The sequence below is a fragment of the Hyalella azteca genome, unplaced genomic scaffold (genome assembly GCF_000764305.2).
Source record: "Hyalella azteca isolate HAZT.00-mixed unplaced genomic scaffold, Hazt_2.0.2 contig14801, whole genome shotgun sequence".
Taxonomy (NCBI): Eukaryota; Metazoa; Arthropoda; class Malacostraca; order Amphipoda; family Hyalellidae; genus Hyalella; species Hyalella azteca.
This window is the reverse complement of record NW_025944675.1, coordinates 15,725-304,082: the sequence shown is the minus strand read 5'-3', so window position 1 is coordinate 304,082 and position 288,358 is coordinate 15,725. Positions and strand designations below refer to the sequence as shown.

Below are 288,358 nucleotides of genomic sequence, written 5' to 3'. Positions count from 1 at the left end.
CCCACGTACGGCACACATAAAAATGAGCAAGTCTTTGTCCAAATAGCGATGCACTTATTACCCTTGTGTAGGTCGTCCTTACCTTTACTTTTTCCGGTGAAAAATGCGTATCCGGGCTACATGCAAGATGTGTGTCACTATTTGGACAATATGATTCATTCATTTTGCCGAGTGTAAGAACTACATGTCATGTACATATTGAATTCCAGAACTGCAAGTATTGCGAATACGCTGTCGAGAAGCCCGTTTATACTCAAGTGAAGCGTCAATCTTTAATTAAACACTCAGACTTTCACTTATCTTAATCTCGGCAAATATGAGCATCGGATCGGTAAACGTGTAACTTCATAAATCTGCGAGTGGATAAGTAAAAGATTGGTAAATACAAGTACAAGACTTGGTAAATATATAGTTCTCCGGACAATCTTTATGTCATGGTAAAGTCCTGACGTGAGTAACCATCCAGTATAAGTCACCGTCCAGTATAAGTCATATTATGTGTTCAGGAACACGCGAATATTCAAGCAAACATGTAGCTTGTCACTCCAAGGAACGACCGTATTTTAACTTTGATACTACAGAGTAATGTAATGTAACCGCAGTACAACCTAATGTAATGTAACTACTGTACAAACTAATGTAATGTAACTACTGTACAAACTAATGTAATGTAACTACTGTACAAACTAATGTAANTAACATTTAATAAACTTTCAGCAGGGATAATATTTGTTTATATTCGAGTCAGCAATACGTACAAAGCAAATCCTAACAAGCTCATTGCATCATCATTCAGAGTAAATGTATAAACATAGTAACCCTCATTTCCTGACATGCATGAGTCAGCATTTATAGAATAAGAATCACCCGTAACGTTGAACGAACGGCGTTTAAACTTGTACAATAATGTCAGCACTACATTTTGAGGTTAAGTAATAACAGTATGGGAAGCATTTGATACACCATTATTTTATCATTTGATACAGCATTACACTATATCTTGATACAGAACTACAGTATCATTTGATATAACATTAAAATATCAGCACGATATTCTGAGATGAAGCAACACCATTACAGTATCACTGATACAGAATTACAGTATAATTTGATACACCATTACAGTATCATTTAATATGGCACTCAGTGGCACCGCCTTGTGGCGTACAGTGGCACTCACGCTAGGAGCAGGAGACGGAGGCTGGAGCGCGGGGCGGGCTTGACGTTCTTAACTAGAATGCCGGGAGTGTACTGAGTCATGGTGGCTGTTGATGTGGCTGCTGAGAGGCAGGCTGATGCAAGTGGTGGAGGCTGATGTAAGTGGTGTAAGTGGTGCAGGCTGATGCCGGGAGTGTACTGAGTCATGGTGGCTGCTGATGTGGCTGCTGAGAGGCAGGCTGATGCAAGTGGTGGAGGCTGGTGTAAGTGATGCAAGTGGTGCAGGCTGGTGTAAGTGGTGTAAGTGGTGCAGGCTGATGCAAATAGTGTAAGAGGTGCAAGCTGGTACAAGTGATGCGAGTTGTGCAGGCTGATGCGAGTGGTGCAGGCTGATGCAACTGGTGCAGGCTGATGCAACTGGTGCAGGCTGATGCAAGTGGTGCAGGCTGATGCAAGTGGTGTAAGTGGTACAGGCTGATGCAAGTGGTGTAAGTGGTACAGGCTGATGCAAGTGGTGTAAGTGGTGCAGGCTGATACAAGTGGTGTAAGTGGTGCAAGCTGGTGCAAGTGGTGTAAGTGGTGCAGGCTAATGCAAGTGGTGTAAGTGGTGCAGGCTAATGCAAGTGGTGTAAGTGGTGCAGGCTGATGCAAGTGGTGTAAGTGGTGCAGGCTGATACAAGTGGTGTAAGTGGTGCAAGCTGGTGCAAGTGGTGTAAGTGGTGCAGGCTAATGCAAGTGGTGTAAGTGGTGCAGGCTAATGCAAGTGGTGTAAGTGGTGCAGGCTGATGCAAGTGGTTTGAGTGGTGCAGGCTGAGGCAAGTGGTTTGAGTGGTGCAGGCTGATGCAAGTGGTTTGAGTGGTGCAGGCTGATGCAAGTGGTGTAAGAGGTGCAGGCTGATGCAAGTGGTGTAGGTGGTGCAGGCTAATACAAGTGGTGTAAGTGGTGCAGGCTGATGCAAGTGGTTTGAGTGGTCCAGGCTGATGCAAGTGATGCGAGTGGTGCAGGCTGGCGCAAGTGATGCTTCTTGCAGCTATGTTTACAGGACGCTGCTTCTGGGGAATTAGGAGGCGTTCATGCGGCGTATTACCAGCGGTAATGTAGCGTATTACCAGCGGTAATGTAGCGTATTACTGGCGTTAATGTAGCGTATTACTGGCTTTGCTGTGGCATATTACTGATGTTAATGTAGCGTATTACTGGTTTTGCTGTGGCGTATTACTGGTTTTGCTGTGGCGTATTACTGATGTTAATGTAGCGTATTACTGGCTTTGCTGTGGCATATTACTGGCGTTAATGTGGCGTATTACTGGCGTTAATGTAGCGTTTTACTGGCGTTGCTAATGTGGCGTATTACTTGCGTTAATGTGGCGTATTACTTGCGTTAATGTGGCGTATTACTGGCGTTGCATGTTCCTGTTAGATTTATCGTTGGATCTCAAGACTATAACATTCTCGTCGCAGCGAAGAAATTGAACCTTTGCGTTTGTTTCTTGAAATAGGCCACCAATTTAATATATTTATTCAAAATAAAGTGAAGTTCGTCGACGGTCACTCGTATCAGTATAGTGGAAAGGAATCGTTTCTTTTTTTTTGTATTGGATTCAAATGGATGGACAGTGGATGCAAGTACGTTAATGCCCTTTCATGTGTGTTTTTTTTTGGAATTTAGGCACTTTTCGTATTATTCGAATAAGGAATGAAATTGAAAATCATTAGCCAATAGCGCGTTACGGCGATAGTTCTTACATGTTCGTGCTTCGATCAGTAGTGAGATAATATGCTTTTGCCATCAAATGTACTGTACTTATTCCAGACTTTTCAGAATAGATGTTATGATAATCTTCATAATTGTATAGATTATAGATGGTGTGCCTACTATAATATGCACCTCGCACCATAGGTCATAATTTTTGCCGCCTAAAATTACGTTATTGATAATAACGCGCGGTGTTCCTCTAGCTATAACACGGTAACACATTCGTGAGGTCATTCGTTGAACATTTACACCCGTATGCAGATCAGCTCCGGTCTCTGTCTTTAGTCTTCAGCCTACCGCATGAATTAAAAATTGCGTGTCAAAATTAGCTTATCGAAATTAGTTTAAATTCTCAAATTAGATGGTTTCATACTAAGCATTTATACTATGTTCTAACTTTTATCAATTATCAAGCGTAACCTGTATAACAACCGCAAATTACACCAGGCTATGTTAAATTAAAATTTTTAGATGAAACTGGAAACAAATTCGCATTGCGCTATTGTATGTGTTCATCAAATTATTCACGTTTTGTTTTATTTGTTTATTATTGTGCATTACTGCATTGTGTATTATTATATTGCTTATTTATTGACTAGTCCCCAACAATGTTTCAAGATATTAAATTTTGCTGCACACCTCACGTTTCATTTTTCATTCACTCTCATTATATCTAATTTCAACCTGTTTTGCAAAGACTTGATTTCAGTTGGAATTCGCCCCCAGTTTGTAATCTTGATTTTCCCTGAGTTATAATCTTAACAAATTACTAAATTTAAATAGCTAATTTTCCTCCGCAAAATATTTCTCAAATTAGCTTTTCGGGAATTAAACAAATTTTGCATTCAAACTAAATACAAACTAAAGCCTTGAACTTAAATTCTTTCACTATTTTCTGAATCTCAACTTATTAACGGAACGATTTTTATTATTTAGCTTTTTAATGGAGTAGAAAAGAACGAAGCAACATCTGCACTCTTGAAGTTTGACATTTGCAAATATTAAATAAAATTTTAAGTCCGAACTTGCCTTCAGATTACAAACAAGTTATCACTAGAAGTTCAGGTTGCATCGCACACGGCGATGACTGATTCTTCGACGGAATCAACCATATATGCCCCAGAATTATATCGAAATTCACAGACTGTTTGGAAGGGAATTATGAAGCCGATAATCGTACTTAAATATTTAACGTAGTTAATGATCAAACTAACGTGTAATGAAGAAATAATTAAATTTAACATTTATGATCATACTAACGATTGATCGATCAATTCTTGAACTGATTATGCATCTAAGGTCCATTATTCCGACGTAGACCAGGAAAGCCTGAGCGGGTATATAACGAGGTAGGCCAGCATGTGGCCGGCGAGTGGCACTCGCGCCATGGCGCTGTCAGGACGTACGCTGCTCCGGCCGCGACACCAGGGAGCCCTACGTGTACTTCCCTAGAGAGGCAGAGACCAACCGCTCCCACTTTACGGGGGCTTATATCGCACAATAGACATATTTACCAGTCAATATAATGCAAGTAGTCGGGAGGTACTGAAGAAATACCTAGGATAGTATTAAAATCTTTTAGAATTAATTTTGAGTCTAATTACTTCATACTTGCAGAGAATAAGGACCAAGGCAATGAAATGGAGAAATGTTCATTCAATTCTCAAACTCTAGAAATTAATTTCATTGAATAACTTGAAATGAAAAAGAATATATCGCATACGTCCAACATGAAAAGTGATCGGTGATACAGACGTATAACATCTAGAAAGATGTTACCAAGAGACCGAACATTTTATAATAAAAAAAGTAATTGGTATATTGGATTCATAATATCCGCACGCAAATACAGTTTATACATACTCCATGTTACTATCGGTCTGTCTAGCAAGAAATTTTTGTTGAACTGTTACTTTGGAGAGGTTGTTGATTTAAAATTATATTACCCAACATGAGACTGGTTCCTGTTGATCTCTATCAGTTAGTCTTGTAAGTAATTTTATTAAACTCTGTTTCTTAGGAGAGGGTGTTACTTTAAACTTATAGGCAGGATTCAAATTGGTCCCGGCCAGCAGAGATAGTAAGTATTTTTTATTAAACTCTGTTACTTAGGAGAGAGTGTTACTTTAAACCCATGGGCATGTTCCAAATTGGTCACGGTCAGTAGAGATAGTAAATAACTTTTGTTAAACTCTGTTACTTAGGAGAGAGTGTTACTTTACAGTCATATATTCCTCCCCGCGTGGCAGGTTCAGGTTGGTTCGTTGTGTTGACGGCATCTGGGGCACCCACTTCAGAAATGGGACTTTCAATGATAGGCATGGTCGTCAGAGGGGCGAGTTAGGGCGACCATTTACAAATTGATTATTACTTAGTTATTTGGTATTACAATTTCCAAGCCAGACCAATTCTAGTCTTCATTCCAAATTTCTATTTTTCACTCAGTATTTTTGCATGATAGTTTTTTATAAAATTAAAATGTAAATATTTATTCAAATTACAAATTGTTATTATTACATATTATTACTATTAAGTACATCGCTTATTTCTTTTCATAGCCTGCCTACCATCGTGAAATGATGTAGTTTTGTTACTTGGCAAAACAAGGCATTTTTTACGCAAGATTATTTATTCGTAATAACCTATTTCAAAGACTATTACCTATATTCTCAAAACTTGTGCTCTCCTTTAGAGGGATGACACATAACGTTACCATTCATTTTTATTTTATTTTTGTTCCAACAGTCGCTGTATTTCTTTGAACTATCTTGTATTAACAGCCCGATGATGAGTTACCAAGCGGAGGGAATGAAACTCTCATCGCACGTATTAACCGATGAAATACTCATTGTCCTAAATTATTTACTAGGTAAGAGTCAAACTTCATCCTTATCTTCGACTTATACACAATAAACTTTTAAACAATATCTTTTTCGACAAATAAACATCAACCTTTCAGCAGGAGGTTGACATGGCTCCCGGTCCCTTCATTCAAAGCCACGAGAGGAATGTCTACATCGACTTCTCACACGCGCTTGTCACGGACGGTACAGGAATAATCCTGCCTCGCCCTGGCGTAAAAAAGGATCTCAGCAACTTTTTGAAGCCTTTCTCTGTCGTGGTGAGTTGACTTCATTTAGAATTACCAGTTCAAAGTTCATATGGTATTACCAGTTCAAACTTCATATGGTATTACCAGTTCAAACTTTATATGGTATTACCAGTTTAAAGTTCGTACGGTATTACCAGTTCAAACTCTATATGGTATTACCAGTTCGAAGAAAAATGTGATACTGCACGTCTTGCCTTTGCGAGATAAGTTGACTTTCTATGTATGATATATCCTAATCAAGTTTTATACACGAAAAACGCTCAACTAGGCCATCTAATGCTTATAAATTTAAAAAAAAACTGAATCTTCTACTCCTTAAAAACTTTTTGAAACCTAACCTAGACACCTACTGCTTAATGCTGTTGAAAATATCACTCGCTTTTCTCCTGCTGAAAAATATTAGAAAAACTCGATCATCTGCGGCGTAACAGAAACAGGTGATCGCTAATGTCCTATTGCATCGTTATCACTAATAATGATACTCATCAGGTGTGGACTGCACTGCTGATCTCCGTGTTGGTGAGCTCCTAATCACAATTTTCCGGCTTGTAACTGAGGAAAAAATGGAAGAAAATCCAACAGAAATGAAGAAAAATCCGGAAAATTGCCCGAGTCAACTCGATCGCGTCCGAAAAACTGTGATGATACTGAAGCTGCTAGGAAGTGAATGGGTTTTTCCCGCCACGTACCATCGTGGTAAGATGCCCGAAGCTCGCTATTTTCTGGTATAGGTTAGTCAGCTAATCACAAGAATCCTAACTATATATATACATATATATATTATATGTATATATGTATAAATGCTGCCTTAAGATTGCTCTAATAACTTTTATTAGAGCAATCGTCGGCAGAGACTTCTATATTCTAATTAAACAGCTTATATTGACATCGATTCAAAGTTAATAAGTGATGATAAAATTGATAATAATTAAATGTGTTCAACTTTCGATATATTTACCTCTATTAGAGTAACTGCACTATCGTCAGTAATAAGATTAGAGCTTCATTTAACTCTTCGTTTACATTTAGATTTAATACTTGGACTGAACAATAAGCAGTAAGTGGAAGAATCAGCCACTATAAGCAGTCACACGTCGCACATCTTCCATAAAGCATTCAATCACACTTATGTGAAATTTAGAAAGTATTTTGACTCAAGTCTAATGCTCTCCTTACACCAATCATGTTACAATAATTCAATTGCTGATTTTTCCGGGAGCGCAGCCGTGCACCACCAATTTTGTGCACCAATAACTACGGGCAATAAGCCCTGAATCGAACGCCTTGGATCTCTCCTGACCTACACCAACCAGCCGTGCACCACTCGGCTTTGTCCTCTTCCGGCCTTGACCACCACCTGCCGTGCACCACCAGGCCGCGGATCGAATATGACTTCCAGGCATCGTTAAATTACGTAATTTTACGTTCACCGCATCTGAGGTTAGGTTTCAGATAGCATAGTTCTGTTCCAAAATTTATCGTCCTTCGACAAGTGGCCGTTCAACCGAGGGCTGGTTCGACCCACGGCCTAGATACGGACGGCTTGAAGTGTTGAAGGCTACGTTCCGGTAGGCAACAATCATGATGGTCCATTATATCCAGGGCAGTTGTGGTCTTCGGCAGGCGACCCATTTTTCCAACTGCTTGAGGTAGAAACCGTCTCATCGAACGAATCGCGACTGGACACGATAAACTTCATCCTACATAATTGCGGGTAGTGGTAGCTCATGTGGAATTAACGCAGTAAGCGTATCATTTCATTTTGGTGATAAGGTCTCTTGGCAGTTCGTGTTATCTCATGTCTTTGCAGTATGGCCAGTGGTGCGCGCGTCTTCAGCAGCAGCGGAGTACGTCTTTATAACGTGGGCATATGCATATAGAGCACGTGTTTATTTAGCCATTTGAATTGCTTCACAAGTGTTAAATATTGATGTGAGACGAGGGTATCTTTAAAATACAGAACAAGGAATTTAAGCTCCGCATCATCTCTCATGATGAGGATCTGAAAACAGTGCGGAACGGAGCACCTTTGCACATCATGCATACATGGAAATACAATAATACAGAAGAACATGTTGAAACTCTTGCGTGAGATAACATTTAGGTCAAATTTCATTATCCATCGCCATGAAATAAAATTCTGATTATAGTGGTTTATGGTTACCAGTTATTTAGAACGATCGTCTCACTCTTCTTATAAAGATAACGTAGAGATAAGTAAGTGTACAGTGCAGGCTTGCTTGCTTGCTTGCCAAACGCATGTGCAAAGAAAAAATTTATCACGAGAAGAAAGTAATATGAACGGGTTTGTGTTTGAACTGAAGCAAGGAAACGTTCAACTACTGGTTAGGAGTCTTGAATTCAATAGAGATTAAGAAAATACTTCATGTGTAGAATATGCACATGCCTTCTATAAACGAAAATTTACCTGAAGTGAAGAATTTTGAAGAGAAGCGCTCATTATAACGTATTAGCAATTCCTGACTCTTCTGTACATTGACGGTAAATCTAATAATGTACAAGAGCCAGTCTGACTGAAAAAATATTTGTGAAACTTGAATTGTGTTTGAGTCAAAGCTCCGAACTGAACTTTTCATCTCGAGTGAATATTCTGATGACGAACATGACGGGAAATTCGTCGAAATTCATGCTGTTGATTGTGGTCATCACGAGCCTTGGTGAGCAGAGGGGTTCGTGAGTAAATATAGCTAAACTATTGCGATTAAGGCAGTATTTGCTGACTATTTATTGACTAGAGTTAGCTCTGCATTCCTCCCTCTAAGTATGTTATATATGTAGGAATTTATTTTGTTAATATTAGTTTTATTGTATTTTAATGGTTGGTACTTAAAAATTAGGTAACTGATTTTGTCTGACTCACTTGCAGAATATATTCATCACCTCTCTGGACCATTATAAAATGGTTACACATTTGTGAGAAGAAGAATAAGGAAAAGTATGTGTTTCGATCTTCTTGTTGTAAATTGTAAATAAATACCTGCGCAGTAGATCTCAAATCTTACTTGCCTTCAAAGAACTTCTCGGTATTTATTTTCCAAACATGATTCAATTTACTAGACATAGAATAGCGAGGCTGGATTTTCCTCTTTTCCCGAACCTTGTCATAAAAACCTACGTTGCATTCAATGTCTTCGATGTGGTTTGATTTCTTTGAACAAACATTCGGAGTATAAAAAAAATTTAGAATCGGATTGTTGGTAACGAATGCAAACATATATATCTCCTCGAATATATAAATCCTCTAGTAAAAGGTGAAATTAAATTCAAATTTGAGCTCATGCTCATCAGTTATCATGATTCTTCAACTGTGTTAAAAATTTTAATTTTGCACCAGTATTGTCAGGTTTTCGGTTCAGTGACAACCTGATGTTCTTTTTGAATGTTTAATTAGCTTGTGTCGTTAATTAATATAGTTCTTTCATGAGGGTCTGGGATTCAATTAGTGGTCCAATAACCAATATCGCAGGAATAAATGATGAGACGGGTACTTCCAAAGTAGTAATTAGTAAATACTACATAGGATTACAGGGTGAGGCACGTTGAGTAGATATTAGTAGGTACAAGTTGATTAGAAGGTTGAGTTAACGACACTTTCACCAGTGGAGTTAGTGCCGGAGTCGATAAGATAGATTTAGTGGACGAGTTTACTCATGAGCTACGAGTAGACTACAGCTTAGACCTTAGAGGCTTGGCCTATGTCTAACTTGTGGTTAGCTTGAAGAGCTCACATAGACGCTTACTACAACTACGTCACGGAAGGTGACGTGAGGGATACTTCTGACAACATGGGTGGTGACGTATGCAACAAGTCGCCTGACAGTATGTTAACAGTTTGACCCAGAGATCGGGTCTCTGAATTATGCAGAACTTTTTACAGGAGTGAAGGCCGGGCCGCAAAAAACTGTGCTCACCACGCCTCTGGAGGAGATGACATTCTGCTTCAGAGTCGGTAGCCCGGAAGACTATGCATCGGAGGGCCTCACTATAGAAGAGCAAATTCAATGGAGCTACAACGCTTCGGTTTGTTTAATATTTATAATACCCTCATTATTATCAATATTATATGATATATATAATTATATATAATATATTATTATTAATGCCCTTTTGAAGTTGTGTGTGATGATTAACATGCTATCTCGGGGTTCCTCGGGGAGTTCTGTGATATGTAGCTTACTACATCAGCATAGCTCAGAAGAGATCGTGACGAGTATAGCATGCTGAGAGGGTGTTGCTTTGGGCAGTTGAGAGTGTCGTATGCTAACTAGGCTGTCTTCGTAAATTTGTATGAGAGTGACAAACTCGTGTTACTCTCGAAGTTGCGTGTGGTAATTAGCATTTTAATTTAAGGTTCCTCGAGAGATTGTGTGTTGTTAAAAAAACATGCTAACTCGACGTCTCTCGGAAAGTTCTGTATTAATAGCAAGATCATTTAGTGTTGAAGTGACATGCTTAATGGCCTTACCCGGAAGCTATTGTGACATGACTTGTTGACTCGGCGTACCCCGTAAGCCAATGTATGGAGGCATGCTAACGCGGTCAAATTCAAGAGGATAATAATGTTAAGTAGCATGTTGAATGGGCCTTGTTTGGTAGGATCATAGCATAAAAACAACAACAAAACATAAAAATAATCTCTTAAGCAACATTGTACGTTGCTTGTGAAATGTTGTCTGATAACAACATATTTAACCGGTGATGCTTGGAAGGCCGTGTATGTTATTAGTAGCATGATAAACTTAGCGATACTAGGAAGGTTGTGTTTGAAGATCCTGTATGTTAACTCAGCGTTGCTTACGCATAAGATTATGTGACATGTAACATGTTGTTTAATCAGCGCTGTTCGGAATGTTGCATGTCATAAGTAGCTAATGTAACCCAACGTTTCTTGATGGGCTGTTTATGATGGATAGTTAAATGGGAGCTTACTCAGGGCTTCATATTGTGAACTCAGCGAAAGATTTTGAATCACTGATCTAAATACAAAATGATGGCAAATGCAGCTTCTGGTATCGAATCTCGCATTTATTTTATTCTTTCCTAAATACTGAATGGGCTTAAAACTATTGCGAATTATCCAAATGTAATGTTTGCATTTTATGATGGGCCGTTGAAAGAGGTTGGATCGCGTAAGGCAATAGGTATAATATCTTCTGTTCAGAAGTAAAATTTTTAGGATATGTATAAAATGACTGATTAAAAATTGCTTAATTCAAAAGTTTTTGCAAGCTATGCAGCTGCAGTGTCATCAGCACAATTAGTGGGGACTGGGGCGCATATCACAGTTTAGGACCACGGCTATTGGCTGTGCGGTGGGTAAAATTTACCTCTCCAAGAATTTAAAAGCAAAGGAAATGGCAAATAAATCCAAAATATCTTCATGATATGAGTACTTATATTTACTGCACATTAGCCCTGGATCGAACGCCTACTCTACACATGTAATACGAAGTTATTTTTATCACATAGGAATTAGTCTAAGGACTTCGATAATTTTTTTGGTTAGCTTTATACTATTTATCGGTTCTGAATTTATATAAGAATTTTCGCTTAATATTCACATAAAACGGCATAAAAACACATTACACTTTATAAGGTTTATCTTATGTAATTATGCCTTCGATTCACATTCAAGTCACTCTTGATTGAATAAAAAAAAAACAAATAGAATAATTTAGAAACACCCTGATCGAAAGTCTTCGTGGTTTTATCAACTTAGATCAACGGTGGTTTAGTATAAAATCAGCATATGTAACAAGCTCCATAAATTAAATAGCAGCATTTTAACCAGATTTTCGTTCAATTACTAGGCTGTTTATTTTTACAACTTTGCACATTGTTGCGTTCAACATCCACAACAGATTTTTACTACTCACATATTTAATACAGATTGTGCTGAATGAATCTGGACTGAATGTGGGCCCCACCAAATTTTTCACAGACGTGCCAAGTTCACTGTGTTCAATTTTCAGTTGTCGCTGTTCATGGTCGTTAATGTCACTAAAGGGGAAATATTCGACGCCGCCACGAGCACCGTGAAGGTGGACCACGACCTCCTCAAGCAGGGCACGCACGAGCTCTCCTACCGCGCCGCCGTCAGAGGCGCCGGTCGGCAGGTACGCAGAGCGACGAGAGACACGTACTTGACTGGGCCTATACTTTCAAAAAAAGTTAAGAGATCGTAAGTTCATCGGCCAATCATTGACGGCCTTTCAAGCAAAATCCACCAATCATGGACAAGAAAATAGAGCGTAAGTACTTACGATCAATTAGCAAGTTTTGAAAGTATGGCCTCCTGGTGCGTTAAAGCTAGACCAGGTGACACAAAGATGGGCTGGCTTAGGTAAGGTAAAGATGGGCTGGCTTAGGCGAGGTAAAGATGGGCTGGCTTAGGTAAGGTAAAGATGGGCTGGCTTAGGTGAGGTAAAGATGGGCTGGCTTAAATGAGGTAAAGATGGGCTGGCTTAGGTGAGGTAAAGATGGGCTGGCTTAGGAGAGGTACAGAAGAGGTGAGGTAAAGATGAGCTGGCTTAGGTGAGGTAAAGATGGACGCTTAGGTGAGGTAAAGATGATCTGGCTTAGGTGAGGTAAAGATGAGTGGGCTTAGGTGAAGGCGTGACCGGAAATATAAGCTAAGTTTTATCAAGTTATGAATGGGTTCGAAAGATTAAATATGGTTAGGCAACGTATCGCTAGGTTTTGGGACATTTGAAAGTCAGATTGGAACACATAGAATAATATTGTCTGACAACTAATTGATAAATAACTATATTCTTTCTATGCATGAAAACATTGGAAGTGTTGCCATGTAGGAACCGGTTCGAATTAGGCAGGGATGATGTGTTTAATTTCAACATGTTAAATGTTATTGCCGCTCCAGGCCCAAGCTAAAGGACTGTATGAAGAAAACTCTGATGGTCGCATATATTGTTCCGAATTAGCGGAATAACATACTCAACAAGTCTTCACAATTTAATGCAACTATCGTTGTTGAATTGTGAAGTAAGCCCACATTGATTCATCACATAACGACACTGTCCAGTATAGCAATAATTGACCTGCTTCGGAGTCTGAGTTGTCTTTGATACGAGCAGCGCTACCTGCTGGTGCTGCTGGACCAGGCGCTCGTGGCGCCTGAGAACGAGTCTGTGAGGTACCACGAAAACGACTCGTCCTTCGTCAGCGTCACCGTCACTAGCAGGGGGCCCATCACCTTCAAGTGGAATAGTTCCTGCTCAGGTAGCGACTGCCACTGAACCACTATAGGAGGTATCGAGGTTGTGAGGAATCAGCAAACAAAAGGACCCAATGCAATGGAGCCCTAAAAATAATCGTTAGGCAATAATTTAATGACTTTAGTAATGTATAGGATTTTTCCCCTTCAATCTTGCTATTTTATGAGGATGTATCTGAAACCAGTGTCAGCCAATTGATATATAATATTAGCGCTCTTGAATACTTAGGAAGATTTGCCAAATTAACGCTCCTTAAAATATCCTAAGGTTTTTTTAATGCAGATAATGAAATTTTTTATCTGAAATGGCTTACTGTTTTTTTTTCAGGCGTGGAATTCCCAGCTGACGACCCAAAAGAGTTCCCACCAGTAACAACACACTATGAGGATGAAACAGACAACTTCTTTTCAGTGCAGCAGTCGGTGGATGAACCACAAGACGAGAAGTGGCGACCTAGCGTCTTGCTCTGGATTGTCATTGGTGCTGCATCGGCTGTGCTGCTGCTGGCCCTCATCGCTGGTGTTTTGTTGTGTATTCAGAATTCGTCGAACTCTAGAAAAGCTCAGCTGCTGCGAGCAGCTGCAGCTGAAAGGCAGAAGCAGAACATCACAAAAGAAGCCCACCGACTTTCATACATCGAGCAGATTCGCTGGACGGAAATGGATGAAATCGCAAGAAGTGAGGCATGCGTTCAGCTCATGCCCAAAACATAAGAAGAAAACCCGACCAGTTGAGAAACTTTTGAATCATATTGTAGACGTATATAATGTATAATATCGGATCAAAAGTACTTTTGGTTTGGTAAGGTAATGCCATTCCACCTCATCAAACAAATACTGAACCTGGATATAGGTCGCAAAATTATGGATAGGACAATAGGTCACATTTATTTCGTGTTGCATATCATGTAATGATTCATTCGTAAATTTCGATTGACGAATAGTTTTCGTTTTACCACCGTCACGCTTGTTTCTATTGATCCTAATATCTTGCGAATAGTTTTATAGGGAATATTTATCGCAGAATCAACTTGTAAATTAATGCATCAAGATGCAGTTCCTGAATTTGATGTCCAATCTTCGGTCCGGGAAGTCAATTGCAAACAGGGATGTTCAAAAATACCCTTCTGCACAACTGTATATCAGCGGCATTATGCGTGAATGGAGTAAATAAAATGCTCCGTTTACTCCTTTCCAGTCGCATACAGACTGTGTTGATTAAAGGACAGCTTCTCGAAAATATATTTACGGTTGAATATGCAACGTTGGGCACAAGCCCATGTTTTGTGGTTTAAATAAAGCGTTTGTAAAAGGCGTTTGTGGTGGGTTAATGGGCAAAAACGAATATGTTCCTTCGACAATTTGAAAAAAAATCGGACACCGAATTATTAATATCAACCAACTGGCTAACAAGAGTGGAGATTGGCATGAGATTTCAGCCCATTTATGGTATTGAATTGTGACAAATTTAATTGATTTTTTTTGTATTTTAAAGTAAATTTCTATAAAAATTAGTTACAATTCGTCATCAAACTTAATCGATGTTGCGATAAATAGGGAATAAAACCAATAAATATTGTATACTTTTGTTTCAGTTGAGTCAAAGAAGATAAACCGTACATAACAATTCATAACACATCGTATTCGACATTCAAGAATCTGAAAATATTTCTCTAGTTCTAGAAAATATTTTATTTCTATAGACATTCATGTACAATAATGCAATAATAAATTTTAAATGAAGGAAAACATGCCATCTCTATACGCCTTGATAAGCTCGGCCTACCGCATCAGTCCTTTCAATATTAACATGATCCTAGTAGTTATAGAAAATACTCGCCAGCTTGATGACGAAGTAGAAAAATAGGAAATTGAATAAGAACAGCATAAATTAGATGCAGTTAAAGCAGTAGTAGAAGTAGTTACGGAGAAATGCGGAGAATTTAAGTAGTGGTCGTCTATAAGTAATTAATGGTTCAGTTACTAAAAAAATTACTTAAATTATAAATACTATATTCCATTTATATTAATAAAATAAAGGAAAACAACACCGAGAGAAAAAATATTTGTAATAGCAGCAGTATAAGAAGCACGCGTGTAGTATTATTGATGACTGGATAAAACAGTAATCCTAACATACATGGTTAGTACATTAATTGTCAGAAGTAAAGTTTGAACGGATAGAATTACAACTAATTGTAGGAGCAGGAGTAGTAGTAGGACTGTAGGAGCAATTATAATAAATAAATAATATAGAAGTTACTCCATTCGTTTTCACGTAACAAATATGTGAATTATGAGAATCTATGAGTCGACAAACCCATCAGGGTCTCCATCGACATGGATTGTGAAGAATTTAACGCCATCCGCCATTCAGGCTGTAAACTTTACAAGCAATGAGAAGCAACTATGAAACCCAAATAAAAGATTATTGGCTGCCACGGAGATTCATCTAAAGAAATGAAAGCAATTTTCTATATGTTCACACAAACTAATTCCACTGAAAATACCACAGTCGTATTTTCATTTGTAGAGCACATATACACTAATACGATAAACTGTTGAAGTTCACTGGCCCTTTTCAATTAATTTTCCAGGAATCAAAATTTTATTTTTAATAAAAAAGGCCAAGAATGGAATTCAAGATAAATCGTATAGTTGTTACTTTCACTTCACCGCTAGAATAGAAGTTCTGCACGACGAAGTTCCATCTCCTGAACAGTTAAATGGAAAAATGGATTAAACTTCGGACAACCTCTTTACCGCTATAAATTACATATCAGTTATGGTTACAATATAACTAAAACGAATTGTACCTTCAACACTTATTAAAGGATATGCCATTAGATTAAAGAGAATAAAACCTAATCGTCAATCGCATCAGTGCATATCTATGGTCGAAATAAAAAATAAAGAACACTCAATTTGGCACCGAATGCGACACATAATGTGTGGGGCCTTTTTTAGAGTTATGAGGCTCCTCGTGGAAAATTACTTTTTATTGATAGGCCAATCAGCGGGAGCAACATCGGCGATTGTCTCAGCGTAAGAAGAGGTGGGTAAAAAAGACAAAACGCTTTCAGTAAGGCAGGATGGCCCAGTGGTTAAAGTTCAGAGTACCACGATTGGCGCAGAGAGGCGCGGGTTCGATCCCAGCTCTGTGCGCCAGTTTCTGGTCAGAATCGGCAAGGAGGCCGGGCTGTTAAGCACAGCAGAATTGTAGCAGTGAGTTGCGAGTTCGGGACCGCAAAAAGCTGTGAATGTTCTGCGATGTTAAGAATTGGCGACAGGCCTACGGCCTAATAAACGCTGAAACCGCTATTATTATCATCAGATGCTGAGCCTTGCAGTGTTTCGGAAGCAGCAGTCCCGGGCCATGCTGGAGGACAGTGGAACATATTTACCCCGCAGACCTCGGTTGGGCCAGCAGATGTTGTTTGCTTATTCCTGATGGTGGCTGGACTGGGGTTGGATTTACTCTGCATTACAGATGCCAAGGCTTGAATAACCGGAGTACCACCAATTACCATCCATCAACCTCCGAGATGCCGAGTTGACAATTCACGTGTACTGAACGAGACCAATTCAGGGAGCGGAAGCACCCTGTCTAACAAAGGACTGTGCAATTTAATAGGAGAACCAGTCGGCATAGCTGGTATAAGCGTGGATTCATATGTAGCACTCACTACATGAATAAGTTAGCTCAGTTTGAACATCGTCCGTTTATACCACATTGCACAAGACAGCACTTGTGTTAACACACCATGATAAGATATGAATGGAAGAGGCAGCGTTATTAACTTATCGTTCGAAAAGTCGACGAATCCTGTCGCAGGGGACTCGTTAGAATATACTTTTGGATGCCACAAATTGAGACACAAATTTTTTCATGCATGAGTGTAATATCTTATTATCACGTCGCAAATAAATTAAGAGTTTTCATTTCTAAAGTATTGTAGAATTTTGAAAATGAGTAGGATCAGAACTAAAAATTAATTAGTGCAAAACCCTATTTCCCCCAACATATACAGTAGAGATATCGTTCCCAGCGTTTCATTCTTTGTCAGCACTAACGATTACTCAATACTTCTTGAGATTTATTTCAAAACAAATGTTTCAACCTAATAATTTGTTAGAAAAATCTAACAGAAACGCTGTAAAGATCCGCACAGCGCCCGCACGGTGCTCAAGCCACGAGGTGTCATTCGTTTCTGGTTCATCAGACAGAACACTGCCTTTATAGACAGAAACCTGCCACTGCAGACAGATAAGTGCCACTATAAACGTATGACCGTTGCTACAGACAAATGAATTTCACTATATAATTACAGACAGATGACAGTGTCTGTCACTACAGACAAATGACAGTCACCTTTCACCACAGACAGATGAATGTCATTATGTCACTACAGACAGATGACAGTCACAATGTAACTACAGATAAATGACTGTCACTACATCACTAAAGACAGATGATTGTCACTACCGACAAATGACTGTCACTACAGACACATGACTGTCACTACAGACACATGACTGTCACTACAGACACATGACTGTCACTACAGACACATGACTGTCACTACTGACAGATGACTGTCACTACAAACGGATAACTGTCACTACCAACAGAAAATTACCACTGCAGGCAGAAGCCTGTCTAACGGAGAATACCTTTACTGAAATCGCAGCAGCAGACGCACAGCATCGGCCCGTACATACATGTGCAATGTACTGGTGAAAGCGTGCAAGTCTTCTACATATCAATAGCAACACGATGTACAAAAATCTTCCTATATCCCTGATCTAAATTTACGATAGCTTATAATTTAATCACTATCTTCCTTGGCATACATCCCAGTTACCGAGGCAGCACTTGTGTCCATCGCTCATTCCAACGCATGCACACCGCCATCTGAAAATGATTTTTTTTTCGCTTTCCAGTCAAGATAAAAGTTTGAAAGGAGATACACGGCAGGCTGGGTATTTTAGGAGATATAGAGAGTCATCGCTACCGAAGTATTTCGTTGCACTCTTTATAACCAGCGTGTTCCAGCGCGTGCTATGATGTGCTGTGAGTTGTTATAGAAGTCTTGCCAGTACTGCTGAAGACGATCATTGGTCAGTACACGCAGCAGAAGAACTTGAATGCATAAGGAGGTACATACTGGAATGCACAGGTACCATTCACATGTTGCTGATATACGCAGTGACTTCTATATGGCCAGACCATTGAACGATCAAATGGTGTGGAACAAAAGTCGTCAACTTATCAAGCAAATTATTGACCGAGAAATGATAGAAAACAGCTGTGTCTTCGAATAATGATTGCCTTCAATATCAATATACTTTACTTGAAACAGTTGTAACAAATTTTCTGGAGGTTAATTAATTTGAAAATACTGAAATTGACGATGGTCATCTGTTTGAATGAACGGAACCTCAAGACTAAGCAAGCCTGTAAATATAACTCATAGATGACAATGGCGAGAAGTGTGAGGACATCTGCGACGTATAGAGGAGACCACCAGTGATGAAATAAAAGCTGACATACTTATTAACACAAATTATCAGTATGCACTGAAGACCTTAACATCCCCCAGGTGATACGTCCCCATAGTTCATTCAGAGATTCAGAGGACGCCAACCTAAGTTTATGCTGCAAGCACTACTCATCGACAGAGACCAAAAGAGGCTACATCAGTGACACCGAGAAATGAACTGATCTTCGCGAGGCTCGAACCCACGACTAGCTTCTCTCAACTCGATGCCGCTACCACTGCGCAAATGGTGACTAACAATAGCGCTACTGTTGCAAATCATATCCAAATAACTTACTTCATTACTTAACAGGCCGGATAAAGTTTGTGATAAATTTTTTATATTCAACACTGAACAACAAGAACATACATATTTGTTCTATAAGTATTATATTTGTCGGTATATTGACTAGCTATGCATAATATCCACCTATAAGTATGCAACACACAAGAAGAGAGCAGAACGACAAGCGTACAGTAACATTCACTCCCTATGAGAGCTCCTTAGTGATAACAACAGCGTTGCACGAATCACAAAGCTTATCACTCGACACATCGACAGCTGCTGCGTCCTGGGCTGGCTGACCCATCGAACATCAGAAGCTTAAGTAAGTGAATTCACGTTTATTTGACTAGAATATGATCAGGTTTGGCTTACCCATAAGCTAAACAAGCACAAACTTGATTTTTTTTTGGAAATTTATTACATTTGAAGCTCCTCCAACGTACGATCAGACATCACACAACACCCACTGGATTAGCACTAAACTTCACCTATGAAGAGTGTCATGTGAGACTTATCGTATCTAACGAGGTTCTCTATCTATTGAAAAATTCTATGCATTGCCCTGATCCTGATTTACGGAGCCAAAAATTGATGTCGATTTCAATGCGTTAATTTTGAAACAGCCTCAGGAGCAGCAGCGCCCTCGTCTTTCCCACTTCCTCGTTTACCCGTCTGGGTAAAACCAAACGCTGAAGAAAGTTCCCACCGTAAACACCATTTCGAGGTGAAACAATACACGTTGCCTTGACCACAATATGTTCACCAGAGAATACTGTGTTAGGCGATAATTAGATGAATAACTTTTCTGTAATAGTACAGTCGGTACAACGAACGGTGCGTGGTTTGTGGCACGAAAACTCATGATCAACTCAAATGGCCAGCGCTTGGAACTTAATTGTGGGTTAGAGCCGAATTCATAAAATTCTCCAGTCTATTAGGTCGTCATATTCATGCTGTTATGAATACTGGAATCAATAGATTCTTTTGTTTATTGAAAGTAAAATGTAGCCGCGCGCAATAGTTGCGAGGCTCATGAGTACAAGCCTTTGTCAGTGCCTCATCAAAATGAGGCTATAGATATAATGAATCATTTCAGTGAACTGCAGGAACTCGGGCATAAATGATCAAATATGCAAATACTGGAATCTTTTACATTTTTGTCACAAATTAACATAGTTCAGCACGACTACGATAATTTGCGCACAGAGCAAAAGCGACCACAAATAAGCTGTATCGAACAGCACTAGAAGCAGGATTTCTCACCTCAAGTATTTGCCCGGCTGTTTCCTCTCCTGGTTTTAACATTTCACTCTACGGCAGTAGCCAGTTGAACGTGTAGCAAACATGAAACGTGAAGAACCATTGCTGGGAAACAGCCATGAAAACGACTTGCATAGCAGACGTTTTAAGGTGAGGCCAAAATACATGCAGTAGAGAAATCATGCTTAGCTATGTAGCTGCGTGTTATAGCTTCCAATTTACGGCTCAACAATAGGGTTTCGCGGTAACATAATATAATTGTCATAACATCCACGCTCTACTGGAAATGATAAAAATATCATTCAATTCCATTTAATTCGACGCTAATATTTTTATCTAAAGGAAGCATGCTCGAGTCAACTTATTGTTGAGCGAACTTCTCTCTCTAACTGGCAAATTTATATAAATGCACTTACCGCCTAAGCAGTAATGTCCGCAATCGTCACTTTTCTACCTACATTTCTCCTATAAAAATAAATAATTTATTGAGAAATTATATTAATTATACATCATATATCTGAACATCAACAACAGACAATATAGCTGGCCAATCACAACATAAACAATATAAATAACACTCTGATAGTCAAGTAATATATTCCTCGATAGCAATTTACTTACTTTCTAAAATACTATCATGTACGTTAACAGCTAAATTAGAAATTGATATATAATATATGATTTGGCAAGTAAGTTGCACAACATTCACTCAGTGACGTCAATAATAGTTTATTCTTACGATACATTCTCGCTTCAATACATTTCTTCAGATCTTAGTCCTTTGGGCTACAGTCAAGCATCAGAGCCACAATTCCTAATAACATATTTTAAACGCTACAAAATTTCCATCCGATGCATGGGAAAATTTTTTCAATGTCAAAAAATATTGTTAAATGTCACACAGAAATATCGGTAATGGACTTTACTCCACTAAGAATCTTTTTTCCACTCCGTGATGAAAGCGTCGTAATATGAGAATTGATATCACTCACACGAGTATCTCCCGAGTTCTGTTGCATCTGTAAACGCACTGCTGTTCTTCTTCACTGAAAACTCACAGACGGAATCATTCAATAAGCTAACCAGTTCTTTCATTAATATGTTCATAATAACAAACGAAACCGTATTGGGACCCCGGCGACTCTTGAGATGCTAAAATCGCGCTTACATCTCCATCATCGGCGTTCAGAATCACAGGCGCTCACAAGACGTCGGGAGCCTATAAGCCTTTAGCTTTTATTTTCTCCACAGGATATGTAGTACATGGTGTATGTAGCCGCATCTATATTCCAGTTCTGTTGCAATTAGCGTTATTCACAGTCGAGACATGCGGTAACGTTGAACTCCCCGTGTTGACGAGTCATTAATTTGATTATTTTATCTTAATTCAAATGACATGGAAATCTCATTTTATTACTTTTGAAAAAACGATTTGCAAAGCACGTGGATCTTGCGAGCAGCTCTGAAGGAGACTAGGAGATTCGTATATGACGAGCTTGGGTGTTTAAAATCGAAGGAAAACTTTTGAATTGCAGTCAGAAAATGAGGATAGATTTTTTTTGCTGATATTTGAGAAACAAAAACATTTGCATCTGTCATAGTTTCCACTGACAAGTCCAAATTCGGCATAAAATAAGTTGAACTTTTGCCAGGTATATCATAAGTATTTAGCCGAAATTCACCAGAATATATTTTTGCGATATCAGTTGAAATGTCTTCACCAGAGAACATCTGACTTAGTTGTTTTAGTAGTCCGCTTCTGCAATCCAGATACGTGGGCAGCCCATGAGGTGCGGGTAAGATAGACAAGCGATAATACTCGTATCTTGTGATAAACATCACTGAGGTGATGTGCAGGAGTTGTGACCAAAAGACGCATGGTCGCTCGTCTTTATTTGTTCTCTATGAGCGTCTGCAGCTGCGTCACCAGACTCCTCGCAGTCCGTAGGATCACCTTCGCGTCGTGACGCTCAGCCATTTCTGCAATATATAACCTTTTAATATTTTTCTGATGGTAGAAAATTTGTTTAATATATGTCTTACTGATAGAGAAGTGGAATAGAATAATTAGACGTTACCTCTCAAGACTTCAGTGAATTCAACACCAGCGAATAATAATAAGTTCAATAGAGCACCAACCATTGAAGAATTTGATGATATCAGTGAAGTCCATGTTGTTGTCGAGGATGATGTCCCGGTAGTGCTCGACGAGGGCGAGGGCGATGAAGAGGAAGAAGTGCGACGATGAGACATGCCGGGCCGCCCATATCGTTTCCCACGCAACAAACACATCGTCGTACACCAGTTCTGAAGCATCGTCCAGACAACAAATCTCAGTAAATGTGTATTTCAGAACACAATTCATTCTTCTTTGTCTTCAACTAAAATACGACTAAATTGCGTCTGCAATGTACGTCGATGAGTCAATGTTGTCGGGTAAGGCGGCATGGAAGTGTTCGCGCGTGCTGTAGCAGTTTGCAGCTAAAGCATAGCAAGAGCCTTACATATAACTACAATTCTGGTAATTATGAAATAAGCCTTTGCAGTACATGCCGATTAAGTATACTTATTGTGTACTTAAAAAAATATACAACAGGTATACTATTGAACGTAGCCCTTTTAATTGAATCCTAAAGATTTGATTGAATCCTAAAGGATTCAATTAAAATGACTTCGTTCAAAACAACACTAACCGCGCTTGAAGTCGAGCAGGAACCAGCGATAACAGAAGTAGAAGTGCGAGTAATCCCCCTTGGACTGCATCAGCTCGAACATCTCCGAGTCCAAGATCTGAATGAGGGACCTGGCCGACACAGAATAACATCGAAGTCATCGAAAATTTCTTTTAATAAATATTCTGCCGAACTAAATAACACCAATAATCCAGAGTGGCACTATAAACATGGGTTTCATAGTTCTTATAACGAAAACTACGACGCAAGATCGTACGTTGTTAGCGCATTTTCTCATTTATGGAAAAAATGCACTATTGTGCTCGCCATGTCCGTCTGTCTGTCTGTCTGTCTGTCCGTCCGTCCGTCTGTCCGTGATTTCAAGTTTTCGTCGACGAGAAAATGCGCTCTATGTCACTCACTGCTGTGAGTACTGAGTTAAATTATTTTTGAGTTTGAGATGACGCGGATGGTCATACCTCATGTTGGCAAAGTGCTGGTCCATCTGTCCGCCATGAGGGAAGTTTGCGGTCATGCGGACCATGAGTTGCCGGAAGCAGGAGTAGGTGAGAGCCTCGTCGTCGAACACCACCAGCAGGGGCGCCACCAGGTCACACATCCCCTGCAGGTATCCCGTGCTTAGGTGCTCCCACACGTACCTGAGGGGACTCTTCCAGTCAGAGAACGAGGTATTTTTGTGTGCGAACGCGAGAATTATTTGATAAGTTACGCCATTGAAGAAACTATGCTCGTACGCAAAAGATTAAAATATTTATATGAGATTTATTTATTCTTCATGGCCAATTTACAGGTATTTCCAAAGGTATCAAATATATATTTTTTTAATTTCCGGTGACTCTCAAACTAAATACTGAAAAATTATACCATGAAAAGTTAATTTGGCATTCTCGCCATTTTCACGATCAGAGTCCGCCGAATCTTTAGATTTCAACATGAATGATTCTCACGTATCAACACGTATGTGCACACACAAACGTATCTCACGTGTGTACGTGGCCACTAGTATGCGCACACACGAACGTATCTCACGTGTGTACGTAGCACTAGTATGTGCACACACGAACGTATCTCACGTGTGTACGTGACACTAGTATTTGCACACACGAACGTATCTCACGTGTGTACGTGGCCTCTAGTATGCGCACACACGGACGCATTTCACGTAAGTGCGTGGCCATGTCTATGTCTCACGTGCACATGACGTTCCTGAGCTTCTCGAGGTTGTGGGGCGTGAAGTAGCAGTAGTTGCGGTCACAGCGCTGGACGTCGTTGTCGATGCGGTGAAGGTTCAGGCCGAACTCCTCCAGCAGCTCCGTCTGCAGGCCAGAGGGCATATCAACACTTCAACCACAGCATCGCAATGAAAAAACAATAAAAGCCGATGAATTGAATCATGTATTATTGAATCATTATTTTATTATATTATTCCATTATAATTATTTTTGAATAATGAATCATTATTTTCGCTGCGAGCCTCTAATTTAGCGATTTCTAGAGAAGGAATTCATAAAATGATAGAACATGAATGGAATGATGTGAAGTGTGTTTAGTACAACAAACTACATTTCCAGAAGAAAATATCGAAGGATATTTTTATCTGAGAAGCAAATCTTTGTATCTATTATATAACACTTCTATGCAAAAACATCCTTTTTTCTTAATCGAGCTTTCCAGGAGCAAAAATCAATCATAATTACATTCGACAGATAAAGCATAGCGCATTACCATACGGTGCCCCTCGGTTTTCTGACCATCGCCAAACACTTTTTCAATCCGACAAAGGGACAATGTACATTATGATTTAAGTTTATTGTGGAAAAAATTATAATGCTGGTCGTATAAAATTCATGACTAAGCTGAACTGAAAAATGGTGGAAACTTTCTTGAGAAATATCGAACTTCATGGTGAAGCTCCCCTGCAGACGACCTGAACTAACGGCAACCACACGAACCCATCTTGTACGAGACGTGAAGGCCGATGAATCATCACTTGAACACTCACAACAGCAACTAAATGCGGTTGTAACTTTCCAGGAAATGCAAGTAGACTATTTTTACAACGCCTCCAAGTACAATACTTCTTTGAGGTCTGGCATTCGTCCAGAGCTTGCCGTACATATTAGAAATTTCCTGGGTTCCTAGACCTCGAATGCCCGTCGGACCTGTGGTTCTGGAATGCTCCAGCCATTATAGTTTGTTGATGTTTCTCAGACTTGGAATCTTCCCCAGACCGAAATTCTACCCAGACCCACTCGATAGCGCATTAAAAAACCAACAAGAAAGCAATTCAGAGAAGAAATATATTTCCGACGTCTTTCGTGACAATTGTAAAATACTAATTAAAATTTAAAATTATGGAAACATTGTTACATTCACCGTAAAATTAACTTATTAAGTCATCGTTTACAAACCTTGCGGTAAAATATTTTTCTCTACAGATCTGGTGAACATAGAGTAATGTAAGGCAGGAGCTTCTCACTGACCGAGTATACGCCACCGCCGTGGGACGACGAAGGAGAGATGCAGGAAGACCTCGACTCGAGGCTGACGACGTCCTCGACCGCGAGCTGGTCTTTGCAGTCCTCCCTGCTGACATCAGCAATCGTCGCGTCGTCGCCCAAGTCGTCATCACAGAAGCCAGGCGACGCGTCGTCTGTCACTATTTCATCCGAAACAGCACTCACTGAAAAAAAAAAAAAAAACGTTTCCCGTTAGGGTAGAATTTCGGCTTTGTAGGTTAGAACATTGGTTTCTAAACTTCAAGAGTACGTCTTGCTAAGGGGTGCGGCAAAAGTTAAAAATTCTTAAATTTTCTTCTCAACTTGCAAATTTTATAGATTGACAGAATTAATAATTGTTGAGAAAACTCGACCTGAGAGCAGCCAGAACACAGACTACGGTTGGGCTCCAGGAGAAGGGTTCACTGCGGCCTTCATTCACCGAGTAAAGGAAGTGATGCTTGTGTTTATGGGTGCACTGCATTGCTGCTGATTCATTTACACTAGTATATGCAAAGCTGCTTATTGCCATTAAGGATACTAATGCTGGCGTGGAGGAATACGGAGTAATTGCTATAACGTATTCAGCTGTAACTCGTCGAAATTGTGAGTTAAGTGAAGCCAGGAGATGGTTACACGCGAATTATTTTTCCCAGACGATAACCAAACTAACAGCATCGAATCATATTACGAAGATTCTAGGTCCTTTTTTCAACTTTCTTCAACCCACGTTTACAAAATGCGAGGGTACACTCCAGTGCTAGATTTGAACAGAAGTACTTCTGTAATTATATCACTATTATTATTATAATTATTATTATTATTATTATTAGACTTTAGATAACGTTGCACTTGCCACATAAAACGGCACCTGTAAACATATTACTCTACTGAGGTAGACTTATATTCTGATTGGGTATTTCACGGATTGTTACTGTCTCTGCTATGCTGAATAGCAACTAGCAACTGAAAATTCAGTCTAACTTTACGTTGATGGTGAACAATAATCACAATCGAATAATGCGTTCACGCCATAATGATAGTTAAAGTGATCATATTTTAATCCCATTTGCCATGTCAATTGAATTTCGATACTTGGCAGTTGACCAATTCAAAGAATTCACTCTCTCTCGAGGCGGAGGTTAACTGTTCATACATTGGGGGAATGCTGGACTGCACTGGACAGAGTGTATATGCAATCACCAGCCTGGGAGCCTCCAGCTTCCCTTTGCTTCATGGTGCCTCTGCGAGATAGGCTTTCTGTCCTCTAAGACAGAATACAAATCTCAGCTCAGCATTTAGCATAGCTTATGATAAACGAGAAACTGAGTAGTGTAAATAAAAGTTTTGTAGTCACTACTACAGAGAAAAACTGTTTCTTTATTGACTACTTAAGATTTAATTTTCTATTGGAGTGAAAAAGGCATGAAGGATCATTTATCTCCACTGCTTGAATTTTGCGTTCTGTGGTTTTATTTATTTTAATCATATATAAAACATCCTTATGCTCTGTTTTGCTTCAATAAAATTCAATTTGAAGCAAATTTTATCGCTGCTACGAAATGTTCCCAACAAGCCTTTCGAGGCACAAAGAACTCTACATTTTCTCACCCTAAAACACTAATTTTATTTCCAACCGTAGACGGCATTGTAGAAATAGCATGGAAAATAGATTTAAACCAATATTACTAAAAATTTTCTTTAAAATTTGAAATGCGTCCATGCAGTAAATATGAGAAAATATATAGCTATAAGCCTACATGTTAGAAACGTAAACTGGTTTCTCATAGTAAAAATACGAATGAAATATCAGTAAGAAAACTGGCCTAACTGACACGTGGTCGAGTATATAGCATGCATGCAACTGCCGCATGCAATACAGCGACTGGTGCATGCAAAGCAGGTAACCGGTGATGGAAAGGCTCGTGCAGCGCGGTACAAGATGCAGGCGCGGCGTATAAATAATCCCATGCATTTGCCCCATTGCCTCATGAGTTTATTTTTATTTGCAGCAAGAACAATAACCAATTATTTCACATGAAATCTGGAAGCAATGCAAGCGGTCGAAAAAAGGATCCCTTTCGAGTTCTCATATCAGAACAACTCAATTGTGGCCCCAATAGGATTCAAACGTTAACTAGACACTTGAAGCCATTAGAAAAGTTAGCGAATGATGCTGATGGACGAAATTCATGAATGAATAATTCAAAAGATTATTTCGAAAAGCTGTTTCTTGACATCACTGAATATGGTCGTGATGAGTGAGTGTTCAATTGAGATTTGAACAGCGAGTTGTGGGTCGGAGAGCTGCAACTATCTGTGAATATTATGGTCCAAATCAAAAAGATGGTAAATAATCGGCGACAAACCAACACGGGCTCATCCCAAAGCAGACACCAATATACTATATTATCACGTTATTATATCACATAAATGTTGAGGTATGCAGAACCAAATGTGAGTTTTGACCCGATGCATATAAATTCTCGATGTTTCTCAGGAGATTTGCAACAAAGTAATAAAAAACTTGAAACAAGTTTTTGAAAATGAAAAGTTTGGATGCAACCGGCGTTGTGACACGAAAGTTTTGGAGAGCGGACAGAAAAATATTCGCAAGAAAAGCTGCGTTGAGCAGAAAAAGCGGCTTGCCGGCGAGGCTACAGACCTCGAGGACCATCTGACGACTCCAGGGAATGGTGCCCACTGTCTAGAGAGCGTTTGTTAAGCGCGACCAAATTGGGTGTGGTGGTGCTGGCAGCGCCCATAGAGGGCAGCTCTTTGGCTGCAACACGAAAAAATTGCGATAGCAGGACAGCATGGCATGCGAAGCTCTAAATTTACATGATGTTTAACAAACGACGATAATTTTGCGACTGATTCTTGTTACAAGGATATTTTCGTGGATCGACCAGGCGGGGGTATATGGGCAAAATTTGGCACTCTTGTATCATATTAATTGCTGAACTCAATACTAATTGGCATAAATTAAACTTAGACTTGGTCAAAAATTTAGCAGTATGATATTCAAAGCAGTTCAAACTCAGCTCGTTCATTTCATAGCATAACTAAACAACTACTGTTAAGCTAATACATTTGACGGGCACAAAATCACAGAGTTTTTGTCACAGACGATCAACCACCATAAATTTTTTCAAGTACCAGGAGTCAGTTCTTGCATCTACGATAAACACATCTGAAGATCAGGAACAAGATCGTATCATGTGGGAGGATCTAACATCAATTCCACATTCATACAAATGCAGGATAACAAATGAAAACACAGATCGGGATTTTGTGTTTCTGTCGAGAGTTACTCGTAGCGACGTCGAGCGAGTGGATATAAAGAGAGGAGGCGAGGGAGAAGCTGACAACAGTCGTACATTTTTAACACAATAATTAACTGCCGGAAGCAAGCCTCACACGACGAGCCTTGAAAAAGTTTTGTATTGAATTCTATGCTATGATTCAATGTGAAATATAAAATTTACATCAGCCGGAAATATATTATTTACATATAATATATATCTATACACAATAAGAAGAAATAAAAAATTGACATCAAGAGGTGTACTCTGCCTACCAAATATTCTTGATGCCGAACCAATATTCTTGATTACCTTAAGTTTTAGGTTCGGTCCCTGACAACTGTTGGGCTCGCGTAAGGAACTTGCGATAGGATGAAACTAATTGTGAGTAAAATCATCTCCAAACAATTCATCATATTCATCATATTCACTGAGTAAGTGAATGAAGAAGGCGCAGGGAGTGATCATTAGGGAAATTGGGAGGGCAGACTTAGGACAGTGGTTGAATTGGATGGGTAATATGACGAGGTTAGTACAAGATAGGAATTATTGTGATGAATGATGTGAGTGAGGGTGAATGAATCACCGCACCAGAGAAAAAGAAGAACATGGAGAAATAGTGGATGGAAGGGGAGAAGTACTTATAGAGCTTATAAGATGAAAGAAGTTATATAAGATGGATCGTTGGCATACACACCAAAGCTCTGCGAGTCGTCGTGCGTGGTCACGGAGCATGCCTCACGCACGTCCTCCGTGGTGCCGTCAGGAGTGATCACACACGCCTGCGAGAATTGTGTAGTTGTGTAATAATTCAATATATAAAAACAATTCAAGATGTTACATGATAAATTGAGATACCTTTGCTCCATCAGCTTAATATCATCATATCTATATAGCCTTTCCTGAGATGAATAAATATGTCATTGAAGAATATCACATATTAAATTCGTTTGAACTCCATGCTTTCTATGTCCTGTAACGAATAAAAGTTCGAGCAAATTTTTCGATTCCCAACATGTAATATGAATTAACGGCAAAAATGAACCTCAAGAGGAACAATTTGATGCATGAATCCTTTGGCATTTGGAAGTTCATAAACACAAGTAGCTTCTTAATATTCATGTCAATAATCTGAACATATAAGATTCTTAATTCGGCAGATATATCTGGGCAAGTCACACCCACCGGACTGAACATCTCGTCGACGGACGACTCCTTGCTGCTGGTCTTCTTGCTGCACACGGAGGACGATCGGTCCTCGCTCCCCCCAGCGCCGCTGTTCCTCACTGCCAGCAGTCTGCTGGCGACCTCCCCGCTGGGGACGCCTCCATTCCACTGCTGAGTCCCTTGGGGGGTGCCGGTTGAGGAGGAGTCTTTAAGAGGCTTGCCCAAGCTTGTCCTGCGGCTGGACGAACTGCGGGAGTCTGTTCCTACTTCTGCGCCTCCTTCCTTGCTGTGAGCGCGCGCGGTGTCAGAATCACCCGACTCGAAGCTCGACGTGTCGGGCTCGAAAACCTGCGCCGAAAAAACGAGGCAGGAATATGAGTTTCTTATTTGCATTGATTACTTCATGGTTTTCATTTAAACGATTCTCACGTCACTGAGTCATGCACAGGCCACGAACTGACATCATCCGACATCCCTCAACACCGTGGACCTTTGTAGAGACCCAGCAGCGGTGCGTTGGATCCAGCCTCGGTTGGACCAGTAACGCCGGGATGGGGCGCGAGGCAATAACAACAACAACGCACCGCACTGCCTCAAACAACGCACCGCACTGCCTCACACACATGCCACGCACTCATCTCCCCGCGTCACGCACAACACACGCACGCACACCCCACGCACTCACCTCACTACATCATGCACATTACAAACCCCACGCACTCACCTCACTGCGTCATGCACATTACAAAACCCCACGCACTCACCTCACTGCGTCATGCACATTACACACCCCACGCACTCACCTCACTGCGTCATGCACATTACAAACCCCACGCACTCACCTCACTGCGTCATGCACATTACAAAACCCCACGCACTCACCTCACTGCGTCATGCACATTACACACCCCACGCACTCACCTCACTGCGTCATGCACATTACACACCCCACGCACTCACCTCGTTGCTGAGGGTGCGCGCTCTGCTGACGGCGGTCTTGTAGGGACCCGGCGCCTCAGGGCCGCGGGGGGTGTCGGTGGCGCTGGCGTGGCCCTCGGACACAAGACGCGCCATGTTCTGGGCCATGGCCTCCCTGTTACGCTGCCTGATGATCGCCTCCACCGCCAGCCACTCTGACATGGTCGCCTCGAAGTTCGCGCGCGTCTGACAGGCAGAACCATGATAATATTAATTATGACGATTAAACAAATACAATAGCAAGTTTATTGATTTGTCATGATACTGTAGAAAAAATAATAGTGATGGTTAGTCATGATGTAATGCAATAATAGTATAGTGACTGTATGTCATGAAACAATGAAATAATTATGGTGATGGTGTATCATGAACCAATACAATAACAATTGTAAAGACTGAAAGTAGTACAGACATGGCATGGGAACTGAGCAAATAAATACTTGATGTTCAGAGACCAAAGAATAATCGCTTATTCTGTACGTACTAAGAACATGGATGAACTGAAAAAATTTAAACATGTATTACACTAAGCAATGATCGAGGCTGGTGCGGGTAAAAACTAATTAAATTAGTTTTTGTGTTTTGAGATTTATTCACTCTGATGGTTTGAATTGAAATTGTAAAAGACCAAGAAGAAGCGAACCTTGACATCGAGCGCAGCGCGCTTCTCTTCCGTGCTTCCGAAGTGGTAGTGGCCGAGCAGGTAGGGCCAGACCTGTGTGGTAGAGGTGACATGAATGAGGTAAGTAGAAGTGGTAGTGAGCAGGTAGGGCCAGACCTGTGTGGTAGACGTGGCATGAATGAGGTAAGTAGAAGTGGTAGTGAGCAGGTAGGGCCAGACCTGTGTGGTAGAAGTGACATGAATGGGGGCAAGTACAAGAGGTAGTGAGCAGGTAGGGTCAGACCTGTGTGGTAGAGGTGACATGAACGAGGTAAGTAGAAGTGGTTGTGAGCTGGTAGGGCCAGACCAGGAAGAAGTAGGGTCATCGAATATTTAATTAGTTTATAAATAGTGCGAAGTGAACCATAAAGAATATGGAAAATAAAAAGTTTGGATAAATCATGAATACAGCTGTGTATATCAATCATTAGCGCAGCGATACAGGGGAATGAGCAGCAGGATTTAGTGCCACTATGTGCTTCGCTATTCGAAAAGGTGGCGAAAATTGCGGCAAATAGTGTTAAAAGTTCCGGATTTTGGACAGAAGCCTGACCTGTTTGCGGATGGCGTGCGGCACTCCGCCGAGGTAAACCCTCCCCCAGACCTCAGGCTCCCTCACGACGGTGCCGCCCTTGCTGAGGTCCTGCCACACTGCCTCCGTCAGGCCTTCCCGCCAGCCTACGATCATAAACAATGTTGTTATATCATTGTAGATTTGCTGTTACTAATGTTCAATTATAAATGAATTATTGGCTTGCTTGATTGTTTAGAGCCAATATGGCTCTATGGTATAGGGTATCGAGCTAAATTGTGAGCTAGAGAAATAGTGTCAATTTTAGCATAATAAGATATATTAAAGAGAATTGCCCAAAATGTTTGCAATTATTCAAAAACTATTTCCTGATATTAAACATAGGGCTCTTTTGAAGATGCCAATTGTTGTTAGTTACAACGCTGTCCACATGAGCTATACTGTACAATGCCATGAAATACTTAGGTTTATTCTTTAAACTGACAACCCCTATTAATCTGATGCCCTCCACTACCCAGATACCACCTTGTGTTATACTATCAAGTTTTGAACGTCATATTCCACGGCCAGGCTCGTGCAACGTCTTCATCGTACCTACTCCATGCAGCCGTCGGCAGGTAGGTCAGCTCCGGAGCAGCAGTAAAACTACATTAATACGAGTACCTTGCAACCACAGTTGGGCCAGTTCATACGCGATGCTGTTGCTTGCTTCTGGCTGATAGTAGCATTGCAATTAACAGACGATCAAGGACTGTGCTAAAAACGGATTCAGTAGCCTCTTGAAGGTCTCAAAAGTATACTCCTTTCTCAGCTCAATCGACATAGCATTGAATAGACCACAGTCCCTTCAAATAAGTTCATCATCAGTAGAGTTAGACTGCATCTCGGCTGTTCGATGAGGACATTCTGCACAGTGTCCCTCTCATCTCGATGTAGGTCTCGCTTTCAGATGATACTGTCTCGCTTTCAGAGGTCTCGCTTTCAGAGTCACTATTTAGGGAACCTATGCGTTATCATATTTCAAGTTTAGAGGATGTTATATCTCTCCCTTTCTTCTCTGCAATGATTAAAGTTCAAGGTGCACATGCGTCAGCGTCTCCATCCAGCTGATCCTTGACGTGAAGTTCCACTAAAATAATTCCAATTGCAGCACAGCACCTACCGTCAACGGAGACCAAAGCTTGTAACAGTACTACAGAAGGGGGAACTCTCGCTCGACAGCCCAGATCCACCAGTCTACTGCCTTTTGCGATTATTGTTGCCGCGAGGTCACCAGATATGAGATCCCCGTAACCTCATCAAAAATTTAAAGCTATAAATGAAAAGCTTCTACTTAATTTCTTTGCCAACCGATGCCATGAAGCAGTGTTCCATGGAGACCTACATGAACTTTGTATCTCAGTCCCTCAAAATTGGCGCTATTGAACTGCTGATTATCCCCTTCAATTGGTTCTGTCATATATTAGAGACAAGTCTTACTGCAGCAATTCAAATTGTCTGTTTTCTCAATCTGCAATCTTGCATCGACCACAAAAGACGATTTAGAAGTGTGGTTCAGTTTCATATCTATGCCGGCGTTGAGAATGAAGATCAATCCTAGCTTGCACCGAGCCCTTTGGCATTTTACTCTCTCTTTGCCGAGTTGTAAGTTTGCAACCACGACGCATTGTACACAACCAATTAGAAAATTTTGAATGAAAGCCAATAAGCTCCCTCTGACGTCGACGCCAACCCCTTCAAACAGTACAGCCATAAAACGGAATTAGGGTATCCATGCTCAGCTATTTTGGTCTCTATTAGTTCAAGTATATCGTTGAATTGATCCGTTGATATATCGTTGAATTGAAATAATTGGCATCAGGATGTTTGATAAACAAAAGCTACACATAGTTTACAGTACAGTATTTACAGTAAGGCTACGTGTGCCAACCATACCACATTGCAGCCACCACCCGCCAATCTTGCGTCATCCGCAACATCCAATGTTACAATAACCCACATGCTACCCACTACCCTGACGCAAACCTCAATTCTGATGTCACTCAGCACCCTGATACCACCCAGCACTCTGACACCACAAATCACGCTGATGATAAGCACGGCCCTGACTCGACTCACTATGAGCGAGGGTTGGAGCGGCAGAGAGGGGCAGGACGAGCCCCGCTAGGTGGGTGCGGACGGTGTGCAGGTGCCGGCAGTGGGCCAGCCAGCCGTAGAAGGCGCGTGAGATGATCTGCTGCTTCATCGTCACGCACACCAGCTGCAGCTGGTCGCTGCGAGGTGGTGGCGTTAGAGGTGGTGGTAGCGTAGGTTGATCGTGTTGTTAGTGGTGAGGTTATCGTGTTACAGGTGGGGGTTACGGGAGGTGATGATGTTAAGAGGTAGGAGTAACACTATTGTTGAAGTGGTAAAGGTTACAGTATTGTTCAAGTAGTGAAAGTTTCAGGAAGATTCGAGTGGTTCAGTACCGTGCTGTTCAAGTGGTTTAGGTGGTAAGAATGACACGGTTACATAGGGCAAGAATTGTCAATTTGCACAAGGTGCCACCACTAGTCTGACACCAGCAACTTGTATAAGTTTTATTTCCGTGCCTAAATTTAAGCGCGGAAACTGCATACTTAATCCATAGTGTTCGGTTACATAAGATGTCTACCTGAATAGAAAAAGCTCTTTATCACTCAACTTCTTCCTATATTTGACCAAAATTTACATCATGAATTATGTAAGTGCAGATCCCCATGTTGCTGCAAGTGTAATCCCGTCGTCGACATCGAATGCATAACCATGGTAGATATGTGGTCTAAATGTGCGTTTGAAGGCAGGTCGGTTGTTTCATGTATAAGCTAAGTAGTAAACAGTTTATTATGAATGTGTGGTAAAGGTAGTATAGTTACCTGTTAGCCTCTTGCTTCACTACGCCTTCAGCAGTAGCCGCGTCTGTCCCTCCTTCAGCGTCGGATGTGCTGTGCCGTTCCTGTTGCTGCTTCTTCTGCTGTTGTTGATGAAGTTGTTGTTGCTGGGATATTTTTTGTGAGTCAGACAAGAGCTTCTGCTGCGCCTCCCTCAGGCTGAGCTGCTGCGCGGAGTCGAGGCATGGGGCAGACTGTGGGGTTGGGGTGAGGGGAGGGAACAGCTCGGAGAGGGACTCCCCCAGGCTTAAGGACTTGGATGAGGACGTTGAGGACGAGTTGGAGGACAGTCTAGGGATGCGCGGAAACCAACTACCCGCAGTAGACGGAGTACGCAGCAGCGTCGACATGATCTCTGAGTGACCTGAGGACATCGAGAGCAAACTTCATAATTTCCTTGTCAGTTCATAAAACGTCTTATTCTAGCCGACTTTATCCAGCTATGTAAAGCTAAAAGAATGACATAGCATCATTAAGCAAGTTGAACTTTCATCTTTTTCGTCAAAATGACGTATTAGCATCAATCATCACACAGGATGTGAGTTATTCACTATAAACACTCATCATACTCATGCGGTCGCTGGCGTCTGACGTGATGATGCGGAAAACATAGTCGGTCGTCTCGTCATCGTCGCTCACGTCACCTCCGTGGACGGCGAGCTCAATGCCACCCTCGTCACATTTCTGTTGTTGTTGTTGCTGTTGATTCTTCCTGTTGTTCATGTTGACGAAGGCGCGCGCGCGGCGGCGCAGCTTGGGGAACACCTTGCCTGCAGGCGCCACATACCGACTTTAAATTATAAGCTAAACATTGTCAAATAAAAAATCGAGAAATTCTATTTTTAATGCAAAAAAGCGATAGGGGTAGGTAAATTATTTGAACAATTGAACGTTGATTGTCAGGTTAGTAAAATTTTCTAAATGTATTTCTAGAAAAAATATGACCTCTTAAGAAATGAACTCCGTTTTCGGACAGGAAGAGGCACCATAACCATAATGAGGCACCTTTAATTCACAGCTGAACATTATAGGAGATTCAACGCCGACCATCGGGTTATATGGTCCAGATACCGGCGGCTCATAGGTGGCCTGCGGGTGCGCTTTATATTCTTAGTCTCAACCTCTGGCGCTAATTAAGCTTGCCGTCATAATGGCTTACATAATTTAAAAATTTGCTCAACGATTAACTATTGTTCAGGACTGACTGAAAGTTGCTCCCCATTAGACTTTTAACATTGAATCAACGTTTAGTTATACGTTGTTTCATAGAATCAACGTTGAATCCATGCTGATTACGTGTTGTTTCGTTGAATAAATGTCAAGAACACGTTTCAACGTCATTTGCCTCCTGGGTTAGAAATCCAACCCTCTAACCTTTGCCCCGTTGCGACCAGAGCGGCGGGTCGAGGTGCCCCATGGGTGCCAGGCCGGTCTCCAGGCAGGACAGGAATGCCAGCAAATGTCCGCCCTTGGGGAAGTGGATGTGGGGATACTGAGTGCCGTCCTGCCCCACCAGCACGATCGCTCCTCCGCTGTCCCCTGCGGGAGACGACACAAATGCTGCCATTGCCTCCGCAACACTAATGAACTTTCGAACTAGTGTCACGCGACGGAATCATTTAATATTTTTTGTGTTTATTACGAAATTTAAATACTGTCATATATTAACTACCTTGATTACGCAGAGGTAGTTGAAATTCTTAGCAATACTTCTGGCCACAAAAGGAAATGTTTTTCCGCTCGCTTTTCTATCTAAGACGCATCGCAAACCATACCTGTTGCCAGTAATAATTTTTTTCTGATAGCGAAGCCAGTTGGCTGAAACTGTAAACAAGGCCTATAAGAGGTCTCTGCATTAGTGCATATGAAAAAAATCTTAATAGATTACTAGTCTTTATATTGTAACATATTGAGTGAGGAGATTTGCTTACCTTGCTGATGGCAGTGTACGTAGACGATCTCTTCTACGGGCACGTTGAGGGCGAACTCCCAGTAAGCGCTGGGTACGAGTAAGAGAAAGAGAGGGGAGGATGTTGAGCGCAAGTATGTATGGAGTTACTACAGGAAAAGAAATTAAACATATAACATCACATGAATACTTATCAACCCGCCAAAAGTCATCTGAGTTCGGGTACCAACCCTCGTGTTCCTCAGTTGAGGTGCAGTACAGCGACGTGCGGGCCGAGCTCGTCATCGCTGGTCACTCACAAATTACTTGAAGCAAAAGCTACTCAAAGCGCACGAAGTTGAGCAAAATTGGTTATTTTAGACAAGTGCTTATGGATCAAATGAATGTTTGTCATATATATAAATTATATCTTGGTTTGCTTAGCGTGACGATGACCTGTTCTTGCTAAGCACCAAGTTTTCTCAAACGAATTTTTTCGAGCATAGATGGCGCTTCCACATTATAGGGAGAAGCTTTGTGCAAATAAGCAGTACGAGGCTCACGATGCAGCATAGTTTTCAAGCATAAGCATTCAAAAAGGTTCAAAACTTTCTTGGCATGAAAAAGTGTCTATAATTCGAGGTAAGGCGAGCAAAGAAATGCGGATCAACTTGCACGTGTTCACTGTGTTGGACCCAGAGAAGATGGAGGCTATGGTCATAAGCAGGCAAAGCTGTTCATACAACGTCGCATAAATAGTTACAATAATGGCTTCACCTGCTGCAGCCCGGATAATGAGCTATGCTACATTGCTGCAATATACATACGCATTCTGTAAAACTCAAATAGAGAAAATTATTATTAAAGCAAAACAAAAGAATGAGATCATTGTTGAGGGAGCTTAATAATAATAATAATTAATTTGTGAAAAAGCAAAGAAGATTATAACCGGCATGACTGGATCACCTAAAAATAATACTCGCTGCATATCTTACGGGCCATCAAACTGAAAGGAAATCCTAGAAATTGTAATGTTTGCCAAGAGCTAGGAAGAGAATCTTTCTTAATTTTTCAAAATCTGTATAAAGAACCATGACCCACAGGAGGCCTCACACAGGAGCTTTACACTGGATGACCCGTAACCCTCGGTATCCCTCACACAGGAGGGCCACACAGGAAGCACCGTAACCCTCGGTATCCCTCACAAAGGAGGGCTATACATGAAGTACCGTATCCCTCGGTATCCCTCACACAGGAGGGCTATACAGGAAGTACCGTATCCCTCGGAATCCATCAAACAGGAGGGCTATACAGGAAGCACCGTAACCCTCTGTATCCCTCACACAGGAGGGCTATACAGGAAGTACCGTGACCTTCTGTATCCCTCACACAGGAGCTATACAGGAAGTACCGTGACCTTCTGTATCCCTCACACAGGAGCTATACAGGAAGTACCGTAACCCTCGGTATCCCTCACACAGGAGCTATACAGGAAGCACCGTAACCCTCGGTATCCCTCACACAGGAGGGCTATACAGGAAGCACCGTAACCCTCTGTATCCTTCAAACATGAGTGTTACACAAGAAGTCCCGTAACCCTCTGTATCCCTCACACAGGAGGGCCACACAGGAAGCACCGTGACTCCCGCACCTTGCAGCGTTCCGAGGCAAAATAAAAGCCATTAATTGCCATCATCAATTACAGGCAAGGCAGGTGATGCGGGCCGAGGACTCACAACAGCGTCGGGATCTCCGAGTAACGCCGGATAAACGAGGGTTGGTCGAGGCCGATCATTTGTGAGAGACAAGGGGCGCTATGACGGCGAGACCCCGACACTTTCCAGCGACATGCGTCCAGCGATCTTCAGGTAACGATAGGGTACGGTTTATAACTCCATACGAGTATTCTGACACTTGAAACTGGTATTCTGACACTGGAAACTGGTATTCTGACACTGGAAACTGGTATTCTGACACTGGAAACTGGTATTCTGACACTAAAAACTGGTATTCTGACACTGAAAACTGGTATTCTGACACTGAAAATTGATATTCTGACACTGAAAACTGGGATTCTGACACTGAAAATTGGTATTCTGACTCTGCACACGGGTATTCCTGTCTCTTATACACATCTAGATGTGTATAAGAGACAGGGTATTCTGACTCTGCACACGGGTATTCCGGCTCTGCACACGGGTATTTTGACTCTCCATACGGGTATTATGACTCTGCACACGGGTATTCCGGCTCTGCACACGAGTATTCTGACTCTGCACACGGGTATTCTGATTCTGCACACGGGTATTCCGGCACTGCACACGGGTATTCCGGCTCTGCACACGGGTATTCCGGCTCTGCACACGGGTATTTTGACTCTCCATACGGGTATTCCGGCTCTTCTTCTTCTGATCCAGCAAACATATATTCTGACTCTGCATATACTCGTGTTCTGGTCATGTATGCTCGTAGTATGGCCCTGCATACGAATATTCAGACTTTGAGCGCTAGTATTCTATTTTTTCACTATAATTCTAACTCTGAAAAACGCGTATGCGGATCCAGAATTCTCGTATTCTGGCCCTATACGCAACTATTCTGAAGCAGCATATGAGTATTCTGACTAAACAAACTAGTATTCTGAACTCTAGAACGAGTATTTTGGTCATGCTTCCGAGTATTCTGTCCTTTCACATTAGTATTCTGACACTGTGTACTAGTAATCCAACCCAGTATTTATAGTATTTATACCGCTCCGCTCTTCGTATATTAACTCTCTAAGTTTATCCAATATTCTATCTTGAAACAAATGAAATTTTCCGCTCCCCGGTTTACTAAATATATTTCCCTACGTTCCCAAGCTACGCAGGAATATTGCTTCAGCAGGTCGATGCAGTGTCAGGAGGAGTTGCACCATCGGTCCCCTGCAAACTCTTTATTAATAATAAACTTTATTATTTTTTATTATTGAGAGCAACTAATCTTGTGAACCTCGGGCCCTGTAGATGAACTACGGAATCAGCTTCAATATTGGGCCCTATTCAAGAGCTTCGTGCAAAAACTAAAAAGAAGACGTTCATGAAATCGGTGGTTGATAGCGCTCGATCGTCGCACGCGTACGTTGCATGTTAGAAATAACATCACGAGGGAATCTAGCCGCCTCACACTTTCATAATTTCGTCTTTCATACGAAATAATTCAGTGCACAATTTGGAGTAGAACGAAAAGAACAAGTTTTCAGCAAAATATATCTGGCATAAGTAATTCACAGCAATGTGTTTGATTAAAGACATTAATTATATTACATGACGATTGTAGCTCAGGTATGCTTTAATGCCAGATATAAGAATTATGTTTTGAAGCCAGAGAACATAACATGGAGAAACAAATTAACATCGTGACACTTATGAAATTAAATAAGAGAGAATTTTAGCATTCAACAATTTTAGTCACATTGTACACCTAATTTAGTTTTCTTGCATGTCATACCCAGGCTGAACATCCTCTACTGGCTGTATCCACCAATTAATTATGAAGAAGCTTTGATGTAATAGTGAACCGCCGCTGAAAACATGCAAACATTATCATGTGTATGCCGTGCTGAACAATTTCTTAACATAACCGGTTGATTATGAGTCGATAACTAAAATGCTGATAACTACTCAAAAACCGACACGCATTCATGAGCGCGTGGGCAAAAACGGTTCGGTGTCTGCCTTGTAGGAAGGCGAAGGAGTGAGTAGAAGAGGTAGGATAAGATAGGGAGGCAGCGTGCACGATGCGTGAAAAGGAAGAAGGGGATGAAGTGAAACAGTATAAGTGAGAGGAAATTGAGGTTAGGGGCAACCGACATGGAGTGATGAATTAAGGATGTACGATTAACACAGAATTTTTGTCATCACAATAGGGAACAGATGAATTACGGGATGATAAAGGTGATAGAACGTGAACAGAGACAAACCAGGATAATGAGAGGGAGGCAAACAGGTCAAGTAAAGCATAGAGAATAAAAGAAAAAGTTGGAACTTCTATGTTAAATGTAACCATGCGAGACTGGAACGCCACTCATAGCCATATCGAGGAGCTTGGTGGGCAAACATTTAATCAATTCTTGTACCCTTATCTAGTACAGACTCGCATCTCATTTTTAATTTCTTCCGGGGTTCCTTACAAAGTAAGATTTTACATTAGGACACAGTTTCTTAAATTTCTGAGCGGCAACAGGAAATTGGTCTAAAAACGATCCCTAGTCAGGCTCCTGAAAGTAAGAGAGGAAGTAATGGCAGTCTCAGCGTCTCTGAGCGATGGAGGAATTTGGTGAAACGAGGTAACCAGCAGCAGTCAGAGGCGCGTTTGTGGCAGCTAGTAAAAACAGGGCAACCAGCTGCAGCCATGCATGGAGCGACGGTGGCAGCTGGTATGAAATGAAGGTCCTCAGAAGCAACCATGGGAGAAGGATAGCAGGCAAGGAATGGCAACAGTATCGTGGGTATCAAACTGACAAGGGAGGATAGTGGCGGTTATGGAACAAGGGTAGCAGCCTGATATGGGAAGAACAAGGGTAGCAGCGTGACAAGGGAGGATGTGGCGATTATGGAACAAGGGTAGCAGCCTGACAAGAGAGGGTAGTGGCGGTTATGGAACAAGGGTAGCAGCCTGACATGGGAGGAACAAGGGTAGCAGCGTGACAAGGGAGGTTAGTGGCGGTTATGGAACAAGGGTAGCAGCCTGACAACGGAGGGTTGTGTCAACCAACAAGGCTACTCTACAGCAACATTTCTCAGCTGACCTCTTCTGAAAGTATCCGTCACAGAGGAAGTATCTGTGGGATAAAACTCGTATAATTTAAAATATATTAGTAAAACGGCTTCGAAAATAAGTATTTTAAAGAAACCCGAATAATAATTTCGATAAAAAGCATGATAAGAATGAACATGGACCATTGTATAACATGTTTATGATTTACTCGCTTGTTCTCTGGCGAGAACTCGCGGTGTGCCGGTGAGACTGTCCCAAAGTAAATGGTATGCTTTACGGTACACTAAGAATACCACAAAGCATATCAGGAGCATAAGGATAGGACAAAGAGACGTGACTGTCTAATGTGAGTTCATAGCACGTACTGCAATATGCTTATCGGAATTAAACTTTTCCACAATGTACAACGTTGCCTAGATGTGTACGCGAAGTTACTTATGGCAGGCTGTTATGTTCGCAGCATCAGGGTGGACTGAACGCAGTATTGAGCAGTAGCGAACATGTGTATAGTAAGCGTTTATTATTGGCAAAATGTTTCTCATGTCATGAGAATTAGTGTGAAATGATAATACTAAGATACTGAAGTTTTTTTAAACCACGCTCTCGTGTGTGTTAAGGACCACACTGATAGACCATACAGGTGAAACGCAGAGGTGGGCCGCACACCTGGACCACTCCGATGGGCCACACTGATGGACCATACAGGTGGACCGCAGAGGTGGACCGCACACGTGGACTGCATTGGTAGACCACACTAGTGGACCACACTGATGGACCACACTGACCTCTTGTCCTGCAGCTGGCCGTTGATGGCCTCGGTCGAGGGCTGGCCGTTCATGAGGTGGTTGGGCGTCCACTTGATGACGAGCGCGTCGGGGGGCGTCAGGTGCAGCGACAGGTAACCTGGCATCGCCTCCACGTGGTCCTTCTGTTGACCATCACACCAACACTACCATCACATCCTCAAACACGACCATCACATCCTCAAACACGACAATCACATCCTCAAACACGTCCATCACATCCTCAAACATGACCATCACACCAACACGACCATCACATCCTCAAACACGACCATCACATCCTCAAACACGACTACCATCACATTCCCAAAAACCACCATGACATCACATCCTCAAACACGACCATGACATCACATCCTCAAACACGACCATGACATCACATCCTCAAACGCGACCATGACATCACATCCTCAAACGCGACCATTAAATAACACGCTTTTAAATTATCTAAACCCATTTTACCCATGATCTATTTATCTACCTCTTATTAATCAATAAATCGAGTCATCTATCCATCTATAAGCCGTCATTAACACAATATTCAAGACGATGAATTACGCAGTTCATCACATTTCATTCTCTTTTAGTCGGATGTATGCATACCAAAATTAATTGTCAAGCTCTCATGGTCGCTGCAGTCCAACTGAGTTTTCGCATGGTGTCATCGTAATTATCAAAATTAATGTTATAATCTTCGACAATATTCAGAGAATTAAATTATCTGTTATAGTAATCGTATTAAGCATTGATTAAGAGTAATCAAAAGCATGTTCTTAGTATGACTCACAGGCTGGACGAGCACGTTGTTCTTGCCGTACAGCAACGTCGCCTTGTGGTTCTGATGCAACGAATCGACGTAGTCGCGGGCGTTGGAGTACAGCTGGCGTCGGTCGCCGATGCTGCCGTTGCTCTGGACGCCACCGGCGGGCGCCGTGGCGAGGGCGGCGCCCGTGGAGCCGTTGAGGGCGCCGCCGCTGGGCGCTGAGCAGGAGAAGCTCTGGCCAAAGCTGCCGCCGCTGCCGCTGCTGTCTTCGCTCAGGCTCGAGCCTCCGCCGTTGGGGCGCCGGTACTGAGGGTAGAGGGTGGCATGAAATTGAGATGAGGGTAGCATAAAATTGGGGTGAGGGTAACCGGAAATTGGGGTGAGGGCTGTGGGAAATTTGGATGAGGGTAGCTGGGAATGGGGTGAGGGTTACAGGAATTGGGGAACGGATGGTTAAAATTCATTCTAAACAATAACGCAAATATTTACGAATTATGTGTAGTAATCCAGCCATTAGTCACCATGATATGAGATAGCATTAGTTGCATGAGATGCACCTACATGCAAGCCTGGGCGGCGGGGTGGCGGTGGGGTGGGTGGGCCCGACATGTGGTGGGCTGAGGTGATGAGCTGTCGCTGCAGCAGCTCGTCTGCAGGAGGGTCTGTCCACAGGTGGTCTACGGTCTTCATGCGTGAGTAGTCCAGCGCACATGGCCCCACTGGGGGGAGTGTTTTGTTTTTATAAACGCACTCTTAGGGGTTCATGTAAACGAAATTACACACCCACTCTCAACGGCTCAAGTAAACAAAATCTTGCACCTTCTCCTCATTAACTAAAACACGTTCTCACTGTTATGACAAACAAGATAATATTGCATGTTCAGTAAAGGATGACAAGGAAGATGATTATAAATACTTGATAGATCATTGAACATTGAACCAAAACAAAGTATGGTATCACATCAAGTCTCTCCTTATATAGCAACCGTTACAAGTGATAGAAAGTGTAGAGCTAATTCCTAATACAATTGGAATATAGAACTTCGACCCATTCTGATAGATTAGTCAAATTTAATTAGTCGATAGTCAAATAGATTAGTCGAATTTAAGTTTAATTTAAATCATTTCGTCACCATTATTGAAAAATTTCAGCTATTTCAGCCATCCAACGTAATTTTTCATCATCTCTTAACAAGCAGATGCGTTAACACATCCCCGCTCCTAATAGATATCCTACATCTCACCCAGCAGCGAGCTCAGGATGGTGCCGTACTCAGGGTCTGCCGCCAGAGCGTCCTTCTCGTAGTATTTGCTGTAACGCAAGACCGGATACTTTAGTTATTATTATTATTATTATTATTCCACGAAGAGATCACCAGTTCCTTGTTATTAAGAAGGTTGACGCTAAGAAAAGGGTACTATTAACTTATGTTTAAGGATCAAACGACTACGAGCACTAAGCTTTGTTGAAGAACTAATTAATGATGTATAAAGAATATATATTTGTGTTGAAGAACTAAGGTTCTAAGAGTACTAAGAACTATATTGGACTAAGAGTACTCAGAACTAACTTATGGTCGGCACTAAGGGTACTATGAGCACTAAAAACTAAGAAGCTGTGGGATCTAAGTATTTGTGTGGAAGCACTGAGAGGATTTCCACCATGAACGATAACATTCCTCGCTTTACCAGCATTTCCTTGTGAACTTGTTTTATTCGCGAACAAGACAAGAGAATAAAGGGAAAAAGTAAGATTATGAAAAAACTTAAAAAAAATTACGAGGGCTCAGCAGTACATAAAAGAGGAGGGGATCAAGGAAACGTAGAATCGGAACGCCGTGTAAATGAAATATGAAGTCTTAAAAAAAACAGAAATGTATGTTTTGACGTAAACTGGACTGAAAAAGAATTTCAAGGAATAACCCAGGATAGAAGAAGAAGATTTCAGCGAATAAATATGAAGGTAAAAGATAATGGAAAAAACGAATAGTAAGGAAGAAAACTTTATTGTATCAGGACTTCAAAAAATAAAACAACAGGAGGGTACGCGAGAAAAACATTGTAACAAAAATGTGAGTAAGATCGCCGGTGAATGTTCGAGACGAACCTGCTGTTCTCGACGAGATGGTCGATGATGATGGACAAGGTCTTCTGGAAGAGGGCAACCCTGATCCAGAGGTACCGTGGTGGGGGCGGAGGCAGGGCCGAAGCCACGCTCCCTGAGTTCTTCTTGGTGAGGGGAGGCTTGGGGAGACGGGTGCTGCTGTCCCCACTACTGCCACTGCGCCTGAGCAGCAGCGGCCAAGAGTTGATAAGGTGGTCGAGTCGAAGGTTTTAATATCAAGTGAGTTGAAGCCTGAATAATTCTGCACTGCATTACTGCTCAGCAAAGCTTGTTATGTAACCATCAAATAAGTGGAGTACCTTGTCAGTCTTAGCCTGCAATACATCAATAAAATTAAACACACTCTCTATAATTATCATAGCCGAGTGTACTCATCATATCATCAATCACCGTGCGCTTGTTCATCACGATATTCTGGGGCGACTATGAGTTTTACTTCATCCTGACCTGTTGGGGTCTGAGGCCTCCATGTCTTGGACAATCTTGGACACGACGCCGGCGGGTGGGAAGGTCTTACCGACCTTGTGGATCAACGCCGTCGTGGAGGAGGTCTTGAAGAGTCCCAGGGAACGCCGCTTGAGGCCGTCAGACAGACAAGCTTCTACTGCCGCTGTTGAGAACAGGCACAGATAAGGGTTAGAATGAAGAAACTTTGAATTTAGATATATAAAAATAAGGAATTTACAACTGGCCAAAGAATTTGACGCTTGAGATAATCAGGTTCTCCATGCAACACAAGCCATTTTTTCACTAGGCATGTTTAGAATATGTAAATTGGATAAGATAACAAGTTGTAGTGTAAAACAGAGTCGCTGGCAGAATGCCAAATGAAGTGTATGATGAAGCTTCCCTGCAGGGAATTCATTTGTTGATGAAGTTCGTATGACTTCAAAGGTAAAAGTAAAGTGGTCTAGAATTATATTTCCTGCGAAGGACAGACGCAACTCAAGGGCATGGAAGAACGGCACTAGACTCGTGGGAATATATGTATGTATTTTATTACAGTACGTCTGACCAAGAAATCAATTGAAACGCAGTCTCGATCTGTACAAAAAGCACTTCCGACTGCATCGCAGCGTCTTGAGGATCAAAGGAGGCAGTGAAGTTCCAACTCGCCGGATGGCTTCGCTTTGGTTAAATTTAAACAATTTTCGAGGAAGTTGTCTGAGTTTTTGACGAAGGGAAGAGTTCCTGGCAAGATGAAACTGAATATTAAAATTATTCAAATTCATTCGAAACATTTTTAACGTTAAAGACAACAATCCTGAACCATTTTATTTACTACGCAAGCAACAGCGATATTATTTCATGTAGCAGGAATTTTGGCACACATTTTCGCAATTCTTTATGAGATTAAGAATCGGTATTATTTGTAATTTATTGCGCGGGAAAATACAAGAGCAATAAATATGCATTCTACATTTAACAACTAGATTTTGTTGATGCCTTTCGGTTCTGAACGCAGCCCATAATGTATATAGTCATGTTAATGCAGGGCTTCAATTCTAATAAAAAAAAAACAACTATGGTACAGATTTCGGGGAATTTTCAATGACCGATCTTTGGCCATCTATTGGAGTCCGATATTCACGACTATAACGGCGATGCGCTGAGGTCAGACCGTACGACGGAAATTTTTACCGGATACAATCTGGCACGACTCTGCCTGAATAATTCGACACGCTGAGCCATGCAACCTGCCATTCTAAACAAGGATCGCGTGTGACCTGTGATATTGTCAGCATCGACTCGAATTTCAAGTTTAATTTGTTTCTTCTTTTCCTTGTCTCAGTTTTCGGCTGTAGAGTTAAACAAAGTGACGAGTTCATACACATTCGAGTCAGTTTTTTTGCGCTTGCTAAATCCAGCACTATAAGGATATAAAATACGATGCGTAAACCGTGCAGCTCCTCTGAATTGACCCACCTCATAAATCCGTGTCTATTTATGTCATCAATAGACTAAAAGTGTATTGGACTCGTAACTGTTCTTCTTACGTTTATTAAACGGGTATTATGAAAGCAATTGTAGTGAATTTCTGATGAAACCAGGGCGTTGTATTAAATGTACCAGATTTCACTCGCATAAAACACAATACGTAACGACAGCATCCATTATCGCTTTGCAGGTCGCTGGAAATTCACAGCGAAATTATCAGCGGGCTACCGCCAGCCATCCAGTGGCCACCGAACACAGTGGCCCAAATCAAGCGTCGCAATCGTGATTGCTGTCAACCAGCGGGGAAATTGTGGGCCTTTCCATGCGTCGATATTAGGTTTGTAATGAAGGTTTTCCAATGTCGAGAACCCAGCATCCTACCAAACTGGGTTTTGGGTGATCTTTGAGTATTTTGTTTAACTGGTATCTTCGCGAACAAATATAAACAATAAAGAAAATTAATGTATTAAAATGACATCCGATACATTTCTCAATCAATTATTTAAAGCGTCAGTGAACAAATCATCTGGAACTTTACTCTCCGTCTAGCAAGTACTTAGGAGTGCAGATATTTTTGTAATTAAAATCAGTCAAATGGCATATGTGCGCTCCTTGGGCGTTGCAAAGAAGAGAAGAAAAGCTCTAGGCATCTCTTAAAAAAATAGCTGCGATATTTTTGTGGGAAATTTCACGTACAGATTTCATTTAAACTTCCTCGAGGAGGACTGATAAAAATTGGCAGGAAATAACGGCAGGTTTCAGATTGCAAAGGAAAACCGACGCACAAGTCAGGGCAAAGAATGGGGCGGGCAAGACTGAGACGAACCTCCGTTATAGGCGGTTTGGAGCAGCTGTGCTAGTGGAAATTTCGATAACATATCGATGAATTCCTCAAAAATAAAATAGATAGGTGATTGGAACGAATTCTGATGATAATTTTTAGAAATTATTCAGATAATGGTATAATTTTTTGTCCAATTGTTAAATGTATTCGGTGGAATAGCTTTTGCGAATGACAAGATTAGAAATCAAGCCTGTTCTATAGTATAAAGAAGCTTTGAACTCCTCTCTGTACAGAACGAAGTTTGAGGGTAAATTAATAAATTACTTCTGTTATAAATATAATACAAAGCTATAGGGTGCGGGGGTTGAGATTGTTAGCAATGTGGATTCAATCGTTCGAGTGTGAATAAGACGATGGTTTCGACACCGTGAGATTGGGTTTGTTTACATCGAACGTTGGCGAGCGTATCACGAACGAAATTCCATGAGTAGAGGAATTCGGCATCTAATTCTAGTGATAGGCATAAGTGTGTGCGGCGACCACGTAAATATGGATTACAAGTTCGAATCGAAGAGATTCATATTTTTGGAGCTACTGTCACCCGTCACGGCCTACAGTCTGTAGACGCCGTGACGCCCGCGACCGTATTGCCGGCGACTCCTTTCTTTTTTTGAAAAATCGTCAGCGAGAAAGATAGACTGATAGAAAATACTACCACCCCTGGAAGAGCATCTACAATATCCAAGTGACGACCAAGACTCCGCTATATTTCAGTACGGTCAACCACAACGCAACGTCCGCGCCAGTTGTTATTCGATTGCTAGAGAAGCCGAGAAACAACCGACGACCCATTGAAGGAAGTTCAAAAGTACGGCGGACACAGCAGCAGCAGTACGGCCACGAGCTGGCACCAAAGTCATTGAAGACGGATCCTTTACAGCCGTTCAGAAGTACGGCTGTTAACAATTCTATGGCCACTCAGAACTGGAGATATTTTTCAAAGAGGTGAGACTACGGAATACGGTCTAGGTACGGTCAATTTAGAACTATAAGATTGTCATTACAGCAGAAAATATTCGTGATCGATACGGTCACGGCATTGCAACCGTACCACTCTATAGGACAGCATTCATGACCGACGTTATCCGATAAAAAGGTTAATTTCGAACTGGTTGACTCAATAATTTATTAGAATTAAGAGGAAAGTCTACAGAGGAACGTCAAGTTCGGAGTTTATTCCCATGTTTCGTTTCTGCAATTGTCATTTTGTAAACTTATGATGTGCACTTGTTTTTTTCAGATTAATTTGAATGTGCGTTTCATTTCGTCCTCATGTACTTCATTCGCCGTGGTAATCCCTAGAGAGCTTTTAGCAAAAACGTCTGACTTCTAAATGCATAGAAAACATGAAAGATTTACAGAAAAAAAAAACTGGTTTCATACAACTCCCGCTGAATTAAAATGCACCTGCAATAAATAGTGCTAACAAGGTTGCATTGTAAGCGATGTTTTATCAAGATTTTGTTGAATCTTGAAACTGCATCCACATAAGCGCTTGCTCATGAACAAAGAAAAACTCCATCACTGAAGGATAACCTCAAGAAAGCTCGTAGAATACAACGCGAGGTATACTCGATTGTTGGTAACAATATTATTAAAAGATAGCGATATTTTCAGTTGGCCGATCATCACCTGAACGGGGTTAATGCTCGCGAATTGATCATCAAGAATATTAGCAGCAGGAGGTCAAAGTTCCGTTCCCTCCAAATTTGCGCAATGTGCCTAAACCTGACGACTTCCTCGACTTTCTAAATCAGTACAATTGAGCGCTCGTAGAGAAGTCAATTACTGGCGTCAAGGAAGTTAATTAGATTAAAGTGGCAGCTTAATGGAACTTTCTTCCTTCATTTTCGCATTTCATTTTGTTTTTATTTCTAAAGTTTGTTCATTGTATAGAAACTATTTCTGCTCATTCCTAGTGCACATTGCGATATGTCACATCACACTGCTGTGAGACACATTATGGTGTATCACATCACACTGCTCTGAGACACATTAAATGTATCACATCACACTGCTTTGAGACCCATTGTGATGTACCACATCACACTGCTGTGAGACACATTATGGTGTATCACATCACACTGCTCTGAGACACATTAAATGTATCACATCACACTGCTTTGAGACCCATTGTGATGTACCACATCACACTGCTGTGAGACACATTATGGTGTATCACATCACACTGCTCTGAGACACATTATGATAGATCACATCACACTGCTCTGAGACACATTAAATGTACCACATCACACTGCTCTGAGACACATTATGATGTACCACATCACACTGCTCTGAGACACATTATGATGTACCACATCACACTGCTTTGAGACACATTATGATGTATCACATCACTACCTGGCTCACGACTGCCTCCTACTGCAACCATAACATCGTCCGGTCGTGCATGTGATGTCGGTGCTCGCCTCGTGGCCAAAACAACGTACGTAGCCCCGCGGCGGGGGAAGCAAGTATAACAAAGAAAGCTGGGAACAAAGAAGGGAATAAGTCCATAGCCTGCACTTAGAGAAAGGTGGTCATCTGAGACAGAAGGTGTAGGAGCAATACACATTAGATACGGTGTGTCGAGGGCGACGAACGCTGCTAAAAAATGCACAAAAATGATCCACAATTGGATTACTCATTCGTCATGAAAATAAATCGCGTGCGTTCTCCATATGATTCATATTTTCATGATTTGATGTTTTGAATTTATGAGGTAATGTTGATGTACCTATGAGAGGATAAAATGTGTTAGTTAATGCCTAAAATGGTGAGTCTCAGAGGTTCAATTCATATTAATATAAATTGAAGTGAAAATATAAATAACTGGATGCAAAACAAGCCATAAATTTGGCTAAAATTATTCAAGAAAATAAATAGAATAAGTTTTATAATATAACGTGGAGAATATATCTCAGTCATTACCGAGTTCAATGCGCGCTTTCACTACAGAACGAAATGAATCGGTGATGTCGTCAGGACCGAGAGTTCAGAGATCGTGTAACGGTGCGAAGAAGTCGATTAAAGATCAATTTCTGTATCACAGTCGGCCGAACGTCGGCCGGATTATGGCCACCGATACCGCGCCTATACTCTTGCTTGAGGTTACGTTAAAAGGTCGAACGTTGTACACGCACTCACGGGGCACTCAAAGAGACCGTGACTGGCGCAGCTTTCTTCTCTCGAAAACAACGAAAAGGCGCCGAGTCACGCGACAGTTTTCTCGGCTCGCAGGTACATAAGGCGGCCCTCGAGGCTGATACAAGTCATTTGTGGGACTGCAGGACCGCTGATCTTTGGTGTTCAGCTCTGAAATGCTGCCAAATTTACAAATTTAGAGAAGCAGAAATGGCAATGGAAATCCGAAAGGTATTTAGGGAACCAGACAAAGACGATGAACTCTACCAACAAGCTGTAGGCGCAAGCCCTACATTGTCCATTGTCCATAGAAAGAAACTTCAAGCAGAAAGTACCCAATACATAATATATGAACAAATTATGGGTGTTTCACACGGATCAATTCAAGTGACGCCATTTTGTCAGGTGACTAAGACAAACTTCGCTGTGAGGTAAGTCGAGCAATCCTCGATGCTTGATTAATTTGATTTTTCTGTTCACATCAAAGATCCATAACGAATTTCGATCCTAAAAAGTTACAGCGACTGTTTGCGTGCATTCGGCGGATTAAATGTCCTGTTCTCAGTCAATTGTTTGCACCGAACATCTGGCAATGCGTCAAGAAATCGACAGCAACAGACTTATTTATTACTGGCCATGGGCGCCGAGGCGAGGCTATCAGAAGGATATTGCAGCCGCTCACGCTCCATTCTCGACCATGTGATGGACGAGCGATCCACAGTACAGGGGAGAGGAGGAAGGGAGGATGCTGCTGTGGCATAGTGCTACTAGTGCTGTCACAACGTGCTGTGCCACAGCTGGGTGTGCTGTGTGCTGTGGCACCGCAAGAAGGCACGTGCTGTGTCGCCGCTGCCAGTGACTGACACAGAACGCGCTGTGCCAGTTTTAATTCTCAAATTGCAGAACACATTTTCGCAAATACGACCGTGTCAAAAGAATCCTTCCATTTGGAATTCATTTATTTATGGATAAGAGAGCACAGAGGCTCTTCTGGGAGACTAATCAGCTTATTAAATGCGTATGCAAATATTCTTCATGGCGAACGTATTATTTTATGGAAATTATTAACGGCATGAAAATCTGATGATTATAACGAGGGCCAAGAACATCAGGCGTAAATCCTGGAGCATCGCTAACAACGAAAGACGATTCTGATTAGTCATACGTGATAATCTTCACCAGTCATAGTCATAATCAAAAATAATAATTGTGATAAGTAAATATAGCGTCATAAGAGATGACCGTCTTAAGTAATCAGCATCGTAACCAATAATCGTCGTAAGTGATAATCGTCGTAAATGATAATCGTCGTAAATAATAATCGTCGTAGGTAATAATCGTCGTAAATGATAATCGTCGTAAATAATAATCGTCGTAGGTAATAATCGTCGTAAGTGATAATCGTCGTAAGTGATAATCGTCGTAAATGATAATCGTCGTAAGTGATAATCGTCGTAAGTGATAATCGTCGTAAGTAATAATCGTCGTAAATAATATACGTCGTAAGTAATAATCGTCGTAAGTGATAATCGTCGTAAGTAATAATTGTCATTAGTAATCGTCGTAAATAATATACGTCGTTTGTAATAATTGTCGTAATTGATAATCGTCGTAAATAATAATCGTCATAAGTAATAATTGTCATTAGTAATAATCGTTTTCAGTAATAATCGTCGTAAATAATAATCGTCGTGAGTAATAATCGTCATATGTCATAACGTTTGATCGCAGGCATCCCACGGAGGAAGTTATGCAATTTTCCAGACGTTGGACAAGCGATGGATGCCATCAAACATTAATAAGATCAGTAGCACGCAACGGCAGCGCTTATTAGCATGCGTTCCGCGAACTCGGGCGCAATCAACGCGTGCAATGGAAACGCTAATCCGATGAGCGGCGCCGGGGGCAGCGCCCCGACCCCTACACTCGTTCCCCACGACCCGACCAGGGTTTCGAAATAGAAAAATTTATCTTCAGGCTGATTATAAAATGACATCAAAGGGTTGATCAGACTGATGAGGATCAGTTGGGAGGATTGCGGTGATTCTTGAAGGTTTCATGAAACATGCTCGAAGAAGTATTTCTAAAATTTATTTATAACGGGTTCTTGAACCTTCGTAATTTTTTCGAATTTGTTCACTGGACCTTGATATTAAGTATGTCTTATCAGACTTGGCATTAACTATCGTAGAACTGGTTTTTATTTAAGAAAATAATACAACCAATAATTCCTTATTTCTCTCTGACGAGTTGCAATAAAATAAACGATGCATCAATGGTTTATCACAAAGTTTAATTCGACACGAAAAAGATAAAAATTCTGGCTTGTGCTTTTCCGAGCAACAACCACCCTTCTTTGAAACGTTTGAGAGTAGCTCATTTGATGAAAATGTGCTCCGTACATTTCAAATTTCTTCTTTCGAATTGAATAGTATAAAATTTTTTTTTCAAACTCCTAGGGATTACCTTGCCTCATCAGAAATATTTGAAGCTTCAGAGCATTGGTATCGTTAAAAGAGGCTTGCATTTTTCACGCCTTGCAACGATGAAAATTAAACCTAATCCTCATTTGCGAACTGCATTAATGTATTGAAGGAACGAAATAAAGTATCGATTCTGAGGAGACAAAAAGCAAGGATTCCGACGAAAATTGTCGGGATTTAACCGAAGAAAATTTAAAATTCGACTCAATAGAACGTGGGCGAGATTGATTGGTTGATGATAGCTGGAGTAAAGCTGACATAGATGGATGACTCCTGCGAGGAGAAGTGAGTTCCGATGAATGAGGATGAAGTCCAATATAAATTCAAGTATTTGTTTCGTGCGATGAAAGCTCACTCTGAAGTGACCTCAAGCATTCCTTTATCAGCTCGAACCACGAGCCCATGCATGGAGTGGTCACCTTAATTTATTATAGTTCAAGCCACGAACGTTGAAAATATAATTGACCGCGCATGAGACATATACAGGACTTTCATAGGTGATGTCGAGACTTATAACCGAGAAATGTGAGTTTTTTGTGGGTATATCGATCAGTTTCGTGGCCAAAAAAGATGCATGGAAGGCCTCCTGGTACCATAATTTCAAAACTCGCTAAGTGAACGTAAGTACTTACGCTCTATTTTCTTGTCTATGATTGGTGGATTTTGCTTGAAAGGCCGTCAATGATTGGCTGATGAACTTACGATCTCTTAACTTTTTTTGAAAGCATAGGCCCAGGTATATCCGGTATGGTTTCTTACTCCCTCAAAGCTGTCACGTGTGACATCAGGTCCTCTACACTGTGTGAGATCACTAGAGGACTCTACAATGCTGTAGAGTCTACGAAATTCCTGACATGAGGACAGAGGAACAGATAGAGGGATTTGAGAAACTCTAGTTAAAAATGATGGCGGTAAAATCGTGACAGCGGGGCAGAAAGGACAGAAAATGCTCGGATCAATGGAAAATGAGGGAAGCTTCCACGAGCGACAGTGCAATCCATCGATAGTCTCAAGTCATGATCCTTGAGAAACGCTCGCAAAATTACCCATCGATAAAAAACTCAGGGCTTTAACGTCGGCGATCTTTTTGTTTGTCCATTAGGCACATCGTAAAGGCAAGGAAGTTTGCTTTACAGCCGGCAAAGCGCTAAAAATTTCTTGGCGTTAAAAATATTTACCGCTCCATTTAGCAAGACAGTTTGGGCCCACGCGGCTCTCATATCGAAAAAGTTTTCACACAATATTTTTTAAGCATGATGAAAATCAAAATTACAATAAGAATGTGTATTTTTCCCCATTATTACATTGTGTGATTCTCTTTTGTTCCGTTTAGTTCGTTACAGTAATTGATTAAAACCTAAACTTGAAATTGTCCGTCAATGCAGCTAAATATTGCTCTGCAAAAACTGTCTTTATTTGTATTATATGTTTCGCACTTTTCATTTTCTTGTATCAATTCAGGTACCAGAATTTTCGTGGAAATAGATTTAACGAGCAGCGATAACGAGCGGAGTAGTTAGTTTACGGTATCAAAGGTCAGCCTATACTAACCTATAAATGTATCGGCTCGTATAATGCTATTACTCGTGTTCTGAGTCGAGTACTTATACTAGACACTCGAATACCAATACCAGTTGTATAGAAATTTGAATTGGAGGCAGACTGTGTTTTGGTTTCAATTCTGCCTCTGTGTGCGTTTAAATGTCTGAGGCTTAGATACAATTAATTAAGTCACGTGGACGCCAAGCTTCGGCTGGAGCTCATGCGGCGTCACGAGTTTCTAGGGACTAAGCCCTTTAAAATTAATAATGATAATAATAATGATAATAAATAAAATAACAATAATAATAATAATAATAATAATAATAAGCTGATTCTTAACATCGCAATACATTCACAGCTTGTTGCGGTCTCGAACCCGCACCTCTCTGCTCCAATCCTAGTACTCTGAACTGTAACCACTGAGTCACCTTGATTGGTCGAATTCAAGTTAATAATTACTGTTTGCATGATTATTCATTTATTCAAGCTACGTTATATTGAATTTGTGGGTATTTTTTATATGAATAATTTCAATAATTTAACATAAAATTATTAAGAGGGGCTGAAGCCCCTAAATAGGCTGAGTGACGCTGTAAATAGGCCACTGCTGTAGCTTCAGCTTGCGGGCGACGTAGCGCCAGGGGTAGACGATGGAGGATGGAAGTGAGCTGTGACGGTCATTAGGGATATCGCGCCCCAGTCGGGGACCATGGGGGGGGGGACTGATGGGAGTCTCTTGTGGTCGATGTGAGCCAGATTCGCTTTTTCTCCAACATACTTTTTCCGAAATTTTCCCTCCGACACTTTCCGAGCAAAATAGTGAACCTTACTAGTGAAATTTATTGTGGGACTTAAATATATTACTTTGCTATCTATAATTTTTTGAATGAAACGAATAATCAACCGAAAATAAATTTCATATATACACGTTTTTCGTACGAAATGACTTATTAGAATGAAATAAAGTATCGGTACACAATCTATGATGGGATTAACATTTATCTCCATCCAAGATAAAGAATTCATCATTGTAACGGAGAGTCAGGAATACAACGCAACATTCGTCACATAACGAAGAAAGAGGTGCGCATGACACCATTATTTCCTACGTTGTAAAAATTAAAGCAAACTCCATTAATTTCAATAGGAAGAAGCTTGTGAAAGAATTTTAGCGTGAAAAAATAAAGCAAAATTTAAGGATTGGAGACGCGTAATGCAAAATCTACAAATGAAGTAGCGACTATAAAATGTAAAATACACCTCATAATGAAGCATATTTATGGAACGTGTGAAGCATTTATTTCAGACCATGCGCCGGCATTTCGTTAGAGTGAATAATGGCGCTGGAGCTTTGAGTCGCTCGAGGCAAGTCTCGTGCACTAACAAGGAGTGCGGCCCAAACAAGCCTTCCAGAACTCACTAAATCTCGGCAGCGCCTTCCCCCAGGGAGCAAGTGAATGAGAATTTCTGCGCGCACATTCACCGACCCACATACGAATGAGGATTTGTACTTTAAAATTTCTTTCTGGTCGTCGTCGTGATATTTATGTATATAGTTGGGAGCAGAGATTGGGCAAGGATTGGCCAAGGGACCGATGAAGCGCACTCACTCATGTTTCAGCAGTTGTGGAAATTCTTTGCATGATACATCAAGAGGTCGGAATTCTAGAGCTCAATATTTTGACCCCTACGCATGCATTTGCAGGATATAAGACGTATGTTTTATATGGGTTTCGTTTCTTGTTAAGGCATCTGGCCAAAGTCAAGAAATTGAGTAGAGAGCATAACTTTAACGCAACTTTGGCGGTTCGTCATATCAAACTAACATGTTTTTATATAAAATATTATCGATATAAACATTTTATTCAGAAATTCGATCGATTCATTCGATTCGTTAAAAATTCATCGATGAAACATCGATGATTCACGTGATTCAGATTTCTTATGTAAAACAAGCTCTGGCTAGGCACTGATCAACTGAGCAGAGCCCAATCATTTGCGACACATGTGCGCGGAGAAAATGATGTCGGCTTATCATCAGCCAACTATGGTAAAGAATGTCTGGTACATTTAAAAGTTCCATAAAAAAGTATGGGAAGTTATGGAAACTCGTCGCAAACTTTTGCCGTAATTAAAACAGTGCAAACAAGAAGCTTATTCCTGTGCCGAGGACGACCTCCCTGGTTCAGTTCAACGCCAGGCACTGGAGCGTGCAATTCATGGCAACTTACAGTTGTAGTAATGAATACACGGAAAAGATAATGAACACTAAACGGCAAATAATGAACTTGCACAGGCTTAATTGACAAACAAAGATTGTCAAAAGAGAAAATTGGAATTAGGATTAAACATCAAGGTTAATTATGGCCAGCACATGTCTTGCGCGCATTGCGTTTATGAAGCTGCTATCCTCTTTATAGCGAGTCTGTGAAAGTCTCCCTCAGGGTTGTAATTATCCTAATACAAGTCTCGTGTGCATTAGAACTAAGTTGTTAAGCTTATACAAGAACAATCCTATATGTTTTAATGGAGGCCATACAAGACGCTTAACATTCGTCAATTGAAATAAATTGGTTAAGCTTCTTAAGTCCTGGCAGGAAGATTGTGTTCTCATGTCGTCATGTTCTCATGTCGTCGTGTTCTCACCGTCGTGTTCTCATGTCGTCTTAGCAACGGCGAACAATTATATGAGGTAAGTAATGAGTAACTTCAATAAACATATCGACCTCGAACGCTGATGCGTTATAATTAATACGATTATTCGATCAACATCTTAACCGCTAATACAAGCATGTTCTCCCAATGGCAATGTGAGGTCAATTCTAGTTATTTGGAATCAACGTTAAACAAAAACAGACATAGCTGTTCATTAAACTATCTCGTACAGAAGCAAGAGTGTAATATTCGAGAGATTTCTTTCTAGGCATGTATTGCTACATCTCATTTGCACATAACCTCAAGGAAACACGTTTTATTCCGTAAAAAATAAAAATTTAATAAGAGACGACGCCGTGCCATGAGACTTGATGGCTGAGATGCTCACATGAACGAATATTACCCCACAAGAAAGTCAAAGGAAGTGCTCCGGTGACCAGGTTTATGCGCCGGCTGCTTCACTTGTGAATGGTAACCGCACTCACGTCACATAAAATGGCTAAGTAACACCTGTACTCGCATCTCAAAACTCACTTTTAACGCGAGTATGTGTGCAAAATTCGGGTAAGAAATTTTGTCTCATATGCTCCCATTGAGCCGAAAATTGAAAAGAAAACGTCCGATGGAACGTGAGGCTCGAACATGACCATCCACACATGAGCTTTAATTGACTCTGATTGCACCCATTGAGAAGACCCAGTTAAAATTATCACAATTAACTAATTGAGTTGTCTGCAAAATGTAATTAGGTTCACAGTTGAATTATTTCTAATAATCTTACAAATATTTATATGTATTACAAAATTTGTGAGTGCGTATAGGTTTGTGGGAAGTTTTGAAGGAACAATTAGGGCGTATGGAACAATTACAGTATACAAGGGCGGGCGCTGCTCGGGTTCGTATCCAGGATTATCGTTATATTCCCGCACATGAAATTTCATTCTTGATGGGAGAATAGGAAAGAATCGGAGGAAAGGGAGAAAAGGATAGGATCAAAGATTGAAATTTGATTTTGCAATTGTTAATTAAATATTTCAGTTAAAAGACATAAATAGTTCTTTCCGTGCTCTGAAGCGAAAGTAACTGAAGCGAGTCTGAAGCGAGTCTCTATTAAGTAAACTATGGTTTTAAAGAGATTTTTATGCAATTAAAATGCATAAGCATAAGTATTGCCTTTAACAGGATTAGGGATTAGGATTAACGGAATGAATGAGATTGCGATTCCAGCGTCGGGCTAACCAGCGAGCATAGTTCGCAATTTTTTCAAGCCAACATTTGGCAGGACATATCGATTCCCGAAGCGTATTTTTCATTTCATATTGATTTTTTTGTGTTTTTTTCTCGTTGACAGAACAATTTCTTCACAGTGACATTCTGAATCCTGTTTACTGAGCATCGATTTAGCATTTTTACGCAAGTGGAGGCAAAGTCGCTTAACACGATTTGGGCACCACATTTGTGACATCAACCGTTGCATGTGAAGGCAGCACAAAACGTTTGTTACTCAGGTTCAAATACGGAGCGGAAAACGATTGACTGTGAAAATCTAACCCTGACAACTTGAGACGAAAATTTTGAAGAGCGAACCCTTGAAAACCAAATCTTGAGACGGAAACGTTTGAGGAAATTGGTCAACATTTTCGAGCACACAATGCTGGGGTCGTCGTGCGTCTGGCAGCACCTGCTACTGACGGCAGCGTTGGCGGGGGTGTGGGGCGCTGGGGCCATGGAGGCCGCGGGGCCCATCGCTCCCTGTGAGGTAAGCCTTCACACTTGCACTTAAAATATAATAACTGAGGACATTACTTGAAAATAAAGCTAATTTTGGGATTCTGATGGAAGTAATCAATTTATTTCTATACCTGAATGCTTGAAAAAGTTGCATTTATAAGTTAAAAAATATAACTCAGTACTCACTGCAGTGAGTGACAGAGAGCGCATTTTCTCGTCGACGAAAAAATGAAGTCACGGATGGACAGACAGACATGACGAGCATAATAGCGCCTTTTTTCCATAAATGAGAAAATGCGCAAAAAATTACTGAAATAAGCACTTTTCAAAGCGAGTAATGAAGCCATATTACAGATTTAGGACTTTGTAGCAATTTTTCAACGGTACAATTCACTGAAGTGTAATATATTTCACGTGAATCCTTGAAGAGACCCATACCACAGAATATGGTGGCATGCATTGTACTGTATAGAGAACATTCTACCTAACACGTAGCCTCGTACAATATTATTGCAAACAAATTCATTATTTTTGCAAGAAATTATGCATCACTAATTGATTGTATATATATTGTATTTGAGTTATATATCGGCGGAAAAAACTTATTTTCATTTGAATAAATGTTAGAGATTGATAAAATATATATTTGATTCCGTAGGATTTTTCATAATCACCCACAACAATTCACTCGTCCCCGAACCGAAATCATTGACGTTGAGTTTTTGTTGGATCTTGATCCAATAATTGATCGCTCGTCGATCATCGTCGCGACAGTGTTGACGGACAGGGCAGGTGCATCAATCATGCCTAGCACTGACCAGTCCGCTAAGATCTGACAAAAGCAGGGATCAGTGCTGTGTCGAGTCAGGGAATAACGAGAAATAATGGAAATTGATGCGCAATTCTTCACTGAGATAGCGTGAAAATTGACAATAATGAACCGGAATACCATGCATAATACTTAACAATTAATTTAACTAATTAATGTAAAAATAATGAGTAAAAATAACGTAATGCGAACTTATTACATTATTAATGTAAAATAATGTAATAAGCTCAGTAACTTCACTCCATTTCACCCAGGTTGTATCCCATCACTTCACCTCACTAGCGATACGACACAACACGAACAAACTAATCGCAGGAAGTTCATCAAATCTTTACCCCACTAAAATATCCCGTAAAACATAGCAAATATTTTCGTTTGCTAAAACGGCATTAAAATTAAATGAAAGTAAAACAGAAACCCGAAAATCGTCTAGATGCGCCGCTAACAAAGTCTCCCCCTGACCGCAGGAGGACGGCGCGCGGGTGGCCGACCGCGCCTCCTGCACCCGCTTCCACTTGTGTCGTCTTGCAGACAACGTCTTCGTTACAGACCTCATGGTCTGTCCTGACGACATGGTCTACGACATGGTCTCCAGCGCATGTGAGTAGGTCTGAGTCATGGTCTGTCCTGAAGACATGGCCTACGACATGGTCTCCAGCGCATGTGAGTAGGTCTACAGATCCTTTGAGCAAGTCTATATAATTGGCCATGTCCTTCTTTCATGTTTTGCTCTGGTTACTTTGAAGACTGAAAAAAATGAGACATTATTACTGAACTTTTCGTAGAATTCTTTTCATTAATATAACAGAAATTGTGAAATTCTGCAGGCGTGGAGTCGGTGAGCGGATACCTGCAGGACCCGGCCAGCTGCAACACGGTAAGGCTGCCACCGAATTACCAGCAATTCGGAGCTAACATAATTACTGGTGGAGCATCGGCGCCCGTAGGGAGGAATGCTAAGTTAGAAATTTTCAGCCAAATGTCACGTTTCGGTAAAATGTGAGGAATACTGGGCTAAAATTTCAGGCAAAGACGAACATTGGTCAAGTACAAACCGACTTTTATGTCAGGCAGAGTTGTCGATGATAGAAAATAGAGCGATATAGATGATAGAACGGCAAAACTGAAATAATCGCAATACGGCAATTTTAGCCGAGATTACGATGATCGCAAATACCATAAACAAAAATTTAATCAACATATTCACTATATTACGAAAATTACGAACACAACCATAGTCGTAAATACCATGAGTATTTGGAATTCTAAACTACCGTAAAAAAGCACAACAATACTGAAAACGACGTGACTGAAGAGGTGGAGTTCATATCATCAGGTCACCAAACAATAAGTGCAGGAGAACCGACTTCAACGTGACTGTCCAGCACTCGTGAAAGAGGAGCAAAATTTGCGCTCATGTGGCATTGACGAAATTTGAAGAGTGCCATTTAAGTGTATCATTATTATTCCATAATCAATCAAAAGTTCAACTTTTCTCCACGCCATACTAAGAGTTGCATTGTAGCGGCTGCACTGAAAACCGGACGCTATCTCGGCACAATGGCTTGCTGCGCGATGAATGTCTGCAATACTGGCAACGGTACACGGTTTCAAACAATTTATTCAGCCATTCAAACGATCAAACAATAATTGGTGATGATCTATTTGATATATAGGGAGGAAGCAAATTGTATTTTATTCATGTGATTTGAATTTTTTAATCCTAAATTACCAAAACCTGCCTAGAATTCAATAAAAGACATTACGTTAGATCAAAACTTTCTCTGTTGTAAAATTATTCCATGTGCTGATGATGGAAGCGCGTGATTGTAATGTAACTTGAGCTTGGAGGCTTCGTAGTAAACCGATGCTCTATAGCTTCTTCAATTAATACCTTTATAAGTCGCACATACAAAGAGTTTTCATTTGTAATAACCAATAGTCAAAAGTATTTACTCAAGTACAGTGTATCAAAATGAGTATAATTAGGCGGCTACAAAGCAAGAAATCTGCAATGCGAGTTAACTTAATGCGGGCAGTTCTACGGCTGCCACCGGACGAAGGAGCGCAGTGAAGGGTTCGTACGTCACCACTACGCGTGCGCGGGACAGCTGCGCTTCCATCCCGGCCTCAGGTGCGTTCATACAGCTTCCTGCTGGGCCCTATAGGCCTAGGTAGGAATAATATCTGTTTATATCTCTAATGAAATATGTTTAATTTTGCGCTTAGAATTTTTCATTTTGGTTGAATTGAGTCGAATTTTCAAAATGCATAAAATTATTGTCTGCATGTATTCTCTCGCGGAATTCTAGAGTTAACGCGGTACACTGGCAATATGTGAATTTAAGCCATCGCATTATTTGCAAATAATTATGAGCCTGTTACATGATAACAACAGACTTAAGGTGCCTCTCAATGCCAGGATTGGACTAAAAAACTCGAGATATAGGTACTATAATTCATGTATCATTAAAGAAGACATCGAATTGCGTTCTAATTGTCTCTTCCGAAGCGATTATTAGACGTTCTGGAGTGCCAATAAGTAATTGGTTTGAGGACTTGTTGAGGTTTTTTACCCTAGAAACAGACAGTAATCACACATATTAAAGCCTGACTAACCTTTAGCTGGCGGCTCCAGAAGGGTGCACCACTTGACCTGCGTAATGCATGGGTTGGAGCATTGCTATGGGGCTACCGGAATGGCTCTGAGTGGCACTCCGACGACGCAAGGGTAGGCATTAGTAATTTACATGTGGCGCGCAAACACCGCAGAATTGAATACAGGAATCGGACCGGTGCAGGGTTCACGGAAGACCTCGATTCTGATGAGAAACGCTGCGCGAAAACCGATCGAGCGAACGGATGTCAGCGATGAAAGCCGGTGTTCAAACTAACATTCTAATTAGTGAGAGATACAACTGGAAAATGTGAGAATAAAATTTAATGTAGGATCGAGTGCTGTTAGAAATTTTGAATATTCCCGGAATAGTTGCCACATTATTTCTCGTTGTGTCGGCGTACAGAAAAGAATTTGCATATAGCGTGCAACGGAGTACATAGTTATTGCCTATAGCACGACCTTTATAGAGTCCCAATATTCTTAGATATTGACTACAGCGTATGAAAGAGAAGAGTTTATTTTTGCAGCTTGTGTTAACAAGAATCAAACAGAACAGCACTCTGCATATACGTATTCTATAACCTGCTGTCCACGCCAGGAAGCACAGTACGTCGCCGAGACATCAAAGGGTAGTTGAAACAGACTTGGGAATTGCTCAAGCGTGTTCGCTCTCTTGAATACTGGTAAATAAATTGACTGACTTCGTACGTTAATAATTCTTTGAATATACACACGCCAACGTAAATCACTATCAGAACTCCCACAAAATTATTCGGGGACATACAATCGCAAAGGAGAAACTTCTTCTAGTCATATCATAATTTGTTCGTTTATAGTTGTGTATAATATCTATAAATTATATTTACGAATAGTATATATAGTCAGTATAGTCGTGCTATCGTGATTAGAGTGGAACAAATAGTATCCTAAATGGACTCATAATAGTTTTGTTCTAGAGTTGACTTGCTGTAAACTTGATCAGTGTTTCTGTTTATAAAAGATGCAAGATTGCAAGATACAAAAGTTATGAAGCATCACTGCATCGCTGGCGTTGACGGCAGCTAAAGCATGAAATATCGTCCTCGATATTGCAGACTAAATACCGGGAAACTAAGTCAGGATATTAGCAGCTGCATTAGCACGCGTCCAACTCTCATTTCAACTCAGAATAGTCGGGTGTTTTAATTATAGAAGGCAGATGAAAGACTGACAATGGCACGGGCTAAGCCAGCAGTAATTTTCCACAAAAGGCTCACCAGAACGTGAGATTGGCGTTGTCATGGCGACCACACAAAGCGGACATATTGAGCTCATCAGACCACACATCAAAACACAGCGTGTACTGCCAGCCACTGTGTGGCGGTACACAATATAACACAGCGCCACTCCGCAGCCACTTCATGGCGGAACACAGTATAATACAGCGGTTGAAGACGACTCCTCAGTTCCTCGTCCGTGGGGAGCTGCATTATCATATCACATCATAATAAGTTAACTCCTGTGCCATTATGAAACGTGAAGAAGTTCACGATCTCTTTGTGTCGAAACAGGTTCTGCACCTTCAAGACCAGGGTTCCCGACGACATGTGTAACAGCCCAAGCTCAGAACAGACCATCATCGGCACTGATAAAGTCGCTCGTCGAGAGCACTCCGTCGAGATGAAAATGGCCAGAACTGCCACTATTGATGACGCAGTTACTGACATTCCCGCTGTAAAAGCCTCATATTCTGCCTACAAAAATACGCCAGGTAGTAAATACGTGGAACTCGTAACAAGAGACCACGACATCCATGGCAAACTCTCAGAAGGCGGCATGCCATCCACCGGTGAGTCTCAAGTGCGGAGCGAACGACGAACGTAAATCTTACACAAAAATTTGCTAAGGCGTAAAATTGAAATCTCCGTATGACAAAAGTGATAAAATGCTCGCGTTTCGAGACAAACGAATTTATAATTATTTTTTTTTTCAACCCAATTTAAAAGTTAGCATTAAGGTAAAGCATAATAAATTTAGGAAATGAATTATATGAAAGTCTCGGACAATGCCCGATTACCGTTGGTTTCCATTCTAAAAAAGATACGACGTCTCCATTCTGAATTCAGCTTTCCAATGAATAAGCCACTGTAATATTCTCACCAAAATATTTTTTCCATGAAAAGATTGATTCCTATTCTTATTCATAAATATTATATTTCCCTCAGCGGAAGCAATAACGAGCGACGAGACGCTCACCTCCGAAGCTGAGATCAGCAAAATCACAGAGGCGATCAGCCATCAGCTGCTTGGGGACACACGAGACGATAAGGAGACCACTGACCACTCCTACATGACCACCACTGTCAGCAAGAGCGTATCTCAAGCACCTGATGAGGGAGGTCACCAAGTCGGGACAGACATCAACACCTCGGCAACGTACGGCCTAGCAGGAGACACCCCGGCACGAGATGAGAACTCGTCTCCCTACGACCTCATGAGGAGCTCCGAGACGCCGCCGCATGACAACGGAAAAGACGCTGAAGAAGAATATTTTAAGAAAAGAATTTCAATGAAATCCAAACTCATTGATATGGTGCCGGTCATCCGTCCAGGCCAACTTAGTGCGACGTCTGGAAGCCAATCTCCCTACAACTGGGAGGCTGGCGGTGACTTCTCCTCGTACGACATGGATGCAGTCAACAACCAGTCGCCCTTCAGTATGGGTGTTATAACAGAATGATGAATGAGGTGCTACAGTGGTTGGCAAAATGCAACTAACATTTATTGTGGCAAATTTTCGATGTCACCTTTCAGCATCCTAAAAGATAGCATCGTGTATGTACAAAGGCGACGACCTTATCGTGAAGTATGGAATTATATATTATAACTAAAGAGCAGGCGTATGAAATCAATAAGCTGCAGGTATAATAATCCACTTTAAGCCGAGCCTGCTTAGCGCATTGACGGTTGATATCAAACTTATAATTGGCACTTCTTCTGCAGTAGCAACTTTTCTCCTCACAATTTTCGCAGCATTTAATCCAGGGTCTCTTCTTCACGTCTTGCTAGGAAAGGACTTGAAAATCAATATATTATAGTCACGGGGCTTCATCATCTTCATTATACTTCGCGATTCCTCTTTAACCTTAACATTTGTTTGAATCTATTCCTCATTAATACATTAATTACATGATACTACTCGTAGTTACCATTTAATTTACAACGCGAAATTTAGAAAATTATTCATTACAAATATTTTGGAATAACATCTGTCTGTTTACAATATTTTATTTTAATTCCAGTAATATATAAATTGATATCACACACGCCCATTCTGTAGATTAGAGCAAATTTGTGGGGTCAGAGAAAGTAAAATAAGCCCACATGCTACTGAAAGAGGTTGAAAATGCGACCCGGGCTGATAACAGGCAATTTGTACGCGCGATGAGCTCGTACGGTACGGGTTAGGCGTGATCATTACCTGACATTCCGTATAACTATAAATAATCTAATAATAAAATCTAATATTAATCTAATCTCATAACAATCTTATTCAAATGCATGAAAAGACAAAAGACTTCACAGGAAAATTATTCTGCCAGCCACACAACCCCGCATGCCTTTAAACGTAACTGCCAAGTTGTGTTGATAGCCAAATGTCATCGAATCTGCCCAACTGCTCATTGTTATTCAAGGGTTTACCTTGTTAATCCTTAATCCGCATATTCGGAATGTCTCGCTTTGTCTCGTATCATAATGGATTACTTCGTTTTGTCTCGAATCATTAAGGTATATCTCGTTTAAATCAATTTACCTTGAATTTTTCCTAGCATATGGAGGACAAATTTTGAATTTCGTGACATTTGTTGCGTTGTGCCGATGCCCACGGAAAGTTTGGAAAAAACGTTTTCTAGATGCACAGATTAATGATATTATACTGCTAATGAAAATATTAAAAAACTTTCAGTGTAACCTCATGATATGAGAAATGCAGCTGTGCTCAGATTGTAAACCTCGTCCCACTGCGCGACAATAAACTAAGGGCCCTTTTGTTTTCTTGACCAGAAAATAAAGTGAGACACGTTTACAGTTTCTATTATCCCTATATTGTCCTACCACTGCCCGGAGCGCACGAAGGCATCACGTCGTGAATGAACAAAAAGGGTTCAGGATAACGACAGTCAGGCTCCAAAACCTAGGTCCATGACCGTAATTCTTGTTCACATGAGCATCTAATAATAATAAATATTAGCTTCAGTAGGATCTGTTGTAAGCTCTCACCGAAATGGCACCTTCCATGCGATTGTTCAGTTTGCGTCTCAGTTAACTTTTGATATTTTAGCCGCGAATGTACGATTGACAATGGATTGATATGAATGGTAGAGTATCACTATTAATGGTAGAGCATCACAATTAATGGTATAGAGCATCACATTTAATGGTACAGCATCACAATTAATGGTAGAGAATAACAATTAATGGTAGAGCATTACAATTGATGCTACAGCATCACAATTAATGCTACAGCATCACAATTAATGCAAGAGCATCCCAATTAATGGTAGAGCATCAAAATTAACATGCTTCGCGTTAATAATACTCCTTAAACTCAGCCAGATCTTGATCACTGCACATAAATTGCTTTAACAATAACCGTACGCGACACAGTTACTGGCGGGGACAAGAACGTCAAGCGGCCATAAAAAATGTGGATGGCCCTCACGGCCGTGCCTGGAGGCTATTAAAGCGGGAGGAGAACAGCTCATAAAGTCCCATAGCATCATCACCAGGTCCCTGACCCATCTTTCCATGCAATTCCTACACGCGATCAGGCTTATGGGCCATCACTTCACACAATTGTTATACGCGATCAGGCTTATGGGCCATCACTCCATACAATTGTTATACGCGATCAGGCCTATGGGCCATCACTTCACACAATTGTTGTGCGTTATCAGGCCTATGGGCCATCACTTCACGCAATTGTTATACGCGATCACTTCATACAATTGTTATATGCGATCGGACCTATGGGTCATCACTTCATACAATTGTTATACGCGATCACTCCATACAATTGTTATACGCAATCAGGCTTATGGGCCATCACTTCACACAATTGTTATACGCGATCAGGCTTATGGCTCATCATTTCACACAATTATTATAAGAGATCACTTTACACAATTGTTATACGCGAACACTTCACACAATTGTTAAACGCGATCACGAATTGGGGAGACGTAAGAAATTTAGAAAACCTAATCATCACGATGCGAAGATCTAAATACCATTATGTGTGTCCAACACTGGTAGAGTGCACGCGTTATATTTCTAGCTACTTTACGATACATCGTCATCAGAAACATTTTTAATTCTTTAAGAAGAGTCAGTTTAATGCACTACAACTTGTGATGGTGAGGTACATCACTCCTGGTACGTGGTCATACATCCTCATTCAGTGGACCTCAGCCCGCAACACACTTACTGTCCGAATATATACATTATCAGTCATAGGATTATTTGCAAGTACGACGTCATTAGCCCATATTAGGGGTGCTTCAGCCTTCCTAAAATATTCTTAAGCCCCCTAAATAATTGTAGGCTCATTTATAAAAATTTATTCTAATCTTTAAAAAAATCACTGCAAGTTCATTATAATGAGGCCTAAATATGGTTTTAAATAAATTGTAAAACAACAGTCATTTTTGATATGAATATCGTCCTTAAAACCAGTGGGGATCAGCCCTCCTCTTTTCACTTAAATTCTAGTGGTGCTCTGGCTTGAAAGTGTTGGCGAACAATATTTGTTCACTATTTAAAGGGCTACGTTATTTAAGCAGTGAAATTACACAAATCCTTCAATAAGCATACGAGTTATTCATGTGTATGTGTATCCCAGGCATGAAGCACCGAACATCGACGCTGCCGTCCATAGCACCATTTAAAGTGGTCGAGGGCTTCGTCTCGGCCACGGCCTCTGCGACTCAATTCGTCGGAAGTTTGACTTCAAACTTCGATCCGAGCCGTGACCTTGAAAGCCAGCCAACTGCTGAGCCAGCCGTCAGTCAACAAGTGGTCGACAGAGCAGACCTGAGCTCAGCTGGACTCGGAGGGCAAATCACTGCAAGCCTTGTGTGCGCCATGCAGGCTGTTGACCTCAGTTCTATATATGTAAGGCGTCAAACACTCCTCATGGCATGGAGTTATCTAAGAATTATTTTTGTTCTAGTATCAGAGTGAAAGAGTGCTGGTCTTTTGGTGACATATAAGCTGGCTGGGCGATCATTGAGTCTTCACGTTTGGCGAATGTTTCGCCTTCGTGTACACGGAAGAATCGGGTGTGTTTGGGCTCCTAGTACAAATTGGAATCCGAACTATTTATTAGATCAAAATAAAAAGCACCGCGAAACACGTTGAATACAGAGCCAGGTTTGCCCACTCAATAGCCATAGGTCACTGTGCTTAACTACGTGAATAACAGTGTGGGAGAGTAAAAATGCTATGGCTTTAACTAATAGATTTGGCGCGCAGTTGAGGAGAGATGCAAGTCTCGTGCGCTATGCAGACCAGAGGAACGTTTAACAAGAAAATATCGGTAGCCAGAGGCAGCAGCCCAAAATGCTGTGATGGCAACAGCCGCACTCGACAGGTAGAGCTGCCAGACGCCACCACTTAACAACACTCAACGCAACGCAAAACTATGAAACAGTTTCCCAATGAACAACCACAAGAACGGAAATGTAAACAAACCACCTGGTCGCAATATAAACAATTGTAAACAAAGTTGGAAGTGTGCAGGTGAAGGCAGGCGTGCATGACGTCACAGATGCTGGGGCCGACATTATCGAGCGGCCAGGGGAAGCAGAGCTGCAGGAGGAGCCGCTGCAATGATTTCGGCTTACCGAGTGCAAGCCAGGCAGCGGGCCAAGAAATCCTCGACAACTTTGGCCGTTTCAATCCAGATAAAGCTACACGTGACGCCGAAACTAACTCATGCTGGCGAAACTTAATGACAGTAATGACATGTTAAATGACGAGGGAATCTATATTGCCCGTTGCAATAAACAAGATAGAAGGCAAGCTGTAGTACATACTCTACAGGCTACTAATACAATTTTGAACCTGATGTATTTCAGGCACTTGAATAGATTATTCGCCAGACTCACAATTATTCACTTGAACAGAATCAAAAGCCGCCACAGAACAGCTTTCAACGAAACCTCAAACTATGCTAACAATTTTTCAGCAATTTTCCACTAGACTACATTTGGAAAAACTTAGTATATACAGTGTAAACAACTATACATAAATATATTGTCGTTCAGTGTGGCTAAGCGTGTGTGATGAACATAACCGCGCGGTCTGGAGTGCGTGCTGGAACCCATTACCTGTCGCGACCTTGGCACGCACGACACGCACCTCTCGTGGACCTTGAGCGTGACACACTTGTGTACCTCCCCGGACCCACCTACCTTTAAGTGCGTACCCTTGACTCAACCCTGAGCAGGGTTTTAACCTCGAATGGTTCAATTACCCACGCGAGGGTTCAGGTCGTTCAGTTCTCGAGTAAAGTTCACTCGCCATGAATATTGCGGGACCGTCGCTCGTCGGCCGGTCGCCCGAGGCGGTAAGTCTGTCATTTTAATGCGGCGTTATTGCGACCTGCGCCGGGAATATGCAACAGCCCCCGGCACAACACAAGGACTAGGTAGCTATAATTTGGAGGAAACTGACAGAGGTATTATCAGTTGGAAAATATAAATAAATTTATAATTAGTAGGTAGTTGATAAATATATTAATGATTGAAAGAAGTTAAGGAGGCATTGTCAGGTTGAAAAAAATAAATAAATGTATTATTAATTGGAAGTTAATAAGATCTTACCAGTTACAAGAAATATCAAGAAATTTTATCAGTTGGAAGAAGTTGCGAGAGCTACAATTCAACTGGAAGAAGTATAAATGAGATTTTACCAGTGAAAAGAAGGTAAAATAGTAAGTATTATTTGGAATATGATAATCGAAGTATTATCAGTAGGAAGAACTTACAGACGTCATACGAACAGTTAAAACAAGTTAGAAAAGTTTCTATTCATCGCAAGAAGTTAAAACAAATACTGGTAGTTGGAAGAGGTTCAAGAAGATATTATAGCATTTGGGAGAAAGCATAGGAGGAATGATCAACTGAAGAAATATTATTAGTTGGGTGAGGTATTCTAAGTTATAAGAAATTCGATGAACCAGTTTTAAATGAAATAACTTGAAGGAAATTTTACTAGTCTTAGGACCAGATTGAATTATTGCTCATTGCACAACTTTAATTTAAGTGTTGTGGGTTAACGAAATTGGTCTAATTAGTATGGTTCCACGAGGTTAATTGAAGGATTATAGTCGCATGAGGTCAATTTAAGTGTTGTCGTCGCCGCTCTTAAAAGAAGCCTACAGCGGCCAACTTGAGCTTGATCAAGTCCACACGAGCACACATGGCGGCCTAACTTGAGTACAGATGGGTCACCACACAGAATATACACTCACCACACAGGCTGGTGACGGCACAGATGGGTCACCACACAGGATATGCACTCACCACACAGGCTGGTGATGGCACAGATGGGTTGCCACACAGAATATACACTCACCACACAGGCTGGTGATGGCACAGATGAGTCACCACACAGAATATACACTCACCACACAGGCTGGTGATGGAGCAGCTTTCTTCGTGCACGAACTTGCGTGTCACGGCCTCCTCCATGATTTGTTTTACCTGCGAAAAAGTTTTCCACGAATTATTTTTGATTTGTAACGGAATACACTTTAAGAAACAGATTGCCGTTCATCCGAAAAAATTCTCAATTCCAGCAACACACTCCAACGAAAATTATTTGTTTAATATATCAATGTTAATATAATACATATGATATTAAAATTATACGATACGAAATATTGCGTGAAAGTTTTGGTTTGCTCCATGATGTTGTTCAATATGAATTTTGATTCCAACACGAAGTTTTAAATTGCAAGCCAAGACCAGCTTCATGGAGAACAAACATGGAACTAATTTGCATATAATGGGACCTATGCCTTTAATATTGATATTGAAATTACTTTCAAAATTGTTAGTAATTTTGCAATTCTCTCCAAGAACTTGAAATTTCTTCCATGATTAACGGTATTAGGAACGAGTAAGATACTCCAATTGTTTTTATTCACTATTAGGAACATCAGCGGCGAATAAATCGAACGAGTTTCAAGTCTGTGTTATGAATGAGAATGTATGCGTCGTGATCTTGGTAGTTGTGACGAATAGGGCCATCCAAAAAATGATCGCCCATGTTTACGTCGGTCAATTTTCTACAAAATAATTCTCAGTGTGGAATCATCCACTTTTATTAGATGATTATTAGTTAAAGCTCACATTTTAACCCAACTTATCAACGGGTATTAGTTTTAAAATTATTGAAATCACAATTGCAGTCTCTAATTTCAATTGTAGATCTTAATTTGATGCAATTAAGCCAATATCACATCAGTTCATTTACTAAATACATCCATTGAGAAGTGACATGAGCGTTTAGAATTCATATCAAACTCAATTTCTTTATCAACAAATACAGCGACGGTGCAAAGATTTGACCGGAGCCTCGCCAGCGCTCGTCTGCCGTACAGGCGCCGCCCGTCGTCCTGCCGTCTGCTGCTGCATCGATCTGTGCTGTGATGCATGATAGTGTGCAGCATTGATGCTGTGATGCATGATAGCGTGCAGCATAGATGCTGTGATGCTTGATAGTGTGCAGCATTGATGCTGTGATGCATGATAGCGTGCAGCATTGATGCTGTGATGCTTGATAGTGTGCAGCATTGATGCTGTGATGCATGATAGCGTGCAGCATTGATGCTGGGTGCTGTGATACATGATAGCATGCAGCATTGATGCTGTGGTGCTGTGATACATGATAGCATGCAGCATTGATGCTGTGGTGCTGTGATACATGATAGCATGCAGCATTGATACTGTGGTGCTGTGATACATGATATCATGTACTATAGGCCTTCAAAATACTGGGCGTACTTCAAAGTAAAGTGCGCATCTTCCGGATGTTCGACCGTCCTACACATTATGGCAACATTGCCGATATTGCTCGAGTCGGCCGTTCAATGAAAACAATAAAAATTAAAAACAAACAACTGGAAATTCTTGTAACAATAAATAGAGATTATTCTTTGCACTCCTGAGTGAGAGAAGAGCGTGCTCCATGAGAAGAGCGTGCTCCATGAGAAGAGCGTGCTCCATGAGGAGAAGCTAGTACTCCATGAGAAGATAGTGGCCCCAAAACAAGGAACAACACAGCCTGCGATAACAGCCGTGGCTCCAAAACAAGGAACAACACAGCCTGCGATAACAGCCGTGGCCCCAAAACAAGGAACAGCACAGCCTGCGATAACAGCCGTGGCCCCAAAGATAACGATATCGACCGTATCTCTGTTATCTGCCTGGCAGGTTCGAGGTGAGCTACAGAAAGAAGTTTTTCCCGAAGAAATCCGCGGTCCCCAAAAAAAAACAATTTGGTCGAAGTCCTCGCTGAGAAACTAAAATCTTTCATTAGAGAAATCTCGACAAAACGAGTTGGCTTTGAAAAGTTCCATGAGCCGGAAGTTTTTAATTGATAAAATCTCTTGAAATGAACTCAACAATTTTTTTCGCCTGATTGTTCTTTCGACGCAGAGATAAACCCCACCTTGTTGAGAAATATTGTATCAGATCTTTGCCTAGTCTCAGCTATTAAAAATGAATTAAAAAACTGACTCTTCGCCTAAGAACGAAATATAGATTTAAATTAAATTTATAATGACCTTCAATGAGACCTATTCAAAGCGAGTGTTTAGTCGCCAGTTTCTGTCTGGAAAAACGGCAAATTTTCGACGCAGCAGAGCCATGCAGAGAGCTCTGCCGTCTCGGCCTAAGCCTGCGCTGCGGAGCTGCCGCACGAACTGCCGCTTACATCTTCCAGCCGCCTGCGGGGGAACATGCGAGGGAACATGCGAGGGTGGAATAGCATGAGGGAACATGAGGGTGGAATAGCATGAGGGTGGAATAGCATGAGGGAACATGAGGGTGGAATAGCATGAGGGTGGAATAGCATGAGGGAACATGAGGGTGGAATAGCATGAGGGTGGAATAGCACGAGGGAACATGAGGGTGGAATAGCATGAGGGTGGAATAGCATGAGGGAACATGAGGGTGGAATAGCATGAGGGTGGAATAGCATGAGGGAACATGAGGGTGGAATAGCATGAGGGTGGAATAGGATGAGGGAACATGAGGGTGGAATAGGATGAGGGAACATGAGGGTGGAATAGGATGAGGGAACATGAGGGAAGACTAGGATGAGGGAACATGGGGGAAGACTAGGATGAGGGAACATGAGGGTGGAATAGGATGAGGGAACATGAGGGAAGACTACGATGATATGACACGAGGTAGAGTCCAAGGGCCTGGCGCTCTAACATTCTTTAGGCCGCCGTCCATTTGATGATAATATCGACCAGGTATTTCAGGGAACTGCTGTATAAATTCATTCCAAAATAGAATGTGGAGATAGACAGAATTAGTTCGTTAAGGTTGTGGTTCCATTTGTGCGCATGCTTGCCGTTGATAAATCATATCTTCTGTAATTTTTTCATTTTTCCTGGAGTTCACCCCGCTATTAAAGCAATAATTGTCTAGGGCGTAAAATATTTTCCTAGTTATGGAATGCGGGTCACGAACGAAAACGATTCAATATTAGCGGCCGAAACGCTGTTGAGCGATCGCGATATTTTTCCAGAGCCTTGCCAATGACACACAGGTGACGGGGGCATATCTTGTACGTCTCTAGAGGGAAGAATACCGAATACCGTACATTCACCGAAATATATATAGACCACGTTTATGTCGTTAAGAAAAGAGGTTTTGCATCTAAACCAAAAACAAAAACATAAGTGAAGTTCAATTAAATTCCAAACTTAAGAGCAACATCTTCATGGTACACAACAATAAAGCAATTAGCACACGTTACAAGACTTGAACAAAGAATCTGTCCTTCAAACACAGTTAATAATAGGAACGAGCGCAGCTTTAAGCCGACAATTATTTCCGACCTGCAAGTGCACCAGGCTTTTGTGAAGGCCACACGCGCTCAAGGCCGTCGAATGTCAACAATAATCTTACCACGAGCCGCTGATGCGTTGCTTAAACAATGAAATCGAATTAAAAGAATAATGAATAAATATATAAATTAACAATAGATTAAGCTGTCCTGCTGGGGACGGGTGGTGAGGGTCTGGACTGTTTTGTTGTTCAGGGGTCCCGCTGGGGACGGGTGGTGAGGGTCTGGACTGTTTTGTTGTGCAGGGGTCCCGCTGGGGACGGGTGGTGAGGGTCGGGACTGTTTTGTTGCTGTCTCTTATACACATCTAGATGTGTATAAGAGACAGCGCTAGAGACGAGTGGTGAGGGTCTGGACTGTTTTGTTGTTCAGGGGACCCGCTGGGGACGGGTGGTGAGGGTCGGGACTGTTTTGTTGTTCAGGGGTCCAGCTGGGGACGAGTGGTGAGGGTCGGGACTGTTTTGTTGTGCAGGGGTCCCGCTAGAGACGAGTGGTGAGGGTCTGGACTGTTCTGTTGTTCAGGGTTCCTGCCCATGTAGTGATGAAAGGGAAATCGTTTGGCTTGGTTTGCTCTTAGAAAAATATGAAGAAAGAAAAATCCTTCGACAATCAAGGGCAGAATGAGAATGCAAACGATAGATACAAAATAAACGACGCTTACGGAAGCGAGACGACAGAGGATGTTGCCCTCAATTCGTGAGGGGAGACGGAAATTCTTCCGGCATGTCGTTGGTCAGATGAGGGCAACTTCTCCATGCTTGTAGTTAATATTGATAGACAGCTAGGGTTGCGTTGTCTAGTAAACATATCTAGCTAAGTTACGTTACTTCCTGCTTTAATTTCTAGATTCCTCCATATTTCTCTCCTGATCGAATTCTTGCAGATTTCAATGCGAATTTATTATCTTCTTGTTCTATTTAGTCTATGGAAGGCGGCGACAGGAAATATATGCCGGTAGCTCGTTCACGAACTTGGGAGAAACGAATGTTAATTCGAAGACGGAGAGCTCTTATTTTCCTATTTAAGTTTAACTCATGAATTTAAAAGCAAAAACAATACCACAAAAATTCACCATATCTTTATAAGAGAAAACGTTTCGGAGTCCAGCTCCATCGTCAGTTCACAAAACGATTCAATATTAGCAGACGTTTTTGCTTTTAAATTCCTGGTTAACTTGCGATTTAAGCAAACAAGTAATTTTAATAGTTTTTTTTACCGATGAAACTCATTTTTTTAACTCATTTTTTACCGATGAAAGCACTAGTTGCTAGGCCCTGAGATACGATCATTGCCTTGTTGGCATTTAACGCATCCCAATGTTAAATTTAGGTCAGTTCTCTTGTAACAACAAATACGAAAATCCATTGGGAAAATAAACGCAGGAATTTAATTAATGTTTAATTTGAATTGAATATGTCTATTAAACGTGCAATATTTAATGAACATGAAGTATTGCATTGCAAGTATGACACATGGTGCGTTGTCTGCGACCTAACCTCACACGAAAGATAGTCCCAGAATAGCAGCACACATTTTAAGAATTGCGCAGAGCTAATTGCGTGCTAATTATATTGGTCGGATCAAGACCCATAAACGCTCTCATGTGTAACGAACATAACTACTGAAATATCCAGGGATAAAAACTGGATACTTGCAAAATTTATAAGGATTTAAGCATTAAAGTAGCTAGTTTTTTTCTTTCTTCATAATTTCAACAAATCAGGAAATTTACCACCTATTGTTTGGATTTGAAAATGGTAGGAATCTAGAGTAAGGAGCTAGAGTAATGGGGCTTTGATTATTTCTGCAATGCAAACGCAACTGCCGGTACACGCTCCGTACGTCGTGTTGCGTGCACCGTATATGACGTGCCAGACATCACGGTGGAAGCAGACCAGGCATCACAGAAGAAGCAGACCAGGCATCACAGAGGAAGCAGACCAGGCATCACAGAGGAAGCAGACCAGGCATCACAGAGGAAGCAGACCAGGCATCACAGAGGAAGCAGACTAGACATCAAAAAGCAAACCCATCCAGTATTCACCACGTAGCAAGCACCAAGTAGAAGGCATCACGGGTTGGATTAATACTGAAAGAACCCGCAACTCTCACGGCTACATTGGAAGATATCACTTGCTTGCTTTAATGCAGGTGCGAATGTTCGATCATCTGCAGGTCAGCCGCGGCGAATGGCGCATGTCACTGCATGAGAGCTGGCGTCGCTGACAAAATGCAGTTCGAGAGTCTCTATATGGAAGCCTCGGCACCCGAGGCTTTAGAGGCTTTAGAGGCCCAAGGGAAGCCTCGGCATCCGAGGCTCGAGAGGCTCGAGGGAAGCATCGTCATCCGAGGCTTGGGAGGCCCGAGGAAAGCCTCAGAACGCGAGGCCACGGTTTTGATTTAACATTTGCGAAAGGGAATATTTCAGGACCGACTTGTTACGCACCGCTCTTGCAGCGCATATACGCGTCGCAGGAATGAGCCTGAGATATTTGTGCTAAAATTAACTGCTGGAGCGCGAATATCATCACAAGTGATCGAATTCTGATCTGGTCTGGCAACAGGAAAATTGAGAATATGCCCGAGTGGAGGCCATGTCGAACATTCTGCCCTGGTTTCATGCATAAACCATTCGACCACCACTAATGGGGCAGAACTTCAAGATATTTTTATGGTCGTAACAAGTATTGAAGTTTTGCGGTGTAAATATCACATATGTGAGATGAATAAACCATTCAATAAATTCTCTACTCTCATCATAGAAAATATTCAAACACGTTAATCTAAGAACCACTTTCAATGCATTAACTCATATAAACTATTCGTTAAATTTGCATGCAAGTAAACTGTAATAATTCCTCCTCATAGTTTCACGTAATATTTCAAAGACACGTGTCAGTGACAAGAACTCCTACGCGGAGTAAATGTAATGTTCAACGTAATATCCGTATACTTTATGAACAATTGTTGCATCTGCATTGCGCTGCTAACGTCTTCACGAAAGCGCTGCTTCTGAATATGGCAAGATATTTCAAGTCCGAAAGCTTTTAAGCCACAAGTAGCGCCAACAGTATCATAAAGACCGTGCAAAACCCTACCAAAACCTTTGCTCGGATGCAGAGATCACACGCAAAGGAGCTGCAGCAGAGGCTGGAGCCTCTGCACAGAGAATAGCAGCAATGGCTGCTCCCGGAAGCAGCGACCAAGCCTTTATAATCCTTTCACTCTGCATTAACCCTACAGTGGTCGCATGTATTTAATATGTAAAATAGATCTACGAAAATCGACCGTAACGAAAGCGAACGAAATGGTGACCAATTTGGTTAGTTTTTGCACGCGACCACAGCAGGGTTGATGCACACGAAAAGTTCTACACAAACGCAGGCGCCCATCGCTCCTTTAAGAGGATCAAATGACTAGACTTGTTTGTTTCTAAGCCATTCAATAACCCAGTTGAAAATATGTACTTTTATTCCTGAAATTCGTGTGGTTAAATCGATAATGTGCTGTAAATAATTAATTCAGGACGGATAGAACACTTCTGGTACTGCTACGAGTCGTAGGTATCAGCTTAACGCGAGGTTTTGAATATAATATTTATATAGTTGGACATGAGATCTGTAGATCCGGCCGGCCAACGGCGGCCTCATATAAACCTTTCGTTCTTTAAGCGGGATATCGACAGTCAAATTTTTCGTAATAAGTTAACCCTTGATCACAAGTGATACGATAATGTGGCCATGATGAAAATCGCGTGCCAGGATGAAATGCAATTCGATGCGATCCAGCTCTAACTGGTAAATCACTTCCCGTCATTTAAGCCTCCACCATACCAACACACAAAATATCTTCTAAAATCTAAATTCACCTGAGACTTGTATATTCTTATTCGTCTTGCAGTAATTCCAAGTTAATACAAACTCTATGACGCACGTGGCTTCCACCATCTGGCACAGCGTCCGTGAGATCCTTTAGATGTCGAGAACAGCCAATAGCAATACCATGTTGGATGCTCCAAAAACCAATACCGATATTGGGAGCTGGCAGCTCACCAGGTCCTGGACAGCACGTGGCTCAGCAGCATCATGTCGTCTTGAAAAACTCAAACGGGATACTTACGATCGTATTAGTATAATTTATAGAATGTCACGATCGTAGCCTCAAAGCAGAAATACAATTATTCACTGAATGGAGTGACAAAAAATGCAGAGAGCAGCGATCACGACTGTTTGACAGACATGGGACGTCGTCAGGCATTGAGAGTTAGTGTCCGCCCTGAAGTTACGTGCTCAGAAATAACTATGAACCTATGAACATATATAGATAATAAATTAAAAAAATACATTAAAATAATCTAAAATAAATTTTTAGTTTACATGTGCTTACGTTATCCCTAAAATTTTAAATAGCGTAAGAATTTTTGAGGACAAGAATCCCCGAGAAAATTTTCGAAAAGATTTTTTATTCGTCGTCAGGGTCGAAACCAGGTTGAGAAAAACGCCATTAAACAAAATTTTAACAAAATCTAGACAGGATTTATATTTAAATCGAGACATTTAAATTAATTTTCCTACAATTTTTGGGAAACGGTGCAGCGTTGCATGCAATAAAAAACTGATTAAATAGTCTTGCTTTTCAGGTCACCTCTTTTGCCTGGATGTTGTGCAAGACGAGCGGCAGCGACGCACTTCAGACCAAGAGGGTATATGAAGCCCTAGCGGTTTGCCTCGCTCTCATCAACGCGTGTTTGAGCTCACATTTCCCTTGCATGAGCAGGAAAAACAAAGTTTACGGCGCTGGAATTACTTTGTAAGGAATTAACTTAATGGAGCTGCGCACAGCGTCCGAGACTCCGGTGTTGGAGCCATGCAAGACAGTGTCTGAAGTTAGATCTTGTCATCACAAAGGCGGAATTTCGGTCGTTCACGACAGGCAATCAAACAGAGAGAAATAGAATAGAATAGACGGTAAGAAATACAGCAGGAACGACGTTTGCATGACGCCTTTGCAAATTTCAATCGGCTTTCAAACTAATAGACCACTTATTTCATTTAAAGAAGTAAAGTGAAGTAATAGAAATTCCTTAACCCAGACTCACGGTATTTAAGTTTTAAGTTCGTATTGTAGACAGCAATATTGCAACTGGTCGTGGAGATAACTGCACTAAATGTCACCGAATGAAAGAAAATAAAGGGAAAGGCCATCGCCATTCGACTGGTGATAGCCGAAGCCTTCAGCATTAAGGATAGGACACCAACAATCTTAAAACTACTGGATTTGTCAGATCTTTGTTAATTTTTTTTTTCGGAGCCAGTTTGCCAGTTTGAGGCTTGAATTTTTGAGAAGTATCCCATTTACATGATTTTGTACTCATGTCGATCCAAATTTTATTAATCAATACATCTTGTAACTTGATAATGAATGTCGATACATTCGATAAGTTGTTAAGGTAATAAAAATGTCTATTGGTAACCTGATTTTCGATGGGCCAACACGAACGGAAAATATTGTTCGATTTATTAAAAAAATTAGCAAAAAAATTATCAATAAAACTCATTCTCTTGTCTTCAATCATCCTTCTATAAAAGATTAAATTCTGCCATATTATACTAATTGCTAATACCTGCGGGCGATGCGACATGAAACGCTTTCCAGGCAACAGACAGCTCGCATGGCAACCCGTATGGCAACCGCATAGCAGCCCGCATGGCAACCGCATAGCAACCCGCATGGCAACCCGCATGGCAACCGCATAGCAGCCCGCATGGCAACCGCATAGCAACCCGCATGGCAACCCGCATGGCAACCGCATAGCAACACGTATGGCAACCGCATAGCAACCCGTATGGCAACCCGCATGGCAACCGCATAGCAACCCGTATGGCAACCCGCAAGGCAATACGTACTCATTCAGTGCTCCTGGTCACAACAGTTATACATGCGCCTATCTTCATCCATGCTAATGGCCAGAAGACTAGCACCCCTCTTGATATAATTGTATTGATATTCTTACTAATTCTCCTCATGTTCATTTGTAATGCGATGTCTTGAATGCCTGACAGGCACTAATCTGGACTGATAACGATGAGTATTTTTCAAGTGTTGTAGCAAGAGTGTCATATGAGGGAGCGAGGGCACATCTATACATAGAGTATCTTTGTGACAACTGTAAAACGTTGCAAGGCTTTCAAGATTGGTCATTTCACTTACTCGCCAAAATTATTTTGAATCAAATTTGCACATCGCAGGAATTCAAAGTTCCCCAACATCAGACAACTTTATTCACGTTCAATAAATTTATAAACGCTCAAATTTAAAAAAAAATTTAAATTTAATAATTAACCTTTAAAATTTCAGCTCCTTGTCGACGTAAACTCCCAAACCATTTTCCACGTTTTCCACCCTCTCGTTGCAAACATGACTATCATACTGTAATCTTGCTGTTGCTTGTTCTTCCCGAGGTGAAGTACTTTACACTTTTCAGCATTAAACCGCAGCTGCCACGTATCAGCCCAGTTAACTAAATTAACTATCAAGATTATCGATCTAGCTTTTGCACTTTATTTGACGCATCCTTAACTGTATTATAAACTTTCGTATCATCGGCATACATGGAGCACACGCTTGACACTACTCCTGGCAGATCGTATATAAAGCAATGAACAAAACAGGCCATGAACGCGACCAGTCGCTTGAGAACCTCTTCTTGAGAGCGACCAGTCTCTTGAGAACCTCTTATTCGTCTTATTCGTGAATTTCAAAACCTGTAAACTTCGAGCCTACTGGGGGCTCCTCAAATAATAGCTGGAATACTGTTCAAGTCCTCATCTGTCAATACGCAGCTAAAGAACCGATTAAGAACGTTAGCCGTGCCCTCATCAGTGGATATCTTTCGTTGATCTACATTCAAATAAGAAATACCGTCGTCTTACACTTCGAACTAGCGTACAAAAAGAAGGCTTTCGGGTTCCTTTTGCATTTTTGGTAATATTTTTTAAGTTTTTTTAACTGCGGTGCGACAGATTTTTTTAGCTTGATTTTGAGTTCTTGCTAACGTAACAGGATAACATCCGCATCGCTACGAGTCCGCAAATAACGCTTTGTAGGCTTCCTTCTTGGTCTTTAGTTTAGCTATAACTGTATTGTTCATCCATTGTGACTTTTTGACTTCACCGAGCTTGATCTTGGGTACACATGCATCAACTGCATGTGTCGATAGAGCTGCAACGCATAACCGTCAAAATGTTCAATTCCATCACAAACAATTCTATGAACAAATAAATTCAATTGTACATTGGGACGTGACGCGACGTGCGTGTCGTCTACAGCAGACGTGGGAGTGTCATCAATAGCGCGTCCTAATGGACTTGGTCGCTGTCACTTGCTCACACACAACCGAGTTATAGCGCCACTCCATCAGCTTGGAGACATCTTCCTTGCCATCCTCTTAGTCCATCTTCGCGGCCAGACACGCCATCTGTGCATCGTGTTAGCCAGACATGCCATGTGTCCGCTTTGGCAGCCAAACATGCCATGTGTCCATCTTGGTGGGCAAACACGCCATCTATGATCTACCTACCTTGACAGGCACAAGCGCCATTTGTCACTCTTGTCAGCCAGATACGTCATCTGTCCATCCTGGGAGCCACACGTTATCTGTCCATCTTGACAGCCTAACCCTCCATCTGTCCATTTTGGCAGCCATTCACGCCATAGTTCCCTCTTGGCAGGCAAACGCACCACCTGTCCCTCTTGGCAGGCACACGTACCCCCTGTCCCTCTTGGCAGGCACACGCACCACCTGTACCTCTTGGCAGGCAGATATGCCACCTGTCCCTCTTGGCAGGCAGATACACCACCTGTCCCTCTTGGCAGGCAGACACGTCATCCCTCTTGGCAGGCAGACACGCCAGCCACCTTTTATCTTGGAAGGCGGACGCACCACCTGTCCTTCTTGGCAGGCAGACACGTCATCCTTCTTGGCAGGCACACGCACCACCTGTCCCTCTTGGCAGGCAGACACGCCAGCCACCTTTTATCTTATAAGGCGGACGCACCATCTGTCCACCATATTAATCTAGCACCACCTGTAAGAGCTGTACGTCACGCTCACCGTCTGGTGTAGAGCTGTACGAGCTCAAGTGTAGCGACTTGATGCGTTCTGCATCCTCTCGTCGCGCAGCTTTTGTCAGAGCAGACGGAAGAGCTTGTCAGAGCAGACGTCGAACGCGATAACATTTAGTATTCATCGCGGAGATCGAGTCGGTAATTTAATTTCGGGATTTGTGATTCGGCAACTATGATATAATTTAATTATGCATCTGCTTACCCCGGCGTTGTCTGGCAAATATAATCCTCGAGATTCAAGAATTTTGTTATCTTTAATCCGGTTATCATAAATATTTATTCCGAATCCCTTGATCCTGAGCATTGTCAGTCAAAATCCCGTCACCCCGAATCTCAATTAATACTTTCAAACTAATGAACTTATACCAAATCCAGTCCCTTAAAACCCCACAATTATTAACGTCGAACTTATGTTCATCTCTTGTAATGAAATAATAAAAAAATTTGTAATTGTAATTTTGTTGTAAAAGTCATATTATATAAAAACTTAAATCTCTGAGATTTAAGAGTATTGCATAACCAAATCAACTTTTATTCTCACATTGAAGTTCAAAGCATCATCTTATATTCAAACCCCCCTCCCCTCCCAACGTTTCTGTGTTTGTTTGTGGCTCAAATTTTAGTCCCGTACAATGATGTGAAATAATTATTTGCTATTTCGAATGAAACTTAAAATACCACATTTAAGCATTTTATAAAACCTTTTGTGTTCTGACGGGACCTCAATTTCGGTCCCAGGCCTTTATGTATGAATATTAGAATATTATGGACGACGGTTGATATGTATCCGTACACAAAGGGTTTCGAACCAACCCGCCTCTCCCTGTTCTGCAATTCCTCATTATTATCCCACAAAGAATAACTTTCCAGGTCTTGTAAATATACCAGCATGATAATTATCGCAGAATCGCGCTCGATCAGCCCCTATATATTTACGGCACCAGACTACAAACACGCAAACAAACAATAAAACTTTCACAATATTCTGTAGATGAGCGAAAGTAATAGCGTCTCTGACTTGGAGAAAACAATAAAACGTTAACAAATATTCTGTAGATGAGCGAAAGCAACAGCGCCTCTGACTTGGAGAAAACAATAAAACGTTAACAAATATTCTGTATATTAGCGGAAGCAACAGCGCCTCTGACACGGAGTTAATGAAAGCCATTTATTTGAGTCAAGGCTTATCAGCAGCACCAGGTGTGCCCAGAGCACGGATCCTCTTAGCAACAACGTGCCGGCGGCTCAACAATTAATAAACTCGTCGACCGGAAGATCCTCGTCGCTCGATTATTCTAGTTATCGTCACGGAAATTCTCTGAATTTTATGTTCAATGATTCTATTATGCGAAGATTCGACGTCGTTGCAATCAACAGCTTTTACAGGGTCCCTGGCTGTGAACTGGGAAAACGTACACGAAGTAAACCCCTGTTATAGATCATGATAGAATACTTTACGTTGTATACTAATAGCTTAATTCGGAATGAAATAGCATAAAGTGACAGGGAAGCAAGGATTAATTTCCGTGAAGTAGTTTCTGTGGCGAGGCCGTCGACCCGGCCTGAATTCAAATGTGAAAGATTATTTCTTACCTACAGTTGCTTCTCACTTCTGTTACTTTCCTGTATTTTCCTATGTGACGGATCGTGTTATCATTTCATTCTGCTCGAACTTGAGCTTGGCTGCATGAGGACTTTTATTGCAAATATATGTGGCTTTTGGAGAGCTGAAACTAACTGAAGTTCAAGCAGATGGTGGTGATTGATAATTTTATTTACGCACGTAAGTTGCTATGGGTGCTGCAAAATTAATAATAACGATGAAAATTTATATGATTGTGAACCGTGATCTCTGTACCAAGATCTCTCTCGACTGATAAAGTGAAGAGGAAAATACGGTGCGCTCGCTGCACACCTTGTAGCGACATGCACACACAAACCAGATTGATCTTAGGGATGAAATGAAACGATACTCTCATCATTGGGGTAGGCTGCGTTCAATGAGCATTTCTGTCTCTGCAGGTGTGGATGACGAACCAACCGCAGAACAGCTGTAGCTCTTCCTCTGCTATACACATGCTTGTATGCCGGCCAATAACTCCAGCATCAGCCTTGCACCATCAGCACTTAAGTAACGGAAGTGGAGCATGGCCCAGGCATGAGTATATAGACACCAAAGCAAGGCATTTACTCTCACTTAGAAGTTATGTGAATAACTGCAGGTATTCATGGAATAAAACTATGTGAATGGCAGCACTGGCAGCTGAACATTCACTAACGTCGATATATGAACACGATGTTGCGTGCCGGTGGCAATCATTCATTAGAATGCTAAGGTCAATTAAAGGGACATTAATTTAACCCGTCTTCCTTGACTGAGTTTCGCTTGGAACAGTTCATGGAACACAAAGACGAACTTAATATAGAGCGACTAATTATACGCTCGCTAATGGCTTCGGTAGCAACGGTAGTGACTTGCAACTTCAGTAGCATCAAAATAACCTATAACAATTGGCATCAATAAAAACAACAATAACTACAAAAGGAAGGTTTTTCAAGAGTTGTGATGGTGACTGAAAAAAAAAACTGGGGATAACGCTGAGCTCCACACATGAGCTCATGACGTTTTGCCAGTATATACGAAACGTGCATATTAAAAGACTTAATTCTAATAATAATAATTTAAAACGTTATGAGTATTGATTTGTAGGTGGACGTAAGTTTCGACGTTGCTCTCACAAGGAAGCAATCAACCACAAGTAAATAACTCGCACCGTACATAATTGTAAAGAATATTTTAGGTGCAACAGGACCGTTGCCATTGCAACAGAGAAGAATGCGACCAATAACAAACTAAATGTTTGCGTTGTTAGCGGCGCTCCGGGATCGACTGCCTCTAGGGACTTGATACAACTGTATTAATAACAGTTACAGCTGCCGCAGTAGCAGATATATAGGGACATAAGTATCAGACATGGTGCTTCGACTTACTTCAGCTGTAAATATAACTAATAACAGCTGCCGCAGTAGCAGATATAGGGACTAAAGCATCAGGCATGGTGCTTCGAGTTCTTCAGCTGTAAATATAACTAATAACAGCTGCCGCAGTAGCAACTATAGGGACATAAGCATCAGGCATGGTGCTTCGACTTACTTCAGCTGTAAATATAACTAATTACAGCTGCCGCAGTAGCAGATATAAGAACACCAGCATCAGGAGAAGCTCACTCAACAGGTGGGGACGCGTCAGCGCATCTGTGTCATCCAGTCTTGCGTGCACCTGCTGAGCGTCAGCTGTAATGTGGTGCAGTGGTGCTGCTATATACAGCTGTCGTGGTGACTGCTGTAATGTGGTGCAGTGGTGCTGCTATATACAGCTGTCGTGGTGTGCTGTAATGTGGTGCAGTGGTGCTGCTATATACAGCTGTCGTGGTGACTGCTGTAATGTGGTGCAGTGGTGCTGCTATATACAGCTGTCGTGGTGACTGCTGTAATGTGGTGCAGTGGTGCTGCTATATACAGCTGTCGTGGTGACTGCTGTAATGTGGTGCAGTGATGCTGCTATAAACAGTTGTCGTGGTGACGGCTGTAATGTGGTGTAGTGGTGCTGCTACAGTATATACAGCTGTCGTGGTGACTGCTGTAATGTGGTGCAGTGGTGCTGAGGCATCATGACGCTGGAGCACCATAACGTTGCGTACTTGTATCACCATCATGCCGGCATCATCAGTCGTTGGCTCTTACGACACTCTACTTCTTGCAAACTTCCAGGAAGGCCAACAGGTCCGGTCTTTCTTTAGCTAACCCTCATAATCAGAAAAATTAGTGAAACTTTTTCTGAATAGCGAAGCACATTTTAACCCTAGATGGCCCAGTCTGCATGACCTGAGTTTGAGCTTTAGAATTTCTTATTAATTGTAGCGGTGCATGTGATTTAGCACAGTGAAGCTGTTATATATGGCGTGTGAGTGGTTCATGGCACATGAAATATTGTGATTACAGCTGTATAAAAACATTCATTATAAAATCATTTACACTATAAAGCTCACCTCCTTCTTCATGGTCCGTATGAGGCGCTCGTGTAGATCCTTGTCTGCGAAAAAGAAATAAAAACTTTGTATGAGCGTGCAAGTAAAAATGAAGTAAAGTTAATTTTAATATAGTAAAGTTTTTTGTTTGTCTATTTAGTTCACAGTAAGGTAAATATAATGCAGTAGTTTATCTCGCTGCCCAAATATTTGTTTGATGATGAAATAGAAGGCAAAGTCAGCTATCAATTATTAGGTTTCGGTGTATTTAGAGTTTATAGTCAGCGTGAAATTTATAACATTATTATTCAAATTAAATGAATTTTTGGCAAGTCCGTTGTGGTCTCGTAACCGGAGCCACGCAACATTTTCTCGCTGCAATAGGCCATCCGCCACACGATCCTCGTGTCGCATTAGGAAGCCACGGCAAAAAAAGCTTATTTGTTCACCTCAGATGAATAGCAAATATGAACGACGCCTCCTCGCACCTCAACAAGTGACCTAACCTTATAAAAAAATATTATTGAATAACTCTTTAGCCAACCACCGTTCTAAGCTTAGCTTAGTGTTATTTATTTTGATGGAAGGCCTACAAATTTCTCAAGGCAGGACGTACTACTACTACACGTTGCAATTTTTCCGCCTTCATGAAACCCACAACAAAATAAAACGTTTGACAGCCACAATAAGATCGAGCCTCTGACTTTTTCCTCTATATACTCTTTTTCTCTATATATTCCTATTAAATACTCTGCACAAATATTGAGCCATTATCGGAATTATTGTTCTTGACATGAATGCCCGCCTCGAATGTTCAGCCGCCGACGCTCTGAGCGACACAATTTATCCTAACTGCATAGCATTCGTTGACATTCGAGTTGCGATGCCAGCGTTCGAGAACGATGGCCGGCGCACATTGTAGTCCGCCCAGAATATTGAGACTTTATTCAGAGCAGAGTGAATTGTTACGAGCTTGTGCGGATGGCGGTTTGTGGTGGCGATTCGGTAAGATAAACGTTGTCGTTTACGCCAGACATGAACTATACGGTCGTGTATCGCGCATGTTAATGCGATCAACGTTTTGCGGTCGTACATGTTGATGCCGTCAACGTTATGCGTTCGTGCATGTTGATGCTGTCAACGTTCTGTGGTCGAGCATGTTGATGCGATCAACGTTTTTGTCTCTTAGCACTAGCTTGATATGATGTACGGTGCCAGCGATAGATAGGAATAACAGCTCAATTTTTTAATGCTATGTTAGTACTACGACCAAATTTGATGCATACGTGTAATTAATTTAGATTATGTATTACGGTACTAGTAGAATGAATTGTAAAAATAATTGAAATAGTTTTGCGTATAGCATTCATTCCAAGGGTAGTGACCATTGCAAGATTTATGCAAAGAACATAGATGTGAAATGGGTTTTTAGGGGATTTTTAATAAATTACATGTAAATTATTTGGAGGTTCAACAAGTTGAGTCATACTGGGGGCAGAGGGTGCAGGGAAATTATGCAGATGTGGGTGACAAATACGACTTGAGTGCGAAACACCTCAGAGTCGAAACTCTCTTTGAACAAATTCAACGTTAATGTTTCAAAATATTTCATACGCGTTCTAAACGAGTAAATGTTTTTAATAATCTGTTGTAATTAATGAACCACTTCTTACCATTCATGATCAGCGACATTGTTCCCTATATCGTTATAAAATCACTCAGATGTTGCAATCGGTGTAGAGTGAGAGGAAATGCACTGCATGCGTGAACATTGTACAATTTAACCTTTCTACGCTTGTTTGCACATGACTTCACACACTTACAGATCTCATCTTACTGATCACTTGCTCACGCAACATCTGAAATATATAAGCTGCCTACAAGGGGGCGTGGCTTCGTCCAATATCGATCTATAGACGAAAAGAATAGATTCGAGTGGTCAAAATAAAGAATCTGACACCTTAAGGTAATTTATCTTAGTACATAGCATGCAATTGAACGGGATTATTGAGTAGAAAAAACGCAATATTTTATCTAGGCTCATTTTATTCTTCACCTACGAAAAATTCGTGGTGCTGAGTGTAATGTATCATTCTCAAAACATTGCAGATGTGCATGTCAAGAAAAAGAGGGAAGGGTTATCCAAGAGTTTATAGCGAGGAGCATGGAAATACATGTCAGCTGGTGAAGAATTTGATTCTGAGTTACGACTCGACGAGACACCGACGGGAGTAGGTTTATGGTGCCGGTGGATTATTATAGGTAGTGCTGCTCTGTATCATTGCTGAAGCGGTGCACACTCGAAAGTCAAAACGAAGAACCGACCATTATTGTTTCAAGCCGACATTGTTGTTCTGCATTGTTTGTTAAGTGGAATTTTATTATTTTGGTGGAAATGCATCCTTTCGATTTCGGTAGGCTGCCAACATCAGTAGTTGATTCGATTCCTCACTAGGCCTAAGTCGCCTAACACTTATCTTGATATGACTTGCTAAATGTATAAAGTCAATGCCACAGTAAATGTAAATGCTACCGTCAAACGGGGTAATTAGGGACAGGCGGACCTGGCGGTGGCGGGGTAATAAGCCAATCTAGTATGGAATATATCTACTTGGCGAGCCGCGACTGAATTTTTCGAGCCGTGGTTTTATGGATTTGCCAGCCGTGATTCCATTTGAAATGACATGTTTGCGAAGTGCAAACCGCGATTTTTTAATCAAATAAAAATTTATGACATTCGAGCCGCGAGATTTCATACCTACTGAAATTATATGATATTAGAGCCGCGATATTTCAGACAAAAATAGGACTTTTCCAGACTAGAAGCCAATAAGGGACAGTCCTCAAACATTTTATAGAAATGTTGTAGGCCTAGCTGCTAGGTAGCAGCTAAACTAATCAAAATATTACGAAAATAAAAACAGTGGCATAAAGTTTAACATTTTTACTATCTAGGTAGGGTAAACGCGGTATATTCCGACATCGTAGGTAATTCTGTCACTTCTCTAGTTTTTCCTTTATATTAAGCTTTGTTTTAGTTCCATGCGTTCATTGATGGTTGAAATGGTGACGTCATACATTTGCGTGTCGAAATACTGCAAAAACGCTAGGTCTTGCCTTTTGGAAAAGTAGGTACCTCTGCTAAGGTCTTTAGCAGAAGAAATATTTGTTGTATAAAAAAATTCTACTTCTATAAAAGTTTCACACAGCCAGGTGTTGGCTTAAAAACGTGATTGACAGAACTTTATCTTGTACCAATAAAAAATGGTGGCCATTTCCGCAAAACGGGGTAATAAAGGACACCTCCCCCCCGGGGTAATAAGGGATACCCCTCATTATTTATTATTGTCAGTGGCAAATCAGAAAGTTTTTTAGACTCTCCCTCAAGTTCATTTTTGAGTGTGAGTCCTATAAGTAGACCAGCAAAGTATCATGGATAGGCTACCAGCATTATCATGCATAACAAATTGGTTTAAATCTTGAGTAGATGAGGAAATTGAAAATTAACCGATTCTAAAAATTGCCCCTCAACTTGCATTTACAGTAGAACTAGAACCTTGGTCAGCAAAGGCTCCAGACTCCAGTTAATGAAAAAATCAATTAACAACAAAGATTTTTGATTATATTTACCTTGTTCAGTGAAAAAAATTCCACTTGACAAGAAATTTCTGCATCAGGTGATGATCACTTGATCAGTCATCACAAAATTGTTCATAGAATGTCATAGATAGAATTGAGCATTGGGCAACAAAGAATGAAAAGGAGTTAACCTAAATTATGATTTATTTTTCCAAAATATATAAAAATATGGTTGACACTAAAATATTCCTTCATGTTTGCAGTATGTTTTTTTACAATCTTTTTTGTTATGTTGAAATCACTTGACTCAATTAAAATTGTGCGGAATTACGTGCCATCCTATAAGCTTACAGATACAGAAGAAATTCTACATGGCTGCTGTCTGCTGATATGTATCTTTTAGTGAACACTGGGATAGTGGGCAAAGTCATTGTCAATGCTCAATGGCATGTCCATGGATACTGTAACATCACATTAATAATACAGTAATGTATGGATAAGGTAATATTATATCAATAAAGAAAAACCAAGTAAAAATCACAGAAAATGTCATTTATTCTACATTTACATCATCTACAAAGGAAGAGGAGGACTTCAGAGTACTGTTAGTAATAAATGAGTACACTCTGCATGCTTCAAATGTTTTAAAATTGAGCTTTATTTCAAGTGTCCCTTATTACCTGTTTCCAGATTAATTCAGGAGCCTTTTATATTGCCTCTAGCACCTTACAAATGACATATGGAATTTTTTGGATATGCCATACAATAGCCCTTGCAAAGACCTTTAAAATGAGCCCAAACTTGTTTATGAAACATTTAATGGTAAGAAGATATTAACAAAAACTCTCAAAACCGTCCCTTATTACTACACCGCTTGACGGTATTTCTTGTATTCTTGGCACCCAAGTCACCAGAGCAAAAGCAATAATGTTGCCACTTGCCAGCCTTGAAAAGCAACTGTTTATTTCATAAGAAAAATTAACCTACATCCCATCATCCCAACATAACTTATTTGCATGATCAAAAAAGCTTCTTTATTGATAACTTGATACCGTCAACCGGGGCTACTCGGGACTGGCGGGGTAACTCGGGACAGTCCTCTGACACAGCGTAAAACTGTTTTAGTAGCAAAACTAATTGGAATATTGCAAAACTAAATATAGTGGCGTAAACATAAACATTTTTCCTATCTATGTAGTATAAAGGAAGTTAAAAAATACTATATTTACTAGCTTTGAAAAATTCCTGAAAAAAATGGTGAAAAACAATATTTTGAAAAGTTACTTCTGCTAAGGTCTGTAGTAAAAAATATATGCCGTATTAAAAAATTTTGCTTAGAAAAAAGTGTCAGACAAGTGTCAGCATGAAAACTTTATTTGCGGAATTTACATACCTCAATCCAAAAAAATGACGGCCATTTCGGCACGGCGGGGCTACTCAGGACACTCCCCCAGGGCTATTCGGGACACCCCAAAAACACATTAACAGTAGAACCTCAGTTAGCAAAGGCTCCAGTTAAGAAGAAAATTGATTAAAAACAGAAAATATTGATTACATTTACCTTGCTCAGCAAAAAAAATTTCACTTATCAAAATATTAGTGCATCATCAGTCATCACAAAATTGTGCATAGAATGTCATATATAAAATTGTGCACCAGGCATCATAGAATGAAAAGTAATTGACCTAAACTATGATTTATTTCTTCAAAACATATTATGGTTGTCACTAACACATTCCTTTCTGTTTCAGGTATGTTTTTCACGGTCTTTTTTATAGTAAATTCACTTAACCCAATTAAAATGGTGTGAAATTACAAGCCGTCCTGTAAGCTTACAGATACAGAAAAAATGCTATAAGGCTGCTGATATGAAGCTTGCAGTGGACAAGATTGTTGTAAATGCTCAATGGCATGTTCTTGGATACGGTAATATTGCATCAATAATACGGTAATTAATGTATATGATGATATATCAATAAAGGAAAAACAAGTAAAAATCACAGAAAATGTCATTTATTCTACCTCTACATCATCTACAAAGAAAGAGGAGGACTTTAGAGTACTGTTAGTAATGGATGAGAGCACTCGGCATGCTTCAAATGTTTTAAAATTAAGTTTTATTCCAAGTGTCCTGAGTAGCCCCATTCGACGGGCTACTCGGGACACTCTTTTTTTGCTTCTGGCACCTTACGAATAGCATATGGAATTTTTTGGATAAACCATGTGATAGCCCTTGCAAAGAGCTTTGAAATGAGCCTAAACTAGTTTATGAAATGTTTCATGGTAAGAAGTTATGAATGAAAAACATTCGAAATTGGCCCGAGTAGCCCTGGTTGACGGTAGCGTACTAAACAGTAGAGTAGTTACTTTGCTCGCTGCTGCTGGTTCTGTCATCTGTACATGGGCCATTTTAGACCTCCTGCTTCTCTTCTTATCAAATTTTATAAAATTGTATATGTAATTATTAATTAATACTTGATATTATCGAATATCCACAAACAAAATTCATTCTATGTTACTAATATTCTACTTTTAGTAGAATGAATATTACTTTTTATATTATTTTCTTTCTCCTGGCTGTAGTTCATAGAAAACTTTTTACCAAAAATGTTGTTAAGACAGAATTGTAATGGATAATTAGTGTGATGACTTTTACATTTTACTTGAAAATTATCATTTAAAATTATTTTCATTGAAATTATTATCATTATATTATTTAATAAATTATTATCATTATAGTCAAATGGGGTAAGACAGGATCGCAGCCTTCATGGGGTAAGAAAGGACCAGCCCATATCATGCATTCTAATTGCACTGAATTTAATTTGATAAAAGAATATGTTAGAGCAATCATTGCATGTTATTTCAGTGCTTGTTTCAACCCTCTTCTGCAAATAATGAATTTCTGGCTAATTTTTAAAGAAAACTTATGTAAAGAAGGGTCACAAAATAGTTAACCCTGTTTGGGAAATAAGCTCTGTCTAATGACAAAAAATTTTTTGGCCAATTTTGTGGATGTAGGCATGTAACCTCAAGTAATAAGCAACTTTTGAGACATACTAGGCATTCCCACCTGCTACCATCACTGCCTGACATGTATTTCAAAATGAGGTAAAAAAGGACCGGACATGGGGTAAGACAGGACCACTAAATGATCCTGCTTTACCCCACAAGTGGTCCTATCTTACCCCAGAAATGGTACTATATTACCCCACAAATGGTCCTCTCTTACCCCATAGTTTATCAAAAATAGCTTTTAAATGAATATATTATGGTGCATTTGTATTGGAGTATTTTGGTCAAATGGAACATACATCTTTTGCTCAAAATAACCATTCTAACTTGTCAGCTTTTTAAGGGGAGCATCTGAGTTGTAGCTTAGAAGCCCATTGCATAACTACACCTTGTGATAGGTTTAGGGTTTTTTTATTTATTCATGGTATAGATGCTACATGCTTGTTAGTGATTTCGGTCCTGTCTTACCCCATCTGACTATATATTATTGAAAATTATCTTTGAAAAATTATTAGCCTGAACATGTACCTAACAAACAAAATTGCAATCAATTCAATAATTCAAGGTACTTTTGTACCCAATGAATACCTACTCCATCAAAACTGAGTGCCTTTGGCAAAATGAGCAGGGCAGCATTGCAGCAAGCTGTGCCAGCAGCCTTGGTTGATTTCAAAATAAAAAGCCTCAGTTTCAAGTGCTTAAGAGCCTAAATTTCAGTCTAGAAAATATTTAAAATTTATGTTTATGCAGGGATTTCAATGCTGTTAATATTGAGTAACTTCAAATTATCTCCCGTGCAAGAAGTACACACTAAATAAATTTTAATTTAGATTTGAATGTCACTTGAAAACTTAGTTATCCAAGTAATCCTACTTGGATTGCTCAGTTTTGGAGTGACATATTTCTGCAAATTAAAATTTATTTAGCAAGTATTTTTTGTATGAGAGATACTTTGAACTTTCTCAATGTACACACTTGACAGCATTTCAATCCATGCAGATACATAAATTTGGAATATTTTTTTAGGCTAAAATTTAGGCTTCTAAGGACTTGAAACCAGGGCTTTTAATTTCAAATTAAACATTCAATCTACCTAAAAAGGCTATACTGTTGCTGCTGCTGGAGCAGCTAACTGCCAACATGACTGGACCGCCTATTTTCTTCATTTAGTGTCTAACCAGCGGTTGATTGGGAAGGTGCTAGTGTGCTGTGTGGTGCAGCAGTTGGTCTGTATAGATGAATTGATTGGTTAAAAATGTCATAAAATCATGTTCTTTTATATTGCCTATAGAAATGCTCTATGCAAGAGAAAAAAATTTAAATAATTACCATATAAATATAAGTGGAATACAAACAAAAGTGAAAAAGCTATGAATTTTTTCCTTTATTGAATTACATCTCCCAAATGGAGTAACTTTTGTTACTTTTTTTGAAAAACTATCTTTTCTAGGTTTCCTATAAGCCAATTTCAAAGATTTTAGTACCATTAGAAAGCTCTTGTTGTAGGCTACTGTCGAACAGGGTAATAAGGGACGAGTGGGGTAAATTTTTATTCTATATCTTCTTGCTGGAAAGGTGGCTGACTTAAGTCCACTCTTACATGGAAACCTTGCTGTGGAAATCAAACAAGTTGAATTAATCTAAAGCTACTAATTTCTGTGGTCAAATTTAAGCATTTTATTTCAACAAGTCAGCATCTACTAAATTACTTCAGTAAATAAAGCTTATTGCACTGTTCTTGTATCATCAAATTAGTCAATGAGACCTAGTTGATCATATGTTAGACTGGGTGTTTTGTTGTAACACAATCCATTTCTTTCAACTGTGTCATCACATTCTTAAGCAACTTACATCATGTTAATTTTATTTTTGATCTTGCATCAAAGCTCAGAAAAGTTGGTCCTAGTTTCTCAAGCTTATTTCTGTGTTTCCCCTTAATTTGAATCAAGCATGCTGGACCAATTATTTTTGAGAAGTCAGAAGTCAGTGACTGTTTAACTTGTACTTGTTATTATGAAGTTTCTGCTGCCAGTTTTATTGTAGTTGTTATAGCCTATTGAGAACAATGGCAGCAATAAGACACTCGCTGCAGAAAGAAGTGTGCGACCCAGTGGAAGAACAACTCTTGGGTCTCCTGCACGTCACAAAGCCTGGCAAGAAGAAGAAGACAAGTTTCTTGTGTGCAGTCATTTCCAAAGAAAAGCCCATAAATGCTGCAGTACATCAAGTCAAGAAAACTGATAAAGATTCATTCAAGAAAAAAAATTCGTGGCATCTTAGAGAACTTCTAGTTGTCGATGGACTAAGTGAGCACATAGAGACGGCTGAGCTGGAGCTCACATTCGAGAGGGTGTACCGGTGGACAGCCAGCAGTGCTCCAGACAAGTCTTCCTTCATTCAGATACTCTGGAGACTCTGCTGCTTGTACCTTCCTAAACAGAAACCCCAGTTTGTGAACATTCCTAAGGAATTGTTAGTTCAGGAGCCCAGTCACCTCAGTCTAGACGCTTCGATAATCACAGCAGGCACTGATGGAGGGCTGAGCCCCGAAGCTCCTTCCTTAGATGGTAGTTTAAGTGGACCTTATATTTCCGTGTCGGAACGAGAGCAGCGTGACCTGCAAGAACTGATGACGCAGTGCGACTCTGCGGTGTCGAATGCTGAGGCTTTTGCTCAGCAGCTGGCCCAGGACCTCAGTGTATTGGATGGAGCCAACATACATAGCATGATGGCCAGCGAGGCACAAGTCGATGCTCTCCTCACTATGATTGATTCTGCTCTGAACGAGGCCGGTAAAATAGAAAGTCGATTGGATGCTTACGATGCCATTCTTGTACATGTGCGGGACACTATTGCGAAGATGGCTGATAAGAGTTCCAGTATGCAATTTGCCAATGAAAACAATACCAAGTTATTGGCTGAACTTCAACAACTTGTTTCTGATCTAGAGTTGTCATCCGCCCAGGAAAATTTGTTGAAATCTGCCGATCTGAATGATCGCGAAGCACTTCCTCGAATTATAGAAGCTGCATCGGCTTTGCAAGACGCGATATCAGCTCCTCTGCCTCCACATCTGCATTATATGACTGCTGTCAAGGAGCAAAAGAAAAAGATGGAAAAATTACGAACTCGCTTCTGTCAACTTGTAAACCGGCATTTGAATAATTTATTTATCCACTTGGGCAATGACCCTGGCCTTCTAGGTGGTACCTTGACTACATCGACCAACACAGGCCCGTTGGTGCTGCCTCGCCATTCCCACATACACGAAGAGCTCACGCCATACACGCCGCTCATGCACTGGGTACGTGCAATGGACGACAGGTCGTACCAACATCTCACCAGGACCTACTGCTCAGCCATCAGCAAGGTGTACGAGCGCGAGGTGCGCATGTTCTTCGAAGAGGCGCGGACGAGGGTAGTCGCTGGCAAGAAACTTCGTGGCGTGAGCGGCAACAGCAACCCTGACCTATCGCAGCCCAGTAGCGGTCAGGGTGTGGCAGGGAAACTAACTTCACAGCTAAAGCAACAGGCTGCCACGAGTCTCGGTGCCACACGCACCACCACCGCCAGTGGGGGTAGACTGCTGGGCGTAGATAAGGATCAATGGGGAGCAGAACTCGAGATGTCAGAACGTCACAAGTTTGATGATATGTTCGAGAGCATTTTGTCTGAGCTAGAGCCTGTATGTCTCTCAGAGCAAGAGTTTTGCATAGCTTTCTTCAATCTAAACGCCGGCTGTGCTTCAGTTGATAGTTCTGAGTTGAGTACGCCTGTATCAAATCCTAGTGATACCGCAAGCGTTGGGGGTGACAGCAGCAACGGCAGCGGTGGTGCAACGACGGAAGGCCAAACAGGCAAATGCGGCGCTATGAATAAGGCTGTCAGAACTATGATGGCTGGTCTCTTCCCAACGTTGGAACAACAGCTTACTTCATTCATCAACGCTTTCGACCGTGCTGACTCTTATTGTTGTCTGTACATTTACGTCCGTCTGTCTGGACACGTCCTCAGAGCCGAAGACACTGGATCTTTTCTGAGCCTCACCTTCGGATCTGCTTTGGTTCAGAGTAAACGCAATTTTGATCGTTTCATGCAGTCCCAACTCACGAGTATCGTAGAGTGTAAAGTAACGAAAAAGAAGTGCGGTATCCTCCCATTTGTCACCAATTTCGAAGAGTTTGCTCGCACATGCGAGTATGTATTCAAGCGCAGTGAACGACGGACTGATCTGGAGCGCTGGAATAACAGACTGTTATCTGCAATGCTTGACACGATACCTCGCGTGGCTCATGAGCATCCCAGAGGACCGCCTGAGGTAATAAAGATGGAGAACTATCACGTGCTGCAGCAGGTCGTTGCTCAACTGAAACTGCCCTCCACCGAACAGTTGCGTAAGGACGCCAAGATTCGATACCAAGAAGCACTCAACGCCTACGTCATCAGGTACTTCGGGCGACCGCTCGAAAAACTGAACATCTTCTTCGAAGGCGTCGCTGCGAAGGTGGCCTGCGGTGTGCGGGAGTCAGAAGTTGGCTACCAGCTGGCATTCAGTAAGCAGGAGCTGCGCAAGGTAATTAAAGACTATCCTGGTCGGGAGGTCAAGAAGGGACTGGAGCAGCTCTACAAGAAGGTGGAGAAGCACCTGTGTGAGGAGGGCAATCTGCTGCAAGTGGTGTGGCGGGCGATGCAAGAAGAGTTCATCAGGCAATACAAAGCCATCGAGGAGCTCACTCAACGATGTTATCCTGACGCCCAGATATGTTTAGACTTCACCATCAACGACATCCTTGCTTATTTCAGTGACATTGCGCAGTCGCATTAGTCACTTCATTCAACAACTAATTCTTAGGACTCAGAGCGCTTATGTATTCGATATTTACCAAAATTTTCTGATAGCGCAAAACAAACTTGAAGTTTTGCTTGCCTGTAATTCATGCACGACATTTTTTATTGTTAACAATAACGATTGGTCTTGTATATCCATAGGTCCATCGTTCCTTGCCTTACTTTTAGCTTTTTTGTCAGAGGGAATATATTTTTGTTCGCCTATTAGTGTTGAAATTATCGTCTATTTCAATTCTTCGAACCGTGTGTGTTTGTTTTGAAAGTTAGAATAACGTCTACTATTAATTTAAATATTTATTCGTTAGGAAACATTCATGCGCTCTAATTGAAACTGGCCATTGACCTCGACCCTTCATAATATCATACATCAGAAGTGCAGTGTTCGTACGGGTGTTGCCAGAATGAAGAGTGAGAAATTGTTCACATCGACCGGCGCCCATTCTTAAAACTCAGCCAGTGCTCGTGTCTCTAGGAGGCCATCGTTTCAAAGGAAAAATCATTGTGCAGCTTCAGAAACCCAGTTCAGTGCTATTTATTTGAGCTTTGCATCTTCTGTTGACGTAGAGAAACATAAACGTCCCTCATGATCTCTGTCCCGAAAAAATGACTTGCATGACAAGTGCTGCTTGAACCTGGTATCCTAACTGCGGCTCGCATGTTAGCAAGAAGTATCAAACCTTGCCCACGTCTCTCACAAGAAGGAGTAAACGTCGTTTGCCGTCACTCCCAATAAGTAGAGACTGAAAAACGTCTTTCCCAAGAAGTACGTCACTGACCTGATCCTAGCTCTCGCTGAGCTCCCCTGCCCCGTGTTGGCCCGCAGCTCGAGCACTCGCAGCGATGACTGTCGGGGGGCGCGTCGACTTCAGCTTGGTGCGAACAGCAAGCCGCGAAACGCTCTCCAAGCTGCTCGATGGCATCCCTGGCAACAAGGTCAGTTGCTGGACGCTAATCTGGATTAAAACATTAATTACTTCATTCAAGCATTAATAATTACTGCTGTAATTTATATATTAGTACTCATTCCTTCTAAATAAATGACTGCCGTGCCATAATAGTGTGTGTGTGTGTCATATCTTTCTTAGAAATTCTTAGCTTATCGGTTGTGCCTAGGTTACACGGTGGGGTCCAGTGTAATGGACCGTGTTCAGTGTGGAGGTTAGTGTCGTGATTGAGAGATCAAAATGAAACAGGTACTTAGCTTGGATTTATGCTGCACAGGCGATCGTGTGGGAGAAGGAACTGGCTGGGAGCTTCAGCCTGGTGGGGGATTTTTCGTACCTTCGCTCCCACGGCGTGACACAAATGTTCTACCTGAGTGGAGAGCACGCGAGGTCCCCGTCTGTTCCCAACATCCACATCGTGTTCATCACCAAGCCCCACACCGAGAGCATGGATGCCATCAACGTCTACCTCAGAGGGTGGGCTCTGCTTAACGACTCAACCATAAATAGATGTCACCGAAGATAATTATTACATCATTATGTATAGTATCATCATGCTGATAGATATGAAGAGCATGATCATGTCTAGCATCATTAGCTGTTACATATGCCGCGTCGCCGCAGGCTGCCTGAAGGGTCGCGTGAGCTGCACCTGTGGCTGGTGCCGCGGTCGTCGCTGCTGTGTGAGCGTCGGCTGCAGGAGCACGGCGTCTTGGGGCGCTTCACCGCCGTCACTGAGCTCCCCTTGCTCCTCTTTGTCCTGGAGTCTGACCTCGTCTCCATGGAGATGCCTGGCGCCTTCAGGGTCAGCCTTTTGTTAAAAATTAGCCAAAGTTGATAGATAGTTCGGATTGATCACTTGTTTCCGTTCAGTTGTTCAAAGCTTTCAAAATCCACGTTTTATGGTTGGATGCCTTTAGCAAATAAGATATGGGCAGTTAACTGCGTTGTGCAGGTAACGATTCATATGAAAGTGCGTTGTAAGTTACACGCTTTCACAGGAGTGGACCGTCGAAGGCGACCCGAGTGCGGTGCACGCCGCGGCCCGGGCGCTGATGCTGCTGCAGGCGGTCTATGGCCTCATCCCCAGCGTGCACGGCAAGGGCACCAACGTGGCCGCCCTCTACGACATCATGGTCGAGCTCAGGCGCGAGATGGCCAATAACGAACCACAGGTATGGTTCTTGGTAGTATGGTTCACTCTTGTTTCTATTTGTTTATCGACATATGTGGCATGTCTTCACTTAAATCTAGATGTCTAATAGAGCATGCCTCATGATCGCGATCTTAGAGCATCCTATGTGCAGCTGGTATTGTATGAACAAAATCAAGAAGCGATATATGAATAAATCAGATAACAATAAAGTTGTAATAACAAACCTGGTATCTAAGACTGAAAGAAAGAGCTTCGATGTGGTAAAAGTGGAGCTCTTTTCACAAATCTTCCCCAGTTTTCTCCTGTTAAAATTGACGCTCCACTTAAGATGACTAAGACGTTGGACGAGGAAAGATGATGTTTTTCAGTCCTGGTGGAGCTCTATATTTCCAAACATTTTCAACTTTCGTGTCACTGCTTTATTCCAACATCTCCCACTTCTTTGCCGGAAGTTATTGAAAAATTGCTCGAGTTTTGCAGAACGAATGGTAATGTTGTTGTATGAAACTATGAAACTATGTTTACACCTTTTCATGTTTGCTGTCTAGCGTGAATCATCTAATAGTCAAGTCCAGCATCTCACCCCAGTGTGCTGGAACAACGGTAATATGAATGAAGATACCCTGAATTAAAATGTGCTGAAGACTAATTTATTGTATGATTTGTTGTTTTATCCTCAGGTGCCCTCACTAATAGACCAGCTGATCATCCTTGATCGAGGAGTGGACCTCATCACGCCCCTGGCGACGCAGCTCACCTACGAAGGTCTCATCGACCTCTGCTTCGGCATCAAGAACTGTGAGATATTTGTTACCTTTCCCCCACTGTGTTTTCTGAGTGTCAAAAAATTTGAGACTTTGCTTCATTCCCCACTGAGTACTCTGATTGTCAGCTTTTGCTACTTCGTTGACGTTCATTAATTGTATTGTCTTTATCTTCGTCTTTGGAATGATGCAATATTCTTATGTTATGATGTTGTGTAGCTGGGTCTAGCCTCCTTTGTGTTACAATACAAGTTGTTTGTTGTCGATTCACTTTGTGTTGAATGTTCGTTACTAACGAGCGTCATTCGTTTGGGAAATCTGAAGAAAATTGTATTTAACGAAACATGTGATCGATACATTGTTTGCTAATGCGCTTGCTAATTGCAAGCGCGTTTTCTTCGTCATTTGCCGAAAGAATTTATTGTTTTCTTGTGTGCAGCGGTTGTAAAGCTGCCGGAGAGCAGATTGGCGGGAGGGGCTGAGAGTGAGGATGGGGTGGGCAGTCTGATGGACACCCAGGGCGCCGCCCTCAAACCCGTCTTGTTGTCGTCCAGTGATCCCCTCTACGCTGGCCTCAGAGACGCCAACTTCTCTGCCATCGGCCCCAAGCTTGCCGCCCATGCCAAGCAGGTTGCCACGTGCTCTACATTAACCTTAACAACAAATAGGACAAAACCTTATGCGCTAACTCAGTTATTCCCAATACTAGTTCACTAGTGGTGCACAAAGGCTTGCTAGGTGATACGCAGACGCTTAAGAGGTCGTGAAATATTTATAGTTAAATACTGTTTACTTTATATAAATGTTTACTGCCTGCATCAGATAGTCTAGTAACGATTAGGAACTGCTGTCACACTCCATCTTCCTGGTCTCGATTCCTTATCGTTGAACTCAAACATTACACTTATATGAATCACTAATGATTTCCTCGTTAGGTAAGATATTATGCGAATGACACCACATAGTAGGAGCTAATAGGTACCACCAAGTAGCACCTTATGGTAGGAGTAGGATGCAACCGCGCGGGATCTCAAAGTATTTCTCGATCACAAAAGGGTTTAAAAAAATTATGTTTTGATACTCTCTTGTTCTAGTGTTACTTCTTCAGTGAAATTCTTATTTAGTATTTATTTCTCTATTCATAGTCAACGGCATTGCTACCTTTAAGGCTTCTGTTCTCACAATCACGAATTATGTGGGGCGTTCAATGGCTTATTCGCTCTGCTATTCTGTAATCCATTATATGTTCGACGAATGGAACTTATAAATAGGCTTCATATAAGCATGTAAATTCAAACAGTAAATTATGATTTATTGAGTATGATTAGGGATTTATATTTCAAGACCCAAGTTCTGTATACGGTTGATGGTCTTGTGTTCAATGCACAGATTCATATAAATTTTTATGACCATTTACAATGAAAAAGCCGTGAGTCATATAGTTTTGGTGCCTCATTTGATTTCACAATTTTTGGACGTATTTATTCATGTAACAGTCAATTTAGCAATTTCTTTCTTGCTCTAACTAAGGTCGTTGTGAATGTTGCCCGCAGATCACGAAGGAGTTCGAAGAGCGGCACTTGGCCAAGACTGTGGTGGAGATGAAGCATTTTGTCCAGAAGCTTCCTCGCATCCAGGCCGCTAAACAGAGCCTTGCTTTGCGTGCGTTTATAGCTGCTATTTTGCTGGAATTCTCAATCCCTAGGCACGTCATGTGGAGAAGCTCCTAATGCTCTCGTCTTTTTTATTGTGCCTATTAATTCTTGGGTGTATAGTTGATGGACTTGGCGAAATGACCCGTGAAAGTCATTGTTGTTGAGTGGATGTGGCACTGTTGTTTGTGACTAGACTAGCCAAGTTGCACCTTCTGCTAGGAATCGTGTGACAGTATGAGTATGAACATAACATCGTGGTCAGATACATAGCCACGCTGATTTTCGGTGGATGCGCATTCGCTCCGTTATGTATGCTTCTGGAATCAAAATTAATGCCGGCTTAAGGTAAGGTGATAGCTTTATAGTATTTTTAATGCCGTGTATGTGAGCGATTGTTATATTGTTTGTATTAGTCGTGCTGTGTTTGTAAATTTGCTCCATTATGAATTCTTTTAGAATCAAAATTAAGGCCGTTTTAGCGTAAGGTGATAGGTTTGTATCATCTTTGATCCCTGTATATGAGCAATTGTTATATTTCTTAGTGTTCGTCGTGCTGTGTTTGTGAATGGAGTTTGGTTGCTCTAAAAGTAATTCGTAATCGCAGACACGAGCATAGCGGAAGCGTTGCAGGAGGAGGTGGGGACTTCATCATTCGGCGCAGCTTTGCAGCACGAGCAGCAGCTGCTCAGAGGTGGCATTGACTGCGATAAAGTTCCTCCCTTCATCGAGGAGAGCATCGGCGGAAAAGCTCCCTTGAACACAGTCAGTTCTTGTCATATGTTTTTTCTTTTATTTGACTTTTTCAGGATCTCTTAAACAGCAAAATACACGCCATATCGAAATGTTCGATATTAAAACAGTGTGTTTATCCTTGCGTGTTGTGTTGGGCTTCATTCATAGCACCAGTTTCCTAGAGCCCCTTAAACATGCTAAGCCCCTAGGCCCTATAACATGCTACCATTATGCGATGGGCAATGATAACTTTTCTGATGTTAAATCAACGTGAACACCGTGAAGATCTTGCGATTAATATGCTTACATGAACACCGTGCAGGTCTTGAGACTGATCTGCTTGCAAAGTGTGATCAACAACGGCCTGAAGCCAAAGCTGCTGGAGCACTACAAGCGCGAGCTGGTGCAGACGTACGGCTACCACGAGCTGCTCACGCTGGACAACCTCACGCGGGCGGGGCTTCTCACAGCGCAGACACAGAAGAGTAACTACGCAAGCATGCGCAAAACGCTGCGTCTCATAGTCGACGACGTCAACGAGCTAAACCCCAAAGAAATTTCCTACGTCCATTCCGGGTTTGTGCTAATTCATTGTAACCATTAATCGTGTAGGTGATCGTATTCAATTCGTTTCTTTGTAACAGGTAGAGTATGGTCCATACAGATTCACAATAAATGCGGCAGCAATAGAATTGCATGAACAAATGAGGTAGCAATCGCGTTAATTCTAAGCCATATGGAATTAATAGTGAAAGCATCATATAAGTATGACGTCAACATTACGTTGGTTCTCATTAATAATTCTTTATATGTTGGGATCCGTCATGTTCATGGCGTTGCTTGTGCCCAGGTACGCGCCGCTGAGCGTCTCGCTGGCGCGCGCCGTACACAGCCACGGGTGGCGCTCCATCACCGAGCTGCTCACGGTGCTGCCTGGCCCCACCCTCGCCGAGGCCCAACACGTCCCGCGACACAGACGTCAGTCACTGCCGCCTGCCTCACTCTCTCACGCTGTGTTATCGCCGCCCTGCTTCATTATCAAATTCCTGCTTCGTTGTCAGATTCCTGCTTCGTTGTCAGATTCCTGCTTCGTTGTCAGATTCCAGCTTTATTATCAGATTCCTGCTTCGTTATCAGATTCCTACTTCGTTGTCAGATTCCTGCTTTGTAGTCAGATTCCTGCTTCGTTGTCAGATTCCTGCTTCGTAGTCAGATTCCTGCTTTGTTATCAGATTCCTGCTTCGTTGTCAGATTCCTGCTTCGTTGTCAGATTCCTGCTTCGTTGTCAGATTCCTGCTTCGTAGTCAGATTCCTGCTTCGTTGTCAGATTCCTGCTTCATTATCAGATTCCAGCTTCGTTATCAGATTCCGGCTTCATTATCAGATTTCGGCTTCATTATCAGATTCCAGCTTCGTTATCAGATTCCAGCTTCGTTATCAGATTCCAGCTTTGTTATCAGATTCCGGCTTCATTATCAGATTCCTGCTTCATTATCAGATTCCAGCTTCGTCATCAGATTCCAGCTTCGTTATCAGATTCCGGCTTCATTATCAGATTCCAGCTTCGTCATCAGATTCCAGCTTCGTTATCAGATTCCGGCTTCATTATCAGATTTCGGCTTCGTTATCAGATTCCAGCTTCGTTATCAGATTTCGGCTTCGTCATCAGATTTGTGATTCAATATATTGCCCAAGCTTCCGTAATCTGAGTCGTGCATTGTCTTTAGTTTCCCACGTTTTAATCAGCTTCCTGCTAGCTATAACATTAGTGGGCTTTAACTGAAGAATGAATTATGCCATATTTTTTATTTATTGCGCATCGATCTATGATTTATTTCTTTCATTAATTGTTGACTTTTATTAAACTAATTGTTTCTCAGTTGAATTGGTTCTAGTACAACTTTAATTTTTGCTTCTATTCCATTAAGTACAATGAAATAATTTGTTCTTGGCAGGATCAGAGAGCGTGTCGAGTGATCGAGCATCGAGCCCCGTGGTGCTGATATTCTTCTTGGGAGGCTGCACCTACAGTGAAGTCGCCGCCCTCAGGTTCCTCACCAGCAAGCTGCACGAGAACGGTCAGCATGCGCCCTGATTCTTATTTACCTAATTCTATGCATTGTGTGCACTACGATATCTGTAATTTACCTACTGATATTGTATCTTCTACTGCCATAAAGATGGGTGTGGTATTTTTCTGTGTGAATAGTAAATCATAGTTCAAATTAAAATAGTAATGTTTGCATCAAAACAATTATGAGCTTTTTAGTTGAACGATTATTGTATTCTTGTCATCATTGTGTTCTCTATTGCCGTAATGAAGGTTGTACAAGTTGTGTTAAAGTGTTGAATTAAAATCACATATCATAATCCACGTGTCGAAGTAAAACGGATTCATGTGCTAAATAAATCTTATCTAATCAAAATCTTACCCCAATGTCCGGTGAATACAGAGCAACTACGTAATGAAATACTAGTCTTGTAATTATCCTCATTTCCCTACTCACTGTTGCAGACCGATTATGTGCCTCATCGTTATCATGTTGATGTCCGTTGGATGTAATTTCTTTCTACCTCCATAATTTTGATGTCTTGCAGGCGACCCTGAGTACGTGATCGCCACAACAAGCCTCATCAACAGCAACAGCTTCCTGCAGAATCTCAGCGCTCCACTGCAGCCATAGTGCCGCCTCCTTCAGCGCTGCTAGTTTCTGCCATGCCTCAGGCACGTCGCGGCCACATTCATCTCCGTTACATTTGTGCAGTGAAAATTTCTTTACTCTGTGCATTCATTTACACTTTGAATGAATGGTCGAATCAAGCCACCCAGGTGTGACAGGACGCTACGCGATTCTCTCGGCTAGTCCCGCTATTGAAATATGCCAGTTGGGAAGTTTATGCGGTGTCGATAGCTTCCTCGTTTTTGTTGCCTACAGACACTGAACATATCTGTACACATATATATTTTATACTTATAATGTACAGATTTTTCGAGTTGGCGCAGCTTGTCTAATAAAAGTTGGGGCATTTGGTGTTCATAGCCGTTCTGCAAAGTGAACTTCAGAAAATAGAAATAATTTAGTTTTGTGGTTCATGGTTTGTGAGACTAGGCTCATTATCTCTCAGAATCCTACTCGGTCGAGTTTAATCGTCAACCTGTGATTAGAAATACAGCATCAAAACGACGTTGAGAAATCACCTGTACATTTGTTTTGATGCCGAAAACGCTCGCAGTGCATATAATCAAGTTTATGCGTTTTGGTAATCTGCGTGACCGTAGCTGTTGTGGGGTCGATGTCCCGCTGGTGATAACTTCCCATTTAAAATCTTTCCGTTTGCCGTATCTACATTAACATAACGGCAAATACTATAAAAGATGATGGGAACTCAATTTAGGTTCAACGTCTGTTCATCGAAACCAACAAAACAAGTGACAGAGGCGTTCTTTATGTTGGTATCGAAAGCATTCCAATCTTACTCGCAAGAAACACGGTGATATTGCTGCTGGGAGATTTTGCTAATCAGCTACACGTGGAGTCCGTGGAGCAAGGTTGCGCTGGTGGCATGCAGCGCCTACTGCATCGTTCTTAATTCAGCTCTTACTATGGCAACACCGTCATGATCACTTGATGTCTGCACATTGAGGCCTGTCACAATCGACCATATATATATATATTCCATTGATTTTTTCTCTTATTTTGCCGTGCATTTGTGTTATGTTAAGGCAAAGCTATTGTAATATGCACGTGAATATATACAGTTGTATCTATCTAGGGAATATTGCGATTACAATAAGTAATGTGCGTTGATCTGGATCATGAAAAGAGTTTTTGTACGTAATATTTATAATACATCCTAAATAAAAAATTCCATATACAGGTTTGGCTCGACATTATTCCCTGCTGCATAAAACTAACAAGATAAACAGATTCATTGTGATACCTCTGAAAAATTTATTCAAGAAGTGTTCAATAGAATGATTTGAACAGTAGAAATACTCTAGTTTCACTCTATTACGTGATGACATCTTTTAAACGTGACTAAATACTATGCGAAGCATCGAAATATAGAAGAGATTCTTCATACTATTCACTAATGAGACGTTCGAAAACAAGCCGCTGACATTGATAAGCTTTATAGAGTTGGAAACCTCTTCAAATTCAATTCCACCCGACGCCTCGAGAATAGCCAACATCGGTAATCTTGAGAAAACCTGGTTATTCAATTCTTATGTTCGTCAAGGTCACTCTCTCAGCGAGTCAAACATTTTTCCCGAGTATCAAACGCTCCGACCTTAAATAGCTTTGAGAGCGTCGTATCTCTTAATGATATTATGGAGGCTTGTGACGAGATACCGAATGAAAGCTAAGCTCATCGTGATATGGCAGAGTGATATGATATCACGATATGATATCTTCTAGGCAGAGTGATATGATAAGCAGTACTCGATTGCTAATATTATTTCCATAGTACAGAACCCTGTTTAGTGTACAGTAACTCCTGACAACATCCAAGTATTAGCAAATAAGGCCGGATTTACACCATATTGCCGGGCACGTGGCAGTCACAGCCCAGTTCAATATTCTTCGATGTATTTCCATACAAGCATCCACACCATGGGCATGGCAGGTGCCATGCACGGCAGTTGTGAATGCTAACAAAGAAATGCAGCAAAGAATATTGGACGGGACCGTACCTGGCATGAGCCCGGCAGTATGGCGTGAACCCGGCCTCATAGCTCAACAGCAACAGATGGCAGTTCTTGCAGAAAAATTTCATCTAGGAGCGTTCTCGGCTTCAATTAGGAAGGACATCAGGACTCAAGCTACCGCAGCTTCTAGTAAAATGCAAATGTCACCTAGTGAAAAATCTCATTAAAAGTTTTACAGCCAAAATACTCGTAAAATCTTCTTCAAATCATGACATTTGCTATAGTTTGAATCATTCGTGCATTTCAAATAATCATCGGACCAAGTTTGAATGAAAATGTGAACCATATTCCTGTAATACAACGCAGAGGAAACTTCTTTCTGACTCGAGGCCAGGAAAACGCCAGCTAATATCAGATCACGAGATGAAGAACGTGATATGAAGGAAAAGACCAGGTAGTTAACTGACTATTTATACTAGGAGTTAAAGAAAAATTTATATGCACCATTCTGAGAGGAAAGGAAAGGTGCTCAAATGATAGCTTAGCCAAGAAACAGATCAATAAATTATCGAACAGAACAGAACAAACATCTTCGAATTCGAGTTCTTAACTAACGAGAAAAATCTTAAAGTTAACAAGTTACGCGAGTTCCATGCTGAGTCACACACTAATTTAGGTGAAATGTACAACTAAACTCTCTAATACTGGGCTAGTGAAACGAGTCTTTTACATTTATAGCGGCAATACTAGATAGCTTAGCTATCTCATCTAAGTTCAGCCAGATACTCTTAAGTTATTTGATTCACAAATCCATTTCATCGTCATCAACAAGCGCTGTGGCGGCAGGGACAGAGGAAGCATCCACCACGTTGTTGTTCTGCTCCAGCCAGGCACGAGTGTATGCGGCGGAGGCGCTGCTGGCGTAGTTCTTAGGCATGACGCTCGCAGGTTCTTGTATAAAGTCGCTGCTAATTTGGGCAATAGTGCTGCAGCTAGCCTCGGCGGTAGGAAGGTTCGAGGGGTAGAACAGAGAGAAAGGATTGTTAGAAAATGTTCCTTGAGGATGGATTTGAAACACACTGGAATTTGGAGCAGAATTAGACGATACACCAGCGGCAGAATTTTCCTCATCCATGTCACAAGGAAGGTCCAAGGAGACAGAATTGGATGGAGGTGAGATCGACACGCCAGAGTCGGGGGAGCTTATTATGTTTTCTGAATTGGAGACGTTGCCGTAGACATTGCAACCGTGGGCTCGGGCGACATCTGCCACTTCAGAATTTTCGTCGCGGTCGTTAGAAGCACCAGTGAGGGGGGCGGCTGACAGCGGTGGCGCCGGCGGACGCCACAGAACCACGTCCATGCACGGACCGCTCCGTCTGCAGCAGGTAGCAACGCTTGTTTTAGCCAATAATTTGCATTCCTTAGTTGATAATTATGCGATGATTGTGTCTAGCTTGTAAAAGTTAACTTGCTATAAAGCTCAAGTTATCTAGAGTAATCAATCTAAAATATCTATTAAACACCGAGAGGAACGATCGAGCAGTAAAGGAAGAAATAACCCTTACTAATGAAATACAACTAGTGCCTGAAAATATTCTGTGTCGAGACCTCTTGTAGCTTATAAATGGCAGTCACCAAATCCCATGTCTCTGCGTAAAAAAGTTCCCATACAATTATTACGAGTATGTTTACTGGAATAAATTAACTAAAAATCATCAGGAAACTGCCTTCGATATTTTATTAAACCAAAAATTCTCACTTCAGATTTTTGAGAAGGGCATCAGGGAGAAGGTTTCTGTCATCGAGAGGAATTTTATTGATGTCGGTAGAGACATAAAGGCGAGGAAGCTGGCTGCCGTCACTGTCGTCGTCACTGCCATCCTTCAGGAGATTCTCCGGCACCTGATCACAACATACAACTTGAATGTACAGGAAACTAAAAGGAATCATTGTAAAGAAATGTGTTTGCATCGTTCAGAATCGACACCTTAAGTGAAGGATAGGATTTGTGAATGGTAGGAGTTTATAAGAAAGAGCTTTGAAAACAGTTTTGTTACAAGGAACTGACTGGTACGGTCAAGTCCAAATCAGTTGTGTTCAACTATGGTTTGCCAGCACCAGTGGTGCATGGAAACCTTCCAGGTGTTATGCTAATTTTTCGAGGTCAAAAACTAATTTGCTTTGTTATATTAAACTTCACAACATTTTTCATAACTAACATAAGATAATGTACAACAATTTACATAACTGCCACACGTCACCAGCTTGTTACAAGTGTACCAGGATGGTGCTAAAACCCACATGCTAAAACTTGGTGCATTTAGAAGAAAAAAATACGCTGCTCAGGTGCATATCGGTAGCTGATATGTAATATTCAAGGTATGTAGTGAATACCTGGTGTTGAACAGTGCCTTTGCGGAATCTCCAAAAAGAACAAAACTACAGAAGTTAGGGAAACCTGGTGTGGATGTTAGTTGCTTCTCGAGACAATTGAAATAAAAGCTAACTCCCTAATCTGAAAACATAACATACAACTGCAGAATACGCAAGTTAAAAAAATCTAAAGCAATCAATACTATAGCAGCAGAGTTTTATTTTTATAGACACTGAAGCTCAGTTACCTTGCCAGCATCTGTTCCCAGCTGATGACTGGTGTATTGGTTGGACAAGTGCAGGGAGCTCAGGCTTGCTGACACTTTGTCCTCTGTTATGTGCTGCTTGGCCGCCGGCAGCCTTTATACGATAATAATGCACAATATCAGAAGTCAAATTTTACAAAATTACAAATATTGCTGAATGCACATAAGACATTTGTTTTTCAACAAAATGTATCAGCTTTGTTGAATTGAAAGTATCAAAAATACAATTGATTGAAATGAATGTTTTGATAACACAGAGTTATTTGAAACACATAATATATTTGCATCAGCCTGCATTTTCCTTCCTATTTTCAAGTTTCAACTAAAATAAAATTCAACTGAGGACCAAGAGGCTTTTACAATAACATTAAAAGCAGGTCAATGAAACAGAAGAACTTAATCCAACAACTAACCTGATTTCCATATCTTCATCACGGGATTTTCTTTTGGTAGCTGGGGCCATGTGTATGCTTGATAATCTGAAGAGAAAAAAATTTATAAAACATCAATATTTTTGATAAATTCACAACTTTAGCAATGTGGTGCACATGAAATAACCATATTTCATATTAGTTCTTTTATAGAAAAAAATTAGCAAATGACTGAAAAAGAAAAAGCATAACAATTTTAAGCTTTCCACAGCAGTGCAATAGAACAAATTTAAGTTTAATATAAAAACTAAGATGAGGTTCAACAAGGACTTGGCAAATAAGGCATTACAATATTAATGTGTCAGATATTGACATGAAATGAACTGATATCAATTAATATGTGACAAAATAGCAGAAAAATACACAAAGACTTTACCTGAAGTTGTAATCCATTGAAGAATTGGTGTTGTATGTTGAACTGGCAGGCATCTGAGGATTACCCAATGTTGAGGCAATGGTATGGGGAGGTGCACAGAGAGGGGGAGTTGGCTGAGTGGGGGAGGCAAAGCCCCCTACTCCTCCCCAGCCACGATGCATTGGAAATGGATTCAATGAAGGCTGATGTAACATGGACATTGGCTTGAAAACTGGACTTGCATCAGATAAATCAATTGGGAACTTAACGACTTGGCCCTCTGCTGAATTCAAACCAGGCTCACTCTGCATACTACTTTTAAAGAAACCTGACAGATTTCCTGTGGCTTATGCAACCTGCACTATCAGATTTGAAGACATTCTTCATGAATTTCACTGAAAATTTGTTAAATGTCATTGGAAGAAATTGATGCATTCTAAAATTACATGTCACTATCAATTAGAGATATTAAGAATATCAATATATGCATGCCTATCAATCTTTCTCAGATCTGAGAGCTCACGGTGTTCAAATTCCGAATCCCATTTCAACCTTAAATCAAGTAATCAATACAATCAATAGCCATGGGGTTGTCAAAAGCAGCAATCAGACTACTTTGTTCAAGTGCCTTCAAAATACTGAGCACTTGTAAAGTCTTCAAACCAATATACTTCCTGCACATCAACACAAACCACACCCAGCCAAGAGCTCTTACAAGCTGATGTCTGTGATGTGGTACACTCCCAGACAAGCTTCACTGCATCTTGATCCATCCAACATACCAGAAACCTTACTGTGTGAGCGTGTGGTCTTTCAGATTTTCAGCTATTTTTGTAAATAGTTGGCCAAAGCTGTGTCTAATTCTGGATAGGTAATATATTACTATGTTGACAATAAAATGGACTGAAAACCTACCACATAACTTCCACCGCAGTGACAATTAATACACTGAGCTTGTCAGAAACTGTGGTCTGCCACGCTTCCTATATCTTGCGTGCACGTGGTTAGTCATGCGACATGTGGTGCATTAAAATTCAATAGCGGTGATGCCCGCAGAATTTCCAACCCAAAAATTTGTGTAAGAGCATTCAAATTTCATAACTTGATACATGAACAAAATAGATAATTAATTTTATATATACTATATATATATATATATTTAATACTATTGTATGAAACAATTATGGGCATATCATTTGTTGATGCCACTAAAACAACAGCATTTTCATAGTGTAGGCGATCGCCTCTGCTAGCACAGGCTGGACATAGGCTATGCATGTCCTGTGTGTAGTAGTCCTTGATCACTACGTATTTTAAATTTAATGATTTTGGCATTTCAAAGACTCCATTGATTACAGAACTTTAGTTTTCACAAGTGTATTCAAGAAATAGTTTTGCAAATAGTAGGGACATTTCCATTACCATAAGTAAATGAGGTTCATAAAATACCTACCTACCAAATCCAATCATGGTCATTTAATTTAGGATGGATGGATTAAAATTTTACCTTTGTTCACTCAATGCATATTTCTATCCACAGCAGATGTAGAAATATGTGCCAAGGCCAGTCAATCCAACCTAAGCGTTGGGACCCAATGGTTGGGTTGCCAAAATGTCACATTGTTCTGCTACTGACGGGACAATATAACCTCAGCAAACGTTGAGCATTAAAATCACAAATACCTCTTGCTTACTCGTTTAGGGGCTGGTCCTTTAAGTTGTGAAACCGTTTTAAATCATTTCTCTTGTATTCATCATTAACTTAAGCATCGTATATATATATATATATATATAGTATATATAAAATTAATTATCTATTTTGTTCATGTATCAAGTTATGAAATTTGAATGCTCTTACACAAATTTTTGGGTTGGAAATTCTGCGGGCATCACCGCTATTGAATTTTAATGCACCACATGTCGCATGACTAACCACGTGCACGCAAGATATAGGAAGCGTGGCAGACCACAGTTTCTGACAAGCTCAGTGTATTAATTGTCACTGCGGTGGAAGTTATGTGGTAGGTTTTCAGTCCATTTTATTGTCAACATAGTAATATATTACCTATCCAGTAGTCCTTGGTAGTGATATAAGAGATCATCAATCACCATAGGAGCTGTAAGAAAAAAATTCAATGTTTGATGTAAAAGAATGTTTTTAATTTAAAAGATATGCAATACTCAATTTTCAGAAATACAATGCAAAAATTAATAATCTATTAGAATTTAATAGATGTGATGCTTTCAGAATTAAATTGAAAAAGTTGGTACCTATTTAGAATTTAGAATTTTACAAATTGCACAACGCGTTCACAAATTCAAGATCACCTGTGCGTATGAATTCAAGTCTCATGACTGGAGAAGATTTCAAAATTTATTGCACTAGAGCCTAGAGGATGCATACCAATATTGAGAAAAAATTCCATGACTTTTCCAGGACTCTCCATGACCATCAATATAATTTTCCAAAACATGACTTTAGATTTACTGTTTAGCATGACTGAAAGAGTAACCGTTCATATTCTATCATCTCCTAAACTTTGAAGACTGCATTTGATAGGAAACCATCTATATTAATGCCTGCCTGCCTGGTAAAATATTTGCAGCGTATGTAAAATAGAAGACACCTAAAAAATACTTAACAAAATTAAGGGCAGATATCATTTTCATTTACCCCCAAGGTTGTAGGCTAGTGTAACACAAGTTACACGACAACCCGTAGCAATTACTCTCCGTTCCCAATTAGGGTTAACACACAAAAATTGAAATGCGTGGTCACCGTGTGACCGTGGTGCATAGTGGCAAAGCAGAGAGTTTTTTAGACTCTCCTTCAATGTCAAGCCCTATAAGACTAAGTAGACCAGAAATGTATTATGGATACCTGACCAGCATCATCATACATAAGATATTGGCTTAAACCTTGGCCCTTGGGTATATGAGAAAATTAAAAATGAACCGATTCTAAAAAATCACTGGTTTGCCACCATGCCGTGGTGACTGGTGACCTCCGGTCATGACCTTTATATCAGTCACACACGGCACACGCAGCCTAAAAACTTTTAATAGCGTCAAATAATTAAAAGTTCCCGCTCGTATCATAAAAAAGTTCAATTAAACCTTATTTACAGCAGTCCTAAGAAAATAAAGCATAACAATTTAGTTTTGTTTTGCAACAACCTAAAAAAATAAAACAACGTAGGCCTACTAAAACAAATCGGCAGATGGCAGTCACATGTCTTCCCAGTTCCCACCCTCCCCTCTCTCAAGTCTCAACCCTCCATTCATCAAGACCCCACTCTTATCATAACACGCAGCAGTGGGCGGCAGCACAGAAATATACTTCCTTTTTTATTTATTTGCAAATTCCAGGGTTTTCCAGGTATTATTGCAGATTAACTACATCCAAAAAAAAGGGTGTTTTTTTTTTTAATTATATGTTTTTTGGGGTGTAGATTACGAATCTGAAATCCATTNAATCTTAGAATCCATATTTGACACAATTTGACCTGTCCATTTGATACAAAATTATATTAAAAAGTTGTCATGTAAGGTTATGAGATTTCAGAAACAAGTGGGAAAATTCCAGTCCAGATTGATATAAAAGCTGTGACACCAATTTGGACTATTGGGCAGATGTTTTTAAAGATTTTAGGTAAAAAGTATTATTTTATGAGTGACTCTTGAACATTGTGTTTTTTTTTTTTCACTGCAGAAACTGTCTCTTATACACATCTTAATTTTTTAACCTATTAGATATGCAAACTTTTTAAATCTTTCTATTGTGTTACGTAGCCTCAGTATTAGGCCTTTGATGGCCATTGACAAAATTTTTCCATGTCAAATCGTTTTTGAGTTTTGGAGGTTTTTGTTAAAAAAACAAAAAGTGGTCAAAGTTACCCCGCCGGTCAAAGTAACCCCAGTTTACGGTATACAATTGAAACAGTTTGTCCACTTTTGATCATCCTTTTCATTTATAGTCACTCACCTGGCAGACAGGCAGAGCACTGTATCTAGGATCTAGGGAAAGCATTCCACCTTGAGTGGAAAGCTTTTTTATATGTGAACCTCCATTTCTAGAATTCCACCCTGACATCGAGAGATCACAACCTAACGCCAACTCGCAGGTTGGGTTGGTTCGCCCAGGTTCCTTTTAGATCAAAATGCTATCTAAAAAAAGGAACTTTAAAGCACGTGTGTTTGTGACGATCGCCAGGCATCAATCGTAAAGTACATGTGCCTGTGTCGATCATGCAGCATTGGTGAGGGTTACACTTCCGTTTTTAGCAAGCATATTGGCAACTTTCTTTCCTGGCGTACTGGCGTACATCCGAAAACGAACCTCCGGCGTACACGCTGCACCTTCCTGACCATGGATGACTGGTAGCGCTGCGCCGCTGCCTGGTACCTAGGTACGCTGCCGTACGCACCCTGGTACTAGGCTACTAGCCTATCACGTAAGCTGGGCTGGGACAGCTGCTGGCCAGTGGCCGCTGGGTAGCTAAGCTGTAACTGTAAGCAGCTAAGCACTGCAGTGACTGCAGTATCTGCACTAAGCATGATAGGCCTATAAGCTTTTCATCCTTTTGATGAAGATTATGAAACTCTGTCACAGTGTCATTTCCGTTGACTGTGTAGTGTGTGGCTGTGTGCTATAGTTAGATTTTTGAACAAAACATACAAAAGTTTAGTAGGCTAATAAGCAATAGCCGCTAGCTAACGCCTAACATTTAACAATATGGGTAGCTAAGCACGTTAATACCAATACGAGTAGGATAGAAGTTTCTACAAAATATCATTGCAGTAGCAAAAAATTTTATAGAATTTTGCCCGGCCAGTGCGACCACTGGCGGCCAGAGCCGAGCTTTTTACCCTCGACCCAAAACCGTGGCAAAACGGCACCCAAAAATTTTCGAGTCTCGAATGATCGAATCGGAGCGTGAGCTAGGTAGCTATACTGCTATAGAAGCAGCCTTAAGCCAGCAAATCCGATCAATCCAAAAAGTCTATTGCGTTCCGTGCAGATGAAAATGCAGCCACTGTCGAAGTAAAACAACGGTTAGCAATTCGGAATTTTGGTTTAGCATCACAAATTCACAAGTTTTCAACTCTAGCCACAATGTACGCTCGCGACAGCCATCAGCCGCAGACTCCTTGGACGTGAAACGGTGAAATCAGTAGTTGAATTAACAATGCAATTGCTGAGCGCACCCAGTAGATCTGGAAATTTCTCGAGAATTTGTCTGAGTACATGCTCAAAGTATACAAATTAAAATACTTTACGTGAGGAATAGCATTTTGAAAGTGGAACGTGGTTTCTTTACGTCTAAAGGCAAACAGCATGTGAATACGATGTTTTTTTGTCAAAAACCTTTAGATGCATGTATATGTTTATCAACAAATTCACAAATACAGTCGATCAATAATTTTGATCTTGCACAGTCAATTACGCATGAGATTCGTAAGTAAAAATTTTATTCCTTACTATTGATAGGTCAGCAATATTTAAATTCTAAATCGCAGTTAATTAATAATATTAATATTCTCCGTCCAGAGAGGGTTGTGGGCCTGAAATTTCATCTTTACGGAAAGTGTCAATAAATGCATGATAATCGTTCGTTTGATTAATAAACTGAAAGCGATACAAAAAATGCTTGCGCAGAAGGTCGCCAACGTAAAACGTTGATAACTAATAGGAAATAAATACAACAAAAGGGTTCCCTATACCGCCTTCATTACTAGCCAACCCCGCATCAGAGATACGCGTTCGGGTAGCATGTGCTGCCTTGTGACGAAGAGGGCTTTAGCTGATGCGAAATCAAAGACATTCTCCTGACGAGATTAGAAATTCTTAAGGCACTAGTGGCTTAAAATGACTTCATGAGAACAGAAAAAACTTGCGTCTTATTTTCGCTATGGGCGTTCGTTGTATTAACGTAGTAGTACCTACCTGGCCTGATTCAGAAAGACAGGAAATAGTTCTTTTGTATAGCCGCCCGTCAGTATAGGTGATTATATACGGGGATAGTAGTAGCGAGAGTATTCACTGCCAGCATTTCACACTTCCAGTTATGTAGGCTGAAAGCCTATACACGGGGGAAGTATTTATTGTAACAGTATTTTCGCATCCGCAAGTGCAGTGCGTCGTTAAAAAGTGAAGTCTGCGCTCGGTGGAATATGGAACGTGCCTGTAATGGCGAGTTTGAGGAGGCTTTTGATAAAGCAGTTGATGACATTGTCACAACTCCACCTGGGGAGGTCAAAAATTTTGTCGATTATCGTAGAGTGTGGTTGAGAGACCTAAAAAGGTCTCGTTTTAGTCCAAAAGACTATTTTCTCAATTAGTTTTTGTCGGAAAATCCATCGTGACATAGAATGGAATGGAATAGAATGAAATAGAGGGGAATATAATATTTATAATACAATATAATAGAATAGAATAGAAGTGTTGGCACTGAAGAAATAGGCCTATGGCCTGTTGCCGATTCTTGAAATTTCGTGACTTATAATAATAAATACTAGCGGTTTCAGCGTTTATTAGGCCGTAGGCCTGTCGCCGATTCTGACCAGAAACTGGCGCACAGAGCTGGGATCGAACCCGCGCCTCTCTGCTCCAATCTCGGTACTCTGAACTTTAACCACTGGGCCAATCCTCATTGACAGGACTCACATATTGGCATTGCTTAGTCTTGATTAATGTTATACACTACTTTTTTACCATTAGTTAATAAATTGAATTCAGCTAAATACAGTGCAAAATTGGAAGTCGACTAGATTGAAACTCGACATAACAGGAAATCGTCGCAAACTCTTGGCAAAATAGTGACTCTTATGTCGCCGAAAATTCGGAAGTCGACGCGACTTTAATAAACAAACGCTGATTGATTTCTCTCATCTGCAGCGAGTTTGCGTTAGTATGATTGGTTTCTCAGTTGTTCTGCGAGCGTTTCCAGACAGGGCTGCATTATATTGCTTTATAGTGTTCGCCGTAAAACATAATGATTCGTAAGTCGAGCTCATCATAAGTCAGACCTCATCTTGGAACAGATTATGATTGACATCCGCTGTACGAATCTTCCAAGAAAGAAATTTATATAGCAAAGATTGCAACACAATTATTCCCCATTTTTTTCAATGAGCGCATTTGAGATATTTTTTTCGGCGTTTCACAAAATCAATAATACGAAATAATAAATTCCTTACAGCATTAGACAAGTTAAAGATTAAAGCTTTCGTTTATCGATAGATGGAAAAGTAACGTATTTTTTCAATTTAGCGCGTGTAAAACCGAAATATTTGTATTTAAAACATGAAGAATTTTCTTGGAATATTTTACGCAATTGAATTCATTTCATAGTTTCATAGTTTGCAATTTGAGATATTATTTTGTCAATCCTTGTTAACATCACATTCTCAACTAACTTCGTAAATGGCAAAAAAGTGTAGCCAGACTCTGCATGAACCTAATAGTTTGTATATTCACTCATCAAGTAACATTTTCCTCCTCATATGCAGATGTAAAATCTTATGATATGTCAGCATAAATTTAGTTAGATAAATTAGCTAATTGATTCATATTGTTTGATTAATTTCATTTCCCGCCAGTCGATCATCTATTTATCTATACCAACTGGAGTCAAATCACACGCATGTCTCCAAGGAACAAAGTGTATCTCACATTATTATAAGTTTTATGCTTCAATAACATATTTCATTCAACTAGCAATGGCAAAGAGAGCAACGCTCTGGCTCTGCGTTTGTGATCGATAGATGCTCGCGAGGGAAGCATCGCGACCTTCAGCTTCAGTGTGGACTTGACCGCATTGCTGTGAGGTTGTGCCTGATGTTCGGTGGTGGTGAAGGCAACCCTTGGGGATAGTGAATTCATTCTTTGATTTCAGCTCGCGAATCTTTGGTGTGGATGCTTATTGTGAAAAAAAAAACTGAACTCTCGTGGTTTAGTGTGTAAACGATAAACATTTAGTCAAAAACTAAGAAATGTTCTTGTACGAATTGTCTAAATTTGGTGAAGCATAAATGTGCGAAGAAATTGATTTTCAAATGAAGAATATGTTCGATTAATTAAAAAAATCTTTCGTGCGAATAAATTGTGCCATCTAAAATGTTATTATAGTGTTAATGTACTTGGACCATTTATCAACCCACAATATTAATATAATTGTATTCATTTATGAGTTTAGTCCTTTTGAAACGATATAGGTTAGGTTTAGCAGCGATAAATCGCTAGCTGTGCAGCGCACACCGTAGTGCCGAGTACTGACATTATTTGCCATTTTGCCTAAAACAATACTTTTCAGTTGGATATTTTGTGCTTTTGTACAACCAATGTTCGGATATTTAAAGTTGATTCCGTGCCGTCTTGATAGTCTTGATAGTCCCATGCCATAGTATTGTAGAATCTGTAACTAGGCGCCAGCAGGTACGCAATGTTATCACAAGACGCAACACGCCATCATGTGAATACTCGAGTCTGCACTGCGGGTTTTCAATTTTAAATGTCATCGTCTCAAAAGGACAGCATTATATGCAGCAATATTTGCATGCCAAGCTTATGTGTGCATGTGTTATCGCAAAATTCTGTTGAATTAAATTGAAGATAGCTGTACAACTTTGAAGAAAAAATTATTATGTCAACCGTATTCAGCTTTAACAAACTCCAGTTGCTTTCAGTCTCTCCTCGCAGACTTTAACGTAGCATATTGACTCTAGTACAGATATTATTAGTCTGATTGATCGCAAGTTCACAGAGAATTACGAAGCAAAAAATGTCTAAAAAAGTATAATTATTAAATTTTCATTTGAAACGTTTCGGAGACCAGCTCCATCGTCAGTTCAAAAATTCAAAAACTTATACAGAATACAAAAGCCATCATCGTTGAAAATTTCAAGCGGCTAAGAACTGTACGCGTTATTAAGACAAGGTTTCCGTTTACAAGTATGCAGCGTTTAGAAATCCTTCCTATTTTCCAAGTGGCCGCAGTTTTCCTGCAGCTCAAGAATATAAAATCTTTGAGCACCTCCAGGTAGCATCGCGTACGGTTATAATTACACATAAACCGCTAATATGTTGTGGTATTTACATTATATCTAACTTAGTGAGTTAATAATAAGCGCATTAAGTAGGTTCAATATTTGCGTTCAATAGTGAATCGCTGGAACAAGGTGAGACCTGTATGGCTACGATCTAATGGACGATCTTTTGTTGGGCTATCAACATTTAATAAGGCTAAATATATCTAATAATATTTGATACCCCGAATCCATTTTCGTATCATCCCGCGACTAATGTCTTCGCGTATTACCTGCGTGCGTCCCTCACTTTGAGAACCACAGCTGGTCTCAAACGAACACGAACTGCAGGCCTCGAGTACGAAGTTGTTCAAGGCAATATTGGACATACAAACCATTGCAGGGCCAACGATGGGTTAATTCACCCATTTTCTTACTGGTTTATCAAACTTTACACCTTTCTACTATTTGCGTCGGTATAATTTATTTAGCCCTCCCTACGCCTGCTGCGGTGTGAACACTGCACCTGCTGCAGTGTGAACAACTGCACTTGCTGCGGTGTGAACACTGCACCTGCTGCGGTGTGAACACTGCACCTACTGCACCTGCTGCGGTGTGAACAACTGCACCTGCTGCGGTGTGAACACTGCACCTGCTGCGGTGCGATTACGTTACAACTGCTGACTGCTGACGTCACAACTCCGGAATGCAGACGTTACAGCGGCGGTATGCAGGCTTTCCAACCCTCGTGATGCAGGTGGTGTCCAAGCACCGCCGCAGACGGCGTGGCAGTATAGCTGTGCGGGAGCAGACGCCAGGTACGACGGGGTCTCGCCTGCTTAGCTCGCCTGTGGCAGCTCAGCTGTGCAGCGCTCACTGATGAATTGAAGGTTCGACAATTGGATCCGTTAGCGTTTTCTAGTTCATTCATTCATTCCGCTGTACCGCTGTTTCAGTTTTTCCATTTATTTTTTTCGTAATTTTTATTCGTATCCGAAGCGGATTTTTCGAATATGTTGCAGGAAGATAGTTATTATAAAGCGTTCACAATTGCTGAAAAATTCTCTGAATTTATGTCCTTTGGGTCACTAAAACTCGAGGTTCTTCGATGATCTTTTTGATAAGCACCTTTGACCTATCGCCTCATATCATGGTTTTATTGATGAATCAGTTGATAATGTTTGAAAAATTGAGATCGCTTATGAAAAGAAAAAGAAAGGTCGCCAAAGCCTGACGAATGTGTTGCGAGGAATTAAGAATTGGGCCAACTCGCATCACATTCCGAAAATTCCATTTAAGAATGCAAAATGAGTTCAGAAATAGATGCATTCACCGTGTTCAGAAATAGATGCATTCAGGCCGAAATGCTCTTGCTTTGGTGACTTGTTTGTTAGTGGAAATAAATCTGAAGAAGCTTTTAAATCTCATGCGCTTGCATTCAGTGTCTATCTCTGCTCACCTTTTTTCGCAGCTGAACTGCTCACAATGGAGATCCATTCAGCAAAAAATACACTGAAAAGAACAGCTGAAACGGGCCTCTGTTTCTTTTACTGCACCAGTGAAGAACGGGAGCGAATACAATAGTGACCGTAAACCCCGAAAGAATTTGTGTGCAATCAAATTAATTAACTTGTACCTTGTGGTTCAGCTTGGCTCCACTGCAGATGCCTGCTTGATTACATCTGTAAGCTTGATGCCAGCTGCAGGATATGTGAGGATCAGCAGGTTATAGGAGCTGCAGGATATGTGAGGAGCAGCAGGTTATAGGAGCTGCAGGATATGTGAGGAGCAGCAGGTTNGTGTTAAACCATCAGACAGTGAAGTTATTTCTGCTGTACGGCAATCTGACCAGGGAGTTCCCGGTGTTAAAACATCCGACAATAGAGTTATTTCTCTGTACAGCAATCAGACCGTAGAGTTCCCGGTGTTACACCTGCCGACAGTATAGTTATTTTCTCTGTACAGCAATCTAACCGTGGAGTTCTAGGTGTTGTCTATCCAACTGTCAAAAGATTCCGATTGGAAAAATTTCACTGTAAGGCGATCACAGCGTGAAACAATTCCATTAAAAAGAGATCCCAATGTAAAACAATCCGACTGTAAAAAATCCCAGTACAGCAATCCGATTGGAGAAATACCGATGTAACACAAATAAAATCCGATCGCAAAACTATCCCTTTGTAAAGTCGGTTCATTTAGAGTTAAAACAATCCGACGGCAAAGTGATTCCGGTATAGAACAGTCCGATATAGTAAAGAGATCTCGTTGCCAAACAACCAGACGATAGAGATTACGACTGGAAACATTCCAATTTAAAAAAAATGTCCCGCGTGTAAGCGCTGAGAAAATGTAACTGTAGTCGATTGTGAAAATATCCTGGTGTGAGAAGATCCAAAATAAAGCAAAGCGGTTTTGTTTAAAGTTAGAGTGGAAAAAGAGGCGATTGTGAATTGACGTAATACGATTCATTTGATAACAAATCAGAAATTAATGCATCAAATTGTAAATAGATCGGCACATGATATTTGTCAATTATGATGTGTTAAGAATGTAGACAGATCAAGGTTACGAAGAAATAGGCGCACCTAAATCCACTTGTAATTGGTTTCGAGTGGAAGCAAATCTGAGTGTCGTAATATTCAGGTGTATGACGACCCAAGTGCAGTAAACATATCTAAGAGTATAAGCAAATCCAAGTGGAATAAATTTCTTGTTAATACAGATACGAGTGTAAACGGATATCGATGCAAGTCACGTTTTGCCTTTATCCAAAGAATGAGTTGTCCTTTGAGTGATCGATCGTAGGGAAATGATGGCGTGTAGCGCCACGCGGGGTCACCTCCGCTGAGCACAGTGGTCGAGGCCCTGAACTATTCCGCTCTAAAATGTAAAAGTAATAATTTCTTGGGATGAATTTTATTCTTGACTGTTTATTCAGAAACATTTTAGTTGTAAATCATCTATATATATAACCTTACCATCTATATATCCAGACTTGGTTGCAGTTCTGTACGAGGGATTAAATCCACCAGCATCGTTGCGAACAGTGATGTAGGAGCCCGGTAAGTCCATGACAATATTTTTCTATAGGGTCTCCAGTAAAACTCAATAGTAAACCTCAGATGAACTATGGTCGGTCAGCTGTAGGCCCCAAAATGCTCCCTCCCAGATTTCGAACCAGAAAATATTACCGTCCGTTAGTTTGGTTAGATCGTTCCAAGGGAATTTTTGCTAGTGTAGCGCTGCAAGCTTTTAAATAAAGGTTCAGTAATTTTGAGTAAAATTCTTAAATATCTGAAAAAAAATGCATGACCTCTATGTTGGTTACCCACACGTGCGGAGTGGAGCAGCTTGTGGAGCACAGCTGTGCGCAGCTAAAAGCCACAAGTGCAATCGTCCTGCGGCGCGCGTGATTTGTATACCAGAAGGTGCAACGATACGTGTCCAGGCTTTGATATTGCACTAGACTAGCAACGGAAGACGCGAGTTGAATTCATAAACAAGCAGCTTTTTTTTCCAGAGAAGCATCGCTGTAAATTACTTGTTCCCAAGTAAACGGCTTAGCAAATACAAGGTTATGCATTACATTAATGACACTATACATAACATGTTGCCTAGTGGTTAACAAGTACAAAAGAAATACTACTTCGACTCCCATAAATTCTGAAATTAACTCTTATTGTTCGAACATTTTTGTAATGCATCGCGTATCTCACGCTAGCCTTGAATCTTTAGAGGATTCTTAACAGATTTTACCTTAGATTTATGTGAATAAATTAATTCCTGCCAAATTTTTCCTCTGTAATTCTGGATAACTGTTAAGTTCTATCATCAGCGGATATCTCGCTGGCTGACAGATGTAGACCCTGTAGGCGACGGGTATAAGTTAGGATCAGATAGTTACGCTTGTGTGGAGCTTAAACATGTTTGCTCTGTCATGCTGCTCTTGTCAAGCGGTATTGTTGTTACTTGTAAATCAGTCTGCATCTGAATAAATGCTTTTTCACTGTTCCCTGCGCTATGTACGTTTTACTAAACCAAACCAGAACGAATGACCCGACAAAACTGTTGTTAACTTCTGTTATCTTTTCATTACAGGTAACAATTGTGATTATATGATGTAATCTGTGAACTCATTTGTTCTAAGACGTAAACCTCCATACATTTTTCAAGATAATAGTTAAGCAGAACCGAAATGGAAGCTTGAGCATTAAGAAAATTCATAGCGAGAAATGGCAGGTCTCACTAAAGACTCGTTTCGACGCAGTGCCAACAGCGGCCGCGACAAATTCACAGACTACCTTCTGCGCGTCGTGCTGCAACGGCGACCTCAAGCTGCCCTCGGAAACGAACACTTTTCTAAGCTTTAAGTGCTTGATCTTCTCAAGAGTCCTAATACCCTGAATAACTCCTCAACTACCAAAATCCCCATCTTAACTCCTCTCGGCATTAGGCAGCAGATTGGGGTAAACGAGAGCATAAACGTTTGGGCTCAGGGATTATAGACGTCAAGACTCAAGAAGTATAGACGTCAAAGCTCGTATTTATCCTTTATTAGAACCTATTGCCAATCCTCAGCAATGGACTTCCTACACCGAAACATGCTGCTGACAACTCTACTTCTTCTCACGGCGTTCATGCGGTTCACTCCTTCAGGTAAGGATATTACTAAGTAAAGTTATCTAATTATATTTTGAAACTAAAACACGTCTTAGATGTCAAAAAGAATCTGTTACAGATAATATTTAGCTTCTGTGTCAGTCAAGAGCTTAACTCAACGTTGAATCTGTAATCTGAAGGAGCTCCAAGCCAGTAGTTAAGATAATTCTATTTTATCTTAGGTGCCACAGAAAAGTTCAGCCTACGTTACCCTTATACCAGCATTAAGTCGTTCCTAATTTTTAATACTTAGAGCTGCAGTAAAATGTAATGAAATTTTGCTTATTTTAAAAATAATAAGTTATTTTAGCACACTCGCCGATTTGTGACGGCATCAATGGCTAAAAGACGACAGTAAATAAAGTTCGCTATGCCGTTGTGATGTGTGAATGAGCGTGACGCTGCTCTCCACATTATCGCATCGTGAAGCTCACTATATGATTGTTTCGCTTAATGAGACTGGCCGGCACTGATTAGCTTAGTGAGACGAGACTGGCAGAGACTGCTTAGCTTAAAAAGATTGGCAGGGACTGCTTAGCTTAAAGAGATTGGCCGGCACTGCTTAGCTTAAATGAGACTGCCAGCACTGCTTAGCTTAATGAGACTGGCCGGCACTGATTAGCTTAATGATACGAGACTGGCAGAGACTGCTTAGCTTAAAAAGATTGGCAGGGACTGCTTAGCTTAAAGAGATTGGCCGGCACTGCTTAGCTTAATGAGACTGGCCAGCACTGCTTAGCTTAATGAGACTGGCCGGCACTGCTTAGCTTAATGAGACTGGCCGGCACTGCTTAGCTTAATGAGACAGTCCTGCACTGCTTAGCTTAATGAGACTGTCCGGTACTGCTTAGCTTAATGAGACTGGCCGGCACTGCTTAGCTTAATGAGACTGGCCGGCACTGCTTAGCTTAAGGAGACAATCCGGAACTGCTTAGTTTAATGAGACTGGCAGGCACTGCTTCGCTTCATGAGACTGACCAGCGCTGCTTAGCTTAATGAGACTGGTCGGCACTACTTAGCTTAGTGAGACTGGCCAGCACTGCTTAGCTTAATGAGACATGAGACTGTCCGGCACTGCTTAGCTTAATAAGACATTCCGGCACTGCTTAGCTTAATGAGACTGGCCAGCACTGCTTAGCTTAATGAGACTGGCCGGCACTGCTTTGCTTAATAAGACATTCCGGCACTGCTTAGCTTAGTGAGACTGGCCAGCACTACTTAGCTTAGTGAGACTGGCCAGCACGGCTTAGCTTAATGAGACTGTCCGGCACTGCTTAGCTTAATAAGACATTCCGGCACTGCTTAGCTTAATGAGACTGGCCAGCCCTACTTAGCTTAATGAGACAGTCCGGCACTATAGCTCCCTCCATAGGCCGGGGATGCGAGTTCCTCGATCACTCACCAAGCGTCGGCTGCGTTCTCGGGTTTGGCGTGTCGGGTAATCTAATTAACTCAGGACCAAAGGCAGGTTTTCTGAGCCGTGCAACTGATAAGAAACACTCATCATCATTACGGGCTTTGATTAAGACTTCTCTTGAATAAACACGACAATAATTTCCTTTCATCGTAATAGAGATTTAAATTCTCCAATAAAAGTCAGTCTATTGGTTTGATTGATGGGTTTTAGTATAAAAATATAAAATTATGCAGCAATTATTCAGCAGAGATATTTGCTTTTCTTCTCAATGATTATTTCCTTTGAGAGACGTAAAGTTTTTAATTTAAATCTCTTGGATATTCGCCGAACAACGCCATCATCCAGCCATGCCATGAGAAATTCCTTGATTGTGGAGCTCGTTAGAGCTGCTACGGAAGACTGTTTGAAATGACAGTCGGTTTAACGACGGCCAACCGTGGGCTCATAATTGGTCACCTTTAATCGTTATGATCACCTTTAATCGTTCTAATAGGGAATTGCTTCGTGTTATCGCTGCTATGGACACGCTGCAGCTGCGTTTTACTACACGCAGCTGCTACAGTAGTAGGCTATCGTGCGCCTTGTGACTTACGGTAGCCTCAAGATAAAGCCGGGATTCTATTGTTGTAGTAAACATTTATTGGAATGCTTATATGCATTTTCTTATACGGGTATATAAGTGTCTAACGCGAGACATGGTGCTTGAATGCGTATATGACTTACTCATGAGACACCTTCTCTCCTGCGTATGTAGTCTATTCAGGTCAAGTCCATCTCTACTAAAATTCATACAATATGAGAATAATGATAGCTTCTATCTAACAATACGAGTTCTCCGATGTAGAAGCTTTCTCGTATCCTATATACCGAGAAGCGCGTCTTTTAACTTGAGGACAACGTTGCGTACCACGTTAGGAGTTTTGAATTTAAAATTGATGCTTTTTAAGAAGTTTTGTTTTCATTTAAAGTCAACCTTGTTATCAACATAGGAGTTTTTCTTCTTAAAATTAACAATTTATTCGCCTGCTTATGGCGTTTTTCTATTTACAATCATCCTGGTGGCAAAATGAGTTATCAGTTTAACGAATATTAAAATATTTTAAACTATTTTTTCTCTAATGTTACTTAAAATAGAAGTAGCTCATATCAGCGGCTCATCCATGCAAAGGCTTCTGTATCCAAACATAAAGCATAAAGTTGAAACGCAAGCTAACACATCTAACAAACTTCTTGGACTCGTCAGACGCTCCTACGAGTTCCTGATGCAGAAGCGATGAAGCAGTTGTTTGTTGCTGTCGTGCGCTACGGAAACGTTGCGTTTTCACCGAGAGTTTGAGTTTGGAAACGTTGTGTTCTCACCGAGATTTGAAAAGGACAAAAATTCAATCGAGAATGTTCAAAGACGTGCAACAAGGATAATTCCAGGCTTGAAGGGCAAGTCCTATGAAGAAAAATTATGAAGCTTCCAAGCCTCAGTTATCGACGTCTGCGTGGGACCTCATTGAGGTATGCAAGTATACTCATAGTTTATACAAGGTCCCTGAAGGGTTACTAGAATTTGAAACAAGAACCAACACCAGGGGCCATGGCTATAAGCTAAAAAAACTGCGCTGCAACTTCTCCACGCGACAAAATTTCTTCTTTCTCGCTTCGAATCACCGACATGTGGAACAGCCTCCCCGATGACATCGTTGGCGCTCCAAGTATGAACGCGTTCAAGAACTGACTAGATTAAGCTATGGAAAAATATATGTTCGGATTTGAAATGCCTAGCACCAAATCGAACCCGGTTTAAGTCTATATAGTGGCTATTTCAAACTATCGTCAGTCATGAAAAGATCCGGTCAAATGACACGAGTTTAGATCTTCTGTGAACAAGGCACGAAAAGGAAAAGAATCGGCGACAGGCCACATCAGGCCTACACTTCAGCGCCGAGATCACTATGTTTATGTTATGTTATGTTATAAACTATATAGCTCGCCTACATTTAATTTAACGCCTATCGGATGCAGCGCAAGCAATAGTTATTATTTCTAATGCAATGTTTTGTTAAACTTTTAATGGAACATTACTTATAAAACTTTATTCTTTATCTTTACACTACCGATCCTGGTATTTTATCTATGGATCAAATCATAATTAAACGAAAAGTGAGCGATGAGTAAATCTAGTGAAGAGATTTAGAGGATTTGAATGCATGACACGTGACTTGCGAGACTAGTATTTACTTTTTCTAGCGTCTGTTGCCTATCATTGATTCTGATGTAGGGCATATTGAGTAAAAGATGTTCGTATTAATACTCTATCCTTCTTTAACTATATTTCACGTGTGTTACTTTCAGTTTTTACCCAAGTACAGTTGAATGTATAACGATTAATATGGCCTGTGATAAATGGTCGAAATATAGTCTACGTAGCCTATTTGGTAGATCATTTTACTATATTATAGTCTACGCATCCTATTTGGTACGAACCTCGTGCCTTACAAATAGAATAATTGTAAAAGGGTTCCCTAACATCTCGTAATACGATATATTTAATGATTCTATCAATTAATCATTAGTATATTTCATCATTCCATTCTTTACCAATTTTTCCTAACCTAACCTAATCTAACCAGACTAACCTACATGAACTTAAGTTTGCAATGCACACTATGCAATGATGAAATTTTATGGTGAATTGTTGTCATTATGAATCGTCCCAATGTTGAATTGCTACAGTGATGAAATGTCTAGTTTGACGAGGTGTCTGGCCACCATGTAAAGACAAGGTGTCTTGTATCCCAAATGGATTTGGCACCTACGCTAACTAGAACCCAGTAATTGGTACCCATCTGTCCATTATGCTTAATGATCGTACTCAGTGGTACCGTTTAGTCCAATGCTTAATTTAATATAACATTTCGCTTATCGAGCTACATCGTGGATGACTAGAGTTATCCCGGACGATGTGGCACAAAAGTAACTGAGTTACTCATCGTCCGCACAGTTATAAGTGATAAGATTCCTGACGTCAGAGAGCATGTCGCCCACAAGAGGGTTCTCACTGCAATGCATTTAAGGTGTCGCCAGAGATGGCTTATCGGGAGCCAGTGTGTCCTGTAGCCCTCATGTAGATGCCAGAGGCTCAGACGGGCCCATCTGTTGTGTCACTTGCTTCTTATCTTCAACAAAATAGTGTATTATCAGTGAGAATTCTGCCATGTTTGCGGAGCCATGAATCCGCTGATATTGCATTGGCGAAAGATGTTGCTGAAGGATGTTTTAATTAAGACACTATGAACAGGGAATGGGTGTGAATGGACACACATACTAGGGAAGGGATATGAGACCAGCAATGATGAGTGCTTTATGAAATGGGGTGTGAAGAAAACTGTCCAACACCTGAAAGTGGAATACGAAACGTACGAGGAAGAAAGACGGATTATGACGGAGGTGATTATGAATGAAAGGGGCGAGAATAATGGGTGAGGTTTGACAGAACAGGTGCAGAGTGGATTGCAATGAATATTGAATTGTCAGAGAGTGAAACTGTGGCCGTGATTGAGAGTGTAAACAGATATTTGGATAGCGCGTTCAGTCGATGAAAGGAATTTCGATGGCAAGAATAGTCTTAGTATCAGAAGATGAAAACAATAAAAAAATAAACTTTAACAAATGGATAAATACGAACCATTACAAATATCTGTACTTTAGTTGCTGTTTTGAATTGAATATCCATTTTAAAATTAAAATGTATTACAGGCTTTTAGGATACGTGGGATGATAGTGTTAGGCTCATATACTGTATATCGAATGTCTCCGAAAATATTTTTTCGCTGTAACTGCATCTCCTTATAGTATGTTTGAAGAGAAATATCTCATTTTAACTGAAAATATTTAGGCTTCTTGGTGGTGTGCTGACTTTACTTTTCAAATAGGCTGAACGATACACACGCACAGGTCGGTATTGCGGTCGGTATAAATTTTCCAGGTATTGGGTCGCACAGGCCGGTATAAATTTTCCCAGACCCAATATCAATCCAGCCAAGAAAGTGAAATTTAGCTCACATTTTCATTGGACTGTCTTTTCTCACATCTCTTTCAAGATGCTAGTCATGCATTCTCGGTATGATCTGCAGTATTTGTAGGCTCACTCATCCACAATTTAGGCTTCGGCCCAGTTTGGAAATTGGTCCTTCTGGCTCAACCAGCAATTCGCTTGGACTTCGGACCCTATTAAGAATAATGCAAATCTAATTAATTTTAGAATGTATAAATGTATGATCTATGTAAACATCTAAACTCATTTAATGCGTCGTGTATGATGTGAATTTTTCGAACATGTTGAAGTTTGGTCGAACGTGATGAGAGCTTGTTGAAAATGATTAGGGTTTATTAAACGCGATGACAGTTTTTCGAACACGGTAAGGATTTATCACAAATGCTAAAGTTTTCTGGAACGGCTGAAAATAGATTTGAATATACTCTTTAAATGTTCAATAACTGTGATCCAAATCTTCGCTTTTGGCTGATAAGGCTGGCTCGTAATTTGTAGTATCAGTGAAGTGGGCGGCGGAGCTAGGTATGGTGTTGCGCCGTGATAAAGATTTGCCAGTTTGAGGCTCGCTTCAAATTTTGATATATTTTGTTTTCATACTTCCGAGGATATTCAGTACATTGATGCCGTACGACTTTCTACGCGTTCGACTTTTCATACCGGCCCGATGATGTAGCACTCGGCCGTAATGTTTATGATCGCTTCAACCGCCTGACTGACAAATATGCAAAATTGCCCCTATGTTGTGTGTGCGGCGAATGCATCTTGTGTTCGGCCATTCTACGTGTATCGCTATCTATTATGCCAGGCGTTTGTAGTTATTCAAGTTTTAGTGTAAATTTTCGAGCTGCGATAGCAAACTCAGTTCGCGCATCCAAGCAACGTAATAAACTAAACTATCAATAACTTCGCAAGGAACTTCTCCTGATCTGAACATGTGAGTCACCATGGAAACTGCTGCCACGAACTTTGCCCTTACGCTTCATAAATAATCGATCTGCGCTCAGCTAATTCATCTCCGCTCGCGGTGAGGACGCGAATCTCGAGCTTTGCACTTCCTATAGATTATGCTTATATCAAATGGTGACCAACGGCGACGTGATGATGAGACAAAGGTTGTCGATGAGGTGTGACGCTGAGTGATTGTCGACAAAATAGGGAGCTGATGATTGAGGAAATGAAATGCCGCTCAAGATTATTATTGATTGGATTTTTCGTTGATGCTCCGTTAATTTGTTGCTAAAAACTCGTTGGAATACACGAATTTTGTTTTTAGGTGTCGAACCGTTCAGAGTTCATGCGCCACAAATGCATAAATGGCTATTACAACTAAAGCGACTCGTCCAGAGCTGCCGGCTATGCCATGTAAGCCGCAGCCTCGACAGCCTGTAATACGCAAACCAGCCTCAGCAGTCTGTAATACGCAAACCAGCCTCGGCAGTCTGTAATACGCAAACCAGCCTCAGCAGTCTGTAATACGCTGCCAGCCTCGGCAGCCTGTGCCACGTATGCCAGCCTCGGCATCCTGTGCCACGTATGCCAGCCTCGGCATCCTGTGCCACGTATGCCAGCCTCATCGGCCCCCGCGTTAAGTGTTCAGCCGCGGTTTGTTTGCTCGGTTCAGACGAGGCTTTTATGAAGGCCTCATCAGCGTGACACTGACGAGACTGTCATCGTCGTGGTGGCTAAGTGCCTGCCGAGGGATTTATTGTTGCAAGAGAATCCCTATAAGAGCGGATCAGTGTAGATAAGTGATATAATATTAGCATCAGCCTAGTCATGAGACACAAGATAAGATAATGAGGTGATGCCTCCAAACTGTTGCGCAGGCCGCAACGCTTATTGCTTCCTGCAGAGAAAATAAATTATCTTCTCTGTGAGCCTGGAATTGATTTTTTATTGCGAATCTTGTTTATTTAAGTGTTTTCATTGTTTAAATTGATGTTTTTATCCCATTTGTTGCGTGTTGTTGATTTGTTTGTTGAGCGTCGCAGCTGTCCGGCCTCTGGACGTCTTGCTTATCCTCGTTTAGCGTTTGTGGTGCAAAACGCGGATTTAAAAACTTCAGCTTTATTGTGAGCTTAATTCGTACCGTATTAATCATAGTTACTGAACAATCTAAAGTTACCGAACAATCCAAAGTTACTTAACAGTCCAAGTTACCGAACAGTCAAAAATTACTTAACAGTCCAAAGCTACCGAACAGTCCAAAGTTACCGAACAGTCCAAAGTTACCGAACAGTCCAAAGTTACCGAACAGTCCNGCCTTAGTTCTGACTGTGCGTTCATCAGTAGGATTCGCTCATCGCAATTGCGGTCCCTGAAATCTGTCTCTTATACACATCTAGATGTGTATAAGAGACAGGTCCAAAGCTACCGAACAGTCCTAAGTTACCGAACAGTCCTAAGTTACCGAACAGTCCAAAGTTACTTGACAATCCAAAGTTACTGTTTTTAGTAACTTCAATGCCTTTCGTGATAAGCACTTTTTATTCATCGAAAAATTTAAGTTAGTTCACAACCTATATGATATAAAAGTTATTCCTTATCGTTAACATATATTAGCTGCCGAATATTTTTGGTCTTTAATTTGGTCTATAATTCCGAATATATCTGGTCTATAATTCAGGTCGATTTATCAACCGTTCCTTCGTACTAAGAATAGTCTGGTCGACCTATAAACGTTCATTGGTATTTCGAACATTTTGGGAAAATATTTTTCTTTAAAATATTTATAAAATCATTTTTATTTTAGAAGTATTTAACTTACTGTGTATGAACCTGCTTAACATTTTTTCGGTGTTTTAACGCTATATTTTTGCCTGTATTTATAACTAAACAAGACATCGTTGCATTATCGATATCTTCTGCCTACCTGTTACAATTGTCTCAATCAGCCTTTACCCCCTAACTATTATAACTAAGCCATCATAGACTCATGAATTCAATTCAATTCGAATTTATATCCAAATAATGAAGATCAGTCATTAATCAATCGTCTATTGTAGAAATTATCTCTCCCAACAACCTCCCACCGCCGCCAGGTGTTGACTTGGTCCACAGGTGAGCAGCTCGCGTGACGTCACTCGTCTTGACGTCACTGCCGTCCATTGTGACGTCACGGGACGTTAATCAGTGGTCACAGAGGGCGTTGCTTGAAGGGCGTGTACGAAGTAAGGCAGTCACAGGGTGCCCCTAGTTACGCCACGGGACGCCCCTAGTAACGTCACGGGACGCCCCTAGTAACGTCACGGGACGCCCCTAGTAACGTCACGGGACGCCCCTAGTAATGTCACGGGACGCCCCTAGTAACGTCACGGGACGCCCCTAGTAACGTCACGGGACGCCCCGAGTAACGCTAGCGACCGAGCGTCGCGCCGGCCTCAGACACCTGCGACGTCAGCGGCCAGCGAGCGTGCCAACTGCGCTGCCGCTCTTCATGTTGTTGATGTTGTTGATATTGTTTATGTTATTGCTGTGTTGATGTCCATGTTGACTCTTTTGATGCTGATAATAATACGCCATATGTTAGAGACATTTTAATTTAATTTGCACTCTGCATTATCGTCTGTGTTAGTGTTATAAGAAAGCTAATTCACGAAATACTGCCGTTTGATTGCCAATCATTTGCAAACGGCAATTGATTGCCGTTCAGAAAAATAGGGATTTATTTTTCCCCCACGATGTATCGGTACGCATTGCATGAAAAACAGCCTTGAAGGGCTGCAATATTGACTCCTCGAGATCGCTTTTTTGCTGTAGCGATCAATGAATAACAAAGAACGCATAGAATCCCTGCTATCATTGAACTCAAATTCAATTCAGTTTTTCTGGTCAAATTGAATGGTTTTCTGCCACTCATGCATGCGTAATGGTGAGCGTGTCGCCTCACTTGACGCAAATAAAGAAGAGTTTCTATTCTGCTGATTTATTGACGGCGTAGCGTTCTCGTGTCACATTCCCTTTATTTCCTGCTGGCCTTAAATTGGGTGCTGCATCTTGTGCCGAATGCAGTCGAAACGGGATGAACTTTGAATGAGTTTTACGAGAGCTCATGTCGACGGTATTCGACCAAACTTCTCGAGTCAACGGTATTAGACAAAAGTTTATGTCGGATGTATTTGGTTGAACTTAGAGTCAACGGTATTCGATTAAACTTCTAGTGGACGTATCTCAACTAACTTTTCCGACGACTTAAAGTCCTTCCTCTTGCTTTTTGCGTTACATATGCTCCCTGCAAACTTATTTACTTCCCTCCTTGAAACTTTTTTCTTCCCGAGAGTTGATTTTATTATAACCTATCCAGCTATCCTAACTATTTCGCAGGAAGTTTCAGTGATGGTAAGGCGAACCCAATATTAGACTATGGTATCTCATCTAATATGTTTTATTCAAGGGTTTGACATCATATTTCTCTGTAATTGTTAGGAATTTCCCTGTAGGAAATGTAAGAATTTGCTAAAATAAATAAAGGAATTTCCCTTTAAATTCGTAACTCCCATATAATATCAACATGCAAACGCTTTCTTAATTGAGTAATTAATTTCGCTTCATCGTGTAAATATTTCTTATGCATATGACTTTGTTTCATCATGTATGACTTTTCCTACGAAAGAAATTTGCTGCGCAGCGTCAGGAGAACGTTTTTGTTCGCGCAGAAATAAGTGCCCGTTATCAGCAATTGCTCTCATGCTCAAGTGGTTTATTTTAAGTCACGAATGTTACTGTAAACAACGCAGCCTCGACCGCTCAAAATCTCTTCTCCGCCGCTGCCCGCCTTGCCTCAATGGCGCTGAATTTAGCGCGACTAAATCAATCAGAATTTGCATAGCCGTGTCAAAAATATCTGCCGCCTGCAATGTATCAAAACAAATAAATTTATATTAACTAAATTCAAAAATATGTATCCAGTATATCTCTGAGATAGTCTCGGTGTTGTACTTACTTTCATCTTTTGTTGAAGGTTCCCAAGCATTGTATAAGTCTTCTTATAAACGTGTATTGCGTTCGCGTCACGTATCGCTCCGTTTGTCCTCGCGCCGCTGCCCCCGCGGCCCCGGGTGCCGGATATCGCTGTCGTCAGCTGAGGAAGTGCTGGCTATCTCGCTGATAGCTTCAGGCCTGAGCCACTGCCTAGTCATGACGTCAGCTGGGCGATGCATGCTATTGTGAGCCAACTTCTTAACCCCGTTGGTATTGTCAGCCATGCATGGAGTTACTTCGAGTGCCAGATATATGTTCTTTATTTTTTATGTGTAAATCTTGTTTTTATACTCAACAACTTTGTCAGCCTTCTTGCTATATTTCCGTCGTCAGACGCACCTCAATTCTGGCATCAAAAAAGCTCCTTTACCTTGTGCGTCAGCCACGCTGACCTCGACTACAGAGCTTGCTGCCATTACCGCGTGTCAGGTTGAAGACAAACGACCTGCATGCACCGGAGCTCTGTTCAATGTTCATGCTATTTGGTGCCTTGTAATCAGCGTTGTTCTTGCACTGCATTGTTATGCACTGACACTTTAAGTTGCTGTTGGCTGTCTGAGCTGCTGTTGATGTTAAATATTGCCAGACTGGCGGATGAGGTGGATGGTGTTTTCATCTGATATCACCGCTCATCAGCGTCTGGCTCCACAATCAGTGTGTGCTATCATATCATATCGCCGCTCATCAATTCACTTATTACGTTTATCGGTATTATTTATCTATGTATTCCGTCGCCAATTTTAACCTATGATTTGGGTCCCGTCTCTTAGCAGCAAACTTGACCTCCGTTGTCAAGCACGCGACCAAGCAGCGGGGTTTATTCTTTGTCTTCGATTTAATAAAAAGAAGTCCAGGTCTCTGCTCTTGATTTGCACTTCCCTGACGTGATCAATTTCGGCATGCACGATCGTAGCAGACAGTCTTGAATAAGTTAATTCAGACATGCAAAACACTTGGTTTATTGCACGTATACCATATGTTTATGATATTATGTCATCGTATAATATGTTTTTGTTATCATAGTTCAGGAGGCAACCATTACGCGAATATTATCATCCTCACCATTGATCACAGTGCACGAAGTACGAACTGTAGTGCAGGTTTGCGGGTGTGCGTGTCGGCGTCTCATTACGCGGGGCACGCTCTGGCTGCGGGTCACGGTCATCATCCCCAGCAATAAATCATCGCCGTATCATACATAGACGGCCATCTTCTGGTTCTTTCGCGACCGCTGCGACTAACCGAGAAAGATATTTTAATAGGGAGCAACCACACTTCACACCTGCGTCACTAGGCACTGAGCATGGCACACTCCTACGCCAATTGGGCCCGAACGTGTCACACACCTGCGCCGATTGGGACCGACCGTGTCACACACCTGCCCCAATTGGGACCGACCGTGTCACACACCTGCGCCAATTGGGACCGACCGTGTCAAACACCTGCCCCAATTGGGACCGACCGTGTTACACACCTGCGCCAATTGGGACCGAACGTGGCACACACCTGCACCAATTGGGACCGAACGTGTCACACACATGCGCCAATTGGGACAGACCGTGTCACACACCTGCGCCAATTGGGACCGAACGTGTCACACACCTGCGCCAATTGGGACCGAACGTGTCACACACATGCGCCAATTGGGACCGAACGTGTCACACACATGCGACAATTGGGACCGACCGTGTCACACACCTGCGCCAATTGGGACCGAACGTGGCACACACCGGCGCCAATTGGTTCCGACCGTGTCACAAACCCGTCCCAATCAAATCATGTTAATTTCTTAGCCCGGGCCAGTGAGCCGCATTGTGACGTTACTGTACCTGTGCCGATCCAACGCTTCTGCAACGGGCGCCGTCCTAGCGACGCCTGCATCTGACGATCATGACATACGTAGATGTGGGCCAAATCAATCTTTGTGACTGAAGAATTGACACATTTGAATTTCCCAAAGACAATGAATGCCCCATGGGTGGGTCGGATTAATTGACGACTGCAGTCTTTATCCTGAATCTTGAATGAGGGAGCATTGTCCGTTGTTCGCATAGACTGCGGTGCCATCCCTCACCCACATCACTCTCAACAATTAGAGTCGCCTTTGTGCGTTGTGGCACACTTCATCATGCCTCCCTCTCTCTTCCCTCTATTTCGTGCGTCATTACATCGTCATGACGCTTCACAATTATGAGCAAGTACCTCATTTCATGACGCAGGGCCGCAGTGCGGCTACACAGCGTCCCAGATCAACAAGAGGGTCCAGTTAGAAGCAACAATTAAGCCAGGATCCTGCAAGCGTTTGCTTCATGATCCATCAATCAGTTTCCTTCAAGCTGTGGTTCACGCTTTCTGGACAGTTTTTTTCTCTGCAGGAACGTTAGCCACTGGAATCTGACCTTTTTACCAACTGCTTAAATATCTAACTCCTAAAATAAGTGGCATTGGGGAAATCATGTGTTCTCCAAATGTTTTGGTGTCGATTTTAAGCTCATTATAATTTTGTCCGACTAGATATTGTCTACAAGTAAAGATGAAACTTTTTATACATTTTTTTTATATATCTCAACTTGAATTTTATTCTAGTTCCGTAGTGTGCTAGTGCTTTATCTTGAGTTAACTTTATTTTACTTTTTATTACTCGTATTTTAATTAGGTATTCGTCGTAGAAATATTCATCTCCATCAATCTTAATTTTCTTCATTCTTCTACTTCGTTCTCAAATAAAAATATGTAATAATTAAAATATAATATTTTGGATGGTAATATTATTTATGATTTGATATTTGTAAGGGCATTACCATATACCATATACGTTCATTATAGACTTAACTATACCATTTATGTTGCCTGTGATATTGTATGTCGACCTGTACGATTTCATTCCTTATAACTGAGTCTTGAGCCGCGATCGTCGAATGCGTACGAACCAGATGAGCGTTGCAGCTCTGCAAGCCTTCAAGTCCTGGCAGTTCTGCCGGCTATAGTGCAGAGCTTGCCGGCTTGCTATGCTGCAGAGTTCGTGCAGAGTAGATGACAGATGGGACCATCCTACGTGTAGGAGTCGAAGACAAATTACAGAGCGCGCGATCGTTACGAGATTGCCGAGTGACCAAGCCCTGTGCCTCTTAATGAGAGTGCATAGTGCCTTCCCTATGATAATGAATGTGGTGCTCACTACTTAATGCGTGAGGTGCCCTCCCCTTAATGAGTGTGGTATCCACCACTTAATGAGTATGGTACCCTCCGTACGTGCATCCCCTTAATGAGTGTGGTATCCTCCTCTTAATGAGTGTGGTGCCCTCCACTTAATGAGCGTGGTGCCCTCCCCATAAATAGTGTGGTACCTTCCTTAATTGAATAGGAATTTCGAAAAGCTAATTAAATATTTCTCTCGTCACAGCAAATTTTTCGAGCCGGAATGAATTCTAAATGCGGTTGTTATTTCCATTACCTGAGTCAATTAAAATTTTAGCAGAATTCTTTGAAAACATCTTGATTTTGCATCTTGATTTGAACGTGTAATAATGAATTTTAAGATGAAAACTTAATGGTATTTATGAAACCTGTTGTTTTTGTAATGACTACTGCTGGTATCTGCCTTAGTTCTGACTGTGCGTTCATCAGTAGGATTCGCTCATCGCAATTGCGGTCCCTGAAATCAACAGAGTCTTGCCGAACAACCCTTTGAAGCCCTGCCTGCACCCGCTCCATGACGATTTCGTTAATGGAAAGTCTTCTGCTTTTGGCAGCCTCACGACTACATAGTGACGTACTGCATAATATTTTAATTACAATCTACTGCAGTAGCACCAGTTTGGGTTCGGCTGACAAATAATTTCCACTAAATTAATTGATTTTTAAACGAATTGTAATTTCATCGTTCTCTTTTGCCTCTTATCGAAAAAAACATGAAGTGGCTTTCCAGGTAAGTATGAAATGTAATTCGCAAAATTTTAAGCTCAATCAATTTATTCAAGTGCATTTTTTGTATCCACCAAAATTGAGGAATTTCAGGCACCTTTGGTTGCCCCGAGTCGTCGTCAGTTTGCTTGAGTTTGAATCGAACTTAACTAGCGAGCTACTTTCTACTTTCCTGTTTCTGACATCTGTAATTTGAAGTTCTTCCATTGACAACCTACCGCGTCGTTTCTGGATACAGCCACTTTATACCCCATTAAGTGGGACGCCAAAACCCCTTTATCAGAGACGTCGTTCTTCACTCAACTATCCTCTACGATACGAGTTCAGAATACGGAGAACGTTTCTAAAAACTTTCGTCACGAGTTCATGAAGTGTCCTTGTTACTGCACGAAGCATTCTTTTATTACCCTTCCATCTTTTGAGTCGTGATTATAGACTTTGAACTTGATTGGTACGTGGGAACTGTATTCCAGTGCCGAGAAGCTGCCATTCATGGAATCGTAGAAGCCAGCGTCAGTGATGAGGGGTGTTCAGAAATGAAAGGGAAAATCCGATTTGTCGTCAATAAGATTTACGGTAACTCCAAAGTTTGCGGAAATTATATACTTTTGGGTTATTTTTACCGTCTGTGGCTATAAGTGTACTTGATTCAGGAAAATATTGCGTAAATTATGAGCAAAGTGATTTTTATTGTTTTTATTGTACATGGTCCGTGGGTGATCTGCCTTTATCAATATTTTAGTGATTTTGGAGATCGTCGCCGCGATATAGAAGATGGACACGCATATTTTTTATCATATTTTATCAATTAAATCAAATTCACTTACTCTTCTTTTATACATATATATTTTTATCGTTGAAGGAGTTCCGCTCGACTCTACGGAATTCGAGTCTAAGCTAGTCTTTTAACCAAATTCTTTCCTCTTCCCCGCTTAAATTATTCCCGAATTTTCACCGCCGGATTGCCGGTATTACCTCAGCTGTTGTCCCGCAGCGCACATAACGCCGCCACGCACACTCGTTTTCCTGCTAAAGTCGCCGGCTGGGAACACTCAGGCCAACCACAGTTTTGTGTTTAAGCCTCCTAATGGTGGAGTGATCCGTCGGTATTTTTACACTCACAATATATCTGCTGAGCGCTGCTGTACCTATGAGGTCTTGTGTAAAGTTACTCGCTCGCGATGTATTGATGAATGAAATATTTCACACAAAATGTGATTAATTGATGAAATATTTTGATGTCTTGATGAAATATTTCACATAAAAACTAAATTAGCAAGGAATGTCCAACGAGACTAAATTCGAAGAATATATCAACTTGGCGTTCGGGATCTCTGATGAATAAAATCAACAAGAAATAAGATAAAAAGCAACAGGAAATAGCGTTTTTTTAGCTTTCTCTAGTGTTTTGAGAATTTCTCGTGAGGTCAGGCGTCAGTATGCGGCACGAAACGCCGCGTTGGTGTGAGCTTTTCGCCAGTTTGCGCGCGTAACTCGCAGCAAAGTGCGGCTGTCAACAAGAAAAGGCTGCCTCTGAACTGCCGCTTTACTGCCCTGCTCGGCCGCCATAACGGCCAAATACCGGCACCGATACCTGCTTCTTGAGCTTCTCAGAGACCGCTCACAGGATCGGAGCTCTCATTTCTTTAATTATTCTCCGTGTAGTTATTCCTCTGCGAGCAGCAATGCCGAGAGGAAATACTTTGAAAAAAATTGACCCCGTATAATAAAAATAGCCGCATTTTACGTGCAAGTTTACTTATCTACTACACAGATGTGCACAATTTTTTAGCGGGGTATTGAATAGGGAGAGCATTGCTTTGTCTCGATGTGCGTCAAATTTACGGGATGCCTTTATTCCGCGGAGAAATGAAGAATAACAAACATTGTCTTACCTTATGTTATTAGTTGTTTGCTTAGCAACTGACGCAACGAGATCAATGCAATACACCTGATCGATTTTCCAGAACCAGTTAGCTCCTCGCTTCTCCAATCAACTCCAAAAGTTTTTTGCAGTGTTCTGAGAGTCGATGAAATTGGTTATCATGTTGGAGTGCTTTTGATAATTTTTGACACAAATCGTACTGTTTTGATGAAGAAACTGAAACGTATAAAGCGAACAATTAAACCTTATATATACCTGCTACAGCTACAGCAATCGAATGACCGAACTTTAAAGTTAAATCTTGTATTCACCCAATCTTTCGGGGGCTTTTAACCGCTGATTTGTTGCATTTTTTTCATCGCTTGATCCATGTTCGACCCAAGATACTCCTGTTATCAATTTTTTATTGAACTAATCATACACTCTGAAATACTCTCTACCTACTGAATGTGGATTTACAAGCGAGTCGAAGTTTAAAAACCGGGTCTGTTCTGTTCAATGTGTTCCCTTGATTTTCTTATGTTGGTACTGCCATTCCCTTTCAAGCGGCCTAAGTTAAGATCGTCCACAAACAATGAACGTGATGGTATATTATGTCATACCGTACGTGTTTAGATTGGATATACATAATACGACAGCTTATTTTAGCCTAATAGTTTATTTCGTGTTTTGATTAAGGGGAGCGTCTGGGATAAAAAAATTCATTTACAGACGAATCTTTGTGATACTTCGTAGACATTTGCAAAGGAGCAAAAGAAGAAAATTTCGCTCCAGTGAATTTAAAAAATAAATGAAAGAAAACGTGAAATGAATAGGAAACGGCAAGAAGAAATGTCCTTTATATATTTATCTTCTCCTTCAATTTAAGTGCTACAACATCGAGAGACATATCATTAGATTTGTAAAGCGAATATCTATCGACTCTAGAAGCAATTTTCCTATTTATCATGATTTTTTTCATTTTCCCCTGCCCCCCTAGATTTTTTCAATATATATTCCAAACCATGTACAAATCAGAGAAAAGCTTCTAAAGTTTTTATAGATTGTCTTCACAAATAGAATGATATGTTCCTCAATGTAGTAGCTTGAAAAACACAAGAGATAGATTTTTAAGATGGCAAATTTTGGAAATTTTAATATTTCAGGGCAGCCATATAAGTAAAATTAATAGAAAAAGAGCATAATTGCTTGATACTGTAGCCCCAGCTTTCACATCGTCAATTACCATTATTGACGATACCATCTCGCGTCTTCAGACTTATTATCATCATGTTTTACGCTAAAAATAAGCTATACGTGTGAGTTTTCTCATAAATTTATTTCTATTAGATGGTAATCGGATAAAAGTACATAGCGGCCTTACGCAAAAGGTATTAGATGTACATCCATGGTATTTGCTTTGTTGAACGCGCCTCGATCGTTTGCAACTTTAAAATGTGTGCAAACACATTGCAATTAACGCGAAAAATGCTCCATAAATACAATTTTTTTAAATAAATATCTGTAAATATTGTTATAAAATGGTCATTTTATAGAAATTCAAAACGGCCTCATTTTAAAACTAAAGCATGCTCCTACATACGGTTTGTTGCTTTAGACACGCATTTTGGCAGCTACAAAATGAGCTCAAACACTGAGAAGCCAAATTTTTCGATTTTCTGATCCAGACGCTTTACCTTACTTTATACGACAGCATTTTCAAGCTTATAATGAAATGCGTGCTAAGATTGACAGTACTTGACACACAGCTTATTTTAAGCTCTCACATTTCATTCAACGTTGAGGTCCTGAGATGCCCCTCGATCAGCTTATGAGTTATGGTATCGTCTTCAGCTCTTTGCCCGCACGTCCAAAGAGCCGCCCGTTGAGTTGGTAGAAGTTATTCTTGCTTTCAAAACGACACATACTCCGGCTTTATTGCTACTTAGCCTTCGTTTATTTTTAGGGAACAAAAAGTCTAAACTAAGATCAATAGCTTGCGTGCGCCGTACAAGTTTGAGCGTCGTGTGAAGAAGTTTGCGTGCCTCGCACCCACTCGCGTTGTTATGAGGGCGGTAGTTTCATACTTTTGGATGATCGTGTTCTAAGAACTCTTCACTCTTGGTCCTGGGAAGCGAGCGTGGGCGGTGCTGCATTCATGACGTTGTCGTGAATGGAGACCGATAATGAATGCGTTCATTCATGCTCCTAGTGGCTGTAGTGCTCTGGTTTCACGCCCACCAATTTTTTTATGAGCAGGGCTGAGATTTTTCGTGGTGTTCTATCATGCCAGAATTATAGTCCATTGGCCGATTAAGGTCACTTGATCAGCCAATGTCAGTGCTGGTTTAGAGCGATTTCTCATTCATGGTATAATGATCATTCTTTGATTTTAGTTGACGTTCGACCGCTAGCTGCATACAATATACTTTCATCGAATGTACTCTTGTGAGGACGTCTCCTCTTAATACTTCATGTAGCTCGGCGCGTTGCTAATCAAATTTTCGTACTGATGTCCGCAGAGTTTCGAGACAGGCTTTTGAATCTATGCTTAAAAGTAACAACTTTGCAGAAGTTGTTTTTAACAACAAAGTGTCGGTTAATAATAGGCGATATTCAGTCATTTTGAGCCACAATGACCAACGCGGCTGGGCATAACTTACGTTTTTGGCTAGTTTTTACCTGTTTTTATTTCCCTATATAGTTTTTCTACCTTATTTCACATCTTCATTACGAGTATAGATTTTGTTGAAACAACGCGTTTCGAGGTGAGATGCTTGTTTCTAGTTTGAAGGAAAAATTAATAAATAACCATCGTTGTTGATGAAGTCAATATGGAATAGAAATATTTTTCCACAGGGGCACGAATTTGTGCAATTATGGACTTACACTCCTGATTTTTTCAAATATTTAAAACCAGGAGGCTCAATATGCCCCTAAATATATCACTGTCGCCGTTGCAAATACGAATGGAACCTGAAAAACTAAGCTGCTGTTATTGCCACTATTATTTTTACCTTATTTTCTACTTAATATTATTAGTTATCATCCTGTATATGTCAAAATAAAGATCACGATGGCTATCCTGTCGTTGGCACGTCAGTTAACGGGGTTTTTAAGATGGCCGCTGTATCCTGACGGGTGCTGGACCCACGCAGGCTGGCTTTCTGCACGCAACACTAACTTACACTCAGAAGAATGAAGGGATCATATTGTTAAAATTTTGACAACTACACTGCTTAAGGTAGCCCAGATTTGCCCTTTTGCCGGGCTAAACTGGGTTAGAATGACCCACACAAGAAAAAATATAACTCAGTACTCACTGCAGCTAGTGAGTGACAGAGAGCGCATTTTCTCGTCGACGAAAATGTGAAGTCACGGACGGACAGACAGACGGTCAGACAGACGGACAGACAGACGGACGGACATGGCGAGCACAATAGTGCATTTTTTCATGAATGAGAAAATGCGCTAAAAAGATATATCTCTATTTCGACAGTCACTATTTTCTTTCGGTGCAAGGGTGTGAGTGTCAGCCTTTCTATTCATTGTTTATTTTACAGTTTATTGACTGAACACAGACTCACTATCATGCCTTTACAGTAATGAAGGGACGACTGAAATAAGTCATTAGATGAATAATAAGAGTGTCATTGGTGTGTGTTCATAATAACGTGACAGCTCCCAGTCACGGCTACAATCTCACATAGTGCATACGACAATTACAATTTTACTTTTTCGCAGGATGTTTAATAATTGTGAAACAGAGATATCAAATATAACATTTAGACCGTTTATGCATGGATATTTTGAGGCAGACTTGAAAATACTCCATCTCGTTATTAATCGAGCAAAGAACTCGAAAATTTTCTTCAATGGAGCATTGAATGACATTTTACCTACCCACACTTGATGATTGTTTTTTTCGGTCATGTCTTGTCAGCAGGACAAATTTTGCCTCCCGGGAACTCCTAAAGTTTGAATTTTCAATTGGTTTCATTCATGCATTGTCCCTGATGATTCCAACAAACCTGGACACTGATGATGTCCGTTCGACAAGTCTCGGTTATATCGCGCTAAACACTGTTCAGCCTGATTTCTTTTCGTCAGCCTGACTTCTTTTCGTCAGCCTGATTTCTTTTTTCAGCCTGACTTCGAGAACTTGACTTCTTTTCGTCAGCCTGACTACTGTTTTTATCCTGACTTCTTTTTGTCAGCCTGAATTCGTTCGCCTGACTTATTCATATCAGCCATGCATCTTTAATTAAGTGTAGTCAAGCTTGTCCGCCTTAGTGAACTTGTCTTTTAAATGTGAACGCTCGACACGGGTTTTTCGTGAAAAGAATTGAAATTTCGTTACGTAAGCTTAAATAATTTGATTTGGAATGCTAACACTCAAATTGGAATATGATAATATTTTTTTTATTTGTTATACTTACACACAATAGACTATAATGAACACATAAACAATATTATTTTATAACTTTGTTTATTCTAACCTCTATTCAAGTTTTACAACTATTTGGTCCAACCTACGGGGTTCTTTCTTTAATTAACTTAACCTCAGCATTCCTTGCGTAACTTCAAGGTAAGTTTTCCCTCGCCTCTGACCGAAGAGATGTTAACTTTGTGCATGGTTGGCTGGAAAGTTTCTAAGACGAGCTTACGCTTCCTAAATCCCCAGTGTGACAAAATTTCTTGTTGTTAGACTCGTGTTCACCGTATCATGGGCGCTCCCTGTCATGGCAAAATCCTCCCTGTAAGAAAATATGAAAATTTAAGTTTTCGATTCCCGCTTCTCTCTTTCATGTAGTATGGCATTTCTGGAAAGTTTTTTTTAACTTCTGATAGTAATTTGAGCAATGTTTTAATACAGGGTGCGGAAGAAGTGATTGAGCAGTTTTGAGGCGAAATAAAAGAGTAATGAAGGTACATAAATAAAAGAGTTTATTTTCCTCGATGTTAGCATAACATCGCTCTCGGAAATTTCCTACAGCACGTTCACACATATGGCGAGGTATGGCCATAACCTCTGCAATAATCCGTTCCCTTAGCTGTGGTACGGAATGAGGGCGACTTCTGAACACCCTTTCTTTTAGATGTCCCCAAAGAAAAAAATCGCAAATGCTCAAAACAGGTGACCTCGCAGGTCACTGTAAATCACCCCTCAGAGACACCGAGAACGACTCCAACAGTGTGTTGCAGCTAACGGCCACCATCTTCCTGATATTATTTTCAGGACACACGTATTCAGAATGGTATGCTATGCTAATCTCTAAGAAAATAAACTTCTTATTTATGTACCTCCATTACTCTTTTATTTTGCCTCAAAACTGCTCATTCGGTTCTGCCCCACCCTGTATTAAGTTCGGTTGTTGGTTATTCGTTTTATAAAAACTCATCGCTAACGGTACTGGAACGTCGACATGATATTGATATCTCTTGGCGCAAAAAAAGGAAAAAAGCAAACTAAATTTATTTCTCTGACTTTGTGATAAAATAAAAACTTGTAAGAGATAAGATGATACGACTTATACGAACTATACGAGCTTATCCTAGCCAGTTAATAACACATTTCTACGAGTTAGTATACTCGAATTGTGTACAACTGAACATCCGTCTTAATTATTAACACTGATTCACTCACATTCGTATGTTTGATGTCGAAACATTCTACACATTTCGGAGCGCATTCGTTGCATGCCTGAAATCCCAGCCTCGAATTAACTTCTATTGATATCGTAAGTTTAAAACTAAGAGTTTATTCCCGCTATCGCTAATTGCATCTACTTTGGAAATCGCCTGAGCGTGAAGGAAAGACGTTAGGTGGCCTGCAAGAAGAGTGTATTACCGCTTCTTCCTTTTTGATTTTGGGCCTATGGCCAGGTGTTCATTACCTCAAGTTATTTATCAGAAAAATATTCGAGTTTGCGTTAGTTAACCACTTTAGGAGGTTTTCATCAGGTCCGTCGATGGCAAACATAGCAACAGACTCCGCAATCAGCATCGAAACTAATACTTATAAGCGATCAGCTCCGAACTCGAGCATCAAGATCAGCTCACTATTCTGCCGAGTGTAGGCTCAGTACTCAACAAATAAAACTGTTCTTATATCTAATGGATTAAGAAGACATTTTTCTTGCCTTCGTTATATAGTGCGTGTCATCCCGCCATGTTCTGGATCTCGTACCAAGTTATCTCTTAAAGCAAAAGCATATGTCCCAAAGTATTAAGGTAATCCAAATTTTATGTAAAACGAAATGAACGAACGATAAAGAAACTCATGCCCAGGCTAGTATATGTCGATCTAGAAGTCTGGAAGCAACCGTTCGACTTGGTAACTTTAAAATTGAGAAGCGACTAACTATTGCTGGTTTCCATCTCCATAGTAAATTTTATCAATAGATGCGTATAGTTCTTATCTTTTTCAAATTATAAATCGCAAAGTTTTTATTTTCCAGTATCGTTTTTTCGTAAATCAGGATTTAATCTCCTTCCTGAATCTTTTTATTTTAAGTTCTGATTGCGCTTTATTCTATATGTTATTAGAGTGATAATAGAGCTGGTCTCCGAAAAGCTTTCATTAAAGATACTGTGAACCTGCTATATGCGTTTTTCTCCGGGAATGAATATAAATAATACGCAGATTATTTGTCATTAGATCTTAGGAATATTTGAAGCAATATTATTGCGTACTTCCAAGTATTTAGAATAATTGGTTAGTTCAAATATTATTCATATCGTACCTCTATTGTGCCAAAAATAGTCTCGGGTTATATTTCTACTCCGTCCGTAATCTCGGGATATATTTACACCCCGTTTCAGTAACAAAGTTATATTAGTTATTATTGCACTTGGTTTCGATGGCGTATGCATCGATGACGTTACATTACTATTACCGCTAATGGGCAAGTTTCACGCTGCTTTGGAAATTTTACCAGCTGAAAATGTTTACTTAATAAATTTTAATCCCCATGCGTAATTTATTTATAGTAGTTGCAGAGGGCCTTTACTACCTAAGTTGCCGGATGATGCGACCATAAAATCGATGCCGCTGTTCTTGCCGCACTCACCTTCAACTTTACGAGCATCGTGACCTTTGCTGCCAGAAATTCGTATTCGTACGTTCTTTCACGATAATTTTCAGTTCAGTAGTGGTCGCAACCGCAAGTGCGAGTTTGATGTCGTAAGTACTGTGAGTGTTTGGGTGCTGATCGTTCAGCTTACACTAGGTGGGCACCTCCTCTGCAATTAAAACGATCTTATTAAATTTGCTTATTTTAATCGGTGACTTAGGATATTTTTTATCCTTAAATTACATTTACTGCCGTCTCCCCGGTTCTTTGCTCGACGGAGTATATCGTACGTTGTGCTGCCGATAGTATATGCGTAGCACTGGGCGGAGTGTCGTGGATACCATTGTGCATTCCGGCAGCGGTTCAGTTTTTCTTCGCTGCCCCCACGCCTTCCTTCCTTCCCTAGGACCTCAGACGATCCTGGGGCGGGAGGAAAATTCGAGTTCGCGGGCTAATTTTCTTCACACATTTCTTGGAAAGCTCGTAAATTTTTACTCCTTTCAGGAGCAGAAGACCGAGCAAGCGGAGAGTGATGAGGGAGCAGTGAACTTTGAACACGAAATCCTGCATATTTTTACTCGGCTCAAATATACGTAGAAGCGTGCGGCAGCTGGATGATTGATTGCCCGGTGTAGTCGATTCATCATTTCTCTTGGTGGTGCAGCCAAGTGTGGAGTGAATTTCGTGTCTTTTACCACAAATACTTTTTATGCTCGTCACTACTAACACTTTTTTGTTGCGACTCAATCGTGTCCAGCCTTTAAATTGGAGAATATATCGTGTCATTTCTAAGCAATTTTCTTCAAGCTTTTCAGACCGTTATCCGTCGGATTCTTGCACTTCGAGTCGTGTTTTTTTCGCGTAGATTACGTTATTTCCCACGAAGTACTATTATAAGAATTGTTTTGAAATGTACAAAAAAGATAAACAAATATTATTTTATTGTATATTATGTAATATTTGCTGGAAATTCTCCCTAATCAGGTTTATAGCTGTGCACAAATGCAGCGTTAGTTTATCATGGTCATGTCAAGCCATCTCAAAGACGAGGATTCGTTTGATCTCTCCTGCTCGTCCTTGTCTTCCGCGGCCTACGCAGCTCCTCGACGCGCTCAATGAAGCGAAGGCTTTTCACTGAATGGGCGAATTATCCTGTGATGTCTCCCGCAAGCGAGGCCCTAATCAAGCTGCAATCCGTGTTATTAATTCCCTGTAGGAGACCGGCTTAACACCCTATGTTTACTTTTAGTTATGTTTACAGCCGTATGTACCTGTGGCTATATTTGCCATCAAATTATCTTCAGTCTCTGTTATTTTGGCCGCTGCTACGGTCGGTCCCAGGTCGGCTTGCCGCGTTTGTGGCAGTCTGCGACTGTGGGGCCCGTGCACACGCTATATACTCTCTCGGTATAGAACTGCCGATAACACGCTACACTCTCCCTCGGCAGCAGAGGACCGCTTCTCACACGCTATACTCTTCCTCGGTAGAGGACCGCTTCTCACACGCTATACTCTCCCTCGGTAGAGGACCGCTTCTTACACGCTATACTCTCCCTCGGCAGAGGACCGCTTCTTACACGCTATACTCTCCCTCGTCGGCAGAGGACCGCTTCTCACACGCTATACTCTCCCTCGGCAGAGGACTGTCGCTAACACGCTGCACTCTCCCTATTACACTGCCACTCACACGCTATACTCTTCCTCGGCCCTGGCCGCTCACCGGACTCATCCCATCGTTTCTTTCCCATTGCTATTTGTGTCGCCCTGGAGCCATTGCATGTCTTATTATAACCCATCCGGAGACCCTTTGATGACAACTCAGCATGGCTCCTATATAGTTCCTTCAGGTCAATGGACCACTCGCTTTACGCCTACAAAATTTGAGACAATTTGGCATCAGCAACAATTTTTTCAGGCTCTGTAATTTTGCTTGCTCTTTTCTCTTACAGGTAAATCGATGCTATAGTGTGATATTTATTCTACATTCAAGTGGCATATTGCACAGCAACAACCATTCATTGCATGCTTATTCACACTCTACTTAACATGGTTCAGTGTTCTAACGATGAAAATTTCTACCCAATCTGACAAAAATATCGAGTAATATACAGGTAAATATTGCAAAGGCGCCAAAACCGTAGCCATTTTTCGTTTCCATTGTCCGCTGAAAATTGCCACCGTCGCAGCTCTGGTCTGCCGTCCTGTCGGTGCTTTGTTCCCGGCAATTACTTTACGGAGGAAGAATTCAATGAAATTCTCGCTATATTCTGGGCTCCATTCAGGAGCATTCCCTGGTGTCTGTATATTCTCAGAAGCTTAAATAATCAAAAGCCTGGGGCGCTAGTGAGGTATTGGGCGCTTATTTCCAGGAAGAGCAATGAACGAAAGTTGAGCAAAGCGTTGCCTGTGCCCGTGTGACAGCCTTGCTAGGGCGGCTTGCAGCGGTACGCAATTTCCTAATGCGCGGCCTTAAGCGACGCCGCCGGTCATCGCTGATGGACGTACCTCGTCAGGTGATACGACCCTGCCTTGTCTGGCCACACACTCCTGCATGCTTGTGTACACCTGCTGGTGTTGACGTCTGCATACTTGCAGGTCTTTACATCTGCATGCTTCTGTACACCTGCTGGTGTTGACGCCTGCATACTTGCAGGTCTTTACATCTGCGTGCTTCTGTGCACCTGCTGGTGCTGACGTCTGCATACTTGCTGGTCTTTACATCTGCATGTTTATTCACACGTGCAGTTGTTTACATCAGCATGTGTCTGCACAAATGTATGCGTTCACAACTACACGTGTCTGCATGTGCCCACAGAGCAGGATGTGTTTGCAGCTGCATGGGTCTGCAGATGAGTTTGTGTCTGTAAACCTGCACGGTTTACACACTTGGATTGCACCTCCACCAATCACTACCTGTGTGCATGTCCACATGTCTGTGTGCGTGTCCACACACCTGTATGCGTGTTAACACACCTGTGTGCGTGTTCACATGTCTGTGTGCGTGTTCACACACCTGTGTGCGTGTTCACACACCTGTGTGCTTGTTCATACACCTGTGGCGTTGATTAATGTCGCCCCATGAGAGCACGCCTAATCTTCTCCGCACGCTGCCTTGCTTAACTAATGACTTGATCAGCACCACAACCGCGGTAATGCTTATAGTACATTCTGGCCTTTTAATTTGTGAGCCGCCGAATAAAAGCAAAGATTTCATGTTTCTTTGGTGCGCAACCTAATTTGTTTGGGCCTGTCGTAGTAATGATTTACGTCATTTTGGCCCCGGCTTGTGCATGTTTCGCTTTGCAGATGCTTGATTAAATTTGTTGCCCAACGAATGCTGTCTGAATTGAAATTCGCATTAAAAATGTTGATTATTGAAGGCAAGAACGATGCTTCATTGTTTTCCGTGTTAGGAAGAAATTTGAGTTCATAAGCAACTTCGATTCGTAACAAATGCGCTCCAGCAAATACGCTTTTGCCGCATGTAATTTTACAGTGCAGTTTTTGGACCGAATCACATATAATAAACATGTAACTTTAAGATCTCGTCCCAGGAAATTAAAAAAGAATCATCTTACTTCTTAATTTAAATTAATTGAATTGAATAAATGTCTTAATTTGAGGCAAAATTACATCATACTGGCGAGCATAAAGTCGTGCATGTAGGTAGATTTTCAACTGCAATCGGTGCTGATATCAAAGATTCATAAAAACTAGTACCACCAAAGTATTTTTGGTTTCGATTATGATTGATTTGGTCATAGCGTTTCAATAATCATGTGACCAAATTAATCTCAGGCTTTGGCAACATTCTAGTCATTGAACAAATTAATCGAGCAAACAGAAAATTCAGAGAATCCCCATATAATCACGAGGAATTTATCCACCCCGTGCAAGGATGGCTCATCGATACCTGATCCATCTCTATATAGTTATGACGAAACGCAGTAAATTTTGTAGCTATTGTATCGTCTTCTGGTACTGCCAAAATTTCGGTGTAATATGGAGCTATACAGCTATGAAACAGCTGTGGTCTGGTCCATCACGATGTTGGCAGAGATACAAGTGTACAGCTGTGTACTGGACCATCATGATGTTGGCAGAGAAACAAGTGTACAGCTGTGTACTGGACCATCATGATGTTGGCAGAGAAACAAGTGTACAGCTGTGTACTGGACCATCAAGATGTTGGCAGAGATCCAACTGTACAGCTGTGGTATGAGCCATCATGATGTTGCCAGCGGTACAACTGTACAGCTGTGGTCTGGCTGGCCCGTCATGATGTTGAAGAAGGTACCTATAACTGAACAGTAACGGTCTGGTCTGGCCCATCACGAGGTTGCCCCAGTCACAACTGTACAACAACCTGAACATTATTATGATCTGTCTACCGCATGGTTACCGAGAGCATACCCGTTGATAGTTCGGGATATTTACAAATATTAAAGCACTTTCTTAATGTCTGTTAATATTTGTTGAGATCTGTTGGGATGATTAATATCATTTTAAATAATCTTGATGAAGCTTTAAACTGATGAATATTGAAGCAATTATTCGTGTAGGAACTAAGAATCATGGAGAACGTTGAGGAGATAGACAGTAGAATAAAAGCATTTCAGTGTCGCCTAGAATAGTAATGAAGTTGTGCTCTTGAATGCTAACTTTTGAAGTTGGCGTTTGCCAAAGTCTGACTTTATGGGGGAAACTGTATTCCCTCGACCGGAAACTGCATTGCCTCGTTTGTTAAAGTTTTTTGCGTACGAAGCTGAGGCAAGAATGTCTCTAATGCGGCTCTCAAACAAATTAAAAAGTTGGTACTCGAGCTTTGAATGCAATATGCACATTGAAAACATAACGAGAGTTGAGTCTAGCGCGTGTTGAGAGTCTTACGCATTTTGACAGCTCAGAGCGGGTTGAGATCGTTGTAATTCATCCTGATTGGAGCGCAGCTTTCCAGCTCCTTAAGAGCAACATAGACACGTTAGTCTTCCTAACGCACCAAGGAGCTTATGTGTCCATTTAGTTTAGAAAGATTCAAACAAGAGATGGTTGCCTGATGCTGTGAGCTCATTCCACGCTTATACCGCGCTCATACCACATACATACCACGCTAATACCATGCCCATACATAATAACCTCATAACACACCAATACCACGCCTATACCACGCCCGTAACAAACTCATACCACGCCTTTACCACGCTCATACTACGCCCATATCACGTACCTACCCCGCCCGAAACACGTTCGCCAGATGTGTCGGTAGGATTGCCTCGAACTTGCATGGTTATTATGTCGTAAACGTTGTTTCGTTTGGTGCATCGTCACTCGTCGAGACGCAAAGTGCTTGAGCTCCCGGTCGATGTCGCTCATGCATAAGTTTGATGACATTACTTCGCAGAGATGTGATGTAAGTTTGCGATGCTGACATCGTAAAGCGCGCCTTGGGGCTGCATTCACGTGTATGAGTTGAAATACGGACTAACGGTGTAAACAGAGATTTGTTCTGATTTGAAAACTTTGTTCCATCCAAAAGTTTTGTGATCAGAAAGTGAAAGAGTTGAACTTTCAAAAGTTCAGCGTAACACATTGAGCCGTAACACATTCTCATCTACAGGGGTTAGACAAAATAAGGGAAACATCTGAAAAATCCACAAAATATATTTTAGTATGTTGTAGGTCTGCCTTTTGCGGCAATTGCAGCCTCAATTCTCCGATGGTATTGATTCATACAAATTGTGAATTGTTTCAAAAGGAATTTTAACCTATTTTTCACTTAAAACTTACTCGTGCTCTTTTAAATACGATGGCGGCGGTAATCGACTTCTGACATGCATCCTCTAAAATCGACCATAAATGCTCAATAAATTTCAAGCCTGGTGTTTGTGGCGGCCAACTGAGATGCTCAACTTCATTAGAATGTTTCTTGTTCCATTTTTTAAAACAATTTCAGCTGTATTGATCGGGGCATTATCGTCATGAAAGATGTCGTTCCCCTCCGTAAACAGTGCTTGAATCATTGGATGAAATTGGTGCTTAAAAATTCCTAAATAGCCACGGCTGTTGATTCTTCCATGAAGAGAAATCATTGGTCCGCCGAATTTCCTAGAAATAGCACCCCAGATCATCACAGATCATCAGCCCCCGTCATGTTCTAACGGTTGAGAGGAGGCAGTCGGGATTAAACGATTCTTTCGGCTGTCTCCAAACGTAAACTCGTCCAGAGGTTGGAAATAAGGTAAACAATGATTCGTCAGAGAAAATAACATTTTTCCACCGCTCGAGGGACCAATTCTGGATGTTTTTACACCACTTTAAGCGCTTTGAAGCATTTGTTTTTAGGTTTTAAAATTACAGCTTACCCATAGTATTCAGATTTTTGCAGCTCTCGGCGGACAGTCTTTATGAAAACTGGGTTCTACAGGTGTCCATAGAGGTGTGCAGTAATTTTAACAGCCGTGGTTTTTCGATTGTCCCTCACAATTACATTGAGGTACCGACGGTCTCTCTCAGGCAACATTCGGCTAGACCTGTGCTCGGCTGAGGACGTTTTTCTTTGTCTTTCAAAAGCAGTCATTATTTTTGAGACTGTACTTCTATGTATATATAGAGAAACGCCAGGAATTAGGGAAGTTTATGTCACAATAGCACCTGCCGTACAAGCACCATCAATTTGGTCTCTCTCTTTGAAAGTCAAAGAGGTTTGCCATTTATAGGTTTTAGGGTTTGTTATAGAAAAAGTAATAATGTCTGTGCAATGATAAAATATCAATTAGCAGCAACAATAAAACATAAAATATGTCACGTTTTCCCTGCTCGTTCAAAAAAAATACGATGCCAAAATCAGGTGTAATGTCCCTTATTTTGTCCAACTCCTGTAAATTGGGACACATATACCGGAGCAATGAGATACGTGTGTTGCTTCAATTTAACTGAATGACAATATTGTGTTTTTCAAAATATTATTCATTCCAAGAAATGCAATGCTGCTATATATTGTTCATACTCATATGTGATCCAACAACATCGTTAAGGAAGATTTAGCAAATATCTTTGGTCTCAGGGGATTTTTTGCATGACTTAAGCACTAGTTTTTTCTCGTGCACTGCAGTTTTCGACGCCTGCAAGGAAGTTTTTCGGGGTTCTCATTTCTAAAGCAAACTAGGCGGATGATTGTTTGCCGCTCACTGTGTTTGTTGCAAACTTTGCCTTGTTTGTTACCTTGAGTTGAGCCGTCGACTAACTCGCCTCGCTTTCGCTGAGATAAACTCGGTCCGTGACACGCCTCGGCCACACCTGCCAACCCGGCGCTTGTGTCGCAATTACTCGCGTTCAAGAGGATTTAAAGACGTCACAGCTCTGCGCTGTAGAGCCAACGAAAAACACTCGCCCCCATCTGTTAAACTTTATATACATTAATGGTTTTTATGGATCCGTAATTGGAGAATGAATATGGCTGCTTGGTACCGCCGCATGCTCGTTGGGTCAATTGATTTTTTAATTTTCGATATTCTATATTATATTAAAGGTCGTTTTGATGTAAGTCCAACCACAAGCTGTCTTGGTAAAATTTTAGTGAAGTATTTGCACTTCCCTGTTGTGCTCATTGATATATATGTACATGCGTGTACGTACGAATCTCTACCGTATGATGTTTACTGATATATAATTTCTTACTCTGGATTCTTGTTGCCAAGTCGTCGATTGTCCTTCCGAAAATTTATTTGGCAGCTTCGAAGACTGTGCATTAACCTACCTTTTATTATTCCTTATCTAATTATGGGCTGCATTTGCACTGAAATTAAATTACGTTCATGTGGAACAATGAGTGCAGCCAGAGCATGTCGTCTTCGTGTGTTCAGAGTTAAGCTGACAACGGAAGACTGGCGCTCCACCGAACCCGCATCTCTAACTCAAGTTTGCTCGTTTAGCGCGGGCCTTGCACGAACTTTTCTTGGAAATTTAGTATCGAAAAATTTTTTTATGTCAGCGGGGAAAATAAAATTCGTTTTCTGTAAACATTTTGCCCGAAAACATCATAGCTTTATTATTTTTTACGCTGAAAAACGAGTAATATTATTTCTTTATATCGCATAAAAGCTTGTTTCTACTGAGCTATCATCTTATGTTATTTTACTTATACAGAGTGTTTCAGAATTAAGTAACCCTTTTAATTTGTTAATAAATAAAAAACTAAGAACGTTATGAAGTTGAAACTTGTTTTATTTAAAAGAAGAACATTTTCATGGTAATATTGTATCATAGTTACGTCATTATCCTGTATAGCTTGCTAAATTTGTGTGTAATTATCAAGCCTTAAATTTTCATCATGATTCGCTACAGCAAAGAAGAAAGAACAAAAATTATCGCTACAGTCAATAACGATGTCAATAACAGAAGTTCAACGTGATTACAGGATCCATTTCAAAACAAGGATCCTTCAAAAAACACATTTAAATATTTTTATCGAAAATTTGCGGATATCAAAAATTTGCACTCTCGTCAGAAACACTAATGAAGGTTATGAAAGCAACGAAGAGAAGAGCCCTATTTTGTCAAAACAATTGTGGTGGGCATTTAAAAGATATTATATTTAAAAACTAGGATACAATATTACCATAAAAATGTTCTTCTTTTAAATAAAACAAGTTTCAACTTCATAACGTTCTTAGTTTTTTATTTATTAACAAATTAAAAGGGTTACTTAATTCTGAAACACCCTGTATACTCGGTTATTGAACAGAATGCTTCATAATCATTAAGTGTGTCTTGCAATACTGGAAAATTTCGGGTTAACGTACTTCAAAGTATGTTCACTGAAATTTATTATAAAGGACATAAAAATGTTTGGATGATTATTTTAGAAATGAATTTATTTATTATTATTATTATTATTTGTAACTAAGTTCGACTCCCTGGTCCTGCTCAGATAATTTTAGGTCTAGGTTGTCTTATAATCGTGTTCCTAGGTTAGATATGAGAATTTGTTGCTATCCAGTACATTTTCCAGTACTTATTACCAACCAACGATTTGAATGTATATGTATTTTTTCTACATAGCGGAATCAAAGAACCAATTAATGATATAACCAAAGCTTGCTTCTCGTCACTTTAAAGTGTGCCCAGCCATTCTTGCAGCCGAGAACTCAATTCAGTGTAGAGCCAAAAAAGATTTTTTCTGCGCTGGGAATTTACCTTTGCTTCTGTGTCGCCTGAATAGACGCTGGACTTGGAATGATGAGGAATGCAGACCCTTATTCCTGCTTGCTGGGCGGAAATTGTCCATGAAAACATTTTGAAATTTCTGCGCCCATTTGATTCACTTTGGTGGTGCGACACTTGAGTGTCAAGAAATTTATGCGTGACTGTCTCTTGATGTTTTGAATTTTGCCCCGGACAGATTTATGACTGGCTTTTTGTGAGTTTTAGCTGCATGCCCTTGACTTGCGATGTGTTGGATTCTTTGTCGAGCATAAGGATTTTTAGTGACACAGAGCGACGAGCAAAACTGGTGTCATGAATACAGTGTTCATGACACCAGTTTTGCTGGTGTCATGAATAAACTGGTTTTTAAACCGGTCTCATGACTGTGTCGTTGAAAACCCATATGTTCGACAAAAAATCCAACGCCATCGCCAACAAATTGCCCATGAAAAATAATAATCTTTTGGTAGGCAAAAATTATTGATGCCAAGCATGTAAAATAGCCATTGTTGAATAATTGTATGTACTTCATAATTCCTTCATAGATGACTCAGATTCAACGGGCGCATGTCGCACTTTGGGATTATAGCTCTAGTAAGACGAATCGTTCACATAACAATGAAGGTGACACGAGCCTCTGGCACCGTCAATCGTTGTGTTCGAATAATTTTTAATTATAGAAGTAATGTTATTTTAAATCATCATGAATGCCATAAACATAATCCACCAATTGCAACCATCGAACTAGGATACACGATTATCGTAGAACTTATGACCACCGCAATAAATCTCATCAACTCACCACCTGCTGAGGGACGGCTGCCGCACCGGCCATCCATTTAATTACAGCTGGCGGGACCCACTCACTTATTGTACTCACTTGTCCTCACTAATTATCGACGTGCATTCTTAGCACTCATTCTCCTCACTACATATCATCTCTGATTTTCCTCACTGATTTTCCTCAATAATTCTCCACTCTTATCATGCACTCTGATGATAAACTCAGGTTATCCTCACTGCAGGTGCTCAGTTCTGCAGACACTCCGTTCACTTTTCACTGCGGGGCAACCTTGCACGTCACATTGATCGCCTGGTTAACTGCCCAGCGCTGGCTTGCCACTCCGTCCAGCTCTGATTGTATGCCTCGTCTGTGTCTTGCGTACAGAGTACAGTCGTGTGTATTGCGTCGTGTCAAGCGTACTAGGTCGTGTTTTGCGTATCTTGCGTACTTGGTCGCGTCTTGCGTACTGGAGCGCGTCTTGCGTACTGGGTAGCGTCTTGCGTAATGGGTCGCGTCTTGCGTACTGTGTAGCGTTTCAGTTTCTTGAGTTCGATGGTTACCGATGAACTCACCAGGCGTCAGTGAAAGAAGATCGTTCTGTGCTCATCTAATCAAATAACGTCTATGCACTAAAATATGATTCTGCGGTCTCGTCGAGGCATGGTTACCCAATTTTTTTTAATATAAGATGTGATGTTCGGTGAGCGGTAACAAGATACATGCTGAGATGCTGTGCATCATTTCCTGCTAATCCTCTTATAGCTGCTGTGGTCTAACAACGCAGATGGAAGCTTTCATTATGCCCCAATTAAGCTGGTAATTTGGCTGATGAAGCGCCGAGTGGGGTTCGGCTGCCGCTTCAACTGCAAGGTTTCTGCAAAGACTGACATTTGCGCGGTGTCTACTGAGCATGCAGAGAGTCTCCTTAGCTCTAGTAAAGATCGTTACTTACATTTGACGGCCATCATGCAGCACTCCTGCAGAGTTCCCATGCAGCTGACGTACAGCTGCTGCCACAGCTGTTCAGTTCTCCTGTGAACGTCATGCATGGTTGGTGCTACAGCTGTTTTTCACCCGTTAACGTCATAAATGCTGCCACAGCTGTTGAGTTGACCTTTGAATGGAATGCCACGACAAAAAATGTCGCAGCTGCGCAGTTGACCACTGCTAAGCTTTACGAATGCATCACAGCTGCTCGGTTAACTAGTGAGCTTTTCGGCTGCTGCCACAGCTGTTCCGTTGGTTGAGTGATCCGAATGTTCGCTTGTTCTGCGATCGTTCATTCGTCACTCATTAGGGATATATTAACAAACATTGTTAATATTATTGTCAATATATTCCTCAATGAATGTAGAACTTCCTATGCCCTTGAAGGTTCAGTGCACGCAAACGATTCAGTGCCATTGAATCGGCCGTTCAATGTTTCCTTCAGGCCCCTAAATACTATATGGTGGGGCCACCTTCCTATCGACAGCTTGGGGACGGAGAACGATAAAGACGGCTCATATAACATGGATACGTACATGGATATGACACAAGGATACGTAGCGGGTGTTGTAATAAAGTCGACAGTCGAGGTGGCTTGTAATGCGGAGTGGACGGTTGCTTATTAATATTCATTCTAGACAGCCGGGCTGCTTTTGAACTGACAATTCTTGGTAATTTTTTGTCTCAGCTTCTTTCTAATTCGTTCTTTGACTAAATCTCCGATTCCTCTAACACTCCCGCCTCTAAGGCGTTAAACAGCCGCGGCCCCGTCACAGAGAGGGATCCTTCTCGCAGAGATAGAAATTTGATCACAGCTCTGTTGCGTAATGCGTTGTTACGCTGTGAACTGTAGCAATCCTGAAGGCCTCACTGTCAAGATTAGAGGCCAATCCGTTTCTCATTGGCCCCGTTGACTTGTATGTTGTTCACTTGGGCCCAATAATTTATTGCAGACAGGTATTTTTGCAGGTATTTCTGCAACCTCGCGCCATCCACCCTGTGTACCGACCACTCCCTCAGTTCCTCGAACACAGCCTTAAGCCCCAGCCTATGTGTCGCACGTGTATTTGTGTGTATAATTAATGCTGCGAACAGCAATTCGAATAATTCTCATAGTTTTCCGCACTTTTCTTCTTCAGCGTGGAAAGCATTCATTTAAACACCCATAAATAGTGTGTTTTGATGGCATGTTTTCCGGAACTGAACTGCCACCCGAACTGATTTCCTTTTATTTGAAGACCGCACGCCCACATTTCTAACATTTATTAAAACCTGCGACCTTCAGTACTTGGATTATCAACAACTACTCATATTTAAACTATTCTTACTGCATTATTTATTTCACATTAGATAAACTTAGCTTCTGGTTAACTAATTTTATTTGTATCACTTTTCTACTGGGTTTACTCATTTTACTCTAACTTACCTTGCCCACTGGTTCATTTATTTTATTTATTTATTTAGAGTTTATCTTACTTTTTATTTTTCTGCTGTTCATCGATTACACTCCATTTAATCTGTACGTAAATTGGTTTATTATTCCAAAATTAGTTTATTACGTATACATAATATCTAATCAACTGAGGACTTATTTCACTTAAACTGGAGTTTTCCATGAGCCTTGCGTCGCCATGACGACGCCAGTAGCTCCTGGCGACCAGCAGCACTTCAGCATTTGAACGTCCGCTCCTCAGCAGCACGGCGCTCACGCAGCCTCAGCAGCACGGCACTCACGTAGCCTCAGCAGCACGGCGCTCACGCAGCCTCAGTAGCACGGCACTCACGTAGCCTCAGCAGCACGGCGCTCACGCAGCCTCAGCAGCACGGCACTCACGTAGCCTCAGCAGCACGGCACTTACGCAGCCTCAGCAGCACGACACTCACGCAGCCTCAGCAGCACGGCACTCACGCAGCCTCAGCAGCACGGCACTTACGCAGCCTCAGCAGCACGGCACTCACGCAGCCTCAGCAGCACGGCGCTCACGCAGCCTGGAGTGCTGCAGATCAGCTGGCTGAGCTGAAGCGTCGTGGCAGCGACGTGTCAATATTTGACGGATTTGAGTGCGTACTTTGTGTGACATCTGCTCCCTTGCACGGCAGCTCTTTAGCTTTGTCATATTGTTGTAATATTATTAATATAATTCTATTGATGATATTACTGCAAGTTGTTACAGTTGTCGTTATGCTGCTGCTGTCAATATACATGCATCTTCTACTGATGTTCCAGTAACAGCGGCTTGTGGCATTCTTGCTACTGCTACTAATATTAAATGCTTTAAATGCTTTTTTAAATTTTAAAAAAAGTGGGGGGAAAGTCCTTTCAATCAATCTCCCCCCACCCCCATTGATCTCATCTGTCAAGCCACGGTTCAGGATGACGCGGGCTGTCCTCGCCCGGGAGATGAATGGATTATTTGCGGTTTTTATTGAGTATTTTCCGTGGTTCAACGCTAGCGGATGATCCGATGTTACCATGCGACTGGGAACATTTTTTTTTGCGATTCGTTTGCCACTATTTTTATTGGTCGCGTAGATCGATATTTTTCTTTGTCAGTGAGATCTGAATGATTTATAGTGAACAGCGTCCGGCAGACCGGCTCCTGGTGATCTTTCAGTCCGTCCCTCAAACTGGCCCCCGGATCTCGACGTAGGAAAGTAGCTACGGAATCTGCAGCGTTGGTGACCAATCCATATCGGTTATCATCAGCTGCCGACTAACATGGTAACTCTGGTGGCTTACTTTCTGCCAAGTTCAACAAATGCTATGATGAGGCGTCTTTGTGAGAACAGAAATATATTTAAATAATAAACCATAATCCACTCTTTGCTTCCTCGTACAACCCACCAAAACCATGGCGAATTCCCTCATAGCCCCAACCCAAACTAGTTATATGCTTAGCACGTATTTACTGCCCTTTACTATCTTTTCTATCTATTCCTATCTGTCCATCTTTTCCAACTATTCTTGTCTTGTATATTTCTCTATGCTCTTTTAGTCACTCTGAAGTCGCCAGTAGGTGTGAGCAGTGAGCACTGGCTTGTATTCTTATCAGTGTTTGTGTTACGCTGCATGCGATGTCTTCATGAGACAGCAGTTATTTTGTTTACGTGCAGTGAATTATTCCCTCTATCTGTTATTGGGATTCAATTTCTTGCAGCACCTGATACGAAGAATAATGTTTCGCACTATTGTTTTCAATATCTGGAACTTAATACCTCTTGGTTGTCTGATGATGCAGGTGTTAATGTAGTATGTGTGGTGGTGATGCAGGTGCTGACCATGCAAGTGTGGCGGTGATGCAGGTGCTGGTGGTGATGCAGGTGCTGGTGGTGATGCAGGTGCTGGTGGTGATGCAGGTGCTGACCCCACAAGTGTGGTGGTGATGCAGGTGCTGGTGGTGATGCAGGTGCTGGTGGTGATGCAGGTGCTGGTGGTGACAGGTGCTGACCCCACAAGTGTGGTGGTGATGCAGGTGCTGGTGGTGATGCAGGTGCTGGTGGTGATGCAGGTGCTGGTGGTGATGCAGGTACTGGTGGTGATGCAGGTGCTCGCTCATTATGCGCGGAGGGATGCTGGTGCCAGGCTGCGTGATATTAATCGTGCGGGCCTCCATTACCGACGCGTGCATCGATTTATCGGAATCGGAATTTACAATCAAGTCATCTCTCAACTTGACGTCTGGCGAGAACTGCTGGAGCTTTGCGCTCTCATATTTACCTCCTGAGACCTTATGGTGCATGCGCTTAATTCAGAGCGGATCCGATATTCTTCTTTGTATGTTTTACGAATATTGTTATTATTATATATCATATTATATTATATTATATTATGGTATATTATATTATATAAGTAAACCAGCGTCATGCCCTATCGGTCATGTTTGGACATTTTGGGAGGCGAGCACATACTCCACAACCATGGCTCTTTCACTCGATTTTTTTTCTTCCTGCGCTGAAAATTCGTAGATCAAATGCGCGTCAAGCATTGCGTATACCACGAATTTTGCTGCCTTTTTCCATTAAAATAAGAGAGCGTTAATTGAATTTTCTTGCCAAGGATGCGTGTGCGATCTTCTGACGCGTTTGCGGTCGATCGTCCCCCGGTGCAATTCTGTGCTGTCATGTCGGCCGCATCTGGCGTTCCCTCGACAATTTGGGCACCACTGGGGCCGTCCAAACGGCCCTACCAAGTGAGAAATGGTGCCTGGGGATTTCAGGTCTGTTCGGGAATAGTGCTATAATTCCAATTCTAAAGCGATAGTTTATTCATAGTGCCATACTTCCTTGAGCTACTAGCCTCTTTGGCAGCAACTGAGGCAGCAAGAGATACTTGAATATTGGCTGCATTTTCCGTAGATTTGCGCGGGTTACAAGTCTGTATCTCAAGCTATCTTACTCCTCACGTTACCTATCGTAACTTAAGCAAGTAATTGTATCAGTTATACAAGTTATTTTTCCTCCTTGACTTCAGCTCGAGTTTTGCAAGCTGCATGGGAAGCTGAAAAAGCAACGTGGAGAGAAGCTGTCTGAAAATGATGCCTATAATAACAAATTTCCGCCGCTGTCCATATTACCGATCTCGTCCTATTACCTAGGATGAGGATTTCAATATCTCCGGCCCTGGTATGGTTAATAGTTTTACGCGTTTTTCACGAAGCCTGAAGGTTTGAGCTCGTCAGCTATCTGGTAATTACACAATCTGACGCGCGTGTGATTTAATCAGCGGGCGAAGCAGGCGTCAGCCAACGCCTGCTGCTCCGTAGCGCCTGATCACTCGAGGTGATGAATTTTTTGTCTTCTGAGACAAATTTCTCTTTATATCTGGATTCAAATAACTGACATATGCTGGCATTAACATTGAAATTTTATGGAAGGCTTTTATGCACCTTGGTTCACGTTTCTATTGAGGGCTAGAGCCTAGAATAATTTTAAAAGTCTTCTATGTTTTGATGCTCATTTATGTAAATTTTTTGTAGAGCCTTGAATGCGTTTAAAGGAAAATAATTTTTTTTAACCTGAAGCTTTAGTTAGTAATGCAAATGAGCCGAAATGCTGCAAAGCAGCATGCCCGTTCAACAGGATCACTGTACACTGTAGTGCATACGATTGGCGACTTGGTATTGTGATGGAAATGTGAAGTTCCAGACCATCGAAATATGTCTTCTCAGCATGTGTGTGCGACAAATTTGCCGTTTTTTGGGAAAATTTTTGTATTTTATTAAGGACTTATATCCTGAAATTCAATTTCACGTTTCAGAAGGGCGTTTTAGGATAGTTCCTTATTTGTTTGCAGGTCATATGAGTCACACCATATGACCATTCTGTCGTATTTTATGCCTTTGCTCGGGTGTTGAATGTTTTTTGTGCTAATCCTTTCAACGTGTTGTTTTTGGTGGAACAATAAATTATCCAGAACTGAAGGTACTTACCAGTGCGGAGTGAAACTCAATAATAAAAACCGTGTAATATTTCTATACAAAGGTTGTCTATTACGATCGGCTTACGCCTAGCCTCACACTAACTGAGATTAGGATTCCTGAAAGAATTGTTTCATAATTCAGACGCAAGAAATTTTTCTGTGTTGTGTCGCTTGTAGGCAGAGGATCAAGACGTAAACATGCAGCAAGTTTACTTTGTTTCTCCATTCGTAGTCAAACAAAGAAATAGAATTTTGTTCCTTATCTTCTTCGTATCTCTGCACTAAAATGTAACAATCATCAAGCAGAATATTTCTCAGTGAGAAATGAGCGAAGAAAAATTCCTCCATGTTTTTATGGTACTGACATGTGCGTCGCAAGGGACTTACAAATCTTCTGTTAGAAAGCCTGGACCTGTGCTTCTCTTGGAAGGTTTAGACCTGTGATTCTGTTCAAAGATATGCACCTGTGATTCTGTTAGAAGGTGCTTCTGTTGGAAGGCCTGGACCTGTGCTTCTGTTGGAAGGCCTGGACCTATACTTCTGTTGGAAGGCCTGGACCTATGCTTCTTTTGGAAGGTCTGTTCATGCAATTCTCTTGGAAGGCCTGTCCCTGTGTTAGAGAAGCGATGCTCTCTTTCACTGCCGCACATCGCGTTGCCTAAATTGAAATGCCGGTAGTGCGGTGACCGGCAATTGATATCGCTTCAGCAAGTTGGCCGTTCACTCGTGTCGCAATTGAGGCGTGAGCCGTCCACTCGTGTCGCATCTATGGAGGCGCGTCCCCAGTCAAAATTTGGCGTCACCTTTCGGACGCCTAACGCTTGCAACTCTCGCCTTAAAGGTGAATCAGGTTTGAATTGACCGCGTTACTGTAGTCGGCGCTTATTTTAGAGCCTTTCGCCGGAATCGATTGCTCTATGGGCCGAATATACCTTAATATAACTGAAAAGAGCTGCTGGTCAAGCTGCTTCATGATAGCCTGGTCAGACTATGGTATTAGAGCGAACCATGACCATCTCCCGCTCATGGAATGGCGTGCACGCGAACGTTTTTTAACTCATACGATGGATTAGATGAGGAATAACTTAACCAATTTTTTGAGCTTATGTGGTATTTAGATACTAATTCCATTACATATAGGAAAAAATTGTTTTTCGACAACAAGATGCCTTTTTTTACTATCCTATATTTATAAACTAGAAGCTGCTGAGGGCATGGAAACATGATTAAGGGATGCACGAGGAGAAAAACACTTGATAAAGAGTACGTGACAGCAAAAAATCAATGCCTGTATCTCTGCGAGGTAATTTCACATCCTTATCATAACACAAAAAGCTGATATGCAAGCTTTTAATTGACACAACCAGCAACAGATGAACGTCCGGTTTTGGCATCAGGTCTTACAAGTTTTATGAAAGGTTCAGATCATTATGATTTTGTGATTGCACTGCTTTATATTGTGATGCCAGTGCATTGCCTGGTAACAGGCACTGTACCATGCTCCTTAGGCTATACTAACAAGGTTTACAAAATTTGAATATTCTCAGGCAACGTGTTATTGTGGTGCGTTCGGTGGCCTACTTTGCCCAGGCTCTTCACTTCTTTTTGAACAAATTAAAACAAATTTTATTCATTGGGTCAAACGACATCGATAACAAAACCTCTCCAATTTTTTACGGTTAACTTACGGTTATAGAGTTACTTTATTGTATTCACAGCGCGAAATTTATTGGAAGACACTTATGTATGTTATGTTATTTATGTAATATGTTATATTAACATTTTGATCCCGGGTTATACAATATGAAGGAGCATACGCTAACGTTGATGGCGGTAGTGCTTAAGTGTTTTTTGTGTTGATTACGTGTTGAACGACATACGTAGCTCATTTCAATCGTGTAATTGTGCCATGAAAAATGAAGTACGTGCCTTGAAATTAGTTACCAGTTTTAAGGGCTGAACATGTTAATTCAGAACATTGCTAGAAATAAAAAATTTCTGTGCAGTGTGTTTTTAGTGTGTTTCTACTGTGCAATCATTCTTTATTGTTGCAATCATTCTTTATTGTTTTATTAATCAAAATTATTTCAACCACCGTTCACTTATTTAAAATAAATGCTAAAAAATCTACTAACTCTACTCAACGTAACGAAGTTCCTGTTTGACTGACTCATAGAAAGAAACTCCAGTTTTTTATCCGTACTTTATTTTCTAGTAGCTGGAAGTTTACACCATCAAGTCCTTTGATATTAGTGGCCCCAAGACCTCCGTAAAAGCGGAACAAACTCTGCAAATCTGTATTCTTATCTTCAACAAATTTCGACGTATCGCCGTGTAGCGACGGCAGTAAACTTGCTTTACGACTCATCGCGCCGTAAGCGCTCCTACGTGACCCTCTACTGGACCAGGCTTGGCACCCTAATAAGCAATTAAATCCAAATAGGGTGGGGATGGCTAACCTCAACACAACCATACTGATGCTGATAGCCATGGTAACTGCCGCTCCCACACAGCGGCTACTCAGTTAATGCTTAATGATAAGCCAGTTCGCGGTAGGACAGACATGACCATGACCAGACATGAGCTGGTAACCACAATAAGCTGGTAACCAAGAGTAGAGCTGGTAACCACATACTGGTAACCACAATAACAAGTTTGGCTGCACAATTGCTTTACAAAATTTTTGTACCATTCCCAACAACTGTCATTGCATTCGCCGGAACATATTAGAAATTGATAGTGGTGAAATTTTGATAGTGATAACAATACTGTCTCTTGATTAGTATTCGAATTATGAATTGCAAAATTGAATGCATTTTTATGGACATTTTTCTAGACATATTATGAAAAGATCGTAAGACTGTTTGTCCGTCCCAGAGCTGTTCCTGTATATGAATCAATCATGCCGGCCTGTGATAGTGAAGAGATCCATTACAACGTGTAGTTGTCCCTCAGAAAGAATTTAACACTTTAAGTGAACTTTCCTACTCTTTGCAGGTTACTTCTTTTGGCAATTGTTTCTAAATTGCTTATTTTCAGCCATTTTGATATTTCTGTTGCTTTTTCACTGCTATTACTCTATTGAAATTTAAGGAGTGGTCAGCTTCTGAATTATGGACGCCTCAAGCTTGACTTGAGCGTAAATTAGCAGCTCTATGTTCGCTCTGGTTGTACGAGCAAAATAAACGTGTGATTAGCATTCGGTCTATTCCCTGACAAACGTGGCGCGAGTGCGGGGTGTGCGTATTTTTGGCACCTCGATCATACCTTCGGGAAGAACACGTCTGAATCTGAAAAAGTGAGTTAAAAATTCCCTCTCCCTTCCCCTCTTATACTGGGGGGAAGGGAGGGGGGCGTTTCATTACATTATATTGCCTTTTGTGTTGCCCGATTCTACCCTATTCACCTGTACCAAACATTCTTCTCTATTCTCGGTAGCAAACATCCACCTCATACCCCAGTTCAAAATGTTATCACATAACCCAGTGTCAAGCTTTTTCTCATATAACAACAGTATCATGTATTCTCTTGCATTCACCATTACCAAGCATTCTACCATACATACACCAATACCAAACATCCCGCAATCATCAGACCTCAATGTTCTCCCACAACATTCTCAAACAACAGCCTAGTTAGTCAACAAGGGTTAATTTTAATGCACAGACTTGATTTGTATAAGCCATTTCAACATGGTGCGGTTTAAATGTGGCAGATAATTCCTTTATTTCCATGGATCGAATGATTAACAAGATTATCATTATGAATTGTTGGCGGGAATGCAATCCAAGGCGAGACCTACTTGCATCAAGACCCACTTGCATTCCATTTCCGCACGCACGCTGGCATAACAACCAGTATTTAATTTCATAACGAGTTGTCATTTCACGATTCGTCACTATAAGTTCCGTTCAGCGAATTGTTTTGCACTGGTCCATAAAATTCTGCCTACAGCTGCTGTAAAGAAGAATAGAACTATTATTACCGTCGAGATTGTAGTTGGATTTTTTGTCTTTCTAACATTGTCATGCTCGATAGCAATTTCAGAAATTTATCTTATAAATTTTTTGTTTGTAAGCTGATGGAATCTGTTGTGAGGGATAGGATTATCGATCACTTGACTGCTCACCATCTCATATCAGATTATCAGATTGTCAACATGGTTTTATTGCCGGCAGATCCTGCACCACTAACTTATTATCTACGTTGAACGATTGGACTCGCCTGCTGGACGAAAGAGAGCCAGTGGATGCATTGTGGAAGTCTAGTAGCTTCTTCAAACTATCGCCAGTCATGAAAAGATCCGGTCAAATGACACGAGTTTAGATCTATGAACAAGGCACGAAATGGAAAAGAATCGGCGACAGGCCACATCAGGCCTACACTTCAGAGCCGACATCACTATGTTATGTTATGTTATGTTATAATAATTTTGTAATTCTTAAAAATTTTCACAATTCATAACGACACTTCCATTTCACTGCGGAAACTAACCTGATGTTTCAACGAAAAAACACATAATCACGCAAAACAAGCAAAGCAGTTACCTACGAATACACTCGTCATCCAAATTTAAAAGAGTAAATTCACTTGCAACGGCTCGGTGATGAAGAGTGCACGGTGAACTTAACTACGCTTCTACGCAGTCAACTGTTGTCAATGCTTAATTTTCGGTTCCACAATTCAATCCAGTTATCTTGATGAATTGGAAAATTTAGAACCTGAAGCATTCGAACACGAGCAGCTAAAATAACTCGCTCATGCCGACATATACCTCAAGTTACGAAATTTCCATTAATGTCAAAATCTTGAAAGCTCAACAGTGTGTTCTTGAATCATCAGTTGAATGCCGCCAAGCCGGTGTCGGGTTTCCTAACGAACTTACTTTATGAAGCATTGCTCAATGCACAGTAATCTAAGAAATTTTTGTTTTTAACAATGTTCCGAATTGACATGCTCAGCCTTTAATGCTGGTAATTAATTTCAAGTCACTCGTTCCACACTTAATCAACACAAGAAACACATAGGCACTGCCGCCAGTAACGTCAGCGTCTTCGCCCTCCCACTGCATCACCCTAAACCCGGGTAAAATTTGAACATTAAAAGTGTATTGTAAAAAATTTTCCGCGGCGAATACAATAAAGTAATTCTGTAAAATAAGAACCGTTTTAAATTGACTAGGATTTGTTACCGATGTCGTTTGAACCAATGAATATAATTTGTATTAATTTGTTCAATTAGCAGTGAAAATGCATTAGGCAAAAAAGGTCATTTTACGCACCACAATATCACGTTGACCGGAAAATATTCAAATTTTGCAGACCTTGTTTGTATAACCGAAGGAGCATGGTATACAGGGCATGTTAGCAGGCAATGCACTGGTATCACAATGTCAAGCAGAGCAATTCCAAAAGCATAATGATCTGAACGCTTCATATAAAACCTATACGCCCTGACGGCGAAACCGGTCGTTAATCTGTTGTCGATTCTGCCAATCAACAGCTTGCATATCAGTTACTTATGCTCTGATAAGGATGTGAAATTTCCTCATAGAACTACAGACATTGAATTTTTTGCTGCCACGTACTCATCATCAAGTGAGTTTCTCTTCTTGCACCCCCTAATCATGTTTCTATGCCCTCAACAGCTGCCGGTGTATGAATATAGGATAATCAAATAATGTATTTTCTCGTCAAAAACTTTTTTGTCATATACGTAATAAAATTACTAGCTAAATACCACGCAAGTTCAAAAAATTTGTGGACTCTCATCTTGATCAATAGTATGAATTAACAAACGCACGTGTGCACGCCATTACATGAGCGGGAGATGGTCATGGTTCGTTCTAATACCAGAGTCTGATCAAGCTGTCATAAAGCAGCTTGACCAACTGCTCTTGTCGGTTATATTACGCAGCTTTGGCCCGTTGGACAATCGACTCTCACAAAAGTCTCCTAAATAACAGCTGAATACAGTAAAATGGCCTATTCAAGCATGATTCACCTCTAAGGCGAGAGTTGCAATCTTTAGGCGTCTGAAAGCTGACTCCAAAGATTGACTAGGTAAGTGTTGACCTGTCGGTGCGCAATGCGCCGTCAAATGTGCTCCTCAATTCCCCAGACGCCGGAGCATTCAGTCGCTCCGTCCGGCATCTAAGTGCGTCGAAGCATTTAGCTTGGACGAGCTCCTGCCGAAATTTATTTCCTCGTCAGTTACCGCGGAGACACCGTTGCTTGCCACGCGGCTACTCTGCTGTCACCCAGTCTCACTACACGCTTCGTGGCGCTCTCTTAGTACAGTCAATGCATGAAAGATAAATTCCATGAATGGAAATCGTCACGCAGTATTTCTGGTCAGCCTCGGGCGATCGTAGTTCACAACCTGGGCTGGGAATGTTCTCATGAATGGGGGTCGGCTCCGTGGCACAGCTTTAAGACCCGTCGCTTCCCCTAATTCGGTCACCGCGGCGCCTCCTCCCCAATCAGAATAATTTGAAGGGCTCTTGATTTCCCGGCAAAGGGTTGGGGCAAGTGTGGGGAAAGGGGATCGAGAGGAGAGCTTGCGAAGAGGAAGTGAGGGGAGAGTGTGCGAACGGTTGCGAGTTGAAAACGCAGGAACGGTTGCGAGTGAAGAGTGCGGGAAGGGGCAGCGAGAGGAGATTGGGGGGAGAGGGCGAGCGTGGGAAGGTTTCTTACGGTTTCTAATCTTTTGGGCTTGTAGCAGAAACCGATCGTTGGACGAAAAACCGCTATGAAAGTTATTCAAAAACCAAATGAATCTTGCAAGGAATCGAGATGATAGATAAATTTTGAATTGCTTTATATAGCTATGCACTTTGAAGTTTAAAGTTCTCACGCTATGTAAATGCCATCGATTATAAATTGTTATTTAAATGAAATCACTTGCATCGAGATGCAAGATCTAATCACTTGATGTTAACCAGCAAATCGTGTTATTTTTTAGAGCAGCGATGTGTCGGTACCTGATCGAGCAACATTCACGATGACATCTCAATGGGACATTTAGGATACCTGTGGTTTATTATTAGCGGCTGAAATGCAGCCAGCTGATTTTTAAAGGTCGCTTGAACCTTTATTTAAAGGTTGAACCATGAATACTTTTTGTGATATGAGTAGCGCGCTATTGCGACGGTCAACGATCAAAGCTCCCGTTTTAATTGGTATCCGCCGCAACCGACGCAGCAAGATTCTATGTTGGTGTTTCGATATCATGGAAACTCGTCATAGAGATAAACGAATGTGCTTCCTCAAAACCACTATTTGACCTGGTCTAACCTTCCTCTTCGGAGTTTGATTGGATATGCCACTCAAACTCTGATAAATTATTGCCGTAATTGGAGTGTTTCATAGACACTCGATATTGTTAGATTTGTTGGACGAGGTTGATTTTGCTCACAGTTAGTTTATTGTTTTAATAGAATAAATGATTGCATTTCAGGAATTATAAATGATGACGTTTCAATCTGTTTTGAATGACATAATAATCTGGACGCAAATGTTATGTCCTCAACCACGGGTTTGATGAGCTTTAGCTCATTCCAAGCTTGACCATTGACTATGTTCCTGATTTTCACTCGCATTGTTGCTGCTGGTGATTCCCTCCTGTTAGATACCAAACAGGAAAGGAAATGGAAAAATTATTAATCTCCTGGAGCTGCTGGATCGAGTGAAATACTTTCATTTCGGAACAAATTGAAACAAAAACTTTAACTTCCGTGTTTTTTTTCCACATGCATCCATTAATGTTCATTTTTACTCAACCGTAAATCACTTATAGGTACTCAACTGTGGATATGTGAACTTTAAAGGCGAGTCTTGTTGAAGGCGAGTTAAGAACTGGAATTAGGATTCCCTCCGCTAACTCTGATTTCGAGTCGCTGTGACAAAACCCTGGAAGGTTGTCGAATTGCCTGAAGTTCTTAATTTTTGTACATTAATGTTTAGTTTATGTTCTTGTTATAACGGAAATGATTACCATGCATAGGAAAGTAACAATTGCAACCCTTCTTGCATAATACACAAGATGGTCGTGTTCTCTGACCTTGTTCATGATACAGTGCATGTCTACTTTGAACATTGGAAAATTATATGCAGCGGAAATTCCGGGGCGTAAAAATTCTCAAAAGGTGCCAAGTTCTTCATCGTACTAGTTTCATTATTGCCGTCATTTCCAATGCTGTGTTGAAATTTGTTGAACACATTCTTTTTTTAACACGTTTTTCTTAGCTTAGCTTCGCGTTTGTTTGTTTGTTTGTTTGTTTATTTATTTGTTTGTTTGTTGTTAACATTGACAACGAAAATTAGCCCACTTCTGATTGCTCTAGAGATCTGAAATTCGGCATGCAGGCTATTTTCGCCTAACAATTTCAGATACAATCATAAAAACTAGCAATTAGAGACCTAAATTAGCTTAATTGAGTAAAGTATATATATATAGTATGTATATATTTATATAGTATGACGTGCGGGCGCTGACGCTGCGTATCATCGATACGTACGTGAAGTCAAGTAAATTGGCTCGCAACAACGTTTTCATGTGTAGCAAATAACGGACTAAAAAGGAGAAAATAAAATACTTAAAAAAAACTTTAAAAAAAAACACGTTTTTCTTGTGGACTAAAAAATAGAAAATAAATTAGGGCTCGCCCCAAAAAACGTGGGTCGGGCTGTACGTTCACCATTAAATTTCCAAAATTCGTGTGTTGTGTGCTTTCGCTTTAATCATAAATCTGCCCGACACACGTTTTTTGGGGCGAGCCCTAATTTATTTTCTATTTTTTAGTCCACAAGAAAAACGTGGTTTTTTTTAAGTTTTTTTTTTAAGTATTTCATTTTAATATTCTACAGTTCTCTATTTAAATTCTTGTCCAAAATGTTTTTCAATCATAACAAATTTGTGTTTGTGATATATATTGTTTAAAATCATTTTAAACGATCGGATATAAAAAGCACTGTTTTCCAGTTCACCACTGTGGTTTCAAAACCTTTCTATTCCGATGAATTAGAGCACTTTGAAAGAGACAATTCAAACTGTTACAATGAGGCACAAAAGGTGGCGAGAACTCCCATCAAAATCAGGGAGAGGTACAAGGCAAGACTAAATGCCAAATAAGGATCTGTAGTTCTAAGAGCTGCCACTGTTAAGGTCAGATCATTAGCTATGCCGATCGCCTCACAGGACACAACTTTTTTTTCGTCAGTAACGAGATGCGGCGACGATAAGCTATATTTTTAAGGATATTTTTACTTGCTGTAAGCGATATTTTTACTTGCTTTTGACAAGACATTTTTCCTATATTAATTCATGATTAATCTAAATTAAATATATTTCGATTTTTATCTTTTCCATTTTTGCATCTAGTCTTTCCATCAATTCGCATAATTAAGCCCTCTTTGATTTTTAATAGCTACGTTCCATTATTAGGCGCCTTCGGATTCAAGAAGCTTTCATGCTCAACGCGGCTCTTATAACTCGCTGGGAGCTCGTGGCGCAGGCCATTTAAGTTTTCGGACTCGGCGATCCCCTCGCGGGCCACACTTTATCAGGCATTCTTGTCCTTCCGACCAGGAAAAACTGCCGCCGGATTCCAGCTTATCCGCCTGAGAACATTTTCTTGACCCGCTTCTGCGTGTCGCCACAAGTTGGAGGAGACGCGCGCAGATAGACTTGCCTCCTCGACGGTGTATCCTGGAATCAGAAATAAATGACAGTCGCACAAATATATCGCATCTTTTCTGAGCGGCATAACTCACTATAACATCTTCAAAGTGGAAGTTTGATTTGATTTGACTTCCAAGATTGAATTTTGTTTGAACTTTGCGAATACTATTGACAGAAATCACTACTATTATTGAATTTACCGAGAACAATACTCGGGTTTTCTTACTGAAAGCTTGGCCAATTTTTGAATCTCAGGAAAGCAAAATGTTTACTTTACCTTTTGCAACTAATCAAAGTGCAGCATTGCCACTGGATATTTTGCGTAGCAATGCTGTACGTGGCGATATTTGAAATGTGCATAAAAGAAGAGCAAGAATAAATGCAATCCTTCGTACGCTTTGTTTCCTATGATTCCGTCGATTTCTTAATGTCAGCGCATAGGTCACCTTTTTAGCGCATTTTCTCATTTATAAAAAAATTCACTATTGTGCTCGCCATATCCGTCTGTCTGTCCGTCTGTCCGTCCGTCTATTCGTGACCTCAAGTTTTCGTCGACGAGAAAATGCGCTCTCTGTCACTCACTGCAGTGAGTACTGAGTTATATTTCTGCTTCTCTGGAGGTATTGCGGAATGAAAGTTCATTATCTGTGATGCTGCTCCACACCGGAGTTAGAGGTAAAACAAGGGAATTCTTCAATATTATCCGTTGGAACTCTAGCCAATTCGTTGTAAGAGTATTTCGCTCTCACTCGCGACAAGATTTTTCCCAATTTTTCTCAATTTAGGCCGCTGTTAGGTGAGAGGCTCCAGCGTTGTCCGCATTCTCGCGCTGAGTTCAACAGGTATTGGCTACTGGGCTATACAGGCCATGACCTGTGAAATCGACTATTTTTGGTTCTGAATTTTATTTTGCTTTGCTATCCATGAACATCGCCATGCTTCGCTAGTGAATTTTCTGCGGTAGTATAGGTCATACTCCTCATGAATTTCCGTTTATTCCTGTACTTTTCCTCACCGATACCAATGCTGATGTTTTTTCTCATCTGCAGATAATGTCGGTTTCATGGCTGAGATCTCGGTGGTGTGTGTGCTCTAGGAACCGCTGGCACTGTTGAAGGAGTTCCTGGTAGCGCAGGAGAAGTCTTGACTTCAGAAGTCATGTTTTACGTCGTCCGCTGAGTCACTTCGGCGCCGCTGGCACTATGCCGAATCCTTGCCTCCTGCGCAAGCGCTTCTCGGAATCCTTTCAGGGCCTCGCAGTGACAGTCCTGCGTTCCGCTTCATCTGAATCTGGACTGTGGTCCTGAACTGTCTTTGTTCCGACTTAACTTTGGGATTGTTGCGGATTGTGGCCTTGCGTTTCAAAATTATATTCGGCTGCAACTTTCATGTGCAGCTCACAGGTCATCATCTGTTCGTTTACATTCGATAAGATTTTTTCTGGTTGCACCTTTCAGGATTTCTTCGACTAAATAATTTATTCATCTATATTGATGCGTGCAAATTTTCCTTGCATTTGTTTCACCTATTTGGTCAGCGTGTAGTTTTCAATGTATTTATGTGCAAGCCTTTAGCCAATAAACGTTTTTTTCTGCGTTTAATTCGCTCGCTCAGCAATGCTTAGTTTCCAAGTCCTCTAGAAACGTCAGTCGATGTCCGATACTCTGCACTCAATTTCTTCCAAACTACCGAGTCTCATCGATCCTTTTAGACTCCGAAGCCTGAATTCATTAAATCCTGGCTTCGACAGGCTTTTTGTAGTCATTTTTTTTTCTATCCAAGGGCAGAAGGATCCTATCTATTCCTTCATGGCCCCGGCTCAGATCCTGAACTCGAAGGCAGTAATGAATGCAGCGAAACGGAACGTTGATTCATTTAAGGTCGTGGCGTCACAATTCCCGAGGCCTAATGAAAATTCGTCTTTAGTTAAGAAAGCAAGTAATCATTTCGGTTGATTAGTTCACCACAGTCGCCATGTTTCGTTTGGCTGCTTTTTGAAGTATAAAAGTTTACTATGAATCTAATAGGTATGGGTAAAATTTAAGACTGAGGTTTTGCGGTTAGGAAGGTAATATCTATCTGAATTGATTGCTTCTGTTTAGACCAGTCGCTTTCCGTTGCTGCATCTGGAATGGCGGATGGGGGACAGACAAAGGGAAGTCGTGAATGCTATAAATACTTCCCAATCCATTATTTTAAAATCGCTGTCGGCCGGAAACCCAGCAAGCGAAGAGATTGCATGGAATCTCCAGCAGCCAGGGTATTCCATTAACCTAACCAGTTTTGTTCATCGCATTGTGTTCTTCAGTTGTTCTGCGTTGTTTCATTGTGATGCATGGAGACAAAGGATTGTGAACCAAATGTTGGTTTGATTTTATTGTTGATGACGCCGGGTTTTGCAGCAACATTTGTGAGTCGCCGTTTTGATCATGCAAGTGGGGATGTTGATCTTGCACTTGCACGCTTCGTTTGGAAGCGGCGTGTGGGTGGACAACACTGCAGCGGTCAAACTTTGCAAAAAGATCCAATTTTCTTGATCAGTTAACACTCTTGATCAGAGACAACGGTTAACACTCGTGATCAGACACACTCAAATTCATGGCGATATTAAATTGATCACTCTAAAAAGATCAGGAATTGATTTAATACGCAATTTCCAAAAGTCTTAAATAACTGTTTTCGATTAATTAGGGATCTTTTTCGAGTTTTCAATTTACAGTTGCTATAAATTTGAGTTTTTCTTCGATGACTGATCAATAATATCGCAACAAACGGAGAATTGCTGAACCTTCTGAGGGCAGCATTGCTCTTTTCGCTCTTGTTATCTGGTATTAAATAGAAAAAAATTCCAGAAAAATGTTTCCGAATAGATGTTTTTCTATCTTCAGGAATTGAAGTATGAAAATTCTTGTCGTTGAATTTGAAGTTGATATTCGACTCCTTGTCTCTCTTTGATAGAATTCTGGACGGACTCTTCCTCAGAAAATTTACTGAGTTACTGATTATTTTTCAGCTTTGATCGTCGTTTATCCGATACCCGCGTCTCCTTTGGTAGCATATATTCGAATTACGGCATTCCCAGCAACTTAGTTCGATTAAATTGGCGATTGTTTTCACCCGAACAAATGGTAACGGGTGTTTAGTGGCAGCATTAGACAGGTTATCTCACTACTTGCTGCTTCGGATTGAGTTGTGTTGCAGGATGAGCGACATAGTAAAAACTGACCGAGCCTTAAAACCTGGACTCGGAGCTCATTTCAGATACAATGAAAATGACAACTCAACTTGATCTTGGGCGAAGAAATTCACCCAACAACAAAATTCTCTACTTATATATTCGAACTTAAGAAACAACTATGAATATTATAATTTTTATTTCTAGTTTTAATTTGGAGTAAGTAATACTTTGATAACGCTTGAAACTTCTCCTGCTGTGATTTGAGGTTGTGAAGAAAACGCAACTTTTCTATGCATCAGCTATCCTTGTTTCCTGCATAGTAGTGCTAGCAATTGTTGAGGTTTATTTATATGAACAATGTGCTTTAATAAAACCGAAATGTCATGACAAGAAGCATTATTAACAGAGACATTAAGCACATATCCGGACGATTGGTAGAAATAATACTGTATAGTCCATCGTTTTCTTTCCTCTGTTTCTGGCTTCGGATCAAAGAAACTGCAAGTAGAATGGTTGTTGTTGTTGAAGGTTGAATGCTTTATTGTGGGAAACCTGCGTTGAATTACGACGGCGTGGAGGCGGCCTGCGATGAAACGTTCTTCAGCTTCTCAGTCAGATGCAGTCGACGCAAACTTACGACAAAATATTGAAGAATTTCGCTGGAACGTCAACGATCTTCAAAGGCTTTGGAATGTTGGGTCCCGACGCCCACGTGCATGCTGGTGGGGGAGCTCAAGCTTCTTGCTTGGTCTTTCTTATATAGCACATTCATTACTTGTTTAAAAAGAAAAACATATTTCCCTGTCGTAAGATCTCATTATCTTATCAAATCCAACCTCTCGATTAATCGTTATAAATGCTAGGAAACTGCTGTAAATCTTTACCTAAATCTCTTGCCGATGATTTTCATACAAAAGGTAACTACAGTATAACTATAAAGCCGGCTTTGCACAAACACATTAGAATTTTTCAGCTGAAACAACAATTTAACTTCATTTTTCTTATTGCAAATTATTGCCAGTGATTTTAGTGGTATTGATAATTTTGTGAGTGGCAACGTAAACTTCCCAGTGACAAACTAATATAAGTATTATGGCTTCCAAAACGCTGTTTAAAGATCTCTCTACAGATGCGGGCGCTCGGGAATTTTCTTTGAGTGCCGCCTTCCTGCATGTTGCCTGCTTGTGTACATGTGAACTTCAAAAGCCTTGTATGTAAACACCAAACATCACAGAACATCGAACGCGGGGGAATATCATAGCCTGACAGCAAGAGTTATGAATAAGTGATGTGGCAGAGATATCTTGGGATGGTAAAACATTCAATGAGTTGAATGATACCACGCAGCGTTGAAAGATCAGTTACTAAAAAAATTCAAATCTGTAATCGAATATAATATTACATCATAATGAATGATATCACAAACTGGTACCCCAGATAGCAGATACCTTCCTGTGATCGTGTTGAGTAAATACTTATATACACGGTACTAAATTGAATGATACGGGATGAAATTTACTATGCAGTGAGTTGATAACTTATCGTGTACGAGTGCATATCCTGTGTTAAAATGAAATATTATGCGCAGGGATAAAATACGCATGCCGATAAAGATGCTGTGTTAAAATGAAACATTATGCGCCGGGATAAAATATACATCGTTTGCGAGCCCATATCATGCATAAAGTTGTCTCCTTAATGTCGCTATGTCTCAAGTAGTTCTCAAGCTGATGACGCCGGCTTTGGCTCGGGGTTTCATAAATTTATGCAGATCGTCTTGAACAAAATAAATCACACGGGCAAACAATAGGCAGGGGAACGCATAAATTGCTGTTTGGAAATTTTGTCTCGCCTTTTTGGATTTTCCTCAAATTTATTGTCATTAAACGAAATTCTTGTTCTGTTCTGGTGTTTGGCCAAACCTTGGTTAGAAAACTCAAATATAATTGATTGTATGTTTCGAAGTGAGATAAAGATAAATGTATTTAGGCATTGATGTACATTATAACTGTGCATTGATGTAAACAAATAATACAAGAGATTGATGATCTATCGCTGTTTACGAGCGACGAGGCCGAGATTGAGTGAATACTAGAACAATAGAACATTAATTTAATTGGTACAAGCATTGTTACTTGTGTTCTTTTATAGGCACCATTAAGAGGAACTCTGTTCAATGTCTGCCTAACTCTGCGATATTACATTGATATGCAGCCTAATATGCAACATTTCTCCGATATTATTGATAGGCAGCCTAACTTGCAACATTGCTGCGATATTGGTGGTGCGCTGCCTAACTTGCAACATTGCTGCGATATTGTTGGTGCGCTGCCTAACTTGCAACATTGCTGCGATAACATTGGTGCTCAGTTAACTTGTTATATTGATGCGACATAATTGCTACGCAGTCCAAGTTTCTACTCTGAATATTTTCTTTGAATAGAAATCTATTAAAGCGTCGTCGACTGATATGATGCGCTGTCATTGATGGTGTTATTTTAACCGATGTTAACACTTGTTTCTTTTTGCACCCCAGATGGGATGGTGGCTCTGAACACCAGTTGGCCTCACCCCACGCTCACCCTGCGCATCCCCAAGGACTTCCCCCCAGCCACCGCCATCGTGTCTCTCCCCATCATCATCCCCCCTGAGCTGCACTACCCCTCCACTCCTCCCCGGGTAAGATAAACTTCATTCAAATTGTTCAAATTTGAGATGCAATTAAAATCTCTCCAAGCTCTTCATCACTCATCGATATATCGGTCTATTTATAAAATACAATTAGTTATTATAATATTAATGTCATTTACCATTTTAATATTATATCATTTCGAATGGATAATAAAGAATCAATTGAATATCATTCCTACTCTTGTAGGGGGCAATCTAACTTCCTTATTTTAATAAAACGCAAACTTTAACTCCGCTTTCGCCTTTTGAATATCATTATAAGTATCACAAAAATCTGAAGTCTTGGCGCTACTTATAGCCAAGTTCACCTAATTAATCGCCTAATCATCTCTATGTTAACAATTAAGTCACCTTCAACAAACTGTTGTCGTTTTTCTCGCTATCTTTACTGTCATTTACAATCCCATTTATATCGAAGACCATGCATGCTGAGTCCATTTGCTGACACTGATATCAAATCTTGGTTATCTGGCCAGGTGATAATCATGCGTTAGTATCGATGTGTGTTCAACGAGTGCATTGCATACTCCTTTGTTCTAATTAGTTGCTGCGAAGATAGTCTATTGATTGCGCGCTCGATAAAATATATTTTTGCGCCGTTGTGGGAAGGCGATGCCACATTTTTTTTTCAGTCCGAGTTGTGCAACATGACACCTGCCTTACATAGCAAACCTGGCGCTGGATAATTGAACCAATATTTTAGGTTCAAATTCAAAACTGAAATTATTCAAGCAGCAAGGGTAGATTTGTAGATAAAACAATGCTGAGGCCAATAATTCATCGTCGTTTCACTCGTTCGCATCACACAACATCAGGCCCGCTGCGTTATTGACGCTGTCGCGCTGCATAATCCTTTGTAATTTCCACACGAATTGTTGAAGAGAAGTTTTCGGGGCTATCAAACAAGGGAACAAGTCCCCTCTGGGATATTTTACGTTCTTCTTGCATCGCACAATATTTTACGTACTTCTTGCATGCAGGCTATTTCGTGCGCTGCTTGCATGCAGGGATTTTTTTGCGTGTTTCTCACATTGGAATCTTGAATGCTTTGCAACAGCTCGGCGCATCAAAGAGCCTGTGATGTTAGCAATGATTTATACGACAATTTTTTAAGTAGACGCGAAAGAACTGCATTGAAGTGTAATAAATGAACTGAATGCAAAGATTATGATGCATAGTGAGGTTCGTTCATTGATGCGAAGTGAAGGATGTTAGCGATTGACTCTTACAGTGTAGTCTGTGCGTTGGTGCGTATATAGCCTGTACCTTGATGCGTAAATATATATAGCCTGTGCGCTGGTGCTCATGTAGCGTGCACGTTGGGTTGTTTATATACTATACGCTGGTGCTTATGTATATAGCCTGTACGCTGGTGCGTATATAGCTTGTACGCTGGTGCGTACATAACCTATACGCTGGTGCATATATAGCCTGCACACTGGTGCATATATAGCCTGTACGCTGGTGCCTTTACTGCCTGTACGCTGGTGCTTATATATAGCCTGCAGTATGTACATTGATGCGTGTATAGCCTGTACGTTTGTGCGTAAATAGTCTGTAAGCTGGTGCGTATATAGCTGTACGTTGGCGCGGATATTGCCTGTACATTGTGCGTATATAGCCTTTACGTTGGTGCGTATATAGCCTGTACGTTGTGCGTGTATAGCCTGTACGTTGTGCGTATATAGCCTGTACGTTGTGCGTATATAGCCTGTACGTTGGTGCGTATATAGCCTGTACGTTGTGCGTATATAGCCTGTACGCTGGCGCGCATATAGCCTGCACGTTGGCACATCTATAGCCTGTACGTTGGCTCGTATATAGCCTATACGTTGGCTCGTATATAGCCTGTACGTTGGATCGCATATAGCCTGTACGTTGGCACATATATAGCCTGTACGTTGGCTCGTATATAGCCTATACGTTGGCTCGTATATAGCCTGTACGTTGGTGCGTATATAGCCTGTACGTTGGCGCATATATAGCCTGTACGTTGGTGCGTACATGGCCTGTACGCTGGTGCGTATATAGCCTGTACGCTAGGGCGTATACAGCCTGTAAGTTGGAGCGTATCCTCTATATACTATACGCCAGGGCGTACATAACCTGCACGCTAGGGCGTATATAGCCTATACAGGGTTAGTATACTGCACTCTAGTAATCCTGACTTTCTGAAGTTGACGGCCTTTTTGTATTGCCAGTCTCTCCGTTCTTTTCATTTAAAATGCAAGGAGTTTGCTGAGCCTTCTTTGCTTGCCTCTTATTAAAGCTTGATTTCTCGGAGCGCTGGTCAAAATTGCAGCCAAATAATATGGTTCAGAAGATTGCGCAGGATGGTCGCATTCTGCATAGCATTCTAGTAATTATGAGATAATTAGGGAATATAAATCTTGAAAGCCTTCGCTTGGTTTTTGTTGCACAACGTGTTCTGCAAAGCTGAAATATCTTTATTTATTGTGAAAATGTCTCAAAGTGCATCGCTCGCTTTTAAATCCAATTATAATATGTGCTTCATCCTTAAAAGCAACCGTATGTTATTGATAATTAATTCGATCAAAATTTCCACAAACCAACTTTTTAAAAAGTTAAAAGTTCCCATCATGACGATCACTTTTGTAACATTTTCCATGCCTGCGAGGGATAGTCTTATTTTAGCTCTGTTTGTGTAGCCCGCTATTGGAGGGGCGGCGCCCGGCCCCTGGTGTGGCGAGGGCCGCTGTCGCAAAGTTCCCATCTAATTTACTGATGGTCCTGAAGTTGTAGACATCTTCGTAAATTGCGCCCGATATTACTGTAAAAAAGTAGTCCCATAATATATTTATTGTTATCACATGCAGCTGAGTCAGCAGTTTTGAGAAGTTCTGTGTCACACCGAGCTATGACTGCGTGAAGGTTATTACTCCTATCTTTGTTGGAAGACATAGTTATTCAATTAGATTTTCAAGTATAATTTAGCAGATCGATCTATGGAAAATTTTAAAATTCAAGTTCTCCAAGAATTTAATAGCTGAGTAAATTCAACTTATCTTCAATGTTACGATGTTACACTGGCTGATGATGAAACTGGTCGTTCTTCATCGAAGAAATGGTGACCAGCTGATGATGAAAAACGTTTCTATTAAAGATATGGTGAATTCACTTGGCGTTTTCTTTGCTTTGTGTTTCTTGTTCAAAAATTCAGTTCCAGTTGTTTCGTCGTCGTATCACTTGTGAATGGATGAATGTTTTAAAACTTGTATGATGAGTCTGCACTGCTCAGGATAACAGTGCCTGCTCATCGAGTCACAGAAGCCGACTTTTATGTGCTCAAAATCAATGATAATAATGATACAAATTGGTTAATTCGGATTTTGTATTCTTTCTTCTATTCTTTAGTAAAAATACTGAGTTCAAAACTTGCCCAAATGGAATTCAATTGTGACTGCGAAACAATAATATCAGTGATATTCAGGAAGTTAATCGAGTTTAGAGTCCAAATATATTTGTGCATTGTTTGTTGCTCTCGTGGTAACTTCGTTCTTTTTGTGCTAGGAAAATACGTGAACTGCAACCAGAGAATGACGATGTAGCCTAAGCCAAGCCCAGGCCTCAGGTGCATGTCCTGGTCCAGAATACTAAGATGTTCACATGCGACTGGCGGATGGCCGACCTCGATACGCCTCTAATTTTGAACGAGGGTGGATTGTGCTCTTCGTGTTAGCTTGCACGGAACTTCCCTCTATTGCATTCCAGCCCCGCGGCCCCTCTAAATGTGGGGCAGAATTAGCTTAAGCGCCAATTTGAGTGCTGAGTGAGTGGCACGGCAGTGCCTGAGTGGTGAGTGGCAGAGAAGTGCCTGAGTGGTGAGTGGCAGGGAAGTGCCTGAGTGCCGAGTGGTAGGAAAGTGCCTGAGTGGTGAGTGGCAGGGAAGTGCCTGAGTGGTGAGTGGCAGGGAAGTGCCCGAGTGGTAAGTGGCACGGCAATGCCAGAGGGACGAGTAAGTGGTAGGAAGGGCCTGAGTGATGAGTCGCAGGGTTGTGCTTGAGTGACGAGTGAGGGGCAGGATAGTTTTGAGTGATGAGAGGATGGCATTATAGTGCCTTACTGTGGATGACGGTGCGCAGTGCCTGAGTGGTGTAAGACAGAGAAATACCATCACAATACAGCAGCGATGATCACGTGTGCCACAGCGTCTCAGGAACGCTCTTTGCAGCGAGTCATGAGACGCTTAATGTCAATATTTGCATTTGAATTGCTTAATATCGTGCCTAAAGCTAATTTTACTGCCTCAAAACGATTCTGTTATATTAACACTTTGCATTTATTCTAATACGACCCAATTTTGAGATGCAATAATCGCGTTCTTCGCTTTTGATTAGCGAATAAGCGTGGACTTCCCCAGGCCGAAGCAATATTGAGCGAAATGAACCTTCTTCTCGTTATCTCAACGCCTGATTGCTGTTATTTTAACGGCTTGTTGCTGTTATCGTATTGCCTCGTCGTTGTTATCTCATTGCCTTGTTGTTATCATTTTTACGTCTTGTTGCTGTTATCTTAACACCTTGTTCCTATTATTTTAACTGTTTGTATATTTTATCTGAATGTCGTGTAGCGGTTATCTTAGCGGCTTGTTGCTGTTGCTTTCATACCTCGCTTCTGTTATTTTTTTCCTCTTAATCGACTGCGAATTTCATTTTCATTTCGTGAAATGCTTTCAGTATTAGATGAGCTCTGGAAGCCAGCTATTCAGCTTAATTGCGTTGCTGAAAGACGCAAAAAAATTATACTACTATTCTCTTCAGGATTGGTTATTCTCAATATAATCAGATGATTTACGTTGAAAGATTATCCGAGTAATACATTCTGAGCGTGCCGGCAATGTCATGTCGTACAAATAACTAGCGTTCGTTCCAATAGCTAATTGGTGTATATAGTGGGATAATTTGTGCGCAAAAAATGCGATAATTGATCGCAATGTGTCATTTGTGTACACTTATGTATTTAGATATTTTATTACTGATGTTACGATTAAGGACCGTAACGATATAATTGGTGTGCACTAACGGGATAATTCAAGGGAACCAATATTTAATATCTTTCGCAAAAAATGCGATAATTGATCGCAATGTGTTATTTGTATACACTTACGTATTTAAATATTTTATTACTGATGGTACGATTAAGGGCCGTAACGATATAATTGGTGTGCACTAACGAGATAATTCAAGGGCACCAATATTTAATATCTTTACAATAATGTCTAGCTTCTTCTTCTCAGTCTGCTTGTACCCGAAATCTTCTATGAATATACTTATTATTTCAATAATTTTTACCCATGTTCAAGTTTTTTCCATTTCTAAGAAGATAAATACGAGCGCAAAAACTATACGAGCGCAACTGACTCCACTTGCGAGCGTCATAAGTCCGACGCACTCCGTCGCTGTCATGTTGCCTCGGCGTGCGTGGCCGCATCCAAATAGCAAGAGAACTTACGAATAACATAATAATACAATTGTTCTAGTAATTAATAATTTTCAGTTTTACAAATTATTTGGAAGCAGTAAAAAGGACAATTGTTCATACTGATCTGATAAATAAATAAATTTGGTGCGCAACCAAGTGGCCCAGTCTCATTCTCGATGGCCAGTTTTACTACACCAGATGATAATGTTTATTTATTTTTCAGAATAAATCGTAATTTTCTTTAGTAAATTTTAATTATTAATGAGCTATGAATAATTAATTCACGGCAGAGGCATAGTTGAAGATTAATACTTATTGCGAATGTCACAATGTTCACTGAACTTATCTGCATCTAAAGGTGTCCGTAATTTAAATTCAATGTCCACAGAATTCACCCAATCGACCTGCTGAGCTGGTGACTCAAGCTTTGACTGTCCTTAATTTTGCGAGAAATTTTCGATGCAGCCTTATGGTCTCTTTAATAATTGTGAGCCTTTCTCCTCAGAGTATTCTGCTCACCACTGAGCCGTAAGAAATTTTTACCGGTGCGGGTTTTGCGGTATCTGGCAATATTTCTATAGCGGGCGTGGTGGTTACAACTTGAAAAAAAAAACTATTTCTACGCTAAAAGTTGTATTGAGAAATGCTTTTAACGCTCACAGTTTTGTTTTATAAATGGTTTATACGTGGAAAGTTGTATTTAGAGATGGGTTTAAAGTCGTAAAATATACTGAGAAATCGTTTTAAAGTTCAAATTTGCCACATTCATAACATATTTATAATGTTGCACTCGAGGTAAAACTTTAGCAGTATTCTGTGTCAAGCTTAATGCTCAAAGCTCCATGTATTATTTATTTTACAAAGCAGCTTAAGTTTCGTCATTAGAGATAGCCGTGAGTGGCACTGGATTTGCGCTGCCAGCGCTGAATGGCGCAGCCTCGTTCCGAGCATGAATTTCATTCGGTTTAGTTGAAAAATTCAGATAGTGCCAAATTCAACCTGAGTTAAAAAATCTGTTAAAAACTCTGCCGCGGCTTTATTCCAACAGAGAGAAAACCACACCCTATTATCGGTGCCATTATTTATAGTTTTTAATTTGTTGGTATCTGCACAATCATTGCCAGGCTGTGTACGTGTTTGTCATACGTTAGACCGCAGTGCCACGGCGAACGGTCTCTGCTGGAACTGTCATTTCTATAGTCATATACTATTGCCTTCCTTTTTGTCGGATTGGATTACTGGGGCAATACTTTCAAAACTCGCTAAGTGAACGTAAGTACTCAGCTCTATTTTCTTGTCTATGATTGGTGGATTTTGCTTGAAAGGCCGTCAATGATTGGTTGATGAACTTACGATCTCTTAACTTTTTTTGGTCTGCTGCATGGATTAGTAATTTCTCGCCTTTTTCAGATTCAATCAAAGTGGCGAGATTAGTTCCGCTGAATCTTCTTTATCGACCATCATTCCCTGCCAAATTATGAGGAAGGACGCATCTTTGCTCTAACTTCATTACATCATCCGGCTTCATTGTAAAGTTATTGAAGATGTGCGCTATCATTTTTGCCGCTCACGTTCTATTTAACCGCAAACAGCCTTATTAATCATGCATGCCTATTATGCTTCTGCGATGGATTTAATAAAGCTGCTTTGCATTCGATTGGACTCGTCTGTGACATGACCCTAGTGTGATGGAAACAACTCGTCCGACATCGTAATTAAGCTCGGCGATGCAGGTGCTGCGCTCAGCAGCATCATCCGCCATCGTGATTGAGCTTGGCGATGCAAGTTCTGCGCTTAGCTTCAATTTACCGCCTCCCGTACTCGTCAATTCGCCGCCGTTACTTCTTTCATTAGAACCAAATGAGCTGCAAGCAGGTGAATTGCCGGCAAAATACGAGCGCAACGCGTGCGTTCGTTGATGTACCAGCAGGATCATAGTTCGTCTGCTCAAGGCCGTAACGTCTACACGTACGTATACCACTCGTATACCACTATTCTGGCGCTATTTCGCCCTGAAATCAGGCGAGCTCGCCTACAACGTGTACGTGTGTTCAGGCATGAGTCTTATGGCACGACCGCATCATGGAAGTTGTCCCAAGTTTACATCCACTTCTTGTGACAGAAAAATCGATGGTGAGTCACGCTGACTAAATTCCATCGTCATAAAAATTTAATATATCACTTGCATAAGTCCAACTTTCGCCCGAGGATACTCGAAAGTCTCTTGAGGACGTAAGTTCGTGGCCGCTCTAGGTTCAGAGCTTTAAACTTTAACCAGATTCGAGCTCCAACGCAAGCATTCTCGACATTTTTTTCTGTCCGCTTGGCCAAGAATGAAGCAAGACATGAAAGTTTATTGCCCTGGCAAGTCATTTCCGTCCTGTCTTGACAGTATTTCAGAATGACTTGCGGCGACCGATCTGTGCTGGACCTGAGCATTGTTTTATTATCGGTCTGCCACAGTTTAACGTGTTTTATATCCAATAACTTTCTTAATTTTAGTTTAAATTTTTAATTTACATCTATTCTGGCTCTATTTCGTTCATTCATAACACACACGAGAAAGTTGATTGTATCAGGCAGGTGTAGCTGCATTAGCACAGCTGTGTTTAGAGGATCACATCATCACTGACAATAACGGGTTCGTGTGTGCGGGGCCATTAAACAATAATGGGGAAAAATAATTAAGAGATAGCCCCGAGTGGCCGGAAAGTGGACGGTGAAATGGAAAACGCAGTAAGTGATGAAAAGGTGATGTGCGCATGACTTGGCTTCAGGGAGGTTTTTGAACTTGTTATGGGATTGGATACGAGCGTTGACCTCAGGGCTTTGAATGGTTTTATCGGGGGAGTGAAGACTGAATTGTGATTCATTATTCACACAATATACATCAGCGAGTTATTAATACTATGCTTTTACATTTTTATTGTTGCATAGATACATTTTAGTGTTGCTTAGAGAAGAATGATCTGATGAATGAAGGTGATGATGACGATGATGATAAAGGCGGTAAGTCACTTGAGAGTCATGGGGATGGTTGGGACAGGGGTTGGTTGGTTCATGACTTGTCTTTAGTCACGTCGTTGCTGTGAGTCAGTCTTTACTTTAGTCTATCCATGGTCGCAATCATCATCTATACCACTGCTCTTAGGTGCGATCATTCAATTACTAATGAACAAGCGCTGGTTGTGTAAGTTGTTTACCCGTTCTGATTTGTTGATTTTATAGTTAACCGTTTATCTTTAAGTATATTATATTTCACTGTTGTGATTTGTATTGTGTTTCGACCGCCGTCCAGCCTGAAGCTTAGCTTGATAGCCAACAGGGAAGCTTACAATTTCTTTTCATTGTTGGGCCTGACGAGAAGACAATCCGAACTCTTGAGGTGACGCGACTGGTCATTTGAATAACTCAAGCTAGTTTGCCACAAATCCGTTATTTACAATTTTTCTGAGATTCCCTAGTATGTTTCATAGTGAAATTGGTCTGGATTTTTGTATTTGATGTTATGAGGAGTTGAATGAAAGAAGGTGCGCCATATGATGAATTGTTTACTGTATGAGGGCCGACAAAATTTGATGGAAGTCGGTGCGTCATTTGATGATTTCTGGGAGCTAAACCATGGCGATGAACGTGGTGTGCCTCCTGCTGCTAGCAAACATCATTGTTATTTTAAGCGTCCTGAATAATCAACTGCGTGAATGCAGCAACAATAATGTCCTGAATACATCGATTGCATGACTACATGCCTGACTTCAACACTATGTATTCATGCATGATTGCATACAACGATTGCATGACTACATGTATCAACAAAAGCGTACTGAGTAATGCATCAGACGCTTCTATGCGACAAGAACAGTTTCCCACATCGTATATTTATACTAATTTGTAGAATTTTTCAAGCCGAGGGATCTCTTAGTCGTTGGTTTGGCTGCCATCCAAATGGGAGCGCAGGGGGGTTTTATGGGGGACGGGGAGGTAGAGGGAACAATTAGGTGCATTAGCAGCGCCGCTAAATACATTTATTATCTGGTGCTGTGCGGACGCAATGGCGTCTAGGATGTGTTCATGGGCCGGTGGGTTAGTGGCCCACAACGAACGGTCACGCCTGAGGAGTAGCAAGTTCTGGGGTCTCTGGTTGAGAGAATTTTTAGCTTTTTGTTGTGGCCTCTTAGTGACGAGAGTTGTGGCCTCTCAATGGGACAAGTTGGGGCCTCTCAGTGGGACAAATTGTTGCCTGTCAGTTGGACAAGTTGTTGCCTGTCAGTTGGACGAGTTGTTGCCTCTCAATGGGACAAGTTGGGGCCTCTCGTTGGGACAAGTTGGGGCTTCTCGGTGGGACAAGTTGGAGCCTCTCAATGGGGCAAGTTGGGGCCTCTCAGTGGGATAAGTTGTTGCCTGTCAGTTGGACAAGTTGGGGCCTCTCAGTGGGACAAGCTGTTGCCTGTCAGTTGAACAAGTTGGGACCTCTCAGTGGGACAAGCTGTTGCCTGTCAGTTGAACAAGTTGGGACCTCTCAGTGGGACAAGTTGTAGCCTCTCAGTGCGACAAGTTGCCATCCTATAACTTGGACTTGAGTGTGATAATTTATTAAAGAAAGATTCGTTTAGACCCACGTTCAGTACGGAGCTCCCATCCACGTAGCATTAAAAAGTTTGAAGGAAACTTGAATTTTTTAAATAAATTTACTCCTCCGAAATGAAAATAATTTTTCAAAATTTAAATAGAACGTTCTCCTCCTTTTTCAATGTCCTAGGCTATTATTCCACCACTACAAGTAAAATTGTATTCGCATAAATGAACCGACGCAATAAGTAAGACCAAACTGCACTAACTAAATACGATGTCAGGCTTCATATATGTTTACAGACGTTCAAACTTTGACAAATGTATATGATATCAACGAATAATTATCATATGTTTATAAATATTCACAGATCAGTGATAGATCAATGTGAGATTTATGCCCGTTACTAATTTGCGTGTGAGCGAGTCAGTAATTCAATCGTTGCCAAAGGTCAACGAGNCTGGCGACGTGCACACCTGCTGGCGACGTGCACACCTGCTGGCGACGTGCACACCTGCCGGCGACGTGCACACCTGCTGGCGACGTGCATACCTGCTGGCGACGTGCACACCTGCTGGCGACGTGCACACCTGCTGGCGACGTGCACACCTGCTGGTGACGTGCACACCTGCTGGCGACGTGCACACCTGCTGGCGACGTGCACACCTGCTGGCGACGTGCTCAGGTAGCCACGAACTCTGACATTACGACGCCTAAAGACGACCTCCTGTTCAGCGCAGTACTTCTTCCGCAGTGGCATTGAACGCTCTCATTCTCATTAAGAAAAACTGATGGTATTTTGACTTGTATTCTGCAGCAATTAGCGCAAAGAACGCTTCTTCGTTTATTCAAATATGTTATCAAATGTGATGGCTATACATAGGAAATACTTGGTGGAAACAGTGTGGGCGACTGTGTTCGACTGAGTGAATTGTAAAAAAATTATACCACAGTACTGTGTTGGCTTGCTTAAATAAAATTGTGCTCTCTTGACGAAAGAGAAAAAATTTCTTAATTAATCTTCCCAAATGTTTAAAAAGCATGGCGGAGGCTGTGCCTCATCGCTGGAGTCGGAGTAGGGATCTTGGAGGAACGGTTCATGGCTACGCCAGGGACCACCCAATCCCTAACAAATTTTAGAGTCGCCCCAGCTTCTGGTATCCAAAATCAGAAGCTGCCGCGTCTGTAAATTTTCACTGGGTTAAAGTTCAATGCAGAGGTTGCGCAGCTCGGAAGTTGACGCTGCAGCCTCTAGCATTGACACCCAGTAAAAATTTAGAGACGCGGCAGCTTCTGATTTGGATTACCAGAAGCTGGGGCGACTCTAAATTTTGTTATGGCATGAAGAAACGAGATTCCCCTGTCAACGTCGTTCTGTTGACAGGGGAAACGCTGAACATATTTAGCTATCCTTTGCTAGCCCGCGATCATGTAGCGTACGACTTATATATTTTATCGGAACACTCATCGTTGTGACTCCCGGTATTCTAGGCACATAGATCACTAATGCCTCGGCATTATGCATTCTTATACTCAATCTAAACTGAAAACGTGTTTCTCAGCATTACGCTTTCCCTTCATTCTTGGTTTGGAATAATTATCATACTTGATTCTTGAATTATGGTCATTTATCGCCAATAAAACCATGACTGAGTTTGATGTTGTGGAAATAGTTGTACGATTTATTCCACTCTTCCATAGATGTGCATAGACGTGCAGTTTACTTTTTTCTCTTCCATACTTGTAAATGTGAATAGATGTACGATTTAATCCTTTTTCTCACACAGATTTGCATTAATGCACGATTCATTTTGCTTTCTCCCATAGCTTCACATCGATAAATAATATAGATATACATAGATACATACTCGTACTGTCCAATCCTCGAATAAAGAGAATCTGCTCTGCATTATGCCGGCTCCTTTTGATGACGATGTTGTTGTCAACGTCGAACTGAAGAGCTTGAGCCGCTGCTTTGTCGTAGCCGTTTTTTACGCTTTAAATCCGTTTTGGTTGTGCTCCCATCGGATTTATTTGTCATATTTTACGACGTTTCTTGAGCCACAACGGCAATGTCAACATGCCGGTATTTGTCATGTCGATTGCAAGTAAAAAGTTTCTCTCTAACTAACTGTACTTCGTATACATCTATCTTTACGTTCGTTCCAACAGCAGAGGTCGTGTGTTCGCGGAAATGAATGACTTGCCATTGATGGATTAAGCAATTCTGACAACTATGTATACATATATATGACCATGCATGATTCAGATCAATATTTAGATGAATACTTACATAAGGTAAATGATCTGCAGCTCCGTACTTAAGAATCAGAGTCTGATTTCATTATTTATCTTTGATTTCACTGCAATGCAATCATTGCAAGAATTATCAGGTAATTTCTTTAATATTTACCTAAAAATTTCTGATCGAGGTAATCAAGCCCGTCAATCTCCGACCGCTTGTCTAGCTCAGCGAGGTCCCTGAACGAAATCCTTAAGAGACATGGCTGCCGCTCATATACTGTCGTTTCAATATAATTGTCTTGAAATTAACCAATAACTCAAGACGAATATAATACATAGTATTTTAAAGCACCATAACAATTGCTCAACAATTTATTTAGTTCATGCTAAAAACTCGCATAAACTTTCAGCGCGAAACTAATCTTCTAATTATCCACCGGGTAATTTATGTACAGTATATGTTTCTTCAACAGAGTCAGGCATTTCAGCTTCTCTTGGAACAAATATTTCAGTTCAACTTCGTGCTATGCTCATGTAGTTGAAGTCCGGCACCGAGTTGGTTCCGACTTCGGATTGCTTTCCCGTATTGAGCGATCCCGGTACGGAGTTCTGGATGGTATTATTGTTTGCCTCTGCGTTTTTGAGAGGAAATCATTAGTGAAGTCAATGGCATTTTTGCCAAGCATTAAGAATAAATTAAACTAAGCTCGAATAATATATTCGATTTGCATCAAATTCCGTAGGATTAGGTTATGCTGATTGGACTAGTAAAGGCGAGCTGTAAAATCTTATTCGCATCATATCTTCCTGGTCATCCCATCTCTCAGTTTATTATGCTATCAATCTAGCTATGCTTCCAATGCTCTATCCACTCACAGTTCTAATTCCATGATTATATAATCAACGACGGAAACTACAATGAATTTTTTTTCTCTCCTAATTTCAATTAAGGCCAGCTGTGCCACAACTGAACTGCTGTTGTCTGACGCTTCATTATTTCCTTGCAGAGCTTGAAACAGAAGATGTCCTATAGGACAGACGATGCCTCACCGTCTGCTCGACGTCAACGCTTGAAGAGACGGTCGTTACAGCCCATTTCTGACGATGAAAGCCCTGACCCTAAGCCCAAGAATCGCTTCTTCAGCCTCATTTCCAGTCTTGGGTCGTATCAAGGAGAGGTCACGCCGAGCAGCAGCCGAGCAAACACACCTTTAGGCAAAGGGAGAGCTAGTCGGCAGAGAAAGGGAGGTGGGGGGCCAGACAAGATACTTGGTGACCGAAGACCTAAAAATTCTGGTGACTCTGATGCTCGAAGTGGATGGACCAGCAGCCAATACGGTAATGACAGGAGGGATACGGCGCCAGAAGGAGAGCAACATACAATCGCCCAGGCTCGGTCTTCTGTAGAGTTTGTGCCTCATTCCAGGGCCTCCAGGCCGCGTAGCCTGAAGAACGAAGTGTTCGGTCAGCCCCCCAGTAAAATGGAGGGTCCTCGATACGACGTCTTCCGCGACCCTAATCTGGAGTCCAACCTTGGTGCGCAGTTAGTCTCTCCTCAAGATTGGGCGTCATCCCGACCATCCGTGGACTACACGTCTCTGGTAAAGGTCGTCAACCCTAACGGGGTGTTCGTACTGCAGATCGAGGGCGGGATGCTGTCCCTGCAGCTCGCCAAGACTCTCAAGCCTACGGACTATCGCAGAAACGGAGGTTAGTTGAATAATATCTTGTGTGCGAAAAGTAATAGCAATAATATTATTCACTGTCAACAGAAGCAGTCGGCCGTTTGCAGGCTATTTTACCTCAAATTGCCTGTTAAATACCGAACATGACCTTCAAGAAGATACACAAGTACGAATAAATTGTTGATTTACGTGGCCAGCCGTAGTATTTTGCTTCTAATTCTCATCGTCATTATCCAGTTTTCTGTTATAATCACCGTCATCAAAAAAATGACGCTCAAGGCGTAGATGACACTCAGTTAGGTACATCGTTTAAGTTACGTTACATAATCGCTTACCACTTAACAGGATTTCATCGACAGTGTTTTCGACGTTGCCCGCATCTCCCCTGAGTGAATGCGCTTCATTTCTGCTCATGTAATTGGCAATTATCCTAGATTATGCGATGAACGTTAAGGCGTAATCGCTCGCAAAATAACACTACTGCTGCTCGAACCAATTTGTTAATGCAGTTATTACCGACAACGAGTCTTCAATTTACAATTCTTCCTGGGTGCCATGTCTGCTCCTGACGTGAGAGGGAAGCACGTGAGAGAGAATAAGAAAGAATAGAGAAATCATTAAATGATTTTTTCAATCGTAAGCTTTCAAATCGCAAGCACTAACAGTGCGTTATCTAACCGCCAGCTCTGCAATCATATATCTAATCGGCTAGCACTACGATAACATTCCAAAGAAAGAGGAAAGAAGTGGAGTGTGGCTGTAGGAGTATGGCTGTAGGAGTGTGGCTGTAGTAGTGTGGCTGTAGGAGCTGTCTCTTATACACATCTAGATGTGTATAAGAGACAGAGTTGGGACCTCTCAGTGGGACAAGCTGTTGCCTGTCAGTTGAACAAGTTGGGACCTCTCAGTGGGACAAGCTGTTGCCTGTCAGTTGAACAAGTTGGGACCTCTCAGTGGGACAAGTTGTAGCCTCTCAGTGCGACAAGTTGCCATCCTATAACTTGGACTTGAGTGTGATAATTTATTAAAGAAAGATTCGTTTAGACCCACGTTCAGTACGGAGCTCCCATCCACGTAGCATTAAAAAGTTTGAAGGAAACTTGAATTTTTTAAATAAATTTACTCCTCCGAAATGAAAATAATTTTTCAAAATTTAAATAGAACGTTCTCCTCCTTTTTCAATGTCCTAGGCTATTATTCCACCACTACAAGTAAAATTGTATTCGCATAAATGAACCGACGCAATAAGTAAGACCAAACTGCACTAACTAAATACGATGTCAGGCTTCATATATGTTTACAGACGTTCAAACTTTGACAAATGTATATGATATCAACGAATAATTATCATATGTTTATAAATATTCACAGATCAGTGATAGATCAATGTGAGATTTATGCCCGTTACTAATTTGCGTGTGAGCGAGTCAGTAATTCAATCGTTGCCAAAGGTCAACGAGTTGTTCCCAGCGACCTTTTATCTGCTATAAAACTGGCAACATTTCCAATCCATTTTATGCAGCTTTGGAAGAGGAAATGAATGGCCGCTGAGCTTCCGCACTTTCGAGAAATATCACCGAAGCAGATAAATCTTTAATCCCAGCTCTTCGCAGATGCGTTAACATGAAGGCTATGCTAAGTGCCTTAATCAAATTTAAAGTCCAAGAATTTATTTAAAAATTGCTATACTGTATGTAATGGATTTCGATTTGCTATACATTTCATTTCATTTGATCCTGATTGTGACTAATAATTATGTGGGTGGTTGTGAAGCTTGCTCATTATTATGTTGGTCGTGAATGTTACTAATTATTATGCTGAGGAGAACTGGAATATCAATGTTATATTTTTAACGTGGGGTTGATGAACAGCGCAGTTCTTCTTCCCCAGTGAACTTTTAAATTGAAGTACTACCAAGTCAGGACATATACGAATATTCTGTAATTTGCATACGACTATTCTTACGTGAAGCCTCGAGTACGGATTGTCGTTAAAATCTTTGCGCAGTCTTTAATTGGATGAACGTGTTCTAACTTGCGTTAATTTATCAGGAGGGCGCGGTGCCAAAAAACACTCAGCTTCACTAATAAACATAGATATTTCTACAATTTAGAAGGTTACTCGCGTGGTTGAGTTTCCCGTAAATCACACCAGGGTGGACCACATTATCAATTCACTGAGCTCATTTTTCTTCCTGGGGGCTCAGGCCCGTCCAAGACTTGGGATGCCCTCAACCCGCGCTAAGATTTTAGCAGACACATCGCTGGTCACTGAATATCGAACATCAAGCGCCTGTAATATTTCCATCCTGAAATTTTTTCGTCCTAAGAGGATTGAGATGGAATGTCTTGCCTCTTTCCCTAATTTTTAATGGAATGGAATGTTTAATTTTTAATGGAATGTCTTGTCTCTTTCCCCAATCCTCAAAAAGTTTGTAAGCTGGTCAAATTATGTTGATTTAAAATGATAGTAAAATAACTACTTTAGAAGAAACGATTGTGCTTCAACAAGCATCCTTTGATCTTTTTTTGAAGCTACATCCGATTGCGTTGATTTTTACACAAGTTATCAGTGTCAGTCCATAAGGCAGCGTCGCGTTGGTCCTGCAAGCTAAACTCGTGGCAACCGAGACGTTCATTCATCGCTTACCGGAGATCAGAACCCAGCCAACGACCTGCAAAACATGTACGGCTTCCTTGCTGGCGACGTGCACACCTGCTGACGACGTGCACACCTGCTGGCGACTTGCACACCTGCTGGCGACGTGCACACCTGTGTCGTGGGTGTTGCTGGTGTTGCATCATATGGCTGAGCCGTGGGTGTTGCGGGTGTTGCATCATATGGAGCCGCTGGTGTTGCATCATATTAGCCGCTGGTGTTGTTGGTGTTGCATCATATAAGCCGCTGGTGTTGTTGGTGTTGCATCATATAAGCCGCTGGTGTTGCTGGTGTTGCATCATATAAGCCGCTGGTGTTGCAGTGAACGAGCTGCGGGCTCAGTTATACTACACGCTGCCTGCGGGGACAACCCCCTCTGACCAGCTGACCCCGGGGACGACCTCCCCTGAACAAGGCTCAACCTTTACCCTCCTCACCATCGTCTTGGTCATCGTCGATACCTTCGCCTGCATCTCGCAGAACATGGTGAGTGGCACGGATGGGTTGGCGGCGTGTGGAGCGAGTGGCGAGGGTGCACATATAAACTTTGCATCGCAATGCAATCGCAGCTGATCCCATGCTCTCTTCTCCGAGTAATTGAGTAATTCCAGTGTATTAATCACTTTAAATTATTCAACTTTGATGTTTATTTAGCAATATGGGCGTATCAATAGCATTAAACGATTTGCATTCGATTACACTATATCTACGTCGACCAGGCGTCTCATGAAAGATGAAACTACACTTTCCAAACAAACATGAAGTAAAAAAATGTACTAGGGGTGTATATTTAATATTTCTTACAGTGTATAGATAATTATGCAAATTTTAGTGTGCTGCAACATGAGCAGAGTGTATGAAACACACGTGATTGTTAGCAAATTGTATCTCCCCTGCAAGGACCTGTGCTATGTCCCGCAAGAGCCCTTCCTGCTCCAGCAATGGGAGAACAGGCCACCATCCTTCCTCCTGCAGCTACCTTCACCTGCCACCACCTGCAGCAACCTCTTCACCAACATCTCCTTGCAGCGTGTGCCAGGTTAGTTATGTTCTGCGTGATGTTGAGTTTTTACATGTGCAGGCGAGGCTTGTTCCTTTATGGCTTATGCGATGTTCTTTATCAACCCAGAACTGCAGGGAATGATATTCATCCACAAGCTGTCCGCGCCTACGTCGATCTTTCTTTGACCATGCAAGTGAACGATGTTCATCCTCCACCCGTTCGTTTAAGTGCTGTTGTCTCAAAATATTTTCGTGTTGACAGCATTTTGTTCTAAAAACCATTCCTGTTAATTGGCTATGTTCTTATTTAACTCCATATACCGTTTAAGCTATATGTACTCTCTGAAACCGTTCGTATAGGCGATGTATTTTCTGATATGGTTTGTGTCGGCGATGTTTCCTCTTGAACCCTTAATGATGGACTATTGTTTTCTTACCTTACCAAGTAGGTGTTTTTTGTTGTTTATTCATTGCTAGTGTAGGTAATATCCTCTTTTCAACCAAAAATGCACTATGATTAGCAGTTCTCCATAAAATAACACGTAGCTATGTTTTATTAATTTAGGAATTAACTAGAATAATTAGTTATGATCATAGGAATAATCGTGATAGTTATATGAGAAACCAATTGAACTGCACCACTATACTGCAGCGGCAGACCCCGTTAGCTCGCCCTGACGCATTCTCATTAGCAGCAGGCGTCCCTACAGACTACTTTAGATTCACAACCAACTTACTCACTTAATTTTATCTTATCGTGAGCGTTGCGGAGCAGTCATCATTAGACATTACAAATTAAAAATACCGTGTGAAATGTTTTGGTTTGAGATTGAAATAGAAATTCATTGTTCGCGAACCACAACGGATTGAAAACTTTGTCTCGCCTGCAATAGCGCTGACTGGAAAGTATCTACCGCTACAAGCTTAAGCTTAACCTACTAAAGAACCGTTCGATAATTATCTCTTCCTATAAGCTTAATTAGGCTTCACCTTTTATAAGTGACTGAAAATCCACGTAGTCAGAAAGTCAAGATCGATCGCAATGTTCAGCAACATCTGAGTGGCCCAACGGAGAAGAGCACCTACACGCTGCACACCTATTGTGCATATCGTGGGCTGGGTAACATGCTGAGTAGGATTGTGGAATTTTTTATCTTTCTAAACAGAAGACTGTAAGCTACCGGTACCTTTCACTACGAACTTCATTTTCATTGGTTCTTTCTCGTGCATTACTTTATAAAAATTTAAGGACCAGGAAATTTCGCTCTTTCACATCAGACGCACCTATAAGTTGGTGCAGTTTAGTTCGTTTTAATGTTTTGAATGAGTCTTGATGTTTACCCAGCATTATCATAGCACACCATCACCTTCGGCGTCAAGTTATCATCGCAACAAATTATCACCCTCGGAATCATTACCCTTCAGAATCATTAACACAGGAATAATTAACCTGTAAATCATTACCCTCCTAATCATTACTCTTGAAACAAACCATTAACACCGGTATCATTACCCTCGTAATAATCCCCATTGTAATCATTACCCTCGGAACCAATAACACCTTAATCATTACCCACGTAATCATTAATCTCGTTCTCATTATGCTCTGAATCATTACCCTAATCAATACACTCGGAACCATCACCACCGGAATCATTGTTCTACTGATCATTACTCTCTGAATCATTACCCGCGTGATCAATGCACTCGGAACCATTATGACCGTAATCATTACCCTAATTATAATTACCCTTGCACCCATTACCCTCGGACAGCGTCGTCAGGCAGCAGTAGCCGGGTGCTGACGAGTGACGCGCTGTCATCGAGCACGAGCTCCCGCGTCAGCCTGAGCCTCTTGTCCAGCCTCGACCGGGAGGAACTGGACAGCCTGCAGCGCTACAGCCTGCACTGCCACCTGCAGGACAAGGTAGGGCTGCAGCCTGCACTGCCACCTGCAGGACAAGGTAGGGCTGCAGCCTGCACTGCCACGTAAGTTATCACTCTATCATCTCTAAACATTTTCAGCTTGAGGTGATACGATTGTAGCATAATAAGCTAAGTGTTGTAGATTTCTCTCTTGAAATCAGACAATAATTATGATAAGATGGGATCGCGTCTACGTGCCAATCTCAGATAATTTTGTGCTAATTTAAGTTCTGATGTATAATGAACAGTTGAGTTTTAAGATATTGTGCACAGTTAAGTTCTGCAATATTATGCATAGTTGAGTCCTGAGATATTTTTTACACTTAATTTCTGAGATATTATGCATAATTAACTTCTGAGATATTACTCATACTTAAATTCTGAGATATTATGCCTAGTTTAGTGTGGAGATTTTATGCATGGTTAGGTTATTCAGGACTATGCATAAAGCCGCTGAGAGCCTGCCTCTCTTATCCGTTCTCAGCGACACCCAATACGTCCATGGTCCTTCAATTAACTAAATGATGCGGCCGCCCCAGCCTTAGTATCTTGGTGAGCTCGCTATCTGATACCTTCGCTGGTGCCCTCGAGAGATATCCGGCTGCCGTGGCAGGAATTTTTTTTTTTACGTTTATATTTTTAGAGTCGAGTTTTCTCAGAAATAGTTAAAGCCAACGAGTATGTAAAGAAAAATCTCTGAAAATTTGTCGGGTCAAATTTCAATATGGGTTCTAAATATGGTTGCAGTTCACCCGAAAAATGAGGCTTTTTGAGTTGTAGGTTCTCGCGATTTTGTTTAAGCTCAACTCAAATATTTACACTTATTTTTCGGATCATTATTATGCTTCTCCACGGCGTCATAAGTTGTTGCAGTTTCCCAATGCATTTTTTCGTGTTTCCGTATAAGTTGTTACTTTTTTCAAGCATCGTTGCGTTATTCCATGAAGCTGTTATGGAGACTCTAAAAATATATCGAAATTTCCCGTCCGGAGCTGAAGCTTTCTATATTTTGGGTCTCCTCAGCTTCTAAGATTCTCATGGGAAATAAAATTTCAAAGCGGTAAAATGTGAAATCAAAATAATTCCCATTTTCAGGGATTATCATGATAAAGTTAAAAGTGCAGCTGGTTTGTAGTAATGAGATTTTCCTGTAGCTGAAAACTGGAGATCTTGCGATAGTTGTTTTGGTAGATGTAGAATTGTGAGAAGAAATGTAAATTTTTGATCAAAAACTTACGTTTCTGAGCAAAGACATAATTAAAAATCTCCCCGCAGACTTGAAAATTTGTTTGCAAGAATTTGTTTAAAAACTGTAAATGTTATACCAAAAACTGCTTGAATTTGAATAAAAACTTGAGAATTTGACTGGAAAATTTGAGAATTTAGTCAATTACAGTAAGAATTTTGCCAAACTCAGTGAAAATCTAATCTGATCTGATTTGGTCTGAAATCTAATTGTCTAAAGAAATCCTGCTACAACGTTTATTAAAACCTACTTAATTTATACCGCGTACGTTATTGATCAAGCCGCGACGAAGGTTGTTATTTATAAGCTCGAGTACTACCAACACTCATGATCTGACGAATTCGTCGTCGTGCTCAGAAAGAGACCTGGTCTCGTGTGGATGCAGAGTGGGACGTGCAGCTCAACATTCTGGACGAGGATGACTCGCCGCCGGTGCGCTACAAGCCGTCCGCCGTCGCCTGGCACGTCGACGATAACCCGCGGGAGGTGAGACGTGGGTACTTCAGTGGTGCGCAGAGCGCTTTGTCTTAGCAGCTTAGCCGTCTTGTCTTATCGCTATGGCTGCCGGTTCTTGTCCCTTGACCTCCATTAGCAATCACAAGCCATCCACATCATCCAGTTCCATGACTTCCTTTATTTAATCAATATTGCCGCCTCTCCTCTTCAGTATGACTTCTTTTGCACATCCATATGGATACAACTTTCCACCTTGGCTTCCATTCCCAACAATTCTGAATTTATTTATTGACGAAATATTTTCTTATCGTTCAAATTTGGTTCCCATTTCTAGATAAATTGTTGTCTCATCACAATAAATTGGCTCTCATTTCTCTACAACAAGAATTCTATTTCACGTTTACAAAGCTCCCATTTGTCAACATTGTTTTGTTGACAAATTGTGTCCTAAAAATCATTTATTTTCTTGTCAACATGGTCTTATTATCTTATGTTCATTAGTACCAACCCCAAAATTTATAGCTTTCTATCCCTGAAATTTTTCATTCTGCCTCGTTCTTCTTGCTATCGTCAGCACTTTCCAAAACTCCGCTTTATAAACGGGCGCTTAATTAGCAAAAGTTTAACCGATTTGTTCTTCGTTTCATGGAGCTGTATTTTTTTGGGGTCATTTGAGTGAACAATAAGGTCAGAAATTTCCTTGAAGTTCTGCAGCAAAAGAAAGTCCTGTTCTGGAAATATAAGCTGTTTCTTCTTAAGAACAGCTATTTTTTATGATTTGTGGCATGATTCTCGGACGCTGAAATCAACCAGTTATGTTTTTGGTTTTATCTCTCAACAATGGTTACGGGCTTTGTTGTTCCTACTTTTAAGCATTTATGACGAATATCATTGTGTTGAATAAGCTAGCAACAAGTTGAATGTTTGGTAAGAATTAAGATGTTAGTGAACGACTTGTCATCGCTTGCCTTGTTGTTACCTAGTTGCATCACATTCACGGGAATTTTAAACTTTGATGTAACAGTTGCAGAACAGTGATAGCTTGCAGAAGCCTTGGAATAGCAGTTGCATAAGAGTCGTGGGTTGTGGAAACCTTGATACAAAATTTGCATCACAGTTCTATGAGGTCGCGAAAACCTGACATATTTATGCATCACAGACTTACGTACATAATCGCGTCGTTTTAACATACTAAAAATATTGACAATTGACACGACCAAAACTTCTATCAAGTACAATAGATGTTGCTAGCATACTTTGCACAATGCTTGCTGTCGCGTGCAAGAAGAGTAGGCACGAACCAATCACCTTGCGGACCTGCCCTACAGCTGGATAACCTCCTGACGGTGCTGGACTAATCCGTTGCGCTCCTGCCCCACAGCTGGATAACCTCCTGACGGTGCTGGACTAATCCCGTTGCGCTCCCGCCTTACAGCTGGATAACCTCCTGACGGTGCTGGACTAATCCCGTTGCGCTCCCGCCCTACAGCTGGATAACCTCCTGACGGTGCTGGACGCTGACGTGTTCAACGACTACCACGTACACACAGAAGGCGGCGTCCCCGGCGTCGTGCTCCTGGACAGCATCAACGAGTTCAACATCAACAACGTGCACTGCCGCAACGCCAGCAGCGCCCTCGTCGGCGGCGCCTTCCACGCCTCCTGCACCTTCATCAGTCCTGGTAGGTCTTCCAAGATTAGTTCTATCCCATGACTTGCGATTCATAATAAACACAAAACTACTGACTTATAATTCCCAACGACATCGACACTTTTCTGGGACTCGCTCAACCTGGTTTATAGTGACACCTAATTTCAGATGAAACCTAGTTGTTGATATGACGCCCTGATTTCTTATGACACCCAGTTTATGGTGCCACTTATTTTACGATGACACCTAGTTTATGGTGACACCTAGTTCCTGGTGACGCCTAGTTCCTGGTGACACCTAGTTCCTGATGACACCTAGTTCCTGATGACACCTAACTCCTGGTGACACCTAGTTTATGGTGCCACCTAGTTCCTGGTGACACCTAGTTCCTGATGACACCTAGTTCCTGATGACACCTAACTCCTGGTGACACCTAGTTTATGGTGACACCTAGTTCCNGATAAGGTGAGCATCACGTGCCCACTGATAAGGTGAGCATCACGTGCCCACTGATAAGGTGAGCATCACGTGCCCACTGATAAGGTGAGCATCACGTGCCCACTGATAAGGTGAGCATCACGTGCCCACTGATAAGGTGAGCATCACGTGCCCACTGATAAGGTGAGCATCACGTGCCCACTGATAAGGTGAGCATCACGTGCCCACTGATAAGGTGAGCATCACGTGCCCACTGATAAGGTGAGCATCACGTGCCTACTGATAAGGTGAGCATTACGTACTCGCCGATAAGTTCAAGTGTTCGATCGATGCTTGTAATTTATTTTTCCGTTTCGAAAGATATATAACTTCTGACTTCATTTGATTTAAATGCTTAACCAGCGCAAGACGTACCCCCTAACTCCAGTGCCCCTTCGTAGCTGCATATGGTTGTTGTTGCTGCGTATCGTTGTTGGTTGTCGTTATTGCAGTTGTTTTTACTAATGGTTGTTGTCATGTAGTTGTTGTTGTTGTTGTTACTAATGGTTGTTGTCATGTAGTTGTTGTTGTTGTTGTTACTAATGGTTGTGACGTTGGTGGTGTGGCAGACGACGTATAACGTGACGTTGCTGCTCGGCTCGTCCACGTCGCTGGAGGAGGACGTCGCGGGGCAGGACGTGGCTGCGGGGGCGAGCGTCAGCGACGAGCAGCTCAGGGAGCTGCTGCGTGCACGCGCCTCCGTCACCGCCGCCGTCAACAGTGTGATGTGAAGAAAGAGAAGGTTGGGGGTGATGTGAGTGGAGGGAGGGTAAAGGGTAGGGAGGGGGTATGTAAGGGTAGGGAGTGGGATGTGAGGAGAGGCAGGGGTGATGAGAGGGAGGCAGGGGGTGATGAGAGGGAGGGAGGGGTGATGTGAGCAGAGAAGTATTCTCCATGAGACTTATTTGTGACTTGAGTAATCTTAAATCATTGAATTATTAGCAAATTAGTACTTTCTAAATTCGTTTATAATATGATTTTATGTTTAATTAGAAGCTCAACTATCGATCTAGGGCAGCGAAATACAAATCATGATTCTATGAAAGTCACCTTCCTCCAAAGCGAATGTGCAAGAAACTATATGAAACTATATCATTGAACTACATCATGAAACTATATCATTGAACTATAGCATTAAACTACATCATGAAACTAAATCATTGAACTATATCATGAAACTAAATCATGAAACTATATCATGAAACTACATCATTAAACTATATCTCTATTGAACCACCACAAAGTTCACATAAAAATTGAATTCATCCCTACTCAATCCTATGCCTGTGCCTGCGTCCCTGAGCCTCGCCCTCTCCCAGGCCTGTGCCGCTGTTCTCACGGCTAGTCCAGATCATCCCTCCCGACCTGGCCCCTGCGTTGCTGGAGCACCACCGACACCTCGTATCCAGCGATGTGTCCAGCACGTATCCAGCACCAGAATCCATCATTAGGCCCGCACACCTCATGATGCCTCAAGCCGGCCCTGATGTCGAGGACATCAAGACGCTCACCGTGTCCAACTCATCCACGAAGAACGGCGTCTTCAGCCTGGCCCAGGAGAGCCTCAACAAGGGCGTGTCTGTCACCCCCATCCTGGGAATACTTTACGTGTCGGATGTGGATCTTCTTCAGGAGGCTCTTGACGGAACCAACAGAGAGAAAGAGCCGCTGTTCATTGAGCTTCTTCGTCGGGACGTCGCCCTCAGGACCTCACCCCCCGACAGGAGCGACCTCAACGACACTTTCAGTGATGGTGTCGAGCGCTTCGAGGTTCTGCTGTGGTGGAGTCGCAGCCTCAGCCCATGCCTGGACCAGGTGCGAGAAACATATTTTATTAGTTCTACTCATAGAATTGCTAATTACATTATAAATAAACATGCCTTGTTAGCCGTTATAATCATAGAATAGCTTATTACAATATGAATAAACATGCCTTATTCTTCGTTTGTATCATAGAATAGCTTGTTATCCCTCGGCTTGGGGGCTTCCGATAGCCTTCTCTTTACCTGTTTCAGGGAGCGCCATTCCCTCCCACTCCCGAGAACCTGCCGGCACCCAGCAACCTGCAGACCTGCTCGTCCATCACCTACAGCGACCTGTGCGAGAGCACCTGCGGACTGGCCACTGCCGCCTCAGGTGCACCTTACATAAAGTCGTCTAATATTACGGCTTTTAATTTCATTCCTTCAATGATGTGTTCCATACAATAATTCTCTTACAAATTTAACTAAATATTTTTTTAATCAATTGAACGCGACACCTTTTTCCTCTCAGCTTCCCACTCGTCTTATTTTCTCGCTGTTTTTTTATAATTCCTTGATTTTTCCTCAAACTCATTCCAAATTCAATATTTTCATTAACAAGTTTGGTGTCACTTCGTAAATCGTTGAAAATGCAACATCATAGAATTTATATATCGAAACTGGGAAATTTATTTATTTCATTCGAAATTTGTTCTCGATAGCTATCCGCTCTCATGGGGCGGCTTCTGTAGGCTTGAGTATTGAAGTTCAATTGACTTACGTAACGTAACTTAACTGATACGTTAAATCACCATTACACTTCTTTATCAAGTACCGAAGTCACAGCAGAATCAAGTCACATAGTCACCGCAGTATCAAGTCACACAGTCACCGCAGTATCCAGTCACACAGTCAGTGCAATTTCAATTGACATAGTCACCGCAGTATTAAGTCAAATAGTCACTGCAGTATCAAGTGACATAGTCACTGCAGTATCAGGTCACATAATCACATAGTCACCGCAGTATCAAGTCACTATCTACTGTGTATGTTCCACGACGACATAGGCACGGGCACGTGTCAGTGGCGCGCGTACGAAGGCACTGGCACGAGCGTGCGCTACGCCACGTGCTCGCCTGACCTGACCACGTGTCCGGACGGCCTCTGCGACGAGCTCGAGCAACTCCACTTCAAGATCTGTCCACAGGACTGCGTCCGTGAGTTTCTGCGTGTCTGTTGGCTGTCTGCGTGTCTGCGTGTCTGCTGAGTGTCTGCGTGTCTGCTAGGTGTCTGTGGGTCTGCTGGGTGAGCTTGTGTTTGTTTTGCTCAATATTATGAGTTGTGTAAGTGCGAGATGTGTTATGTTATAATGTTCGTAATGTCTCGACCATGTAAAGAAGGCTTTATTAAAAATATTATTTACTCTGTCTGTCCCCCAGTGGCATCACGAGTCAGGGGACAATACCACGAGCTCAACAGAGGGGGAGTGGGCATAGCACGAGGGTTGGGGGTGTGCTCGTGCGACGACCACTGCACCTGCTTCCCCGCCGAGGAGACGGCGCCCGTCGGCCGCAACAAAGGGCGCCACGACTCCCGCACACCCGTCACGACCTCACAAGGTACGACGTCTTCACTGATGCAAGGTTATTGAACAATTGATCGCATCGGAAAATCGCAATTTCCGAGCCATGAGCAATCAACTAGACGTCAACCCCTGACCGAACCATGCAGACTATTTCTATGTTGATTTGAATTTAAATTGCAACTGGATTGGACTTTAGTCTGGCATTGACAGGTTAAGCATTCGACCGTTTTCAAAGTTAATAATTAGAGTGCACGACAAGACATCTAATTTTTACCGGAACACCGCTGAGCAGCTCGATCTAGTATTTAGTGAAAATTTAAAGGCTGATTTGTAAGCCTCTAAAGGCACGGCTTTAGAGGCTTACAATGATTAATCCAATTAAGTTTATTCCGTATGGAATGAATCTGTTTGATTCCATATCACGCCCGAAAGGGTTTGTCACCCTGCACCGAGGAACAATGGGTTGTGTATCAAATGCATGAGAGAAAGAACCTGATGTGAATCCAGAAAGTTTAATTATAATTATGACCAGAAGCCATTATAAAGTCCAATTAAGTTCTTTCATAATAAAGTCTGTCTAAATTCAACAAATAGCTACTCACATCTTCCGAAACAGCCGACATTCTTCACAAATATTTTTATTTAATGCTGATTAAATTGAATTAATTGTGCACACCAAAATGATATATCTTCATCTTGTTTTATTGATGAATGCGGCAGTAGCAGCCTCGAGGCCCTCGTGGTGGCATTCGTTTTGAATAGATTGGACTATGGTTGGACTTCCGACCACGGCACTAAACTAAACGTAATTAACGCTGCTGTGCGACTCGTGTGCAATAAGTGAAAATTCGACCATGTGACGCCGATATTGCGCGATCTTCACTGGCTGCGCATGTATAGCAGCTCACGCAGTTCAAGTCGCTATTCCGACGTTCCGATGCCTTCACGGCTTGGTGCCTCCTTATCTCACGGAATGTCTGCAGCGCGTATCGGATCTGCTTTCTAGAAGACGACTGCGTTCGTCATCAACAGCGGATCTCGTCGTTCCATCCACAAGTCTATCTACTGTCAGCGACAGAGCGTTCCCGGTCGCCGCCGCCCGAACCTGGAAGAGTCTGTCGGCTTCCGGAACATCGGCTCCTTCGTTGCTGGTGTTTCGTCGACGCCTAAAGAAGGAACTATTTCGTACAGCCTATGAATCAAAGGGCTGAGCCATTTTTTATCCGTTCCCATCCTTTCTCGTGCCTATTTATTTTTCGCTTTCTATTCAACTTATGTGTAACGTGCCCACGAAGTTCGTTTGAACCAGACGCCACGATAGCAGCTTCGTGTATAGTAATAATAATACGCCATTCATTAACCCTCATATTAAAATTCTCTGAATTGGTACAGAGGAAGCAGTTGCTGATCCTATTCCCCAGCCCTGTCACCTCCACGATTGCTTCAAGCTCTCCGGAGCTGTTCCAGGTGATCCAGCGCTCCATTTTTGTTCGTGTGAGCCTGTTTTCCTGTGAACAAACTCTAACAATTCGTTCCTCAAAAACTATATCTTTCTAGACATATTCTCGCCGCGGTTTCCACTAATAATATCTTCGGGCTCTCAGGTACTCACGCTGGTGGATTGAGTGCACAACAATTAACAAGCTTGCCATTTTCTTCGTAGTTCTGCTCGTAATAATATCTATTAACTCTGCCGAGGTTCCTTGGTATACTACTGATATTACAACAACCATTCATTGTTTTAACGGCTTTTCGTGTGATGTTTCTTGCTTGCTTCATCGTGTTCATGACACGTTTGAAACATGAAAGTAATTAAGCATAACACAATTGTAGTTTTTCTAATTAGTACAGTTAAGGTAAGTACTAATTGTGCCTCGTGACCTGGAGGCTGTTTGGCTTAAAGTTTTTCGCATAACATTGTGACTTGTTGGAACCGAACGGACATTTTCCTGCCGTTAGCGAATCTCACCGACTGCCGCTCACTAATAATGTCCTCGTTAAACTGTTTTCTGCTTCTTTGGGTAAAAATATATTGGGTTTGGTCCTCATTTTTAAATGATGAGGTTGAAAGTCAAGGTTTTAAGGTTGAATTTTGTCCAAATATAAAAAAATTTATTAATTTTTTTACTGTGAACTTGCAACTACCGATTAAGTGCAACTGGACTGGCACATGTTAAGCAGTCATTTATTTATGCCTCAAATTCTACACACTTTCCGCGTTCTTTTACTGATTCGGAAAGAATTCACCGAAACAAAACCAATCAAAACACTCTTCATAAAATTTGCATTCATTTTTTGTTGATATTTTTTATAACAACAGCGAGCCTAGCATTGTTGCGCAAAAAGCCCTCGAATAGGAAATTGGTTCCACATTTTCATATGTTATTAATTAGATAATCAAAAATGTATAGATGTTCAATTCATTACTTTTGAGAAAGTTTGTGTTTTTGTTATCTTGTTCTATAACACCGAAAAGCTACGCATTGCTCTCAACGTCCAAAGGTGCATATGCCTACAGAAACTAGAATATTTATGTCACCAAAAACTGGTTCTCATGAACACCGACAAACGTTGAGCCGCTCTCCAGAGCAGCTGCCGCCTTATCGCCCGTGGCGCGCTTGAACAGCGTGCAAGAAACGAAGCTTGGCTATGGCACTATCCCCGTTATGGTTGCAATACCATTATTGTGGGTACTTCAGTTGCTCGCAAAATACTTCAATATCTGAATGTGGGCTTCATTTGGTTCTATTCGTGCATCTATACTGGGGGACGCATATCCCTGCATGCGGTTTTTTTTAAGAGTTTTGTGTAATATGGCTACAACTACAAACGCTGTTTTAAATATTTTTCTGTATTTAATAACATAAAGACAGCAAGAGCGGCGTTAACTTCGAGCTTTATTCTTTTATTTAAAAAAAACACCTCATTAAGAGCTCGTTACGTGGGAAATTTGTTCATACAGTGTAAAACATTTCTAGTTCATTCGTGGCAAGAACTTTTTCCATGTTAATTTTCATTAAATATTCGATATTTTTATTCTTTTATTCGCTTCCGGTTGAGAGGATGCGCTTGAGCTCCATTACAGTGCTACATTTAAACGACCGTGCTTTCCATTTGCTCTGAATATTTGAATGCGTCGTGCCGTCGTCCTAAATAATTAAGCTTCCAAATAAGGGGAAGGGTACGTTACAAATATGAGAATTCGTAACAAAAATACGAGATTACGTTACAAAAATACGAGAATACGTAACAAGGAAACGACTACGTACATAACAGTGATACGAAAACGTAACAAAGACGTGAGTACGTGAAAGTTACGAGTTCCTTACAAAGACGCAAGCACGTAACAAAGATACGACCGCACAACAGCGATACGAGTACGTAACAACGATACGATTACCTAACGAAGGTGCGAACTCGTAACAAACTATGTCCTGGCTTGTTTCTTCATGCTGCCAACTTAAATCACAACAAAATTCATATTAAAACTTATGTTTTTCGGTCGTCAAATGTGCTTAATTCGTTTTGAAGTCGAAAATCCATACTGGATTGCCATGAAGATTTATTTTAAGCTGCTATTTAATTGATACCTCATTAACATTCGAACTCTTTAATTTTTACTTCCTTCGATTTAATGACATTGAGGCTAATTAAAAAGGTCTAAATTATGTCAATGTTAACTCTGTGATTAACTTTCAGGTTTGCATGGTTCAAACAGCGCTGTTAATTCTGGCTTTCAGTCGTCGGCATTTAGCATTAACGCTTTATTTTTAATGCAAATTTTGTTTTATTCTAAATTTTAGTGTCGTTGCAATAACACCCCCTTGAGTCGTTGACGTGTGCTTCTGCTTTGCATACAAGTTTGCCTCCTGGCGAGGCACATCAGTAAAACAATTGTCACATTCTCTAAATAAATCTCCATGCGAAAGCATGACATTCACACGAGTAGACATTACCTCAAGTGCTTCTTGTGCCAAACAAAAATATTCTCCCACTTTATTTGCCAGCGAGCTACATTAGATGGTCATTTTCTGACCTTTCACTCGAAAGATTTGAAGTTATGAAAACATTACAATATCTTTTTTTGTTCACCATTCATGAATTTAAATGAAGTTAAGTTCTTCTATTTTATTTTTTAGTAGCAGTTAGCCCAGCTTTGCTCGAAATATTATCCTTTCGATTTGAGAATTCTGTTATTCCTAATCCCGTCATTTCAAAATCGTTCATCCTTAATCCCATCATCCAGAATCTGGTTGATTATTTTGAATCTCGAATTCTGTAAGTGAAGTTAGATCGATTCAATTCCACATCTATCAAGGAACTCTACTTCAACGCCTGTTTTGTTATTTAGAGCTTACTTGAAATTTTATTTTTTTTATATATGTAAAATTTACACCTACTAATGTAAAAATTTCAATGCAACTTTTAAACCTAATTCTTCCCTTCATTTCTCACTGTCACTTAATTCCATAATTAAAAATAAATTTCCCAGTTAATATCTTGACACTGTAAGCATCCTCGATGCGTGCCCGATCATGTTCTGTATCCTCCAAGTGCCAGACTTCAGCCACAAAAAAAAACAACAAACTTTATCAAGTGTAGGAAGTGTAATGTAGGAAGTGTCAAGTGTAGGAAGTGTAATGTAGGAAGTGTCAAGTGTAGGAAGTGTAATGTAGGAAGTATCAAGTGTAGGAAGTGTCAAGTGTAGGAGGTGTAATGTAGGAAGTGTCAAGTGTAGGAGGTGTAGGGACAAATATGAGTGCCGATGGAAAATACGGAGCAAAAATTCATAATTTATGGGTTTTGACGAGAAGATGCTTAGGCCTGCCAGGATTCCGTTTACCATAGCGGCCTGAATTGCTCAAGCGTTGGATATAGTGAAACGTTGCTCATTTTTGATAAATTTTTCTTGAGCGCTCCGAAATTCAATGTAAAATGAACTCTCATGATAATCTGAACTTAATGACTGTTTGTTTAATGACAGGAGAGTGCGACACGATATGTCAGACTGGACTGGCATGCCTGGTATTGCTCGTTGTTGGCATCGCCATCGCTTACTTCATCTGCCTACAGCGGTGAGTAAGAACGAGTCCTGGGGCCATACTTTCAAAATTCGCTAAGTGAACGTAAGTACTTACGCTCTATTTTCTTGTCTATGATTGGTGGATTTTGCTTGAAAGCCCGTCAATAATTAGCTGATGAACTTACGATCTCTTAACTTTTTTTGAAAGTATAGGCCCTGCTCGTGTAAGACCGACATATTCTCCGATGACCACTTACCATGCTTACTATAGTTCATTTATTAGGTATCTGAAATTATTATCGACCACACTGATAACCAAAGCAAATCATAAAAAAGTTTAATTATCTTCAATGGCGAAAATCGTTAAAGTGAACCGATCTATCCTATTGACGCGTAAATAATAAGCTAGCTTCAATCCAAAAATCACCACGCATCTAATTCAAGTTTGAAGCTTCATTTTCTATGTACTTTCTTATTCTTTATATATACTATGTTTCTGCCCTGTTAGGGCTTGGCTTTCTGTTGCCAACGATCCAACCTACCGTGCTCTTCCCAAAGGAGAATAGCAGCTAAACGAATCTCTGATCTCATTTGCGAAGACATTACGAAAAAACATGCCCTAGTTACTGCTCTTGAATTCTTCTCTCAAGGTTAAAGCCAGCTTTCCGTTCAATTTACTCGAATTGGTAGGGAGTAAAGAACGTAAATAAATTAAAGTTTCGAAGTGCAATGCTTGCTGCATTGAAAACTTTATATCTCACAATTTCACCCACATGGACGGATCGTTTGACGTGTCATTTTTAAAATTGTCCTGTTAGAATATTCCCAAAGTGTGAAGAATGTTTAGCCTGTCAACGCCCAACTGAAGTCCAATCAAGTTGCAAATTACATTCAAATGAACACAGAAATTGGTTGAGCGGGTCAAGCGTTAGAGTTTAGCTGATCACTTGAGGCTGAGAAAATGTGATTTCCTGATGTGACCGCGCCAAATAAAATTTATTGCCTTAGTTTCCTTATCAGTCTTTCTTTATTCTTAAGATTGATGAAAGTAGCGCCGGCTACGAGGTTTGAGGGAAGCTGATCCCGTTAATGGAGCGCATGGCTTTTGTTCTTATTCCTCCCTAAGGACAAAGTTTTCTCTGCATACTTGCCTCTCGATTGCATTACTAAGATTTGAAGATGCTCCCCCTCCGCCTCCCCCTCCTCGTTTGCTTTAAACGAGCAGAATTTTGTGATATTTATAAATTAGGCGTCTTCTAATATTTTAGGATTGCCTGCGATTTCCAGAACATATATTAGGCCAAGCAATTTAAATTTCGTTCTTGATGCGCATTTTCATGGAAATCTTTCATGACCATTATATGTGATTTGCTGGGAAATATTTCCGCAAATTAAACTCGATTTCTGATCCGCGGAAAATTTCTTCTTCGTCAGGCGATGCAGGCTGCAAATATCCTCAAACCATTCCGTCTGACTTTCAGTTTGAGCCTTTGTCGTAGTTGTTTATTATAACGTTCTTGCTTCTAAACTATAATTATAATTGCGAGCAAAACCTGGAGAATTTCAATCTCTTCATGCCTTTGGTGCCTTTGTGCTTCAAGCATGATGCTTGAGTTAGGTAGCTTGTATTTAATTTTTTTATCCCTCTCAAGCACCACTCATTGATTTACGTACCTGAATTGCATCTTGATTAACTCCTACCTGAATTGCATCCTAAGCAGGAGTGAAGTTTCTCACGCAAGTTTCTTGGGGTCCAACAGTAAGAAGAACAGCTGTAACGGCAAGCACAAATCAGGCAGCCTGACTCTGGGAGCGCTGGCCCCCGACTTCATGGAGGAGCGGCCGTCGGGAGCGAGTACCTCTCATGGCGAGGCCCACACAACGGCACTTCATGCAGTCAACGGCACTCCAGGGGCACGGCCAAGCTCCGTTGTCACCTCCACCAGCGCCCATGCCATCATGGCAGAGTTCTTGCCCGTCGGCGCCCTTAGCGTGAGTATCAATCTGTAAGCCAGCCATCAGCGAGTGTCGGTCAGAGGCAAACCCTCAGGCCTCAGCGTGCGTCAATGTGAAGCACGCCCTCAGCGTGAGTGTCGATCGAAACGGAAATCGCTTAATATAGTTTCCTGTAGTTCACTAGCGGTGCGTTTTTTAATTTTTTTTCTGACGTCCTCGTCCCAGATTGGCTTTGGACCCGCCCGAGGCCCGGCAGTTTAGTTTTTTCATTTAACGTCGGAGCATTTGATGTGTAGAGCATGATTTCCCCAGCAGTGCTTAGGCTGCTTTGTTCGCTACCAATTCGCTGCTTGAGACTGATCACAGCCGTTAGCTTTCAGTTGTGATCATTGCATTGTAACTTGAAGCAAACAACTGTCAGGAACTACAACGTAGCTGTTGAAATATAAACCATAAGCGTCCACGTTGAGATCAGTTCCATAAGTGCACCGCCATTAAAGTAATTTATGTTTGGCGTATTCCACGTAGCATCATTAAAAATGGTTCCCAATTTTACTATAACAAATCATTGCACGAAATTGCATGCTGAGCTTGTAATCAAGCAAATTTCGTGCCAGCCGATTATCAAATTCATGCTTTTGTGCGCCACATTAAATATGCTTGCAATTTTAGTATATATGATTTGCATATTGTGATGTAATAATTAATAAATACAATGCGACTTTCTTTTAAAATCAGAAGGCAACGAAATGGAAGCTCGGTTTAACATTCACGCGACTCGATTGCCTCCAAGTGCCAAGTGGAATTCGAAATCATTGATTCTGGCCCACGCAGAGCGTCCATCAAATGTTATGGCTGAGTCTGCAATTGTCGATGGAATTAATTAGCCATTAAGGCTGAGAAGTTACAGGAGTGCAGATGGTAACATTGTTACCCTCTCTCCGGTGACCTTTCGCCTTCAATAGCACCTCTTTAAATACTAACAAATGCAGCCGTAGAGCGGCAATATCCCTTCCCTTCTCTCCTTGCATGCCAAGGCCTTAACATTTCATTTGCATTGCCTTATTCACTTCCTTAGTTTAAATCTTTGACAAAAATATGTTTGTGATGATCTCTGTTCAGGATTTCTGTTGGCATTTCAGAAACAAATACGAAACAATCTAGCTGCCTAGCCCGCGGATTTGATAGCTGGCTCTGCGTCAATGATCCATCTATTAGGTGTCTTTTATTATAGCTGAATTATCTATGGAATGAAATGGCTGGCAAGGCAGCTGCTTGATCATTTGTAGCCGACTCTGTAGTTGTGCTGATGCGTGTGATGCGGTAGGTGGACGTGGCATGGGAGTTTCCGCGGTCGCAGCTAACGCTGGAGGAGACGTTGGGTGAGGGCGAGTTCGGCAAGGTGATGAAGGGACGAGCGCTCGACATCGCTGGCCGTCCTGGTGAGTTATAATGCGTCTTTAACTGAATTCTGACAGCTTGAATTTAATGCGAGTACTGTAATGCTACACTGGTTGCGCAAATAACTTAATAGACTCCAATAACTAAATCATCTGTTCGGTTCGTATTTCGTCCTAACTGTGCCTTGCATATATCCAGGAAGCACGACGGTGGCCGTAAAGATGCTGAAGCAGAACAGCACCCCTTCCGAACTGGGCGACCTGCTGTCAGAGTACAGCCTCCTGAAGGACGTCAACCACCCGAACGTGGTGAAGCTGCTGGGTGCTTGCACCAGCAGGGGAGGCCCCATCTACCTCATCATCGAGTACTGCAAATACGGCGCTCTTAGGTTCGTGCCTTAAATTAAATCGCACTGATGATCATCTTATTGCTCACTTACACCCTGAAGACTAACTATTAGAATTTTTCTCAGATGTGCTTCTTATTTACCTTACACCTAAATTTTTTGTGTTCAAATTTTAGTTATGTTCATAGCGTGTGTCTCTAATTAGCCCCCTTGTGAGTGTGTCTGATACAAGCTCTGCACTACAGGAACTTCTTGCGGCGGTCTCGACACTACGAGTTCGAGGAGGGCGTGGGAGCCGCGCAGGACGCTGGCCAAGATCTCACGGTGACGCCACGAGACCTGCTCTCCTTCGCTTGGCAGATCTGCAAGGGCATGACGTACCTCGCCAGCCTCAAGGTTAAGATATTGCTATTTCCCCGTCCTTGAATAATCAGATCCTTCATGACATGGCATTCCTCATCTAACTTAGCCCAATTCAACGACGCAGACGTTGAAGACGAATTCAACGACGCAGGCTTGACAATGACCTTCGTCGCTCTTAAAATCCTGGCCCAATCTATCTAATTTGGTTGAATAGTTATTTATTTTCAAATATTGATGCTTGATGAGTGCTTAATGGCTCTTTGTGCGTGCCAGCTGGTGCATCGAGACCTGGCGGCCCGGAACGTGCTGCTCGACGCCGACAGAGTTTGTAAAATTTCTGACTTCGGCCTCACGAGGGACATATACGAGGACGATCTCTACTTCAAGAAAAGCAAGAGTCGAGGTGAGGCTTTCAGCATTTCTTTCTGAATATTGATAAACCTTCTGATGTTGCGTATTTAACTGCCGCAGCTTCACTTCCGCCGAAATTACCCGCCCAATTGCCGGTCTCCATTAGATTATAGCGCCACCCAGCGTCGCTGCTCTCTAAATTTGTGGGCAGAATTAAGAGATCGCAATCTAAGTAATGCTTGCCGGTTAATTGACTGCGACGAATTCATTGGCGTAAAATTTGAAAATTGCGGCAGAATAAAAATACTGCATTGCCATCACGCACTACAGCCAAAGTTTTCTTATGAATCGAGACATCAGCTTTATTATTGATATAAAAAGGCACAATAACATAACAGAAAACTGAAGTCAGTGCAACGTTTGCCAGGAAATTTATTGAGTCTCCTCATCGTGTCACAAGTAATATCAAATAGGCACCCCTTAACATAAGAGGCCAAATGCTAAGCCGATCATGGAACGGGAGTAAAAACAGGCCACGCTGTTGCGAATTAGTTAATCGGTTAACTTTGCAACATTAGTGTGAGAATTGCCGAGATGTTTCATGATATGTTCCGTTTGAGCGATAACAGGTTACCTTTCGTGGGACGAGAGGTTGTGGTGCATATGAGACTTGAATGAACTTCTTAACGTCAATCTATTTGAGCCATGTTTTGTTCAATGATTTATAATTTTAAAATAATTATTTGTTTCTAAAGTATCGCTTCAAGAATCCAGGTTACCTTTAAAAAATTGAAAAGTCGAGTCAAACTTGAGCTGAAACTTACGTTTTTTTCGTTTTCAATGTCATATCCGCAATCCAGGTTACCTTTAAAAAATTGAAAAGTCAAGTCAAACTTGAGCTGAAACTTACGTTTTTTTTCGTTTTCAATGTCATATCAGCAACTCTGAAAACGGTTTGATTGGTAAGCCCTTCTAAAGGGACTTAGTTTGGAAAGAGTCCATATGAAAAAATTATTGTCAGATTAGGATTTTTCCGAAAACTAGTTTTTCACTTCACCATGATGTACAATTTTGCAATTACTGACGGGGTGACGGTACATTCTTGCAGCTGCTCTACACTCGTTTTCCTGCAATGTTGATTTAACCCTCTACCGCCGTATGTCACTCTCCGGAAACATAACTTTCAACTTGAATTATATGTAAACTATTGAGTGTAGCAGCCTGATGACGTTTGTCCCCAAATGAGAACATTTTCAAAGTTGTCATACGTGGCGGCAACCATCAGTGCATGTCATTTTGCGCTCAGTAGAACGCATCTTTTTTGGGAAGTAGGCTTGTGACAATATTGCTCCGGTTACTCATGTCAGACGGTAGATGGTTAAGCCGTTAAGTTAATGACTCAAGAGTCTTTGACCGACCAAGTTTATAATAAGAACTGCAGGACCCTCTAGTAGTAACAACGTTGTTGTTTCCAGTTCCCGTAAAGTGGATGGCTCCCGAGTCTCTGATCGACCACGTTTACACCACCAAGAGTGACGTGTGGGGCTTTGGCGTGCTTCTGTGGGAGCTCGTCAACCTCGGCTCAACTCCTTACCCGGGAGTCTCACTGGAATCCCTCTATGACCTCCTGAAAGGGGGCTACAGAATGGAGCGCCCTCACAACTGCTCTCAAGAACTGTGAGGCAAACCTCCAACATTTGCTGATCATCGTGCTTGTCGAATTTCTTATATCTGTTATTTGATTCTTCGTGTATGGCATCTCTGACCATGTTTTGGAATTTTGAAGATTGTTTTTTGTTTCCTAAATTTCTCTTATGCTTTAGAGTGGAAGTGGTGGGCAGCGGTGCTATTAAGCTGTTCTGTGTGGTCAGGTACGAGGTGATGCTATTTTGCTGGGATGCCGACCCGCACCGACGACCGGACTTCCGGCAGCTCACGGAGATCTTCGAGGCGATGATCACAGCCAGCGTGGAGTACCTTGAGGTCAGGAGTCTCATGGTCACCAACAGGACCTACTTCGGCGGCTCAGTTGTGCCAGCTCCCCATCAGTTTCGGGATGATGGGTCCCACTCTCAGGGCTCCTGGCAGACTCTCAACTTCGACATATCTGAGGAAGGTGCGACCTAGAATGTGTTGGTCATTGCCCACGACCACATGCTTATGTCTTGAATTATTTCAGAATTTGGTTCATAATGAGAGACAATTTTAGATGGCTTCTTAAACAAAACAAGTGAATCATTTAATATTCGGTGTAAGCCACAAACCGTTTCAAGATTTGTCCAGTTTGGCTTGTTGCTTGAGAAAGTTTTTTTGTGTATGTGCAGGCTCAAGTTCGAGGCCGATTGAAGCGGCGCGGGATGAGTCGTATCTAAGGGCTCGTAGCAGTCATCCTTCCTTTGAGGAAGCCGGGGATCTACTCATACCCTCTACCCCCGCACAACTCAGCCCCCAATGTCCCCAAAACGTCAGCGTTACTACACACAATACACACAATCCTGTTCTAAGTGACTCAAGCACCTCACGACATCTACACCATAACCACAGAGGCGTGCCCCACAGCAGAACTTCCAATCACTCTGGAACAAGTGGGGCTTCTCCATCCTCAGCCTATCAGCCCCCCAACCGATCAATGCAGCCCCAGCAGTGGGGTCATGATATGATAACCTTCGATGGGAGCAGACCGCACGCTGACGTCCACAACCCTGTCTATCTCCCCTCGGGGGATGAGCATCAACTCTCCTCTTCCGATGGTCGTCGCCTCTCCTCGTCTGATCATCGCCGCCTATCGTCCATCGACGATCGTCGTCTATCGTCAGGCAATTCGTCTGTGGCAGAGCGTCGCCTGTCATCAGGAGATGAACGCTGTTCGTCGTCAACGGGCGCGCAAGTTGACGAACGGCGACTGCCGTGCTTATCGCCCGTGTCCCAGTCGTCTGTGGTTAACGGTAGACGCTATAGCGGCCACAGTGACACTAACAGCAGCAACAGCAACACATACAGCAACAAGAGCAGTGTTGACACCAATCATTACACTAACGTACCCTGCGGCACATCACCACTCCCGCCCGTGCCCGTCATACACTACTCAACACTGGCTAATGGGCCAGATGAAGAGGAGTATGTGCAGGTTAGAAACTATCCTTAATGGCAAGCTTATCATTTCGGTATGAACTGGAAATATTAATAAAAAAGTTGTGATCAATTAATGACTTTTTTAATGAAATTTATATTTTCCTATCCCCTGAACAGTATCGGTTCTACTTTTCTTATATAGTTATTATAATAGTATCCTTATAGTCATGTTATTATAAAGCCTTACTTCAGTAAAACTAGAATATTACATAGCCACAGTCTTGTTAAAGTATAGAATTATTACATATAACCATGTTAAGATATAATCAAGTTAGTGTTCCGCTTCATGTACAACATAATTATAAGCGTGTTACAATAAATCCCAATTGATGTAATTTCGGACCAATCAAAAGCCTAAGTAATTTTTAAAAATAACATTTCCGCGGTCCAGGAGGCGTGTCGCAGCGAGGGGGACTCCGACAGCGGCAGGGGCCCTGACTCAGGGTACGTGACGGAGGAGACTCGTCGTCCAGCCTCGTCGTCCTCGTTGCCGTCCCCTCTACCGCCCATCACCCACACGCCGTCCACCACACATGGTATCCCCTCAACCTCTGTGACACGTCCCAGCGTTCCTACGAGCTCTCCTGCGGCTTGTAAGACCAAACGAGGCTTCTACGCTGCCGTCGCTCCTCATGAAGACGAAGAAGATACGTCTGAAGAGCTCGAAGAGCGCCATGAGCTTTTAGTTGACGAGCACATCGTCTTGGGGTCACGACGAAGAAGTTTATCCCCCGCTGTTGTCAACAAAAGAGGGAAGAGTCCCTCTGGCAGCACGGGCAGCAGTCGCAGGACTCCTGTCGTAGTATAAAATTGTGCACTCATCAATTTGTTACATCATGATTCTTTAATCCTCTTCATCACCAAATACTTGAACTTTATCATCATAGGCATAAGGACCAGATAACTTCTCACCCACTCGGAGAAAACCAAATCTTGACGCTGCTGCATTCGACTTACGACTTTTGATATTCTCAGGCTGCATTTGCCTCTCGTGTAAAATGTACTGCGTCGTGTCAAAATCAGGGCTTTGTTAACCCTCAAGCTCAACGGAAAAATCAGCATCTGTACATAGTATGCATTAAAATGTATACTTCCTAGATGACTTCCGACAAGCAGGAATTGGAATCGCGCTTACGTGCTGCATTCAAGCGCTTCGATTCTTCTGAGAAGAATTTTATAAAGTCGTTTGCAGCAGAGCGGTGAGCCTTTAGCGAGAATGTTCATGAATTTGTCTAACTGATAATCTAAACTTTTCTCGCTTCCCATTCAGGCACGCAGTGTTAGGGTCAATCATAATTGTAGCGTATTAGTGTGTAGTTCACTGTTAGAAGTGTTCGCGTATGAAAGCGCGCTGTTCGTGCGAGACGTCGCTCCGTCTTCACTGTCAAGTCAATCGGCCATTGCTATGGTAATTGTTTCTATTGCACCTCGATGATCCCATGCAAGGAATTTCTCCGCCGTCTTGATGATCTATTCGTACTGTGTATCACAGGTGATCTAAGTTCGTCTCTACTTGGTCTCAGACGTCTACCTTGGAGTGAATGCGAAGCTTATTTGTAAAGTACAGACGGAACTTGCAGTTTCCGGCTCTGAATCTCCGAAACGACTCATCAAACTTGCTGGACATCTGAGACCAAGTAAATGCGGTTTGATGGATTCGTGTCCGTAATACCCGTAATTAGTAAGAGTGGGTAGCCTCACTTGATATTCGGCGTGTATAAGAGTGGCCTTTGTAGAGGCTATATGGGGCCGTCGCATTGTAATCTCTCTGGCAACATGAATGTAACTTCCACTTGCAATTTCTGTAGGAACGCGCCCGCTTGCTTTCTTCGAACAGCTAAATTCATTTGACATATTCTCTTTTTTAAATTATTTCAAAATCGGTGGGAATGGGAAAATGCTTCTAAATTACTGAAGCATTAGTCAATTACTGAAGTCGAAAAACTTGGTTAACTTCATCTAGTTGCGTTTCTGGAAGATCAGTATAGGCACTTATATAGAAAGAGTTTTTAGGCAATGTACGGATAATGTTGAAATGGTACCTGTTCATAAACTCTATACATATTACGTGTTAATACTTAACAATGATATATGAGAGAATAATAGCAGAATAAATAAGTAAAAGTTCTAGTCTGAGTAGCGTTGTGCGTTTCGCTCCTCTAATTGTTAATTGACTGTTAAAGAAATATTTTATGTTGTTTGTTATTGTTCCTCAGTTTATGGAGTCATATCTCTTTTAATAGTCCTTGAACTACTATTAGACTAACATTCCTTTATATGCCATGCATGTAAAAATTATTCATGAATTAAGTTATTGTGACAAGTGGGGGTTAAATAATTTTCATAAGATAACATCTAGTCCGTAAACGAATGTACGTAAATCACTGATATTGGGTAACATTCACCAGGTGAAAGAATGTAAATTACTACTGACATCAGATAACATTTACAAGGTACATGACTGGTTGGATGTTTATCACTGACACGATCCATGAAAACAGAAATTTTAAGTATGGGTTCGTCATTTACCTGCATCATTTTGAGCAGCCAACTAAATTTATGCATGTACTTGTTTGTTTCCAATATCAGAGTAATTAACTAGACTTTTTTTCTTTAGCCGTACCAAAATTTTTCCAAGTAAATATTGCGCAAATAAATTTCATGTTCGAGTGAATGAAATGCATGGTGTTTGAAGCAATCTCATTGGCCAGCTCTAGGTATGTGTAAAGTTTGTATGTGTGGTTGCAAGGTATAGATTCTCTGTTGATGTACGTAGTATGAATGCTCGGATCAGGACCGGCGTTGCGTTTAGGCTGGCATGCTTAGTTTTGAAAGTTGGTTGAGGTTGTCTTCTAGCCGCCGTATTTGATGTTGCTTACTTAGGTATTTGAACTTCATTATACTCAGCAGTCAGGCGACTAGTAGCGGAGCAATAACCTCAAACCAGGGAGCTCACAGAAAGACAAAGATTTCTTGGTGAATCCAGATACCCTTGCTCCAAATGATCGTCTATAAAAAGTACTGACTACTGATGGAATAAGTACCATTACCGGAAATTAACTTAACAGTATCCTGAGAACGACGCCTCAATACCTTACCGCCCATCTGCCTAATAATTCTGATATAAACTTTTTAATAAAAATAATCCATTATTCTTCGTGTTCAGATAAGAGTTATTCGCTTTTTCCGTGGTACGAATAGCACCTCATCTTCCGCTGCGTGAGATCGTCAGTCATTGTTGGGCTCGTTACTTGATATTTGGACGTAACGACGTCTCAATGACGAGTCCAGGTTAGCTCAGCGTTGAAATTCATAAATGCCTCTACGATCCCACTAAATTTATATTTTTCTACAAGTGTAACTAAGGTGGTGTAAGCATCCAATTGAATATAATTTTTAAGTAACTCAGCCTCGCTTTGTCGGGAGCTCATGAATCGAAATCGCAAAGTTAGGTATCGTTTTTACATATAACTACTTGTATCCAGGTATAGATTCCTTCCTATAGAGTTAATGATGAAATTTAAGGAATTTGTAGGTCCAATCCAATCACTTGAGTAACTTATGCAAATTATTTTCATAGGACTTCCTTCCACCAATTGCATGAATTTGACTCAACTACGACTTTTCTCTTAAATACGTCTTACCTCTACGCTACTTTACCATAACTACAACTTCCTCTTCACAGGACTTATCATTTCGCTGCACGTTTCATTTCATTCTCACGCGCCTTAAACAATCTGACCGAATATCAGAGCTCGGCCTTCTCTCCGCATCGCTCGTCTAACTCAGTTCAGCTATGAATGTTGAGCGTCCACGAGTCAGGCGAAGACTCGCTTATTTAACCAAGAGAGCGGCCATGTCCTTTTTACTTCGATTTTTTCTTAAGTGGCTATAAGCCCGTCTTTTTTATTACAATTGAGGCATCGTTTCAACAATTCCTTTTGACAATGAATTTAATAAATTGAAGCTTAATATTATTACTGGGATTTTTTCAGTTATGAAAGTTAAATTATAACGAATTTAAACCTTTCTCAACACTCCGTGAGGTCCACCCTAATACTTGCAGTAGCTGCTGCTCACTGAAGGTTATTTCTACTCTGTCGAGTACACTGCATTTCTGCATTTGTCCTGTTTCTGGTTGTCATCTGCAGATGATGTGGGTCAGCCTCAGAGCAGAAGCCCAATGTTGATTTGCACTACAGTGACGCCGCACTTTATCTAACCAATCTGTTCCGAATGCTTATTCGTTAAACGGAATCCTAATTTACATGTACACTATGTGAGACCGGTTGAGAAGAAAAATGAAACAAATATGCGATTGTGCGGTACATTCATGACTCTATGTGCGTTACAACCGATGAAAAAGTCACTACTGCGCTCTTCATTTAATTTAGTTCTACTTTTATTTTTAAGCGAATATGAATACAATAAATGAAGTCATACTAAACGTACTTTAAGTGAGAGCGAATTGAGTGATTTTCTCTTTAAGCTACTGAAGGCAAGATTGAACTTTAACGTCGATCGCAGTGTAGAGGAGTGCAAGATTTTATTCCTGCTGCTGATGAGCTGTTGAACCGTATATAAGAGAGTATTGATGAAATTATCAGAGCAACTTACGCATAACCGTTCTCTACTTATTTCATATATTTTCATGTGTATTATTTCCACTTTTTCCTCGTGAGCACATATTTTCGTCGTGTTTACTGTATGCACTTCTCATAGCTCCTGGCGAGCTGCTTGTTGAGGCGATTTAGATGCACCATATCCGTCGTAGTTTGCCTGATCCTGTATTCAGTTATTCTCCTACCCTAATATTTAAATAAGTTCACTTCATGTTCCTTTGCAGGTTCTAGGCCGAAAGTTATAAATGAGTTCCATGCGCAGTATCTGATCTCTTTAATTTCATACTGGTCATCCAAATCTGGTCTAATATCTCTGTGTAAAACCTAACTGATTTTGTAGCAGCTCCCGAGCAACCGAATGCTAGCCGCCGCACAGCGCTGCATCAGCTGACCAAGGCTTGTATGCCATCGCCTGGTCATGTCAAGTATCTTTTCATTCTTTATAACGGATGCCGTGACTTTATTCTTGGATCATTTAGAACTTGTTTAATAAATAATCGCTGTGAAATATTTATGTGAAATAAAGCACATCTATAGCTATTCCGTTCGGCGCTTGTAACGAGCTAACTCTACCCGTTGTTGCTGCTGCTATTCGTTTCTCCTTATCACGTTTATGGTTAAGAAAACTAATTTAAAGGGTTTTAAAGTGTTACGATTCCTTTTTGTGACTCTTTAGTGTTTATTTGCATCTAAAATAGTTTGCTAAGTCGTAAAGTTGGGAGTTCGCTCAAGTAGTGAATCTTTCTATTGTTCCAATGAGAAATAATTATTGTATATGATACATTATGAATTGCTTTAATTTTACATGTTTCTAAATCTGAAACAAGTTCATCTCGAGGGAAGACTTTTATTTGAATGCATCGTACTGTTTTGGTTCTCTTCCACTTTCAACAAGTAAATGCTTACTAGTCTATATGCTCTGCTAAGGTACTCCAAATGTGAAAATGTTCTACCAGAATACTGTAAGAGCCGTACAAACTATCCCTCTGCATGGCATCATTTGTATAATTGTTGGATGTTCATAATGAGTTTACTTGGTTTAATGAAATTTTTCCAATTTCAACACAATTGTTAACGTTAATAAATTTGGTTGATTGTTCTGTCATTTTGATGATCTGATGACTATTCTACACACACTTCCTTTGTTTTTGAAGGTTCGAGCATTTCGCAGACCTTTGGCTTGGCTTGAAAATTATTGATTTGGATTCATCCATTTACGCGAGGCAAAGCCATTGAGCCATGGAGCCACAAATTTAACTTTTAATAAACTATCCCTGAAGCTGGAGTCTCTCCTCAGCAAGGAATAGCTACTCTGAGCTTCAGAGTATAAGTACTGCAGACCACGCAGGATCACCGTAAGCCTAACCTTCCCTGTAACTGGACTGTCTTACTTCATGTCCTCCTTTTTGGACATTACCCTGCTTCTCAGAGTACAAGGCCATCGTGTCTCAACTCCCAGAGCATAACTACGAATAATCCTACCTCCCATGAAGAATTAATACAGCCGGAGTAGGTATGGAGGTAGGGTTAGGTATACGGAGTTATGTTCAGAAATGTGGGGTAAATAGCTTTATATTCTGTTCTGAAATTTCTTTCATAATTTCCGTACAATGGCCTCGTTGCCAATTATGCTAACGACGAAAATCATTTGGAGAACGAACCAACGTGAATTTTGATGTTTTGAGTCGACTTCTTTCTGTAAGTAATATGCGTTTGAACGGAATAGTCGCTTTTAAATGTTGATGTTCATTTTATGTACTCGATATTTCTTGTACGTGCTCTATTTCGTATACGAAGTTACATGATTATTTGACTATGCGGAGTTTAAACCTGTCATAGTTCTTACGATCATGTGCACTGTGCAGTTTCTTTAAGAAACGCGCGTACAGCATTTAATAAGAGTCACTACCTTTGACTTCAGATTCCTAATGTTGACCTATTGGATTATTATGAGAATATTTTCATGGTTCACTTACTTTTAGCGCTTTGTGTAACGTTTTTCATATAAAAATCATGCGGCATTGCAGAGAACTCCTCAGCTGAATATACTTCATGATGCTGAGACTCGTCCTACATGATGACGTGTCGATTCTTTCAACACCAAACAACCTATACAAGTTGGGATGTCATGATTTTTCAGCGAACCGTTTATTCAAATAATAATGTTAAATCACTGGTGTTAACACTGAAATTAAGATCATCGTATCGTTTCTGATGATGTTATTCTGAAACCTTGTGTGGGAAGCGCAGGTTATCCAGTTGTCAACTCTATATAGTTTCACTGAGCGGCCTCGTGCTGTGGAGCCTGACGCACACACGCTTCGTAATACAGAAAGCTACTTTTCCGTAATAAAAAATTGGAAATTACACATTGTTTTATTAATGCATAATTACATTTGAGGAAAATTTTAGATATTTTGAGGAAAATTTTAGATATTTTCTCTTCTAATTAATATTATGAACAGAATTATATTTTTGCACAGACTTTTTCGTTGTCACACCGGATGCAGGTTTATTTTCATTGATCCCTACCACGGGTTCACATGAACCGGACATTTTATCCATGATACATGGAGATTCCGGGCCATGCAATTGCTTGAGAAGTATACTCTGTATATTCTAGTGTCCGCTGCTCTATTGCTCCAGTAGGGGCGGCTACAAGAACATCTTCATAAGAGTGTTCGTCACAGCAGCATCAGCGTGTTCGTCACACCAGCATCAGAGTGTTCGTCACAGCAGCATCAGCGTGTTCGTCACAGCAGCATCAGCGTGTTCGTCACAGCAGCATCAGCGTGTTCGTCACAGCAGCATCAGTGTCTTCATTAAATCAGCATCAGCGTGTTCGTCACACCGGCATTAACGTGTTCGTTACATTAACACTTTAACCTGTCCGCAATAACCCACCATGTTCGTCACAATCCTTGCAGTTTGACAGGAGAATAAAGACAGCCAGAGAGTAAGCCTTCATTCAACAACGAGAAATCTTAAGAGTAAGTAAGTTGAAATCTCAGCTTCAGACTTCGGATGTCTCTCTGCATAAGAGATAAAATTTTTTCCCGATATATGACACAACTGGCTCGTGCCTAAAACACATAATTAAAAACGACAAAATTTATTCACTCCTAAATCTATACAAGTTATGCATCACAGGAATAAATTCAAGGTCATATAATCAAGAACGGTATAGGTCCTACTTTAAATTGTCAAGCTTCGATTAAGTACACACCAGTTCGCGGTGGTGGGACTGGTGGCGTTGACCGAATGGTCCTACAAAGGTTTTCTATTCCGCACTTCTGGGTCGATCCAGCAATATCACCCAGATATCAGATTATTTTGGTTTAAACGAATCAATATAAAAAGCATCTATAAAATTCACTTTTCCCTCCTCTACAATATCACAGCAATATCAATGTGTTAGTTACATCGATATCAGTGTGTCTGTCAACCCCAATCTAGCGTTGAAGTGCTGCACGAGACATACCTGCTCCCTGGCACTGACCACAACCTCAATGAAATTAAGAAACGTGCAAGTGTCGGACACAAGTGGCGTGGACTTGGTACTTTTAGCGAGCGACTTGAGGTGGGCGAAGAAACTTGGTAATGGCTGGAGCAGAAGGAGAAGTCGAGGAAGCTCCCCAGGTCGTTTGTGTAACTGTAGGAGTGGCATGGGGTATGTATATCAATAATGTCTAGTAGAATATGTGTATAAAATTAACATTTAACTGCTTAATGAAAGCTTTTTTCAACCATTTAAAACTGACAATTGTATCCATACTTTGTTTTGGCTAGACAATTCTATACGATTTACCTTGTGGCTCTCAGTTACACGGTTCAAAGTGTTTAGTTAACAATGACTACCTATTTTATCTGACATTGCACCAATTATCAGTCCTTGATTTAATTATCCCCATTGCTCTCACCGGTTCCATGCCAAATTCGGAGTCATTTTGCTGCAGTGCTCTTACAAGAATGGGGGCGATGTTCTCGGGCGGCTCAGGGTTATAGGAACTGTAGTAGGTGCAGGGGAGCAGGATGATTTGCAGCCCTACCGACGAGAACAGCAGCACGCAGAAAAGGAAGAATAGGTATCGGTGGCGAACACCAAACAAAGGGTCACTGCACGAGAAAAATGTAATCGTTCATTTATCAGGAAAAATTCGCGACAATTTGGCTTTAAGCTTTATCTGGATTAACGTATCCGAAAACTTAAGTATCTAACTTACTCGTATTTTACTTGTTGGGTAGCTGAATAAAATTTTAGCAAACTCATTTAATTCGTCAAATTAACATATGTTTCTTACTAGCGTTTTAAGGGGAAGTTAATACAGAAATTTTGATTGCTCGACGAGGCTAAATTTCGAGGTTCAATGTGTACGATTACGCAAGTCCACGGAAATAAATATCCATTTTTTAGTAAGGAGAAAGACAGACGGTGTTGCGTATTTCGCATATATCATGATCTGATAATTTTTGAACTTTTTACTGAACATGGTGCGTACCCTCTACATTGCATTCACGATGTGCGGGCTTTTCTCGACCGATACCAGACGTCAATCAGCATTAAATTTATTTTGATCTAAATAATAAGCCCATACTATAAGTCAATAATAATAAATTATTCATGTTACTCCGGGAGTTTATCTCGCACGGGTACTGTGAGTGCGGTGCGTCAGTATGAAGGTGGCAAGTAGAGGTGTTTACTGGGTGCCCTGGCAACGCTTGTGCGAGGCACCAGCACTGCCATAAGTCTCAGTACGCGTAGTTCAGACGCTAGGAATTCGTGATAGAATGGTAAAATCACAATCATATTCCACCATCGTAATTTTTAAATGGAAAATGCATTTCAAATTTATGGTATAGTGTTATGTTATGGTACAGTGTACCATACTCACGTCTTCCAACTGATTAGGCTCGAGCCCTCCCACCGGTGCGCGAGGGACTCGATAATCGGCGCCGTCAAGATTCGATCAAGTATGGTTTTGTGAGAGGTAATTTCATCCGATTGTGGTGGACAAGGTGAGACGAAACCCTGCTTCAACATTCTTTCTGGTCGCCGTACTCTCTAGTAATTATATATTTACATATCTGTTGCCTGCAATGAATGATAATTTTAGGTAATCAATGAATTATTTACACGCTGCATACATTTCCCCTTATTTAGAATGTGAGTAAGTGCTTTAGGATTATAATGGCAAAAAAACTCGGAGACCTACCTAGTCAAGGCATCACTACCGGTTATATCGACTTCACCTCATACCTTCGCGGCTCACACAATACTGACTCGTGGAGACGTGCAAGGGTCCCGTAGCTGGAAAGTTTCATATACAGTATACATGACGTGGCTCGTTGAGTAGTAAGTAGAACATACGAACAATGGCGCGATTGAGCCAGTTTACCCTTCCTCTACTGACGGTAACTATAGTTACCTTGCCATTGATAATGAAACTCATTGCACTACGAATAGCTTTGACGTCAATTCAAGTTGTCGTCGAACAACGGTTGGGGCAGCAGATTATTTTATTGTAAGCTATACGCCCTGCGTTTGTGAGAAAATTATTTGTCTCCATATTCTAAAAGGCGCAAAGCCAAACGAGACTTCGTCAATTGCCTTTTAAATACCTCTGTTAAGGCCGCAAAAGCTCCACTAATGTTCCCCATTAAGTCTCCGCAGGCGAGTTGGAGAATTTGTTACAGAAGCCTAGTACGACTTGCTGACGAAGTCTGGCGGTAAGTGTGATTCAAATAATCTTTAAGCTTTTTCTAAATGAAATACGGAAAGAAAAGCGTTACTATAGTGCAAGCGACGACACGTACTGGCATTCCATATAGCCTCTTCAACAGGATCATCCCCGTTTAACATTCTCCGACCGTAAATAATTAACTAAAAATTATCATTTTTCTCCGTGGGTGACGGCCCGGGGACTAAGATGGTTTCTTGCCCGGGTTATCTCTGGCGGGCTTAATCAACGCTTGTGCTTAATAAATGAGAAAATGGATGTTTGACGCCCTGAGCTTCAGTAAGGCCATTCATTTGGTAGGAAAGTGCCATTGCAAACGCCGATTAATAAGAAATTACAAACAGTATGGCTTATTATGGCAGGCGTTCTATTACGGTAAACTCTGTTTCTGCAGAGACCCCTTTCTGCTGAAAATTTAGTATCGATACAACTCTGCTTTTGTTGGCTTGGGCACGGAAGACTTGGGTGTACATCTATGAACTCACTAAAGAAATCGTGAGACTAGTGTCGCAAATCTTGCAAAGGCATTTTTTCGTGCTAGACTAGAGCTTGCGATAAACAATGTCAGAGCTCTCAAGAAAAATACTGACAAAAAATGTGAAGTTTGAGTGATTAGTTGGCTGCCCATCCACGTTCAAACTTGTCAGTCTTGCAAATAGGTCTCTCGACTCGCAATTAAGAGCTCTTGGACAATGCCTTGGCCTGTCATGAAAATTAATGTTCGGTTGCGCAAGCTTTGTTTTTCCGTTTCAATTGAAGACGAAATGAGATAAAAATCTTATAATTTCTATCGCTTCGTACAGCCAATAAAAGGTAATTTTTCTAAATTTAAATAATATTCGTTCAGAACTGAGGGACAAATGAGCTGTTTGGTTTGTTTTACTCGAGTCCGCTGCCTAGTTCGCGGGCGAGTTCGAAGTGTCAATGCTATCGTGCAAGGTGCTAAATCTTTAACGCTCCTTACATGCAAATAATCGGTCAAAAAATTCTGACGGCGCTCTCCAAAGCGATTTATAGCAGAAAATTTCTTATAAATTGTATCTATATAGGTTGCGAATAGATTGAGTAAAGCGAGGACGAGTTATGACATGGGATGGGTGCGCGGGAAATTTCGGCTCAACGCTTGTGCTAGATTTTGGGCCTCAGGATGTTTGAGCACGCCGGCGAGTCTAGAGAAATTTCGATTGCGTGGCTAGCGGATGTATAAATATAATCGACATTCTTTGTTTATGCATTGCCTAAAAATCAGACATTAGTTATAATCACGATCGACACTTAATACGGTTATCAATATTATATGTAGCAAATGAGTCAAGAAAAATAGGTTATATGATAACTAGCTTGATCTAAATGATTCAAATGTAGCATTAAAATCTTTGAAAAATGAATAATAATTTATTGTTTTGACTAAGGTAATTGCGAAGATTGACTGAATTTTCACGTTCTCTACAGTTCATTTGACAGGTCTCATCGGCTGTTCCAACAATTCTTAGCGGCACTTATAGTAAACAGATTTTTCAATGCCACATGATATTTGTTTCATATATAAAAACTTTACTAACACAGAATCCAAAAAATTCATTCATCCAATTTTGTTCCTTGCAATGTATAAGTTAAACTTCTGCTTCAGGATAGAGCTACATTTTAAAGATGCTTACATATATCTCTCTGTTGGCGACAAATTATTTTGCAATAAACTACGTAGTAGAAGTAATTTACACATTCGTGCGCATAAGATAAAAACATTCATAGTCATAAGCTGAATTCTATTTTAGGCATTTGTTCTATGTTGAGGTTTCATTTCGGTGTCAGGGTATTTTTAAAAGACTTGGGATTGACACCGGAAATTAGGACCAGTTTTGGGAGTAATGGCTGCCATGGTATAAATTGTTGAGAATGGACGAATCTTCAAGTCAAAACCAGATAGGGGGAGGAATTCCCTCTTCGAGTGCTACCAATAGACAGAACTTGGATGAAGCCACACCGAGAGTTCAATATTCTATTCCCGGCATTCTGCATTTCATTCAACATGAATGGGCAAGATTCGAAATGGAAAGGTCCCAGTGGGAGTTGGAAAAAGCCGAATTACAGGTAAAATATATTATTATATTCAATATACGATTGTTTATACAAAATTATTACCTTTTAGGCTTTTACAAGTATAATTGAAAGTGTAAATCATGAACGTCACTAATTTGTTTCATTCCTCTCCCCTGATTAATTTTTGTTGCCACTTGCTTTATTATCATGTATATCTTTGGATTTGGAGCATGGTGTCACCATGATGGTGACACTGAAAAGATCTTCATAGGCTACGTCAGGCGTTTGTATCGGCTAGTTGCCATGCGTCACACATTCATTTTACAATTAATTTTTTGTCATAGGGAGGGCCAATGAATAACAATGTTCATTTTGAGTTGATAGTACAAAAACCTTAACTTGTAGGCTAGTGTGCAAGTCACTGGACCTGGAGGGGTGAAATGAGGAGCAGAGGACCCAGATACAGGATTCAAGATATATTGGGACAAAAGTTAGAGTGTAGAGATTGTTCATGTAAAGTATAAGATGAAAGTAAAAGGTTGATGAAGTAAAAGAAAAAGGGGGGATGATAGAGGAGAGGGAGAATACTTTCAATATAAATGTTGTTTTATTGGTTATTGCTAGAATGCTAGGTCCTACTTATTGCACAGTAGTTGGAACATTGTCAATTTGTCATACAGATATTGTTATGGTAGCTCCCAAAATGCTAGGTAATACTTTGTTTCTATTTATATTTTATTGTAATTATTATTATTATTATTTTACTTTTTATTGCTATTTCTTTACACCTTCCTGCCTCTTGGCCTCCATTCTCTCCAGCCTCCTCCTCTCACTCATTCTCCAATCTCCATGCAGTGCATGCACTCTCAAAAAAGTGCTTACCACCAAATATCATGGCAGTGGTCACCTCTGCCCCCTGGTAACAGGCCCACTGTCATTTATAATACAATTCATCTCACGTTCTCTCATACATCATGCCATCACCCTTGCCCCTCTCATTCAGTATCACTCCAATCATTTCCAGTCTTTCACTCTCATATGCTTCACACTCCATCATCAGGTGTTCCACCATTTCTCTCTCACCTCTGTTGCTCATGTAACAGATATCTTCTCTTCTTTCATTCCACCTGTGTTCATTCCACCTTAGCTCCCCACCCTTGCTACCATCATAAATGCATTCATACATTGGCATTTCTTTCATTCTGTATAGCTTGAGGCTATCCTTTGTTCCATTCCTTGCTTCCATACTGTTAATCTGCATATTTCACTCTCTTTTCAATCTCTCTTCCATTCTTTGACATCCCTATCTATTCTACTTACACCCTGTACAGTCATTAACCATTCATCTCCTTGTCTATTATGAACTGTGTAGGCCCATATCTCATTCAAGTCACATTTGCATACTACCGTAAAATGGGGTAACTTAGACCGGCAGGGTAACTTAGACCACTTTTCATTTTTTTAAGAAAAACCCCCAAAACTCAAAAACTATTTGACACAGAAAAATGTTGTCAATGGGCATTAAAGGCCTAATACTGAGGCTACATTACACAATAGAAAGATTTAAAAAGTTTGCATATCTAATAGGTTAAAAAATTAAAAATGTTACCCACGGAAAAAAGCTATTATTTAAAGCCTGTCAGAGTACCCCCTTCAATTTTTTTTTATTTTTTGGTTAAATAACTCCAGGTTTTGATGCTTTGTAGTAGAACTCTTCTAGTTACATATGCAAATGACAAATTTTAGGAAAGTGTCATAGTTTGCAAATGGGGGGCGCCACCCCCAAATGATGGAACTTAGACCACCTAATGTCAGCCCTGATGGGGCAACATAGACTGGCTTGGAAGTTAATATAAAATTACCATATATAACATATTTTATGTTTGACAGCCTATTTATGTTTTTTCTTTATGTTTCAGACTCTACAGAGTCTTATATATGGTAATTTTAACTTAATTTCCAAGCCAGTCAATATTACCCCATCAGGGCTGCCATTAGGTAGTCACATTTCCCTCATTATGGGGCAGCGCCCCCATTTGCAAACTATGACACTTTCCTCAAGTTTGTCATTTGCATATGTAACTAGAAGAGTTCTACTACAATGCACCAAAACCTGGAGTTATTTTACAAAAAAATATAATTGATTTTACCACCTGGTCTAAGATACCCCAAAAGCTGGGGTAACAAAGACCATCACTTTTTTTGAAATTACATAAAGACTATGAGAGGCAGGAGCCAGCAATTTATGGTTAGTAAAGCTAGAGTATAGACCTGTATTTTGCATGTTTCAATTCAAGTTTAATTTACCTAGTAAAAAAATGGCATCATTTATAAAAAAAAGGTGGTCTAAGTTACCCCATTTTATGGTTGTGCATAACACTTACGATTCCATTTACTCACCCTCATGTTCTACAAGTACATCTTTCCCACCCAACATTCATCTTTCATTTTTCCAGTCATATTTTGTATCTCAGCGCTGCTTTCATTTTTGTCTTGTTAAACATGCTCCATCCCGTATCTCCTCTCAATGCCTCAACTGCAGTCCATCTAGGGGCCCCAAGTGCCAGTCTAGCTATCCTATTCTGTACAACCTCCAACTTATCAAGCTCGCCATCATTTTATGCAATAATATCCATTCCATGCATAATCCCAGGAACAGCCACACTTTTCCAAACTTCTTTTAGTACCTCATATTTGCTTGCTCTCACATTGATCAAACCAAAATGCATAACTTTGGAGCCACCAGAATTAATATCTACCTACCAAAGTTATGCAATATTAGAGCCACAATATTATAGAAAAATTAGGGTTGATGTTTATAAATGTTTTATTTATATCCTACTCAAAAATAATGATCAAATTTAATAATTTGCTTTAATAAAAAATATTTCTTGCACAGGAAATTGAGTGCCTTTATCAAACTGGGAAATTGAGCAAGAGACACACACCCATGAAGCATGAACTGATGAACATTGCTGCAGCTATTATACGGTAGTGCAGTTCAGTAACTAAACAGGATTAGAGATATCCAATTTTGTGTGGAATATTGTGGCTCTATTATAATTATCTCTGAATTTTAGTACAGGTGAAATCTTGTAGCTTTGAAGTGCTTCTGCTGCATTATACTCTTAAAACAATTTTAAAAATATAAAAAATTTAATATAAATACCGGTACTTGAAAAAGTCTTGATATGATGAATTTTTCATTGTGAATTTCACCTAGCATGGCCAAGTCTGGAACTTTATGCTCATGATAATTAGATTTTACTGTATTGAGAAGAAACTCCAAGTTCCTAACATGAGACACAATAGCTGTAATGATGAAGATATAATGGAAATGCTCAAATGCTCTTCAAGAAACAGAAATTTCAAAATTTTCAACTTTCAAGGTGACTAGGAAATTGGATGCAATATAGTAAAAAGCTAGAGAATGAACAGGACAGGAATCCTACTGCCTGTTTGAAGCAATTCAGTGGTTATCACCCTTAAGAAAGAAAGATGTTTGGCAAAAGAGGGAAAACAGAACAAGTTAACCCTAAGACAAAGCAGGTTTCAGGGAATAGGTGCTGGAAGTGACAGACAATAGTGGAGACAAAAATTATTCTGATTAGGATGAGGCCAGTGACAAATGAACTGTATGGGTACCACATTGAGTTGCAGGCTACATTTGGGTTTCTATTGGTCATGAATAATAAAATATGCCTTGAACAGACACAAAGGAAGAATACACTATACAATTAACATGAAACCATAAATGAGAGAAGATAGCAAACAAGATTAGGTAGCAAGACCTGGAAGTAGGTACTGTGGAAAATAAAGTAAGAAAATTTTGTTATCCAAGCTTAAGGCAAAGATTAGCAACCCATTTTTTCTAGGTTCTATATTACTTTTTGTACTATTTATCATTGTTAATGAGAATTGCAAATTTGCACTTTATGCAAATTGCTTGAATTCAAATTTATAATGAATTAAAAAGTAAAAAAAATCACCATATATTTACAGAAGAGAATATTTTGGAGTCCTTCATTCTCAGTTTGAAAGTCCTAGAATGTAATGTATTCTAAATTCCAAAAATTAAGCAATTGTTGTTACTTTTGAGTGGAGCCTATTTGCTTTGATATCTGTAATTTTTTTACAATGTTCATTATGGGATGATTACATTACACAGATCATAATAAAAATTGGTCAGATGAATTTTAGGAAATATCAAGATCAGGATGATTTTTTTATGATCCAACTTGAACTTCATTGCAATTTGTATGTACCGTAATTCTAATGTTTAATTTTGATTTTCAGGCCAAAATAGCATTTCTAAATGGGGAAAGAACTGGGCAAGAAAATCTCAAGAATGATTTGGTACGGAGGATAAAGATGCTGGAATATGCACTCAAACAAGAGAGGTAAAATTGTTGACTTGTTTATTTCAAGTTAACCTAATACTTTAGTTTCAAACTTTGCTGTTGGTAATTTAATGCCAGGTTAACTCTTCTTATGAAACTTGAAGCATTGCTGAATTGCCAATACTGGAATCTTCATAACAGGTTCTATGCATATTCTTAATTAACAAATTTTTGGGCAGCCTTTTATGTGCACGCAAAAATCAAAAAGAAATTTTTCTAAATAAGTTTCTGAGTTGGAAGCTTTTCATCAAAACAGCTTTAAATAATGGTTTTGGTACATTTGTGCACCAATATATATATTTATACAGCAGATGACAATCAGTGTTGGTACACATACAACCCAATCAATATACAAGAATGTGTTAATGCACATAACACTTAGAAATATTCTATCTAATTTCTGGGTATGAGCCTTTTGGCTTGTTTTTAATGCATGCATATTTAATCCTTTGATAGCATTGATTGCCAAAACAAATATCTAATTTGAATTCCCGTTTTCAGAGCAAAGTATCACAAATTAAAGTTTGGCAGTGACCTGGTACAAGGAAGTGGTGAACCGCCACCAGGCCTGCTAGATGATTTAGGAGACGATGCAGGCAGGCTCGATGGCGGCATTGGTGACACATCTGCTTCCATACTCTCCTGTACAGCTTCCAATGCTTCTTGGAAACAGTCAAGACAGCTCCTTAGGCAGTGGGTGTTACTCTATAAATTGTAATTGCTAATTTTTAATGTAGTGTTAGAATCCTGATTCTTTGTTCAACTGTAGGTGAATGTTATTTCTTTTGAATAGAGCAGTCACTTTATTCTTGTATTATGAACTTGTCATAAAGATCTAGGAGGACCATTTTTATTTATCAGTTACATGTAGTTTGATTAAAAATTCCTGTTGCACTTGGAATTTTTTTACAAAAATTCTCTCCTCCAGCTCTCTGCTAATCATTATGTGTTTTGTACTAATGCATCTTCTTCTGCACAGATATTTACAAGAAATTGGTTACACCGACACAATTATTGACATCCGGAGCAATCGAGTCAGGTATGTTTGGGTAAATAAGTTTCATACCTTTTTTACCGCATTTTCTCATTTATGGAAAAAATGCCCTATTGTGCTCGCCATGTCCGTCTGTCTGTCTGTCCGTCTGTGACCTCAAGTTTTCGTCTACAAGAAAATGCGCTCTCTCACTCACTGCCTTTGTATAATTCCTGAAAATTTTTCTACTTTGGTTAAAACAGAGTTTTTAAGTATTTGTATGGTGTGATTCATCTTAGAACAAGTTATATAGTTGTGAATGCACTGAGAGAATGTGTGAATGTACTCAAAACAAGTTAGTATAGTTGTTCTCATAAAGCTGAATCTTAGGCTTCCTTATTTTTGGATTTTTTCCTAACCTAAATATGCGCAACAGCTCATTTATCCCAAGTTTGAGGTTGAGCTGCCATCATCATGCCTTACTAATCATCTGTTTATCATGTGATACATTGTGTAAACTTCACCACGCGCCAGAATTACAAAACCGAGAGCAGGAAATTGATAGCTCCAATTAAAACAAAAATAGTTATGTCTGTATTAGTTTAAAAAGGGAAATGTCTATGTTAATATTGGGAACTTGATAATATTGCATTGCTTTGAATTCGGGTAATGTTTTTTTTCTATTTGCCTCTTCAGTTGTACATATCAAATATTTTTTTCTGCTGACTGTATGAGTTAAATTCAAGTTTGTGCCTTCAATATATGAAATACTCGATATATACAGGTGTATCTTGAAAGATACAAAATGCAGAAATTTCTATTTTTTATATTGTGTATGCCTGGTAAAGAATTCATTACATTAGGATGTTGTTATGCAAAGAGTGAAAAATGAAAATGGAAAATTTTCCCTATAAAAGAAAAATGACAATAATTTAATTAAAAGACAAGTTTTTACTTTGTCAATGAGCTAAATTACTCATTTGCCTATTCATTTCAAGTTGCAGTTTTTTATTTATCCATTATTATTTATTATTTTTAACTATCATTTATTTTATTATTGCGTTAGCTGAATTTTTGTGCTAATGTTAGAACCAGAATTTAGATTGGCAAAAGATTATTTCTTGTACAGGGGTTTATTACAACAGGTGTCTCTGCAACTTGAACAATGAGCAGCTCTTTAGTCTGAACACTAATACAGCCTATACAGGATGATTCACAGAAACTTCTTGATGTAAAAACTCAATAAAAATGAATTTTTACAGATATTACAATTTAAATTTTATTGAAAAAGACATTATATACCTGAATTTTTGTGTCACTTAATTTCAAACATGATATTGGACAAATGATGGCCCCATTGTCAATGCATTCAATTAGTCAGTTTTTGAAGTTCCACTCAACTTGCTGCACCATATTGATGGCTATTTTGGCATTGGTTTGGTGTATGTTGTTCTTCAAATGAGGTAGGGTCCTTGAGCAGTCACTGTAAGCAATTTATATAAGATAACCCCATAAAAAATCACATGTAGCCAAATCAAGGGACCGGCTGACTGAAGAATATCGTCCATCAAGTAGGTAATGCGCATTGCGATTACAGAATGCTTGTTGATTTGTGATAGTGGAACGCCATTAGACAAGTGCGCCTCAACAGTCAATGCACGCTGCTCACTTGACCAATGCATAGTGGCAACTGACTAGGTGGGACACAAAACTTCATGACCTTGCCTTTCATATGAAATACTCCCTGCCCTTTTCCTACAACGTCTGGCTGCTTGGCGCCAAAGATAAAACAGGAAATTTCCGTGAATCACTCTGTAAAAGAAGCAGTTTTGGCTGGAAACAGAATTGAATTGCTTCACTTCAAATATTATCTATCTGCTTGCTATTGTTCAGTTGCTGTAGTACCACAAATTCAATTTCTAATTGCTACCTGAACATTTTAATTGTGCTGACTAAGTGACATTGATGGAGCCCAGAAAATGTGTTTATATATTTAGAGGATGGGGTTTCATGAAGAGTTTTTGAAGATATGGTGGGCAAAACTGCTCTTTATTGAAACAGAAACTGGCTCATTATACACTATTGCAGACCGATCATTGCAGATTCTTTGGCACTTCTTTTAATAACTAATATGAGAATAATGCCTGTGATCAGGTCACTCCTGGGTATCAGTGGGGGTGAAGGAAGTGGTGAGGAGGGCACTGGTGGTGGAGGGACTGCACCAACCATCAATGGTGGTAGTGAACTCACAGCGGCCAAGAGACCGGCTGACCAAACCCCATTGAGGTGGACACAACCAAAGAAGGTCAGACTTCCTGCAAATCTCTCAGATGCACAACAAAAGCTAGATGTCTTTCTTGAGGTTGCGTAGATTGGACTTGGAACTATTTCATACCATCCAAATTAGTAGATAGAACTGTTCTGTATCTTACTATAATCACATTGAGTACAGATTTGTTTGCTAATTGAATTTCCCCATTGTGAATTATTATACCATTCTTATTTTTATGTTAAGACGGGCAATGTAGTAATTAATTTCTGGTTTTGCAGAGTATGACCTCCCTGGAGGCACAGATCAAAGATGCCGAGAAAGCTGTTCTGGAAAATTTTGACTTTCTCGCTTCAGAAGGTATGCATAAATGAAAAAAAAATACTCTGGTTGAGTTATGCCATCCTTTCTGTGCTTATTCAAAAAATGCAATCAACTTAGTCTGTTTTGTTATTATCAGCATTTTGTTAACCCTCCCCCTCATCCTCGTACCATCGCGCCATCGTCATTGTGGAAGAGCTTGCAAATCTCAATGAAACTCTGGGCTGCCACCCGTATTATTTTTGCTTTTGTGTGCCACCAAATGCAGCTAAACATGCCAAAACCACAATAGCGCTCAAAATCTATCCGCTTTGTCCTCAGAGCAATGTTTTTCTTCAAGTCCATTGCCACTGCTGATGTTGTTCTCAAGGGAAACTAGAACCACCTAGACTCATGCAAAGAAATATGCTAATGATGGCAGATTGAATGAAATTAACTCCAGTGCAGACCTTTGATTACTTAGGCAAGGAAGTTTACAGCCACGTAGCACATGTTCTCATGAGCCTATGCTTCAAAACCTCACTCTGAATCCTACACAGAACTATTTTCATGTACCCAATGCAAGAACAAGATTTGGTCCCCAGATCTTGGCCAGATGTGAAATTTTATGAATTAGAAGATTAATAAATTTCCTATGTAAGGAATGGCGGGTTGCATAAGCAGAGACAGGAAACACACATAATTTTCTTTCTACATACGTACCTTCTTGCCACCAATTATCTTGGGATTAAGACGATATCTGGGTTACCGCTTGACCTTTGTGATGGTCAGTAACTTCAATGGATACAAAGTGCATTTATATAATAGATCATTAATTATAACTATCAAATGATATCTAATAAACTCTTGCACAGTGCAGGCAATTCAGGCTGCATTTCCCTTTAGACTACTTGCCGTATTTCTGATAGCAGTAATCAAAATCCTCGCTGCTTTCTCCTGAACATACAATGTGGTACTCCAAACCTAATGCATCATCATGCTTACTCCCTGTTCTTGCGGGACAGGTCATTAAGGTAGAACACAAAACTTCATTTAACTTGATTCTGCACTCTTACAATGAACTTGTTTAGCAATGCAAATGCATAAAAAATATTATTCCAACAGCGGACATGGAGGTGGATGACGACGATGACGACGATGACCAAGAAGAAGAGGACGAGATGAACAGGATGAAGGGGGCGCAGGTGTGTAGTGAACAGGATGAAGGGGGCGCAGGTGTGTAGTGAACAGGATGAAGGGGGCGCAGGTGTGTAGTGAAACAGGATGAAGGGGGCACAGGTGTGTCATGTTTTTGCTGTAGCCCTCAATTCTCTCCATTCTATTGTCCCGAATCTGGGATAAGAATTCATTGGGTATGGTATGTTAATTTTCCTTTCAATTATTATTAACCCATTAATGCCGATAATTATTTTCTGATGTTTTTTTTTATTTCCTGTGAGAATATTATCACTTGTGACGTTAGTAAGTAAGAAATATGTTCTAAAAATCATTTTTCGTCGTATGTGAAAAATTATAGCTTGGTTCCATTTGGAACCTGGCTAAATATTTCATGATCTAAATGACTTTAGAAACATTATATTACTTAAAACCATATACAGCATTAAAAGTGCTCACTTTATTGATAAAATTCTGCATTCATCTCATAAATATTATATTTTTGGACGAATTACTCACTTTTTTCCGCTATGATATCAAGCCGTCTTGTCTGACACCTAGACCTTATAATCTTTGAATGTTATTTGAACAGGGAAACTGTCGGCGCAGCAGAACCAAACTTTGCCAGAACATAAACAAGATGTGTATCTAACCTACGCATCTACTTGTATATTTATTTGATCATGCAATTTTATTATGAATCCATTTTTCTCGCTGGTTCCAAATGGAACCGCTCGGCATTAATGGGTTAAGAACCAGAAAATGATTGCAACCACTGAGATTATACATTGAAAATAGAATAGCCATCGACAGATCTTATGATGCCTAGATCTCTTATTTTGGTTGTATTACTATTGATTGAGGCAGTTACATTTTATTCGTTATTCAAATTGCTATGATTAAGCAACAAAATTAGATTTCATGACTTAGTCAATTTACTGAGCAGAACTAATTTATTTCACTATTGATTGGCATGCAGAACTTGGATGGGGACGAGGAGGGAGACGCCGTGGACTCGCTAGACCAGGACTTCAGGTACCTCAGCGGGTCTGCAGACCTCGAGGACGGCAGCGCTGCAGCTGCTGCAGGCTTTGGTGAGCTCAGCACCTTGCCTGCCTGCCAGTGCTAGCTAACAATGCAGGAGTTATGAGTCTTTATTGCTAATACACTCACTACGTAGTGCCTTATCTATTATTATTCTCAGTTGTAATCCTATTGAATTTTTCTTTATTATTGCAAATACAGTTACTATGTAGTGATTCATATATTATTATTTTCAGTTGTAATCCTATTGAATTTTTAATTAGTTGCTATATTGTCATCGAATTGTTGTATAAAACGACCATATTTTGATCTTTATGTTATTGCGTGTGGCTAGGTTCGCGCGGTGTGTTTGTTGGAGGAGGTGGAGGGCCGGTGGGCGGGGAGGAGGACGCACTGGAGGGGCTGGGCGAGCTGGCGCAGCTCACTGTCACCAATGAAGCTGACACGGCTTACGATGTATGATTTATTGCCAAAACAGAACATTTTATTATTAAAAACTTATAATTTAATTATTTGTTATAGCTGATACGGGCATTTCTAACCAAAACCAGATCCTTCATTGAATGATTATTAACAATTTTATTGATTAATATTGCTGACGCGACTAACGATGTCGGCTAAATTATTAAAGGCAGGACCTACATTGAATAATAATTATTAATAATTGATGATATAATCAATTAAAAAAGCTGACGCGGCTTGCGATGTCGGCTAAATTATGAAAACTAATGTTGATAATTAATTACCATTAGTTATCAATTAGTTACTAATTAAGTCCGTCATTTATTATTGTAAAATTTTTCCTTGTAGCAAAGTTAATTTTTTTTTTATCAATTTTAAAAGGAGGTTGCTTTGAGCAATTTTAATGAAAGTTTGCTATTAGGATGCCTAGGTATGAAAACAAGGAAAGATATCCCAACTGACGGACAGAACAAGGGGGCAAACTTGACGGAAACAAACTCAATGACGACTTGAACAAAATTTATAATCCTATTATTTCATATCGGAACAATTTGAAGTTAAGTATTAACCATGAAGGGTGTAAATTATTTGAATTTTTCGTTCTTCATCGCGATGTTCATTGTCAACGCGTATTATATACTCTACATATTGTTACAATATAATGGAGTCAATCTTGTATAAATGTTTGCACCTGATAATTTTTCGATTCGTAGTCATATTAGTACAGATGTTGGCTAAAGTATGCTGCAAAAACATTGATGCTCGTTAAAGTGCAGTGAAAAATTAATACGTCAATGAAAGCGAGAGTTACCGATCTTCAAGTTCAATGAGATGAGACAAATTGCATTATTTTAATGTTATCTGTGAATGTTATCCTAAAACATGCCGCCGCGAGCATTTGATTGTGGCCCATAGTGAATTTGAGTGCCTAGCCTAAATTTTAGATCATCCACGTTAATCAAGCCCTTCCCTCATTGAATACACTAATGCCACTAAACGCTGATTGTTCTTGCAGATATCGTCTAGTAAAGAAACGTACCGCAAGACCTGGTCGGCAAAGTACACACTTCGGTCACACTTCGACGGCGTCAGAGCTTTGTGCTTCCACCCAAGCGAGCAGGCCCTCATCACCGCTTCTGAAGATGCTACTCTCAAACTATGGAACTTACAGAAAACTGTTCCTGCCAAAAAGTGCGTATGTCTAATGTATGTTCTTGTAGCCATTATCGACAAACTTGTCCTAAAATAAACTGCACTCGTCATAACAATTGGCATAAATGAGAAGTCTGCAGAAAACTCATTGGCATGGCCTTTATTTCAGTCTGGATGTAGCCCTTCTGTTGGCATTTGCTTATTTATATTCTCCAAACCCTGCATATGTACTTAAGGGTGCAAAAGTGACTGTCACTTTCTTCTCGATAATAAAAAGCCTTGAGCTAGGCAATGCAAAACGACCGCAAATTCGTGTTTTTTTTTAATTGCAATGATTGCAGATGAGAAAGTTTGAATAAACAAATAACAAAGTAGATGCATGAATGATGATGCGTGCAGATCGTTGTCGCTGGACGTGGAACCAGTGTACACGTTCAGGGGTCATATGGGACCCGTGCTCTGTCTGGCCATCACGGGCGATGGTGAGAAGTGCTTCTCTGCTGGACTAGATGGAGACATCAGAATTTGGAACGTTCCTTCCATTAATGTTGACCCTTATGATTCTTATGGTGAGTGATTACCGACATGCTACATTTTGTAACAATATAATCCCTTATGTTTACTTGTTGCATTATTTACAGTAAAGTATTCTAGTATATATACTGTTAGTGATCTTCAATTTGAGGGCAAGTTTTTATACTGGCTCTGTTTTAGATTCAGTAAAGCAGGAGTAGTAAATCGGGTAATGACGGCTCTCAGTGCATTCTATGTTATTTTTTGCAATTGTTATGCGCATTCTTTACTGATATAAATCTGTTTTTTTTTTCATTCCATGTTCCAACGCTTTGTGAATATTTTTAATTATTCAAGATCTTGACATGATAGTGAACAGCCTACTTGATCGAAATTTTTACGTTTTCCTGACACTTTTAGTGCACTTTGTGTTAATGCATCTTCTTAATTTGTTTTTATTTCCTTGATTATAAACATCATGCATTGCCCACACAGTATTCAATTAATTTGGCCTCGCGGGTAGCTGGTACGAGAGCATATTATGATTGTTACCATCAAATTAGTTAACACTGATGTATCTATTGAAGCCTGGGCGATAAATCGTTGTGCCCTCATTGGTTTGAGCTGCCGTAGCTAAATTAGTGCGCCTTTGTTACTTATGTGAAGCCATCCAGAAATTGTTGTTAATATTTATTACCACAACGAACACTTAGAAAGTTGTAACTTATGGCAGGGAAAGCAATTTTAATAAGTTTTTACGCTATTTTACTAAATAATTTCTTGACAGAATCAAGTGTAGAGCTGGGTAGTCTGTCCGGCCACCTGGACGCGGTGTGGGGCCTGTGTTGCCATCCCCACAGGCCGCAGCTGCTCTCCTGCAGCAGCGACAACACCGTACGCCTCTGGTCACCCCAACCATTACGAGCACCGTTGCTTTCTACCTATCATCTCCTTAAAGGTATAACTCATGCTTCACTCTGTGCTCCAAACCATAATATCTATCTACCTTTTGTGCTAAATTTTATGATCTGCAGAGCATTGTTTAAAAGCTACTGACAATTGTTAAGTATGACTTGATCTCCCGAAATTTACCTTCAGTATGTAGAGTGATTTACGCTTGTCATTCATTGTAATCGTACATTACAGATGGTGTACCGACAAGTGTGGACTTTGTATACGAATCCAGTAATCAATTCGTGACTAGTTTCGACACCGCAAACTGCGTTATTTATGACCTAGAAACTGGCAAGCCCGTCACGCGCCTCGACACTGACTCTGCTGATAGCTCGAATACCGGCAGCAACCTAACGCGACAAATAAATAAGGTGAATATACTAATGGAATAGCAATCCAGCTAGTGAGTTTTCATTCGTGAATCTTGTAAATACTGAGAACATTTTTTTGGTGTTCATTCAAATTCTGATTCTCTTCGTTTACGAAATTGATGTTTTTCTCTATATTTCATAATTACGTTTCGGTTTGTAGGCTCTGTAATGAAGATTTTTGTTTTGATTTCTGCCTCTGATTGAGCTGAGTTTGATCAGGTGGTGAGTCACCCGACGCTACCCTTGACGATCACCGCACACGAGGACCGGCACATTAGGTTCTGGGATAACCACACTGGGCAGCTTGTGCAGTCTATGGTGGCTCATCTAGACTCCGTCACATCCCTTGCCACTGACGCTAACGGCTTATATCTTCTTTCTGGCAGTGAGTTATTACATTGAGCTTAGCCGCTGTGCGTTACTGTTCAATTCTGCGCGTTACTGTTCAATTCTGTGCGCCATTGTTCAATTCTGTGCGATATTGTTCAATTCTTTACGCCACTGTACAATTCTGTGCGCCACTGTCCTTGAAACGATTATATATATACTTGGTTGGGGCAAGACACTATGTTGCGTCTACTTTCATGGATCATACATATGTAAGTAAATTTTGGATGCGCTTGCAGGGAGAATTTATAACCAATGAGAATTGTCACTCCTTACAATTTTGTTGTCGCGTGATAACAACATATGCCTTCTCAGACGCATGCCTTCAATTAAGGCATTCTCCATTCTGAAGTTTTTCATGTTGACTTGCTTGGAAATATTAGTGTTTCTTAGTAAGTTAGGCATATAATTTTTGTAGATTTTTCATCATGTGATGAAGTGCAAAAAGTCGTGACTTATGCACAGCACCCAACGGACCAAACCAAATTTTCTGTGATACTGTGATGCACAACACCTAACTATCTGTGATGATACTGGGATGCACAACACTCAACTATCTGTGATGATACTGTGATGCACAACACCTAACTATCTGTGATACTGTGATACACAGCATCTATCTATCCTAACCATCGGTATTCTGTGATGATACTGTGATGCACTATACTAACAATCTGTGATGATGCTGTGATGCACAACACTAACTATCACATGTCTTGCAGGTCACGACTGCAGCATCCGACTGTGGCAGCTCGACAGCAAACAATGTGTTCAGGAAATTACTGCTCATAGGAAAAAATTCGATGAGAGCATTTTTGATGTGGCCTTTCATCCCACTAAAGCCTTCATTGCTAGTGCAGGAGCCGATGCTCTTGCTAAGGTTTTTGTGTAAATCTTATATTTATTCCTTAAGTATTTAAATAATTAGGCATATGTTCCAGCTGTTTCTTCATTCTGATCGTCTGGCGTGGCCACTACGTACGTTGTTTAACCTTCCTCCCTAAGCCCAAGCGTTTACTCACACCCATAGGACCGGCCAGTTATGGCGGAGTTCTTGAGGCTCATTGAAATTTGTACAACGAGAGAGAATCGTTGGTACTTTGCTTAGTGCTTTTTGTGCTACTAACCTCACCACTACTATTTTAACTCGTTGATACTTCTTAATTTTCCAAAAATTCATCGTTATTATCGTTCACATGTGTATTATTCTGGAGCTTTAGGTGGTACATAAGTAATGAGTGGTGGCATTAGTATTGAGTCAGGGAACGCAAATTAATTCTCAATTCACTATTTTATATTTTATTAGGTGTATTGTTACGGGCTTATTTGCTGGTGCCATTCCATTTCAAGCCTCGTTGTTCGCTCTTGCGCGACACTGCTCTAGGAACTCCGCTGACCGCTGTGTTCTGAAGACCCAATCTAGCTTAGTGATCCCTTGAGGATCGTCGGTAAATACGGTGTGTGCGACACTGGATTGTGTGTACAGTGTACATATGCTGGGTGTAGCGATGAGTGTGTGAACGTCTAATCCTGTTTCCTTTTAAGTTACACTTTCCTTTATGTCGCTCGTATAAAGTATCTCGAAATTCATTGCGCTGATTTATTACATTGCTTAGAATGTGATGAAGTGGAATATTTTTATAGCGTTATGCTTAAATACAATTGAAAATTCGGTAATGATGAGGCAGAAGTCACCATTTTACTTTTTTTTTTGTTCTTCCTTGTTTGCTCGGCGTGACTTCCGATTACAACGTTATGCTTGCACCAACAATTCTTCCTCTTGTCGACTAGGCCGTCAAAACGTGTGTAAACGTATTAACTTTGGTTACTAATACTCTTATGACTCGCAAGAAAGTTATATTTTAATCGTTAAGGATAGTAATGTATTATCGCGCAAGCGCATCACTCCGAAGCACCCAATGTATCTGCATTCGTGTCAAGTTATGCCTCCTTTATATCTCTAGAAATATTCAGGAACTATATGATGAATCGGGTTATTAGTTTTTAAAATTGGGGAATATAAGTACCTTAATATCTGTTCTTAATACTCCGTTGTTACCTGTCATCGGTCTCTCAATAATATATTTAACATCTACTTTTTCTTTTCTCACATTTGTCTGGTCAATGACTTGTTTACGCAATGTTATTTCTGGCCATAAGCCTCCGATACAATTGGTATGGTTAATGCTTGTAGTAACTCTTATAACATGTTAGTTCGATCCGAATTTATCATTCCACTGTTTTCTGCGTGTCACTTTCGCAAAGAAATAGCTAGAACTCGTAGCGAAATACCGTTCATGCAAAAAAAAAGAAATATTTCTTGTCCCTGTCAGCATCCCTCAAAATAATTGATGAAAACTAATAATATGAGCTATAAGTTCATGAATCGTCAGATTATGAATCTGGTTAGTAGGGTGTTTTTTAGTGTCCGTTCTAAATGACATGCGCGTAGATATTCTGTTTGGTCCTCGGTTGTTTTTTAGTAGTCCGTAATCTGCCTCGATAATTCGTACGATTTCTTTTAAAATGTATTACGTAGTTAGTAGTGAAGATTAAAACTAAATTTGTTCATAGTTACTGCAGCTTAGCTTTGGTCACGGGGACAGTAGTGGCGGCCAATACAACATTCAAATGCTAACCGCCAATATTTTCAGTGTTATTGATCTCGTGTATAGTAGCTATTGGCTACGGAGGACACAGGAACCCTTGACACAAGACCAGTAGCATGAAAAATTAGTTGAGAATAGAAAGTTCTACAGGCCGCCACTCCGGTTCTATTCTACAAGCATCTTGAGCTCCGGCATACACTAGTCAGCTAAATGCTGAAACGCCCGCAGCTGTTTGTGTGTAGGAATCCTACTCGTCTTCCGCCGTTATTTCATTGCTAGTCGCTGTGTCAACAAAGGTTTGAAATTGTTGAGTAGGTATTAAGTTTTTCTGGCCGCTTGGAGGTATACTTGAAATGAAATCCATTATCGTTTGTGCTTTTTACAGATAAATTTCTAGACGTTTATTAATCTGGCTTATCGAAAATTTAAGTTAGAAGTAGCCGCATTATTACTGCCAGACGTTGAAATATCGTGAATGTATTAGAATTAATGAGTTTGCGTGCACTTAAAAAAAAATCTGAGTGCAAGCCGTGATGTTCGTACTACATCTGAATCGAGAAATCAGTAAACTCGCTTTTTCATTCAAATTTCAAAGTCAATTTATAGGTTCGCAATTTTTTATACTTTTAATCGAGTTTTGTTGGTGTAACTCATATATAGTGAACTCTTTATCTTCTGGTATACGGTTTGATTCGTCTTACTCGCTTCCACATATTAAGTGACCTGTATAGAAATGTACTTATTTTTAACTGGTATATGACCGTTACACGAATACCACCGTTTTATTTATCTGTTGAGCTTCTGAACAAGGATGTGTTCGCTGCGGCTGCTTGTGGCTTGAATTTTATTACGTCAATGGATTTCGATAATATTTCAGTGGATTCGCTCATTTTATAATGACGCATGTACCTACAGTACCTTAGATAAGCTTCATACCAAAATCTACTCATAGACCACAGGTTATAATCTCGGAAATGCGATGTGGTTGTGAGTTGTGAATGAGAAGGTAGACGATTTGTGCATAGCTGCTGATAGTGGTGATCTGTCTTGATAGCAATAGCAACGGGAGTGAATTAGTGTACGCTACTTAGCGTCGAAAGCCTGACACGTATTGTAAGCATATTGCTGTAGTGGCTTAGCTTATCTCAATGTATATTTGATGTGCTTTGGTCGTTAGAAGCAACCGTACTCGTGATACTAACTTATTAAAAGTATCCTACCCTTTATCATTTTCATCTGTAGAAATGTACAGTATCAATTTAGAATGTGTTACCCAGTCCGTTTATGACCAGTAATGTAGTTTTGAACCTGTTTTTCTTACAACGTGCTTCTTGACCATGTCGGCGTACCATTGTAATAATTTGAGCTGCTGTATGAATGGAAGCTTGAACTGCTGTCGTAATGGTCTCTTAACTACGTTTTAAATTTTTAAAAACCATTATAATTGAGGCATCTTAGAAATTACCGATTTCATTAGTGAGACCCAACAGTTTCCCTGTCGAAGATCGCACTTCACATGGTTTGAACCTCGCGGCCCTCAACATGGCGATTTCGTCGTGAGAATTCGTAACGAGAAGTTGCTCTGCAGTGAGAAGTGGAGCATATAGTACCGAATGATGCCTCATCATCCTACGTTCAGTATCGTCACAATACTTGATCGAACAGTTGAGGAATACGTAAGTGACGGATATTGGAAGGCACCAATTTACCCAACACCACTAGGAAGTCTTACCTTTTAATTACCTTTAAATTTGGCTTCAACTGGTCGTAATTCTTATAATTGAAAGTTGCCGTAGACGATTGTAAAGCAGCTTTTTTACCCTGATCACTGAATGTATTTGTAAATGTGCAATCTTTCAACTGTACCTATGTGATAAGATAAATAAAATACTAGAACTTTTCCCCATGTCTTTTTTGAAAACTCGCAATAATTTTGTCTTCATAAAATTGCCAACGCGCAGTCATGCCTTGGTTGATCCGTTTGTGCGAATATCGAAGCCAAGTCGAGATCATGATACCGGACTACTGTGTGCAAATGCCTAGATGATGACCTAATTAATCTCTGGTAACGTCAGTCTGTAAGCAACTATTCATTGTGAGGGTATTGTATTCATGTGACTAGACGAATTACTCGTTGGTTTTGGATAACTTTTTTCTTATTTTTCAACAGAAGCTGAACTTGTAATATCTCAGTTCTACTATTTATTGCGCCCGTCGCTACTAGGACCTCATCAGATGAAAACGCTATTAAAGAGGCATAAAAACTAGATTTATATGAACATATTTTCTTATGGCGAGACATTATGCAGGCATTTTATGACATTGCACCTATACAAAAGCACAGCGCACTTAAACTTCAAGGCAAAGCATTTGAGGTACATGGAAGGAATATTTTTGTTGAAGCATAGAAAATTTAAAAATGCTAGTAAAATTATTTATCTGCCTCATCGACATCGAATAAAACTTTCCGCCTTGCAAATCAAGGGAAATTTTGGCAATTGTACAGGCAGAAAATTTTTGTCCTCCAATACACTCGCTATTTTGGCAACAGCAGAAGTGAAGAAGAAAAATAAATGTGATGTTCGCCGCGAATATCAGCAGTACCTTCGTTACCAAATCCGCTCTTAGAATTGAAGTTTCAGTGCAAATCTTAAATTAGTTCCAGCACCTTGCAAATCGACAAAAAATCTATAATTTTCTTATGAATTTTTTTTTTTTAATTTTCAGGCTAAAATCGCATGTCTTAGCAAAAACCGTAGCTATAAATCCAAAGTTAACCAAATCTTATCAATCACAAAATTTCTTTCTTGGAAAATAACGTGCTCACTACCAACACGATACTACAAACATACGTAAGTAGGACAGCTGACCTGAAACTAATGTGCATTTCTACTCAATTTTACAAGAGTGACAAAATTCTGGTCAGTATTAACGCAACTGATTATAATTCCAAGCGGTCTATTATTTCAACGGCTCGTCAGTTCATACTTGCTTAGGGTTAGGAAGGAGAGAAGTAAATTTCTATAAGTACCTTAAGAAATGTCAAGGCTCGGACGTTATAAGTTTACAGTCTAAATCGTGACTGAAATACAACATTTTAAATCAAGTTACTTGTACATTACTTTCCAAGACACGAACATAGTTTTATTACCAAGAAGAGTGACATTTTTATATGTATGGGGAAGATTCAGTATTGAGAAGTCAATGAATGTTCAACTCACTGGCAGCAATTCCATCGGCAAGTTTTAAAGTATTGATGCCACATTGACTGAAAATAATCATGAAACTCTATCAGATGGCTGCTAGTGTAATCAGCATTGTACGTCATCTTCTACAGAGAAGCCTTTGTCAAATTTTGATTAAAAACACTTCGATAACAAAACACAGATTATTAAGTATCGAGATATTATTTCACTAAAGCTACGTCAAAGTTGACTATGTGCAGAGAAGTCTCACACGCGCAGGTTAATAATGTTCGAAACAAGATGCCAAGCATAAAATGAAGAGTCTACGATGCAGTGTTATATTATTTTTAATGGCGTTACAGCAACTATCTTAGACGCGAATCACAAGCAAAGAACGCCTCGTATTGGCACATAAACTACACGATGGAGGGATCTAGCGGACGTAACGGGTGTTCACTGGATGACACAGAGGACGTGACACTTCGTTGAGCGTCAATAGATGGTCGTGGTTACCTACCTAAACATCATAACGAAAAGCCTTGGCGGTAGTGGCATTATAGGGTGAACTCAGTATAGAAGAATACTCATACACGTTAGCGGTTGTGAATTGTAAAAAGAATAACCATATTCATTAATTTACAAATTCCTATTTCAGTTACTTTGACAGTGAAAGAATCGAGCGACTTCACCCGGACCTGCAGTGCAGCGAGACATTCACATTGGCAGCCACCGGGTGACTGAAGACGATGATGACTATCAAAACACAATATATATTTATATTTTCTCAGCTATCTGACCGGGAAGAGACAGGCTAATACCAACTTTTGTAAACTAACATATTTCCGTCATAACTTAATAGATACGAATAAAACTGAATCGTATTCGATGGGAAGGAGCTTGTGGAATGTCATGTGTTCATCAACGGATTTTTTGAGCGGTAACGCCGCCTCCTGCAAGCTCATTCAGCCAGTCATTACCTCCTCCGGAAAAAATGTTACAGAAATAGTTCAAGATCAGATTTTTTACCTGAAATCGGCTTCAAGCTCAACTATTGTCAGGAGAGGTAGAGGAACCATTGGATTTATATGTGAAATTTCCTAGATAAAGTTTATTTACTTTAGGCTTTATAGTGCGCTGAAGTATTCGAAGGGGAACTTTTTCAATATAAATATTGCCTTGATAACATTTAAAGATAAAATTTTAGGCTTGGTGCGCAGGTACGTGAATATTTATCCCCTGATACTATTTGTAGTGACCGACATTTAAAAAAGGACCCCTTATTGCTACGTTTATTAGTGCCCTTAATCCATTCCAATGAACTGAGCTTCACAGTTGGCAAGAGCAGCTAAAAAACGAATTTTGAACGCGCCTGTTACTTAGCTGGAATGATGCTCAGACCGTGGTGAAGACACTGTCATTAGTTAGAAAAGTTGTTAGTTGCTGATAAAGCCTGAATTTGGCAGTTTAGGGAAATGTCGTTAGAAAAGTTTTCTCGCATCGAGGGCGAAGGCATTGTGTCGTAATATAAGACAGGGGGAGGGGGGATCTTTTGAAAAGTTCTTGAGATCATAAAGTTTATGTTTCACATAAAACAAGTTATTTATCTGAGAAATGGCTGGTTATTCTGGTAAATTAACGACTCGGCAAGTAATTTTCTGTCTGGCCTCAGTCACACGATAAGCACAACAACCGAACTGGATGAGTCAGCAGCCATTGTTGACAATTTAGAAGCGTGATTTATGGTATACATCGAGCTTTAAGGATTCTCTTTTTAGTTCAAACGTTCAAATTTATGTTCTTCGTACATAGCAGAGACGCAAGACGCTTACACAAACGTCGACTTTCATCGTATGAACCTGCTGAGCATTACCGTGACCACACGGGACGCAAACAATGAATTTTCTCCCGTGGTTCTCGTAACCTCAATTTTATTGTGTAATCCGTGATCCAAGGTAAGCAATAGTAATCAAATTCAGAAGTTATTAATTTAGTGGATTTAGGAAGATAGAGCGCACGACTCGTATCACTCCACTAAATCGCATGCAAGTTAACTAAGCTGCGCACTAGGCAGATCACGCACCGTGAGGTGATCTTTCTTAGTATCTACCCGAAATCTTTGGAAGTATGTGTACCATGATGAAATTTCGAGAAATACTTTCAAAGCGCGTTTCACGAAAGTTGTAAACACATCTTGCAGTTCAGGAGATAAATTAGATATTGGTTGCTCACCAATGCCAGGGTGAAGTTTTGATCATTTCTCGAGGCGCAGTTCTTTAACCCCCAGGAATTTCCGGTTCGGTTTTCAGGCTTTATTTCCTGCGACGCGACAGAGAGCGCTGGTGTCGCGTTGGCGCGGCGGCGCTCAGCTCCTCGCTTCTGCTCGCTGAGCGCCGCATCAGGGAGGCGGCGTCGTCTGCTCAAGACCGTTACGTCTTGCACACACACTCGGGAAATCCACAATTGGGCATTCTCAACTTTATACCCATAATTAGAGTTGAATAATAATAATAATCAAAATTATTAATCATCAGTGTTGGAAAAAAAGTACACAAAACTGGTTAATTAATGATGATGCTCGAGAAAATCTTAAGAAATAATTGAATATTTCATTGATACATATGCGGTAGAACTCTAGATACACTGAGTTTTATCTCCACACTGTTAATTCAACTATGATGGCAATATTACGAGGACTAAAATTTCCCCCTGACACCAAGAAGTGCCAGCAATCGTCACGCCGATTCATGAATCTAGCTATCTAAAAATAGCATCAACGGTCAACTCTCAAGAGAACAATTATCTACAAGGATAACTCAAACTGAAGATAAACGCAAAATAATGAAGCAGGTTTAAAAATAAGCTGATAAAAACTTCAACATGCATGAGAAGTAAACATACCTTCTAGAGCAGCTGGCGGGGACGGCGGCTGGTACAGGTTGGCGGAGCTTACACCGCACACCGCAAGTTATATTCGATGCATCGGGATAAAGTTAATTCCGTCCTTCATAACGTAAACAACAATAATAAAATTACCCGGTATAGTTTCAGAATATTCTGAAGTTGTAGAAGCTTCCATCTTCTGATTTGTCCAAAATTGGAGAAGCGAACTATTTCACTAGGAGCATTGATCAAGAGTAGCGTGCCAGAAACCAACACCATCCATCAATCAATGAACTAATAAGATCCCATCTTCCAATAACGCAGCTTCAAACTCGTCCGAAGAGCTTGGCAGATAGGTTACAGTACGTCGCACTCTAGGTACACAGTACGAGCCTGAAGTGATGCTTTGCTTTAGTGTTGTTATTTTAGTGTTGTTATTTTTGGTTGTACTGTCTTACACTGTGGGCTGTTCGCTCCCGTATTTGAGGGAGTAAAGCTCGTGATATATAAAACAAAAATGTTGTCGGCTGGTTACTGGCGGCAGGTTCTATCCGCGGCTAATAGGCGGCCTCACAGGGAAGAAGGTAGGAGTTTCATTCAAAATTGATGGAGCACGGCTGTGCACCCATGATTACATAGAAATAATTAATGCACCCAGTTTCATGACTCCTGTGAGCTCTAGCAATTTCCATCGACACACAAGGACAAAACCTAAATGAAACTTTGGTGTGTTCAATAAATGCAGATAAGATGTACAGGTTCATTTAGTAAAAAAAATAATTTTTTAATTATAGATGACGAAATTATTTCATTAGCATGACCAATCACAACAATTTTAACAGACCATAACATTGATTAAAGAATAGAATTTCCATTAAATGCCCACAGAAATCTTTAGGTAAGTAAATCATTGATCGTCAGACAGAAATGTAATAATTTTTCTATGTGAAACAAGTGATAAACTTGGTGCAGTTACTGACACGTGTATACCAAGGCAAGGAACTATTCAGAGGTCACAGACTGCTTGCATCGGAGGAAGAGATGGGTTGCAGTAACTAAATCTCACAATTGTTTGAAATTATATCCCGCACAGACATCGTAAGTTCAAGATATTGACAGTTCAAGAGATTAATTTGAGAGTACAGTTCTCCTCAAAGGGTTTTGCACTTAATGTCATGAGGTGTTAAAAATCTTATTTTAATTAACAAAAAATGTCGCCGACTTGAGAATTGGTTTGTACGATGTAAAGAGGCAATAGCGGGTTTAAAAACTAATAAATCATACTGGTACATTGTCGGGCAAGAACAAGTTAGGTTGATGTCGGTGTTTAGTTAAGTACACCTTAGCGATGATATTAGACGGCCACACCTCATTAACATTATTGTACATCACACCTACATTCAAGCGATATCGAGTAATAGAACTGCGATCGGTGTTGGTAACTACTCTCGGCCGGAAGCATTCTATGAATATTTCAAATATGGATAATTGACATCAATCAGAACCTTTACCAGTGATAATATAATTTATTCTTGATTATTTTTCGTGAGGTAACAGATCCTAGAAGTAAAGAGAACGCAGAGCGATTTCAAGTTTCTCTCGAGTGAAATGTCAAACATTTATAAAGCCAGTTTATAACGTACTCGCTTAAGAGGATTCTGTTTTCAGTATACACATAGAGAATAATCATCAACGTAGTGCAGGATTCTGACCAAGACTTGCTTCATTCAATTTGAATTCCTTCAGAAATCAAGGAATGAGGCATTTCTACTACATATAAACTCTTGTTTAAGCTCATGGTTCATGTATCTTATGAATGTTAAATGCATAAGAACCATCAGCAATGACGTAGGCATACTTGAGCATGTCAGTTATGTACACACACATAATAAATAAGGGCAAGCGCTTCATTTGAAATAGACCAGTAAAAAATTGGCTACATAAAATCACATATTTCAACAACTTACAAGACTTGGCTAAGCGTCAATTAATTCGAAGAACTTAAGACTGAGGATGATGGTAGCACCAATTCAGTTCTGCCAGCGCTAGTTGCTAAGCACAAATTCAAGATCATTCATAACTTTGACCAGTAAAAGAAATCATAGCAAATTAATTAACTTTAATTACTAATCTGCTTTCTGGATTTAAAAGTAAAATACGATGTTCACTAACTTCGTACAGTTTTCGGGCAGACGGCAAAAATGTTTCGTCTTGACGGACGCTTTTGAGTGCAAAATAAAAAATATGTGATTATCATAGCCAAAAACCGTGCGTAAAAGGAACAGGTTTAAAATGTCATGTTCTTACATGGAGATAAATCACAACACGATGAAATATTTATTACCGAAGACTAGAAAAACACGTCAATTAAAACTGTTCTATTAAAAAACACGAAATGAGGCTTGGCGATAGAGATCCGGAACTGATCTACAAAATAAATATTAAAGGTTGTTCCATGCTGACCAACATAAGAGACTCGGCGAAATCATAAAAAATTCGAAGTTGGAATGTATGACGCCTCATGGGGATTATGCTAAGGATTCACTAATGTCAAGACTTAAGTAATTAAGATAGCGCATTTACGAGCATCACAGGCCATGCACAATACGAGTAGCAGCGCACAATGACAAGAGGCGTTGCCGCTAAAGACCCTCTGCGTTCGCCGATAATTATTAATAACAAGAAAACTACGCGCGGCTCTTGATGATTGAAAAGAATGTAAACATGATCTTTCTGATAAAAGTCAGAGTTCAGAAGGCAAGGCATAACTTTATGTCAACGACTGAACGAAAAGGGTCTATGGAAGCTAGGTATGCCTTCATTAACTTTCTGACGGTAATAGTGGGCTTTTACTTTTAATGGAGAGACGTTTCAGGGAAGAATCCGAGAGCTTCTCTGCTGTGGACTTGGATCGCCGCATGGACGAAGGTGCGCCAAGGGACGCGGGGGGTGAGGTAACCGAGTCTGTGGAGGACTTGAGGCCTCCTCCGTCGAGAGCGGACCTCATGGCGCGGCCCTTGCGGTCGATGTGCAGTTTGTCAGGTCGCACAAACAACCCAAATTTGGGTGCACATTTGAAGTACCTCTCACCCTCGACGCTGCCATCATTCTTACCTGCAAAGTATCATAAAATAAGCAATAATCCTCAGGTCTGCTTAGCATCTTTAATAAAGAAATAATTGTATTTTCCTACCTAACGAAATGAAGCTCACGTTAAATTTCAAGTGACCATATATAAATTGCAGTTCAAGGCTTACCGCAAAATCCAACTTGGTCAAAAGGAAAGATGAATCAATCTTATAATAAACAGCAAAGTTCAGTTCAAGTTTAAACTTCAAATTATGTCCAGTTCTAGTTGAGTCGAAGAAACAAGGCAAGAAAGGAACTGGTCTCGAGGTTGTGGCAAAAACGTGAGCGGGTCCAGAGGTTTTGTCGAGAAGAAGTACTGGGGTTACGGCATAAATATTAACAAGGCCTTCATCTTACGGCAAAAAAGCACGATTTAATGTCCTAACGAAAAAGTGAACTGGAAAAGTTCAAGCAATGATATGAACTCGTCGCGTAATTGTGGCCACAATGAAAACAGAAATTCTAGACATAAAACATACCCATGGGACAGTCAAGAATAATGCCGGCAGTGACGGCTCCTTTACTGAAGTGCGTCATGCCCAGAAACGCTATGACGCCGGTGTAGTCATAAGGCCTGATGCGTACGCTCTCGCCTACGCGGCACCAGTGCGGCAGTCCTGATGCGTCTCTGCCGTCCTCGCCTGCAAATATATAAAATTGAAAACCATGTTCTAGGTAAACATAAATGAAAAAAGAGTAGCCCAAGTATGCTAGGTAATTTAGTCGTATCATAATTAATTAGAATTTCATATTTCATTAATTATAAACCTGGCATTCAAGTGAGTAATCTTCAGGTTTATCAATAGAAATTGTTCAACTTCTTCTAAGGGAACTCCTGCCAATCGAAAGGGGTGCATCCGTGGTTTTCCTTGTTTTTTATTTCGTCATTCAAAAAACAAAGGTGGTATATTATCATGGAAATTAGTAACAAGAAACTTGAATCGGAAGTAGTTTACCATTTTCATATGAAGTCTTCGACTGCTGAGCTAGAGGGAATGACATTCGGTGCAGCGAGTTCTTGCCATTATTTTTGGATAGGGATTTTTTCCGATGGACGACTGCCGACGAGCTGCTCTGACCTGATGATCGCGACGTGGTCGATGTTGAGTAATTAGACAGCGACGACGAAGACGAAGCAGAACTCAGGCAAGTAGAACTACGAGTCAAGCTCAAGAACTCGGTTTCATCCATAGACTCAGACGTAGGAATAACATTACCATCGTTGAGGCTGGTCTCACTCGACGTTAGACCATGGCTCTCTAAACTGCCACTAAAAACATCGAGACCAGGCGGCGCGGAGGCGTGCATCAGACTCAGCGCTGAGCAGGCCTTCTCAGGCACGTTGAGGCCGCTGCCATCCGAGTACCCTGAGCTTGTGAGTGAGTCGTTGCCTCGCACGTCAGTGTTGTGATTGTCATCACAAATATCATGGCAGGAGTTCTCCATCTCTTCAACATGGCTGGAGTCTGAGCTACGCTCATCCACTCGCGCTGTTGCCGATAATAACATGGAGGACGGAATGATATCCTCATTAGAGGCGAGACCAACTGGTGCTGGATCACTTTTATTTTTCGATTCGTCGACTAGAGGATGGCTAGCTGCCGTGGCGTTGGGTGCCAGAGAATGGCTAGCTGCCGTGGCGTCAGATGCCAGAGGATGGCTGGATGCCGTGGCTTCGGGTGCCAGAGGATGACTTGCAGTGACCACGGCTACGAGATGCCGAGGACTCGACTGGACAGCGCTAAAGTCGCATGAAGGCTCTGCGATGTTCAGCAAAGATGTGGAGTCTGTCTGCACCACAGTCTTCGTGTCGCTCGAGTCGCTCTCTCCAGAACTGAAATGTTAAATCGCGACGAAAATGAGAATAAAAATATTCGTTAAACTAAATAGGCGACAGGCAGAGGTTAGGATTTTTTCATTTAAGAAAAACTGCAATCGAAGATATTTCAAATCATTTTCGCCACAATATTCATTTGCAGTTTGTCATTAAGCAGAATCTAAAAATTTATATTCTATTAGGACACCAAAGAAAGGTAAAATGAAGGGATGGGAGCTTAGGTACATTTATACCACCTAATAATATTGCTACTTCTGTCAAATAAGGAGACGAGCGTACCTATAAATAGAGAGCCCGTCAGAGTTGGCGGCAGTAGAAGAGTTGAGGGCAGCGGGGGAGGTCGCGAGGTCGGGGGAGCTGCGCACCGACAAGCTGTCGTCGCTCAGCGTGCTAGACGAGACAGCGCCGCTTCCATAGCCACTGTCACGAGCTCAACATTATCAACACAATAGGCTTAATAATGCATCGATTACGGGAACTGCATTTCTTGTCGGTATAAATAGTGTCTGTACCTACAACGAGAAAACGGTTCAAGTTGAGGCTCTCAAGCCACGGTAGAGGTAGCATCACGTCACCAATCTGGGCTGTTCTATTCTTCAACTCAAACGCACCGACCGTCCGTCGATTGTGGAGAAATCAAGCGTATTTAATAAGGTTTTCTATAACAACTTGTTACAAGATTAATATGATTGATATAGAAGATGGCAAATATGGCTGTATTTTCAATACCTACATTGTTCAGCTGTGAGAAGTTATACCATGAAAATCTAACATTATATGAATGTACTTTCTACATGATTATCCATGAGACTTGGAAAATAGCGCAATTAGCCTTTTTCTACCGTAAGAGTTTTCAATCATATCTAGTTGAGTTGAAATAATTGGACGAATTGAAGGACAAGGGAAGAGGACAAGGGAGTGTTCTACTGAAACAAGCCAGCAGTAAATCAATGTTGAGATGTCTTCAATTCGCAGCAGCTGACAAAGAGAAACAAGGCTTGCACAATGAAAATAAAAATGATTCTGGATATTCCTGAATAATATTTAAATGAAATTTCGCCAGAAGGAAGTACAATGCGAATATCAACCTTAAATAAAACAAACACAGGAATCAATTGTGATGGTCGTCTACTCGAAACCTGCGAGTAAAGCTTAGAAGGTGGAATAACTAGCCATAAGGTTGAATAGAAGGTTGAATAACTTAGCCATAACTTTTCTACTTTGTCGACACTTTACTAAGCCATACCTACCATTTTATGACGCTGAGACTATTATACTGTACTATAAGAAATAACCTGCTGAGGGTGGAAGGTGTGCCGCTCTTGGCAGAGGGCGCTGTGAGGGACACGTCTTGGAGGGAGTCAAGCGTGCGGCTGTGGCTGAGGCGGGACCTGTGCAGGGACCTCGCAGCTGCAGCGCCGCGAGATACAACTTCCGAGTCCTGATGAAATACTCCGATATTTAAACATGCTTATAACAAACTTAATATTATAAAGAATTTTTTATTGCCAACTCTTGGAGATATATAAAAAATTCTTTTGAATTTTTTAATACTTCTATTAAAGTCTATCCGGTCTTGTGTGCACAGTCGGTCTTCTAATTGTTCAAATTCAGGATCATTCTTTTGGTTTTTAAAAGTGGTCATCATCAAAATTAGTTATATTGACGATAATAAATAAAATATATTAACAAAATCAACGCATTATATCCTTATTTCAATGGTAGGCTGACGAAGAGCTTGGTGCTGAACTCACCACGTCCCCAGAGCCACCATCGTCCTCGTCCTCCTCAGGGTGCTGCATGAGGGGGCGGGGGTGGCACTCCTCCAGGACGGTCGTCATGCGGGGGGCCATCTTGACGGGGCCTGGACTCGGCGAGGCTGTACAATACACAACAATGATGGATAACAACGATGATAGATAACAACGATGGAGAGCAATGACAAATAAGAATGATAGATAACAATGACAAATAACAATGATAGATAACAGTGGTAGATAACAATGACAGATAACAATCGTAGATAACAATGACAGATAACAATGACATAACAAACGTCAACGTTTCAATATATAGCTAAACATCGAGCACATTACGAATAGGTAACAATGACGATAACAATGATAGATAACAAACGTCAACGTTTCAATATATATCTAAACATCGAGCACAATATGGCTAATATTGCGAAACTTGACGATCGCCTTACTAGACATTTCCCATAGAAACTTTTTTCTCTGTACATCCTGTATTTCCCTAACTTTATGAGTATTCTCGACTGGAATAAACACTCAAGTTATGATCAATTGGCTATTGAGATTTGAAGGCTTGAAATCCCGATACAATTTCTCTACGACGACGACTGTCAAAATTTTGAAACTGCAAATACTCGTTGGAAATATGATAGCATGAAGTCGAAACGCAAAATTTCGGCTTTTACTTCGTTCTTGAATGTAAAGAATTTATTCAGAGATGTGTTAATATCCGAGATGATTTTTAATATAAGGTCTGTAGGGCATTAATGGGATGGACTTCCCTCGAGAGACTACAAAATAATGAAACAATAATTGTTATTAAACGATACGATATTTCTTTTGCAATCTATAATCATGCAACATCCATCAATACATCAAGTTAATGCATCACAGACCTTCAAGTTACTTTAAAGAGCAAAGTCAGAAATGTTAAGCGGAATCATGAATAAATGAGAATAGCGATACCCATAACGCTAATGAATAAAAAGAAAAAAGCAATACCTGGGAAGGTACTTCATTGTAGCAGATAATTCGTGACTGCGATGCTTAAATAAAGGAGGAAGAGACGCATTATATCTAGTTTTTAACACGTTTTTCTTAGCTTAGCTTCGCGTTTGTTTGTTTGTTTGTTTTTTGTTTGTTGTTAACATTGACAACGAAAATTAGCCCACTTCTGATTGTTCTAGAGATCTTAAATTCGGCATGCAGGCTATTTTCGCCTAACAATTTTGCTTTTCGCTTTAATCATAAATCTGCCCGACACACGTTTTTTTGGGGCGAACCATAATTTATTCATCAGTTTGCTCGAACAAAACCAGTCACGATGTTCCTATTTTCTTACGATTGAAAAAAGCCGGGGCATGCAACTATGGAAAATGTTGACGTTAGCAAGCAAAAATTAGTATAGGTGCCAGCGGGTGAGCTGATAGAGACCAAAATCTTTAGCAGGACAAAAGTATAATATTTATCGAAAAAGCGAACTCCGCGAGGAAAAAAACGCAATAATGCGTGATAAAAATAAACTGGTTGCATTACACTTGAAGACCAGAAAAGGAAATATTTGACCAAGAAATCTTCGTGCATGAAGTAAGAAATTGACATCTGTATTCGTAAATTGAGTAGAGTGAAGGAACATGCGGGAAAAACATCATAGTACAGCAGAAAAAAATACGTGTAGCGAGGACATGCGGCCAGCTGCACTATAATGCAGAGACTCTCTACAACGCACACTTGGCACTGCCGGTTCCCTGGTGACGTAGCGAATTCAAGTTCAAACTCAAGTTGAGGAAAGTCGGCCGGGCTTCAGCGTGTAAGGGAAATCGAAAATTTGTTAATACAAACCGAGATCATGTTAAAAGTACACGTAAACTTGTGTTAAAAGTTGCCAAGATCCTGTTAAAAACCGAAAAAATGTCAAGAAAAATCGAGAACATGTAAAAAGAAACCGATAACCTATCAAGAGACCTAGAAGATGAAACAAAAACCGAAAACGTATAACGTGAAACTCAGAATTAAAGCGTTAGGATAAACCGAAAAATTGTTAAAGGAAACCAAACACATATTAAGAAAGGCACAGAAAACGTTAAGATAACACGAGAACGTGTCGAGAAAAATGTAGAATTCTTTAGGACAAACAAACAAAAAAGGTAAGAACCTGGAATACTCCAAGTTAAAATGTATGTTACATTAAACTATTGCAAGTTTCTCACGTGAGCGTCAACAGATATTTCACACATTTTTCTTAAGAGTATAATCTGGTCTTTTATGGCGATGGTTGCATATACATTCCTGCACCACCGAATAGATTAGGCAGTGATAACGAGTGATAAAATTACGGTATTCCTAATAGTAAGAATTAATAATTATGATATAATAATTTCATGATGAATAATTCAAATTGACAACTCATGATTAAAGCCTTAACCTGAATTAAAGCTTGACAATTAAATTAAGACATGAATATAAGAACCAAAAATAAGAAAGAGATCATAACAGTCACTCACAGAGCCCATACGGACGCTCGCTGGGACTGGGTAGGGAGTAGCGATGCTTGGGTTTGTCACATGGAGTGTTGGCTCCGTTGTTGTTGCTGTTATTGTTGGACTGAAGGGCAGCTCCGTTCATGTCCATGAAGCTTCCTGAGCGAGGCATGGCGCCGCTAATGTTCAGGTCTCCTTCGACGCTCCCGAAAAGCTGCAACCACGAGAAACTGGTTACTAATTTTTCGAAGGGAAAGAGTCATTAAATAAAATCAGGAGAATGAGTGTGAATCGTAGAATAAAAGAGTACAGTAAGGAGACGCTTTGATACGCAACAAACGGAGGGCTATTCGTCAACAAAATTCAGACCAGACGAAATTAAAAATAATTGTAAAAAAGATGTATAAGTTGATTGTGGATTTAGAATTTAGTCGTTTGAGCTTTTAAGTAACGTTATTCGTTCCGTAAGACAACGGAAACGGAGATCAAATACATTTTAACAAGATTACTATACATATGTGTTGGCTCACTAACGGTGATGTACACTAAAATAATTACTTCAACCGAGTTTTTCACTTCTTTTGAAACATGAACATTAAATATTTAACCCTTTCCTCAAACTGTACACACTCCTGACTAATAAAATGCCTATGGTATTTATAATTTCAGAGTTTCAAAAACTCTGAAAACAAAGATCTTCGTCAAAGAAGACTTGCCATGCCAACGCGAGTCTCGGAGTATAGCTACCATGCGAAGACTCGTTCACTCCATGAAAATAATCAAGAAAATATTTAGTTCTCCCTAAATGTTATCAACGTCGGTAAGTTTATGTTAATCATGCAGGACGACGGCTTATCGCGTCTACTGACATTGGTTTCTACGTAACAATCGAGGTATACATAAATGATCGTCCTCAGGCTCTCAGCAAGCGTTTCATTACTCTGCTAACTAACCAGGGACCTTAGAACAAATGACGCAACTGCAGAACCACACAGGTACTAATTCGTCTGTGGCAGGACAATCACAACGAAAATGCTAATAAATATCTGACAGCACAAGAAAAATAGGAGTAAGTAAGACAAATAACATGCAAAAAAAGTGCTAGAAAATGTTAATTCATGCATATATTGCGTTCCATAATTCCAAAAGCTTTCAGAAGTCAGTTTACGAAACTTCTGCTACTGCTGTTCTGATACAGCACAGAGCGACCAGTCACACCGAAAAAATAAGAACCAACACCACAAAAAGATTTAGATTTTTCTCATCTCGTTTATAGTACGCAGAAATGTATAGGGTAAAAATTACAAGCACATAATTACAACACATCTTTCACAAAGCAGTTATTACTCCACATGCTACAAACAAAAAAGTGCGTTCAATGCGATTTCTGCTTGGATGGCTGCTGCAAATCGCAAGAAAATTATTTAAATGAGGCCAGCTAGAAAGTGTTCTATCATAAATTAAAGGGAATCAATTGAAAACGACAAAAAGTCCCGTTAAAGCTCACAGCACAGACCATGCAGAGTACAGTCGGTGACGGTAACTGACTTCGTACATGAGTTAAAGTTACTAGAATTCGCACATGAGTAAAGGGCAACAAATAGTTTGGGCGCGTGTTTTCAAGAAAAGTAAAATTCAGTCAGGAACTCATGGTACAGGAGCTACCAGGAATAAGTGCATGACCGATACCACTGCTCATCCATCCCGACACTTCATGATGAAGAAATTGAAAATTTATGCGCCATTGAAAGTATTGAGTAATGATTCCCGTAGCTTTGAAATTATAAGTGGCTGAATGGAGATACAGATGAGCAAGCAGCCGATAAAATTTAAATATTGTTGATGAAAGCACAAGCCGACGGCTGATCTTCCTCAGTGCAAGGAAAACAGGTTTTACGAATGTAAATGCTGTTCCGACGCAGCGCTTACGGAATTCTTTGATTTTATAAAGGCAAGCAATGCTAAGTAACACACTAATACATATTGATTTAATTTGAACTTTGGTGAAGAGAAGATCAGAAGAAGACTCAATATTTAAATGCGGAACAGCCAAAAGAAGAAGATAACAGAAGGAATAATTACGAAGAAGGCATGTTAGCAGCGCACACTACAGCTATGGACGCTATGATTAGTACGACATGGCCACGCTACCTCTAAGTTAGTCCGAAGTCGCTTCTGCAGCTGAAAAATTCACGTCTACTCCAGTGAATTGTATTTAAAAAAACAACTGCCACACAAACTTCAAAACATGATGTCTCTCACCAACTTCTACTCAAGATTCGATGTAGGTTCTAGCTTTATTCAAAAATTCTCAGGGTACTGGGACCAAGAAATAACTAGAGACTAGGCTATTTAATTAACTAAGTGACTATAAAAGGAATATTTACATTTATGAAGTTCTATTCAAATTTCAGTCGTATAAGTAGCGGTGATGAAGCATGGCGCTACCTAGTACGCCTACGCCTTACATTTCTTCAATCTAAATGTCACAAGATTACAACGCGATTAGTTTTCAGTGAAGAAATAATTCAAGTTTAATTTCGCTGAACCAGTGCGAGTTCGTTGAGTTGGTGGTTGACTAATGCAAAACTGCCTATAAAATTGATTGCCAGAAAACAAGAACTGGACCAGAGCTGTGGAGAAGCAAGCGAGATATAAAAAAGCGAAAGGTCCAAAGCAACACGCAATAATAACGAGAATAATATTAAGTAAATATTGCACCAACCAAGTTATTGGAGAGATAGAAACGTGATAAAATCCGTGAGAAGCGTTCGAGAGACGGTGCAAATAGAGGGAAGCAAGTTGTGAATGCATCAGGCAGATAACAGGGAGCAGTTCAGTGTGTGATTCTGAAATGCAGTCATTCGCACCAAAGCCTACGAGGGCTTTTGCTTCTCCTCAACGAAACGAATTATATTTGCTTCATACTTCGGAACTGACGAGGAGATAAAATTTTCCGCACTTATCGGTAACAAATGTAGGAAGCCTGAAGATGCATTCGAAGTGAATAAAAAATTGATTAAACTCAGGGCACGTATTCATATAAGACTTCGGAAATAATGAGTCTCCATTCACGATTTTCTTGGAAGTTGGTTGTTCATTTGAATTTTGCTTCCACGAAGGGTAAACGACACGCAATTTGTTCTCTACTTGAATCTCTGGTAATACGTGAACAAGAGGCTTGACATGACTTACGTTCGAGAAGTTAGGAACGCTCGCAGTTTTACGCATGAGAGGACGACCAGCCGACTGCAGGAGTTCCTTTACGGCGACGCTCTGCCGCAGCCTGTCCAGCAACAGGATGCTTTCTACGGACGTCACGCCCTTCGTGTACTTCTCTGTGGCAACATCAAGACAAATACGCAATTAGCGCAACTTAGGAGAGCGTTAAGGCCAGGATCACACCATACTGCCTGGCACGCGCCAGGCATATGCCAGTCACGGTCCAGTCCAATATTCTTTTATGCATTTCCATAGAAACATTCACACCAGCCGCGCATGGCAGCTGCCATGACCATGATGTGAATGCGTCTATGGAAATGCACTAAAGAATATTGGACTGGACAGTGACAGTCATATGCCTGACAGGTATTCGGCAGTATGGTGTGAACACAGCCTAAGGGGCGCACACTCTAATGACAACATCACGTTAGTGCGGCTGAGGCGTCGTGAAACTTTAGGTCGGTAACGAAGTCTTGTTCGTGCAGCCATTTCTTCAGTTGAGAAAACTGAGTGGAAGTCTCTCGATGCTCGTCCTCGCCGTGCGGGTGTAACAAAAGCTCTGCTTGACGGGTCACAGTAGAACATTTTGATCATCCTACATACAGTAACGATAAGGCATCGATAGATCGATAGCCGGCCATTCGTTTCCTGAACTGAAAAAGCGGCTGGAAGAACAAGAATTCCGCACCAACCAAGAGCTGCAAGGCGTCATAAATACCCATCTCAAGGAACTGGCGGCAACATTACACGATGTTGAAGCCATATTAGCAATCTTGGACAATGGGCATGGATATGAAAAAAAGTTTCCGATTTATAAGGTAACTGAGTCTCGTAGACTCGTACTACAAGGCAGAAGTTGCAGGTCATTGAGTCCTCACCGATGTAGGTGTCGCCGTCATCTGTGTTGCTGTCGTGCTCGTTGGCCGCCATCTGGGCCAGACTCTCGCGTTCCTCAAGCTCCTCGCTTGCCTGTTAAATGAACCTCACATAAATATTAGAACTTGAATATAAGTAGATACAGTGCGCTTGATACCTTGCTGAGCAGAGTAGAAGTGCCAAAACATCAGAACATTTATCTATACTGTGAGTGAGTGAGAGAACCAGAATGAATATAGTTCGTTCTTAAACCAATGGAGAACATATACAATAGTCAACAATTGGGATGCTTTCTGATTAATGCTAAGAATTTCATTTTGTCCAGAGAGAAAGCACAGCAAACTTTGTGGCAGTATAAAATAAACACATAGAGAAAGGCTGTTGTTGAATAGGATTAACCTTTGGAATATTTGAGACAATTTCATATATAACAGCAGTTTCGAAGAAGGAATTGCCAGAGCCAATGAGGGAGCGCATGAACTTGGTGGTGAGGCTCTGCTTCTTGTAGATGTTGACGCAGATCCTCTTACGCAGCAGCACGTCCATGGTGACCGGGTGAGACAGACGCACTACGCACTTCACGATAAGATACACGCGCTCGTCCGCTGCACGAACAAGTGAGTGGTAGTGTGAGATGTGGTGAGTGGTAGTGTGAGATGTGGTGAGTGGTAGTGTGAGATGTGGTGAGTGGTAGTGTGAGATGTGATGAGTGGTAGTGTGAGATGTGGTGAGTGGTAGTGTGACTAGGGGTGAGTAGACGTGTCTTTAGTTGTAAAAGTGAAGAGTCGTGAGGAGTGGTAGTGTGAGTTGAGGTGAGTGGCAGGGTGACTAGGGGTGAGTAGACGTATGACTAGGGATGAGTAGACGTGTGACTAGGGGTGAGTAGACGTGTTACTAGGGGTGAGAAGACGTGTGACTAAGGGTGAGTAGACGTGTGACTTGGGGTGAGTAGACGTGTCAGTAGTGATGAGTAACATTGAGAGTCGTGAGGAACGGTAGTGTGAGATGTGGTGAGTGGCAATGCGAGTCATGGCAAGTGAACTAGTGGCTCGTGGTAAGTGGAATGGTTGTTCGTAGCATATAAAATATCTATTCATGACAAATTATGGCTAAAGTGAAATTGAATAACTATGTAATTTCTACCTATTCCTGTGTCAATATACCAAGGTGTACTTTATCTCCGGTGGCAAGGTTATGGCTGAGAATTTTGATTTCTATAACCATTTTAGAAAATGATATGATGAAGTAGTTAAATTGCTTTCGATAAGTTGAATGAATTTTATTTCACTTTCAGAATATAAAATATCAAGTAAAATATAGAACAGCATCAACTCGACAATTTCTGCACGAGTCCGGTTAATAAAGGCAGTAGGCACATTATGTCTTGATGAAGTGTATACACAAACTATTTTACTTTCATGCCTACTTAATTGCACAAGCTTATTCAGGCACATTCCTCAAATGGCCCGTAAGCTCTCAGTTTTCTGGTCTACTATGCAAGCTGAATACTAATACAAGGACAAAGAAGATCCGGAAAGACAGATGGACTAATATTTAGCTCTAGAAATAAATGGCACAATGAGTTTGGCAGTCTCCGATTTAGAAGACATATCACTGGAAGTTAGGCCTTAATCTAGCAGGCACATTAGTGTAAACTTAGCCTTGAACTAGCAGGCACACTAGTGCTAATTAAGCCTTAGTCTAACAGGCACATTAGTGGCAACTAAGCCTTAATCTAGCAGGCACATTAGTGGCAACTAAGCCTTAATCTAGCAGGCACATTAGTGTCAACTAAGCCTTAATCCTGTCTCTTATACACATCTAGATGTGTATAAGAGACAGCTAGCAGGCACATTAGTGTCAACTAAGCCTTAATCTAGCAGGCACATTAGTGGCAACTAAGCCTTGATCTAGCAGGCACATTAGTGGCAACCAAGCCTTAATCTAGCAGGGAACCATAATGCAGCAGGGCCTGACCAGCAGTAACGCGGTTGAGCAGCGGGTTGTTGTGTATGGACGAGTCCCAGGAGGCGACGGTGCAGACCTCGTCGCTGTACTGGTCCACGATGGGCAGCGGGAAGAACTTGTTGCTTATCTCCTTCGGGATGATGGCGTTCGTGCCGGCCATCGCCGGGAACTCGCCGTTGTTTTGTGAGGAGAAGTCCTCGCCTGAGAAATCAGTCGATTGCTATTAGAATCAGTCGGTTGCCATTGGAAATCAGTCGATTGCCATTAAAATCTGTTGGTTGCCATTGGAAATCAGTCGATTGCCATTAAAATCTGTCGGTTGCCATTGGAAATCAGTCGATTGCCATTAAAATGAGTCGGTTGCCATTGGAAATCAGTCGATTGTCATTGGAAATCAGTCGCTTGCCATTAAAATCAGTCATTATCCATTAAAAATTGTCAATTGCCATGGGAAATCAAATCATTGGAGTATGGTCATATGGGAAATCAATCGACTTCCTCTGGGAATCAGTCAATTGTCATCGGAAATCAGTAGATTGCTATTGGAAATCAATCTGTGGTCATGAAAGATCAGTTGATTGTTGACGAGCCACTGAGGAAGTTCGTTACTCTCGTTTGAAGTTTAGGCTATGCAGTTGTACAGGCATGTTGCATATTATTTAGCGTTGTAAATTAAATGATTACTTTGGACACTTAGAGAAGACGGTCAATACATAATACACAATTCTTACGATTACAATTTAACGAGGCTTTACATCTTTTGTTCATAAATTGAAATAGAAATGTTGATAGGATAAGTTGTATGGCGGGAAATTTTTTAGGCAACAACATGAAAATAAATTTAAGAATATTTGTTCATAATACTATCAAATGACTATATGTATAAATTATATATCAAATGACTGTGTATGTATAAATTAGATATCAAATGATTGTAGGACAGTTATTTGCTTAATGGCAGGACTGTTGGAACGCACCGTTCAGGTTCAAGAAAATGACAGGAATGTGCGCTTCCTTGCCGATGGGCGGCGTCCAGTCGGCAGGAGCTCCAGGGATGTTGCTGCCAGGGGGCGGGAGGTGGACAGCGTTCTGCTCCTCTGTGAGCGACACCCACTGCTCCACCAATGACTGCTCACGCTCCTGCTCCAGGCTGCTCTGCTCCACGCCACACTTGCTCATTACTTTTTGCAGCTACGGCAGAAAAGGAACAGAATTATATTGTTTATAAGCGCCATGAAGGAGATGTTGAGGAGATTATCGTACTTAAAAGACAACGAGGGCACTAAAAAAAAGTTTGCCATTTCATACCAATAATTATTCAAATTGGAAATTCGTCTTCTTCACAATCAATTACAAAAGTCAAGTGATTGCAACTACTGAAAATTCACCTCAAGAAATTGATTAAAAGATAATACGCTCGATGACCTCCTCTTTCGTCATTCCACCGATAAAAAAAAAATTCAGGCTTGGACTCAGAAAAATGAGCGAGATGAGCAGAAAAATGTCCTCTTGTGGGTCATCCTGACCCATTTTGGCCCAACAAAAGTGGGAATTATTTCTACGCAGGAAGTATGCAACTAATTTAATTAATATGACCAATCCATGTCCTGAGTGCGAAGGAGGGAATAACTCACCACCTCCTGAACATCTCCCTGAACAACAAACGGGGAACAATCCCAATAAATTTGAGGAGAACTTACCTGTTGCTGAAGATATGTTCTTCTCCGCAGTAAGGCTTTGTTCCAGTTCTCCTTGAGCACCTTGAGGTCCTCCTCGGAGTAGGAGTCGAGCTGCCGCTGGATCTTGAGACGCACGCTCACTGACCCGATGGATATGCTCGTGATGCTCTGAGCAGCAATATAATACATATTAGAATAACGCGGCAACATTTATTTTATCATACAAGTTAGAGATGTGAACAAATAATGCATTTTATTAAATAATGATTGCCCAATAATAATAGCATAAGTTACATGAAAATAGCACGGCTTACCGTTATTGTTAACAGGCCAAACCAGGGCAAAATAATAGCACAAACAAGAAAAAACTCGGTACTCACTGCAGTGAGTGACAGAGAGCGCATTTTCTCGTAGACGAAAACGTGAAATCACGGACGGACAAACAGACAGACGGACGGACGACGGACGGACATGACGAGCACAATAGCGCCTTTTTTCCATAAATGCGAAAATGCGCTAAAAACATGAGAATGCCGAGACAACATTTGCTAACCTGACATATTATGGGCAAGGTGCCCGAGTTGGGCACGGGTTTGACTTTACAGACGATGCGCCGCTGCTGGCCTTGCCGCAGCTGATACACGCCCCCGGTGAGCACGTCCTTCTGGGGCACCACCTCCACGCTCTCGTAGCTGCCCCCGTCACCCAGCTCCTGCACCTCCACCCACAGCTCCACCTTACGCGTCAGCTCGCTCCACCTGCCACCCAACTCATCCTTTAGCACTCATGGCGCATCACAAATAAGATGAAAATTTAATTTTTTCCCATTAAATGAAGTAAGTTCCTCCCTAAAAAGCTGATTTTGCAAAGGAATTTTTCCGCACGCAGCTCAGTTGGGTAAACAATGAGTGCTGTACCAGGCTTTTTGACCACGCTTTAGTCACACACAAGATATATAATAGAATACGTGCTTTGGAATATACGTAATTACACATGTGCTTTACATCTTGTGCAAGGCCAAACATCATATGACCCTGGAAAAAAACACGAGTGCGGCCAGGAGATAAAGTTTTGTGCGAGTTCTTAAGTAACTTCTCTCAAGTTCGCTGACTAGGATAACGGTGCTAAACACTTACCCTGGAGGGTAAGAGCGTTCCCCACCTTCTAACTTATTGAGCAAGACATTAATTCTAGCTACAATTTTCAAGACTTGCGTAGATGAGAAGTAATACTTGACTCATGCACACTCACTCGACTATGCATGGCAGTAGTGACCTTGGAACGTGTATTACCCACATGTCATATCATACGAGTATTACCTGAACTTAAGATATTTTTCCCCACCCGGAATATTTTACGAGTATTACGTGACCTGCAATAAATGAGCATCATCCCAGCTGTAATATAATGCAAGCTTTAACCCCGCACCTGTCTGCCAGAGATCGAGCCTTGGCCAGCTGATGGTCGAGCTCCCAGCCCGGCTGGGTGACCGCGAAGCCAGCGGAGCGGTGGCCCCACACCTCGAAGGACAGCGCGCCGTCCACGCACAGCTCCAGGAAGTCTTCGGTCACAGGGATGCGGTAGTCCTTCGTGTGGTCGAACTGTTCACAAGAAAAACCATGTGCAATCTTCAACATTCCGGTCGTTTTCATTTGCGATATTTCAAAGTTAGCTAACAAATATCTTGATCACTGAAAAGAAATGCACGTTTTTACATTGAAAAATTGGCAATGAATTTACTCCAGCGTTTAGCACATATATTTGATGCCAAAATAACAAGAAACGTTAATATAGATTCACAAGATTAATTCTGATGCAAGGCCTGCATCAGAATGACGCACCTTGAACGTGAGGCTTGCATCAGAATGACGCACCTTGAACGTGAGGCTTGCATCAGAATGACGCACCTTGAACGTGAGGCCTCCATCAGAATGACGCACCTTGAACGTGAGGCTCTCGCCCTGTTTGCTGGGCATGGCAGGGTACTCCTGGTCCACGATGGGGGCCACCACTTGTGGCTCCTGCTGACCGAACATTTGGTACTGGCAGAACACGAAGTTTGACAGCGACGGAGGCAGCCCGCTGGCCTGACGGATGCTCACCTGCAACACGCCATCAATGAGTTAGTACAACCACTTTTCAAAATTTCCTCAGTCTCGTCCTTTTGTAATGACTCAAATATGCACTAGGTTATAACGCCTTATATTGTTGCTATTTATTGCCATCATAAACCTACTAACATTGGGTGCCTAAAATTGTCCCACGGTAACATGTGAGCTAACTAGAGTTAAGGGGCTATAGGGACAGATAGATAAATGTTAATAAAAATTAAAACGCTATTACGTTGCAGGATTTGTCGGCCACTTTATATACTTTGCATTAGAATTTGAAAAACTGGAGAAAAGATTCGGCAGCTGCGTCAACATAGCGACGGGGGGGGGGGGAGACGAGGAGGGAGAAGGGAAGAAAGCGGTGAGAAAAAAGAAAGCCTCGCGAAAAGGAAGACAAGAATAATGTAGGCAGGACCGAGGTTCGAAGACCAATAAAGAGGAGGTAGTGCAGGCGCTCCGAAGCACATGGTGCCAGCGGGTGCATCTCAGCCCTTTTGCCCGACCCTACACAACCGAACGGCAGTATAGGTTGCAACCATTCTCTCGGCCCACGACGTAAACGTGGCAAAATTGAGGTATAAAAGTAGCCAAATTTATATTATGTCTTCGAAGCAAAAAGGAGGAAGCCTGAAGTGACAATAGTATCGCGCTGACTAACCCTGATGGTGACAGCATTATCGACGTCAGCAGCGCTGCAGGACTCGTCAGCGTCAGCGTCGTTGGAGGAAGTGTCAGACTGAGTGTCAGCAATGCGCTCGGCGGGGAAGTGTCCAGCCACTCGACTTATTTCCACCTGCCACACAGGAGGGTAAATTGACACTTTCAAGGCCTATAAATTGATATTATTTCAAGCAAAACTTACCTACCTACTACTGTACCTACGATTTATTTAATGTTATATGTATCTTACTATACTCGATACGCAGGTACGTATCGTTGCACAGCGTGTATCTGACATCACAGATCTTCAAACTTGGGCAAAAAATATCGATGGCATACACTGCTTATGACATGCACCACAGCTACTGCATTCACAGCGTTTACAGAAGGAAATAATGTGCAAGTCAGTCTACACATGTTTTACTACTCCTTCGATGGCAGTAATAAATAAATAAATTTATTTTCATATTTTAAAGTTATTACTCGTTTACAAGTGTATGCCTTTACGTCCGTACTTTATCGTAATATATCCCCTACAGCGAGCCTACAAAGTGGCAGTCCATCGACAACAAGGGCCCTGGCCAGAGCGCGCTGCCTTTGTGTGAGAAGCTTCATGTCAGGTAAGCGCTGTATGAAAACATGACATTTGTGGCCATGCTGATCACAAATAGTTACGAGCTACTACCTTCGTCAGCCTATCCCTGACAGCTTTTCAAGCTAAACCTACCAATCACAGAAGAAAAATCAGACGCTACGTGTACTTAGGACGACACGTTGCATGTACTTAGGACGATATGTGTACTTAGGACGATAGGTACGTGTACTTAGGACGATACGTGTACTCCTGCGAGTTTTAATAGTACGGCCCCAGTAGCCCAAAAGCTGCAAATCAAAACTTGCGACCAAGTCAAGACCAATAGATCACCTGCAGCCTGCCTGCGACCTCAGCCTGCTGGGAGATGATAGGCACGTGGTAGCTGAGACGCACGTCGCTGAACAAACACTCGAGGAAGATGTTGGCCACGCCCACGAGATTGTGGGTCTCCTGGCTGTCGTAGAAGGGGTCAGGTTCGGGCTCAGGGCTGCCTAGCTTTGTGTTGTCGTTCTTCAAGGAGCGGGTGTCATTGTTGTTGTTGTTGTTGATGTTGGGGGCGTTGTTACAGTTCTGGGCGTCCTCGTGTAGCTCGCGCATGAGGATAAGCTTGTGCTCCAGCTTCTCCAAAGACCAAACCTGCGCGTGCACAGCACATGCGTGTGAATAAATTGCAAAAATTAATTTTTTTTTAAATAGACATACGTATGCTTGATAAAGAGAAGCTTCTTCTAGAATGATGCTCATTACAAGGATAGGAACAATACTAAAGCATGAATAAATGAGCTGTTCAACCTGAGAGAGGTGAAGATTCTGAGCTCATGAGATGAAACTTTACGACATTAATCAAAAACAGATTGTTGAAATTTCAGAACAGAAATGAGAGAAAATATACTTGAACAATTCAACACGTAGCGTACATTATCACCTCCTTCATTGCACTCGTAAATAAGCAGAACACACTTGAAACATGCATGTAATTTCAAACTGATTTCATATATTTGTGTATTTTTCATTTATATTTATATATTTTATAAGTATTCAGATTTGGTTTGTTATTGACCTGGCTTGGTTTGCCTCGCCGCTTGACGCGGATGGCAGGCTCGCTGACGAAGGAGCTTTTCTTCCTGTTGGGGGAGAGGTTCTCAGGAGGGATCTGCAGCGTGACCTCAAATTTGGTGTTCTTCTTGAGTTCGTTGGCGAGGAAGTTGGCTTGCTGCACCAGGTTGTTAGCCGTCATGATGTCCTGACGCAGACGCGCTAGGCTGTGCCGGAATATGTTCTCTCTGCAAACCCAGATTAGAAACCATGATCGAATTTTGGTCACGCCGAAATGTGAGAATATTTCAGACAGCATATCAACGGGGATATTATGATACTTTGGATAACACGTTGTATCAAAAGGCACGTTACTGTAATAATACTGATTGAAAAGAGGAAATTAAACTGAGGAAGATACACACCTCTCATGCACCACTCACCACTCACGCGCCGCTCCCCTCTCATGCACCACTCACACGCCACTCGCCTCACATGCGCCACTCACATGCCACTCACCGCTCATGCACCACTCACACGCCACTCGCCTCTCATGCACCACTCACAAGCCACTCACCGCTCATGCACCACTCACACGCCACTCACCGCTCATGCGCCCATCTGTCGATGCGGTGTTGGGAGGTGGGGGTGCTGGGGGTCATCTTGTTGCTCCTGACGAGGTCGTACGCAGAGGGGGCGTAGGGAGCGTGAGGGGGCAGAGCGTAGGGGGCATAGGGGGTGGTGGGGGACATGATGCTGCGTAGCTGCTGGAACTGACGCTCGTATTCCTGACGCTGTTTCTCCAGCGCCACTGCACGGCACATAAACACATTTAGCGACGCGACCTACACAAAGGGACATCTGAGGACCGTGGCTGCTGGTATCTAATTCCTGCAGGAGGATGAGAAGGTCGCGGGTACCGCGTTGACTTTGGCGAGCATTAGAGCGACTTGCGGGACAGACTAATGGCACGAGTTTGGTCAAAGCCTTTGACTTGCGGGATGGCTTCGGCTGATGATAAATAGCATGAGAAAAGTACCGTTTGTCTTACCCTTAGAGGGGTAATACTAACCAGGGCTTCAGCAATGAATTTGTGAATGATCCGAGGAGGCGAAATAAGAGCCCAATTATGTGGCTAATTAATTCATAGAACGAGTGAGATCTTTTTCACATGTTTATTAACGAGTAAGATAGATTGGAATATTCACAATGACGTTAAATCTATCCTATCTATCACATATCTCTGAAAATAGACTAGAACTTCTCTCATTCATCTCCAAACAGGAAGATGAACTTGTAACACGTCTCAGTAAATAAATAAGATCTTTCCTCATATATTGTCAGAAGAGAAAAAATAACTTGCTCTGTTTGTCCTCCTCGTGCTGGCGCTCGAGGCTCTGGATGGCAGCCTGGATGGGGTCGTTACTGAGCTCGTGCAGCATGAGCTCCTCCCGCGCGAAGTGGTAGTCGATAGCCTGCGCCGGTGTCTGCGGCTCAGACATCACCCCTGCATGATCGTGGTCAACAGGTATTACTGAGAGTGATGTCAACAGAGGTGTGATCAACAGAGGTGTGATCAACAGAGGTGTGATCAACAGAGGTGTGATCAACAGAGGAATGCTAGACAGACGCGTAATCAACAGATGTCAGAACTGTATGTCAACGTGAGGTTCAAAGGTGCATTCGGATCAAAAACGTTAATTACTAAGAGAACTTATGTTTTATTTACGCTTCATATTAAGCGGGTGTAATAAACTGTCTCGCCTCTTCTCCCACTTTTTCTGACTTTTTTTCCACAAAGATTGCATTTTCAAGTCCAGGTCATATCCAGATACGATAATTATCCTGGATACGCGCCCTAAGAGCCCCTACATAATTCCAGCGCCAGACTTCCACCACACGAACGTCAACAAATACAATTAAGGGAACAGATAAAACGGACCTGTAGAGCGCGGGCAGTTCACTCTGAAGTAATAGTTGAAGCCCCACACAACCCTGTCGCCGTTGCGCAGCTTCGTCTTCTCCACGATCTGGCAGGGAGGCAGGGAGTGAGAAGTCACAAAAGTCTTTTTTTCGGTCAATACATGCAAAGTTAGAGAGACTGTATGCGAGTTTAATGGGGAGCAATAATGCTTAGAAAAACTAAAATAAATGAAAAACTGAACTGAAGACAGGAAGAAAATAACGCTTACCTATAAAAAAATTACAGCCACTATTTATGACTGTACAAGCTTGTCTTCTACATGCCTGAATGCCTGAATGCATAACAAGCGTTGATTATGAGTCATTAGAAGATTGCACCCAACATCGGGTCAAGGAAGAGCTCTAGTTCAACTAGCCTGGACGCCGTTGACGCAGTTCTTGGCGTCGGGCATGGGGTCAAGGAAGAGCTCTAGTTCAACTAACCTGGACGCCGTTGACGCAGTTCTTGGCGTCGGGCATGGGGTCGAGGAAAAGCTCGTTGTCCTCGATGGTGAAGACGCAGTGACGCGCAGAGATGCCCACGCCCCCCAGCTGGATGTCGTTGCCCGCAACGCCCGGTCTGCCCACGCTCGACTGGTCCTGTGTACCGGAGCACGTTATTAAGGCGCAATAAAAACGAGCCATCAGGGAGGCCTCCTACAAACACACGGAGGTTTATATACAGAAATTGTTGCGCCCAAGCTGATCTCCGTTGCTCGGGCGATACACAAAAACGGATCATTTTACTCTACTGATGCTTGCTGTTTTGAACCTCACAAAGCAGAAGATTTCTTTTCAACATTCCAGAATTCCATTCGGCATCCCATATAAACCTATATTGAACACACTCACACATTAAACATATTCATCTATTCATTTGCAGTGAGAGTAGTTTGATTACGAACACAAATGTATCCGTATTTGCAATAAAGAACTAGAAACGTCGTACACCACGCTTCTCTTGGACAAATGAAGTAAAGAGTTCACCTTGAGATAGTAGACGAGCATCTCGTTAAGTGAAGGATCAGCATTGAGGTTCACGAGGTAATATTTGTCCTTCTCCACACTGATGCCCGACGTCTGCACGCTGATGCCCATCTTCTCCAGCGCCTGCTGTCGCTCCTGCTGCACCCGCTCTGTAATGATCATGGCATCAACTACATTTCATAGGCGCTCTTGCTTCACTAACGTTAACATACACAGTCAACATCTTAACTACGGATGCGTTACTGCTTTTGCAGGGGTAATTCACGGCACAAACTAGCCTACTACTTGAAATGTAGCATTCACGGCACAAACTATCCATTCTTGGTACGTTGTTGCGATTTGATTTGTCATCGATATTGCTACTCGCCCTCACACAAACAAAATGATTGAAAAGCGGACATTTTTACGTCGTTATAGGAGGCTGCAACGATGATGTTATCTGTAAATATGACATTTGACAAATGGATTAAAAAACCTTCGTTAGAGCGAAAAATTATTTTTAATAAATGTTTTCAAGCACATAACCTACTCATTGAGAATTGACCTTGTTCTATAAAGGAACTCGATAACTTTTGGCAAAAATAGTACGAGTATCACTTCTCGATACTAAATACACAGTGGCCTCAATATTCTTATGGGAAACATCACACGGCACATAAAGCCTACTGACCTGTGGCTTTTGATTCATCCTATGTCGGCGTCAGTAGAGTAATATTTTAAGTAGAGAATATTAATATTCACAAAGTCCACTGACCCGTGGCCTTAAGTTTATCCTCCCATGTCTGCGACAGGTTCGTGATGAGTTTCTCCGACTCGTGCAGCTTGGCGTTGAGGGACGCCTCCTGGATGGACGCCGAGCCATCCTTGTGCAGCTTCTGCAGCGTCTGAACCCAAAACAACAATTTATTGAGAGCCTAATGTGAGATAGATTATTTACTTCGCATACTCTACACAAAACTGACACGATACCATAAAGTTTACTCGGATAGACTAGGTCTTGGTAACAGCATGTGTGAAGTGGATTGACCACCGGGCGTTATCAGAGATAAGGCGCATCTTTACAATAGCAATAATTGTAGCAATACGGTGAAGAGAGACGACAGGATTAACAATCAAAAAGGGTGCAACTTGAATGAGTAGAATATCAAATGATAATGAAGAAATTAGAAATCACACTAGATTATGCAACCCAGCATTTTATGTAGGATTAAGTCACTAAATACCGGCTAAAGAGAGAGGTTTCTCAGTACAGCTTGTTACTGCCCAGCAACTACCGCTGGCAGCAGGCCACTTGCCTGCAGCTGCCCCTTGAGACTGTCCACCTCCTCCCTGAGCCACTTGCCTGCAGCTGCCCCTTGAGACTGTCCACCTCCTCCCTGAGCTCCCTAATAAGCTTGGCGTTCTGGTCCTCGTTGACGACGGCGTTGTTGACGATCCTCTTGGCCTGGTTGGCGTAGCGCAGAGTCGAGAGCGTCTCTTCGTAGTTGTCGGAAGAGGGCGAGATGGTTGCCACCATCACTGTCTTGCTATTGCCGCCAAGGTTATCCTGTAAACGTCAATTCCACATGGATTATTATTATTAATCTAAAAAGCAGTTATCATGGAGTCTGGCTCAAACGAACGTCGAGGGCACGTTACACACAAGTTTAATAGTAAGCAAAAAATCATTGACACCAGAAAGGATGAGGACGGATAGAAATGTCTAAGCACTTGATTCATAGGCTCTACAAAATAGTTCCGTCTTTAGCCGTCGACGAAAAACCTGCAACGAACGAGCCGAGGTTACGGAAGCCGACGGCGACTGGTAATGCTCTGTCGTCGACGGTAGATAGACGTGTAAATGGAACGACGAGGTTCGCTGTTGATGACGAACACAGTCGTCTGCTGGAAGGCAGATCCAACACGCGCTGCTGACATTCCGTGAGAAAAGGGGGAGACAGAACGAGAAAACATATGAACGTCAGAACAGCGACCGTGACTTTCGTGCGCTGTTGCTGCATGCGCAGCCACTGAAGATCGCACAATATCGGCGTCACGTGGTTGAATTTTCGTTTATTGCACACGACTGGCACAGTCGCGTTCATTACGGTTTGCAGTTTATTAAGTGCCGTGGTCAGAAGTCTATGGAGTGTGGCATAACCACAGTCCTATCTGGTCAGAACAACGATCGCCACTTGAGGGTCTCGAGGACAGGCCGCGAAAGACCGCGGCTGATGCTACGTATTCATCGCAGAGCGCCAAACAAGCGGTGATGACTTAGAGTTAGACAATGTGTTTGTTCATAGAAAGTTCTGAGTAAAGCAGAATGCCCAGGTTGTGAACCGAAGACGCAGGCATGACTAACTCGTTGCCCGCGCGAACAGGGTTGGCTGATGCCGTCGCCGAGCAGTCGCAAACCAAATAAATTCGGTTTTAGATGCATTGAGCTGGAGACGCTTGGAGCGCATCCAGTCTGAGACAGCGTCCATGCAGACAGACATCTGTTCGTGCAACGCTGCGGCGTCAGCCGGTGCACAGTAGCCATAAATTTGGGCGTCGTTGGCGAACATATGCGGATTCAAACTATGGGAATCAATCATGTGCAATACGTCTATAGTATCTAACAGGTAGAGTCGAGATCGGGCCGAGAACTGATTCCTCTGGCAGAATTCCGGCGTCGAACGCATTGGAATCTATTGCTGAGATAGGACTCGAACCACCGCAGCACTATGCCTTGCAGGCCGAATGATACGTCAAGTCGACGCAATAAAGTTGCGTAGTCGACCGTGTCAAACGCAGACGACAGGTCGAGTCAATCCAGTATCGCAATGTCGCCGCAGTCTACTACTCGCAGAATATCTGAAAGTACCTTCAGCACAGCAGTTTCCGTCGAGGGGAGAAGACGGTATTTAGACTGGAGGCGAGGCATGAGACCGGACTGCTGAAGATGGTAGTTCAGCTGTCGGGCTACACCGTCTTCCAGGAGTTTCGACAAAATCGACAGGTTGGAGATGGGTCGATATGATTTGGGATTACAAAATTACAAAATTGTTTCTTATAAAATGGTAGTTGCATCCTGGCCGAAGTCCATAGTGGATTGTTTTCTCTTAAAAAAATAGAGTAACTTTTGAATACCTCCAATTTTTTTCGACGAGCTTGTACAATTACTACGCTTCACGCAGCCTATAACTGTTATTGCCACAAAAACAGAAGTAACGTAAAATTAGAGGCCTTGAAACTTCAGAAAGATATTAGTGATTACAACATTATGGTGTAATATAAACTTCTGTCCAATTGGGCTGGACACCTACAAAGGAAGAAGCATTGCAAGGCCTTGATTACACAATTCACCTTGAGCAGCATGGTGAGCTGAGAGTCTCTGTAGGGCACGAAGCTGTCCTGCTCAGCGAGCTTGGAGATCACCAGCCCCAAGGTAGACAGAGACCTGCATAAGACAGAGGTCGCGGTCACGGAACGTAAACAAAACAAGCATGTTGCAGGGAGGGTGTCAATATCTCTCCAGTATGAAATTGTTATGTAGAATTCCATGTAATTGAATTTAGATTTCTTTACAGTTTGGCAACAGAATGACTCAGTCATGAGAGAGTTTAGCTAGAACTCATGAATCAAACAATTCGCTACATATCTTAGAATAAATAAGACCCCAAGTATTTTTTCTTACCCCGGGAACATATAAAACCATTTTGTTGCGCTTCTTTTAAATGTAAACCAAAAAGGCACGTTACATTTTTTGGGTTGCAAAACTAATTATAATTAAATATCATTTCTAAACTGAACGAAATTATCCAAAAGCACAAGCGGGAGACAACAGCAACAAATATAGGAATATCACTACAATAATATTAACATACAAAGTTAAGTAAGAGGACAGCGACTCACTTGTTGATGTTGGAGCCTTCACGCAGCCGCTCCCCCACAGCCCCCGTCTTGCTGGCTCGCTCAGAACCCGCCAGGTCAACCAATGATAACTTAGACACCTGTAATCAATAATCGTCATCTTTAAGATCAATACCACTATGCTATTTATTAATTTTATCATCAACACGAGCCTCTGTTATAATGATTAATATTACAATCCGCGACCCAACCAAGCTTTTTAAAAAACCCGTCATTTATATATCGACACCTCCGACATACATTCGCCCCGACACCTCTGACATACTTTAGCCCCTTTGACATAATTTGGCCCCCGACACTCCTGCCGTACCTTGGCCCTCGACACCCCTGCCGTACCTTGGCCCTCGACACCCCTGCCATACCTTGGCCCTGTCTCTTATACACATCTAGATGTGTATAAGAGACAGGGGCCAAGGTACGGCAGGGGTGTCGGGGGTCAAGGTACGGCCTGTCTCTTATACACATCTAGATGTGTATAAGAGACAGGTGCAGCACTCTACTGTACTGTGCAGCAGTAACTGCACTGTGAACGAGCACACACACCGTGATTACACAAGGCAGCGGTCTGCAACTTATAGCCTGACAAAAACACCATGCAGGCTGTGAAGGATGAAGCTGCTCCCTACAGAGCGCAGGTCTTGATAGTTCCCCAGAAGTTCTTATCTATTCGGTCGTTCATGGCTCAGTTGGGACCGGCAATACCCGCCTCCTGATTTGAATTCTTAATGATTCCTTTCTACAAGAGCAATCCCAGCCACCACCACCAGCAGTGAACACTTTAGTGGTGAGCCGATTTCCTGCTCAGGAAATCGGTTAGGATAATCGGAACTTAATCAACTATTTCTCTCCAATACGTGCTGTGAACCCATATTGTTCATGCTCTGATATACACTTTGATATACCAGCAACTGATATACACTCAATAAGTGCCGTAGCAGTCGGTAATTTGTGATGAGTACATTCCTACTAGCAGAGTCTGGCCACACGCGAGGATGCAGGCGTTTTAACGCCCCCTAACCACCTACCGGTCTGGCCGTATGCGAGGATGCAGGCGTTCTAACGTCCCCCGACACCCCTGCCGTACCTTGGCCCCAACACCCCCGACACACCTTGGCTCCCGACACCCCAGCCGTACCTTGGCCCCAGACACCCCCGAAGCGACGTCGAGGACGGTCTGGGTGAGGACGACGTTGAAGACGGCGTGGCTGCGGCTGCTCTCGGCGTTCATGTTGGTAGCGGCGACCGTGCGCGCCGCGTTGCCCTCCATGATCAGCCGCTCGATCTCCTGCGCACACACATCACGAGCTTATCAGGTGCATGCATCACGAGCAATTGATCAGGTGCAAAAGATAACGAGCAATTTTTCAGATGTTATGCTGTGCCAAATTACAGCTCGACAAAATACGTGAACTTAATTTCTGATAGAACGGCGCCTGCATTTTAGACACCAACGCCATTCACAAGTCTTCGTGTAACCATGAATAAGATATTGAACTAAGGTGCAAACTATGATAATACAGTTAGTTATTAGCGAATACGGTGAATTCTCATAGAATCAACGTTTTATTCATTTTAATTTACAGCTCCACTGCAAAAAAAAAATGATATGCCACATGAATTAGTCAGTTTCTTAATGCAATATAATTCTTCTAAATAAAACAATTACATCAAATAAAAAAAGAAGAAGAAAAAATAAAGTGGAAAAACAATGGAATAATGTCTTACGGCGTAGCTGGTGACGGCGAGGGCGCTGAGGCCGTTGACGACGATGCCGCCCTTGCTGAACTCCCTGATCTTGAGCTGCTGGCGGTTGTCCCTGCTGGGGTCCAGCAGGTCGTTCAGCTGCCGGGGGGCAGAGGAACGTCAGACGCATAGTCATTATTGTGGCAGTGCAGGCGAACTGTCACTATTGTGGCAGTTCGCATTGATGGCAGTGCTTCATCGATTTGGCACAGCAAGCTCACTAATCACAATGAACACTTTTAGTATCATTTCAGGTCAAGCTTATTATTTAGAGTTATTTAAGGCTTGATTCACATAATACTGCCGGGCACGTGCCAGGCAGATGCCGGTAACAGTCCAGTTTAACATTCTTTAATGCATTTCCATGGAAGCATTCACAGCATGGGCATGGCAAGTGCCATCCACGTCTAGTGTGAATGTTTCTACTAGCACGTCTGGCATGAGCCCGGCAGTATGGCGTGAATGCTTCTACTGGCATATGTCTGGCATGAGCCCGGCATTGTGGCGTGAATAAAGTCTATGCGTGCCAGGGTTTGTGCGGCGAGAATAGCATCCTTAGTCAAGAGTTTGTTGCGATTCTCATTAAAAATGAAGTTTCAGATAGGCGGAACTGCAACTCAGCTCGCGCTCAGCAGTCCTGCATGACGCACAGAATGTTTCAGTACGCACTGCATCCAGTGCCGGGTTTTAGTATTTACACTGCATTGAGTGCATGGTTTCGGTATGGTTTCGCAAAACTACCGTCAGACTCTCCCAGACGAAGCGAAGACACGAACTCAAGCGTGCACAAGTTGTGCTCAAAACATGTTCACCATTGCAAGAACTTCGATAATTTATTAACTTATGAGAAAAATGGCCATATATTTAGACCTTATCCATTAATACGCCAATCTTTTTTTCAATGCATAAGTAATTCCAACTAACGCTTGATCAATAAGAATAAAACATTTAAAATACTAGTACTACAATCATTTCGGCATCAAAATTTTTACAAATTAGCCATATGAGAAAGCACAAGAAAGTTACGATGTCATTCGAAACCGAATTAATGGCCTAGAATAATCCAACGTCATCCAACTCTAATAAATCTCATTATCATTGTCCATGCCTTTTCAGATTGGGGCGAAAATGGGCGTAATATTTGTTGTGAGCGACGAGCATTAGGCTGGAATAGGATATCAACTTGACCATCAATAGCACAAACATATTGAGACCCAAATATTGGCTGCAGCCTCATTGGAGCCAACAGAGAGCTCGGCTATACGCAACCTTGACGAGCCAATCAATACGAAGAGGCGGGGGATGTGACCCAGCAATCTGATCGAAGGTTACGCTGACACATCATCTTCTAGTCCAGCGGTTATTACGTCTTCTGGGCAGAAATTCCAACAGCAAATTCGAGACAATAGGGCAAGGTTTTCTGCCAAGCACCGATATGAAATCCGTTTTTAGCGCATTTTCTCATTTACGGAAAAAATGCACTATTGTGCTCGCCATGTCTGTCTGTCTGTCCGTCCGTCTGTCCGTCCGTCCGTGACCTCAAGTTTTCGTCGACGAGAAAATGCGCTCTCTGTCACTCACTGCAGTGAGTACTGAGTTATATTTTCTAAAATTAGTCAAAGGCGTAGAATCAACGCGAATATGTCGATTTTTTGGCCGAATGCCGCGTTACTGGGCGATGCATGTAAGGTGCGAACTACGCAAGACAGGATGGCAATTAGGGGATGAAATATCAAATGATTGATAGGATCCAGGTGACCCTAGATGAGGATTAAACGAATGACGCAGCACGACGTGTACGATTTTGGGACGACGAACAACCCCGTGGGACGTGCACGGTTTTGGGACGAGTAAGAAGCAAAAAAGAAGGGCTTGGTATAGGGCGTTGAAGAAGCTCTGACGAATATACAGCATTGCACGCGTTTTTGTTGAATACTGATTTCGTCATGTTGTCCAAATATGGACATTTTTTGCAGGTAGCCCTGACAAGCCTCTGTACAGGCCTACAGTGGTTTAGGATGCCCCACAAAAAGGCAAAAACGATATTTGGACACAGTCTCGCTCATCTATTGAGTAAGCGCGGTTTTGAGTGAGAGGCAATTATAATTGAGCGTTATTCGAAGCCTCGACACAAGCAATAATAGATTATTTATCTTACAACAGTCTACCCTAACAACGGACACCAAGCAAGACTGACCTTCTCATTGTAGAGTTCCATGTACGAGACCTCGACCTTGCAATAGATTATTGATCTTACAACAGTCTACCCTAATAACGGACACCAAGCAAGACTGACCTTCTCATTGTAGAGTTCCATGTACGAGACCTCGACCTTGCAATAGATTATTGATCTTACAACAGTCTACCCTAATAACGGACACCAAGCAAGACTGACCTTCTCATTGTAGAGTTCCATGTACGAGACCTCGACCTTGCAGCCCGTGTTGTGGTCCGTGCGGGCGATGCGTTCGAAGAGTTCATCACAGAGACGCGGGATGAGGCCTTTGTTGTCATCCGTGCCCATCATCGTGTAGGACTTGCCTGAGCCTGCAGTATAGGTTTACTATAAGTATATATATACCGTCTCAGAATATTGCTCAATGAATGCAATATTGCGACTTCCTGTATCTATAGATTAAACGTAACCAATAATTACGTTTTTAGGTAAAATAAAACGGAATAAATAGTAAATTAGATTGACACAGTTTCGTCTACGGATGAAACGTGAATTAATACAAATATTCAAAATAATAATTGAAGATCGCTTGCCTTTAGGAAAATGGCAACAAACTTCTATGTAAAATTACAGATGCTTTTTTGTTTTCTTCGATACTTTCTTCTGCGTAACGTACATAATATAAAA

At 41.1% G+C, this 288,358-nt stretch overlaps 11 protein-coding genes across 17 annotated transcripts; 7 read left to right on the top strand and 4 right to left on the bottom strand.

Moving 5' to 3' along the window:
• Positions 1–7,859: 7,859 nt before the first annotated feature.
• Positions 7,860–15,299, top strand: LOC108674650. The gene is made up of 5 exons (XM_018162611.2): positions 7,860–8,705; positions 9,926–10,068; positions 12,021–12,164; positions 13,143–13,287; positions 13,611–15,299. Exons 1-5 carry the CDS (start codon positions 8,642–8,644, stop codon positions 13,994–13,996), a joined length of 882 nt encoding a protein of 293 aa, XP_018018100.1. The 5' UTR covers positions 7,860–8,641; the 3' UTR covers positions 13,997–15,299.
• Positions 15,300–16,564: 1,265 nt separating this feature from the next.
• Positions 16,565–89,342, bottom strand: LOC108674642 (small G protein signaling modulator 2). The gene is made up of 25 exons (XM_047884182.1): positions 89,195–89,342; positions 87,543–87,586; positions 71,909–71,984; positions 45,896–46,058; positions 45,431–45,610; positions 44,568–44,635; positions 43,885–44,042; positions 43,348–43,629; positions 42,543–42,685; positions 37,043–37,110; positions 36,486–36,650; positions 35,681–35,881; positions 35,097–35,475; positions 34,321–34,475; positions 32,224–32,348; positions 31,653–31,724; positions 30,992–31,195; positions 30,050–30,379; positions 29,562–29,646; positions 25,545–25,744; positions 24,253–24,377; positions 23,520–23,699; positions 23,062–23,171; positions 22,508–22,675; positions 16,565–22,348 (listed from the first exon to the last, which is right to left on the bottom strand). The coding sequence occupies exons 1-25, from the start codon at positions 89,211–89,213 to the stop codon at positions 22,260–22,262; spliced, it is 3,789 nt and encodes a 1,262-aa protein (XP_047740138.1). The 5' UTR covers positions 89,214–89,342; the 3' UTR covers positions 16,565–22,259.
• On the top strand, positions 59,351–66,489 carry LOC125179061. Of its 2 annotated transcripts, XM_047884180.1 has the most exons (6): positions 59,351–59,816; positions 61,085–61,217; positions 61,445–61,494; positions 62,657–62,751; positions 64,788–65,065; positions 65,442–66,489. In XM_047884180.1, the coding sequence occupies exons 1-6, from the start codon at positions 59,709–59,711 to the stop codon at positions 65,954–65,956; spliced, it is 1,179 nt and encodes a 392-aa protein (XP_047740136.1). In that variant the 5' UTR covers positions 59,351–59,708; the 3' UTR covers positions 65,957–66,489. The 2 variants fall into 2 exon arrangements, with proteins under 2 accessions (XP_047740136.1, XP_047740137.1); XM_047884181.1 differs by lacking the exons at positions 59,351–59,816; positions 61,085–61,217 and adding an exon at positions 61,264–61,280.
• A 6,577-nt stretch (positions 89,343–95,919) lies between the features above and the next one.
• On the top strand, positions 95,920–99,528 carry LOC108674647 (exocyst complex component 1-like). The gene has a single exon (XM_018162607.2). The coding sequence runs from the start codon at positions 96,181–96,183 to the stop codon at positions 98,938–98,940; it is 2,760 nt and encodes a 919-aa protein (XP_018018096.1). The 5' UTR covers positions 95,920–96,180; the 3' UTR covers positions 98,941–99,528.
• On the top strand, positions 98,969–108,096 carry LOC108674648 (vacuolar protein sorting-associated protein 33A). The gene is made up of 12 exons (XM_018162609.2): positions 98,969–99,896; positions 100,185–100,384; positions 100,532–100,712; positions 100,909–101,082; positions 101,744–101,861; positions 102,267–102,457; positions 103,381–103,489; positions 104,087–104,244; positions 104,537–104,790; positions 105,065–105,192; positions 106,170–106,292; positions 106,813–108,096. The coding sequence occupies exons 1-12, from the start codon at positions 99,804–99,806 to the stop codon at positions 106,896–106,898; spliced, it is 1,815 nt and encodes a 604-aa protein (XP_018018098.1). The 5' UTR covers positions 98,969–99,803; the 3' UTR covers positions 106,899–108,096.
• A 562-nt stretch (positions 108,097–108,658) lies between these two features.
• LOC108674649 lies at positions 108,659–113,028 on the bottom strand. The gene is made up of 5 exons (XM_018162610.2): positions 112,315–113,028; positions 111,921–111,986; positions 111,490–111,601; positions 110,628–110,770; positions 108,659–110,244 (listed from the first exon to the last, which is right to left on the bottom strand). The coding sequence occupies exons 1-5, from the start codon at positions 112,602–112,604 to the stop codon at positions 109,668–109,670; spliced, it is 1,188 nt and encodes a 395-aa protein (XP_018018099.1). The 5' UTR covers positions 112,605–113,028; the 3' UTR covers positions 108,659–109,667.
• Positions 113,029–125,418: 12,390 nt separating this feature from the next.
• LOC125179062 lies at positions 125,419–205,317 on the top strand. Its single transcript, XM_047884184.1, has 10 exons — positions 125,419–125,976; positions 181,075–181,217; positions 194,493–195,195; positions 198,151–198,314; positions 198,729–198,867; positions 200,606–200,757; positions 202,360–202,488; positions 203,948–204,140; positions 204,564–204,574; positions 205,156–205,317. The coding sequence occupies exons 1-10, from the start codon at positions 125,901–125,903 to the stop codon at positions 205,315–205,317; spliced, it is 1,872 nt and encodes a 623-aa protein (XP_047740140.1). The 5' UTR covers positions 125,419–125,900.
• Positions 205,318–205,908: 591 nt separating this feature from the next.
• LOC108674641 lies at positions 205,909–227,474 on the top strand. The gene is made up of 15 exons (XM_047884183.1): positions 205,909–206,401; positions 206,602–206,722; positions 207,396–207,545; positions 207,768–207,947; positions 209,306–209,380; positions 212,898–212,988; positions 214,697–214,928; positions 216,220–216,334; positions 216,492–216,681; positions 216,885–217,035; positions 217,276–217,405; positions 218,829–219,030; positions 219,225–219,469; positions 219,678–220,480; positions 220,877–227,474. The coding sequence occupies exons 1-15, from the start codon at positions 206,051–206,053 to the stop codon at positions 221,291–221,293; spliced, it is 3,453 nt and encodes a 1,150-aa protein (XP_047740139.1). The 5' UTR covers positions 205,909–206,050; the 3' UTR covers positions 221,294–227,474.
• Positions 227,475–228,059: 585 nt separating this feature from the next.
• Positions 228,060–230,398, bottom strand: LOC108674643. 2 transcript variants are annotated; one of them, XM_018162602.2, is made up of 4 exons: positions 230,321–230,397; positions 230,000–230,199; positions 229,028–229,223; positions 228,060–228,759 (listed from the first exon to the last, which is right to left on the bottom strand). In XM_018162602.2, exons 2-4 carry the CDS (start codon positions 230,146–230,148, stop codon positions 228,526–228,528), a joined length of 579 nt encoding a protein of 192 aa, XP_018018091.1. In that variant the 5' UTR covers positions 230,149–230,199; positions 230,321–230,397; the 3' UTR covers positions 228,060–228,525. The 2 variants fall into 2 exon arrangements, with proteins under 2 accessions (XP_018018091.1, XP_018018090.1); XM_018162601.2 differs by having other exon boundaries at positions 230,000–230,398.
• Positions 230,399–232,617: 2,219 nt separating this feature from the next.
• LOC108674646 (striatin-3) lies at positions 232,618–251,396 on the top strand. The gene is made up of 15 exons (XM_018162606.2): positions 232,618–232,936; positions 237,182–237,285; positions 237,787–237,978; positions 238,265–238,324; positions 240,413–240,563; positions 240,809–240,887; positions 241,953–242,032; positions 242,983–243,097; positions 243,382–243,503; positions 244,525–244,700; positions 245,061–245,230; positions 245,962–246,132; positions 246,321–246,499; positions 246,719–246,884; positions 247,609–251,396. The coding sequence occupies exons 1-15, from the start codon at positions 232,742–232,744 to the stop codon at positions 247,776–247,778; spliced, it is 2,130 nt and encodes a 709-aa protein (XP_018018095.1). The 5' UTR covers positions 232,618–232,741; the 3' UTR covers positions 247,779–251,396.
• A 2,921-nt stretch (positions 251,397–254,317) lies between these two features.
• On the bottom strand, positions 254,318–288,037 carry LOC108674644 (kinesin-like protein KIF13B). Of its 5 annotated transcripts, XM_047884186.1 has the most exons (35): positions 287,891–288,037; positions 285,478–285,594; positions 284,888–285,037; positions 283,735–283,832; positions 283,186–283,279; positions 281,198–281,401; positions 280,610–280,739; positions 279,856–280,004; positions 279,313–279,468; positions 278,849–278,936; positions 278,270–278,413; positions 277,513–277,717; positions 276,932–277,154; positions 276,202–276,507; positions 275,275–275,409; positions 274,446–274,607; positions 273,934–274,106; positions 273,059–273,263; positions 272,527–272,673; positions 271,804–272,017; positions 270,836–271,027; positions 269,258–269,463; positions 268,861–268,951; positions 267,956–268,098; positions 266,912–266,941; positions 264,785–264,974; positions 264,010–264,081; positions 262,281–262,405; positions 261,822–261,967; positions 260,806–260,946; positions 260,336–260,523; positions 259,646–260,302; positions 259,169–259,330; positions 258,414–258,674; positions 254,318–255,093 (listed from the first exon to the last, which is right to left on the bottom strand). In XM_047884186.1, exons 1-35 carry the CDS (start codon positions 288,020–288,022, stop codon positions 254,990–254,992), a joined length of 5,940 nt encoding a protein of 1,979 aa, XP_047740142.1. In that variant the 5' UTR covers positions 288,023–288,037; the 3' UTR covers positions 254,318–254,989. The 5 variants fall into 5 exon arrangements, with proteins under 5 accessions (XP_047740142.1, XP_047740144.1, XP_047740143.1 ...); XM_047884188.1 differs by lacking the exon at positions 287,891–288,037 and adding an exon at positions 287,693–287,728 and having other exon boundaries at positions 259,646–260,523; XM_047884187.1 differs by lacking the exon at positions 264,010–264,081 and having other exon boundaries at positions 259,646–260,523.
• Between the last annotated feature and the right edge of the window lie 321 nt (positions 288,038–288,358).

What these genes read in the sequence shown, in the direction of transcription:
- LOC108674650 (XM_018162611.2), top strand. Translation starts at nt 8,642, where the DNA reads ATGACGAACATGACGGGAAATTCGTCGAAATTCATGCTGTTGATTGTG. An exon ending in AATGGAGCTACAACGCTTCG is followed by an intron (nt 10,069 to 12,020) that starts GTTTGTTTAATA and finishes TTCAATTTTCAG; the next exon opens with TTGTCGCTGTTCATGGTCGT. An exon ending in TCAGAGGCGCCGGTCGGCAG is followed by an intron (nt 12,165 to 13,142) that starts GTACGCAGAGCG and finishes TGATACGAGCAG; the next exon opens with CGCTACCTGCTGGTGCTGCT.
- LOC125179061 (XM_047884180.1), top strand. Translation starts at nt 59,709, where the DNA reads ATGCTGGGGTCGTCGTGCGTCTGGCAGCACCTGCTACTGACGGCAGCG. An exon ending in GGCCCATCGCTCCCTGTGAG is followed by an intron (nt 59,817 to 61,084) that starts GTAAGCCTTCAC and finishes CCCTGACCGCAG; the next exon opens with GAGGACGGCGCGCGGGTGGC. An exon ending in CGCTTCCATCCCGGCCTCAG is followed by an intron (nt 62,752 to 64,787) that starts GTGCGTTCATAC and finishes GTGTCGAAACAG; the next exon opens with GTTCTGCACCTTCAAGACCA.
- LOC108674642 (XM_047884182.1), bottom strand. An exon ending in ACGGCGGTGGCGTATACTCG is followed by an intron (nt 24,378 to 25,544) that starts GTCAGTGAGAAG and finishes TCTGGCCTGCAG; the next exon opens with ACGGAGCTGCTGGAGGAGTT. An exon ending in CCTGCTCGACTTCAAGCGCG is followed by an intron (nt 22,676 to 23,061) that starts GTTAGTGTTGTT and finishes ACGATGCTTCAG; the next exon opens with AACTGGTGTACGACGATGTG.
- LOC108674647 (XM_018162607.2), top strand. Translation starts at nt 96,181, where the DNA reads ATGGCAGCAATAAGACACTCGCTGCAGAAAGAAGTGTGCGACCCAGTG.
- LOC108674648 (XM_018162609.2), top strand. Translation starts at nt 99,804, where the DNA reads ATGACTGTCGGGGGGCGCGTCGACTTCAGCTTGGTGCGAACAGCAAGC. An exon ending in ATCAACGTCTACCTCAGAGG is followed by an intron (nt 100,385 to 100,531) that starts GTGGGCTCTGCT and finishes GCGTCGCCGCAG; the next exon opens with GCTGCCTGAAGGGTCGCGTG. An exon ending in GAAAAGCTCCCTTGAACACA is followed by an intron (nt 104,245 to 104,536) that starts GTCAGTTCTTGT and finishes AACACCGTGCAG; the next exon opens with GTCTTGAGACTGATCTGCTT.
- LOC108674649 (XM_018162610.2), bottom strand. Translation starts at nt 112,604, where the DNA reads ATGCAGAGTGAGCCTGGTTTGAATTCAGCAGAGGGCCAAGTCGTTAAG. An exon ending in TCAATGGATTACAACTTCAG is followed by an intron (nt 111,987 to 112,314) that starts GTAAAGTCTTTG and finishes TTTTCTCTTCAG; the next exon opens with ATTATCAAGCATACACATGG. An exon ending in GATGAAGATATGGAAATCAG is followed by an intron (nt 111,602 to 111,920) that starts GTTAGTTGTTGG and finishes TATCGTATAAAG; the next exon opens with GCTGCCGGCGGCCAAGCAGC.
- LOC108674641 (XM_047884183.1), top strand. Translation starts at nt 206,051, where the DNA reads ATGATGCCTCAAGCCGGCCCTGATGTCGAGGACATCAAGACGCTCACC. An exon ending in ACTGGCCACTGCCGCCTCAG is followed by an intron (nt 206,723 to 207,395) that starts GTGCACCTTACA and finishes ACGACGACATAG; the next exon opens with GCACGGGCACGTGTCAGTGG. An exon ending in GCTCTCCGGAGCTGTTCCAG is followed by an intron (nt 209,381 to 212,897) that starts GTGATCCAGCGC and finishes GTTTAATGACAG; the next exon opens with GAGAGTGCGACACGATATGT.
- LOC108674643 (XM_018162601.2), bottom strand. Translation starts at nt 230,148, where the DNA reads ATGTTGAAGCAGGGTTTCGTCTCACCTTGTCCACCACAATCGGATGAA. An exon ending in AGCCTAATCAGTTGGAAGAC is followed by an intron (nt 229,224 to 229,999) that starts GTGAGTATGGTA and finishes TTTCTCGTGCAG; the next exon opens with TGACCCTTTGTTTGGTGTTC. An exon ending in CCGAATTTGGCATGGAACCG is followed by an intron (nt 228,760 to 229,027) that starts GTGAGAGCAATG and finishes CCACTCCTACAG; the next exon opens with TTACACAAACGACCTGGGGA.
- LOC108674646 (XM_018162606.2), top strand. Translation starts at nt 232,742, where the DNA reads ATGGACGAATCTTCAAGTCAAAACCAGATAGGGGGAGGAATTCCCTCT. An exon ending in TATGCACTCAAACAAGAGAG is followed by an intron (nt 237,286 to 237,786) that starts GTAAAATTGTTG and finishes TCCCGTTTTCAG; the next exon opens with AGCAAAGTATCACAAATTAA. An exon ending in AAGCTGACACGGCTTACGAT is followed by an intron (nt 243,504 to 244,524) that starts GTATGATTTATT and finishes TTGTTCTTGCAG; the next exon opens with ATATCGTCTAGTAAAGAAAC.
- LOC108674644 (XM_047884185.1), bottom strand. Translation starts at nt 288,022, where the DNA reads ATGATGGGCACGGATGACAACAAAGGCCTCATCCCGCGTCTCTGTGAT. An exon ending in ATAATGCTGTCACCATCAGG is followed by an intron (nt 274,608 to 275,274) that starts GTTAGTCAGCGC and finishes GGCGTGTTGCAG; the next exon opens with GTGAGCATCCGTCAGGCCAG. An exon ending in TTGTCTCAAATATTCCAAAG is followed by an intron (nt 268,952 to 269,257) that starts GTTAATCCTATT and finishes TTCATTTAACAG; the next exon opens with GCAAGCGAGGAGCTTGAGGA.